Source organism: Antechinus flavipes, chromosome 5, assembly GCF_016432865.1.
Source record: "Antechinus flavipes isolate AdamAnt ecotype Samford, QLD, Australia chromosome 5, AdamAnt_v2, whole genome shotgun sequence".
Lineage (NCBI taxonomy): Eukaryota > Metazoa > Chordata > Mammalia > Dasyuromorphia > Dasyuridae > Antechinus > Antechinus flavipes.
The window spans coordinates 225,841,179-226,129,536 of NC_067402.1; the positions used below are offsets into that span (position 1 = coordinate 225,841,179).

The 288,358-nt window shown below is 37.1% G+C and overlaps 2 protein-coding genes across 3 annotated transcripts; one reads left to right on the top strand and one right to left on the bottom strand.

Annotated features, from left to right (window-relative positions):
• Positions 1-2,612: 2,612 nt before the first annotated feature.
• Positions 2,613-9,470, top strand: TMDD1 (transmembrane and death domain 1). The gene has a single exon (XM_051963587.1). It carries the CDS (start codon positions 3,081-3,083, stop codon positions 4,047-4,049), a length of 969 nt encoding a protein of 322 aa, XP_051819547.1. The 5' UTR covers positions 2,613-3,080; the 3' UTR covers positions 4,050-9,470.
• Positions 9,471-9,852: 382 nt separating this feature from the next.
• SCN8A (sodium voltage-gated channel alpha subunit 8) lies at positions 9,853-221,439 on the bottom strand. Of its 2 annotated transcripts, XM_051963581.1 has the most exons (27): positions 220,967-221,439; positions 157,780-158,113; positions 113,599-113,717; positions 111,464-111,553; positions 110,733-110,861; positions 108,620-108,711; positions 97,388-97,609; positions 95,612-95,675; positions 90,473-90,614; positions 87,322-87,528; positions 86,005-86,292; positions 81,250-81,612; positions 71,200-71,335; positions 61,939-62,177; positions 58,037-58,210; positions 55,008-55,364; positions 50,982-51,449; positions 50,305-50,422; positions 49,401-49,555; positions 33,999-34,172; positions 28,425-28,547; positions 21,077-21,361; positions 18,834-18,887; positions 18,208-18,345; positions 17,009-17,113; positions 14,253-14,523; positions 9,853-12,520 (listed from the first exon to the last, which is right to left on the bottom strand). In XM_051963581.1, the coding sequence occupies exons 2-27, from the start codon at positions 158,053-158,055 to the stop codon at positions 11,373-11,375; spliced, it is 5,937 nt and encodes a 1,978-aa protein (XP_051819541.1). In that variant the 5' UTR covers positions 158,056-158,113; positions 220,967-221,439; the 3' UTR covers positions 9,853-11,372. The 2 variants fall into 2 exon arrangements, with proteins under 2 accessions (XP_051819541.1, XP_051819540.1); XM_051963580.1 differs by lacking the exons at positions 113,599-113,717; positions 157,780-158,113; positions 220,967-221,439 and having other exon boundaries at positions 111,464-111,570.
• Between the last annotated feature and the right edge of the window lie 66,919 nt (positions 221,440-288,358).

Here is a 288,358-nt window from a genome sequence, read left to right on the forward strand (position 1 = left end):
GAAGTGTTATTGAGTCAAGTTCATGAAGATCCTTGAGCACCTGCTATATAATAAAAAATGATAATAGCTAGTATTTATAAAAATATTTTACATATTTGATCCTCATACCAATTCTGAAATAAAATACTATTATCTCAATTTTGCAGATGAGGAAATAAGTGGGCAGAATTTACGTGACTTGCTCATGATCACATAGTAAATGTTTGAGGCAGGATTTGAACACAGGTCTTCCCAATTACAATTCTTGTGCTCTATCCATTAAACTACCTAGTTTATACCTAGTTGATATCAATCAAACTTTTTATTAAGTGCTTATTGTATGCACATTAGCACTTCAGGTCCTTTTCTCCTGTAACTGGGGAAGCAATATTGGAGTTATTCAGGGTTACTTTGCTCTTGGGCGTATCCTTTATCCATATAAAATTTTAGTTTCTCTAGCTGTACATTGAGAGGTCAGGCTCTATACTTTCTCCCTTTCAGTCTATGGTCCCTACTGTAGTATAAGATGTGCTAAGTTACGTAGTCCAGCCTGTGAATTCAGGACTGAGTTCTGAGGAGGAGGCTAATGTGAACCAGAGTAGTTGTAGAGAGCTGCTTCTTGGAGGAGGTGGGACCTAAGCTAAACCTTTTAGGACAAATGGTATTTAAATAATAGTGAGAGAAGCAGGCTCGGTGTGGAGTGGTAGAATGTCAAAATTGGAAAGTACTTTAGAGATCAGGTCACATTACAGATAAGAACTGAGGCTCAGAGATGTTTCAATTTACTCGGGTTTTTTGCAATAACAGATCCTGGATTAATATCAGTATCCCTTCCACTCCATCACAAGGAATCTTGACTATGAGTCTGGGAATACTCTCCAGATCCATCTCTCCTTTGTGGTTGTGTGGATATTGAGTGGTTAAGGGTTTCTCTGTGTGAATGGAGTTCTGTCAATCTGGGCATAAAACTGCACACAGGTGTGGATGTTTCTCTGGTATTTTCTTCTTTTATTTGGATTACTAGACCTGCATGTCTTTTTTTTTTTTTTTTTTGTACATTTGGGTATGAGGAGATATCTCTGTGTGAAAGAGAGGTAGCCCTGTGTCCTTACATCTGTACACACTCACAGCTTCCATCCTCCCCATGGATGATGGTATCGCTCTTGATTCATCCTACACTGGGTAGACAGACCCTTCTCTCCCTCTACTCACAATAGGCAGCTGATCTGAGCCTGCTAAGGGAAGTCCCTCTCTCCACATCTCTTCTCCTTTCTTCCCAGGGGAAGGAGGGAAGATAGGCTCACTTTTGTCCAAAGGCATTCACCAGCTTGGTTCTGAATGGGAGAGCCGGAGAGAAAAGGGAGGGAAGAAAAGGAGGAAGAGCAGAGGTCAAGGGGCTATACAGGCTGGATACAAAATTTGCACCTGAAAGGGATCTTAGGGATAATTTATTCCAAAGCATTTATAGACATGGATGAAATTTTTTTTTTTTCATTTAGGAAAAGGGAGTATGCCTATAAAAAGCTGAGTGTAGACTGCTGATTTATAAAATGCTTTGAGATCCCATGGGACACCATTTGGTTGAATCTATGCTATCCACAAAGCTGGAGTTGTCCAGCTTTGAATTGATATAAGAATGTCCATAATTGGGGATGGTGGGGACAGCAGGGGATCAAAGAAGAACTTTTATTTAAAAAAACAAATAAACCCTGAAACAATTTTGAAGAATCAAGGATTCTGGGAAGATCCTGCCTGATGCCCCAGGATGACAGATGTTGGGCAGAGCCAAATCTATGGAACCCCGGCCTAAGACTGCACCCCTACCCTAGACCCTGACTATGTCATCCATCTCACAGAGACCTCTTTGCTATCTCTCTTCGGTGGGGAAGCTCTAATGAAAACATGGGAGGGGGCTACAAGAAAATAAGGCAACAATCTCAAAAGTCCAAAACCGGGGAAGTAAGGATAACCGAATTTTAGAGGAACGGTTTTTGACAATTGACAAAATGATATGTAATAGCATTTATACAAATGCTAAATGCCATGTAAAGATGGGACAATCAGGGGAGGGAATTGAAACCTTTGTCTCGGAGTCCTTTCCTTGCTACGTCATATAACTATGGAGGCCATAGATAGAGAGTCACCTAAATGGAAGGCACAGCCTTAGGGAGATTGGCACACTTCTAAGTCTTTATCCTCAAGAGGTTTTACCTAAAAGAAAGTCTGGTTATGATGGAATGAAATTGAGGAGACAGGCAGAAATCCCATCTTAGATACTTGTAGGCTGTGATCTTGGGAAACTTAGTTTATCTTTAAAATGGGTGTAATGATTTCCATACTATCTATTGTCAGGAAATTCTATAAAAATATATTGCCTCCTCTTATAATAGGCAGAAATGATCATGGGAATCATTTGTGTATCCAATAATTATTGACCCTGATCCCTGCCTGTAAGTGACTGGATATATAAGGACTGCAGAAGAAAGGCAATAGGAAAAATGACTTGGTCCCATCTCTGCATAGAAACTTAATTCTTTTTGATATGCAGATGCCACGGAATCTGACCCCTCTAGTACTAAAAGGCAGAGGGAAAGATGGCTCCTTTATCTCTCTCCCCCTTCCAACACCCACCTGGGAACTTAAAAAAAAAAATCCAACTAAATTTCACTATTATTGATTGGATGTGTCTCCAGGGCTCTGAGTGCGAGACAGGAAAGGGGGAATAGATTCAGAGTCCGAAAACTTGGCTTGTCTAGACTTAGTTCTGCCCTTAGATTCGTTAAGCTTCCCCTCTCATGACGAGTTTCCTCATGGAAAGAATGAGGAAATGAGATTAAATTATACCCCAGGTCTCTTGTAGGGCGAATCTGTGAATTTCCAAACTTCAGAGGTTCTATATCTTGTTTGGGGAAAACGTTAAGGGATGGGAGAGACAGGCAAAGACGGGTGCAAGAAAATAGGATTGGCCCAAAAATGTTTACTGTATAAAGTGCATTGAATTTCAGGGGAACACTCCCAAGGGTCCAAGAGTGTACCCAAACGTAGCCTTGGGCTGACGCTGAAAAGTTGTGAACAAGGATACTTTCTACTTGTGAGAATGGATGCACGTCTCGAGGGGGAGCCCCAGGACAGAAGCCCCTCTTCCCATTGGCCCTTCGGGTTCGAAGCCTCCTTCCCCCACTGTCCCTCGGGTTCCAGAGCGTTGCCCCGTTGGGGTCATGGCGGTGCGGAGATGGGTTCGAGCCGCGCTCTTGGCGTTAGTGTCGGGGCTGTGCGCTTGGACGCTGCGGCCGGCTGCGGCCGAGGATGCGATGGGCCCTCACATGGCTGTCCGTCTGGTCGAGATGCTGACCCCAGAGGAGTGCCAGCAGTTCCGAGCCCTTCTGGAGGCGCCCGAGCCGGACCCGGAGGCTGAGCTGGCCCGACTGTCGGAGGACCGGAGGCCGTCTGACGAAGAGTCGGGGGAAAGCCGGCGGGGGCGGCGGCGGCGGCGGCGGCAGGAACTGGAGCAGGAGCCGCTCGACTCCTCCAGCGGCTGCCAGAAGGAGCTGGCCGGCTGGCTGGAGGCCAGGGCGCCGGCCCTGGCGTGGGACCGGGTGGCGCGGGCGCTGCGGCGCTGCGGTCGCCCGGACGTGGCTCGGGAGCTGGCCAAGAGCCTGCACCAAGAAGCCACCCTGGAGCTGCGCAAATTCGCTCTCCCCTACCAGAAAGCGGCGGCGGCCCAGCCGTCCTCTGCGCAGCCCCTGCAGCCCCGCGCCGTGCCTTCCGACTGGGAAGCTCAGGATGTCTGGGATGCACTGGAGCTGGTCGTGGAGAGGCTGCCCCAGGCCCCATACCCACACAGTTCCACTGCCTGGTGGGCCCGGCCCCTGGGTCTCGGCTTCCTCAGCGGCTTCATGGGCGCCTTCGGCTTGGGGATACTGACCATCCTCCTCGCACTGTGGATTTCCGGAGGTGATGGAGAGAACCAGGATGGAGACTATGGCTCCGAGAACCCCAGCCTAGTCTCTGTGCCCCTCCTGAGACCCAGCGGGTCCCACTGCCTGTGGGAAATTAAAACCCTTTCTTAAAAGAGTCCTCATCATCTCTTAGGTGGCCCAGAGTTGAAATGACACAGCCCTGGATTGTAAGAGTAAGGGACAAGATATGGTGGGAAAATTTTAGTTTTATGATTCTTAGTTTCCCAATCTGCAAAACAGAGAAAAGTGTTTCCTAACCAGACACCAAATAGTGGTAGGAGGTTTCAAACTTGGACAAATACAAAATAATCTCTCTCTCTCTCTCTCTCACACACACACACACACATACACACAAATAGCACATGGTGTCTCAGAAATAAACCTCTCAAAAACAATACAAAAGATGTTTATTTGTTTATTTTTTAAAAAGGGAGGAGATAGAGCATGGCTTTGAAAAGACTTCTGGCTGAGATAGCTCATCTACTGTTTGATAGAACAGGTTATTTTCAGTGATCAATGCACTGATGAATCATCTAGACCTCAATTCTTTCTCCTTACTCATGGGAGGATATAAGGAAGTAATAGTCATTTATTTAAGCTCTTCCCCCATCCCAGAAAAAGCACTTTCAAACGGGACCCAACAAATGTATAGAAACTTAAGTTGTTGAAAGCCAAGTTCAGGCTCAAGCAGGAAATGGGAGCAGGGAGAGCAGAGGGGATCACAACTAGGGTCCATTTCCCTCTCTCTAACCAGAAGGAATGAGGATGCTGGAGGTTTAGGGGGAAGGAGGGGAAGTATGGGATTTCTAAAACGGAAGTTCCTATAGCTATGTGAACAAGGGTCATCTTGCAACAAGATCGTCTAGGGAATTAGTATTTTGGATAGAGAATGGATTTCATTGGTACTGGGAAGTCAGCTTGTGAGGAAATTCCCGCTACCAAAGATGAACAATGTCTCTGGATAACAATCATGGACAGGATATCCAGGCTCCACCAAATAGTATGTGTCAGAGGCAGGACTTGAACCCAGGGCTCCCATTATCACAATCACCTTGTAAGGAAGAAACTTGACTTATTTTACAGAGGGGAAACATATGTGTTCATGGTCACACAGCTAAGTTGGTGACCCAGAGCCAGAATTAGAAACCATCCAATAATGGATAGGATTTTAAAGATGGGGACCCATGTAGTCCAACCCCACTGTTTTACAGAGAAAGAACTTGAAGCCCAGGAAAGGGAAATGAGTCAGGTGCTTAAGACTTCACAGCAAATTAGTAGCAGTCCCAACATGAATCCAGAAATTCTTATTCCAAATTCTACTATGCTGTTGGTCCTGTGCTAGGTGGTGATGCTGTAATTCCTATTTTGCTGTCACTGTGGTAAATGTCAGTATTTGGAGTGGAGTCCTCTACTTCCTTCCTCCACAGACTGGGCAAATCCTGAGGATATAGGAAGCCTTTTGACTAAAATTTAGCATGATGAGAATTCTATTCCTGACCTTTTCCAAAGAGTCAAACAGGCTGATTATTGAGTGTGTGTGTGTGTGTGTGTGTGGCTGAATGCTTAGGAATGTCTATTCTCAGTCAGTTCATGAGAAGCTGGCTCAGTCTAAAGGATCAAGGCCAATTTAGCCCATACCCATCTCGTCCCACGAGGTCGTTTCTCACCCGGAGATCTCGGCAAACTTCTAGGTGGGCTCAGGAATGAACCAGACTCCTCTCAGTAATCCCTGATTGGAACCTCTCCTTCCCTCCCTCCAAGGATGGGCTAAAAGGACTCTGCTGAGGGAGATTGACAGCAATGAGAGAATGACAGGCCGATCCAAGAGGAGAGTTGAAAACAAGATTGACGTAACCCTTTATTGCAAATTCTAAAGTAAAAAGATGTACAGTACAAAGTAAAATCAAAATTTCAGACTATAATCTTCCAACCCACTATACATTCTCATGTCTCAAGCATGCCTGCCTTTCTCCGAAGAAACGGAACAGGGAACAAGCCAAGAGGGTGGGGGAAGGAGATACAGCAAGGAAAACAATATAGACTGTCTAGTTATCACCAACTCTGGAAGCAAGTGAAAAGAAAGCCATTTTCTCGACCTGCTGTTCTGATGCTGAGAAGCGGGGGTGGTTGGAGCAGTGCAATTTAAAATGGCTCTCATAATAGCAGCATTTATGGTACTGTTTTCATCTTCCTCAGTTCAAGAATAGTAATAATAATACTTTTTTGCTCTTCCCTAGTGCCTTTGCCTCATGGACCTCAAAGCGCTTTACAGACATTTAGTTGAAGCCTCACAACACCCCTGTGAGGTAGGTCAGTATTATTATCCCCATTTTACAGATGGGGAAACTGAGGCACAGAGAGGTTAAGTGGCTTGCCTAAGGCCACAGAACGAGCCAGTGGCAGAAGCTGAGGATGGAATCCAGGAGTCCTGTTCCTTTGCTGAAACCACTGGGTCACACTCCCCTTTACCTACAAATGTTCCATACACTCACACACACACACGCGCGTGCGAACGCACACACACACCACATGCACACCCATCCCGAACTTCTCAACCACCTCTATGTACAGCAGCAGCAGTGGGAGCCCCAGGAGATTGTTCTAACTTTGGGAAGAGCTTGGCTGGCTACCTTTTGAAAAAGCAAGACCAAGACAACCAGGCGCTGAGCGATTTGTTCCATTGTGGTACAAACCTTGCAATCTCTCCCTGATCCTGACCTGATTTCCCCACTGTGCTGGCCAACTGGAGCCAATTCCTCAGGAGTGTGAGTAGGTGCAAGTGAGTGGGGTGAGGTTTCTGAAAATGGACAAAGCTTTTTGCAAAAAACTTTGGGCACTGGGGAAAAAGTAGGCAACATGGTCGAAGATGCTCAGGAGTTAAGTCCTAAGTGATGGCAAACACTCTTCCATTGCAGGGCTTGGGGGCTAGGGAGCGCGGGGTGGCTGGGAGAAGAGAGCAAGAGTTGGCTTTGGGGATGGGTTCGCCATCTACCTCCTTCCAAAACTGCAGCTTCCCAAGTTGAACAAAAAACACTTGTTTTTGCTACTGCGTAATTCTGGACCAGAGATATGGCCTAAAAGAGGGGTGCCTTTCACCTGGCTGCTGTAGAGGATATGAATGGGAGTGATCTGTTTTAAGAACCAGCCCCGCTTTGTCCAGCTGGAGAAGGAATGATGGCCGGGGGTCAGTGTATTGCATAGCAGGGGGGGATGAGGAGGCTATTGGGAGCTGTGCCCACTGGGGAAGGTATGTATGGGGAAGAAGATTTCTTCCTTATGTAATGGGGAAAGCAGTTGGGAACCAAACCAGCAGGACCAACACTAGTGACACTTTAGAGAAATTCAGCTGGGGAGGCTGAGATGATTTCCGGAGTTTCTGGGTCAAGATCCAGTGTGGGCAAGGGAGGCTATGTACAATTGGTGGGAGGAGGCATCTGAGTCCAGGTCAAGTTTTTCCACTCCCATCTTTATATGTTCCTCTCTCAAAAACCAGAGCCTTCCAAGAGACTTTCTGACTTCTCCTCCCTCCCTTCCCAAATCCAATTTGCTAATATCTCATTTCCCAGACCCAAACCAGAACTCAAGAACCGGGACAGTCAAGCAACAGACACACACCAAGACGAACTTCCCTTGTACAGTAAAAAGGGTAATTTTTATTATGTTTCCTTTTGGCTTATGATAGTGATGTATTTGATCACACCTGTCTTAGAGCAGCATTGGTCTCCATGCAGTCACTAATACACTCATCTTTCATTATTGGTCTTTTACAGGCTTACAGTTGTTTCGGCAGAAAAAGAAAAGGACTTTGGGTAAAGTGACCCCAGGGGTTCTAACTTGGGGTCTCTGCTTAATTCTCCTACATGGACTCCCCATGCTAAACAGGGTGCATTCAGAAAGGATTGAGCGCAGCTCATCTGAATTGGATCAGTTTTTCTATCTTTCCCCCAACTTCCATCTTGCCCTCTGCTTGGAATTCTTAAAGAGCAACCACAGTTGGAAGGAAAGAAGGGAAGGGGGGGTGAGGGACAGGTGGTACGAATCCACCGACAACCGCGATGTCTGATGCTGCTGCTCGTGGCTTTGGCTTTGCATTTTTAAATGGACAGCATCGTGTGTCTGTTTGCTTTTTTTGTCCTCTTTTAAAGGTGGATTCCCAAGTATAAATACTGCACCAAGGACCTGGCTACAAAAAATAAATATTTATATTATATTTATATATCTATATATATATATATATATGCGCGCAGTGGTACTGTGGATGCTGCTGCTTTCCTGATTGGCATTTTTAGTTTTTGGCAAAGTATTGCCACTCACCTGCCCAGGGAAAACATACAAAAATGTCAGTAGTAGTTCTTTCAGTTCAGTGCCCATTCTCTATGGGTGTAAACTGCTGGTGATGGTGTCATTTGCTACCAAAAGGAGTGTGGAGTGGAGGTGGGTGATTAGGTAAGGGCAAGAAGGGTCAGAAGAGTTCTTTCTTTCTTTAAAAGAAAAAAAAAAGAAAAAGATGAAAATTCAAATGACAGAGGGAATGACCTATTCCCTGGGAAGCTGGTGAAGGGATGTCAGATACCAAGGCCCACGTGGTACTAAGGAAAAATCGTTGGATTGGGAATGGGAAATTTGGGCAAGGGAAAAAAAAAGTCAAATTTCAGGAAAAGATCTCATTATTATGCTCTAGTAGCTTAATGACATCATTAGTGTGAGCACTCCATGTACCCGCCATGCTGGATATTACAACTCTGTTGCCCATTTCAAGACCTAAGAACAATTATGAAGTTTAGCCAAATCTTGCATAGAAGTGGTTAGAATTTATTGCACATTGGAACAAAAATAAACTTTTTTTTGTCATTTTGGAAAAGACCATTAGCAATAAAAAATTTTTTGTCTGTCTGGTTTGGGGATGTACATTGGCTGACAGCATCTAAGACCTAAGAAGAAAGAAAAGTATAAAAAATAAAAATAAACATGACAATGGCATAAGCCAGAAGCCATTTCCTATTTAATTTAGTTAATCTTTTGTATTTACAAAAGGCATGCCAGTAAAATAAAATGATGATATATTACAGTATTTATAATTCTCTTAAAAAGTTTAACCACACGTCTCAGCTTTTGTGCTGTTTACAATGGAGCCTGTACATATGTATGTGACTATACAACCTAGCAGTAGGAAGGGTAACTGGCAGGTAAAAATGACTTCCTATTCTTGTATCTAGTATCACAGGACAGACAGCTCTGCTGATGACACTGCTGGAACTGGCCTAGGAGAACTGAATGGAGCTCTCTTACTCCCTCAATCACCACTTAAGTCCAGCCTGATAAAGAGCTCTGTTTACTGATTGGCTGTGGTTTGGTCTATGCAAAACAAGCCAGTTAAACTGTGAAATGACAACCTAAGTGTTTCTATTGCAAGGCAGGTTGGTGTATTATGTTTTGGGGGGATTTTTCCCCTTTTTATGGTTCTAGAAGGTTGTATTTGATTTGGTCCACGCTCTCTAACATCTCCATCTCTCTCTCTCTCTCTCTCTCTCTCTCTCTCTCTCTCTCTCTCTCTCTCTCTCTCTCTTTCTCTCTCTCTCTCTTTCACTTGGCGCTTGGCTGCAGCATCTCAATTTGAAAATCAAAAGTCAGCACAATGAAAAACCACTGGACTGAAACATTCCTTCCTTAAACAGGAAATGGAAAGAGATAGTTTTTGAGGGGAAATTCATTCTATGGGCAAAGTCACCCTGCCCTAAAATCACACACCAATGGAAGTGGACAGCAGAAATAGAGAATTAAATGGACAACAAAACTGGAAAATATGCTGGGAGAAATTAGAGCTTCCTGGAATATGATTATGAAATCCCTTCCTCATTAAGAGTATTGTAGAGAAGAAACCAAATGAAAGGTGAAAAGGTGGCTCTGTCTCCACCTTGGGACTTTTCAACTACTGCTGTACCACAAAGGTCAGTGACAACCCCAGGACAGTTCTATTGCTTCTGTGCATCCCATTCCAAGGAGGCCAGGGAGAACCCCTGACTGGTGGGAAATTTGTTATGGAAGCAAAGAAAGGTCATGCAGAGAGCCAGGCTATATAGACCACCCCACTGCAGAAGAGCCAAAAGACCAGGATAGACTATCTGAAACTCCCCCTCCCCCCATCTTTTCCTTCTGGAGAAAGCAAGAATGCAGAAGGACAGGATGCTAAGTGAAGTGAGCATTCCTTAACCCCCAACCAAAGGTTGGTTCAAGTTCCCCAAGTTACCAAGAGATAAAGTGCTATTTTCCAATAGTACTTATCTCAATCCAAAATAATGCCTCTTCTCCAGTGCAAAGGCTGAATAATCATTGTAAATATTGCAAGATACAAATGAACTGGTTTTGTTTGTTTCTGTAAGCCCTAGGATTTGGTTTTACAGTGATGGTTTTTAATACAAGCCATTCGGTATCGGTATCCCCAAGAATAGGGCATAGAGCAGCATTTAGGAGTTCATGTTTTACATGTGCAACAATGGCTGTATGTTAGAAATGATGATTGAACATACAAACAAAAAATGATTTGGTCTGCTTTCGGTTTGGTTGGTTGGCTTTGTTTTGTTTACCTGGGAAGTGCTGATAAGGAATTATAGTGGGCGTGGACATCTTACTGTTTTCTCCCAATACAGTGACCGGTGCAGGGCTGGATCTTGTCCCAAGGATGACCCAGGGCAGGGGACAGGCCATTAGTGTCCTGTGGTGTATGGTTCTCATGCATGACTTCTGATCACAGCATGCCATCATGCAAATCATTTCTACGCATTGAACGAGCACAATGTTTGGAATTGGCCTGAGCAAGTCCTCCTCAGCCTGAAGAAACCTGGTTGTTTTTCCCCACCCATCTCCAAACCACGTGAAGCCCATGTAAAGATGTGGTTAATACCAAAGAAACTGACAATTAAATGACATGGGCTAAATGTGTTTTCTTTCTTTCTTTTTTCTTTTTTTTTTTTTTTTAGCTGCTTAACTAATATAGGAATGCAAATATTGTTTGCATGAACAAACAAACTTTTAAAGTGGTGCTTTCTGCTTCTGAGAATCAACAAAATGAGAAAATAAAACCCATTTGGCTGCAACGGAAATATGCTAGTCCCGGCAGCCTATTCACTGTGTCCTGTTTTTTTTTGTTTCCTCTTGGTTTTGTCCTAAAGTTGCATTGACTGATGTGAAAACATGCAGTAACCACCTGCCCGAGCGTTAGGAAATCTGTGTGTCCATAGAGAAGGGTCCTTTTGCCTCTGGCAGGTCACTGCTAAAGACGCAACCTCGTTATATGGGAAGCGGACTATGTCTGGTATAGATCTCTGGGGAAGGGTCTCCACAGCTGTTCTGCACTGACAATAATCAGGAAGTTTGTAAACAATCTTTCACTTTCAAGTTTTAAATCTGTACAAGATAGAATTTTTTGCTTTTCCTCTAACACTTGGATTCCCTGACCTCTTTTTGTCTTTTAGCTCTTTCCCTTCTTCCTTCCTCTGTGCGTTCTTGTTTCTCCTTTTCGGGCTTAGTTACACTGTCATAGGATGGGAGAGAGGCTGTAGAAGGGGTCCCCTCTTTCTTCTCCCGGTGCGTGACCCCATTCTCCAGCTTATTGGAGGTTAGCTTTCGGCTGATGAAGCCTCGTCTGGCTAAATGTCCCCGATAGGCGCGCTGAAGGACCACTGCGGACACATCTTCCTGCTTGCGTCGCAGTGTGGTGGTGATGGGCTCATAAGACATTTTGGAAGGATTGGATGCTACGAATCTCTCTTCCATCTGCTGCCGAAGGACATCCAGCTCGCCACTGTCCCCAAGGACCCTCTTGGTAAAGGCAAAAAGGATGTCCAGGCAGTGGATGCGATCTCCACTTACCATTGGCAGATCCATGGCAATAAGCTCAATGGTGTTGGGCTTTGGGACACGGAGCGGGTGCTCTAAAGCATCAGCAAAGTCTGCCAGTTTACAATACTCAATGAATTGGGTGGCATCAGGGTCAAATTTCTCCCAAATCTCATAGAAGGTCTCAAAGTCATCCTCGCTCAGAGGATCTGCGCTCTCTTCTGTGGCCACGCTGAAGTTCTCCAAGATAATGGCAATATACATATTCACCACAATTAGGAAGGAGATGATGATGTAGCTGACAAAGAAGAAGATCCCCACGGAAGGGTTCCCACAGTCTCCCTTAAAGCCGCTACCTGGGTGCTCCTTGTCCAGGCTACAGTCAGGCGGGCGGTTCAGTATGGGCAGCAGGAGACCATCCCAGCCGGCTGAGGTGGTGATTTGGAACAGGCAGATCATGCTATTACCAAACGTCTCAAAGTTGAACATGTCATCAATGCCAGCTTCGTGTTTGACATAGGCAAAGTTAGACATCCCGAAGATGGAGAAGATGAACATGACCAAGAACAGCAAAAGGCCAATATTGAAAAGGGCTGGCAAGGACATCATTAAGGCAAAGAGAAGGGTACGGATCCCTTTGGCTCCTTTGATAAGACGCAAGATGCGTCCAATTCGGGCCAATCGGATGACTCGGAATAGAGTTGGGGACACAAAATATTTCTCTATTATATCAGCTAGGAACATTCCTAGGGAAAAAAGGGTAGAAGATAAGTCAGAATATGGACACAATCTAGCCCTGATCTCCCTGCTCAAGGTCTTTAGCCTTAAGAAAACCATGGCTAATTTACAAGCCCAATTCCTCATGTCAGTCATATTCCCCAATTTCTCACAGATTAAAAATTACAAGACAACCATATTAAATGCGCCAAGTGTCTTTCCTACAAGGAGTTTGAAATAAACATCAAGTTAAGCATCTCCTTTATATTTATAACATCTTTGAGAGACAAGAATTTACGGGAATGGAAAGGCATCCTCAGGGTTCCAAGGACTAGGTCCTATATAGACTAGATTCTTATAACTAAAGTCTCAACACAGTACCCCAGTGAAAAGTAAAAAATGTCCCCGTGTTCTCAAAAGACACAGATGGACTGACAAAATGTACAGGCCTTTATGATTCAGCCTGGATAAAACTCTTGTCTGCAGCTCTATACATAACTAAAGTGTGATGGCAGAGAAGAAACATAAGATAATTTAAAAAGTCGAAACATAAACTTGTATGGGAAAAACAGTTTCCAAAGAGCTTTGTCACAGAAGGGGATGTCTTTTTTTTTTTTTTTCCTCCAACCATCAAATAAATAGGAAAAAGCTTCACCTGGGATACGAGACAGTATAAATGAGAACAACTCTACCAAGAAACTGAATACTGAAATGTGTTAATGAAGCCAGGTGTGGAATTCCCTTCCTCAAAAGGGTTAAAAACAAGAGAACCTCTCTTTTAGGAACGTTCTGGGGAAAGGAGCTGGATTGAGTGATCTCTCCTGATTTCTTCTAATCTAAGATTCTGTGTTGTATTCAAGAAGGCTGGATATTATCTAAAGCCAACAAGGAATAATCTCACTGCCCACAGCTTAAATCCAAGATTTCTCCTGAAATTTTGTTGTTGTTGTTGTTTTTGCCATGGGAAACCTATTATTCTGTCATGTCTATGGCATTTATGTGGTATCTAGTCATCAGGAATCAGTTCAAATTGGATTTAGATTTTCAGGGAAGACAGAGGCCAAAATTGGAGAAGCAAACTAGCTTTGAAGTTAATAGAGGAGGCAGAATTACAGCACCCACTGTTATTTCTAAAATAGAATTACTGGTACTTATAGCTACCAGGAGGGGATGAGGTAAGGAATAATGGTCAATCGTCTCCAAAGTTTCCCATTCGTGAGATATGACAGTAAGTAGTCTCACTTCACATGTCAGTTTCTCTTTTCTCAGCAGGACTCTAGGAAAACTCTCAAATATCTTCCAGGATTCAAGGCCATGTCTGAACTGAACCAGAGTAGCTCCCCCTTTTTGTTCTAGTGAAAATTTCCAGTCTGCATCGTCTGGCTCCTTATACTTCAAATATTAGCATAAAACCACTTACTCTAGGAACTTTTTTCTGGATTTTCCTCACCATTCTTTAAACCTAAAAATCTCTGACTAGGTTTTTTCTCTCTTCATATTTCCCTCATTATTTTAAACAAATATTTTGATGATGATGATGTCTATTTTTTCTTTCCTATTAGACTGATGTTCTTTGACAGCAAGGATCAAGTCTTTTTTTCTTACATCTAAAAGTCTAATACATAGTACAGCCATCTCTCTCGCAGATGCTCATGAGTGTCTTGTTGATTAAAAGTAGTAAGAATGTTTGTGGGCTGGGAGGGTAATCCATTCTGCCCCCACAATGCCAGAAGCCCTCCCATCTAGATCCCTCTGGCTCACCAACGATGGAGAGGATGACCACCACAAAGTCAAAGATGTTCCAGCCAATGGTAAAGTAGTAGTGCCGCAAAGCAAACATCTTGAGCACACACTCGCATGTGAAGAAGATGACAAAGACCAGGTTGATCCAATACAGAATGTTCTCCATCTGCTTGCTTTGAGTGTCTGTTTCCACCATCATCGTCACCATGTTGAGGCAAATGAGCATCATGATCACGATGTCAAAAGCTTGCTGAGTTACAAAATCAAAGACGACACCCTGAATATTGTTCTGCGAAGATATATAAAGGAAGAAGACAAAGATTCAGGAGGACTTTCTCCAGCAAAGGAAGCATCCAACTAATAGGAAGTATTGGTCACCCTACTCTACTGACCCAGCAGCTCCCCCTTTTCTTGTGTAGTGGTCTGCTCTGACATCCTGCTGGAAGCAAAGTAATTTTGAAGTTAACAGAGGAGGCAGATGCAGAATTACAGCACCCATTATTGTTCCTAAGAGTTCCTATAGTACCTTATTGGTACTTATAGCTACCAGGAGGGGATGAGGGTAAGGAATAATGATCAGTAGTCCCCCATTCGTGAGGAATGACAGCAAGTAGTCTTTATGACTGTCTTGTATGATAAAGATTTGTCTGCAAAAGCTTCCTTTGTGCTCATGGATCCCATTCATGTTTCTCAAAATCTCAAGCAGAACTTCAGAGTTGGAAGAGATTACTCTTCCCCCTCCCATGGTCAGATTGCCCAAATCACCCCAGAAAAGAATTCCCCACTTAGGCCACATCCAACAAACTGTCATTTGGCCTTTGCTTGAAGACTTTTAGTGAAGGAAACCCATTAACTTCAGGAGCAGCCAGTCTGATCAGCTTGGCCCTCTGGAGTCAAACAGTAGAAATCTAGTCTCTTTTCTCCATGACAGCCTTTCCAATTCTTGAAACTGTTCTCACATGTCCCTTGAAGCACCTTCCCTAGGTTAAACCTTTTCATTCCTTTCAAAGTTTCCTCATATAGCATTTCTTTTCCTTTCTGGTTGTCCTCCTCTGACCACTCTCCAGCTATTCCCTCATCTTTCTTGCCCTTGTCTCACAGCATCTGAGTTGGAAGGATCCTCAGACCTTCAGTCCAGCCTGTACTTAAACAAGAAGTTCAATGAGTGGTCGTCTACCTTTTTATCTAAAGGCTGCTAGAAAAGGATAACTTGCTATCTCCCATCATTTTTTTTTTTTTTTAACACAATTGCAAGCTGTTAGGAAGTTTTCCTTTCATTGAACTGAAATTTGGTTTTCAGGCCCTCTCCTTCTGGGCCTAGTCTTTGTAACCAAGCAGAACAAGATCCATCTCTCTTCCACATGACAGTCCTTCCGACTTAAAAGTGGTTCTCATGGTGTTACTAATTCTTCTTTTCTCTAGGCCCTTCAAAGGATCTTTCTTTAGCACTGTCTAGTCTCTTTCCCTCCCTGACCATTCTCCTTCTTGCAAATGTTCTTTTAAAAATGAGGTTCCAAGAATCCAACACAATCTCCAAAGGTCATCTTCTTAGGAAGAGCATGGTGGGACTCTCCCTTCCCTGAGCCCAGACGCTTAGGACTGTCTGAGAAGGGTCTGAGGTAACATTACTGGTTTGAATTTGCTCTATTGCATTAACTTACAAGAATACAAGCGTCCACCTGAAGAAAATTTATTCAGGGTGGTTTTTTCCTGTTACCTCAAGATACAAATTCCCACAAATTTCAAACAAAAGGAACTGGGGTAGGGGAGGAAAGGGGAAGGGAGAGCAGAAAAATAGCTAAAAATAATATTTTAGATTAAGTCGGGGCAATCTAGTGAAGGCTATGAATCCCTTCTCAGAATCCTATTTTTAAATGCATAAAATGCATAGGATTACAAAGGAAACAAATTATACTGACATTTCATTATTAAAATATGTATTTTTAAAAAACCAAAAGTTTATGGATCCCAAGTTAAGAATTACTATTTTTCAGATGTTGCCTAGGAGAGGAGTTATTGCCATAGTGGCTTTAATAAAAAAGGAAAGAAACTTGGGACTGTTGGGTGAGGATCCTTTTTTTTTCTACATTCTTTATTTTTTAAGTTCTGAGTTCCAAATTGTTGGATGATATCTTTTCCTAACATAAATAGGCCTTCTTCTTTGGCACATGTTTAGCAATCCACCAATGAAGGCACCAGTTGGAGGAAAAGCAACATATGTTGGCTATGGTACAACTTCTTAAATATTATTTGTCTAATGATACTACCCAAAAATCAGCTCACACTAAGAGCTTTGATTTTTAACTCCACAGGGAATGTGACCCAGGAGAGGCCTAGGATAGCTTCCTGTTCTGCTGCCCTCTCTGCTCTTCCCCAAGGGCTAGACATAGGATCTCTGCTAATTTCAAGAATAGGGTCTGTAAAAAATCAAAACTTGTTTCATGAAGAAAAGCAGAGAGGACAATAACTAAAAAAGATGCATTTTTAGATTCATTTTCCCTGCCAGTTTCTGCTCATTTAAACCCTTGGTCTTGCCAGGCTTTTTGCCAATTATTGTTAACATGACAACTTTATGCTCCTTCATCATGTTCCCCCACCCACCAATGAAAGAAGGCCCAGACTGGTTTATACCCCCCTCAATTACAGATCTCTGAATGTCATGGTTCAGAGAGGAAGAGAGATCCTTTACCCTTTTTCTTCCTTCCCAGTGCCCAGGATACTTCTTTTCCCAACCTCCATTTCCATTATGCCCTTAGCTCTCAGAATACACTTACGAGGGGCCTGGGGATAGGTTTTTGGGGTTTCTTTGAGCCCAACTTCTTCATGGCATTGTAGTATTTTTTCTGTTCCTCAGTCATAAAGATGTCCTGACCTCCAAAGTAAAGAAAGGAAAGAAAGGACGAACTATTACAACTTGTGCTCAAATACCAGTCATTTTATTCTTCCACTTGCAGGGAAGTTCTAAGGGACAAGGTGAAGCTGAGGTAATGCTAGGGCATTGATCCTGTTTAGGGAAAGCCTGGGGCTCTAGATCGCTCTGCCCTTCATTTGAGTTCTCCTAGACCTAGAACATACAGAAGACTTCAAGCCATCATGTGACTACTGAGTTCTTCTAGTCTCTCAGTGGTTAGTCCTCGTTTTTCTAGAGACTGTCAAAACTTCTCTAAACTGAGTATTTACTCTTAGGAGGGTAATGACTTTTAAAATTAAGTACAAATGTTTTTACCTGGACATGCCAGCCCCTTCCAAGAGGTACTTAGAATAAAAAATGAAAATTCATAAAAGTAAAAGTCATTCTAAAATAATAAGACTTAAATCATGGTTCATGGTCATGTGATTTAGATAATATTTAATACCTCCCAAATTAATTTTAACAAGTCAGAGAATCCCTAAGAATTTTTGTAGTTGAAGCTGGCTTATAAAAATAAATGGAAGTCTTCAATATAAACCTGAAATTAGTGATCTATAGTTATCAAGAATAAATGAAATACTTTGAACTTAATGACAATTCACAGTGCCAGGCACATAGTAGGTGCTTAATAAATACTTGTTGACTGATTCCTATTTTCCATTCCTCTTCTATTACTTTTTTTTAAAAATTAGAATGACTTTTTCTGGGTCTGACCTCTAAATAATAGAATAATAAGTAATTAAGGTGCTAAAGAGCTGACAAGAGGAGAAAAACTAAACAGAAAATTTGGATAATCCGCATGCTGCATAATTAGCTCCTGAAACATCAGCAATGAGTCTTAATGACTAGGTCAGTGAATAGGGGACTGGAGAAGATAGAAAAAGAGAGAAAACCCCATAAGGGGTTTTCGGTCCCAGGCTGATGTATGATCTCCCTCCCTTCCAACTCCCAGATTCTATAATTCTGTAAGCCAGGAGAGGCCCAGTCTTATGCTGAAGATGCTCACAGCTGCTGAGGGCTCAGGGAATGTTGGGCATCAGGCAGGGAGGGGAGAAGACCTATCTTTTTCTTTTGTTGATTGAAGTTGTCAATGATGACACCAATGAACAGGTTCAGGGTGAAGAAGGAGCCAAAGATGATGAAGATGACAAAGTAGATGTACATGTAGATGTTATCTTCGTATTTGGGTTGTTCTTCAGGCTGCCATGAGACAAGGAAAACAATTCCAAAGTCAAGTTCCCTTCAGAGGGATGTACGTGGTCATCTCTACTGTGGTGGGGGAATGCACAGTGTTCATTCTCTCTAGCTACTGAACAAGGAAGGACACCTTGTGCTTCTCATTAGACTGGTTTAATAATTCTAGGGATAAAATGGACTCATCCTGACCAAACCTCCCATGGAAATCTAGTGAAAAATACATGGCTTCGCTGGGAAGGGAAGTGTCCCACCTGGGCCAAGTAGGAATTAACATCTGAAGCTTTAGGAATGAGTAATCACCTGGTGCTAACTTAGGAGAGTAAGATTTTCAGGGGAGGAACCAGGATGTGTAATAAACATGTAATGTAATAAATACTCCTGATGCTAAATCCTAGACTTTTTCAAAAACCCGTTCTTAAATTCACCTTTTCCCCTCACTATTGTTTTCTGTCTAAACCAAGAAGGGATATATCGTGTCACCTTGCCCTTACCTTTCGGGAATCCACAGCTGCATACATGATGTCCATCCAGCCTTTAAAGGTTGCCTGACAAACAAAGGTCATCATTAGACTATGCAGGTAGCAGTCCGGTCTGCTTGGGATGGGGAGGAAGGACAAGCCGAAGTACCATGGTTTAGGTAATTTCCAAATAGGCGGGAGTCTCAAGGAGTTTTTAGGAGGGAAGTTTTGCTCTGTGGGATTCCAGGTAAACTCTGGCTTGGACACACTTCCCAATGGTTTGTTAATATGGTTCCCAAGGGGGTTTTGTTCAAGTCACTAAACACAACAGAGAACAGCCTGGGAAAGAACTACACTGACACTTGAGTAAAAAATAGATGGTTCAAGTGGACTAAGATCTAGACAAAAGGGATATTTTGTTAGAGAGAGCCAGAGATGGAGAGGGGGTGGGGGTGGGGGTGGGGGTGGGTATAGGAGTAGAGGGAGGATGGGAGGGAGGGAGAGACAGACAGAAACAGAGAGAGACAGAGAGAGAGACAGAGAGAAACAGAGACAGATGGAAATGGAGACAGAGACAGAGATGGAGACAGAGAGAGACAGAGGCAGAGAGAGAGAGAGAGATGGAGCAGAGACAAAGATGGAGAAAGAGAGGAGACAGAGGCAGAGAGAGAGAGAGAGATGGAGCAGAGACAGAGATGGAGAAAGAGAGGAGACAGAGACAGAGGAGAGAGAGAGAGAGAGAGAGAGAGAGAGAGAGAGAGAGAGAGAGAGAGAGAGAGAGAGAGATATGAAGACAGAGACATAGAGAGAAGGGGGACCTAAAAAGTGGACCTGAGGATAATCTAACAGTGAAGCAAATGTGACGAGGTCACTCTGCTGTGCCTATGGATCTTGGATCTATGGCAGGATGGTATTCCTGAGCCTCAAGGGGCACTTCAGCTCTGAATTAAAGACATTTCAAAAACACTTTGCAATAAACAAGAGGCATCTGAAAATTACATGATCACATTTTAAAAGCACCCAACTCCCAGCCACTTTCTTCCTCCACAAACACACTTCATCTAAAGTAGTGACTTCAGAAACCTTACCATAGATTCTTCCCTCCTTGTCTTTAATCAAGATCTAAACTAATTATGAGACATGATTAAGAAGTTAGAGGACAGGAAGAAAACCAGGCATGGGAGAATAAAATTCTGCAGCAAATTATGTGGAATTTTCTGTAGTTACAGAAAAAAAATCTATCTATACATACACACACATCTCTAAGTATATATCACATATACATAGATAGATACACACATACATATGTATATATAATACATATCCATTCCCTATCAAGGCAATCTTCCCTATTAGAGTTTCTGTGACCTTGTTTGCTGAGCATGAAGCTGACTTTGAGTGACAGTTCTAGAAAACTACCATATGCAAGGACACTGTCTTTGTAATTTTCCATTCAAAGTTTCTAACTGCACAAGTTATGCATGACTTTAATACAATTGATTATGTATACCAGGATCTGTCTCCAACTCCACAGTCCCTGCTGAATCTGATTTGCTTCTTGTCAGCCTAGCAAAAATGAGCATCCTTTCCTTCCCCTCCTTAAACCATCATTTTGTTATTCCTCTGTATATTTTTCTTTTTGCTGAGGCAATTGGGGTTGTGACTTGTTCAAGGTCACACAGTTAGGAAGTATTAAGTGTCTGGGATCAAATTTGAACTCAGGTCTTCCTGACTTCAGGGCTGGTGCTATTTCCACTATGTCACCAAGCTGCCCCTTCTCTGTATATTTTTTTAAAGCAGTTGTCAAGTAGAAGAATTCCTTTAAATAAGATCTTCAAAGTTAGATGCTTCTAACTTTAAAAGTTAGAATGCTATCTGACATTTACATTGGTAGCATAGGTTAAGGTTTATACACAATTGCCTCACTGGATTCTCTTAATAAACTCATGAGGTAATACTTCAAATACTGACACTTCTATTTTACTAAGAAAGTGAACAGCCAGATATATTACAGAACTTGGTCATTGTCACACTTGTAAGTATCACAGATCAGATTTGAATTCAAGTCTTCCCTAAGTCTAAGTTCAGAGCTCTTCCCATTGTACCATTCTTGCAAAGACAGAAGTAGGGTGTTTGATCTGAGAGGACTTTAGAAATCACAAAATTAGCTTGGACTTTTGTCTTGAGGCAAGTCATCTGTGATCTTGGTGCATGAATCATGCAAGAGATGGCACCAGGTGGGAATATCCTGGGGGTTGAGAAATATCAGAACTTACCACCTGGAGAAGAGCCAGATATCCTGCCCCTACATTGTCAAAGTTGATTTTCACGTTCTTCCACCGGATCTCAGTGGAATTCCCATCCATGAGTGCTTCACAGTCTGATTTATTGTTGACTTCCTCTATCTCAAAGCGGTATTCTGATGTTTCATTGAAGCAATAGTGGTACTTCCCTGCAAACAGGTTCACCCCCATGATGCTAAAAATCAGCCAGAAGATCAAGCACACCAACAGAACATTCATGATGGAGGGGATGGCTCCGACCAAGGCATTCACAACCACCTGCATTGGAAAGGGGGAGAAAGCTTAGACATGGAGGGAGGCTCCAAGAACACATTTCCTTATTTCCAGGAGGGGAATGATAATAATTTATGCTTGTCAGGAGACTATCATATTCTCTTTTAGACTGATTATACCCTGATAGTTCCACAGGAAGGACTAAACCAATCCAGGCCTGTGAATTCTAGTTCAGGAGCATTTTAATGAAATGTGCTGCATTTCAATGCAAATGGATTTTCTAGCCCAAGTTGTTCTAAGAGACTTCTTTCTCAGGCAGCAACTTTCTAGATCAAGACTGCTCAGCTTTGTTCTCCCCCATCCCATATCCTTGGTAAAATATGGCCAGATCTGAGATATCCCAGAGCAATGTCAAAATTCCCAGCTGCCTTTAACAAACATTCCCCCACTGTAAAACAAGGTATGATCACTCAAGATCAACCAGAGAACTGCCCTTTGACGATAACAGTGAGTCAGTGAACAATACAGAGAGTCTTTTTGTGACGATGCAAGACCAGTTATCTTGTTTCAGGCAATAGCTGAGCATGCATATTTTGCAGGCTCAAGGAAAAAAGCTATATTCCCTCTACCGAACAGAGTCAAATAAAATTGCAATCATGTGCTTTTCACTTAGGCTCTTTCTCCTTCAAGACTTCTGACTTTGTATGCTGCTGAGTTTTTGAGTTTCTCACACAATGAGCCAGCCTTTAGTTCACTGGACAGTCTATACCCTACCCTGTCTAATGTGGCTGTCCCTTTGCTGGAGCCAAGCCTGACTTGGTTCCTCAATCTAATTTCTAAATACCATAAAAAACCCTTCAGGGAGTCTCTGAAATGATGAAATGGACAATTGTTGGTGACCATTGTTGTAAGTCTCCAAATCAGAAACAAGGAAATCATTACTTTTCAGCAACTAGGCCTTTGTGGGTAGTTCACTATGTAAGTGATGAAAATAACCATCACTTAAATAGCACTTTAAATTTGCAAAGTAGCTGGTTATTATTTCTACTTTTTATGCCATTTTTCACTAGAGGAATTAAAAATTACTTTAAAAAGAACACAGGTCAGATAGGAGGAAAAAATACTCTGCTAATTCTCAGGAAGATTTAGATTCTAGTCCCTATCCAGTACTGTTTGTGACTCAAGAAGATCTGAGTTCAAATCTAGCCTCAGATACTTACAAGCTGTGTGATCCCAGGCCACTTTGCTTATGTTTGTTTGCTTCCATTTCCTCATCTGCAGAATGGAGATAACACCTCAGGGTTGTGGTGAGGATCAAATGAGATAATCATAAACCACTCAGAATAGTGCTTGGTATTTAATGTTAGCTATCATCATCATCATTAGGAATAAATTGTTTTTCTTAAGTTTTTCCTTAAGAGGAAATGTAACTTGCAGTATAGATAAACCAAGTGTCATTTCAGTTAACAAATAAGGAATGTTAGCGATTTAGTCCTTGCCTTGAATCTCTACCCAAAGCTTCCTTCATTTTTTTATCCCCCAGACTTTTTCCAGACTGTATTGTCACTCTGTAGAATATGGGACCAAGAGAGACTGACTATTCTCCAATGGAGAAGGAATATCCTTTATCACAATCTATAGGCCCGATCTTCATATTAAATGTGGTTCTGGAATCTCGAATTATGTGATCTCTGAATTGTTTGGGAGGTGAATCTCTTTTAATTTTTTGAACAAGAAAATATTTCTAAGATTCATTGTAGAGAGCTGAAACTCTTGAGTCATTGCACTGAGGTCAGTTCAAGCACTTAGGGCTAATTACTGATTGGACAATACTCTCTGGGCATATGCTTGGAAAAGGGTCCTCCCCACTATCCTGCGCTGGCTCAATGATTGGTGTATACAGAGGATTGTAGGAGGGACTAGGGGGTGGAGTAAGACTAGCCAGAGTCACTTTGGCCTTAGACAAGAGAGAAGGCAGTTGCCGAGATTCTGCTTCCATCCTGTTCAATCCCGCGTCTAAAGACCAAAAATAAAGACTAAGGACTTTTGCTTATCCTGACTCTGGCTGATTCTGGGGTGTCCTGGGTGCTAGCATGGTCTTCACAATTCATTATTTCAGTCATTTGAATTTCATTGGAATAAAGTTGTCAAATTAGTCTAGCCAGAGATACCTAATTAAAAACCAGACAATGTTCAAATCTCATTTTAATGGCTTCAATTTCTCCCTCACTAAATTTTCCTCTTTTCTTTTTAAAAATTTCTTTTGTTGTTGTTGTTGTTTTGTTTTTATGTCTAGGTAATCGGGATTAAGTGACTTGTCTAGAGTCACACAGCTAGTAAAGTATTAAATGTCTGAGGCCAGATTTGAACTCGGATTCCCCCAACTGGGAAAGGGGAGATGGGGGGGGGTGCTTTATTTATTGTGCCATCTAGCTGGCCCTTTTATTTCTCTTTTTTAAAAAACAAAACAAAACAAGAACATCTAAACAAAAACATAAAATGGGTTTGATTTCAGTTTCAAATCTTCCTACTGCCCTTTCTTACTCTTTGGCAGAGGAACGACTAAATAGGAAATGAGCAAAGGAAGAAACAGAAAAAAGGAGTGTAGTGAGGGGGCTGGGATAGTTCTCAAACTGACTAATCATCCCCTGAACCATAATGAGAATAAGGTGCGTAAAGATTCCAGAATTTCATTTCAGGGCCCAATTCAGGACCTTGCAGCTGGTCTATGAAAACACAGCACTCTGAGATAGAGAACTTTAAAAATTTTGTATGAAGATCATTTAAGCAAAAGGCCACAAAAGCCCCAGATGTTGCTTTTAAAAACTTGATTAGAAGACTACTACTTCAAGGAAGATTCAATCCTCTGACTCATCTTTAACCCAGTCTAAATTATTACAAGGATATAGAACAAAGTATCCTGTAGTGCAATGTATATGCCACATATCCAAAGAATGGAATGACTTTTGGCAAATTCATTAATTGATTTTCCAATCATGCTCATACCTTAATGACTAATTAATTTTTCCTGCATAGAACTTAAAGCTGGAAGAGACTTGTGAGACCTTTCTTCTAATACTACCATTTTAGAGATGAGAAAACTGAGACCCAGAGACAAGTGATTTGCCCATGTTTATACTGAGAGTGGTGCCAGGACTCAAACCTAGTTCCCTTTGACTTCAAATTCAGGGCTTTTCCTACTATGCAAGATTGTTTTTTATTATAAAGTGTTTTCTCTTTGATCAGAGGCATGAAAGATGGTGGATCTGAATGAAATTCAAATATGAATGTAAAAACACTCATTTATTAGCTCTTGCATTTATTGGTATACTCTTTTACTGGCAGTTAAAGAAACTATTTTATTTTCAAATTAGCTTTATGAACAGAAGAACAAATACAAATATAATTCATTAATTTAATTGTTGTTCTCTATTCTGGAATTAGCTGCCAAGCTATGATACATAGAGATAGTTTTTATAGTTTGTCTCTACTGCACTAATATGATAGTTTTTAAAGGGCAGAGAACCATGTTGATTTCTTATTTCAATTCCTAGTTCAAGGATTTTGTGTAGTACATATTCATATTTTCTGTGATCAATAAATTAGGCTCTAAAATATATTTGAACTTTTATTCTCTAAAACTTCCCGTGTGGTCATCTAGTTTTTGATTCAGTGAAAATGCTTTGTCTTTACATAAACATTTATTTTCATTTCTTATAAATTTATCTAGATTTAGGGAATATTATCAATGATGATTAACCAAAATCGGGTTTTACTAAACTATAGTCTTCTTACCTAATTGATGATACCACAATGAAATATGTACAGTATAATAAGATTAAATCTCAACATAGGCCATTGTTCTAAAAACCTTCTCTGTGATCTCTCTATGGTACTTAGCACATTGTAAATATTCAATAAATAAATAAAATCTGTCAATTTTTAACATCTGGCAGAGGGAACATGGCTTTCCAGTGCAGATTGTGCATTGACAACTGACAGAAGTGCATGCATATGTCATAGCATTACTATTTTATGTCCTCAATAATTTAGTAGCACATCAAGATCTTTAGAATGCAGGCTACTATGAAGGAGAGAAAAGCAAAGAACTACACTGCAGATTTCCTTTGCCAATAGCACAAGCATTTCAAATTTCTGGACTTTGGCTTGAGGAGAGAGAAAGAGAGAGAGAGAAAGAGAGAAAGAGAGAGAGAGAGAGACTGAGGTCAGTTTCCACCAGATAGGGTTGGGGACATCTATTTCTTCTCAAAAATGAAAAGGAAGCATAGCTATTTTATAAGGATCAGAAGCCCTGATTTTAAGTAGCACAGTGACAGTGGAGCCCAGTGACGGGTGAGCATGTTCAGATGAGAAGGATATTTAAAGATGGGGGGGAGGTGTTTCAAAATCTTGGTTTAACTGGAAAACAAAGGTTAAAAAAAAAAAAAAAACCTCCCCTATCCCAAAGCAATTCTTGAATAAATTTGATTTTGGAAGTTCCAGTGATTACAGAGGAATATTGCTGTCCGACTGAGAGCCTGTAGGCTGCATTCAATCTTTGCCCTTGGAGGCTGCTTTTTAGGGACCTGCCAGGGAACTGCAGGATGGGTCTGAATCCACCCTATCCTCCCTCTTTCCATAAACAACCCCCCCACCTTGTCCCCCCATCGGCATCAACTGCTTTCTGCCTCAACCTGATGGGCAGTGAAAAGGGAGATTGCTGCAAGACATCAATCAGCCCAGTTCACTGAATTAGGATTATATTTACAGAGCAATTTCCTACACTAGACATTTAACATTGAAAAGCCTAGCTTTGGTAGAATACGCAACCTTAGAGCAGATTGTACCCCTGTGCGGACATTCATTTGAAGAGCACTGGCAAGAAACATGATCTAGTTCCCAGGGTCCATTAGGAGCCTTTGATGCTCACAAACTTTGCCTGAAAGCTAGCAGGAAGGAAATGCTTATTTGGGCTGGGGGACTAAAACTGATTGGAGAGGATGGAGGAGGAAGTAGATGGGGGCAGGGCCAATGAAAGAGCCCATTCTGCATTCAGATAACTTCTAAATGAACCAGCTGTTTTGGGCCAGAGAGCTGGCCAAGATTCTTCATGAAGACAATAAAGTTGAAAAGCCTCTAAGGCACTGGGATATGGGAGAACTAAGGTCTATTATATATTTTTCCTTAGCTTTTTGTATGTACCACAAACTTAATTCAGGATAGGTATCAATCTACCAGAGTTTACTGCATTTGTGGGCCAACTGGAAACATGTGCACATGTGCAACATGTGTTGGATTTAAGGAGCTTCTGCTGAAGTCTCAGAGCTGGGAAGAGGCTTAAATAGCTTACCTATCACATGGCTAATGTGGTCTTTGTATTGCACTGACATCTCTTGAATAAGCTTGAGCAGCAGGGAGATCATTAACCCTCTTTTCCACGACTCCAAGCCAAGCTGAAAAGAGGGCTCTGGATGCTTAGCCCTTTGCTCTACTCTCTTACTACCAGACGCTCTCTGTCCTTACAGAGGCTTAGTTCTGAATCCTAACACTGAAGTAGAGACACTATGGGAGGAAAACAGGGAATTTCATGTTAATCAATTCAGACATTCAGAAGCAGATTCTATTGCAAGAGAACTAAGCTCCCAAAACCTTCCGTGGATTCATGGCAGATAACAAGATAACTCACCCTTGGGAGACCCAACTGTGACTGTGCTACAGTAGGGAAATGAAGTTGTGCAAATGGTACTTGGCAGGATAAACACAATAAATAAGCTCTACAAAGACACAGTGAAATCTTAAGCTTCCTGTTCCTCTAGAGGTAGATTCATGGCATACTAAGATAGTGATTCCAGAACAGGAAGCAGATTCAGAAACCCTGTGCTGGCAGATATAGTTTCCCAAGTTTGCTTGCTTCATGTAGACTATTACAACTGTTTAATTTTCATTTTTGGATTCCAGAAGGCAAATCCAACCCAAATGATCTTTTTGAGAAATTCTGAAAATTCTCTACATATCCTCTGGTTTGCTCTCCTGCATGCATTGGACATCTGAATGGAAACATGAGCGTTTTTTACCCTCATGAAGGGTCACAGACTCTCTTGATATTAGCTGGGCAACAGCTATCACCCCAAATCAGTTGTCCCAGTTGTCTGTTTTGGTTTTGGAAAATCAAATGGACTTCTTGGAGGGGACAAGGATTTATTTCAACAACAATAAAAAACCCCCAAACCCCCAACAAACCAACTAGAAAGAGGTGCCCCAATTGAAGGAGCCTTGTTTTTCAGTTGGCAGGGTGACTACACCTTATACTGTTTGGATTTGAAAGTAGAGTCCCCAGAAGCAGATGGTTGAGAGATTTCTGGAAGACCCGCTAATGTCCAAGGCTTTTGCAAGTGTTTTGTTGCTAATTTGATAGTGGTAAGACAAGGGTCTATACAGCACGGGAAGAGTGAGGAGGGGGTGAAGAGGAAAGCTTTGCTATCAGACAAAGGCTGCCAGTCCTCATCTGGACTGGGCTGAGAACAACAAGGTGCAATAAGAGGAATTAAATTGGGGGAGGGGGAGGGAACCATCCATCTCTTCTCCCAGTCAGGCCAAATTCCACCCAGTCCCCAATTCTACTCCTGTTATTGTGGTTCTGGGCCATCAAGAACCCCTTCACAGTCAGTGGCTTGGTTAGTGACTCTGGACCACTGAGCCCCCAAGAGTTTCCCTACACAGCTCTCTCCCTGAATGAAACCTAGACTTTTCCATGAGACTTTGGGTTAGAATTCCCCTTCTTTGCACCTGGTGATTCTCCCTATTGAGTCCACAGCCTGGAAGCCGTCTGGAGTGCTAAAGGAAAGCCAGACCAAATGAGAACAGCCAATGTTAACATGTTTTGTGAATGGCACGTTGTTGTGGGGGGAGAGGAGGGGCAATATTCATGTGATGAGGCGGCTGAATGCAACTTCCCTTTTTAAGGGAGAAATAAAAAAGTGGAGGATCAAGTCAGCAGCTGTATCACAAGTTTGTTTTTAAATGATCTTTCCACCAGTGTGATCAGTTCTAGCATGCTTAAACAGTTTCCATCGGCATGCAGAAGGATCAGCTGCTCTGAGTATCTTACCCTCATCCCTTCAAAACGTGATAAGGCTCTTAAGGGTCTCAAAGCTCTTAGGGTCCTAAGGGACTTTATGGCACCTAGTTCCGAGTAGCCCAGGGCATTAGCTATAAGGCTGACTAAAGAGACCTACACAGAAACAGAAGAGAAAAAAAAAAGGGAAAAAAAAAGAAAGAAAGCAGAGGTTCCAGAAGGTTAGAATAAAGTCCCTAGCACTGATAACACAGACTGGGCCCCCCAGGGTACAGGAAGGTGGGTGGCACCAGCTGCCTACTTCAACTTGACTCAAACGACCTGGAAGGAAAGGTGGTTGAGAGAGGCAGAAGTAAAAAAACACACAGAGGGGAGAGAAAAGTGAGAGAAGGCAGCACAAATGGGTCAGAAAGGAAAAAACAGGGCTGGAGGGGGAGGGCAAGAGGGAGGAAATTCCATTGGAAAGAGAAGAGCCTGAAGAGATGACAAGAACCTTACCCTCGCCCTTTTTAGTCTCTGCAGGTCCCAGAAGTTCCCATTAAATTAAGCCAGACAAATTTAAAGGTACCTATGAGAAAGAATACAGATAAATACACACACACTGCACCAGCTGTCCCCGCCTCAGTTTATTCACCACTGGTTTTCCAATAGGGATAATTTCTCTTAATCCTGGTGATAGGGTGGTCATGGTAACAGTTGACAAAACACCATTTGTTTAAGAGTTTGATGAGTTAATAAATGAACAAATAAAATACACCAGATAAGCAACACATCAGACCTAAAAACTCCCAATTGCAAAGGACCAAAAAGATGAGCAATCACCAAGGAAAGGTTCTGGCCTATTTACAGAAACCTTGTCTGTCCTGGATTCCCCTCCAGTCTTGGTCAACTCTTAAGTATCCAAGACACAGAACTGAATTGGATAACCAATTCCACAATTCACCCCTAGTAGTAGTCAAGAGCTTTACTCTCTCATTCTCAAGGTTAACCCCAGGCCATGAAATTTTCAGGTCTACATTCTGTCAGCATCACTGAAATTTAAAATGGGGAAAGAATTTAGTGGTCATTTAGTCCCAATCTCTTCATCTTTCAGATAAGGAAGTTGATGACTAAAAAATAATTGTTTTAGGTGCCTAAGCCTGTCTGTAATAGAGCCAGGACTAGAAGTCAGTTCTCTGGAACCCCCAAACCAATGCCCTTCACATTAGAAGTTATTTCAGGTGTAACTGAGCACTGAAATGGCCAGAAAGCAGGTGACAGGAAAAACAAGAACTCTGAACGATCAAGAGTTGACTTAGACACGGAGAGGAAAAATGAGATACAGACCTTCTTGGGATCATGGATTAAAATAGTGTCTGAAGGCTTCCAGGTTAAACTCTCCCTCATCTCTCCAGCTGAGCCATACTTACCTTGATGGACACAAATACCTATGCCATGTACAAGGGCCTCTAAGTACATATAAGTATGTGACAGAGCTAGGTAGCTAGCTCGTAAAACTGCACTGGTCTTGAATTTTGTCTTCTGACAAAAAGGGACTGACTTTTGTTCACTGAGCCGGGAAACTGAACCCTACTTTGGTTCTAAAAAAAAAAAAAATCCCAATTTCTACAACCTAGGACCATCTTTAATTTGTTGTTGTTGTTTTTATAAGGTGACATTTTAAAGGCAGAATTGGAAAAATATAGAGTAATTTTATTTGCTGCCTTTTCTATATTCTACATTAGCATTTAAATATGAAATTCCTGTGCCTCTGGACTGAATGAAGATTTTTTTTTTTTAAAGGAAAAAACCAATCAAAGTAGAGGAGTGGCATAGATGGGTCTAGGGGCAGGGGAAAATTAAGATCCCCAAGGATATAAAGATTCAAGGATTTAGATTTTTTTTTTTTAACAGTACAGTGTTTTCAGTGAGGCAGATTTCTTAAGCCCAGAATGTCCAGAGTTCCAGGATGACACCAATAAGTTTTCTGAAAGCTAAAACTCATCTTGCAGGGCCACCCAAGGGAAGCATATAGAGAATCTTAGCAAGGCAGCTAAGACAAGCTTCGAGGAGTTTCATTTAAAGAGGAGTTAGGGCATTAGAGGCATCCCAAATATTACTGATAACACCAATATTGGAAAGATCTGCAAAGGGCATGATAGATATGGTCAGCACAAAACCCATATCTGAAATCTATCTGAAATTACAGATTTCAATCTTGCCCAAGATAAATGTAGGGAAAATAAGGTAAATAGCCCCACCAATCCTTTGTCCTTTTCATCATCATCATCATCATCAGAACGGGGCAATTAAAGTCCAGTCCTAGCCTCATGCTGCATAATGTAGGGTTTCCATATGAAGATGTTTACTTAGCCCCAGTCATTCTCCATATACTGGATTCTGAGAGAGACATTAACACATGTATCTGATGAATTAGTCTTGTCCCTACCAATGTACCTGATCAAGGCCAATCCATAGTTGTCCTGTTTAACCACATCTTTGTAAAAAGCCTATCAACCCCCTCCTTACTGGCTTTCCAAACAAGGCACACAGAACCCAGCTCATCAGGGTGGGTAGTTAATCCTAAGACAAATAGGTTCACCTAAAGTGGGGAAAGGGGCTGCGGAAGTAGAGAGACCAACTCAGAAGCTGCTGCAGATGATCTGTTTTCTGTTGTTGCTGATAGATTTGGTTGCTCAACTGGTCAGTCCTGTGAGATTTATCAAGATAAACAATGGTGGGCAAAGACACACTGTCTGGGTCATCACACAGTATGTTTAGAGACTCACTTAAAATTCTCCAAGCTGCCATTCTGAGGCCTTTGGTGGAAATATGCAAAACACCACTTAGGCTGGCATAAGGAACTAAGGGGAGGCTCAGACCTAAAATGAAAGATCAAAGAGACAACACATGGAGAGTCTGGGAGATGGTGCAAGGCTGAAAAGGAGAGGGGATGCCAAGAGATTGCCACCTAGATGTGAACACTGTTGAATGGAGAATGTTTCTGTGGTTACCAGTTCCAGGAGGTAGTTGGTACAATTTGAAGATCTCTGGCCCTAAGCACGCTGGCTGATCCCAGAGTTGAAAGGAACTCTCTGTGGAAAAAGGGAACAAAACCACACAGCAAAGGGATGAAGTATCTCCAGTGTAGATGAAGATCTAAGCACAAATGATTCCAAACTCATGGCCTTGAGATTAAAATGTAGAGGGAGAAAAATCCTTGGAAGTTACCTAGATTTTCCTAAAAAGGAGAGTGAGTAAAATGAGATGTGTGGCATTCATAGTACAACAGCCTGGGAGGTGTGTCAGGGAGAAAAGGAAATCTGTTAGACAAAATGAACATGGCAAGGGAGAACAGATTTAGACATACACACACAAAAACCCATCCTGGCTAAAAAGCAATGGGCAGAGGGAATGACTTAAGAGACAGTCCACACGTAGTTAGGGGAGCCTCTGAGAGATAGTGTACTGAATCAGGACCTGAAATTTATATCTCCTGTTTTCCACAGAAACATGCCAAGGGAGCTTCAGCTTTCTAAGCAGAAAGGTAGTCAGAAAGCACCTGTTGGGAAGGTGACAGCTCTGGCCCTCCCTGCCAGTTCCAATGAGGTGGCAACTAAGTGATCCTGCATCCCTCCCCTTCTCACACTCTCAACATGTCCAGCTAGCCTAGCCTTATGGCTGTCCCTCATATACACCAAACCATTTTCTATCACAGAGCTGTCCCTGGGATTTGGAAAGCACTTCCCTTGTCCCTATGCTTTGCCCAATTCCTTCAGGACTCAGCCCAAGCTCAGTTTCTCCTTATTCTCCACCCCCAGCTGCCAGTGCTCTCTCTCCTTGGTTTTGTTTTTGTATTTATGCATATATATATATCTGAAAGGATGAAATCTCCTTGCAGGCAGGGCCATTTTTGTCTGCGTATTCTCAGGGCCTATGTACAGTAAATGCTTGCTGAGGGATAGCTAGAGAATGTTGCCTGACAATCAATAAGAGAAGAGAGAAGCTCCCTAGTGCGACAGCTGGGTTCTGGCCTAGGATGATACAATGACTAGACAACATCCCAATGATGCCAGCAAGCACTGTATCTATTTGCTGTATGTTTATAATCTTTGTATCATTCCCAGAGTCTTGCATAAAGTAGGCATTAACCATTATTTGTTAAGGGAATGATGAGGTGGAGGACAGAAAAGTATCTAATAAGTAGCTGTAACACTTAATAGACACCAAGAATGTACTCTAACCTATAATTTCTTAAGGGTCTGGAAGAGGGAGTCATTCTAAGTTTTATTTGGGAATTTTTTTTTGGCTCTAGATGCCTAAGGAGCCAAAACATGAACTCAACCTCTGCGATCTTTCTTGGGATAAACTGGGATAAAGCAGTGAAATGGACCAATACTCCCTAAACCAGCCCCAAATCACTTAGGACAAGAGCAGGTCACCTGAGATCTACTGCAATTGTACTTTAGCTTCAAAGTTCCTCCAAGAGGGCCAAGCTACAATCAGTCTGTTATCTGATATATGAACCAGCTTGAAAAGAACACTGAAATCTCTTTTTCTGTCTTCTTATTCTGATGCTTTTATCCCAGAAGGAAGCTGTCAGGGTGGAGGAAAGAAACCATTTCTAGCTCCCATCTCTGGACTTGTTCCCTAAGACAGTTATTACTATGGGTTTCTGTCTAGATTTAAAAGGGTTCCTTGGCATCTCTCTGTGTGGCCAATTAGACCTGCAAGCTAACTGTAACCAACTTCTACACAGCTTTGCTTCATTGGCACTTTTCTGTACTCGGTAGGAAACAAATTCTCCATGGGTCTTGGTGCTGTGTCCTCTGCCATCTCCATTCACCCTTTCCTTAAAAGGCCACTTCAGCTGAAAGAAGAGGGCTTCAGTTATTACTTAGAAAAAAATACTTTTCCTGTTAATAAAGTCAACAGGGAGCGAAGGAACAATCATGGGATGTGACCTTCAATCGGAAAGAAAACATTTAGAAAAATAACATTCAAGGTAATGCTTATTGTCACCCCAAAAGTATCTCCAAGCATGGTGGGGTGGGAAGTGCAGAATAAAAAATCTTCTAATATTTGATCCTTAATGTCAAAGGAGGTAGTGGTAGGCAGGAGACGGATTCATCTAATATAACTCTTAAAACATTAATAGCCAGACTAAGCCCTGTTTCTATGGCATATTCAGTTCATAAATTTAAGTATTGGGGAACAGAAATTCTTCATCAGCTATTTTTTTATTAAACTCATTTAAGAAAAAGAATAGATCAACTTGTTTTCTTGTGAAAAGTCTTTTTCTTTTTCCTTACATACTGCATTGTTTGGAGCCATGTGAGTCTATGGGCCTGATTCAATGCCAAAATGCCAAACATCCTGGGGCTAAGGGTTAGCTGGCTTGTACCCCAAGCATTCTCAGTTTTATGAAATTACAACTACTCCAACCCACCATTTTGGACACTTTTGCCCCTTGAAAGACCCTCCTCCCCATCCCCTCATCCACCCTTACATTGAACCTCCACTTCCTAGCCTGGCTGTAGCAGGCCCTCCCAAGAGGAATAAGGATGACCCAGTATTCCTGTTTCTATCTCCTTGCTAGAAAGGGTAAGAAGTAAGTGAGACACGTACAGCCACAATGAGAAAGTCCAGCCAGCACCAGGCATTGGTGAAGAACTTGACAAAGCCATACGCTGTCCATTTGAGCAACATCTCCAGGATGAAAATGTAGGTGAAGACCTTGTCTGCATATTCCAGAATGGTGCGAATGGTTTTCCTCTGTTCAATATAGATGTCTTCAAAGGCCTGCAAGAGAGATAATTGTCACTTATGGCTTTGGGGTCACCAAACAAGCAGCCCCCAAATGCAGCATCAGACATCCTGCTCAATTGCACTTGGGCATACAACTTTCCTTTTTTTTTTTCTACCCCCCCCCTTCTGCCTCTGTTATAGGTTTTCTTTATATGAAAAAGTGGTCTCAGCCTCCAGAAACTGCAGATATTATAGATGGCATTCAGTGGCTGAGGAATCTCAGAAGACAGGGAATCCTAGTACTTCCTTCTGACTCCTGTTTCCTGGAAATGAAGGAAGGAGGGCTGGGAACTCCCATCTTAACTCCTAGAACTTCAGTTTATGCCACTGCAGAAAGTTAGACTGAGTTTCCAAGTATTTATAAAAGGGTTGAATCAAGCAAGTTCCTAATGCTTCAGAGAGGCGGTGGGGATAAAAATAAACTTGTTCTCTCAAAGTAGAAAGTCCCTGCTTTGCTCCTGCATCTTATTTAGCAAAATACTCCCCAGTCCCTTTCATGGTGTTTTCTTCATGATAAAATAATCTACTTAAGGACAAGAGATATTTTGCTTTTGTCTTTTTTGTACATTTCTTAGCACAGTACACATATCACACATGCACATACACCATCCATCAGCTGCAGTGTGTGTGAACAGGAAGGGGAGACCTTCCAAAGATGGCACCTTTGCTTAGTGATAATGTTCCTGCAGATGTCTGGGCACATTTGGGTATATCCAGGGTTGTTGTGGCTTAATTAGTGTTTTTTATAGCCTCAGAAATCTTGCTTTGTTGCCCAGACATTTTTCCCCAAATGAAGTCTCTCTCAGGGCCACACATCCTCTCCTTAGGTGTGGAATGGCATGGCCATAGCTGTCTGTCAGTATGGGAAGATGAGTGGTGGCTGCTTGATTGATTTGTCCTGACCATAACTGACCATCTTTTCAATGCTCTCACAATCTAGCAGCCCTGCCAGGGTTCACTTCTCTCCATCTTGACCTTAGCCAATTCAGGCCAACTACATTGGTCGCTACATTCAAATCTTGCTCTCTTTATGGGAGGCCAGTGGCTTAGTGGAGAGAGGGCCTGGAGTCAGGAAAACATGAGTTTAAACTGACCTTAGTAGATGTGTGATTCTGGGCATGTCACAAAAAATAAAAAAAATAAAAATAACCAAAAATCTTTGTTTGGATTTTTCTGATAATAGTTTCCTGATAATAGCAGCTCCTATCTCCAAGGTGGTTGTGAGGTTCTAATGAGGTAATATTTGTAAAACTCTTAGCACACTGCCTGACACACCCTTTCCCCTATCCCCCAGTTCTATCTCTGCTCAAGTTTTCCAAGCCCAACCCTGAAACACTTCCCTCATCTGCCTCCTTGGCTTTTCCTCACATGCTACAGAATGGAGGTGGTAGATATCATGAAACTAGAAAGACTGGGTCCAAGACAAATTTATATTATCTAATCCCAATTGGATCTTCCCTATAGCAAAGCAATCCTTATATTCCCTGCTTAATAGAGTATCTACCCCATTCCCCACCAAGGCCGGCATATGTCTAATTTTTTTCCTCATATACCAAGTCACTTTCTTCCTTGATCTGCCCAGCTGAGGATTTCACCTCTTACTTTACTGAGAAAATAAATGCCACAAATTCCTCTGTATTTCATGTCTTGTTCTTTCCTTCTTCATTCCAGTCTCCTCCACTAGACTGCTTCTTCAGTCATTCCCCTTTCTCTCTATATCCTAGTACCTTTCCTGTTGCTTATAAACATGCTCAAGCATCCCACAAGCCTAATAATACCTCAATAGCCAGGACAATTCTTTCAGCCTATCATCCTATGCTATACTTTCCTAAGCCAAACTCCTAGAAAAAGCCGTCTACACTGCCTCTACTTCTTCTCCCCTCCCTCCCCCACCTCAAACTTTAGTAATCTGTCTTCTGACTTTACCAATCAACTGAAATTGTTCTCTTCATGGTTGCCAAAGTACAAGCCTTTACATTTATTATTATTGAATTTCACTCTATTATGTTTGGTTCAATGTTCTAGTCTGGTGAGATGCTTTTAAATCCTAATACTTAGTGTATTTGTTATTTACCTCACCTCACCTGCAACCCTCTTGGTCATCTTATCAGCTCCTGGTGTGGGGTTTAAAGAACAGTTCTGTGCACATAATTTCTGGACTATATATTTAGCCCAACTTTCTTTCTTTGCCAAGATCTAATCCTGTATCACAAATTTCCTATTTGACATTTCCAACTGAATGTTCTACAAGCATTTCAATGTGTCCAAAACAGAACTCATATTTTCCCTCTGAAATATATCCCTCTCCTGAATTTTCCTATTTCTACTATTTTTATAAAGGCTTCTATAAAGGAATAATCATGCAGATTAACAAGCTCAAATGACACTGTCAGCTTCTCAATATTAGCCACTGCCCCCAAGATTCCTTGTTTTCTAATCTCCTTCTTGTCCTACCTCTACAATAGTCCTTGCATCTGTCCCTTATCTTCACTCATAAAAACACCAAAATGATTAGACCTCCTTTTTATACTATTACAATAGCCTGCCAAGTGGTGGGAGTCCCTGCCTCAAGTCTCTTCCTATGCCAACCTATCTTGTACGTGTGAAGTTACTTTTTGAAACTAAATGCAAGCTTTTACATTTATAATTATTGAATTTCATTCTATTAAGTTTGGTCCAATGGTCCAGCCTACTTAGATGCTTTTTAATCCTGATACTTAATGTATTTGTTATCTACCTCATCTCATCTGCAAATCTGATAAGCATGCAATTTGTGCTGTTATCCAGGTCACTGGTTAAAAAAAAAAAAAAAAAGAGTGAAAAAGTACGGGTGTAATGGGCTGAAACTCGAGTTGATACACTGAGGTCCCAACCATGTGAGGCTAAATAGTAATTGGACCATACTCTATTAATATATATGCTTGGAGAAAGAATAGCCCCTGCCCACTCTTTGTGCAAGTCCTGATGTGTTGTATAGGAAATGACGATTTTGGTGGGTAGAGGCAGGGGGGCAGAGAAGGAAGTGAAAAGAGAGACTGCTGGCTGGCTTCTTGTCACAGCTGCTCACAATGCTAATCCCTCTTCACCTCAAAAAGAATAAAGATTGAAGATTTTCCCTTAACCTAAATTCCTGACTCTGGCTGATTTTAAATACGCGGTCATCACATTTGGCGCCCAAGTGTGGGAACCAAGGACCCTACTTTTACTGAAAAAAGTCTCCAGTGACCAGGAACTTAGGTGAGTATTGTAATAGACAAACAGGGAATTTATTTTCTTAAAGACTAAACTAGTAACCTTTTTTGGCTGAAATGGGACAGATCGTAACTAAAGATTCTCCATCCTCCCCCCAAACCCCCCACCCCCACCCCCACCCAGGAGTGGTGCTATAGAAAGCATGCTTAAGCTGATAGAAGATCAAGGGCTACTTATAACTTGGGAACAGACAGCTAGACTTCTGGGTACATTAAAATGCACCTCTCCTTGGTTCTTGGAGGAAGAGCAAATCTCTCCAGATAATTGGACATTACACATATTACAATGAAAACAGCCCTCACTCAATTTCCATCAAGGCATTCTATTTGTACAATATAATACAGTTGGCCTTAAGAAACCGTATAAGTTCTAGAAGAAAGAAAAAAAAGCTCTAGGAATAGCCAAATGGGGAAGCCTGAGATAAAGGAGGAAGACAATGAACAGATTAATGACCATATCCCCACAGGGCATGGAGACTTAAGTGAGGCTCGAGGGTGTGGTGAATCTGAGGGAGCTTCAGCCCCATCTAAGGAGCAAGTAATTGACTCCCCTCCATCAATTCCACCTTCCAGGATGGAGGGAAGAGGTGTAGTTGGGGGTAAGGGGGGCAGTGAAAGCACTAGCACCTCGCCCCCAGCATCTAGCTGCTCCTATGAGTAGATTGCAAAAAGGACTAACTAGTTAAAGCCAAGGGGGAAGGGAGAGATGTAATGGAACTCCAACTTCACATTTTTCCTGTGATTCAACAGTTTAACTCTTCAGGTCAAGAAAGTAGAAAATATGCTCCTTTTGATATAGAAATCCTCAAGGACCTGAAAAAGGCTTGCACTCTTTATGGGGCTACATCAGCTTATGTTAAGATGCTATTACAAAATTTGGCTTTTGAAATCTTGACCCCTAATGACTGGAAATCTATAGCAAGGATATGCCTAGAACCTGGACAAAACTACTCGTGGCTTTCTGAATATAGTGAGCTCTGTAGGATACAAGCCCAACAAAACAATCAAAGTGGAGTTCATGCTGCAATCACCTGTGACCTACTAACAGGTATAGGTCCTTATGCAGATATTGCAGTACAGATTAATTATTCTATAGCAGCATATGAGCAAATTGCTGCTAATGCTATCAAAGCGTGGGCTTCTCTCTACAATAAAGATGACAAGGGTGGGGCCTTCACAAAAATAACACAAGGGCCAAATGAACCCTTTGCTGACTTTGTGGGACGCTTGCAGACAGCTATCACAAGAACTAATGGGGAAAATGCAATAACAGACATTTTGATAAGGCAACTTGCTAAGGAAAATGCTAATGAGGTTTGCAGAAGAATTATACTAGGACTGCGCAAGGATGCTCCTTTAGAGGAGCTCATAAGACGCTGTGCCATAGTGGACACAGGTGCCTTTTATAGCCAGGCTATGATGCAGACTTCCCAAGATCCCAACATGGGAAGACAGGGTCCCTCCTGGCAAGGGACTTCCAGAGAGATTCGTAGATGCTTTCAGTGTGGTAAAGTAGGGCATCTGAAAGCTCAATGTTGGTATAGAGACAGAATGGGAAAACAGGGTGGGAGAACAAGACCCAATATCTCATGTCCAAAATGCAACAGAGGCTTCCATTGGGCCTCAGAATGTAGACAGATTCAGGGAAACGGGATGAGGGGCCCAGCCCCAGGGCCCAAGGCAAAAAACACTTGGGGCATGATGGCAGTCAATAGTGTACAAAGAGAGTGCCTAGAAGTCCAGTACCCAGACATGACCAATCAGCCAGGAAGCAACCTGATGGGAGAAAGGAATTACAATTGGGGAGAATAGCGCTGTATGCAACTGGGACAACTGAGATACCTCCTGGAGAGGTGAAATCTATTCCTTCTCCAGCCTATGGATCCCTTACCTCCAGGCACAGTAGGCTTGACCATTTCACCTCCTTTTTATACGTACAAAACAGTGTCCATCCACACACTGATGGAAACTGGGGAACATGTAGATAATATCCCAGTCACTAATACAAGTAGACAAGGTGTGACTTATCACCCAGGAGAAGTAGTAGCATCAGGTTTACTCATACAGAATCCTAATAAGCAATCTGATGATAGTCACCCAGATTCTGACTCCAGACCACAAAATCCAAGAATATACTAGACAGCAGCTGTAACAGCTGACCGACCTATGCACATGATCTATATAAATGGCCTACCATTAGAAGGATTGGTAGACACAGGTGCAAATTATACAGTCATTAGAGGTGTCAATTGGCCCAGTCACTGGCCAAAGATTAAAGCAGACACCTACATGTCTGGAGCTGCTGAAGTTAGTGCTGCCCCTATGAGATGGACTTTTGAAGGGAAAACAGGAGTTTTTACTCCTTTTATAGTTGAAAAATGCCCATCAATCTTTGGGGAAGAGACATTTTACAACAATTAGGGTTAAAAATAAGTACTTCAGTTTTTTAAGCAGGGCTGCTGTTGAAGGCCTGCCAACACTTTCACCTGTTCCTATCCAATAGAAAACTGATACACCAGTGTGGATAGAACAGTGGCCCTTAGGTAGCGATAAAATTCAGGCCTTATTAGATCAGCTTGACCAAGGATACTTATAACCTTCCCTAAGTCCTTGGAATTCCCCAGTGTTTGTTGTAAAAAAGAAATCTGAAAAATGGAGGATGTTGATTGATTTAAGAAAGGTGAATGAACAGATGGAAACTATGGGAACTCTTCAGCCTGGACTTCCATCTCCTACTCAATTATCTAGAGAATGGCCTCTTTGGGTCATAGATATTAAGGATTGTTTCTATTCTATCCCTCTGGATAAGGAGGATATGAAAAGATTTGCTTTTTCAGTGCCCAGCGTTAACTTAGCTGAGCCTTATAAAAGATACGAATGGACAGTTTTGCCATAGGGAATGAAAAACAGCCCCAGTATGTGTCAAATGTATGTTGCTGCTGCTCTTGCTCCAGTAAGAAAAGCATTTCCAAAAGTTATGCTATTACATTATATGGATGATATATTGGGGTGTGCACCTGAGGAACAAATGTTAGAAGCATGTCTACAAAAGACCATAGAAACACTAAGGAATTACAAATTGTACATAGCTGCAGAAAAAATTCAAAGACATGCTCCTTTTCAATATTTAGGATATGAACTAAAGTGCTTACAGTACAAAAACTGTCCTTAAGAACAGAGAAGCTAAACACCTTAAATGATTTTCAGAAATTGATAGGAGATATCCAATGGATGCGACCAGTGTTAGGCTTGACTACCTATCAATTGGAACCATTATATGATATTTTAAGGGGAGACAGTGCTTTATAAAGCTTATAAAAGAACTCAAGCTTATAAAAGCTTACAAAAGCCAGCTTATAAAAGAACTCAAGATGCTTTGAGAAAAGTTGAACTGGCTTTATCCAATGTGGTTGAAAGAGTCACTCAAAAACCCTTAGAAATATCAGTTTTTGCCACATAAGAGGCACCCACAGCAGTCCTTCATCAAGGAGACAGTGTGATAAAGTGGGTGAACCTCCTGGCACAACCAGAACAAAGCCTTTCTCCTTACCCAGTACTTGTAGCTAGAATTTTATTAAAGGCCATTAAGCGAGCAGTACCATTATCTGGGACAAGACCTGACAAGATATACACCTTTTATACCAATACATAAAGTAATGTGTGCTGTGAGACCATCCCAGAGTGACAAATTTTATTAGTCATGGCTCCAAATTTTATACATGGGTCTCCATTAAAGACAACCTGGCTATTACATAATTGGTGATGGATTCTTGAAGAAAAAGTTTCTAAAGTTCCTCTTAAAGGACGAACTATCTTTACAGATGCATCCAAACATAATATTTGCACTGTATACTCTCATGACTTAACTATAAAGAGAGTAGTCAGAGCTCCTTTTCAGTCCACTCAGCAGAATGAATTGTATGCAATTATTCTAGCTCTTACTTATTATTCAGGAGACATAAATATAATATCTGATTCGGCCTATTCAGTAGGTGTGGTACAAAGAATTGCCACAGCCCAAATAAAATTTGCAGCCTCTAATATATACAGCTCTTTAAGAAACTTCAAGAGCAAGTGAGAAATCATCCAGGTAAGATTTCCTTTTTGCATGTCCACTCTCATAGTGGACTTCCAGGTCCCATTTTTTTTTTCAGGTCCCATTTTTGATGGTAATTCAAAGGCAGATAGCCTTCTACCTATATTGGTCAATACTCCTTTATTCCAAGAAGCCCAGGCATCTCATTCTAAATATCATCAGGCTGCTTGAGCTTTATGTTTACAATTTGGAATAACAAGAGAGGAAGTTAGGAGTATAGTAAAAGCCTGTACGGCTTGCCTTCCTTTCCACGCTCCTACATTGCCTCCAGGGAAGAACCCTTTGTGCTTTGAGACCCAATGAAATCTGGCAAAATGGATGTGACCCATTATAAATCTTTTGGTTGTCTGTCTTTTATCCACGTTGTGGTAGACACCATTTCAGGATTCACTTTTGCAATACCAGCAGCAAAAGAGACAGCCCGAGTGGTCACTGAATTCCTCACACAAGCATTTGCTATTATGGGTGTGCCACAAGCAATAAAAACAGACAATGTTTCTGTATATACCTCCAAACATTTTGCACACTTTTGTGCACTGTATAAGATTTTACACACCACTGGCATACCTTTTAATCCTCAAGGACAGGCAATAATAGAGAGGAGAAACAGAGACATTAAGACGCTCCTCCAAAAACAAAAGAAAGGGGGAGCCACAGGTAACTCTAGAGAACTTCTAAATCTAACCCTTTATACTATTAACTTCTTGATTTTTGACAAAGATGCACTGGCTCCGGCAGACAGGTTTCATAACCCACCGGAAGGGCAGTGTCCAGTGTGAGCAGCTCCACTATCTTTAGATAATCGCCAGATGATATGGAGAGATCCAGAAAGTGGTGAATGGAAGGGACCAGATAGGCTAACAGCTTGGGGGAAAGGATTTGCTTGTATCTCTACAGGTGGAGAAAGAATCAGATGGGTGCCAATGAGCCGTATTCACCTTGTCCATCGCAGAGAGACAGAGCAGACCCTTGAAATGAAGGAGAAAACCCAAGAAATATTGGGTGGTTCTGTTGCTGATTGTGCTTAACATTGAAAGAGCATGGCAGTTATGGCGTTTGACTCATGGACATTGAAAATTGTTGGACTTCAAAACCTTTAGAAATCATTGGATTCTCTGAGACATGATAAGATTGTTGTAGGACTTGAAAACCCTCAGGAATCATTGGAGTCTCTGAGACTTAAGATTGTTGTAGGACTTGAAAACCCTCAGGAATCATTGGATTCTCTGAGACATAAGATTGTTGTAGGACTTGAAAACCCTCAGGAATCATTGGATTCTCTGAGACATAAGACTTGAAAGCCCTGAGGAGTCATTGGATTTTCTGAGAAATGATAGGACTGTTCCAGGACTTCAAAATCTGCTGGAATCATTGGATTCCCTAACACATAAAAAGACTTTTGCAGGACTTCAAAAATTTGGGGGGATCATTGGATTCCCTGACATGTAAAGCAATGGACAATAGATTGGTTTTGGACTATCTCTTGGCTGCTGAAGAAGACGTATGTGTGACTGCTGTTTACATACCCTCTCTCTAGGACTTCTGGCAATCTTTTACAATACCATGTTGATTTATATTGTTTGTTATACCTCTACTTGCGTGTACAATTCATGTTTGTTACACCACATCGAGCCTGTACTGACTGAGGGGAGGGTCATCATTAATAGCCTCTGGGTTATTGCTATGTGCTTGTGTAATACCTCCCATGCTGATGGGTTTGTGCATAATAAGACCCTTCAGCCCAAAAACCCGCTAGCAACTCCCACTTCCCTTTGGTTCCTAAGAAGTCAGGGATGGCATGACTAAAACAAAAGAAAGTAGGAGATGTAATGGGCTGAAGCTCGAGTTGATGCACTGAGGTCCCAAGTGAGGCTAAATAGTATTTGGACCATACTCTATTAATATATATGCTTGGAGAAAGAATGGCCCCCTGCCCACTCTTTGTGCAAGTCCTGATGTGTTGTATAGGAAATGATGATTTTGGTGGGTGGAGGCAGGGAGGCAGAGAAGGAAATGGAAAGAGAGATTGCTGGCTGGCTTTTTGTCACAGATGCTCACATTGCTATCATGATCTTCCTTCACCTCTGCTGGCTGGGTCCTGTTGCAGCTGCTCACATTACTTATCACCCTTCACCTCAAAAAGAATAAAGATTGAAGATTTTACCTTCACCTGAATTCCTGACTCCGGCTGATGTTAAAATACGTGGTCATCACATACAGGGCCAAGCACAGACCACAAAGGTACTCCACTAGGAACTTCATTCCAATTTATCTTTGATTATTATTAATTGTTACTCTTTGTGTCTAGCCTTTTGACCATTTCAAAGTCATTCAACTGTATTATGCATTTATCCAATGCTTTTCCAACCTTTTTACAAGAATAGCATAAAATATTGCCAATTATTTTGCTAAAATAAAATCTAGGTAAATTATGACTATACCATTCCTCTAACTGACAAGTCTAGTAACCGTGTCAAAAAAAGAAATAAGATTTTTCTGGTATGCTTTTTTCTTGATTCTTTAGAAAAGCCTCTTTATAAAGGCTCTTTCCAGCTTTTATATCTTCCAGCAGGAAGGATAATGTTGAGATCATCTGTGACCTTCTTCTCCAAAGTACAACCTACAGTCTAAGTGAAAAGTAGCAAGTATCCAAAACCAAGTGGCAAATAGCTAATCATTTGAAGGTGAAGGCTATGGCTCCTGCAATGATCTATGTATGGCACCCTCTAATCATTAAAGAAAGCACTACAAATTTCCCCTTGATTTTTATATTTTCAAGAAGTCCTTCTTAAGTCACCCAAGTCACTGTCATGTATCATTTCATCACTTAATTCTTTATTATCCTCCACAACCAAATTTCTGTTCTCCTCTGCCTTATTTAGACTCAGAACAATTCCAATTCTGTACAGAGCTTTCTTATACAGATTCAGGTACACTTGTGGTTCTTTCACTCATAAAATGTCCTTTGTTCACTCAGCCAAAGCAAATCAGAATACTTTCAGGTGAATAATAAAGAGACTTAGTGTTGATCTTGTAATTTTCATTGTTTGAAGGTGGGAGTGAAGGAGAGGAATTCATTTCCTTAATTAACATGTATGCACATTGAATTCATTTATAGATTCCTTTCTAATTCTTTCTTTTTTTCTTTTTTCAGGAAAGAATATTTTGTCTCCCAATTAGCCTATAAGTTTCTCAAATGCAGGGACCATATCACTTCTTTCTTCTGTAGCCCTTATAGGACCTGTAAGTATAAGTCTAGTCAAAGACTGTGTCACCAATAAAGTGTAGAGAAGGGTCCTCTCTAGTACATGGGGTACCAGGTGATTTTGGCCATGGCAATTTGAAAAAAACGAACAATATCACGAAAAATGAAAACAACTCAGCACAGAAGAAATGAATAGTTTTCAATACGGGAGCCATTTCTGAACCAGCAGCCTATGTGATGTTAGAACATCAATTTGTTACAACAAAAATCAAAACCAATTCCAAATCCAAAGCACCAAAATCAAAACCAATTCCCCCCAAAAAGGATAAAGATGAGAAGATAGCGTGCAAATTAGAACAGCTCCAATTTGCCCCATACAGACAAAGTAATGACACTAAGAATTGGGAAGTAAAAAGAGAAAAAGATGCCAAAATTTGATTACCCAGCTTTCCTAGGGACATTTAATTGATAAAAATCAAAAGCATTGTAGAGAACTAGACTAAGAGTTAGGAGTTCCTGAACTCAAAGTCAGCTACTAACAGATTGGCTATGTGATCCAGATGAGGGGAGCCCTGAAACTCTCTTTTTCTCTCTCTGACTTTGGGGGGAAAACTAAGCTCTTCCCTGAGAGACCCGCACCAGGGAATCAATATAAAGAGGTTTCATTCTGTTATTTGGGTAGGGCTAGTTGAGTCCAGGACTACTCCTACTTAGTCTGACCTGGAGATCTAGATTTCTATAGACCTTTATTGAGTTGAAAATTAGCTCAGGATCACTCTCAGTAACTGTCCCAATCTTCCTGAAATCTAGGCTAGGGCAGTAATCTCATTCAATTGAAACTTCTATTGAAAGATTTCAGTCTGATTTCAGCTCAGGCTGCTCCCAGCTTCTAGCCAAGGTTTCAATTATAAAAAGGGGCAGCTGGGTTCAATCCTTTGCAGCCGAGACCCAAAGCAGCAATCATGCCAAGGGATTCTCTGTCTGCTGGAAAGAGTCTTTTCAGCGTTAACCTCACCTATTTCCCTCTTTACCTTCCTGCTAGGATTTCTCTGCTAGGATAGGATTTTTCTGCTAAAAACTTTATATCCCTCTGTTGGGACCTTGCCACGAAGGAATTCAGTCTTTCTAGCAAAGGCTGACTTCCCAATGCCAATAATAAACCTCTTTTGCCAGTTTAACTTTTCGGGTTTGTAAATTCATTTACGAAGGATCTGCGCTGACCAGAAGGGGTTCCCACAACTCCCTGCCCTGGGCTGAACTTCATCAATCCTAATCAAGTTACTTTCTCCTTTAATACCCTGGGCACCAAAAATATGATTGTACATTGGTAGAGGGAGCTCTTTCCTGAGAATCCTCTATACTAATAGAAGCACAGATCTACTTTTAAAAAAATTCCACAAAAACTAACTGTCACAAGGACAAGGCTGATAGAACACAGAAATCATTTCAGTCATTAAACACATGATCTCCATATTAAATGTAGGGACATGGCAACCTAGGGCAACTTTGCTTTACAAGAATTTCAAGTTTAAAACTCCACTAAGGCTTTCGAGTCACTGTATATGACTCAATGAGAGTCATTGTGCACACAATGAGAAGGCATTGTGCACGTTTGTAGAAAGTTAGATGCAATATACAGGTAGGCCAGGTAGTTCAATAAAACTAAAAGTGTTTAAAGACTTTATTAACAATAATGTAATGACCAACCATGATTGCAAAGGACTAACAGTGATGCGTGCTTTTCACCTCCTAAGAGAGAGATGATAGACTCAGGATACAGAATGAGTCATATATCTTTTGGACATAGCTAATGCAGGAATTTGCCTTAATGATGTATATTTGTTATAATGATTTTGGGTTTGTGGGAGGAGGGACAGGGAAGAAGAGGTGGGAAGGGGAGAAAATACGATTTTGCTAATTAAAAAAATGATACAAATTAAAAGACTGAAATGGAAGGACAACAAACAGATTAAAAATGGAATAGCTATTTTGGTACTTCTGCTGACAAAATGACAATGGAACAATTATATTTGGACTTTAAGAGATCTCAATCTCTAATTTATTAAATGAGGGAGTAGAAATGACAATACAGATGACAAGTCCAAGTATAACAGCTAGACCAGAATAAGCATACAGGAAAGAAATCTACCATGTTTCCCCGATAATAAGACACTATCTTATTATTTTTTTGGACAGAAAAACACCAGAGGGCTTATTTTCAGGGGAGGGCTTATTTTAATGAACATTTTTATGTTGTCCTGCCTCAGCTCTCCTCCGTGGCACTGCTCTCAATGGCGCCAGCAAGCAAATCACTGGGGAAGAACAGGATGATGCGCTCACTGCTGTAGCTCTGATTGGATGCGTGACGTGCGTTTCACTGGGGGAGGGGGGGGTAAAAGATGAGGGACGGTGCATACAGAGGGTACCGTAATGTAGCATGTAGCGCAGGGGATCACCTTCACTACAGTAACAATCTCAATAGGGCTTATTTTCGGGGGAGGGCTTATTTTAGAGGAATCTTACACAGTAAGGGGAGGGCTTATTTTCAGGATAGGTCTTATTATCGGGGAAACATGGGTACGTTGGAAACAATACAATTTTGAAGGTGTTGAGGAAAGAATTCTCAAGTTATGTGAAAGAGCAGAAGATTCAGAACAATTGGGAAAAAATCAGAGTTGGTATTACTACTACTGAGAGGATATACAAATATTCAAACATTTCTCATCTCATTTTTATAAATTTGGAGAATGATTAAGGGCATATTTGAAAAAAGAAAAAAACAGGTAGGTTTTTTCAAGTCACACACTTGACTGAAAGGTGAGACAGCAAAAGATCCCTCTTTGTTTGCTGTTTGTTGATTCTTTAAAAAGCATTTAATTCAGAAGTTCAAAACATTCCCCTAAAGGTTCTCCTATAACAAGGCATCTTTCATGCATATGGTTAAGATCATACAAGATTCCTTGCAGGCCACAAAACAAAGGTAACTGGTAATTGATCCTCGAATAAACAGTATCAAGTGGGGCTATAAAAAGAGAAGAGGATGCTTATCCACTGTGTTTGTCAACACTGTGGAGAAGGTTTGGTGCAAATTCCAAATTAAATATGCTCCAATTGGTGGATGATATTGTGCCAACTACTTCAAGCCTAGACAGATTATAAAACTCCTCAAATGAGATCCACAACCATTCAAAATATCTCAACCTAACAATCCACATAGGGGAAAAAAGCAAGTGGGTAAAGAATGCCCATTGTCTAGATTATGATGTATGAGTAATAGAGAAATCACTGAGCTGGTCCGTCAATATCTATCCTTTGGAGAGACTTTAGAGATGGCCATTGAACTAAGCAAGCCCAGAGTTAAACAGGAAGAAGACACAACCGAATTGCTTCTGGGAAATTTCCATGATCCCACAATTCTAAATGAAACAAAAATGAATCACACCAATATGTATACCAATATGCGACTTTCCAAAAACCACAATAACTCAAGAATTAAAATTGCAGGTGCCTCTACAACAGAGACATGTGGTAAGTGTAAGCATGTTGGACCATGTTGCCAATGATGATGTAAAAGAAGGTGCACAGAAGATCCTGCATGAGATGTATGTTTTAGAAAGGGAGAGGCCAGTTGCAGAGCAAGACCCTTGCTATATCTTCTGCTTTAATTATTTCTGGAAATCTGTACTCAAATCATCATAGTACACCATGTTTTAGAAAAGGATCAACTGTAAAGAGTCCAGAGGAAGAAATCAGAATGGTGAAGAGCCAAAAGTTCTTCCCATGTGAAAAGCCTTGGGATGTTTAACATGTGGAAAACAAGGCTCATCAGGCCATGGTGGCTGCTTTCAAATACCCAAAAGGCTACAGAAGGGAAGAGGCAGTGTGGTACAACTGACAGAGCACTGGATGGAGATAGGAAGACCTGGATGTGACCCTGTAGAAATCACTTAATCTCTCAACTTAATTTGTAAAGTGGGGACATCTAGCTTACATGATAGTTGTGAGGACCAAATGACATATTTATAAAGCATTTTGTAAACCTCAACTTGCTAGCTATTATTGTTGTTGTTGCTATTGCAAGAAGAATTAGATTTCTTCTGTTCAATGCCAGAGGGCAGAATTAGAAATAATAAGAAGAAATTGCAAGAAGGCAAATTTAGTCTTAATGGAAGGAGAGGCTTCCTGATAATGAAGACTTGCCAAGTGTTTTGCAGATGGAATTCTTTGGGAAACATGAGTTGTATGGCATGGCTGCTAAGGTCCTTCCTTCTCTGAACATTCTGTGAACCTGAGGGATAAAAGTTATATATCCAAATGTTGATCTGTTTCCATGTGATGTTTAAAAACCTAAAGTTTTTAAAATACCTTTAGCATTCTGGGTGAACCATCTATGCAAGGTTTAGTGAGAACATGGGCAAAAATTGTACAGGATGAAAAATAAGGGGTGTGTCCTGATTTGCACTCCAGGAAGGATACACAAATTGATGAGGACACAAACCTTTAGAAATGCAGTATAGTGTTACTGCTCAGAACATACTCAATTGATACCTATAGAATAAATGGATAACTTAAGAAAAAATCACAGCAGCCTTGCCTGTATTGATATCAATCAAACTGAAAATATACTCAAGTTAGCTTTTTTGCTCATTATTTAGTCCCCTACAACTTACCAGAGCACCACTGCTCAGCAGAATCATGAAGATGATGAAGGTCTCAAACCAGTTGTGTTCCACAATGAGGAAACAGGTTTTCCGTAGGATCCACCAGGACTTACCCAGTCCATCTTCAATGTTGACCTGGCAGCACTTGAACCGCTGGACGCAACCTGAAAAATGCCAAGAGGAACAAATGTGCCTGACCCAGATATACCTTCCTGTTTCCCAACTAGTCCATGTTTCAACATACCAACCAAGAATATAATAGCAGAATCAGAATGCTTGACTCAGAGATGAGTGTGTCGCATTCCACATAGTTGTCAATTAGTAAAGCACAGGTTTGAGCTGATTGTGTCTCTCCTCTGCTCAACAAATTCTAGCAGCTCCCTATTACCTCTAGGATAAAGTACACTTTCTTTGTGTATGTAAAACATGATCCAATTTGGATCCTTTTTCAGGATTCACTTATTCTATGGCACAGCCAGACTGGCCTTCTTGCTGTTACTCACACAACAGTTCATCTCCCATCTCCATGACTTCACTGAGAATCAGAATAAGTCTTTTTATATTGGAAAGAATCATTTGGAGTAATAAAAAATGAACAATTATCAAGCAGGAATGGTCTCCATTGACTGAGACCTTTCCACACATGGCTCTATGCTAGTGAAGAATGAACACAGAAAATGCTAAAAGGAATCACCTAGGAGTCTTGGCTTCCCCTCCAAATTTTCATCCTATTGCGGGTCACATCCTTCCTAATACAGACTATTCTGTTCTCTACAGTATCATAGATGATTTAGGAAGTAGGCACTAAGTCTCTCTCCAACTCTTTCCCAGCTGTAGCCACTGGCAGCAGTTAATTAGGGGATCCTGTTCTCTCCCATCCTCCAAATTAAGCCCTATCCAGACCTTTCCTCACCCTCTGTGAAGCAGGCATCTGGATCCAAGTATTCCTCAGGTTGCTCCACAGGTACTTCCTCCACTTCTGGTTTGATATCAATAGTACTCCCCTCAGATGAACTGGTATCATCCAGTTTCTAGTTTCACAACAAAAAGAAACTCCGATGAAAGCTCCCTCTCCACACTGACAATTGCCCTTGGCATATTATATAGACCATATATCATATATAATTCTAATGTGCATTCCTATTCCCCAAACCCATCACTGGTAACTTAGGATGGTCACACAATTAATGTGATGACCTGAAAATTTACTTTTCTCTGTTGGGATAGTACAATAGTACACAGTATTCAAGTCAATAAAACAAAGGATGATGCTCCTCTGTGCAGAAATTAACTTTCAGATTAGTACCAAGGCTAAAAAATGTAGGCTTTGGAAAGCCTACTAAAATATAATCCTAGATTTGGAAAAGGCTAAGGCTTTTCAGGTCATTAAATTGAGCCTCCCAATATGACTTCAAGTCATCTCTGATCTGGAAGACCCAGATGGATAAATAGGAGTTCTTTCTAGGGAAGACCCTGCAAATGCTCAAATAAATTAGATTTTTAATTTCCCCCAAATCAGCCCAGAGCTAATGCAGCTCTTAAAGGAGGGGGACCCATGGCTAGAATAACAGACGACCCTCTAGTTCTTACATCTTTGCTGCCCTCGGGATCTGACTCGCTGCTGACATCCTCAGTATTGAGATTTTCAAAGTCAGACTCGCCCACAGCAATGGGAACCCGCACAGTCAGGTTGGGGTTGTTGATAAAGGACATGTGGTCCTCATCAATGATATACTTCTCCACGCTGCTACCAATGCCACTCGTGGTACCGTTCCCATTCTTCTGGTAGTCCCCATTTCGGTGAATGTCAGCCCCGGTGTGGTTGGCAATGCAATTGGCCTTTTTGTCATATAGCTCATCCAGGGGCTTCACCTCATCAGCCTCCCGTTTGAAGTGGGTCTGAACAAAGGCATGCACTTTCAATTTAATCCAGGCTACCCCCTTCTTAATTCGGATGACAGAGATCTGTAGGTTGTTCATTTCTCCATCATCATCCGTGGCAGCCAGATTGTCAGCACTGAAGGAGCTTAGAAGCAAGGCTAGAAACAGATTCAGCACCTGCAGTGAGTGGGAGAGAAAAAGAGACTGAGGATACTGACTAGGTCAAGGTCAGACTGACTAAATCTGTCCAGACTTGGAGGATCAGAGAATTCAGTCAAATTCATTATTTCATCAGAACCAACTGTATGGAGCAGATGAACAAGTACTATGGAAAAATCTTTTCTTTCTATAGTGTTTTAAGTAAGCAAAATCACTTCTACAAGGGGTGTGTGTGTGTGTGTGAGAGGGAGAGAGAGGGAGAGAGAGGAGAGAGAGAGAGAGAGAGAGAGAGAGAGAGAGAGAGAGAGAGAGAGAGAGAGAGAGAGAGAGAGAGAGAGAGAGAGAGAGGATCCCCTCACTTTCTCAGCCAAAATCCTTGAAAAAGCTGTCTTCTCTCTGCCTCCCACTTGCTCTTCCCTCACTTTCTGCAGTATGATTTTCTGCATGATCATCTCACTATTTCAGAAATCACCAAGGATCCCTCCATTGCCAAATCTGGTGGCCTCTTTTTATTTCTTGTTGACTTCTCTGCTAATTGCTCCTCTCTTGCTGAATAGTCTCTACTCTCAGTTTTAATGATATTGCTTTCTGGGTTTTCTTTCCACTTGTCTGATTATTCATTCTCAGTCTCCCTTCCTACATCATCATTCACAATACATCTCCTAATTGTGAGGATTTTCCAAGACTGTGTTTTGGATCCTTTTCCCTTTATATAGGCTCTCTTGCTTGGTGACCTCATCAGCTCCCATAGGTTTAATTATTGTTTCCATGTTCTTCAAACCTTCTTATCTCCATATCAAATATAAAATCTGTGCTTGGCATTTAAAACCCTTCACAACCTTATCCAGACTACTTTTCCAGCCTTTTGTCACGACTTCCTTTCATACACATGCATGTAAGCCAAATCAGTCTTCTTGCTATGCATTACAGCCAATATTCCCTCTCTCACTTTTATGGCTTTCCCTGGCCTTCCCTTTCTTCATTCCCCCCCCCCCCCCCAAGATATCAAAATTCCTCTTCCTTCAGGGTGCAGAACCAACCCTACCTTCTCTATTTGACTCTTCCCTTTGGCTGCTTGTGACTTCTTCCCATAAAATTCTATTTTGTATCTACTTATACATGTTATACATGTTGTACTACTTATACATGTTTCCCTTGGCCAGAATGGAGGCTTCTTGAGAGCAGGAACTGTTTGTTTTTCTATCATCAGCGATTGCTTAGCTTATGTGCTTAATAAAATGCTCCTTGATTGATCCTGAAGGCACACCATATCTCCTATAAAGATACCTCTTACTAAGACACCACAGTCTCCTATAAAACTGAAAACTGAGGATCAGTTCAAAAATCCTAAATACTATCCACTAGATATGAAGGAATTTTGATGTAATTCAATGGAGGGAAAACACACACACACACACACACACACACACACACACATGAAATTATAAATCTTTTGAAGTACTGAAAGAATATTCCAACTATCTAGAACCCAGTCACCCAATAATCTTGTCAATTTAAGTGATTTAAATGGAGAATGAGAAAGTAACCAAAACAAGCTTCTAAGTCTGAGTCAATCTAGACATTAAACTTCCTGCATTTTGTTCACAGGAGAGTTGCACTAGCCTTCATTTCCCTTTTTAAAAGTTTGTTGATCTGGTTTTCTAGTCCATAGCAGACAGAAGGGGATTTTACCAGTAATTACAGGACAGCAATAACAAATGAAAACTAATGGCAGGGAAAATGACATAAGACTAGAAAGAAGCTGCTATAAAACCCTCAAAAATGATAGATGTTTGGATCCCCTGAGGCTGAGTACAATAGTTATGGTCTTGAAGCATAAAGAAGGGTTAAGCAAGCAATAGAATATATATTTTAGAAGGTTTTTTATGAAAAATCATTAAATCAAGTTTTGGTTCTCAAAGAGTTAAATCACCAGCTATCTGAGAAATGATGATTCATCAACAATTCCTTTATAGTATAATTTCTGTGCCCAAAAGTACATTAGAGTTATAGTAAAGTAGCTAAGTTTAGTCCTTCAAAAAGGCTTCTTAGAGATGGAGTTTTGAGTTATATTATCAAGATGACCACATTTCTTGATTGTTCCCTTTCTTTACTACTCTAATTCAGGTTCATCCCTTATCTCTCCCTAGCACTACTATAACAGCCTCTTAGTTGACTTCCCAGTTTCAGCCTCTCCCATCAGTGATACTCTCAAAAGCATTGGTAAGATTATATCACCTTCCTGCTCAATAAAGTCCAGTAATTCAATATAACCTCTAGAGTCAAATACAAGCATATGTTTGGCATCTGAAGTTCTTTGCAGATTGGTTCCCCTTAACACACCCAAACCAGCCCTTTTTGCTTTTCCTCACCCAAGACATTCCTAGGTCTAAGTTGGTCCCCATGGCTGGAATGAACTTCCTCCTCAAGCCCACCTCTTGGAATAGCTACTTTACCTGCCAAGCTCAGTTCAAAGGCCCTTCCTGATCTTGATAGCATTGGCCAAAGTGCACATCCCACTTTTTCCAAGCTTGGAGAATGCAGGGTCAGCTCCACACCATGATGGGGCACTGGAGCAAGACTTCAGTTGAGGCAATGAAAACGGCTTACATATAATACATTTTATATAATGCTTCAAGGCTTTCAAAATGCTTTCCATGCAACAACTCCAGTAACTCCATTTTACAGATTAAAAAACTGAGGCTAAGTGAAGAAGTTAAATGAAAAAAAAAAACCCTAACATAGATATAGCACTTTATCATTTATAACATGCTTTACAAATATTATCTCTTTTTCTTTTCATATCAAACCTGGGAGGTAAGTGCTATTATTATTTCCATTTTATTGAATGAGAAAACTGAAGCAGACAGAAGTAAGGTGGTATGTAAAGGCAGGCCTTCTCATTCCAGGCCCCACACTATCTACTGCGCTAACTTGGTCAGTCACCCAGCTAGGATCTGACTACCCATGTCTTATGACATCAAGGCCAATACTCTTTTATTACACACACATGTAATAAGGAACCACTCTAAATTCTTAAGGGAATACAATTCCTACAAAGAAGTCTGAGGAAGATCATTTTAGTAGCTGTGTGTACAGGGAGTGGATCAAGGAGAATGGGCTAAAGGCTAGGAAGTTTCAGAAGAGACTAGCAGGAGGAGTACACACTCCTTGGGGTGAAAACAGAGCAGGTAAATAATGAGATTACAAGAAGACGACTAAGAAGTATTATGAAGTCTTCTAGTCCTATCCTTTCTGATACATAAACCTTTTCTACAACACAACATTGCTGAGTGCTCCATCCAGCTCCTGGCTTGCTTCTCTCGAGGGATGGGGTACTCCCTCGCTAATGAGGCAGCCCATTTTCCATTCAGTGAAATTCCAAGAAATACCATGCCAGGTGAGCTGAAAGGATCTCTTTATTCTATAGTAGGTTTGCTGGGCATGTGGAAAGCAAAGAACAAGCCTGGCTACCATTCTGGCAGACAATAGGAAGGTTCAGCACAGGGGGCTGAGTGATCAAGGTGGGGAGTAAGCTCCAAGTCAGAGAAAACAGATCAATAAAAAGATACTAACCACCAAATTGCCAATGACCATAACCATCATGAAGACAATGAGGCACATGGCTTGGCCTGCCACTTCCATGCAATCCCACATGGTTTCGATCCACTCCCCACACAACACACGGAAAACGATGAGGAAAGAATGGAAAAAGTCATGCATGTGCCAGCGAGGGAGCACACAGTCTTGGTTGATCTTGCAGACACACTCCTTGTAACTCTTCCCAAACAGCTGCATCCCCACCACAGCAAAGATGAAGACAATGATGGCCAGCACCAGCGTCAGGTTGCCTAGAGCACCCACTGAGTTCCCAATGATCTTGATCAACATATTCAAAGTGGGCCAGGATTTGGCCAATTTGAAGACTCGGAGCTAAGAAGGAAAAAAAAAAACCCATAAAAATTATATTCAATTTATTTTTTTACTAACTGCAACTAAGAAAACACAATAAAGTAAAAAAAAAATAAAGATTACTTATTGGTGTCTCTGGGGAGCTCTTAGCCCTTTATATGGAGCAAATTGAGAAGAAAATGTAGGTTATCTCTGCCAATATACAAAGAGAAAAACTGAGGCACAGAGCAGGGAAATGACTGGATTTCTTTTCTCAATGTGTCTATAGGAGATATAGAAGCTAGGAATCCTACTCTGAGGACTGCATTCTATCTCCAGGTCAGCTTGTCTATTTAAATGTAAGTACAAACAAATGATTTTCCCATGACTACTTTTCTTGAGTAAGGTCTTGAGGAAGATCACAGGAAAAGGTCAGTTTTGGGGAAACCAAACTTGGGAAGTACTAGCATGATGAAGAGATTTCTTATCTACTTAAAAATGTTAGGAGGACAAATTAATAATAATAGTCAGTTTTCAGTGTTCATATTCATAATTTACCTATACTAAGTATTTCCTGCTTCCCTGGTATTTTCTTAGTGAAGCAGCTTAACATAATATATGGAGTGCTAGACTTGGAGTCAGAAAGACCTTCCACGAACACTCAGTAGCTGTGTGATGTCGGGTATAGCCTTTAAGTTTTCTGCGTCCCAGACTATGGAGATGCAGTACAGGAACAGATCCACAATGGTAGTTGCAGCTTACTCCCTAGGGGTCCAATACAACAATGAAACCACAGGTCTAAGCAACAAAAATTTAATACTATGTCCTATTAATTGTCTATTACTTAGAATATGTAAAATTGGTAACATTTATGTTTATATTTCTGAAAGAAGCAATTCTGAGAACATGTTTTAAAAATCTGATTTTAAATGAAAGACAAAAGAGCAATCTCTTTTCCTGTATGTCAAAAGATCAAAGGCTGAAATGGAAATAAGATTAAAATCTTTGTAAAGATAATATAAAAGAGTCATTTGTGAGTAAGGTAGTTCTGCATCATCAATAGCTTAAGGAGTAAGGGACCAACAGGTGCAGAATAATAACAATGGATGTTTATTTAGTTCTTGGATGTTTGCTAAGCCCTTCATGTACATTATTTCATTTTAGCTTCACTACACCCTATGAGGCAGGGTGACCATTTTATAGATGAGGTTCAGAATGCTTAAAGACCTGTCCACAACTATTAACTTAGAGGCAAGTCTTCTTGCCTTGAGCACTCTTCATCTTATGTCAAGTTGCTTCAGAAGGCAGAAGATCATCAATATCAAAATGAATGACTGGAACATATTTGGACAAGTTTTAGATTCCTGTTTTATGTCAAAATTAGGAAAGGCTGAGCCACTGAAAATCATAATCATCTGTTTTACATGATATTATTTATAGGTAGCTATTTTGGTGAAAATATAAGTGGCCATGATATAAGATATTAGCTACAGAGAGACATCACAAATTGGATAATTTTGCCTTTTGCTAGATATGCCTTGGATCTAATTTGAGGAGGAGGAATGGCCTTTCTTCTGTTTATGGTCTACATATCTGTCTGAGGCCCACGTCTTTAAGGTGGTTTGATTGCCCATAGTCTTTGCCTCTCTTTTTAAATGAAATCCTGGAAATTATGCAAATATAACTCATGTCTTAATCACCATTAGTTTGTTGAACTTTCCATCTAAAAGTTTCAAATGCTAAGGCATTTCTCCAAAGGATAAAAGCAATTTAGGGGAAAGTGCAATAGCAAAAAACAGTCTTAAGAACATTCAGAGAAGGTAAGAGTTGAATATTTTATCTACCTTAGCTCTTTAAGGGATTCTTTGAGGATATCATTTCTGCCTGGTTAGGTTTTAGACAACTTTTCAGAAAACGCTTACCAGTTACTCTTTCAGAGACACATTTTTGTCATTTACCATTATCTTATGAAAGGAAAAAAAAAAAGAAATATTCTTCTTAGTTAAAGATGTAGGAATAAAGACAGATGTTCAACTCAACATCTCAAATATTATTCAATCTCATTTTATAAGTGAAATAAGCAACTGAAAAAGGGTAGGAAATCTCATCGATCCATGTCATTTAAGAGAGATGATGGGCCAAAGCAAGAGTTTCTAACCCAGAGTCCATGGACCTCTTGAAGATCCATGGATAAATTTCAGGGGGTCAGTAAAGGAAAAATTTACATCTTTATTTTCAGTTTTCAGCATAACTGGTTTCCTTTGTAATCTCAGGTATTTGATTTTATGTATTTAAAAATATTATTTGAAAAGGGGTGAACAGTCTCCACCAGACTGCTAAAAAAGTCTATCATACAAGAATGGTTAAGAACCTCTGAGTTACAAGAAGGAATAGCTAAGATCATCTTTAAAAAATAGGCCTAGAATGGAAGTCATGCTTAGCTGTCAATTTTACAGAAGAACCAATGCTTATACTTTAATTTTACAAAGAATCTAAAAGACTGGATATTAAACAGGAAACCACAAATTTGACAGGTTAATTCAAAAGAAATTGAAAAAAGGATTAAGGATTTGGACTGGATGAACTTGGAGGTCTTTTCCATCTCTTAGATTTTAGTAGAGTTTAATGTTGGAATTCTGTGACTATCAGATTGATTTTTACAAAAAAACAAGATAAGAAACTTTAATAAGAGAAATTGAAGAAATTTAGAATACCAAACGGAAAGATCTCAGCACTGAAAGTCCCTCCACATCTGCTAGACCAAGTTCCATTAAACTGAGGGAGACAATAAATCCGTCAAAAATGTTCCAACCTTCTTGGAAATAATAGTAGGGATCCATGGCTATAAGCTTCAGAAACATTTCTGCTGTGAAAATTCCAGTGAAAACCTAGGGAAGAGAGGAAGAGAAAGAAAGGATAAGAGAGAAAAATAGAGACAATTAAAATACAAAGCTTTACTTATTTAACTTGCCAAAGTAACACCAAAATGGCCCCGTTATTCAGTCTTACCTCTGCCATGGCCTAAGAGTACTCATCCTTATTTTGCTATTTCAGAGACACCCTGAAACCCAATATGGTAAAGAAAAAATTTTGCCTTTTTTTCTCCACCTTCCCTTTACCCTATTTTCCTTCCTTTGCTGGAAAGGTTATCCTTTCAGTCATTATCTCTCAATCTTGAAAGTTAGTCTGAAGACTTTACTTTGGTTCAAATACATCATATATTCCAATAGAGAACAATCTTTCTATCACTTTCTCAAATCCCTTGTTCACACTTGTTTAGAGTCAATTCATAGGGAAATTTGGAATTCAGGTTTTTAAAAGGATGATCCCTCTCCTCCTCCCTTATGCCCACAGGAATAATGTAGAACAAATTGTATAAATTTATGATTGATATTTCTGACTGAGGTATCAGTTTTCAGCATATAATAATTTGTATTGCTGATGGGTGCTTAATAGATACTTTGTGATTGACTGATGGGGAACTTGGATCACTACTATTCAGATAAGAGGAATGATATTTTTTTCTTTAAAAGTGCAACTTTTATAAAAAACATGTTGTTGATGAGAATTGGGACATTCTCCAAATTTCAAAGTGTCTCATCAAAAAGACTAAAAATGTACTTAATGTGGAATAAGTTGCAATTGAACAAGCTGTAACATGTTTAAGGTGACACAGTTTTAATAGAACAAGGAAACTAGAAAAAGGAAAGTCAAGAATACAGAATCATGAATCAAGAGATACAGATCAGACAGCGTTTGGATCATAGGACGATCCTCTTTGTATTCTAATGGTCATCCATGTCCCTTAAGATGAACCAGTTTCCTCTGCTCTACTTTTTTTTTTCAGCTAACTCTTTCTGCTCAGCTAATTTGCCAGGTATCACAAAGTCTATCAGGAAGGGAATACACACAGATTCTAATCACTAAAAAAGTGTATCCCATCAGGAGAGATGAAATAAATGGTTGATGCAAATCATCTGAATTCATCTTTGCTACCAGAGATACTTTACCTTGGAATTTAGAACTAATGTGAGTGAACAGACTATAACATAATCTGTTCTTCATGATCTTTAAGGACTAGTTGTCTCTACTAATGAATTACTCTACACCAGGTCTTCTGAAAGATTGCATAGCTTGAGTTTTTGTTTTTTTTTTTTTTTAAGGAAATAATACTTCCCAGGGACAGATTTTTTCCTATTATGGGACTGGAAGGTGTTACCCAGGAGGCTATTGAACTGTTTTGCATTTTGAAGTGTGAGTGAGACTACTATTTACTATTCTGGTACAGAATGAAGAAAGAAGAACCAGAAGAAGAATGTACCTGTACAGTAACATATAGGAAAATTAGATTCGAATGTAACTGAACTCAGATTAGACAGAGTGACCAAAATACATGAAATACAATTTCTTTCTCTCTGGAGAAAAATGTTAAGTTCTGTGGATGCATATATCATAAATACTGTCAGATATGGTTGTCATTTGTTTTTCTCAATTGCTTATAAGAGTTCTATGGTGGGATTACTGGGATACGAAAATAAAAAGTCTCAATAAAAGTTCTTTAAAAATTCCCTGGAGACCTAGAATACTTTGAACCTGTTTCAAATTGGGAAAAATAAAGGCTTATGTGGGGCTGTAGAGTACAAGAACAAACAAAGGTCATAAAGGCAAAAACTCTTATTTATACATCTCTGGCTAACAGAAATAAATTTATATGAGGTTTTCATAATTCTATGCGACATCTTTTGTTCTTAAAGTACTACAGTTAAGTAAGATTTTAAAAGTATTGACTTAATAAGTAATATATAGAATTAGTTAAAGAACCCTATAGTCTCTAACTTACAGGTTAATCAGTTTTCATTTGGCACTGAGTAATCAGAATTTACATGGGCTGCTAAAGTAAAGAATCCTCATCACAGATAGGATTCCTCTAAATTATCCTTACTATGCTCTCTGACTACAGGCTGGGGAAGCAACTGAGGCAACCCTGTGTGTCAGGCTATGGGCCCAATTAGCTACAATTAACAGTCCTTTCCAAACTCTTCTATACAACTCCTGGTACTAGACCTGATGTTTAGAGCAGTTCTTGGAGAATATTACAATGCTAGTGACATTTTCTTTCTAAAATAGTAAGTATAAAATTTTATATAAAGATATTTATATAATGCAGCATTTTTTCCAATAACAAAGGCCTAATTTCACTTATTGTGCTCCAAAATTCCTCAACTTCCCTTTGTCTCTGAGGGCATTCCATGTTACCAGACATCCCCAAACAAGCATTAAGAAATATTTTCTATGTATACATATATTGTATTTAACATATACTTTAACATGTTTAATATGTATGGGACTATCTGCCATCTAGGGGAAGGGGTGGAAGGAAGGAGGGGAAAAGTTGGAACAGAAGTTTTTGCAAGGGTCAGTGTTAAAAAATTACCCATGCATATGTTTTGTCAATAAAAAGCTACAAAAATAATAAAAAATAAGTTTTTCTCAGTTTTATTCAACAATTCATGGCCTTTTGGGGATTTTCTTGGCAAAAAAAACCCAAACAAACAAACAAAAAAAATTTTCACATATTTCATGTCCCAAAAATCTTCTATAGCCAAATTAGCTTGGGAAACACTGGTTTGGAACAGCAGCACTCTTTCATAAAGCTATTTTCATAAGGCTACATAGATAAAACTAACATTCCAACTGTGTTCCCAACAAACCAGGCTTTAATTATATATACATATTTAGGGGACATTACCCAACTTGATGTAAAACCATATTTGTGCAACAAACTATTATAAGAGGATTCTATGTTATTTTGATATTCCTACAAAGTCAGTCCCTGGAAAGGATGGAAATCAGATGATCTATCTCTTTCAGTCAATTTTCAACAATTAATCTAAGTAGCATCAACTCAATTTGTTCAATAATGGAGATAAGCAGAGGCAAAATAATTCAAACATCACTCATATTAGATTTTATAATACATTTTATAATTTTTTTCCTCTCTGTATATTTATCTTTCTAATTAAAATTCAGGCTCAGGCTAGCATTATAATGAATTTGGGATGGATTGGATTCTGGTGGCTCATGACTGGAAGACAGAAGGAAACCATTCTGGATCAAGAATTCACCCTACATAATTCCTAGGGGGTAGTCAAGAGTTGATTAGGGAAAAAGCAAGCCATTACTCCATTTGGTGCACAGAAGCACCCTCCTCTGTGTGAAACTTATTACTAAAACTTAGAAGAAAAATTACTTTGGTGGCCTGGGAGTGCCTTTAGAAGAGACACAGAGGAATCTGTCTTAAAGATAGGATGAGAACTCAAGAGCTTATAGACCCTGGTTCCTGAAACCAATCTAGTGTTCCATGCCTCCCTTTCTACCACTATGAGCTGGTCTGCAGCCAGTAACTTTAAATGACATTTCTCAAATTTTCCAGAAAGAGAAAGGAACCAAGGAATCACCAAATCGAGGAGTGGCTGCTACTACACCACACTTTCAATTAACTATCATTTTCTTTTCCACCCAACCCAAGTCCCTGATTTATAGTGATCAGCAGACACATCAGGAAAGGGTTTCCCATAGAAAACAAAATGACAAAATCAGGAGTGTTCTGTCTTACCAGATTTCCTACAGCCAAGACGTTTTCAAAGTGTGGTGTCATGGGATGATGCTCCATCGCCATAAACAAGGTGTTCAGGACAATACAGATGGTAATGGCTAAGTCCACAAAAGGGTCCATAACGATCATGTTCACAATCTCCTTTAGCTTGATCCAGTATGGATGGCATTCCCAGATAAGGAAAGTGTTGGCAAATTTGTACCAACATGGAGGGCACTTTCTCTGAGACTCTTCTAACTCTGTAGCAGGGCAAGAGCAAAGGGAGTGTCTCAATCAAATGATAAAGAAAAAGAAAGCACATTTTCTCATAGCCATTTCTGATGAGCTAAACTGTAAAACTGAATTAACAATGCATAAGTTTCCTTGCTTCTCTATGTGGAGGAATTATTATATCTAAAGACTCCAAATGATTTTATTGGAAAAGAACTCTCCCTTCACACAATTTTTGTTCCACTAAATAAAATGAAAAGAATTAGAATGACCAACACAAGGTTATACATAACACATACAAGTGATATGGTTTGTTGTTCAGTTGTTCTCAGTTTTATTCAACAATTCATGGCCCTTTGTGGGATTTTCTTGGCAAAAATACTGGAGTAGTTTGCCATTTCCTTCTCCAATCTATTTTACAAATGAGGAAGCTAAGGTAAATAGTATTCAGGACCTGCTCAGGATCACCCAGCTAGTGAGTGTCTGAGGCCAGATTTGAATTTAGAAAGATGAATTTTTCGGGCTCCAGTCCTGGTACTCTATTACTGCATTACTTACTTGTCAAGTAATATGGTAGTTTTAAGTAAAAGAGAAAGTCAATCAAATGAAAAAGTACTTATTGAGTGCTATGTGAAGACACTGTGTTAGGTATTAATAGAAGATATTGAACAATGAGATACATTTCCAGACCTCTGTGAGTTTGCAGGAATGGATTAAAAAATGTCACTGAATGTTTCCCAATATCTCTCTATTCTCTCCCTCATATAGTCATTTCTTATTGCAAAAATAAAAAAAGAGGAAGAAAAAAGTTCAGCAAAAGAAAACAACACACCAACAAAGTTCAACAGTCTGCGAAATATCCAACAATCACAGTTTTCCACCTTTGCAAAAAATACAAGAAGCTGAATTCTTTTCTCTTCTTTGGGGTTAAGCTTGGTTATTACAATTATATAACACTGTTTGGATTTTTTGGGTTGCAGTTTTTCTCATTAATTATAGTGATTATGAATGTTTTTGTATTGCATAAGATTTATATAAGTCTTCCTGGTATTCTTATATTGATTTTTTTAGAGGAGAGTAATATTCCATTATGATCATGTGCCACAATTTATTTGGTTATTCCTCAATCAGTAGTCATCTATAATCTGTTTCCAGTTCTGTGCTACTACAAAAAGTGCCTTCTAAAATCTCTGAGTGTATATGAGACTTCAATCCTGATTTCCTTGGTATTTATGCCAAGTAGTAGGATCTTGATGACAAAGGATCTTAACATTTGAGTCACTTTTTAGCATAATTTCAAATTGTTTTCCAGGCTGGTTGGACCAGAACAGATCCACCAACAGGGTAGTAGTGTAGTCAGACTTTCTATATTTCTCCAACATTGACTAATCTCATCTTTTATTGCCTTTTATAATTTGCTCAGAATTGTTTTAACTTGTATTTCTCTTACTACAGGATTTTTCATCTTCTCCATGCCTATATAATAACTGTTCTTTGTGTTTGAAATGTTTCTCTTAAAATCCTTGGTTTCCTTCAAAACTCAGCTTAAAAACCATCTTTTACAAGGGGCATTTCCTGTCCATCCTACCCACCCCTAGCAACTGGTGTATTCTCTTAATGCTTTTTCTTTGTATCTTTAGTACTTAGAATAATGCTTGCCCCCTCTTTACACACACACACACACACACACACACACACACACACACACACACACACACATCTGGTAAGCACTTAATAAATATCTGGTGATTGAACTTTCATATAGTTGGTAACATTTTAACTTTTTTGAGAATTGTTTGTTCATATTCTTTGAAAGACTGGCTTTTCAGTTCTCTATTATTAGGTACTAGATCTTCCCCTTCAATTAGATTTCTGCTAAAGCTTTTCAATTTCACATGATCAAAATGCATTATCTTGTGATCTCCTCCAGTTCTTGCATGGTTAAGAAACTGCCCCATTTTGCATCCTCTTTCTTCTGCCCCCATAGATTTGAAAGTTTCCAGAGCAGGTTCTCTTTTAATACTGCCATGGTATGACCTTTGATATTCAGGTTCCAGGTACATTTTGGGCTTATTCTGGTATGTGGTATAAACTGCTGGTCTGAACCCAATTTCTACAAATAGTTTTTCAATTTTTTAAATACTTCTTATTAAGTAGGGAGATTTTTTACTTACAAGTAATTTATGTTTTTCTGTTTAATGAATACTAGGCAGTTGAACTCATTGCTTTCCAATTATACCTTATCTTGCTTATTCCACTGATCTTTTGTTTTTTTTAATCATTACATTTTTACAGTGAAATTTCAAACCTAGAACTGTTTTTCTTCATTCACTCTTTTTTTTTATTTGTTCCTTAAAATCTTTAGTCCTTCCATATGAATTCTGTCATTATTTTAATCTAGCTCTATAAAAGTATCTCCTGTGTAGTTTAATTGGCATAATACTAAATCTATAAATTAATTTAGGTAGCACTGCCATTTTTATTATGCTATTGCAGCTCAAACATAAACACAATATGCAGGGAAGAAACTTCAAGTAGAATGAGCAAAGGCATGGAAGAGGAAAAGCCTAGTGTAGTTTGGGGAAAATGTAATTTTCTAGCTTGGTTAAATATGTATAAAGGAATAGTATAAAATAGATTGGAACTAGATCTCAAGAGAAATTGAATGACAGGACTACAGGATTGGAAATTTATCTTGGAGGAGACAGGAAAATATCTAAGAAGGTAAATAACAAGTCAAAGGGGTATCTTAAAAACACTAACATAGCAGATCTCTTCATGTAGTGTTTCAGGGAGAAAAGAAAGCATGGAAAATGGGAAAGTTGTCAGAAGACTGCAGATTATCATTCAATCAGTTAATAAACATTTATTTACTACCTCTTGTGTACCATGCACTACACTATACTGAGAATACAAACAAAGATATAAGAATCTCTGGTCTTCAGCATTTTACAATCTAATGAGAGAAACAATATGTATTTAACTATGTGTGGAAAGAGAAGAAGGCAGGAATATACTGGAAAAAGGGAAAGGGAAAGAAAAGTTAGGGAAAATGATCTCCCATAATTAGGTGACACACAGACCTCTATACAAACAAGGAAGAAAGGATGGGAAAGGAGGGACTGATATTTAAATCTCATTATCATCTGAAATGGTCAAAAGAAAGAAAAATATATACACAGTTGGGTCCAAAATCTCTTTCATTCAATAAGGAAACAGGAGGAAAAGAGGAGAAACGAGGAGAGGGAATTAGAGGAAAGGTAGATTAATGGAGGGATAAGCTTTAAAGAAAAAAAAATATACAAAAATATTTAATAATTCTGTTGGACATGCCAAAGAATGGGAGCTTAAGGGGGCACTGATAAACTGAGGAATGAATGAACAAATGATAGCATACAATGGGATGAAATATTATTGTGCTTGATCCTTATCAATGAAATGACCAATCAGAATTCTAAAGGATTAATGAAGAAATAGGCTACCTACTCTTTAATAGAGGTGAGGGACTCAAAATACAGAATGAATTTTTTTTCTTGGCTCCACATATTTCTAATGGGTTTTGTTTTTCATGTATTCACAAATGGGGATAGGGTTGGAGTAGAGAGTGGAACTAGGATGGGAGGGTGAGAAGATGGATATTGATTTAAAAAAGCAAATATCTAAAAAAATCATGGATTAACATGAACTTAAAGAGAAGTTTCCAATTATCATAGGGTTATCCTTGGTCCCATCTTAAAAGGCACTTTACCATTTATATAACTGTCAAGCAGGAATGTTTGTCAAATTTGTGGCTAACACAAAACTGGGAGGGTTTAATTCACAGGACTACATATTTACAGTGGGAAGAGTGTTTCGAGAACCTAAAGTTCAGATGATGAAACTGAGGCTTGGAAAGCTTATACAATTTTTGATCAATTAATCAGGAGAGTGACTAAGTATTAAAAAATTTTAAAGTGAGCTGGAAAAAGGAGTCCAAACTAAAAATTTAAGATAAAATTTAATGGAGATAAATCCATTAGGTTAAAAAATTATTATATAAATAAAAAATGTTGGAAAATATATGAATTTAACCACAGTTTTAAGTGATAAAGACTTGGAAATTTTATTCGATCACAAGCTTAGTGAGATACGGTTGCTAAAAAACAAAACAAAGCCAAAAAACCCCACCTCAAAACAAATGTAACCACAGATTGTGTTTGATAGAATATTTCCATAAAGGAAAAAAAAACTCCCTTACTGGATTCTCTACTCTGTGCTATACTAGAATTATGCCTGATTGGGAATCACAGTTTAAGAGGGACTCCAATGTGTATAACATGTCTAAAGATGGGGGATAGGGGAGGAGTAACCAGAAAGCAACATAGTTGTAGTAGTTGGAGCTCTGCAAAGAATGCTGGATTTGGGGTCAAGAAGATCTGACTCAGACATTTACTAACTAGGTAATCCTGGCCAAGTTATTTAGCATCGTCAGTCACAGTTACCTCATATATAATAATAAAAGCACTTACTTCACAGGGCTGTTGTGCCTATCAGTGGAGATAATATACATAAAGAGCTTTGCAAATCTTAAAATCTCTATAAATACTAGTGACTAAATGCTATTTATCATTTGTGATATTGGCCAGATTCCTCTTTGGACTCACAGATGAGTATTCTTGCCTGTTAAATGAGGGGAGTAATTAGTTAATCTCTGTGGTTCCTTCCAGTTCTAAATCCTATGATCCTAAATCTAGCGGCCACATCATGTAAGGAATGGTAGAAAGATCTGGGGATATTTAGCCTGGAGAAGAAAAGGTGTAGGCAGAGGAAGGACATGATGGCTGTCTTAAAATCGCTGGAGAATTGTGACATATAAAGGGAACAGACGCTCCATGTGACTTCTGTGGGAAGAATTAGCACTACGTGTAGGAGTTACTATGATGCAGACTTTACCTCCATATAAGGAAGAACATTTTAGCAGGATTATCCAATGACTTGGACAAGCTGTTCTGAAGAGGAGCAAGCTTCCTATGAACGGAACTGTGCAGGCAGAGAGAGACTGGATAATCTGGGTAAGGGATGTTTCCAAGAGGGTCTTGTACATTGGGGAAAACTGGAGGGAAGAAGCTTTAGGGTGCTTTTCATACTAATCCCTTGTCAACACTGACAAAATTCTATAGAAACAAGGAACTTTGTGAGGATATGTGAAGTAATGGGAAGAATCTTGATGTGAGAGCATTCTCAAAACTAAAAATGCCAAACCATTATCAGGGAGTATTAGTAATTCTTCTACTCTTTCTTCTTAGACTTTAGCTTACAGAGTTAGCCATAGACTACATAACCTAAACACTAGACAATATTCTCTAGAAGATACATTTCTGAAAGCTGGATTGTCTTTGGAACAAGATGTTATTTCTATAGGAAGGAATTTATAGGCTTTCTTCTCCCCCATGTAGATGAGAGAATTTGATTTTTGGAGGGGGGAAAGTTCTCTATTGTTTTACCAAGAACAAATCAAGTCTACCTTTCTTTATTCTGACCATGAGATACCCATGGTAATAGCTTTATTTTAAGTCAAGTGGTTTTGCCTGGGATTTCTGATTGGCTACTAGTTGCTAGGAAAATGGTTGCCTTGGTTCGACAGATTTTAGAGCCACAGTGAGTGCCACGTGGGAGTCTGTGTGGGGAAGGAAGAAATTTTTTTTTTTAAAACAACAATTTTGCTTTGGCTTCCTTTCCTTAGAACTCACCCCTCCCCAAAGTAAATATAGTTTTCTTCCCAAAAAAGAAAGGGAAAAAAGGTTCTCATTTCCATAAATTCTTATAGTACATATTTGGAATCTGGGTCCATTCCCCCCCCCCCCTTTTCAATCTTTAGACATCTGCTATTTGCTGGCATGTAGAGAATGGAGTCTGAAATGGTGACTTCCATTTCAGGGTTACAATAGAGCATGTTGAGTTTGGATCTGGCTCTTTGTCAATTTGAAGTTGGAATAGGCATTCCTATTTCCAAAAGAAATACAAAGGAGATTCCAGAGGGTGTCCTCTGTCTCCCTTATCCATGTTCTTTGGGAATGGAGATTTTGCAGTCCAGGATCATTTTCCCCACTTCTGTCACAACAAGAGCCTTTGGATTCTGTAAGTTGGGAAAGAATCCAGAAGGACTGGGAGGTTTATTAAATGACTCACAACCTTGCAAACAGTCACTCGCCCCCATATGCTTGGGATGGTTAAAAATTTGGCTTGGAGGGAATGGACAAGCAGATGTATAAGTGAGATGATTCTCTTACTTTGCCTTGGATATTTTCAGACATGGATGCAGCTTCTAAATCTACTGGGAAAGAGAGCCTTGGCTCTAGTCATGGTTGCCCAATTCATTCAGGACTGTGGCTTGGGAAGGTCTCTATGGTAATGGTAATATCATCTATGGCAAGATACTGGATACTCTAATAAAAGATCAGCAATAATAAATTCTTCTGCTTTCTATTCCCCATTCATTTTTTCACTAATTTCTTCCTATCTACTATGCTTCTGCCTTTAAGATGCTTACTTTTCAGTAGGGAGTTATAACATGCATATAGACAAATAAATATAGAGCAATATTAAGAGGGAGAAGGCATTAATAATCATGGAAGGATATGTGTGTGTGTGTGTGTGAGAGAGAGAGAGAGAAAGAGAGAGAGAGAAAGAGAGAGAGAGAGAGGCTTCATGGAAATGATAACCAAGCTGAGCCTTGAGGAATAGTAAGGATTTTTAAAGATAAGGAGGGAGTACATCACAGGCATGTGCAAACACAAAAAGGTGGGAGATGGAATGCAAAGTCTGGGGAATAGCTAGTACTACAGTTTGGCTGGAAGGAAGAATGTATAAGGAGGAGAATAATGAGAAAAAAGGAGAAAGTGTGACTGAAGCCAGACTGTGAAGGGCTTTAAATGCCAAATAGATGAGTTTGCATTTTAACTTAGAGGTAAAGAGAGAACTACTGGAAATTTTTGAAAAGAAGACCTATTCCATAACAAAATTACTTAGGCTATCAGGAGGATAGGTTAGTGAAGAAAAAGTCTAAAGGATGGAGACCAATCAGGAGGCTTTTCTTTCAAGGAGGACATGAAGAAAACCTGAAGAGTTAGGGAGGGAGTTCTAAATAGACAAAGGATGATGGCTCATATGAAGGCAACTAGACAACAAGTATTTGCCAGGTGCCAGGGCTAAGCACCAAAAAAAGGAGAAAACCAGCCCTCATTTTCGTCCAAAGGGAGGATATCACACACATAACACAATCAAGGCAAATGCAGGATAAATTGGAGATCATCACCAGGGGGAGGACAGAAGCCTGAAGGAACAATTGGGGAAAACAGGCTTCTTGCAGAAGGTAGGATTTGAGTGGCACCTTGAAGGGAGCACAGTAGGTGGAGCTGGGAAGGGAGAGAATTACAGGTATATGAAGTTAATGAAAACAAGGAGAGTCAGGAGATGGACTACTTTGCTCAAGAGGAAGTCTCTGGTCAGCAAATCACAGAGTCCATGGTCAAGACTGATTGAGGCAGAGAATGAACAGGGAAAGTAATCTGGTAAACAAAGTAAATTCCATCAGATAGCAACTCTGAGTCATGGGCATAAAGAGCAAGTGAGAGTTTGTACATGGAACAAGCCCTAGGCTTGGGATCCTTGGCAGATATGAATCCCTTTTTGGCACAGGTCCTCTACACCTAGTCAGATTATTTTTTGAACCTGAGTGCAGGTATTTACATTGCTCTCTCTTAAATTTTGTCATATGGATTTAGTCTACCATTCTAACTTAATGGAATGTTTTTAAATAGCTAAAGTATGATTTTAACCAAACCACTGATAAAAATGTATTAAAAAATGCAAAGAAAAGAAAAAATGGATAAGGAAGGTGCCTTGGAGTATATGACTGACTACACTTCTACTGAAAGATTGATTATATCATAAGAGTAAATCCCCAGATCCTGTTTTGTTTACTAGGCAGTGTCACATAGGAACCAATCTACTACATGGTATTCTAGCATTATTGACCAATTCACTGCAGGTACAAGTCTAGCAACAAGTTACTGCCTTTAGTTTCATCTTCTGTGTTCCCACAAAAAAATTTATTATCATTTATTTTTATTTATTTATTTATTTATTTATTTTTGTTTGTTTGAGTTTGGGGGTGGGGGAGGGGAAGGCAATTTTATTTGCTATCAAATTGCCCAAATACATTTTTTTTGAGCTAAATGAACGTAAGTGACTTGCCCAGAGTCATACAGCTACTAAGTGTCTGAGATTAGATATGAACCTGGGTCCTCCTAATTCCACAGCTGATGCTCTATCCATTGTGACATCTAGCTGACACTCAAGTATATTCTTAAGGGAAAATCCTAATGGTCATAAATAGTCAGAAGAAAAGGAATGTGGGAAGGGTGTCTGAGGGAAGGAATGCCATTTTTAATACCTTTTACTGTTTCTTTGGTCTGCATCTTTTTGGTCCTCTAAACTCTCAGTCCTCCTTTCTAAGTTATTCATAAGAAAGATGGCACAAAGGACAAAGAGAATTGGGACTGGAGTCAGAAGTGGGTTCAAAGCTTCTGACATTGATGGGCAAGCAGTATGATAGTGGGTAAGTCACAGCCTCTGTGAACCTCTCAGAGGGGAAGAAGGTGATGATACCCACAGGGCTGCTGTAGGAGGAATACACTCTGTAAACCTCAAGGCACACTATAACTATGAGATCATACAGGACAACTGTGAAGTGCTAGGTAAATGGGAATTATTATAAGTCCTTGTTCATTTCTGCCTCCCATACTTTCTGTAGGTCCTCCCTTCTGTTTCAATGACTATGGATATGCTCAAATCAGGGAAGATTCAGTTCCAGTAGGGACTACACAAATACAAATTCAAGAATGGAACTCTGGCTGGTCTCCACAAATACAGAATTCTAACTTTCTAAGACTCATACTATGAAGGGGAATATACATGTGTATGCACATGCATGCGCACACACATGCAAACACATCCCCAGCCCCACTCCACATGTGCGTACTGTCTAGATTTCGATTACAGAGTACATACCTTCTACCAGCGTATTTGTAACAACACTCATGACACTGTTGACTCTGTCCTTCCGTCCATATGAAGCATTCAGCTGGTTCATAGAAACTAAGAGAGATCCAGGGCCTTTCTTCTTAATTTCCACCTCAGTTGTTGCCTGCAAAATTACCAAGTCGGGTGAGTGGGGCCTTTTAACAGGCAGGCCTTACTAGGTGGACACATCAGTGTTAGCAAAGGTTTAAGCCTTTCATCTCACCTCTAATCTGGTTTTAGAACTTTATATGCTACATAAACTAACTCCAGTGATAATAGATTTTCAGTAGTCTTTAGACCAACGAGGTTAAGTTGTTTAAGGGTCTCCTGGGAAATATGTCTCATCCTTAAGTGAAGCTAGGAATCTGGCTACCCAGAGACCACTGTATAGTGAACAAAACTTTTGGGGGGAAAAGAAAATAAGCCAACCTAATTTCTTTGAGAGTCATCAGATTAATGGGCTAATCCCAACACAATGGATATAATGGGCTTTCCCATACCCAATCTCAAGGTATTTGATTAGGAATGAATTAGCCAAAAAAAAAAAAAAAAAAAAAAAAAAAAGGAATGAATTAGCCATCAAATTCTTATAACATAAATTTTTCTTAGCTTTCATCTCAGCCCTTGATCTTACCAAATATCATTGGTTTAACTTCACCATGTATGAAAAAACTAGAACTACTGGCAAATTCTTGGTCAACAACTGCCCGACCACAGTAATGGTTGCTACGACTATTACAATCAAGTCAGTCCATCTAAGATATATACTTTAATCTGGAATATAAGGAAATATGGACAAAATAAACACATTTAAAAAAAATTATTCAGCTTTTAACAAAGGCTATAACACTTATTTTACTTTTCCCTGTGGGGAGAGAAGAAAAGAAAAGGTTCTAGAAGTAGCTGTCAAATTCAAATTATGTTATTGTAACTGCTCATTAATCAAATACCAACAAAATTAAAAATTCTAAGAAATCCATCACCAATCCATTCTCCAGGAGCATGTTTTCCAGGCCCATCCTGTGGCAGCATTAGGATGGTAAAGAATAGTAAAGACACAAATATGTATTTTAGCTTTCCTTCTTTGCACTCTGTAAACTCCTGATCTTTCTGTATCCAAATTGGCTTCAATGCAACCAATATGCCTTCTGGTCTTGTAGCTCATGTCTAGCACAGCGCAAGAATCTTTGACAAGTATCATCCAAAGTACAAAGAAGGGAATTGTTTGCAAAGGGCTGGAGGGGAATATTTCTGAGTAAAGTCCAACAGGGCCTTACTGTGTAGAAAGGACATAAAAGCTAGACAAAAGCAGAATGTCTTTACTTTAGCATATACATTAGACTTACTGCTTTAAAGTCAACAGGAAGATGTTTTCTAGCAGATGCTAAGTTTATCATTTATTACCTGGATGACTTTGGGCATCATTCCTCTGAGATTCAACTTCTATGTGTACAAAATGGTACCAGAGGACAAATCCTCTTTTGCCATTTCCAGCATCTGTAGCAAGGTACATGATTTCCAGTGCTATAGAAATCAGGGTAATCAGATAACTATGCTCCTTTTCTTCTTTCTCTCTCTCTTTCTTTTTCTACACCAGTCATTTTCAAATGGCCACAGAAAGCAACAAACTCTTGTTTTGTAGAAGTAACTTGTAGAAGTAATAATTGTTACTTCTAGATAGCTATTATACTGGCAGTAATTCATATTCACAATGATAATCCTGAAGTACTAGAAGATCTATCCTGATCTGCATGGGTGCTTTAAACTGGTTTGCCCTGCCTTAAAGCTTGGTGGCCCCCCTTTTCTGAAGGGCTCACCAAAATGATGCTGAACATAGTGCTAATATTAGTAGAATCCACTGTTACACAGGATTCCATAGCTTAAGAGATTGCTTTTCCTAGTGACTGGCAGGACACATCATGTTCTGCCTTACCCAGCAATTTACCCTTCTAAGTGATATTAAAGAAATTTTACAGAATGAATTATATGAAGTCACCTGCTACAGCCCCACAATCTGTTCCCTGATCAGGGTAGTTATATTTACTTGCAAAAGAGAAAGCACTCTATTTTTAAAAAGAGAGAAATAGTAAAATCACTAGGAACTCAAATTCTTCAAGCACTTTCCAGAAGGGAAAAAGTAAAAAAGTAATTATTTCAAGTAAACTTATTTTCATTTCTTCCAATACCAAATGCCAAGTTTTCCTGAAATATAAAATTTATCAGACCTCTGATGTTTTTAGATTGTCTTTTTTCTTGAGTGAAAGGGATGGGGACTGGACCTGTGATTTCATCATGAGAGAGAATGCCCCAATGAGGGAAGTTCTTCTACAGATGCAGGTTGGCATTTTCTTGAAGTTTACTGTTTTAGTCTCTAGTTGCCTCGGTCATTGACAAATTAAGTGACTTGCCTAGGGTCACACAATCATTTTGTATCAGAAGGTAAATTTGAACTTGAGCCTTCCTAGGTCAGCATTCTACTAGCTGTGTCATTTGATTTCTCTCTCTAAGATATTCTGCAGATGGCAAGCCATTTGTGTTCTATCATTTTGTGGTTTCCTCCCTTCCTTCCTCCTTCCCTCTTTCCTGAGCTGAATGATTTTATAGCACTTCAGCATCAGAAGTCAATTAATGAACCACATATCCAAAAATAAGAATCGATTGGCTCCCTGACAATTTCATCCTTTCCTCCAATTTCTGATGAAGAGATGACTCTTACCTTGCTAACACCAGCTCCTTTACATGTATCCTCTAGCCCTTCTTCTCTTTCAATACTTCTCCAGGGGATGATTCCTTCATCTAATTTTTAATTTTCTTCATCTAGTAGTTTTCCCTGCTGCCTACAAACATGCTCGAGTCTCGAATCTCTCTCCAACCTCTCTATCCTTTCCCATACTTGATAGGTATCATTTTATATATCTCTATGTATTATCTGTATATCTAATTCCTATATATCTCTTCTCCCTATCTCCTTGAAAAAGCTGTCTTCTCTTTGCCTCTCCTCCCACTCAGCTCATTCTCTTTTAAACCCTTTGAAATCTGGTTTCTGGTTTTTTATCACTCAACTGAAACTATTCTTACCAGTGTTCTCCTGAGTAACAATTTTAAGAATCTCTCCTCAATTCTCACCTTTCACAACCTGTCTGCAGCATTTGAGAGGGCTGTATGCCCTCTTCTCCCAGATATTTTCTCCAGTTTTCATGAAATTACTCTCTCCTAGCTCTCAGTAGCTATTAGACTGCCCTTTCTCAGTTTGTTGGATCACAATCTAGGGCAAGCCTACAAACTTTGGTGTCCTCCAACGTTAGGTCCTGAGCTTCTCTATTTTCTCTATTCACTCTCTCACTTGCTGACCTCATGGCTTCTATGAGCTCTGCCAGATTTATATCTTCAGTCCTAGTTTTGTTTTTTGTTTTTTTGGGTGAGCTCTGGTCATGTGTCTTTAAGCTGCCTATTGATGTTTCAAATTCAAAATTCATCCTTCTTCTAAGTTCTCTCTTTTTCTTTTAAGGTTATCACCATCATTCTCATACTCCAAGCTTACAACCTTGATGTGTCATTCTTGATGTCTCATTCTCACTTATTCTACAAATCCAAGCAATTGCCAACCCATATTATTTCTATCTCTACAACATTTCTGGCATCTTTTCTTTCCAGTTCTATAGACACCACTCTTGTTCAGGGGCCCACATCACTTTTTACCCGGACTGCTACAAGAGTCTCTTAATTGGTATTCCTAATCTTGAGTCTTTCCCTATTCCAAATCATCCTTCACATAGCCGCCAAAATGATTTTCTAAAAGTCACCCTTCTATTTAATTAATTCCAGTGGTTCTCTATTACTTTTAGGATCAAATATATATTTCTTGGTTCCTCTGGAACTCTGAGATCCCATTATGTTGTTCCTTACACAACATTATACCCTGTCATTTCCTCACCTTTACATGTGAGGCACTTTTGTCTCTTAGAATCACTAATTTCCTTCCAAATTCAGCTCAAACAAGACCTCCTAATTCAAGGTCATTTCTGATTTTCTATACCTGGTTAGGTCTTCTCTCTCCTCTCCCTCCCCGACCAGACTTAACTCAAGATTCCTTTGTATTTGTTATTGACAAAACAGTATATATATGTATATGTGTGTGTGTGTGTGTGTGTGTGTGTGTGTGTGTGTGTGTATACCAGTATAAGTATACTTTGTCTACTCTGTGAGAATATAAGCTCCTTGAGGATAGGGACTGTTTCCCTTTTATATTTATATTCTTAGAATCTTGAACAGTGTCTGGCAGACAGTAGGTATTAAACACTTGTTGTGTGTGTGTGTGTGTGTGTGTGTGTGTGTGTGTGTAACACATACACATATACACACATACACATATACACACATATGTATGTATATATTTCCCCCTCCTTCTCAATGATAACTGTAATTTTCAGACTATAGTTCCATAAGGGGCTTATGACTTCTAAGGTGAAGACAGAAAAGATAAGACTCATGAATGGGGCAATCAAGCCTGGAAATTTTGAAATTCAGAAATCAAAGGAATAAAACCCTCATGGTTTTCCATTGTGGGTCACTCAAAATGTGTGATTTAATCAATCACACAGAATAAGACAAACACACACAAAAAGAAGACGCCTTTATGGAGGCCAGGTATAATAAGAATTAACTAGAATAAATCCTCCTATACTCTGAATAACTATTTTCTTGGTTATGTCTAGGAATCAATGGATCTAATTTTTCTGAAAAGGGGAAAAAATGCTGATCGAGCCACCAAATTATGTCTTTCTACTCTTAAGGCAGCTAATGGGGACTGAGTCACTTATCTGATATCAAGTCCATAAAAAGCTTATTAAATCCTCTGCAGAAATTCTGAAGTGGGAAGTGAAACAATACTTTATATATTGGACACCTATGATGCACCTCAGAAGAGTAACCTCTTTCTACAAGGATCAGGACTAGTAAATAACTAATCTATTTGAGTGCCATGACTCCAATTAGAGGGCTACCCATGACTTCAGGGGATTGCATTCAAAAGGATCCTCTTTTAAAGGGATCCACCCAAAAGACAAATTATATCTTTAAATCCATCAAATAAACACCTGACTCTTGGTTATTCAAGGAATCCAATTCACAAGTCATACAGGTACCTTCTCTTTAACAGAATATATTTTAGTTAGTCATCACCCAGTTAACTAGCAACTCACTGCAGAAAAGGCAAGGGAGCTGAAAGAATGTTATTTGAAGAAATGCATTTTTATCCTAAATACTTCTCATTAGATTTGGTGAGAAAGAAAGCCATACTATCAGAAAGAAGTTTTTAAAAAATTTCAATGGATTTTAATCATCTAAATTCCTTTAACTTCCATTACCTCTGATAATAGGGAACATCTATGCAAATGGATTTTTCAAGTGGGGCTTAAAAAAAAAAGATTGTTTTAAGCATTTAACAAGCAAAATGTTTCTAAGGAAATATAAAGGAGGTTATTCTATCTGGATAATTAATGTTTCTACAAAAAGGCCTTCAGCAGGTCACCAAAATTAAACAGACCTGGGTTTTAAAAGTCTAAAAAGCTCCAGAACATAGATTTTTGTCTAAGTGACTTCCTGAAAAAGGGAATCTTTACTTCCCCAGACCCAAAAGTAAAATAGATGACATCAACTTTTTAATATTTCAATTCAGAATAAATTAGTCTAAATTAGTCTAAGTGTCAAGACTGAAAGTTTGCATACAGCTAACAGTCGATGATCTGTGTATGATTTAATTATGTAATAGATTACCCACAGCAACATTTTAATTCTAGAAGCTTCCCCCTACATCTAGTCCATTCTTGAAGTAGCTTCCTCATCAATTGGTGTGAACTGAGGAGACACTGTAGCAATGGGACACATCAATCCTGCACTTGCCCCTTGCAAAAACAAAACAAAACAAAACAAAACACCATAAAGCATATCTATCTTCCTCTTATCCAGTCTCACAAGAATACTACTCAGACACAACTACTCTGAGTAACAAACATATCAATTCTTCCCCTTTCAGTCTCTGTTGATGAATAGCTAGTTGCTTAAATGTAAGCCAATCTCCCATTCTCTCATCCAATCTCAATACTACTGCTTTCCTATCCCACTTTGACTCTTCTGGCCTCCTCCATTGTGTTCCTTGGAATTCCTTCTCCAAAGCTAGATTTCTTTCTTGTCTCTTTCTACCTACTTACAGAGAACTGGCTACTCCCCAGATTATACTACACTTTCTCTCATTACTCCTTTTCCCCGTTCCTCAATAACAATCTAGTCCTGGAAGAATGGGAATATGTCTTGTACCCCATTGTTTCTAGTATTCAGCAATATCTCCTCTTTTGAGGTTCTCTCTATTCAAATTTATTTACCCCATCAAGAGTCTACTTGTGGACCAGAAGGTTTTGTAAGGGTCAATGTTGAAAAACTACCCATGCATATGTTTTGTAAATAAAAAAAAAAATTATTTAAAAAAATGGGAAAAAAAAGAGTCTACTTGAAGTTATATATTAACCTCTAAGATATCTTCACCCATTTCTCAGGAAATTCAGCTCAGTTTTCGTTTCCATCCCAACTGCTAAGTACCCTAAATTTCCAGTTCCTCAATATTATCAGTTCCCATGAGCTACACTTCCACTCCATCTTAGCTATGCACAGGATGGTCCCCTCTTTGATTTTGCTATCTAAATGAATTAAAAGCATGGCACTGCATTGAATGAAACATCAGTGATATGATACCTGATTTTTATTAAATATAATTCTTACTTTATGCCAGGAACAAAAATATAGTTGCCATAAAAATAGAGATGATACAATATTATAAAAGATTAATATTTAAGAATCAATTTGAGGATCACTAGTGGTCTCTGAACTAGTCTTTTATACCTCTAGTATAAAATTTTGAATATATTCTAAATAATCAAGAAAAGGGAAGGCAAGCTTTAGTTGCAGGATTATCAGTTCTGAAGCTACCTATTGAATTTTAGCCAAAGAGGATATCAAATAGAATCTGGTACCACTCCTATCTTCACATACAAATATCTCACTCTTCCAAGTTATGATTATTTTGTTTTCCTGATCCAAAGAAACAGATCTGTTATTTGATCATTCTCACTGCAAAGCAAACTTTTAACATCTAATCTGAAAATAGTTTTCTTCTGGATTGGAAGCACTTGGGGATGCCAGCCCTGTCCTGATCACCTGCTTGATTCTGAATTTAACTGCTGTTTGAGCGGACACTCCACACTGCTGACATCATCATCATCAGATTCAGCAGTCTGTGCCAAATGCCATCCTTCTTTCTCTCTTAGCAGAGTAAGGCTCTTCCATAAGAATCTGCTAAACTGACTCCCCAATTTCACGCCCACATCACACATTGCACATGCTGCTTTAAAACCTGCTCCTATGCCTTCAAGCAGGGATTCAAGTATCTTCTTACAACAGAGATCATTTTCCTTTCTAGACTTTTCTCTTTAAAAGAAAATTACTAAATCTAATCTGGCCTATTGGCCACCAAAATTCAATTTGATTCCCCTCCTGCCACCTCCTTTCAACATAGGAAATTCCTATTTTTGAAAGCTATATTATTCTTTGTTATCAGCTTCTTCACTTGTTACCCTATTTATCTGGGAATTCAAAGTTTAGCTACAGATATAGAATTTATAAAAACCAACCAAAAATGGAACTGAAAAGACAATTAAAAAGGTTTTTCTTTTAAACTGACTGCTTAATTTATCTGGGATCCTAGGCATATCAAGTAACAATTTATTTCTCAAGATCAACCATACAAAACAACTATCTTCTACATCAATAATTCTATTTTGTTAAAAAGGTGGGGTGGGGGAGGCTGGGAAGCCAGAGCCTCCACTTATTCCAAATAATGGAGCTGACTTAAATAAAAAGTTTATCCTATATATGAAACCATCCATATAAGTTGAGTTGCCCTATACACATGCATCATGCTAATTAGAGGAGCTGTGTCTCCATGCCATGTTAGAGGGAACTGAGGTATTAGAATAAAGTACACTGACATGCTATTTGAAGGAATTTAATACCAACCGAGGGAGGAGTGAGGAAAGTCAGGAAGCAAGAAGTGGAAGGAACCAGGGCTAATTAGGTGCCAAGAATTTAAAATTGAAAAAATAAATTAAACAGCTTGGAATTGAAAAACCAGTCAGAAAAAAAATGGCTTCCACTTTCCAACAAATATGCTTAATCTCATTCATGGATGATTTTATGTATGTACATGTAACTCTTTTTGCAGCCTAACATCTATTATACTTCATTTTCTGTTTTCCTTCCCTCCTTTCTCCAGATATATGTTCCTGTCCCAATTCCTCACTTTTTCCCAACTCCCCACTTTTTTCTCTTTTGGGATCTTTTCTCTTTCAAACTTTTTTGAAAACCCTGTTTAATGCTGATCATTCTATTTTTGTCCTCTTTTCTCTCCAGGCTTCCCACATGACACTCAATCATCCTTAGATATCTTAGCTCATTCTTGTGGAGAAGACTTAAAAATTAGTAAAAATTAATGAAGCAGTTAAAAAAAAGTTTTGTTTTGTTTTTTGTTTTGTTTTTTTAAGGTAAGAGAAGTTTTAAATTCCAAGCTGTTTTCCTAGGAGGTCCAAAACAATTAGTTCAGGAAGAAGAGGCAATGATAGTTTTCATTTGGTTCAGATTCTGTCATTATTGTGACAAACCCAATCTCATTCCATCAGAGCATCATCCGCTGGGCCAGAGGCATTCAGTCAAAGCAAGTGAAGGAACTAAAAGTGACAGGCACACAAATAAAGGGAAAAATGTGAGAAGCTGGAGAGAGACAGAGACTCAGACAGAGATACACAGAGTTATAGAGAGGAGAGACAGAGGATAAGGAGATGGAGGAGAGAAAGAAGAGAGGAGAGAGAAGAATGGGATGAGAAAAAGGGGGGAGAAGGAAAAGAAATAGGAGAGAAAGAGAGCATCAAAGAGAGACAGAGTTATGGAGGGAAGAGATAGAGGATAAAGAGACAGAAGGAGAAAAAAAAAAGGTAAGAGGGGGAAAACAGATGTGGGAGAGAAAGGAGAAGGAGAGGAGGGAAAGAAATAGAAGGAAAGAAAGAGAGAGTCAGAGAGAAAAAGAGAGACACACAGAGTTATAGAGAGGACAGACAGGACAAAGAGACAGGAGAGAAAAAAAGATGAGAGAAGAGAGAAGGATGGGGAAGAGAAAAGAGAGGAGGAGGGGGGAAAGAAATAGAAGAGAGAAAGAGACAGTCAGAGAGAGACAGAAAAAGAGAGAGACACACAGTTATAAAGAGGAGAGACAGAGGCAAAGAGACAGAAGGAGAGAAAGAAAAGATACGAAAGGGAAAAAAGGATGAGGGAGAGAAAGGAGAAGGGGAGAAGGGAAAGAAATAGGAGAGAAAGTGAGAGAAAAAGAGAGAGAGAGACACGGAGTTATAGAGAGGACAATCAGAGAGAACAGAAAGTAGAAAAACAAAGATAGAAGTGAAGTTTGGGGTAGGATGATGGGGGAGACGATGAGAGAGACAGAGACAAAGAGAAAGATAGAGAAAGAGAGAGACAGAGACAGAGAGAGAGAGAGAGTGTCAGAGAAAGAGAGAGGGAGGAAGGGAAAAAGGGAGGGAGAGAGGGAAGGAGAGAGGGAAGGAAAGGGGGAGAGAGACAGAGAGAGAGAGTGAGAGAGTGACAGGGGGGGGAGGAGAAAGGGGGAGGGAAGGAGGGAGAGAGAATGTTGAATAGGAAGGCAGATGAGATGAAAAATGGAGGGAAATAATGGGCCAGTAAAAGAAGAGGAGGATGGAAAGGGTGAATTCGAGAGATGAAAACAGAGAAAAGAGAAGAAAAGGAAAACAGAGAAATACATAGAGACGGAAGGGCTCAGATAAACAAAGAGACAGACACAAAGGGCAGGCAGGGAGGAAGGCCTGGAAAACGAGGGAGAAAGGGAGCGATGGCCATGCCTAGCCTGGGTCTATCCATTTACTTCCTTACACTGTTATCGGTAGCTGCCTTATCTATTTTCACCTCAGGCAGAAGTCGCCCTGGGGCCATGGGTCCAGGCCCCCCGATGAGGGACACCACTCCGTTGCAGTCCACCGTGCTGTTACGTTTGATGCTGCGGCGCAGACTGGGAAAGATGCGGGAGGAGCGGCTGCCCTGGCTGTAGCCACTGTAGCCGCTGTAGCTGCTGCGCCGCTCGTGGGCCCGGATGGGGATGAAGAGTGAGTCTCGGCGACCTTCGCTTTCCTCCACTGTGCTGTGCTCATCATCAGCAAACTCGTTCTCCGAACCAGGGTCTCGGAACCTGCCGGGGGTCTTAAAGCTGAAGATGCTGCTCTTGCTGTTGTGGCGAGAAAGGAATGGGGAACCCGGAATGCTGAGCAGCGACTGTGGGAGCCAAAGAGGGAAAGAGTGAGGGGTGTGTGTGTCGGGATCTCCAGCATCAGAACACAAAGCAGAGGCCATTGGGCAGGCAGCCCCCTACCCTCTCCAGCCTTCTACCCCCTGTCAGTAAATACCCCCTCCAGTGTCCTATCCCTGCCAGCATTCACAGGGACCTTACTACAAGGTTCCACTTCTGTGTCTTGGACCCTTCCAATAATGTCCCAATTTGTATTCTTCTCCACTGTATTTTTACCCAACACTTTTGACTTCTAATCTAATCCATTTTGTCTGGAATGTTTCCTACACTCACAACTCTTTGCCTCTGATGTTCAGTTCTTTCTAGACTCTGGGTCTTTCTAAGCTGCTTAAAATGAACTGAAAGGAATCAATGACTTTGATCAGGAGAAGTAATAACAAAGAAACCACAAAATTATAAACAGCTCTTTTGTAAAAGTGATTGTTTATCATAAGACTGACCATACATTGTCAACTTTTAATCATACATGCCGATAACATTTAATGTGGATTATTGAAAAACGAGTTTATCATAAAATTCATAAGATGGTTTGGGACCCTTGTCCCATTTTTCATAGCAAGTTCCTTTTCTCTGGAGATTATGGCTCTGGTAGGATAGTTATGCATGATTTTTCATTATACCAATGTTCCTTTACACTGAGGTATATAATTAAATATTAACTACCTCTTTTCTATGTCATATATTTTGTAGGATGGACAATGCTAAGGCAAATTATTGTACCATAACTAATGAAACAGATTATTCTTGGTCCTACAGGAACTGGCAAGAAAGCTACTGACCTATTTCACAAAGTATGCTACAGGTTCTAATCAGGATGTTAAGACAGAAAATGAGAAATCCAAGTTGAAGAAAATTGATTTCCTATTCTACCCTGGAAAACTGACACAGTAAAAAATGATGCTTTTCCCTAGGTCCATCCCCAGTTGGGTAGAGCACAATACTCATGATAAAAACAGAAGCTTATATTTATGCAATGCTTTCTAATTTTCCCCTAAAGAAGCCATGATGTTATAAGTGACAATAAGTCATGAGTTAGATAGGACTATGCATCAACTCAAAAATGGATTTAAGCAATCAAGTCCAGTTGTTGAGTCTAGTAAACTTTACTTTTTTATTTTTGATTAGATAAATGTCTCACCTTAGAAGAACTCAGAAATAGGTAGGTGTCGTCTTCTAATATTTGAAGGGTTTAATATAAGTTAAAGATCTACCATGTCAAAGAGGAATCAGACATGTTTTGTATGGCCATGTAGGCAGAACCAGCAGGAGCAAGTAGCAATTACAAAGGTGCAAATGTAGGCTTGATACCAAGAAAAGTTTGATAATAATGAGGGCTAGTCACAAAGTGCAGGGCAGCCCACAGAGATGGTGGACCCTCTCTCCTTACAGGTCTTCAGGCACGGGATGGATGACGATCTGTTGGCTAGGTTTACAGCATCTGAAACATACTGCTTGAGATTTCAAGAAGCCTAACTACTTGACCACTTGCCCTTTCTCTCCAATGTTTTGGGACTCCATTGTGTCTCTCCAAATCTCCAGTCCAAACCATAAAAAACATAAGTCCCAGGATAGAGAAAAATAACCTTACTGCACTCCTAAAGTAAGTTACCACAGGTAATTATGTGCTCTATGAATCTATAATTTCTAAGGGGAGAAAATCAAGAAGTGAATGTTTTCATGCAGTCAAAAGACCAGTTTTATTTGTGAGCGAGGGGACAATCAAGGCACCTTCTGCTAAAACACATACATTAATCATAAGTGCTTTGGCAGCAAAAAGCTAGCAACACCTCTATAATTTCACAGTACCAAGGCTCTCATTAAATGATCCAAAGATGGCTCTCTTAATTATAATAATGTTTTGATTTACACACGCACACACACACACGCACACACACACTCACTGTACCTCGAATGAATGCACAAAAAAATAGAAAAAGAAGGTAAAGCAAATTAGATATGATTTCTGAGCATAAAAGGGACCAGAATGGGGTGAGGTCAGAATCCTAACATTCGAGAAGAAATATAATGCACCCTGACAATGAGTCATTCTAGGAAGAAAGAGCGAGTCTGGACAGAATGCTACATAAGGGGAACCTCTGCTGCATCAGAATGTCTAAAACACTTCAGCATTTCTTTGTAGCAGAAAAAAACTGTCATGGCCTAGAGAAAACCATTTGACTCAAAAGAGATATTTGTGCCCACAGAAACACTAGCAATTATCCTGAGGTGATACTAAGAAGAACAATCATCTGGTATAATGGAAAGAGTAGAAGATAGCAAGTGAGATGGAAGTTTCTCCTAATCTACTTTTCAGTTTTCTGATTGACTTAAATGGGGTCAAGCCTGGGTCAAAAAAGCTACTAAGAGAACCATATATTCCTAGGAAATGATGAGAAAAGAGAAAATTCTATCAGGTTAGGATACTCTCAGTTGTAGAAACCCCCCTGAAGAAGCAAGGTGGTAATTTGTCTAGAATTTGCCATCTTAAGACTGCAGAGTAAAAGATTTGCTTATAGTCCTTTGGACAGTGTTGGCAGAAGCTAAAGACCATCCAAGGCCAATTGATCCTTTATCCATTAAAGTAGTGATATTAAACTCAAATAGAAACAGGGACCATTAAATATACATAAAGATCTTGGAAGCTCTATATTGTCTTAGAAAATCACATACTAAGATTGTTTATCTTCTGTATTTACATTTATTTTGTTAAATATTTCCCAACAGCATTTTAGTCTGGTTTGAGCAATGAGTGTTTAATATCTCTGCATTAACTGGAGCTATCACAAGGTAGGGTGTGATTCCTCAGGGGCTAGTTTGTCACCTGGCACCCTTCGCTGGATGTCTTCAAATAAAGACTGGGTGACACTAATAGTGGGGATTTTTGTTCTGATATGTATGGATTAGACTAGAGGGCTTCTAAAGTACTTTCCAATTCAGATTCTACAGTGGTTTGGGGAAGGTAAATCACCACAGGCTAATGGGTTGAAGGAATTGGGCAAGGAAAAGAGGTGGATGGGCTTCTTCAAGTATTTGAAGGATTTAATGTAAATTAAAAATCTACCATGTCAAAGAGAGATCAGGCATGTTTTATATGGCTATGCTGGCAAAACCGGGAAGAGCAGGTAGTAATTACAGAGGTGCAAATGTAGGTTTGATACCAAGAAAAGCCTGATAACAACTAGGGCTAGCCCCAAGTGGAATGAGCAACCCATAGAGTCTCTTTCTCCTTGCAGGTCTTCAGACACGGGGTGAGTGACCACTTATTGGCTAGCTTAACAGTAGGGATTCTGTTTTTGTGTATGTGTTGGCTGCTCAGGTCCCTTCTTTTTCTTACTATATGAGATTGCAGTAATAGCACATATCTGCAACTATCAACAAATGTCACGTTCAAATGAACTTGATTCATGACTTAAAAGACTTGTTATTCCTTCTCTCTAATCATGATGATACAGGGTTCAAAACAAAAGTAAGTCGGCCTATGGAAGACAGGAAGAGAAATTCTCTTCTAAGAAATTTGGGGCAAAGCTAATCCTTTTAGAACCAGCAGCCTGAGAGCATGATCTGATTGTTATTGAAGTAAATCTACCAATGCTGAATGAAATCACAGAATTATTTCCTAAGCCTTCTTCTCTTCTTCCTCTTTCCTAGAATGTAGTTTCCAAATTAGTCCTAGCTACAGAAGGAAAGAGGAAACAAAGATCTAAAACTTAGTCTCTATGGGTCTTTATTAACACTGAGATTGTTTCTGAGAGCCAGTATGTAATGTTTGCCCCTTCCACGGGGCTAGTTCCTTAGCCAGTACACATTAACAAAAGTGACTGACAAATCTAAAATGTAAATGGGCCAAGTCTAGTTTCCTGGTTAGCCATTGCCCTGAATGCTTTCTTCATGTGAATGTTGCTTGCCCAGTGTGGAGACTTAGTTCAGTCTGCTAAGAGTTACTTTTATTGTACCTGATATATCTGCATAGGTTCTATGGATAATGTCCTCACAATAACAAGACCCAGCCATCTTTGCCACTCTCCATCTCAACACAAAGGATTCTGGCCTCCAAAAGCAAAGGTCTAGGTCATCTAGCTTGTACTAACCTGCTGTGGCAATCCTTAACATAGAGCTCTTTATATAAATTCTCTTTTCACCTGGTTCCATTTCAATTAATCTCTAATTTCAGAGTACTCAGCTTCTTGGTACAAACTATAGAAAGGGACAGTTGAGAACAGAGTGCAGTACAGAAGGCAGCCCTAGGGATTCAGGGAGAAGGCTGGAGGACATGTAGGCAAAAGGGAAAGAAGGGGGACTGATGGAGAGCTTATAAATCATTAAAAGTCATTCTTGGCTTATGCAGAAAAGTACTCTACCTGGTTCATGATAGAAAATTTTCTGCCTATTCTGTTGTCTGGTAGGCGAAAGGCCTTCCTCCTCATTCCATCTTCTGACTCTGATTTAAACACCTTCTCACTGTCCCCTTTCTCTTCTCCTTCAGAGAGCTCCTTCTGTTTCCTCTTCTTCCTCCTGTTACGTCTCTCTTTGGCACTCTTTGAACTAAGTTTGGAAATTTCAGAGGAGCTCCGAGACCCCCTCCCTCCACCTTCTTCTTCTATAGCATCTTCTGACACAGTTCCAGCAGAAGTGGCCATTGCAGCAGCCTGTGGGAGTAATCACAGGAACCAAATCAAATCAGGAACAAGTAAGCAGTAGCAATTAAAGAGTGTACCTACAATTTTTTTTTAATTTTGGGTTTTTCCTCCCACTTGATAGTATTTTTTCCAATTACACTGTAAAATAGTTTTCAACATTTATTTTTTATAAGATTTTGATTTCTATTTTTTTTTCTTTCTCCCTCTCTTTTTGCTCTTTTGTTCCCCCTCCCTAAGATAGCAAGCAATCTGACATAGATTACACATATACAATCATGTTAAAACATATTAAAACATGTTGTAAAAGAAGAACGAGAAAAGGGAGAAATCATGAGAAAGAAGAAACAAGAAAAAGTGAAAACAGCATGCTTCAATTTTCATTCAGACTCCATAGTTTTTTCTTTGGGTGTGGATAGTATCATGTGCCTTTTGGAATTGTCTTAGATCATTGATTGTATTGCTGAGAAGAACCTCAACGTCTATCGTAGTTGATCATCATATAATCTTGCTGTGACTGTGTACAATGTTCTCTTGGTTCTGTTCATTTCACTCAGCATAAGTTCGTGTAAGTTTCTCCAGATTTTTCTGAAATTCAGCTATTCCTCATTTCTTACAGAACAATAGTATTCTATTACATTCTTATATCACAATTTAGAATCTACAATTTTATAGAAATTGCTCTACTAAAGATTTTAAGCAAGTGAGGAAGGAGAGGAAAACAAGTATCTTTGACAGGGAGACCAAAGTTAAAAAAATCTTCAGTTTGCTTTGTACCTTGGGCAAATATTTCTAAAAGCATTTGAACAGTATCTTAAAAGATAAGGATTCTGGGTTGTATTTCCATATAAGCATCCTTAATAAATAGCTCACCTACCTTCTCAAAACAACAGGGGATCATCTGAGAAGAAGCAATCTGGTTATTAATAAAAACAAAGTAGCTCAGTTATTTCCATCACTCCAGTGACCCAAATGCACTATACTGGGGAGACAGAGATACAGCTTCAAGGATGTACTGCTGACATGAGGCCCAGTACTAACCTGAGCTTCTTCCTGTTGCTTTTTTAATTGTTCCAGCATTGCCTTGAACTCTGCCTCCTTTTGCTCTGCCTCCTCCAAAGTTGCCTGGTTCTGCTCTTCATAGGCCATGGCCACCACAGCCAAGATAAGATTGACCAAATAAAAGGAACCCACAAAGATAACCAGGACAAAGAAGATCATGTACGTTTTTCCTGCTGCTCGTAAAGTCTGCAAAGATAAATATCATTTTCTAAGTCATGTGCATCAATTGAAAGCACTAGAAAAACATTCCCAGGTCCGCTTGCTTGTTGATCTCTTTCTGTGGCTAGATAAAAGTTTTGGGTAGTGGTTAATTGAAAAGCTCTAATATTATGTGTTTCAAACAAATGAAAGAAAAAAGTGGCAGAAAAAAACACAAGATGGAGGAAGGAGAAAGGAATAAAGTAATTCCCTATCAAAGCATCTTTTCTTGCTATTAGGAAATATGAATGAAAACACCTCAAATAATCACTAACTTAAAGAGAGGAGACAGGAAATAGGGCATAGTCATAGAAAGCTGGCCTCAGATTAAAGAAAAACCAAATTCAAGTCCCATCTTTGATACATCCATACTCACTATATTGACTCATACACGTGTTGTCATCCTTTATTAGACTATAAGCTCCTTAAGGGCAAAGGCTATTTTATAACTAGTAGGGGCTGCTAAGTGCTTTCCCTTGTGCTGGGAGAGGAAACTCTTTCCTGAGGACTCCTTAAAGTGATAAAATCATAGGTTAATTAAAAAAAAAAAAAGCCAGAGAGACTTTATTTAGAGTTGTTTTCTTAAGCTTGAATCAGTAACAAATAATAACACAATGTGTGTTTCCTCCTGATAAAAGGATTGAAGAAAATTCAAACCTAAAAATTACCAAATTAATTTGATGAAACAGAATAATGTACTCATTCCAACTGAAGAGGGAAGATGATCTACATCGAACAGATGTATAAGTGCTATGTCCTCTAGTAGAATGTAAACCCCTTGAAAGAAGGGACTGATTTATAGTAGTCATTTTGCTTAATGTAGCATTCTGAACACAGGGGTGATTAATAAATGGTGTAAAGTATTGTAATTATTGGCGACAAGATGAATGTTTTTGATTATAGGAGAAAAGGAAACAACTATTTATTAAGTGCTTATTATGTGCCATATACTGTGTTAAGTGCTCTTATAAATATTATCTCATTTGATCTGAGGATCAATCCTGGGAGGTAGGTACTATTATTATCCAAATTTTGCGATTGAGGAAACTGAGGCAAATTGCAATTAATTATCTGAGGTTGGATTTGAATTTAATGCTTCCTAACTCCTGGCCTAGTGCCCTATATCCACTGTATAATCCAGCTGCCTCTATAAGGATTTTTTTTAAGAAGAAATAATTCTAAACAAATTGGAGAGAAAATATAAGCAGCAAATAGATTTCATAAAAGTAGATGCCCAAAATCTATAAAAAGCTGATATACATTCATAATTTGGCCATCTACTAGCTATCTTTGCTCTAAGGTCCTGCTCTTATAATCAGTAACTTCCTTATATAATTTAATAAAACACAGAAAAGAGAGTTGGAAAAAAGGGGCAGCACACTCATTACTCATTAGGGCACAAAACTACTTACTGGTGAGACATTGACTCCAGCAGGGAAGCAAGTGAGAATATTTTCCTGATCTGTCAAATAATATCTCATTTTGCCCTGGATCATCATTGCACACTCTCCTAGCTCTGACTCTGTGATCCCAAGATGCTCTAATCCATTCTGACCAAGTTTTTCCTCCCCCTGCTCCCATGCAGCAAGCAGCCAGGGAGGGACCCAAAGAACACAACTCCTTTTCTCAACAGGGAATGATTAGGCCTGCCTTAGCACTGTGTCCAATCTTATCTACACCACTACTTAATTCTCACTTTAGCACCACTGAGTGCTAAATACTGAGTGCCTTCCCCCAGCCATGCAGGGCCTTCTGCTAAATTCCAGGGAACTACTTTACTTGTTACCACTCAGAAAATCCAAGTCAGGCTTCTGAGTACCAGTCAGAAATGCAAATCTGAGCTGGAATCTTCAATTGCAGAAATGCTCCTTTTCCCTCCCATAGTGGCCAGGCAACTCAAAGCTACGAGCCATGCAGCATCAGAGCATTCTGGCCTTGGATCATGTGACTCCAGCCATCTTAATTTATAGAGAGATCATCTGAAAGAGAAATTCTGAGGCCCAGTAGAAAACAAATTTATCTTTCTTCCATCAACAACTGAATATTCCCAAAGTGCTGAATAAAATCAAAATGAAGGCCCTTTAGAGCATGAAATATGTATTATACTTATTATTTATATAGTGTTTATATTTCATTTTTAAAAATCTCTCTCAGTGCCTAACATGGTGCCTTTTGAGGACACAAGAGATGCTCAATATATTTTTTGATTAATTAAAAGTCCCAATTACAAAAGCCTGAGGATGGGCCTAGCATGATTCTTGGGCCATGCAGTAAACAGCTGAAATGGTGTTTCCATACACAGTGAAGCACCTTCTTCCCCGGCCACCATTTTAGGGACAGGACGGGCTGGCCATTCTCTGCCCAACTGGGCTTCTAATTCTCCCAACTCTCCTATCATGACTCAGCTGCCTTCTTATTCATGACTACCCTCATTCTGAAATATCTCTTTATCATATTGGCCCCCTTCTCCTACCAGTGAGTTCCCTTTCAAGGCCTCCATTTTGGGGAAGAGCTCCACCTGGCCATGCTTACTTCCCCTCCCCAGAAGTGCTTCTGACTCCCGACTTTCCTACCGTGGCACTGGGTGGGCAGCTTCACACCTCCCCTCCTTCTCCTTTTCAGATCCCTTTATGTTTTGTCATCCTTTATTAGACTATAAGCTCCTTAAGGGCAATGGCTATTTTATAACTTGTTATTATTGGTATATAATAAGTGCTTAATAAATGCTTGCTGCTTGTTTGCAAGAAACAGGTGACAACTTGAGGGCTCAGATTTAAATTAACAAACTATCACCAGGTTATTTTGGCTAGAAAATATAATCCTACAAGCCTGCCTGAAATTTCTCATCACATTCTCACAGAGAATGTCTCTATGTCTCTACCCAATGTGCTGTCACATAGAACCTCTCATCAAAGGAAACAACATTACTCACCAACTGATACAAGTTTTCCCAATAATCCTGGGTCATTAGGCGAAACAATGCCAAAAAGGCCCAGCTGAAGGTATCAAAGCTTGTATAGCCATAATTTGGATTCCTTCCTGCTTTCATACATAGGTATCCTTCAGGACATTGCCTGAAAAGAGAAAAGGAAAGGATGGAACTTTTAAACTTGTTCAATTTAATTCAATTTTTAAAAATTATCACATGCTATTTACAATACATTCAACTAAAGACCACTCAAAAACCAGCAACAAATCATCATCAAATTATGGAGTATTGAGCAAAAATCCTGGCACCAGTTTAAGAAAGGCATTGGTACACTGGAGAATGCCCAGAAGAAAGCAATAAGAATGATGAAGGGACTTAACCCCATGATGTTTGAGGGAAAATTGAAGGAACTAGAGATACTTAGTTTGGAGTAGAAAAGGTTTGGGAGAGGTGGTGGGAAATGAATGGTAGCTTGCTTCAAGTATCTGAATAGCTATCATGAAGGATTTCTGTTGACCCCAAAAGACAGAAATAGGAACAACGGTTGGATATTTCATGTGTAGTTTCCTTCTTTCTGGAGATCTTCAAGCAAAGGCTGGATGACTACTTGTGGGGTATTTTAAAAATATAGGGGATACTCTTTTGAGCTATACATACAGCATAAACCTCAGAAGAGCAATAAACATAGGAGCGGTTCAGTTCTGCTACATATCAGATCAGTTTGACTAAATTCAATCCTTGTTTTAATATGCCAAGCCAGAGTGAAAACCAAGAAAAAACAAAGAAAAATTCTTAATAACCTTTTATCCCGTTAACGTTTATAGCAGTAGTGAGATGGTTGGGATGCTAATAGTCTCAGATAAGTCACTTAGATGATTGCTCCTGGAATTGCTGACAGATCCCCTAATGCCTGCTGCAATGCAGATACTAAGAGGGAGTCTCTTTGGTCACAGGTCATCTTAAAATGTCTTTTTCCAGAAGAATATATCTTAGGTAAATTCTGAATAACATCTACAAACATTGTTGCTCCTTCAGTTTTAAGCCATCAGCAAAATTAGATATTTATACCATTGCTAGGCAGTCAGCTACACTGAGGAAGACAGAGAATCGAGTGACTACAAAAGAAAGGCAGGAATCTAATGTTCAGGACCTATCCATTATCCTATTACTTGGGGTTTTGAAGCTTTTTCCTCAGGAACTTCCCTAACACCTGCTGCCCTGTAAGTGTGACTTTCTTCTCCCCTCTCCTTAAAAAATCCTTCTACTTTTTAAACCATAGCAGCTGCTGTTATAGATATAGGAGCTCATAAGTTAAATGCTAAAGTCAAGACACATTTTGATAGATCATTGAGCAAGGGGGCAGCACATACAGACAAGATCTGTATGACATCCTTCTCCAGGGGTCCTCAAACTTTTTAAATAGAGGGCCAGTTCACTGTCCCTCAGACTGTTGGAAGGCCAGACTATAGTAAAAACAAAAATTTTGTTTTGTGAGCCTTTAAATAAAGAAACTTCATAGCCCTGGGGGAGGAGGATAATCGCCCTCAGCTGTCACATTTGGCCCGCGAGCCATAGTTTGAGGACCCCTGTATTTGCAAAACATATACACACACACACACACACACACACACACACACACACACACACGATATAAGTATTGTATTTGGGCCATTTCTGCTACAACTGGAGCAAGAAACCTTTGAGCTGACTATTCATATCTTCTACCTTATTGCTACTGAATGACTTAATCAGTTTAACCCCTCTTTTCCTTAACCTTTGAACCCTAGATGCTGACCTCCCAAAATCTGCAAAGCTGATTCTACTTTTGAAAGAGAAGAGAGGGAACATCATTTTTTTTTTTTTTTTAAAGTAGAGCAGGTTCTTTCTTTAAGGGAAAAAGACCTGTTTCATATGATATCCATTGATTTTTCCTCTTGGGAGATTTAGGGAAATGTGTGATCTTCTAGAAGGGTTCTTTGTTAGATTATGGTAGACAGGGATTCTATTTTACAAACTGTACCAAACAAATGATTTTGTCTATCTTTGTAATTCTGAATTGACTCAGATGGCTTCAGAGGAAAAAGTGAGGGCTGGTGATTTTACCCAGCCCTCCCTCATTTAAATTCAATTTATTTGCAGGTAATTTGCAAGTCAGGATTTTTGATTGAAAGGAAAGCAAGGTTGAAGAGAAAGGTATGCCTTTCATCTTTTTTTCTTACATAGGTTTGACCATGTCATTTTCCTGTTCAAAAAAAATCAAAGTATTGCTTACTATTTCTAGAAAAAGATACATACTCATTTCTTTGACATTTAAAATCTTTCTCCAACTGATATCATATTACTCCTTAATACAAACTCTACATTTCACCCAAACTTTCCCATATATAACATTCTATTCTCCTAATCCTCTGCCCTATTCATGTTTGAAATAAGATAAACTCTTTCCTCACTTCTTGGAGAACATCCCTTGCGCACACACTCTCTCTCTCCATCTCTCCTCACCTCCCACTTACATCAATGCCTAGGGATTTACTTATCTCTATACAGATGACTCTAAGATCTATATATCCAGGATTGGTCTATTTCCTGAGCTTCAATCCCACAAAATCAATGTTCTATTCCACCTTTTTAACTGGACATTCTGTAAACTCATCATCTCTAAAACAGATCATGTTAACTTTCCCCTTCTTCCCAACTTCTTCATTTCTGCTGAAGAGACTATCATCCTTATGGTCACCCATACACAACCTCACAATCGTTTTCAACTTCTCCTTTCCCTTACCCCACACATCCAATCACCTGCCAAACCTTATCTATTTCCCCTTCACATCATCTCATCCATCTCCTTCTCTCTATTCACACAACCACTACTCTAATTCAAACCATCATCCCTTCCTACCCTACAAAATATTGCAATAGCCTCCTGATTTATCTTGCCCCTGCTCTCTCCCCTTTCTGTCATTCTTCAGAGCTATTAAAGCAATATTCCTTATATTTTAGGAACATAAAGTCTAAAATATGAGTCTGACTACATCATACTCTTTTTCAATAAATTCTAAAGGCTTCCTATTACTTCAGGGTCAAATACTAATTCCCCTGCTTACCATTTAGAGCACTTCACAATATGGCTCTGACTTGTCCTTCCAGACAGATTATATATGACTTCTCTGCTCATGGTCTGATGATGGTTTGAATTAGAGTAGTGGTTGTGTGAATAGAGAGAAGGAGATGGATGAACTGATTTGGTTCCTATTGGGTTACACACAGAATGATCTTCCATGTCCAGCCCCCATGTCGCTACACTGGCCATAGTTGGCTGGAATGCACTCCATCTTTACTTCTGCCTCTGAGGATTTCTGGTTTCTTTTCAAGCTCCATGTCTGATATGTGAGCTTAACTGATCTCCAAGTGCCCAGCCCTTTGGAATTATCTTCTTTATTTTGTATATATCTTGAATGTACTCACACATGTCTCTCCAAATCTAATGTAAGATTCTTGAGGGCAGTTTTGTTACTGTATCCTAGCACAGGTTGTATATGGGTGACCACATGCCAGGCATATAGGAAGCAAATAATAAATGCTTGTTGACTCCTTGAAACTCAGCCAGAGCTGTCCTCCATTGGCCTAGATTACTTGTACAGAGTATGTATCCTTTGTTCTCTTCCTCCTTGAATTCCCAGGGCGTAGTTCAAGGACCTTGTCCACAGAAGTCATTTAATAAACGCTTAATGAATTGTATCAAAATTTCAATCTAATTTATAAGGCTCCGAAGCTTGGTCCAATCACCCCAATGTTTACAATCAGACAACAAGCATTTATTAAATTATTAAGTGCCAGTTCTTATGCTAAACTCTGGGGAGCATTCAGAGGAGCTCACCATTCCTACAGGACCCTGGTTAAATGTGACCTTAGACCTGGACCTCTTCTATCAGCAGGAAGAATGCCTTAGATGAGCCTACAGTTCCTCATCTAATGCCTTCAAGGATATTAATAAGCAGGTTACTGAATAAAGTTACTACTCTTGTAAAATCTCCTATTTCTTACTACTGAAATATTTTTCACCATCCTTCTTTACCTCTACCTTTATAATGAACTCACAGAGCATCAAATTATATGTTAATTTATTTCCGTATCCTTTGCAACTAATATTAATACATAAATATATAAGTTGCAATTATTTCTATGGCAATCTATTGACAAATACCATAAAAACTGAATAGTGTTGCATGAAATAATAAGGTTTCTTTCTGGATGCTTAATAAAACCAATCCTATTTTCTGTCTTATTTGCCCCTCAAGGAAAACCAAGCCATTTTATATTTTTCTCCATTTCTTGGGTAGTAATGGTAGTGTCCTTCAGTTACTTCAGTCATGTCCTACTCTTTGTGACCCCATTTGGGGTTTTCCTGGCAAAGGTACTAGATAGGTTTGCCATTCCTTTCACTAGCTCATTTTACAGATGAAGAAACTGTGGCAAAGGGGGTTTAATAATTCACTCAAGGTTATAATACTAAGTGACTGAGGTCAGATTTGAACTCAGGGCTTCCTGACTCAAGTTCTGGCACCCTATCTATTGAACCATCTAGCTGCCATGACCAATAAATGCATCACAAAATGGTTGGCCTATACATACAGAACTGGCCTCCAAAAGTAGAAACAGCTTATTGCTGGGACCATTCCCAAAGCTTTGCTAGCATGGTGAAATCCAATAGTGCTTACAACGCCCCACTGGCACAGCAGAGCCTTCAAGAATCCAGGGTTGTACAAGGATCTGCCTCATACCAGGGCTTCCGTTTATCACAGGAGAACAAACACTAAACAGGTACATTTCTTTAGTTCTTTACAATTTACAAAGTACTTTCATGAGTTATCTAATTCCCCACATCATGTCTGCAATTTAGTAAGAGCAAGTATCTTACAAAAGAGGAAATAAAATCATTAGGGTAAGTAAATGGTAGAATATAAAACCCCCAAAATCTGTTCAGGTCTTTCCATCAAGAATCCAATGTTTTTTTCTTTTTCTTTTTGCTTTCTTTCTTTTGGCCACACAAAGGAAAGAGTATATGAAAATACTGTCCATCTTCAACCAAATATGAAATAAATTATTTTAAGGGAGGAGAAAACATCCCAATGGGTTACTTACCCAGCATCAGAACTATTCCCACAAAGTAAAGGATCTAACATGCCTGGTATGGTGTAAAAATTTGCTAAAAAAAAATGTGAAAAGAAAGAGAATGAATTAGGCATATTTAGATTTTTAAAAACATCTTATCTTCAACAACAAAAAAATTGCTCCTTTCTGTCCCTTTATCACTATTATCTATTTCCTCTTCATTGTCCTAGTACCAGGTATCATCTAAGACTACTAATCACAGAAGTATCTTATTTTGAAAGAAGAGTCATTCTTTCTCTAATATTCTCTTCAAGTATCCTTCTCATTACTTTCTTATGGATATGTCAATCTAACTAAACTTTCAAAGGAAAGGTTAAGATAAGAACAAAGAAAGAAGGAAACAAGCATTTATTAAGCACCTATTATTTGCCAATCATTGTGCTTAAGCAAATCATAATTATTATCTGATTTGACTTTCAGAATAGCCCAGGAAGGAAGATTTTATTATATCTCCATTTTACAGATGAGGACACTGAGATAAACAAAGGTTAAGTGACTTGCTCATTATCTTACACTATCACTAACTTTTTCCTTTATAAATCTGCTTTCCCAGTTCTCTTGAAAAGTAGTACATCAAATAACAAGTACATCAAATAAAAGTAGTAGCACCTCAAATAACAGTCAACAGCACTAGTCTATTATTAACATGATCAAATAGTACTTTTAGTTTAATAAATTAATTTTTTAAAACTCAATATCGTTCTACAACACGGGTTCTTTCTAATGAAGTGACCATCCTTTAATGGAGGGGTCATGAAGCTACCCTCTCTGGGAAAACATTCTCAAAGAATGATTGGTTCTTTAGACACATTTCTTCCTCAGTTGTATCATAGTATATGGTACCTTCCTTGTTCTCTGGCCCTTAAAAAACCCTCACTAATAAAACATGCAATACCTATAATATGATCCTGTGATCCTAAAAATAGTAGATACACATTTAAATAGTGCTTTAAAGTTCATAAAAACACTTTATAAAAACCTTGCCGGCACTTCAGTGAGGTGAATAGAATATAGACGATCTACAATAGATAATATGGTAGTGGAGAGAATGTGACACTAATCAAATTTAGAACTTAAAGAAAAAAAATCTTAAAGCAACTCTTATTTTTCAAGAGAAAATGTAAAGCCTTGTTCTTTGAATATTTTAAAGGGGCGGGGGGGAAACAAGAATAACTATCTTGGTAAAGTCTGGCTGCCATTTGCCTCTTAAACAGTTAATTTGGATAATCTCTCCAGGTCATCTCTGTTAGCTGTGAATAGATTACTGAACAGACATTCTGATAACTTAGCAAGGCTATCCTCTGGTGTTCCCTTCTTATGAATAAAGATTTTAAAACCCCAAAACAGATAAAACATTTTATTGGTGCATTTAATCTTTGTATAAAAATCCAACCTCAGATTGAATCCTTTCTCCCCCCCAAAAAAAAAACCCAATTAAGTAAAAATATCTAATAGCAGATACATTTAAATACACACACACACACACACACACACACACGCACGCACACACACACACAATTCTATTTTTGTCTCCTGCTTCTTTGCTGTTTCATATCTACTCTTTATTGTTTTAAAATTAATTACTTAGTATTTGACTTCCTTCTATTTTTTTATTCTTTCAATAACATGCATTGTTGTAGTTTGGGGCTCACTTCTTGGAACATTCATATTTCAATCCCAGTAGATTTTCTGACCATGTAAGCCAGGAAAAGACTGTGCCCTTTCTACAAAGAAGGGCATACTTACTTTTGTTGTTGATATACTCTTCCCAGTCAAAACCTTTGGTGCCATTTTCAAGGAAACTCTCATTAAAATTAATGGGCCACACAACACACTTGTTCCGCAGGTTGCCCATGAACAACTGTAATCCAATCAAGGCAAAGACACTCAGGCAGAATACGGTTAAGATCATTACGTCAGACAGCTTCTTGACTGACTGAATGAGGGCTCCTACGATGGTCTTCAGACCTGAGGAAAAAGAACCATCAGAATTAGACTAAGTCTTTGGCCCTCCCAACCTCCCAGCCTCCCTTTTAGTTTTTTCTAATACTGGCCCATGCCTACCCTTTTAACCAAGAGGAATTCATTCTGTATAGCAGCAATAGAGAAATAAGAGTCTTTATGTTTCAAAATATCATCATTATCAATATCCACCAGCAGGAAAAGTTATTTAATTCAAGCTCAATAATATGTAAAGAAAAAAAATAATTGTTACCTCTGTTAACCTGAGGCCCTTTTCAAATTAGAAATACTCTTTTCTCTTTAGCCCAATAGAATAGGAGCTACCAGGAAAATAAGGAGCTAATAATAAAAGAACTTTTCAAGAGTTTCCAAATTGGGACAGCCTTTTCCAAGAGTTCCCAAACTACCAACGTAGCTGCAGGATTGGTTCAATAATAACAATGATAATAATTAGCATTCATGTAGTGCTTAGAAATCTTCAAAGTACTGTAAAGCTATTACCTCCTTTTGTCCTCACAACACTGAGATATGAATACTATTATAATCTTTATATTACAAACTGAGGTCACATTTGAACGCAGGTCTTCTTGACAGCAAATCCCAAAGCACCCTTTCTACCACTCCACCTAGCTGACTCCAGTAATGAGCCAATCCGTTACATCTATTGTTAAAGGCAATTCCTCTTTCAGCTATTTCCTGTCTTTTCTGAATGTATGCCCCAACTTCCACAGCAGACCTTTTCTGTCACTTAAAGGTAAAAAGTAATTGGATAGAGCACTAGCTCTGAAGTTAGGAAGACCTGAGTTCACATCTGGCCTCAGACACTTAATACTTCCTAGCTGTGTGACCTTGGGCAAGTCACTTAATCCCAATTGCCTCAGCAAAAATAAATACATTTGAACTTTTTTTAAAAATAAAAAATAATCCTAATAACCCTTTTAAGTGCAGATTTAGGAACAACTCATGGTTTGAATTTGAAGCCACAGTTGAATTGTTCAAATAGGGTTGAAGAAGAGCAGGAAATAGCTTTAGCTCTAAACTATCATTATCTCTGCAGCTACATCTTAATCCTTGGGGGCATGTTTAAAGGTAACACAGACTAAATTCTAGCATTAAAATACAAGATGGACTGAAGGAAGAGAGAAAGGTAAGAAATCCATCTAGACTGCCCCTATTTCATGTCTATAGGTAAGATAATTAGACTGAGAAGTAAGAGACATACATCACTTCCTAATCTCTGCTTGGCCAGTGAGATGCTAATTAAGTCACTTAATTTCGAGAGACAGTAAGAGCTTCCCTGTTTATAATAAGATGATGGAAATAAAGATGATGCATATGAAGTAATATAAGCTGTTTAATTAAAAGTTTTAAGTTCAAGATACTGCTACTATTGTGGATAACATGGAATAATACATCACTTTCTCCCCATTCGGTGGCTCAGCAATACCAAGGCTGCCAGATCTTACTTGAACATGGCATTTCCATCCCCTGCCTCTGTGACTTTGTACTGGCTGTCCCTCATGCCTGGAATGTTCTCTTCACTCTCCTGTCTTCTTTTAGGGCTCAACTATCTGTTGGAGGCCATCCATTTCTCCCCTTGAGTTTTCCTCTCTAAGATTACCTTGCATTTCAACTTATTTTATGTGATTTTTCTCCTGTGCTCCCATCTTCTTACCTTAGTACCTTAATCCCTTTTAAGAAAGGGACAATAATTGTGCCTTTTGCCTTTCTTTGTACCTCAGCAGAGTAATTGGTATCCTGTAAGAATTTAAGAAATGCTTTATGGTTGGTAGATTAACTATTTCTATGTGTTTCTTTACACTTGGCTAGCTGAAATTTAAGAGAGGCTAATAGGTCTATTCATTGAAAATTTTAGTACAATGGTAATTATGAACAACATTCTCTCCTCTATGTTGTTGTTCAGTCATTTCCAACTCTTCATGGCCTCATTTTGGTTTGGTTTGGTTTTTTTTTGGCAAAGATACTGTAGTGGTTTGCCATCTCCTTCTCCATCTCTCCTCTACATTCAATGCTTATATCATGGCAAATCCAAAGATAAGGAGGGAGAAGAAATGAAATGCCTTCCCCATCCCCCCAAAAAACTCTACAAACCTCGTTGGGGCCAAATATGAGAGGTGTCATGTCCATGGACACCCTTATTCCTATTAGTAAAGAATCCTTGCTCTTAAGTCAGAGGGTTTTGTGTTCAAATCTCACCCCTGACATTGACTACTTGTGAGATGTAAGGCATTTCATTTTAATTTTCCTGGGCCTTTAGTTTCCTCATCTTTAAAATGAAGGAGTTGGAGTAAATGGCTTCTGAAGTCCTTTCCATCTAGACAGCTAGGTCCTCCCAGATTAGGTAGACCCTTTCCTCTCTCTTATGGGTTTAATTATGAATCTAACTCTTCTTATCCAGCCCTAACCTATATCTCCTAGGTCCCAGGGTAGTATTATCAACTATTTCTAGGATATCTAAAATTGGATATTTGGACTCAGCACGAGAGCCTGTATGGTTCAGACCCAAACTGTATTTCTTCTATTTCTATTAATCCTTCTTCATCCTAAACTTACAATTCCACCTGCATTCAGATCACACAATCAGTCTTGCCAAATCTTGTCAATTCAGTGTTCACACCATCCTTTGCATCCATCCTCTCCTTCTCTCCAACTCAGGCAGGCTCTCATCCCTTCACTTTGTAAGATTGAAACAGTTTTCTGGTGGATTTTCCTGACTACAGTCTCTTCCGACTCTATCCCATCTACACCTCCTTTTTCAAGATCAGCTTCCCATTGCCCCAACACGTTCCAGTGGCTCCCTAGAGTACCTCCAGAATAAAGGATTAAGGCCTCCATTCGGCTTATAAAGAAAGCTCTTCATCACTTTGAGTCCTTCCTATCTTGTCAGTCTTCCCTTCACATACAATGTGATTCCATGAAACTGACCTCCTTCGTGCTCCTGTCTCCATGTCTTTGCATCAGGTAGGAATGTTCTCCCTGTTCATCTGCCTCTTCACTTTCCTGGCTTCCTTCATAACTTAGCTCAAGTTCTACCTTTTACAAGAGGCCTTTCCTAGTCTCCCTCTTCATCCTACCCCCAGCACAAGTATCTTCCCTCTGACATAACATAATTTGTATTTACATTATATAAACTTATATGTACATAGCTGTCTGCAAAATGTCTTATTAGAATGTGAGCATTCTTATGTGAATGTGTTAAGTGTCCGAAGTCACATGTGAACTCAGATCCACTTGATTCTGGGTCAATGTTCTATCCACTGCATTATTTAGCTTCTCCTACTTATTAGAATTAATAAACAGAATAGGACCAAAAAAATATGTTGTTCCCAAATTACTTGGGAAAGAAATGTCATTACACTTTGATTAGCTCTACTACTATTTTTCTAAAACCATGTTAGAAAAAAGGGAACTAGAAAGGGATTTTAGAAAAATTAAAAACTTTCTTAGAATCATGCCCAACTATGAATGAAACCTCTAAGACAATGGTTTCTATTGATTTAATTTCTTCTCTTTCATTGACTAGATATCTGCCATGAGGAGCAGAAAACTGAAAATGTGATGAAAACTCATCGCATGTCTTCTTCTGAAACTGAAATAATCTCTGAGATAAGAACAATTTTAGCTTTTAACTCATTTAAAATGAAAATAACAGAAATGTAGGAAGTAAACTGTATTTCATGCTCTTATAGTCATCTGTATATATATCACAGATTCAATTCTTAATTATCCAAGAATGGTCACCTAAACATGTTGTTTTTTTATTGATCCAAAATCTATACTCCGGTACAACTAATTTTTTTTTCCTTCTGTTCTGACCACTTTTCCTTAAGTCTCTTTTGCTGATTTATCTTTCTGCCATACTTTTAGAATGACTGTTTCCACTCTCCCTTCATCTTCCTGCTCCCATACTTTAAGAATGACTATTCCCATTTTCTCTTCATCCTCCCTAAGACTCAGTTTTCTTCTCTTTCTAATTCTTTCCTTTGATCTTTTTTACTCCAGTAATTTCAAAAACCATTCCTATGCAGATGACTCCAAAGTCTATATATCCAGATTAAAGTTATATTCACAGCTCCAGGTTCCCACTAATCTGCTGGACATATCTAGTTGAATGTCCTGGTAATGCTTCAAATCCAACAGGATCCATACTGAAGTCCTTTTCTCCAAATCTGCCCTATGTCCCAGATTCCTTATTTCCCCCATTATCTCAATGAATAGACTGGAAATCTCAGACTCACCCCTGACTTTTTATCATACCAAGATCAGTTAAGGAATTAGGAAAGCTTAGGCTGGAGGAAAGAAGACTTGGGGAAAACATGTTTCCTGCCATAGTATTTGGGGGACTCTCATTTGAAAGAGGAAGTGGATTTATTCTGCTTTAATTTAGAAGGAAGAGGCAGAAATTGCTAGGGGGCAGATTTCAGCTCAGTAGAGGGGAAAACTTCTTAATAAAAGGAATTTTTCAGGGATGAAAGAGAATGCCTCAGGTGGGAGTTGTTCCATCACAGATGGTCTTCAAGTGGAAGTTGGGTGAATATTTCCAAGTGTGTTGCAGAAGAGATTCTTGTTCAGGAATGAGTTGGAACTTGTGCTTAATCTCAAGAAATGCCTCTCTGGAATTAGATTCACAGAATTACAGAGCTGGAAGAGACCTCAGAATGGACCTTCAGTTGATTTACCCAGTCTCTGAGGAGATGATTCTCAATCCTAATATCTTTTCCCTCAGCACTGGTCTTGCATCACCAACCACCTATTAAAAATTTCCAAACTCAACATGTCCAAAACTGAACCAAGAATCTTTCCTCCAGAGAGGCGCCACTCTTCTTAATTTCCCCATTTCTTTTAAGAACAGCAACATACTTTTAGTTATTGGGGCTAGAAACTTCAGTCATTCTTGACTCTATCCTCACATCTAATCAGCTGCCAAATTCTGTTGTTCCTCTCTATATACACATTGAACATTTTCCTTTTCTCTCACTTCCATCATTACTTTCATATTTCAGAAACTCATCCCTTCATTAAGAACTATTACAATGGCTTTCTAATCAGTTTCCTTATCTCTAACTCCCTATCATCCATAGAGCTACCAAATGACCACTCCTAGAGCACAACTCTCCAAGACTCAGCCTTCTTCTCTTTATTTCCTTTGATTTTATTTATTCTAGTGATTTCAATGACCATTTTAATGCAGACGGCTCCAAAATTTATATATCCAGATTAGAGTTCTCTGCACAGCTCCAAGCTCTCATTAGCATCTGTCTGCTGGACATATCCAGCTGGATGTCACTAGTGCTCTCTGCTGGACATGTCCATTTAAATGTCCTGGTAGGGTTTCAAATCCAAATTCATCACTCTTCAGCCCAGGAGACTGCAGCAGCACCCTCCTGCCACCATCTTCTCTGGCATTTAAAGCTACTCACATTTTGGCTCCAGTCTAGTTACTGTCCTCCAGTTACTGAATGCTGCTGTCTTTTACAGGCTTGACATTTCAGTCAATTTAGTGTACTTGTTCCCCACAAATCCCATGTCTCCTCTCTCCTTGTATAGGTTGTCTCCCATCCAATGCATTCTTTCTTTTTGCTTCCTTCACGATACAGCTCAAGAGCCATTTTCTACAGGACCCTTTCCAATCTCTCTGGAGGTTTGGAGGCTAGGGAAATGCCTTCCCCAGTCCCAATTACTTTGTACAAATTTTGTATTCACACATGTGGGGTTCCTTCCAGTAGAATGTAAACTCTTTGAAAGCAAGAATTGTTTCATTTCTACCTGTAAATCCAGTTCTCAGAATGAACCTGTAACATCAGTCCTTACTGAATGAATAAACAAGTGAATATTCAATCAATTGCTATGATGTCCTATGATACATCCACAAGAGTTTCTATATCTTTCTGTTTTTGCCTATCATTGCGACCCAGGGCTTTATTATCTCCTGCACCAACAAGTTAATAGCATCTGAACTGAGTTCACCTCCTCAAGTATGTCTCCAATTCTTCTTTTTCACAGAGATGTCAAAATAATGTTCCTAATATACAGATCTCACCCTGTCTTTCCCTTGCTCAAAAAAGCTCCAGTAGTGCTTATCACTTCCAGCATAAAATACAAACACCTCAGCCTAACATCAAAGGACCAATCTACCTTTCTAACCTTATTTCACAAAGCACACCATCACATAGTCTAAATTTCAGCCAAATTGGATACAAGCTCTTCCTTTCTCTTGCTTGGCCCTATCCTGCCTCTGTGTATTTTCATAAGTTTCCTTCATGTTGAGAGCTCTGGCAGCTAAAGTTCCTCTTCTTCTGCCTTCCCGAGTTTAGGTTCCAAGACGTTCATGAAATGCCTTCTGATCTCTCATCTCAAAGTCATCTCATCAGCCTCAACTGTTCCTGCTACATTCTGTTGGATTGGTACTTTACTTTTACTTTGTTCCATCTCATATCACAGTGACCTAGGCACTTCTCTTACCTCCCTATTAGACAGATAGTAAGCTTCATGAGGGCAGTAACTATGTTGCTTTTAAAGCTTTATATAACCAGCACTTAGCAGTTTCTTGAACACAGACAATAGTAAATGTTTCTTAAATTTAAGCAAAGTTTCAGAATATCATTGTTCTGGATGCAAAAAAAAAAAACCACTTTTTTTTTCTTCTACTGATGTATGGGACAAAATGCTATACAAAACCAAGATGCTTTCTGAGAAGCAAGTACTCAAAATGCACCAGAATGCTACTTTGAACAACTCCCACGCAGCAGAGTGTGCAAGAAAAGCCTGTCTGCAGCACAAATTGGGCAGCAAGCACTTAAAAATGCAAACACCAAACAGGCAGAGAGATAGAACAGTGACAGCTGATGGCAGATTTGGTGTCAACCAAGAAAGGAGAATCGACAAATCTAGCTTGGGATCACCTGCCACAGAGAAAGGCAATGAAAAAGGAAGAAAGCTCAGAACCTTGCTAACACCTCAAAACATCCTTCTCCTGCCACCCCCTTGAGGATGGCCAATTATTTCAGGCAAATAAGCAATGTCCATATCCATGAAGGAAATTGAAAGACATCTCCCATATAATCCAATTTGCACCTGTACTGAACAAATTCATCATATACCAGAAATGTCAATGCAAGTTTAAGCCAATGAACAAGTTAGTGATACTTCTTTCAAGAATGTTTCAATATTAAACTGAAGGAGCAAGTTTTGCTAGATTTTTGACCACTGAAATTTCAAGGAAAGTCTTCTCTTAACCTTTGCTCTCAAAATTTTTTTAGTCCCAAACAAAGATAAACAATAAATAATATTTTTCTCCACCATTCCCAGATTTCAAATTGGCAAATACAAAAGGTCAGAATGTGTAATTGTTGATAATAAAAATGGAATAAGACATTAAAGTTATTACTTCAAATAATGGCATAGCCAGCCCTCTTAACAACTGACTTTTATAGTTGTAATTAAAAACCAAAAAGTTAGAACTAAGATTATTTCAAGGTGAATTGAATGTTCTATGTCCCACAAAGGAGGATGCTACAATAAGAGGTTGAGTTTTAGGGGTTCTTGTCAGGTCCTCATAAGTTTCCCAACAATTGTTGTAGTTCTTGCCTTCTATATACTTTGTGACAGCTCTGAGGAAGGACCATGATCAGGAGTGTGTTAGGTAAATTAAGTCTCTCAACAATTATTGTAGTTCTTGCCTTCTATATACTTTGTGACAGCTCTGAGGAAGGACCACGATTACGAGGGTGTTAGGTAAAAGCTGAGATACTGCAATCCCTCTGAAGTAATGCATGAAGAATCTATCCCTAAAGCAATAATTCTCCTATAGTGCCCGTTATGAAGCTGGAATTAAAAGGATTTTAATTTCCTAGCAAGTCTATTGACTCATAACTCTGCTCTATTCAGACAAGGGAGATGAGCAATAGTACAGCAGGGAGAAGAAGGTTCCCATCAGGTGGGATGAAATTGGATGGAAAAATTAAAAATCTGAGCAAAAAAGGACAGGATTTTCATATGGGTTGAATCTGATCCATTCAAACAGCAAGCACCTTGGCTTTCTCTAATTAGTTTGAAGTTTTTTGCTCAATGAAACATACAAATCCCTGAGAATTCAACTACAAGACAAGGATAATTGTTCTAGTCCTTTCTACATTGTACAAAAGTACTAGGGATAAAGCCTATCAAAGACTTTCATAAATGAAGGTGACAAAGATACAAACCTCAAAATTATGTAGTCAAAAGTTAATTAGGTAGCATCAGTAAAATATTTTAATGCCCTTAAAAAATAGGGTTTTTTGTTTGCAGAACAAGATATAAATAAAGCAGCTGTGTTACTCCTTTGTTAAAGTGAGTATATATTTTTAAAAATCTAAATGTAACAGTTCATAGTTTCTTATACAACCCTCATGGTCTATGTAAAAATGTCTGTTTACTGGTTAAGTTTGCAATAAAAAAAAATTAACTACATAGCTAAACAGGAGGTAAAGACTTAAGAGTTAAAATAAGTGTATCAAAAGTGTTCCTGCAATCTTCCCATCCAGATTAGTTATGCAAATGCAGTTTTTGGTTCTATTTTAGAAAAGGTTTCAGATCATGAAAACAAAAAAAAATAACTAATAAGATTCTCCCAGAGTAATATATCAGGTAAAGTAAGCCAGAAACACAGAAGCACATTTAAGAGGAGCAGAAGGAGTTGGAATAGGCCTAAGGAAAACTAGTAAGCATTTTGAGAAACTAATTAAGAAAGGGGAGAAGGAGGAGGCAGAATGGAGAAGAGGGAGGGAAGAAACTTTTTTTAAGTGCCAAATATATGTCAGGGACTGTGTTAAGCACTTTACAAATATTATCTCTTTTGATCTTTATAACAACTCTATGGAGTAGATCCTGTTATTAATCTCATGTTAACGAAATTGAAGCAGAGATTAAATGACTTGTCCAGGATCATACAGCTAATAAGTGCCTTGGCTGGTTTTAAATTCAGGTCTTCCTGATTCTAGGCCCAATGCTCTATGTGCCATTAAGATGGAAAAAATTCATAAGTTAAAATCCAAGCACCTGGCTGTAGAGCGATGGATCAAAGGATTCAGTTGAAATGAATTTAAAGTGATGATTAAATCCCAATCTTTCAAGCTTCTTGCCAAAACAGATAAACTTCTAATGACTTAGTAGATTCCTCATTGGGTTAATTAAGTAGTATCAGTAAAATATTTTAATGCACTAAAAAAATAGGGTTTTTTGGTTTGCAGAAGGGGACACAAATAAAGCAGTTGTGTTGCTACTTTGTTAAAGTGAATATATTTTTAAAAAACTAAATGTAATATTGGATTACTTGCCATCTAGGGCAGGGAGTGGGGGAAAGGAAGGAGAATAAATGTGAAACACAAGGTTTTACAAGAATGAATATTGAAAATTATCTATGCCTATGTTTTGAAAATAAAAAGCTTTAAAAACTAAACTAAACTAAACTATATGCAATAGTCCACAGTTTCTTATACAAGTCTCTTCACTCTACCAGTCATCTTCACTTATGAGTCCTTTCCATTCTAGTAATTTTAAATAGAAACAGTGAAGTCTCCAAAGATATGTGACTTTAACCCCTCCCATTCATCTCACAGAATCCCAGCTCTGTAGCCCTTTTCTAGTGCAATTTGATCTTCTATGAAAATGGTGGGAAGAGAATTGACAAGCATGTTTCCCAAATCACCAACTAGGGTAAAAGTTAACCTAAGCAGAGCTTCTGATTATTCCATGCTTACCAACCTGCTTCTGCAACAGCTATAGATATATAATATACTTAATATAGAAGAATTGCTGAATGCAATAAAACTGACCTGACTTGACATATAGTTTAGACATTCCCCTCCCCAAAATCATAAAATCTTCTTCAGCAAACCAGAAGAATAGAAAAGAAAATAAATCCTCCCACTATCTATATGGCTTATTAGTGTACAATACTGTTTCAAATCAGGTAAAATCACTCTTAGGGTTTTCAATCAGCTCTGTTCCATCTCCTACCCCTCTATCCTCCCAGCAGATTCCATCTTTTCCTTACCAGCCTTTGCTTATCCTCTCTTTGTAGTATCCTTCAGATTTACTCTATCCTTCCACCTGCACTGAAATGCATCTCTCAAAACTTACCTTGGATTCTTATAACTCCTGTTACCCTTTTTTAATGGGAATTTTCTCTTTCCACCTGCACTGAAATGCATCTCTCAAAACTTACCTTGGATTCTTAGAACTTCTGTTACCCTTTTTTTATGGAGATGATTTTTGTTTGTAAGTGAACCTTAAATAAGTTGGGTTCTGACTATGTGCTCTTATGTCAGTGAAATGAGCAACAATAGAGAATGAGGCACATAGAGAATGGGCTTTATTAAAATTAAGGTAGTATGGGTAAACATTTTCATCAACTCCAAGGTTTTCAAATTTGTCAACAGGATTGATTGGACTAGATAATCTGTGTTAGTCTCTTTTATTCAACAATTCTTTAAGTATAATAATACATATATGTGATCATATGAATAATAGTCAATGAGTAAAGGAAATAGTCAAAGCAATAGTCAATGAGCAAAGCCATAGGAAGCTTATCAAGCTTACAAGCAATGGAATTATGATTAACACTAAACCACTTTGATTCCACAGGCATAAGAGGCAAATATCTTATTCCTAGAGAAGAGTTAGTTTTAAGAAAATCTTGCAAATATTTTAAAATCCAAGTGCATGCTTTAAAAAAAAAAGTCATGGATAGCAATAAAATGTATCTACCAGAGCACCCTAGCAACATCCCCATCCCTCTTCTCAATCAGCCTGAAAGGTGCAATGAGTGCATGGCTGGCAAGTAAAGCGAGAGAGAACCATGTCTGAGACCTTCTCCTGGCTGTCATGCATATTGCCAAGCACACAATCAAATATGCGTGTTCCATTTCAGAATGCGGTAGATAGGAAAATGTAGGGGAAAAAAGAAATAGGACCTCCCCCTCCAAAAAAAGAGCTGTTGGATTTAAATGTTCTCACCTGGAATTACAGAGATAGTTTTCAAAGCTCGGAGAACCCTGAATGTTCTCAGCGCTGAAACATTGCCCAGGTCCACAAATTCTGTCACATATCTGCAGTAAGGGAGGTTACACACAAAAACAAATGACAAATACACACACCAAAATAAAAACCAGAACAACAAGCACAACAAACAAAAAGTACAGTACGTCACAGCAGGGCCCTAGCCCAACACCTAACACCAACCCCAGGCCACCTTACCTGGGATTACTGAAATAGTTTTCAAAGCCCTCAGTACCCTGAAAGTGCGCAGAGCTGAAACATTGCCTAGGTTTACAAACTCTGTTATATACCTGCAGAATCAAACCAGAGGTGACTTGTAATGGTACCACCGGGCAAGTATTGGAAACAGGGGGAAGGAGGGACTGATTCTAGGATTTTATCTTTTGCATTCTTGGAAAGGAAAGAAGTTAATAATGTAAACACAAGTTAAACCACATTAGGGAAGAAACATCCAGGAAAGGTAAGCCCAGAAATAGAAAGAACTTTGTAGGAAAAGAGACAGTTGGGTTAGTGAGGCTTTCTCCTGGCATCCTTTGATTTTCTAGATCAGAATTATTTTTGTTTTCGGTTCTTTTTTTCCTAAAATGAACTAAAAAGAGAAAGAAGGAAGAAGGGGCTGGATCTCTTGCAAACAACTATATAGCAAAGGGGGGCAAAATTCAAATTGTATGGTCTTCTACTGAAATAGGCCTAAAATACATGAGTACCACTCTGGGCAACAGTAAATCAGTCTATGGGCAAACCCTTTGCCCAGGAACTGGGGAAATGCCCAAGATGAAGGTCTGACCTATGACATATGAAAGCAATTCATGGGATAACCCCAATCACGGTCTAAGGGCTTATGCTCTTTTTATTATCCAGCTATGCTTCACTTAAAAATTTTTACTTTAGATATAGAATTTGTAGAGTACTTTAAGGTTAGCAAACTGTTTCAATTATTATCTCATTTGATCCTCACAACAACTTTGGGAAGCAGAAGTGATTTATTATCCCCATTTTACAGATGGGGAAAACTGAGACAGACAGAAGTTAAATGACTTGTCCAGAGTCACACGGCTAGTATCTGAGGCCACATTTGAACTCGGGTCTTTCTGACCCCAGACTCAATGCTCTAAATACTGTATCTCCAGCTTCCTCAATTTGCTCATCTGTTTGGAAATGACAACATGGCTCGTGTTGCTGAAAATGAGGTAAGGACACCAGGTAAAAATATAAGCCAGTGTACATTTCCTACAGTAGAAATACATTAGTAATCTCAATACAGTGGAAATTCAATCATTGGGGTCTCTTTGTTGATGGGTCTCACTCATCACTCACATTTTCTCTTATCACAACAGGGTAGGCTTTATTAAAATTCCTAAGTTTTTAATAACTACCCTACCCTTGTATATAACCCTTTTCCCCCTCCTCCCTCCCAACACATTCCCTAGGAAAATTAAAACTGGAAAGAAAAAAATAAAATCCATTAAATATTTTCCATTGTCAGTTCAGTTTTTCAAGGAAATACTTTTTCAATGATAAAGTTAACACAATCATTATATACAAAAATAAGGAACAGCATTGGTCTTGAGCAAGAAATCATCGAAGATCCTAAAACATGGCTCAAATAATTAGTCACCTTCATTCTATTGGCGACAACAGCAACAATTTCCTTCCTCCTTCAGAAAGTGACTGGTGTGAGATTTGAGGGTTAGGATAAAAATCCCCACTATCTCCTCTCACACTTCCTGGAAACATGTATAACAGAACATACTCGGGAAACTCATCCTCTCCTTCCTTTTCCCAGCCCCGTGACCCTTCACCTTCACTTCCAACTGCATCTACACAAACTCTGGGTCCTCACCGAGACCCCCTAGTGGTGGGTCAGGAAGGAAAAGAAATTGAGTAGGGAGGGGAAATAGAATCCTCTTCCTTTGATCTGTCTGGGATTCAGGGAATATCCAGACTACGAGCCATGTCCATTCAGGCAGAGTTAGTGCATATGCATCCAACCACAACCACACACACATACAACCATGCACAAGAGTTACAATCATACCTAGAAGAACAATATAGTAAACAAGAAACTTACGCCATCATAATGACGCTGAAATCTAACCAGTTCCATGGGTCTCGTAAAAATGTAAAGCCGTCTATGCAGAAACCTCTGGCGATAATTTTCACAAGTGATTCAAATGTATAAATCCCCGTGAACGTGTACCTGTCACAGAAACACGTGGATTGAGGATGAAATTTATTTTAATAGACATAAAAAGGTATAATTGGCTAATTTAATTACTATCTGTATAACTTAATCCCTCCCATTCCCAAAGGATGCAGGGGAGAATTCTGTTAGTACAAAGAAATGTCCAAACCAAAAGCTGAAGGTACATAAGTTAGTACCTCCATGCTGACCTCCAGAAATGCTCTAAGTACCTTCACTCAGAATGTAGTAGAGGTACCAAGGCAACTGTGAACCTTTTAGAGGGAGGGATGATGGGCATCTAATTATAGAAAAAAGAAAATGGGAAAAGATCTAGGGAAATGGGTGGTAAGAGCAGAGGGCAAGTAGGGAGCCAAAAGTAGGCTGGCAGGTCACAGGTAAGGATAGGAGTATGGGGTGGGAGTTCAGTTTGCTAGATTTTATTTCCTTTTAGTTTTTTTCCTAAGAAGCTTATAACATTACTAATTATTACTAATTACTAATCATCATCTTTCCTTCTGAAATAGTTAAGAAGTAATAGTTACTTTCTTGTCCTTGAAAGAAAAATTGAGATAGATGACCAAAAAAAAAAAAAAAAAAAAAAGGAATTCGTTACTTACTCCACATTCTTCGACCAGTCTGGAGGGTTACTAAAAGTCATGAATACACAGTTGGTCAAAATAGTGCACATAATGATCATGCTAAATACTGTAGAAAGCAGTCAAGGGAGAATACATAAAAGTGGACAAGTTTACACTCCCATAGTATGCAATAACGTCAAATCATTCAAGAGGTTTCAACCCTCAGAAGCCTGATCAAAGTAGAATAACTACAGGTCACAGACCACTACCACATCACAAATTCATTCAACGTCTAATCAGGATTTGAAATGGGGGTAAGATGCCATTCCTTTCTTTAAAGAGGGCCTTAAACTATCTTGCTCCCTATTGGTGAACTTATCCCTTTCTCGGCACCCCCATCAGGTGGGAATCTAGGAAAAGGAAGAAAAAAAAATCCAATAAATGCCTTACATTACAATGATTCAAACTGCCTTCCAAAACTGATGATAAATCATTACTAAAATACTAGCCCGCCAATCTGCCTATTTTACAAAAAGTATTCAGGTAAAAAGTCTAAAGAAATCTGTATTCTTCACCATCCATTCACGAGTTGTTCATTCTGAACAAGTTATCTGAGAAGCTGAGCATGGGTAACCTGCCAATTTTTTCTGAAGATATATTTCACATGTAGAACTTTTAGCATGAGTAAATAGCACAGCACTAAGGGCTTGAAGGGTTGAATGGTGCCTGAGGTGGAAGCAGTGCCAAAGATCCCTCTAGATCCCTAGTATGGGGATACTTGCTAGAAGCTTATAAGCTAAGAATTCCAAAAATATCTGCAGCAGTAGGAAACCTTTAAGCCTCAGGAAAGTCAATGCTTTTAGAAGCACCCAGGGCCACACAAGGGTTTTTTATGACTTCAGTGGACACATTAATCCAGTTAGAGGCCTTTTCCTGTTCTTTTCTGACCCCTGGCTAATGGGAAAAAGTACAGTGTCACTGAAACCTCCGATTCAAACTCAGATTTAAAGTAGCAAGTGTTGCTGAGCGTATTCAAGCTGTCATTTTAGGAAGCACAGAAGCTGATATTTCTTATTTTATATAAGCTGATCTTTTTTTCTTTTTAATGGCTTTCTCCATCTTTTTTTTTTTTTCTGCTAACTAGTGTTTTGGTTTTTTTCCTCAGAGAGACTAAATCTACTTTCTACCTAATTCATCTAGAAGGCGTAACAAAAAATGTGGTTAGGGTCATCTTTCCAGCTCTAGCTCCCTGATCTGTGAAAATGCTATTTGGGACCAGAAAAAACTCTATATTCTTCCTTCTGCTGCAGTTAGTCAGGGAAAACATAATGAATTCCTTTTCCTAGCATAAACTTTCTTAAAGCTTCTCTTCTTTTTTTGTGTGTGTTGTGTAATTCAATCATGGGTGACTCAGTGACCCCATTTGGGGTTTTCTTGGCAAAGATACTGGAGTGTTTTGCCATTTCCTTCTCCTGCTCATTTTACAGATGAGGAAACTGAGGCAAATAAGTTAAGAGACTTGCTCAAGAGTCACACAGCTAGTTATATGTAAAGCCCAATTTGAGCTCATGAAGATGAGTCTTCCTGACTTCAGTATTATCTCCATTGCTCCATCTAGCTGCTCCCTTCCCTCTAATCAATTCCCTCCAAAGATTACTTTTTTAAAAAAAAAATTTCTGTAGCTTATCTCCAAAACAACTAAAAGAAAGCCACTGAGCAACTTCTGATTTTAATGCACTAAATAGCCAGTAACTTTTTCATCTTATCTTATTGGAGACAAGAATAACGTCTCCCGGAGCACCTGATAGGAAACCCTGGGCAAATTTGTCAGTCTCAGTTAAGCTGCTGTCAGAGAGATAACTATAAAAGTATAAAGTATCTAAATAAAACTACTAATCCTTTTACTTAGATTTTCATATTTGTGTCTGATCTTTTTATGTTAATAATTAAAGATAAATAAGAAATATCCTATCCCTTTTTAAGTTCACTGAGACTGACAACATTAAATATTTACTTTTGTTCAAAGCTTAGTAAGTATATGCCTCAATGGATGCATATTCCCCAGAAATCTACATCTTCTAAATTTGGCCTTTTAAGAAATGAGAAAAACCAAGGGAAGCCTTAAAGAAGAGTGCAATCAGTGTCCAGTTTTAATACTTGCAAAAAAAGGATATGAATGTATCAAAATTTTAATAGCTATTCTTCTCAACAGGTTAAAAGGACTTAAAATGTACAAGGCAGGTGTGGCACTAAATCGGAAGAGTGTTTTCCCTCTGTTTAGTACTACAAAGGTCTGTGAAGAAAGAAAAGAGAGAAAAATTATTAAAGCAGTGTTAGCACAAAGCATAAACATTAAAGTCACAATACTTTTTTTCTTTTGGTATAACCACAAAGCCTTAGAGAGGAAAGGAAGGAAGAAAAGGGAAGGAAGGAAAGAGAGAAAGAAAGAGTGAAAGAAAGAAAGAAAGAAGAAAGAAAGAAAGAAAGAAAGAAAGAAAGAAAAAAAGAAAGAAAAAAAGAAAGAAAGAAAGAAAGAAAGAAGGAGGGAAGGAAGGAGGAAAGAAAAGGGAAAGAAGGAAGAAAAGAAAGGAAGGAAGGAAGGAGGGAGAAAAAGAAGGAAGGAGGGAAGAAAAAGGAAGGAAGGAAGGAAAGGGAAGAAAGGAAGGAGGGAGGGAGGAAGGAAGGAAGGAAGAAGAAAGGAAAGAAGAAAGGAGAAAAGCAGGAAGGGAGGAAAGGAAGAGAGGAAAAGAGGAAAGGAAGGAAGGGAAGAAAGGAGGGAGGAAGGAAGGAAGAAAGCAAGGAAGGAAAAAGGGAGAAAAGAAAAGAAAGAAAAGAGGGAAAGAGGAATTGAGGAATAAAGGAAGGAAGAGAGGAAGGAAGGGAGGGAGGGAGGAAGAAAGGGAGGAAGGAAGGAAGGAAGGAAGGAAAGCACGCAATTTGTTACTATGTGTATTCCTTTCATACTTCCATTGACAGATGTATGTCATTCTCACCCAGAAAGAAAATCACCACCATTACTAGGCAGTCAGCTTTCTGACAATATTCTTTTTTCCAGTATCAATGGCTTGAATCTTGACTTTTTTTTTTGCAATATTTTTCAAATACCAAGAGATATCACACTGTATATTTCCCATCCCAGTGTATGCTTCAGTACATACATTAAAAGAATAAGACTTACAGCCTGCAGGAAAAACCAGACATAACCTAATTTAACCGCTTCATTTTACAGATGAGGAAAATGAGACAGATTATTTGTCCAAGATCCTACAGATTAATCTGATTTGAATCCTGAGCTTGCTCGCTCTGTCTCTGTCTTTGTCTACTTCTATGTGTGTTTCTCTGTCTATATACACACATACATATATGTAGCTTAAAACCTTGATAGGAAGCAGAGTAGAATAGTACAGTCACATGCTAATGTCAGAACTACAACTGTGTTAGAATCCACATGTGTCCAAAATGGATATCAGGCTTCTCAAAGCCACAATCAGTACAGGACTTTCCCCGAGATCCCCTCTTTAAAGCAATTTTCTCCCCCTTAATTTTTCTATAGCAACTCTCTCTTGAGGAGCTCCCAGATATTTTTATTTAGTCCTCCTTCATCCTCATGATATTATCGTGCAGCATGGATGAAGCAGGAATTATCAGACTCAGATTTATAGGGAAGAAAGGAACTTTAGAAATCATCTTAGTCCCACCTTATCATTTTATTGATGAGTCCATTTTAAGAATTCAGAAAGATTTTAAGTAACTAACTCTATCTATTCCCCACCTGGTTGTACTCCTTTGACCAATTCATCAGGCCCCTCCTCTAGCCTCCCTTTTCAGCTTCACTGCCTTGCCCAAGATCACACTTCTGCTATCTGAGTCACTCAGACTTTCATAATATAAACTTATTTTTTAGCTCCCATTTCCTACCAGGTTTTAAATTTACATCTCAAAACCTTTTTTATTCATTTAACTGAGATAATACATAAGAGGGAAAAAAGGTAAGAAAACAAGAAAACCAAACCCCAGGCCTGGGAGCTTCTTTGCAATAACCACAGGGCCAGGGTAAAAAGTAATTCTCAAATACCATTGTATAAGACTTATTTGTAAAAATGGAAGAAAGGCAGATCTGAATAGGATATCATTCTAGCCCATTTCTACCCTTCTATTTTACAAAAGGAACTACCACATAAGTCCTTTAAATTCTTGGTTATCTCAAGTTAAATGAAGGCACTTAAATTATATAAATTTAATTTATACAGAACTTATCAAGAATACACAAATATGTAAAGCTAGGCACACACAGATTAATACAAATATTATATTAGTGGAAACTTCTTGAAGTTTGTCAAACTACTATATCTTCCTTTAATGAAATGGCAAATATTTATCAATCTGTCATTGACTAGCTTTGAGATCTTTAACAAGGACCTCAAATCTATCAGGACCTCAAAACCATCACCTGTAAAATGATGGTGTCCATCTAAGGAGGTCATTTTTAAAACAAGGCTCTTTATGGGCCAAAATATTCAGAGTAACATTTTTTGTAGTAGCAAAATAAATATACATTAATTGGGGAATGGGTAGACAAATTATGGTATAGGAATGGAATGGTATTATGTATTGAAATGACAAACACAATGGATACAAAGAAGCATGGAAAGCTGTATCCATGTTAAGTGAGTTGAGCAGAGCTTGGAAAACAACATACAAAATGATAACAACAATATAAATGGAAAGGACTACCACAAAACATTCCAAAATTAATGAAGCAAAATTATAGCAAACAAGCTTGGCCCCAAAGAAATGATAAGACACCAACACAGGTATGGAACAATGCATATGATGCCAGATTTTTAAAGTATGGCATGCTCTTGCTGATGTTTTTAAAATGGTCTTCCTATTTTTCTTCATAAAAATTTTTTGTTATAAGAGAAAGAGAACAGAGAGGAAAACAATGTGGGGAATCTAAGCAATATAAAAATCTGTTTTTAAAAAAGAAATGAGAAAATTTGAGTAGAAGACTAGGGAGTTTTCTAGCACTAATATTCTTTTTTAAAAAATCCTACACAGCCCTAAAATTCATAGGCCCACAGACTTTGAAAACTGGACAGCAACTTGAACCACCATATAGTCCAACACATACAAAAAAAAAAAACAACAACCCCACAACACATCAACATATTCAGTATATGATTGGCCAGCTTTAAAACCTCGAAGGAAGGAGAACCTACAATATGTCAAAACAACACATTCCATTTTGGAATTTTGAATTTGTTAGGAAACTTTTCCTGATATCATGCTTAAATATGCTTCCTTGCAAATTTCCATCCATTTCTTCTTGCAGATTTCAGTGGGATTTCCTTCTGGAAGTGATATCTCTCTTCCCAGTCCAAGAGACCACATGAGATTTTTTCTTTCATCACACAACATAGCTAACACTTATTGAGACTATTGCTCCACATAGTGTCCAGATGTTCTTCAGAACAACTTCAGATTAATCACATCTTTTCCATATTATTCTTATGAAGATGATTATTTTGAAACTAAGTAAAAGAATTCCCTATCAGATTTCATTTTATTAGTCCAATGCTCTAGCATGTCAATATCTTTTCAAATCCCGATTATCATCCAATGCATGAGTTACCTCACCTAGTTCTATGTCATCTGCAAATCTAATGAGAGTACCATCTATCTATACATTTTTTAAAGTATTGATAGATATGTTAAACAAAATATCTCCAAGCAACAGGTCTCTGGGGTATTTCCAATGGAGATCTCTTGCCACTCTGATACAAATAAAAATTTTATAACTTTATATATGTATATATAAACTTTCTAACTTTAACAACTACACGTAAACTACATCTCTCCCTTTTCTCCACAGGAAAAGGATGAGATACTTTATCTAGCTTAAATCTAGGTAAAGGATATTGATTGTATTTCCCCCATCTACTAGTTTAATAATCCTATCAAAAAAGAAAATGAGGTTAGTCTGGTATGTCTTGTTCTTAATGAAGCCTGATTGGCACTTTGTAATCAGTCTTTTCCTTTCTAGATGTTCACCACTATCTCTTTAATGATCCATTCTTGATTTCTCCCAGGAATTAAAGGCAAGCTCATGGGTCTATAGTTTGCAAACTCTGTTCTCTTTCCTTCCTTGAAAATTGTTTGTTCTTCCCCATATGGAGCTATTTCTCCACGTATCGTTCGTATATCAAGATCGTATATCAAGAAAGTGGTCCAGAAATAACATATGCCATTTCCTTCAGGAACTGAAGATGAAATTCACCTGGACCAAGTGACATGAATTTATTAAGAGTCACTAGATGCTCAGTTTCTACATCCTTAGCTTGAGCATCAATTCTTTGTTAATCACATTTTGTTCTGTCATTTCTAGTATAAAGGTTTATTCTCCTTTGCAGAGAAAATAGAAATTAAAGAACTGAAGTAGTCTTGCTTTCTTTGATGTCAGTTTTCATCTTCCCATCTACCCCAAGCAAAGGAGAGATCCCTGACCTTTCCTTTACTTCCAATGTATCTTAAAATATAATGTTTGTATTTTTGGATGTCTGTTCTTCCTTCTTTGTGTCTTTTCTCTATAAAATCTTACTGTGAGTATACACACAGCTAGGTTTTTTTCCTAACATTTTATTGAGCTCCCTAAAGAAACAAACAAAATACTTTTGTCTTTAGTTTCATTCAGCAGTTTTAGCTGACTCTAAATTTTAGCATGTGGGACAGTACTTTAACAAAATTCAGCCCTATTCTCATATTCTTTTTTTTTGTTGTTGTTACCCAGTCTTGCTTTCAGCTTTTGTACATTTATTTTAAACATCTAAATTGATTAATGCATTCCTTGTGCATCCAAATTAGAAATCCTATTTTTAATTAGAAATTGTTAGAATTATGTCTTCAGGATTTCATCTCAAAGGTTTCCTACTCCTCCTGGGCTGATTTCTTAAGAAGAATTTTACTACATTATAGCCTATTTATCTTTCTTCTGCGCCCTTTGAAACATGTTTTTCTAAAACACAATATTCATGCCACACTATGCTCAGATTTTTTTTCTTCTTTCAAATTTCCTCCATCTGGCAGCCAACTTTCTGGTGATGAATCCCATTTAATTTTGGGAGTCCAGTCTTGAGTTAGTACTATGATGTTTGCCCCAACTCATGGCCTGCCATTTCATGGGCATAGCTTTTAAGAGCCCAGAATTATCTCCACACCACAATGAAGTATCAAAGTGGGATTTTAATGGTTTAAGAAGATAATACAAGAAGTAGTATCTGCATTTGACAAATGAAGAAATCAAGACTCATTAAGGTTAAATAATTTTTTCAAGGTTACTCATCTAGTAAGAACTTGAATCCATGACTTCTAACTATAAATTGAACTTGATCAAAGTCATGGATTTAAACCATTAAAATGTAGAACAAATTTGATCCTTAGGATATACACAGACATAAAAAATCAAGTAGAGTTGGGGTAGAACAGGGGTGGTCCTGGAATAACCCAAGAAGGCCAGAAGGAAGATCCCAGGACTGCACTTTAACGAGTGTGAAGTGCAAACACCTTCAGACTAGCTCTGCAGAAACACCCAGTAGGGATGCCTGGGGTGAGCTGAGAGTATCTAGAGCCTCAGCAAGACCCACAGGAACTTTTACCTCCAGACTGCATGCTGAGTTGGGGCTCTGAGTCTGGGAAGACTGAGGGAATCCTGGCTGATTAGGAACACTAAGACTAGCTGTGCTGCAGAGCGGTCTCTGGGCTGGAAGAAGCCAGCACACTTGGTGAATGCAGAAGCAGTGGGGCAGGGGCTCAGCTGACTATGGGCACTTGCAGGATGGGGAAGCTTTTGGTTTGGGGTTCCAGGTCAGAGGGGAGAGATAAAGTGAAACTAAAGGCACCATCTCCTCACTCCACTATTAGAAGTGTTTACACTAATTCTTCTTGTCTAAAAAAAAATTTTTTTTAATGAAATCACAAGTTCAGACCTCCACACAAAACACCTTTAAACTTCTGGGATGGTTCTAGGAGGAAAAAAAAATCATTCTTAAAGGGCTCCCATACCAGTTCTACCTCTGATCCCTGTGAGAATATTTCTAAAGCAAAAATCAATTAGTTCCCATGAAGCACAATAATATTTTACCTAATCTGATTTAAATTACATCTTTCTGGTATAAATGAATTAAAAGGGAAATAGAAATCAGATTGTGGTTTGGTACCCAAGGGAAAAAATATCAGTTTATAACAACAACCACTCAATGTGTTTGAGCACAGGGCTCAATATAGAGTTATGGAGTACCACTTGAGTTATGGCATAAAGTATTAATAAATCTGCCGTACCAGTATAAAATGCTTCTGAAAATGCTTATGCTTTTCATTTCTAATTAGTGTTATCAGATTTGCAGCACATGGTGCAGAGGTATCCCTACCTATTAACATAAGGGAAGAAGTTATCTCTGCTATGTCTACAATTAGGGAAAAATCTAGTTTATGTTTGTTGGAGATTGGTGGGGTGGGTGGAGAGAGCATGAATAAGAAATTGGTAAGAGGTTCCCCTTTAGAATATTTGTGTCATATCACTGCTTATGTCCATCATGATATCTCTAAAAGGGAAGTAGAGTAAAGTGTAAGGTGGGTAGTATTAATGCTTGCTGTCTCATTAGCAAGAAGCACCTTCAATCTATTACTGTGATCAACAAAGCTATTGCCTTTCTCTAGGTAAAATAAAGAAATTATTTTCCAGATCTGAAGTCTATGTGTAGAACTGTTTATCACATGCTGACTCACTCTGGAAAAATGGCTTGCCAAGGAAGAAGGCCAATCCTGGATCTGAAGACTGATTCTTGAGGGGGCATTTAGAGAAAGGAACCTTTTGGCCCAATGCTGGAGAATAGCAGGGATGACAAGGGATGCTCCTTGCTTAACTACCAGAATCAGTTGGCCATTCATTTGTTGGTAAATGGCCAGCTATACAATAGATACAGGATATAATTAAATAATTGCATTTTTAAAAATTCCACTGAATAATAAAGCAGAGTATAACATAAAAACTAAACTGATTCTACTATGGTTAACCAAAACATTCTTCTGCCTGGAAGCCTGCCACTGGCCCCAGGCCATCCCTGGGTAGAGATATCTTGCCAAAAATAACTCTGCCACATGAAAAAAAGAATCCTGTAGGCCTTCCTGACACCTAGAATTGCTTGGTGGATCCCTCAAAAGCACAAATCAGGTTGAAAAGCCTCAGAAGATCTTATGGCAAGCAGATACCGAAATTAGTTCTAATTCTATAGTACCTTATGCCTTGATACAAGTTGCCCTGAGAGAAATATTCAATCGGAGCATGTGACAATGGCGCTAGCACCCAGGATACCTTAGAAGTGAAAGGGATGGAAGTAGGCTCTCCACAACTGCCTTCTTCCTTGTCCCCAGCCAAAGTAACTCTGGGTCGTCTTACTCCACCCCCTAGTCCTCCTATAATCCTCTGTATACACCAATCATTGAGCCAGCACAGGATAGTGGGAAGGACCATTTTCCAAGCATATGCCCATAGAGTATTGTCCATTCAGTAAATAGCCCTAAGTGTTTGAACCGACCTCAGTGCAATGACTCAAGAGTTTCAGCTCTCTACAGGAGCAGAATACAGAAGGGGACTGGAAGAATTTTTCCTGAGTTCACTTCTGTTTGAATAATTTAACAGTTCATAACTTTCAGATGCTAAAATCAAATCTAGTGTGAATTCAGAACAAAAGACACCAATACTTGAAGTCAGAGAAAAAATTCAAATGTAAGGATTTACATATTTCAGATGGAAAAGGGATACTTATCTAAAAGATTTATGAGGCATTGTCAGCTCTGAAAAGTCCCCACATATTTTTTATTATTAGTTTTTAATTTTTTCTCCCTTCCTTCCCTCCACACTCTCCCTTAACCTCCATGGTTTAGTGCCATTTTGCCAATCTCTTTTTCTGCTTTCCCCCACCAACTGCAGAAATATATCTCAAAAAAAAAGTCATTTTTGTAAAAAATGTTCCATTAATTATATCTATGAATTCTCACAAGTACAACTGGAACACAGAGTTGGTCTGGCAACAATAGTGCTATTATCAATATGGCTCTATGTCTGTTGGAAGTATGTTAAGTAGAATTCTAAAAGATTGAGTCTTTTTTATATCAATTTAAATACTTCTATCAATAATATGAATGGACTAAAGAGTACATCTACTAATAGTACTAAATTAGTTAGAAGGGCAACAAGAGGAAAAGATTAAAATTCACACTGATCATGACAAGTATGAATATATATCCATTATGATACTTCCCAAAAGATATAGCATTGTGAGAAAATATATAGTTGCTCTTTGCTATCTCAGTAATAATAATTAATGTTTGTTGGAGATTAGTGGGGTGGGTAGAGTATGAATAGGAAATTGGTAAGAGGTTCCTTTACCTTACCTTTTAAAAGTTTCATGGGGCAATTGGCAAGTCAGGCATTTCAGCAGTGAAGTGGGGTAAAAAGGAGATAAATGAATTGCATAAATTTAAAATCAAGTGGCATTATTAATGGCCTAGAAATTCATAAAAATATTGCTGTTTTTAAAATCAACAAAATTTGGTGAGAGGTAGCATGGCCTTTTAGATAGAGATTCAGTCTGAGCTTTAGGCTCAAATCCCATTTCTAACTCACAATGGCTGTTTGACACTGGGCAAAGCCTTTACACATGTCCCAATGTCTCAGGCAATGATCTTAGGACTAAATTGTAGAACAGATGCCCTTATGAATTAGTGTAGCAAGTTTCCTCATTAAGCTTTCCCTAAATAATTTCAAAGAGACCTGGAGAGACTTACATGAACTAATACTAAGTGAAATGAGCAGAACCAGGAGATAATTGTACACGGCAAAACTAAAACTATACAGTGATCAATTCTGATGGACGTGGCTTCAAAAATGAGATGATTCATACTAATTTCAATGATCTTGTGATGAAGAGAGCCATCTATACCCAGAGAGAGAGCTGTGGGAACTGAGTGTGGTTCACAACATAGCATTTTCATTCTTTTTGTTGTTTTGTTTGCTTGCATTTTATTTTCTTTCTCATTTTTTCCCACTTTGATTTGATTTTTCTTGTGCAGCAAGATAAATGTATAAATATGTATGCATATATTGGATTTAACATAAATTTCTATCATGTTTTCATATTGGACTACTTGCTATCTAGGGGAGGGAATGGGGGAGAGGGGAAGGTTTTGCAAAGGTTAATGTCGAAGAATTATCTATGCCTATATTTTGAAAAATAAAAAACTTTAATTAAAAACAAAGGGAAGGGAAAAAAAAGTTTTGAAATCACAAGTCTAGATTTTTTTTTTAATGGATAGGTACTCTATTTCTGTTCCAGGAAATTTAGTAATTACTCTACAAAAGCAAAACAAGTTTTCTTGCTTTTGCTGACGCTCTCTTTAGGCAAGTGGTCAGAAAGAAGTAGGCACTGTTTTTTGTTGTTGTTGTTGGGGTTTTTTTGTCACTTTTCTAATCAATCAGAAACTACAAGGAAAGAACAAGAGGATGAGTAATAAGATCTGGAGAGCAAGAGGACTTAGGGGAGACACTGTTAAAACAACTCTACTTCATATCATGATCTCTGTACTCTTCTCACCCAAACTTGATAAATAATTACAGCTACTCCTTTTCTGTGTGGGACAAGCCTTGTTTGTAGTATTCTGTTCTACATTTAAAAGCTAGTCTGTGGAGAAAATGGGAAATCTCCACATATTTGGGCTACCTTATGTTCAAAGCTCCCCAGGGCAGGATGATTTCCTGGGGTGGATTACTCACCCTTCGCAGAACCATTTAAAATGGGGACATTTTTCACACCATCACATCCCTCTAGCCCATCTTATTATTCCTTCCATTTACAGAAAAAAGTCTCCCTAGTTTTATCTCATTTGCCCTTATATTTGCATTCATATATCCTGTCAGATGAGACATTTTCCTTTCTTTATGCTTCTCCAATGACTTTTTGCTTTCGTTCACATACAGATTACTCTTGGAAGTGCCTTATTGAATTGGTTTGGCTTTCCTAACTTTCTTCACCTGCCATTCTGCAAGCAGCCCAGCTCTTTTCTTCAGAGAGGTACAGTTACATGGGGCAGGTATCATGACAATTTCTTCTCTTCCCTAGATTTGCCATGTTTCCCACACTTTACTCCTCTAGCTGCAAACTTACCTATCTTTTATGAAAATCACTAGACATATTTGTGTTTTGGTTCCTGGACTTCCTATAGCTGTACTCTGAAATGATTTTAAGGTATGATTAAACCCAAAGTGACTGGACACCAAGAAAGGTCTGATGTTCTTTGCCCATCTTACAATAGAAAAATATCAAACATGAGTTAAAGTTGACTTCCTACACAAAATCTTTGCTGACTATTCCAATGACGACATACTTTCACCCATATCACTTGGTACTTATGCATGCCAATTCTCCTGGACTCAAGGTTCTTCACCATCCATCTTCACCATGTCTCCTCAAGACATTCTCAAGCATATCAATGTTCTTTTTAAAGGGCAGAGTATAATGAATCTATCACCTCTCCATTTGTGGAAACTATAGCCCTTCATATAGCTCAAGATCTTTCTTAGCTGCCAAATCACACTCATAACAATTCATTGCTGCAGTCTATCAAAACTTTCAAGATCTTCAGAATAATTGTGATATAATCATATTTTCTTATATTATATTCATGAAGTTTTTTATTTTGCACCCAAGTAAAAGACTTCACATTTATCTCAGTAGGATTTCATCTCACTGGTTTAATGCTTGGTCAAAATTTATTCAGATCTCTTTGGATCCTGATTGTCATCCACTGCTTTTACTATCCTCCACAGTTGTGTGTCAACTACAAATCTAATGAATATATCATCTATGTCTCTATTAAAGTACTGCCAAAAATATTAAATAGCACAGGGTTAAACACAGATCTCTAGGGCAATCCACTGGAGACTTCCTGCCATAAGACACTTTTACAACTCTTTGAGGTCTGTCATCCAACCAGTTCTGAAATCCATAATCTATAATCTAGAGCAGGGGTGTTAAAACTCAAACAGAAGCTGACTCAAATTGATAGACTGATTTGGGAAATCACACATTAACATTATCCATTGACCCACACTTAACACTGTATACCAAGATAAGATCAAAGTGGGTCCATGATTTAGGCATAAAGAACAAGATTATAAATAAATTAGAGGAACATAGGATAGTTTACCTCTCAGACTTGTGGAGAAGGAAGAAATTTGTGACCAAAGATGAACTAGAGGTCATTATTGATCACAAAATAGAAAATTTTGATTATATCAAATTAAAAAGCCTTTGTACAAACAAAACTAATGCAAACAAGATTAGAAGGGAAGCAACAAACTGGGAAAACATTTTCACATTTAAAGGTTCTAATAAAGGCCTCATTTCCAAAATATATAGAGAACTGACTCTAATTTATAAGAAATCAAGCCATTCTCCAATTGATAAATGGTCAAAGGATATGAACAGACAATTTTCAGATGATGAAATTGAAACTATTTTCACTCATAGGAAATAGTGTTCCAAATCACTATTGATCAGAGAAATGCAAATTAAGACAACTCTGAGATACCACTACACAGCTGTCAGATTGGCTAAGATGACAGGAAAAAATAATAATGAATGTTGGAGGGGATGCGGGAAAACTGGGACATTAATGCATTGTTGGTGGAATTGTGAATGAATCCAACCATTCTGGAGAGCAATCTGGAATTATGCTACTCAGTTTCAATTGATCAAGGATGGACAGAAGCAGCTATACCCAAAGAAAGAACACTGGGAAATGAATGTAAACTGTTTGCATTTTTGTTTTTCTTCCCGGGTTCTTTTTACCTTCTGAATCCAATTCTTCCTGTGCAACAAGAGAACTGTTCGGTTCTGCACACATATATTGTATCTAGGATATACTGACATATTTAACATGTATAGCACTGCTTGCCATCTAGGGGAGGGGTTGGAAGGAGGGAAGGGAAAAGTCGGAACAGAAGTGAGTGCAAGGGATACTATTGTAAAAAATTACCCAGGCATGGGTTCTGTCAATAAAAAGTTATAATTATTTTTAAAAAATTATCTATTGTACTGTATTTTCATTTATCCTGTTTAAAATGTCCCAATTATATTTCGACCTTGTTCAAGTCACACCCATGAATTTTGTGGGTCACTGCCTACCAACATTGAGTTTGCCTATAGTCTAGACCACATTTCTCCATCTTCTCCTCAAGAAGAGGGTAAGATACTTTATCAGATTTAAATCTAGGTAAATTATATCAACAACATTCTCCTCATTTGCCAGTTTAGTAATCCTTTCCCCCCCCCCCCAAAAAAAAAAGGAAATGAGATTCGTCTGGAATGCTTTGTATTTAATATTTTATTTTGACCCAATTATGTGCAAAAACAATTTTCAGCATTCATTTTTGAAACCCTGAGTTCCAAATTTTTTCTTTTCTTCCTTCCCCATACCCATCATTGAGAAGGCAAGCAATTCGATATACATGTAGAATCATGCAAAACATATTTCCACATTAGTCATGTTGTGAAAGAAAACAGACCAAAAAACTCAAAAAACTCAAACCCACCTCAAGAAAAATAAAGTAAATATTTATGGTTCAGTCTGTAGTCAGACACTATCAGTTCTTTCTTTGGAAATGGATAGTATTTTTCATCATAAGAGTCTTTGATTGCCAAGAACAACAAAGTTATTCATAGCTAATCATTGCTGTTACTTTGTACACAGCATATTTCATTTTGTATCAATTCATGTATTTCCAGGTTTTTCTGATAGCCTTCAGCTCATTATTTCTTAGAGCACAATAGTACTCCATCACCATCACATAACACAAATTGTTCACTTATTCCCCAGTTCTCCAATTGGATGGACTTCTCCTCAATTCCACTTCTTTGCCACCCAAAAAATACTGCTATAAATATTTTTGTAAATATAGATCTTTTTCCTTTTTGTTTCTCATTTGCAGACCTAGAAGTGACATTGCCAGATCAAAAAATATGCATAGTTTTATAGTCCTTTGGGGACTGCTCCAAATTATAGAGTAGCTGAATCAATTCACAACTTTAACAGTACATTAATGAATCATTTTCCCCATATCTCCAACTTTGGTAATTTTCTTTTTATATCATATTAACCAATATAATAGGTATAAGGTAATAATTCAGAATTGTTTTAATTTGCATTTCTCCAATCAATAGTGAGTTAGAATTTTTTTCATATGGATATAGCTAGCTTTGACTAATTTATATGAAAATTATTCATATCTTTTGATCATTTATTAATTGGGAAATTGCTCTTATTTTTATAAATGACTCAGCTCTTTATATATTTTATCAAAGAAACTAGTTTCAAATTTTTTTTCATAGTATAATGTATTTCCCTCCATTCTAGTTTCCTCTCCTATTTAATCTATTCTTTCTCCTTTCACTGTCTCTCCTCAAAAACTGTTTTGCTTCTGATTACACCTCCCCCAATCTGCCCTCCCTTCTATCACTCTTCTTCTATCCCCTTCCTGTTCCACTTTCCTGTAGAATAAGATAAATTCTATATCCAACTGAGTGTGTAGATTCACTCCTCCTTTACCTAACTTTCCCCTCCACTGTTTTTGACTCTTTTATGTAAGAAATTTGCCCCATTCTACTTCTCTTTTCCTTTCTCTTAGTGCATTTCTCTTTCTCATCTCTTAATTTTATTTTTTTAGATATCATCTCTGCATATTCAACTGTGCCTTCTGTATATACATCTTCCTTTTACCTACCCTAGTAATGAGAAAGTTTTATGACTTAGCATCTTCCCATATAGGAATGTAAATAGTTTAACCTTAGTAAGTTCTTTATGTTTTCTCTTTCTTGTTTGCCTTTTTGTTCTTCTTGAATCTTGTTTTTGAAAGTCAAATTTTCGATTCAGCTCTAGTCTTTTTATAAAGAATGTTTTAATGTCTTCTATTTCATTGAAAACAGAATTTTTTTCTCTTAAAAGATTATACTCAGTTTTGCCAGATAAGATGATTCTTGGTTGTAATCTAAGTTCCTTTGACCTCTGGAATATCATATTCCAAGACCTCCAGTCTTTTCATACAGATGCTGTTAAATCTTGTGTTATTCTCCATAATACACCTGAACTGTTTCTTTCTAGCTACTTACAATATTCTCTCCTTGACATGAGAGCTCTGGAATTTGGCTATAATATTCATGAGAGTTTTCATTTGGGGAACTATTTCAGGCGATGATCCATGGATTCTTTCAATTTCTATTTTATCCTCTGGTTTGAGAATATCAGGGCAGTTTTCCTTCATAATTTCTTGAAAGATTATTTTGATCGTGGCTTTCAGGTATAATGTCCAGGCTAGCTTTCTAAATGTAATGTCAGGCCTAGTTTTCTGGAGGATCTCTGGAAGGACCTTGGTCTTTAGATGAAGAAGTGATGAAAGCAGGACAGCCACCACGAGGCTAGTCAAAGACGGAGTCCGGAGTCTGGAATCTGGAGTCTCGAGTCTTCTCTGAGTCTGTAGCTGAGAGAGTCTTCTGTGTCTGAGACTCCCTTAAATACCTCTGTACGATTACATCACTATAGCACACTGAACATGTGCCAACTGTTTAGGAGAGCCGTAATGTCACCATATCACATTAAATATATGTTTAGAGAACCATTATCTCACACTGACTAGGTGCTTAACTATAAGCACCTTGTTGCCCTTGTTTCAAGTATATCTTTTCAGGGTTACGGCCTTCTACATTCAGAAAGTCAAATAATTTTAAAATTATGTCTCCTGGATCTATTTTCCAGGTTGGTTGTTTTTCCAATAAGATATTTCACATTATCTTCTATTTTTTTCATTCTTTTGGTTTTGTTTTTATTGTTTCATGATTTTTCATAAAGTCATTAGCTTCCATTTGCTCATCTAATTTTTAAGGATTTCTTTTCTTCAGTGAGCTTTTGTATCTCCTTTGCTATTTGGCTAATTCTACCTTTTGAGGACGTCAGTGAATTTTTGTGCAATGACTTTTTGTACCTCTTTTACCATTTGGCCCATTTTGTTTTGTAAGGCATTATTTTCTTTAGTATTACTTGTGTCTCTCTTTTACCAAGCTTCAGACTTTTTTTTAAATGATTTTTTTGGGATCACTTTCATTTCTCTTCCCTATTTTTTCTTCTATCTTTCTTAATGGATTTAAAAAATCCTTTTTGAGCTCTTCCATAGCCTGAGACTAATTCATATTTTTATTGGAAGCTTTGGATTTTGGAGCTTTTTATCTTTATCTCTTTATTATCTTCTGAATGTGTGATTTGATCTTTCTTGTCACCTCAGTAACTTTTTATGGCCAGATTTTTTTTTTCTGTTGTTTGCTCATTTTTCCAGTTTATTTTTTTGACTTTTAACTTTTTGTTACAGTAGGATTCTGATACCAGGGTGGAGAGTGTACCATCCCAAGGTTCAGGGGTTTTGTGAAGCTGTTTTCACAGTTACTTCTAGGAACCTGTAAGTTTTCAGTTCTTCCAAGGTAATATGATATAAAGAGAGGTGGATTTACTACTTTTCTGGTCTATGAGTAAACGCAAGCACTTTTTTCTGTCCTGAAATTGTGGTGAAAGTCCCCACTCCACTGCAAATACAAAGAGATCCCTGTAATCTTCTTCTTATTAAAGTTCTTACTATCAGAGGACTGAGCACTTCAGAAGCAGCCATAACTGCTGCTGATTCAGTGGCTCCCAAAGATGGCACCTGGTTTGCTGGGGCCCAATCTGCACTGAATTGCAGTTCCATTCACATGCATTGTGACAGACTTTTCTGTTAACCTTCTAAGTTGGTCTTTGTCTAGAAAAATATTTTTACCCATTGTTTTATGGGTTCTATTATTCCAAAAATTGTTTTATTAAATTATTTTAAAATGTTTGGAGAGGTTTTAGTCAGAGAGCACAGGGGAGTCATTTTCTTTTCTCCACCATCTAGCTCTGATTCCTTGGCGTGCTTTGTTCTTAATAAAGCATTACTGGCTCTTTAATCATTCCTTTCCTTTCTAGATGTTTACCACTTATCTCTTTAGTGATCCATTGTTGATTTCTCCCAGTAACTGAAGACAAGCTTACTGGTTTATTGTTAGCAGACTCTGTTCTCTTCCCTTCCCTGAAAATTGCCCTTGTCCAAGATGGTGCTTATTTCTCCCATTTCTCAAGATCTTTTACTTTTCATTTACAGTGATCTAGAAATCACACCGGTCATTTCTTTCAAGAACTAAAGATGAAGTTCATCTATGTCACATGACAGTCATCAGGGGCTCTTAGGTACTCTCTCCCTACCCCTTACTTGTCTTGAGCATCAACTTTTGGTTAATCGAATTTTGTTCTATCATTTCCAGTGTATAGGCCCACTCTCCTTTGCAAAGAAAATGTAAATGAAAGAACTGAAGTAACCTTGCTTTTTCTCTGTTGTCAGTTTTCATCTTTTTCTCCATCTAAAGCAAAAGGAAGTTTCTGATTCTTCCTTTCATCCCAATATAGCCTTAAAAACAAAAACCTACTACTCTTTGTTAACTGCAGGTTCCTGTGAATTTTTGGTTACCTCAGCTACTATTCTTTTTCCTTCTTTGTGCTTCCTCTAAACTGCATCTAACTTTGGGTATTGGGTATATACATACACACACACACACACACACACACACACATATACATACATATACACACACACACACTTTGTCCTCTTCTTTGCTTTTTAGTTTACAGCCACTTGGATTAGATACCTGCCAATACACTATTACCAGCTTTTGATAAGTCTACTCCATATCTAGCAAAGAACTGATTAGTATTATAAGCCATGAAGAAATTTAGGAGTTGCCCATCAACTGGGGAATGATTGAACAATAAACCATATGATTGTGATTGTACTATAAGAAATGATGAAAAACCTGCAAAGACTTATATGAATTGATGCAAAGTGAAGCATACAGAACCAGGAAAACAGTGTGTATAATAGCAATAGTTGACGATGATCAGCTACTTCAGATCAATATAATGACTCATGAGGAAAAATGCTGTCAACCTCCATGAAATCTGAGGACAGATTGAAGCATAATTTTTCCACTTTTTAAATTTTTCTTGGTTTTCTTTTTGTTGTTTGTCCTTTGTTCTTGAAGAGGACCATGACATCAGGGAGGTGATGCTGTAACATGCAAATGAATTGGATTTATGTGAGGGAGGTTACCTGTCTCACTTTCTCCTCCAGAGCCATCTAGGTCCAGTGGCAAGATATAGATCATGATGACTGGAGATGGCACTGGAGACAATTTTGAGCCAGAAGTTCAAATTCCATTCTTAGATACCACCTTAGATACCATTCCTCAGAATACCACCAGCTGTTCACTTTCTAATTTAACTTTTTTCTTTTACATTCCTTGCTTTCAATAGAAACAGTGGGGAAAATACAACCTATGTCCTGTGGTATTCTAGTTTCTCAACCAAGACAACAATCAGTATGAATATTTTTTAGGTTCCTTTTGTTTGTGCCCATATTAATCACTAACAGTGGGTAGTTATTTTCTTTTGAGAAGTCTTGGAACATTCTCTACTATGTCTCAGATCCATGTCCCAGAAATGCAACCAACTTCTTTATTGTTGTTATCAGGACAACAAATAGCTACTTTGTTACTCTATCGTTGATTCTTCACTGTCTCTCACCAGATCCTATTGATTCTACTTTTGGAACAACTCTCAATAGATTCTTTTTCTCCATTGAGACTGCCACCACCCTGATACCTTCTTGTGCCTGGTCTATTGAAAGAAGTTTCAAGTTGTTTCCCTGCTTCAAGAAAATATTTATATATTTTAAATTTATTGTCTTCCCCCTTGCCCCATTATATTATGGGCAAGGATTGTTTTTTGCCTTTCTTTGTATTTCTAATACTTAGTATATTGCCTAGCACATAGGAGACACTATTAAATGCTTGTTTTGGTTCGACTCCACCACCCTGACAAGAGTTAAGTCTCTCTTTCTTTTCCACAGAACTTTTTTTCTTCTCCTGATATCTGTCCTCTCCTTTAGGAACCTCTTACCCCTAAAAAACCTGAATGTGGAAAAGCATTTTTTGAATTACTTCACCTACTCCTCCAGGAGGGCAATTAGTCTATTCTTGGAATAGACATAAGAATCATTTGGTTATGACCAAAATACAAACAACAAACACTTGATGCCCAGTGTTGAACAATGTCTTCTATTTTCCATAATTAAGATTGTCAACCTTATTTCTTAAAACTACTTCAGTTGTTTATACTTCAATCCTAAGCACCAAGTTAAAACTTTATAGGTAATTATTACTTCTTAATAATTTGATAACCCTAGCCAACCCCTTTGTGTCAACAATTCCCAGAACAGTCATAGCCATTTTCACTAATCTCAGATCTGTTTTATTAAATATGCCCAATTCATAAATCCACTCTTAATTTACTCTAATTGTTCTGCTAACCTTTTCTTACTTACCTGGTCTTTTCTTTTACCTCTTAGTTTTCCTTAATCCTGCTTCTCTTATAATCCAGTAGTAGAATCTGGACCACCATCTGGACCTGGAAGTTGTTCTTCAAATTTTCATCAATTTTTCCTCCTTCAAATCAACTTCTACTTCTTCATCATTCTAAATGTCACTAACAAGACTTTTATATTACTATTATTCAGCTCAAATTCATAGCCCTTCTCCAACTCCTCATAGGATAAAGAGTAGAAAAGCTAATAAGATAATTACTAAGTTATCATCCAAACTAAATCTTAAAACTCCTTAAGGGCAGCAAACACTCTATTCTTTGGATTCACAACTCTATAAAAACATTTAAATATTCATTAACTTTACTACAACACTTGATCCACTTGGTTTAGATTCAGTATTGACTTATAATTACCAACTGCCTCTTTCAAAGTTGATTTATAAAGAAAACAAATTCCTATTGGCAAGGCCAAACATCTACATTTTGGCCTTCTAATCTCCTTCCCCAAATTCTCCTTACCAGAGTTCTGATGTGGCAGAAAAATAAATACTTCTCAGCTTCCAACTTCCTGAAGTAGTTTTTTTTTTTCTAGAGATTCTCTAATTTATATTTTTAACTTTCAAAAAATAAAAAAAAAATTTGTTGTTGAGTTCCAAATTCCCTTCTTCCTGTACTTCCTTCACTCATTGAGAAGGCAAACAATGTGATGATAATTAAACATGAAATCATGCAAAACCTATTTCCTCTTCAATTGCTACCTAGCCTTAATCCCTGAATGGGTGCAACCTCAGTTATACTGAAACTTGTTGAAGACTTTAGCTTAAAAAGGCCTGTCTCAAAATTGTCTCCAGTGCCATCTCCAGTCATCATGATCTATATCTTGCCACTGGACCTAGATGGCTCTGGAGGAGAAAGTGAGACAGGTGACCTCCCTCACATAAATCCAATTCATTTGCATGTCACAGCATCACCTCCCTGATGTCATGGTCCTCTTCAAGAACAAAGGACAAACAACAAAAAGAAAACCAAGAAAAATTTAAAAAGTGGAAAAATTATGCTTCAATCTGTCCTCAGATTTCATGGAGGTTGATAGCATTTTTCCTCATGAATCATTATATTGATCTGGAGTAGCTGATCATCGTCAACTATTGCTATTATACACACTGTTTTCCTGGTTCTGTATGCTTCACTTTGCATCAATTCATATAAGTCTTTGCAGGTTTTTCATCATTTCTTATAGTACAATCACAATCATATGGTTTATTGTTCAATCGTTCCCCAGTTGATGGGCAACCCCTAAATTTCCAATTCTTTGTCACCACAAAAATAACTGCTATAAATATTTTTTCTTTGGATCTCTTTGAGATAGATCTAATTTGTAGTATTTCTGGGTCAAAGGGTATATACAGTTTCACAGCTTTTTGGGCATCATTCCAAACTGTTCTTCAGGTTAGACCAGTTCACAACTCCACCAATAGTACACTAGTTTTCCAATTTTTCCATACCTCTCCAACATTTGTCATTTTCCTTTTCTGTCATGTTAACCAATTTGAAAATTGTGAGGTGAGAAACAGTGAAAAATTCAGTATAACCCCTAAGTCTGAGAGACTGGGATGAAAACACTGCTCTCTACAAATCAATAAGGAAGGTAGGAAGCAGGGAAGGTTTTTTGGTGGGGGAAATAATGAGTTTCATTTTGGATATGCTGAATTTAAGATGACTACTGGATATGCATTTTGAGGTATCTGAAAAGCAGCTGGAGATATGAGATTAGACACAAGCAGAAAGGTTGAGACAGGATTGGGAGATTTGAGATCACCAAGTAAAACAGTATAGAAGGGAAAGAAGTAGAAGTTTCAAAGGATACTGAAAAGATCCCTATGAAATAATGCAGAATGAAAAGAACTAGAACAATTTATACAATGACAACAATGAAAGACTTAGAACTCTGAGTGATATAATAATAAACCATGAGTACAGATGACTAAAGATGAAACATGTTACTTACCTCTTGCCAGTGAGGTGATGGATTTAAGATGCAGAACAAAACATACATTTTTAGACAAGGTCACTATTGGAATTTATTTTGTTATTAGAATAGTACTTTTAATGGATCCATGGGAGAATAATAAGAGGATCTACTCTTCCAAATGAAATTCAGAATCAGTGATACAAGTTGCTCCAGTAATTTTTCAGCCTAGATATCTAGTAGCCCCTGCTTTTATCTCAGCAAATTTATTTATTGGAATTTTAATATTTCCCTCTTATTAATTTTTTTATTGATGGAGTGATTTTGATTTTAATTCAAACCCCCCCCCCCCATTTTTAACTTAATGGAAAAAAGAAGCATTAGTGCAATGTTAAATAACCTTGTCTAATTTCTGGTCTTCTTCAATCCAACTTCATCCCTTTGTTCCCAGATCTTTCCCAAATATCTCAATTCCTCTAGTAATAACTACAGTCAGTGTCATTTATAGAATTGCCAAAGAAACCTGTCCTCCTAAAGCCAAATAGCCCTTAATTTCTAAGGAAAGATCTCTGGGTATGGCTGGTTGATTGCTCCACACAAAGATACAACTCCTGAAACATTATGGTCAGGGGAGGGAAGTATATGTGAGACCTAGGAAAGTACTGCTCTTATAGAATTGTCTTCTCAAGAAAACCCAAGTATAAACCTCAAAGTTGTTCAGCTGATGATTTGTTATATCTAGAACTAGCCAGTCTCCTTATTATGTAAGCACCCAGTAGAGAATCTGATACAAAATATGCGCACATAACAATGATTTATATAATCTTTTGATGTTCTTTCAGTTCTTCAAATAAGCTAAATTGAGGATCAAAAAAGGAAGCCGTTAAAAAGTCCCAGTCTAATCTTTCCTCCATCTATTTTTATTTAGAAAATGGAAGGTCATGAATCTTTAAGAAGGAGACACACTAGAAAGGGATCATTGCTTAAATCATTAGGATCTCTTTTATATGAGTTTCCTCTAGTTTCCTATCAAATCAGGTTTTTCAAAGGGATTCCCTTACTGTCTGGAATGTCCCATTTGTCTTTTCTTATGAAAGCAAAATAATAATTAACTTGTTCATGTTCTCCAGATAAGGAAGCTTTCATTTCATGGAGCTAGCTCCCTGTCCCCTGGATAGAGTCATTGACATGATAATGATGAAAGAACTATTGAATATCAGAGCCCCAGGGCATGTGCAACTAGTCTTCAAACTTCAAAGAGCTTACTGAGTGTCAGGAACCAACTGAAGAAGATTCTCTTAACCAATATAATTTTGTCCAACAATATACATCTCATGTGTAAGTTACTGGCCAGAGTACAAGGGAGAGCAGAGAACAAATAGGGATGAAACAAGACATTCTCTATCCTCATGGATTAGTTTGTCTTTTGCTCTTTGAACATACCTCTGAGAATGAAAGGAAATTATCTTGGGTAAGGTAGTTTCAAAGAGAATGACTAACTTATAGAGCTTATCTAACCTTTCTTTTCCACTCAACTTAGCTATTCAGAGGCACCATTAGTGGCAAAGTAGATAGAATGCTGGGCTGGAATCAGAAAACCTGAGTTCAAATCTGGTCACAGGTATTTCCTAACTGTGGGACTCTGGAGAAGTCACTTAAACACTCTCAGTTTCCTCAGCTGAAAAGTGGAGATCATAATAGCATCTACTATCCATGGCTGTTGTGATGATCAAATGAGAAAATACTTTTAAAGTATGTAGCACAGTGCCTGGCACATTGTAAGTGCTTAATCCATTCTAATTTTTTTCCTTCTTTCCTTCTCTCCAAAGAACTCATCCAGTCAGAAATCTTACCCTGTGTGTGGATCCCAAAACCCAAAGCCACTTTTGCTACTTGCCACCAATTCTGTCCCCATATATAAAATATTTTTAGTTATGGAATATGGATTATATATATATTCAACAGGTTGACCCTCATTTATTTTAGTCTCACCAGTCATATACTCTAACAATCTATATAAGCAATACAATTTTTGAGTCTTCCTCTTGCTCCAATAGAATGGGATAGGAAGTCCTTAAAGGACCAAGGAGGAAATGAACCCTATATATACTTCTCCTCAATCCAGCTATGCTAGCTCAGTAATCCCAGTAATATTAGCAATAAGCATCATGTACAGCATCATGGACTTCCAAGTACCAAAAGACAAATGGACATTATCTTTAGAGTGTATGATAGGCGTATATTAGGAGCCAGAAGAGCTCTACCATTTGCTAAATGTGTGAGCTTGAACAAATATTTGAATCTCTATGGATCTTAGTTTTCTAAAGTATAAAAAGATTCTAAAGTCTTCCAATTGTAAAATGTTATTATCTGTGCTGTCAGTCAAACAGTAGATTACACAGTTTTGTTTAACTATTTTTTAAGGAAAGGGGATATTTATTGGTGATATTCAAATAAAAGTTATCAATTATGCTCTTTGACTCTGAAGAGGGTCTGAATCATATATTACAGTGATTAGATATCTTATCATGAAATATGATAGAATAGGGAAGCAAAAGTAGAGATATTGATTTTTTAACCTTCCTGTTTAATTTGAATATTTTTCTGCAAGAGACTGAACTATTAGAGAATTAATTCCTTCATGTACCAAGTTGTAAGCACTTTTTTTCAATTAGTTATCTGAAAAAAATGACAATAATAATATCAAGGGATGAGTTAGTCACTGGTTTCAGTCAACACCAGGGATCAACCTCTGAGATGGCAAAGAACTGATTTCTTCCAATTTTGATTAAGCTCCCTAAAACTAATAATGCATTCCTTGTTGTATGTTTAACTGCATCTCCCCTTTTATTTTACATATCAACCCTTCAAATGTCTAGAATCAATAGTTATTTATTAACCGGTCTAATTCTAGGAGACTTAAAATACCAGAGTTTGCTTGAGTTCTGCTAAGGATTCATCTATAAAAAATCTGCTTTAGGAAAATTCTCATGGGCTCCTTTTACTAGAATAGCCACTCGAACGAAAGAGAAAATTACTTGGTCAAACTCATTATCACAACCTTATAATGTTAAATGAAGTCTTTGAGATAATCCATGAGGAATTGTACATATGTCTATAATTAAGAACCCAGCATTACTACGTTAGTATCCTTTTGCTTACCTCCAATATAAACCTGGACGATTCAACAAACATTTATTAAATACCTAATGCGGGCAGTGTTAAGTGCTTGGGGAGATTCAAGGATAATGTCTATATTTCTAGGGGCTTCCAATGTTATAGACACCACATCAAGATTTTATTAAAAAAAAAAAACTCCTCACTATTTCCCTTTAAATTTGTTTTGTTCTTCAACAGCAAATACATAAATTGGAATGATGGAATTTTTAGGGGTAAAGTGGAGTAATTTTAAATTTAATTTTAATTTTAAATTTAAATTTTTTTAAAATTTTAAAATTAATTAACTTTTTAAGGCCTGAGCATCTGATAGACTCCTTTTACTCTATCTCTTGGAGAAAGTTCCCTTTAGCTATATAAACAGGCTAAAAACCAGCTATTTGGCAACTATTCTCTATCTTGTTTTGATAAAGACCACCAGGAAATTTTAAAAAATGAATGAATGAATATAATACCTACCAAAATTATTATTTATCAACACAGATGGAAATCAGATAAAGTTACCCATAATAACTAGTGATGAGACTGAGTTTTAGCTGAGTGCAAGTAATATGGACTGTTTAGGGCATGATTTTTGTTAAGGGGAATTATAGTCACCATTTTCCGTGGATGAGTAGAAAAGCTACTTCATCCACCTAAGTAGTTTGATATGTACTTTGTCTTGAGTTTGTATACTGCTAGAAATTCCCTCCCTGGAACTTTGTTATTCTATCTACTCTCAAATTTGTAGTTCACTGGATAGCTTCTCTTTTCTCTCTTCGGAGTTGGCTATTGTTAACCATTTCAGAAGTTTATAAATTTCAGATGAGAACACTGGAGACAAAGAGAGGTTAAGCAACTTGTGTGTCACAGTAAGTAGAAGAAGCATAATTTTAACCCAAGTCCTCTGATTCCAAATATAGCATTCTTTCTACTATACCAGTTATACTGCTGTTCCATAGATAGTGCTCCCATTTTACAGAGGAGGAAACCAAGATTCAGCGATGTTAAGTGACTTTCCCTATGTTTTATAGCTAAACATGTGAACTTTGAATCAAAAGTCTTTTGAGTCCACTGCATCATGATGCCTAGGTTAGGAGCACAGAAAAGAGAAACTTTTTATCCTGTGTTCAAATAGGACATAGAGAAGAAAACTTTAGTCTTTGATGTGGTAACATGGAGCTAAGATTTGCTCAGAAAGCAAATCCAGATGGATGGGTCTATCATATCCCTTCTCCTTTCTAAAAACACCTATTCTGGTCTCAGGGGCTCACCTCAGGTAGATAGTGTAGACATAGTTTTATAATAAGCTAAGATAAATTGGCATAAAGGGAGAAAGAGAAATATTGGAGGAGTCTAATTAAAGAATTAGATTCTTTAATGAATTGTTGGTGGAGTTATGAATCAACCATTCTGGAGAACATTTTAGAACTAGGCCTAAAAAAACCTAGGCATTCCTTTTGACCCAGAAATACTGCTACTAGGTTTATACCTCAAAAGAGATCAAAGAAAGACCAAAGAACACATATGTACTAAAATATTTACAGTAGCTTTTTTGTAGTAGCAAAGAACTTGAAACTAAGGGATGCCCAATAATCGGCTAATGGCTGAACACAGTATGGCATGTGAATATGAAGGAAGCCCTTTGTGCAACAAGAAATGATGGAGACAGTTTCAGAAAATTGTGTTTTTCTGAAAGAAGAATGAAAAACTTCTATGAAATAATGCAAAGTAAAGTAAGCAAAACCAGGAGAGCAATTTACACAACAGCAATATTGTAAAGATAATCAACTTGGAAAATTTTAGTAACTCTCATCAATACAATGACTAGCCACAACTCCAGATTCCTTAAAATGAAATACACTATCTACTTCCAGACAGAGAAGTGATGAAATTAGAGTGAAAATCAAAGCATAATTTATTTCCTTCCTTCCTTCTTTTCTTTCTTTTACAGGAATGCAAGAATTTGTTTTACATGATTATACATTCTTATAATGAGTTTTATTCTTGCTTTCTCAATGGATAGGGGAACTGGAGAGGGAAGGGAGAGAATTTGGAATTTAAAATAAAATAAAATTGAATTATAGCAAGCAAAAACTTTTCTATCCCACCCCTTCTTCTAGCTTCAATGGAATGTGCTTTCCTACAACATAGTTTCCTCCATCTTTCTAGCTCTCTTTAACCTTTTCCTATTCCTATCCTATTAATACCTGGAATCTCCTACTATCTACCTTTTTTTTTTTTCCTTCTATCTCTCAAATCCTGAAGTGCTTATGGAGAAATATATACACACACATATACACTCACAGGCATCTATGTTAGACCATACTACACTTGTTTGTCCCTATAAAAGTTTTAAAAACATACCTTCCCTGCAAGTCCCCTTTCCTTCAGTTCTCAGAGGAAGAGAGTAACTTCTAAAGCTAACCTTTAAGCTTGTAATTTCCTCCTTTTGACGCCAAATAGCAATAGCTTTAGGAGTCCAAGCCTAGGACCTTGGGCAAACTATTTAAACTCTCTCAGCCTAAGTTTTCACTTTTGTAAAAAGGCAGTAGTAACATTTGCAGTATCTACATTACACTAATCTTGAGATAATCTGTGTAAAGCACTTTGTCAGCTATTCTTCCCTATTATCTTTCTGGGACCTTACTATCTATATTGATTATAACTTTCTTGTCCTTTGTTCCAGGACATCAGGGAGGTGATGCTATGACATGCGAGTGAATTGGATTGAAGAGAGGGAGGGCCATGCCACACTTTCTCCTCCACAGTCAACAAGGTCCAGTGGCAAGATATAGAACAACTCCATCTCCTACCAAAATTCTGGGGCAAGATTTTTCTCTACTCTGAACCTCAGTTTCCTTACCTATAAAATAAAGGTAACTTTGTAAACCTTAAAAGTACTCTATAAACTCAGCTATTCTAATCTTCAAAAAGATTGCTTTTCATATCATTATCTCCTCCACCCTAAATGATCATCCTCTTTCCTACTCTTCATTGTTAAGATTTCTAGATTGAGTAGTCTATATTGGCTGGAAGTCCTCTTCACTTCTAGACTGAGTAGTCTATATTGGCTGAAAGTTTTCTTCACTTTTAGCCTGAGTAATCTACATTGGCTGAAAGTTTTCTTCACTTTTAGCCTGAGTAATCTACACCGGCTGAAAGTTGTCTTCACTTTTAGACTAAGTAGTCTACACTGGCTGAACGTTGTCTTCACTTTTAGACTGAGTAGTCTATACCGGCTGAAAATTCTCATCACCCATTTGCTTACTCCTCAAGCCTCCTCCAATCTGGCTTCTGTCCCTATCACTCTACTGATGTGATACTCTCCAAAGCTATAAGTGACCACTTAAAGGATGTAGGCTCTTCTCAATCCTTGTCTTCCTTGGCCTTGCTGCAACTTTTGACATGGCTGAACCTCCCTCATCCTTCCCGCCTCTACTTTCTTGACACTGCCCTTATCCAGTTCTGTGTCTCTTCTGGTTTTCTTCCTACCTCTATGCTCCTTCTTGGTCACCGGTTTATTCTCCTCCTTCCTACTTACATTTGTAAGCATACCCATGGCCTTCTCTGTAGTGCTCTTCTTTCTTTTTAGCCACTAAGCAGATAACTCTCCAAATTTATTTCTTTACTGCTAACTCCACATTGAGTGCTACTCCCATCATTCCAAAAGCCTGCTAGATATCCACACCTACCACACTAGACAATCTATTGACAACTCAAACTCAACATGTACAAAACAGAATCCATTTTGTTCCCCAAACCTCCTTTTTTCCAAATGCCTTTATGAAAGGGTGCCATAATCCTTCTGGTCACCTATCTTGAAACCATAAGATATCTCTGACTTTTTCTTCTTTCTCAATCTTTATATTCCAGTGTTTAAATAGCAGAACCTTTAATCAGCACACAAATTAATACTAAAGCCACAGGAAGCAATCTCAGGCACTTTATAAAAACATTCAGTTTTTAAATAAAATTTTGAATTCCAAAAATATATATATCTATATATATCTATATATATTTATATTCCAACAGCTGCCCAATCCTATCACTTCGATTTCCCAATATTTTTCAAATCTATCCATTCCTACTTCCAGTTTCCTGGAAGTTTGGGTCCTCTTTGTCTCTTCCTAAACTAACAGATTCCAAATTGGTCTCCATGATACCACTCCTTCTCTTTTCCAAAATAGCTGCCAAATCATTTTCTTAATACACAGATATCATAAAATCATTCTCCTGCTCAAAATCCTTCACTGGTTTCCCCAAAGTTTCTTGAACAAAATATTAGCTTCTTAGCCTAATATTTGATGCCTTTTATAATCTAGCTTCAATCTATCTTTCCAAGCTTATTTCATATACTCCCTTTTCTTTCCATTACAATCCAATTAAACTAAACTACTTATCATTACTTCATCTTGTCCACTTTTCCCCATCTATGGACAATTATACCCATTTATTCTTCATGCCTGAAAGTACCCTCTCCAGATTTCTACCTGTAAGATTCATTCTCTTCCTCCAAGGAATAGCTTAGTCACCACCTCTTCCATATATAGTGACTCCCTTCCCTTCCATTTATCACCTTGAATCTCAAAAGAAATTATCCCCTTTTTTCACATCACTGCACTCTTTATTTACTTCAATATGTCACTTTCTTCTAGGTTTATAAATGTCTTTTTTTTTTTTTTTTTTGGCAAAGTAGTCAGGATTAAGTGATTTTCCTAGGGTCACACAGCTAGTAAGTGCTAAGTATCTGAGACCTCATTTGAACTCAGGCCTCTTAACTTCCAGGCTGGTACTCTATTCACTGTGCCATCTAGCTGTCCCTATAATAATGTCTTTAATTGCTGTCTTTAATAAAAGAATTAATGTCAATTTTCATCTCTGCATCCCCAGTGTCTAGCACAGAGTATGTTCTTAAGTTTTTGGTGATTCAAATAATACTGAAAACAGTTCAGATCGCTTACCACCAAAATTATTCCAAAATTATCCTGAGTGACAAGCCCCAAACAGTTTTTCCTAATTAACACTACAGTTGTAATTTCCTCAGGATAAGCATATCATATATTCTACTCCAGGTGTTAAAAGGGAAATTCTTTATTACCTCCAAATTACAGACCAATTAGTCTGCCAAGTATTTCTTCCAACTCCTGTACTAGCTTTAGCTTCAAAAATTTACAGGAATAAATCTCCTAAAATACTGTCTTACATGAAGAATGAAGAAGATTCAGATTCTTCCATTCCTGATAACATTTATACCTTGATCTCTGCTCATCAAAGAAAGCTATGAAGTATAATTTGAAATTATTTGCCATGTTTCCTGTTCTAACATCTATGTTTGATTCATTAGGCAAGAAACATATGTATGTTTGTACCACCTTGATACAGCTCCTGGAATATAGGCTTTTTGGACCCCAGTTTTGGGGATAAGAATGCATTATTTGACAAAAATTGCTAGGAAAATTGGAAATTAGTATGGCAGAAACTAGGCATTGACCCACATTTAACACCGTACACCAAGATAAGGTCAAAATGGGTTCATGACGAAGGCATAAAGAATGAGATTATAAATAAATTGGAAGAGCATAGGATAGTTTACCTCTCAGACCTGTGGAATAGGAAGGAATTTATGACCAAAGAAGAACTAGAGATCACATTGACCACAAAATAGAAAATTTTGATTATATCAAATTGAAAAGTTTTTGTACAAACAAAACTAATGCAGACACGATTAGAAGGGAAATAATAAACTGGGAAATCATTTTTACAGTCAAAGTTCTGATAAAGGCCTCATTTCCAAAACATATAGAGAATTGACTCTAATTTATACGAAATCAAGCCATTCTCCAATTGATAAATGGTCAAAGGATATGAACAGACAATTCTCAGATGAAGAAATTAAAACTATTTAAAACCATATGAAAATATGCTCCAAATTATTATTAATCATAGAAATGCAAATTAAGACAACTATGAGATACCACTACACACCTGTCAGATTGGCTAGAATGATAGGGAAAGATAATGCAGAATGTTGGAGGGAATGTGGGAAAACAGGGACACTGATACATTGTTGGTGGAACTGTAAACACATACAGCCATTCTGGAGAGAAATTTGGAACTATGCTCAAAAAGTTATCAAAATGTGCATACCCTTTGATCCAGCAGTGTTTCTACTGGGCTTATATCCCAAAGAGATACTAAAGAAGGGAAAGGGACCTTTATGTGCCAAAATGTTTGTGGCAGCCCTTTTTGTAGTAGTTAGAAACTGGAAAATGAACGGATGCCCATCAATTGGAAAATGGTTGAGTAAATTGTGGTATATGAACGTTATGGAATATTATTGTTCTGTAAGAAATAACCCGCAGCATGAATACAGAGAGGACTGGCGAGACTTACATGAACTGATGCTAAGTGAAATGAGCAGAACCAGGAGATCATTATATACCTCAACAACGATACTGTTTGAGGATGTATTCTGATGAAAGTGGATCTCTTCGATAAAGAGAGCTAACTCAGTTTCAATTGATCAAGGATGGACAGAAGCAACTACACCCAAAGAAAGAACACTGGGAAATGAATATAAACTGCTTGCATTTTTGTTTTTCTTCCCGGGTTATTTATACCTTCTGAATCCACTTCTCCCTGTGCAACAAGAGAACTGTTTGGTTCTGCACACATATATTGTAACTAGGATATATTGTAACCTACTTAACATGTAAAGGACTGCTTGCCATCTGGGGGAAGGGGTGGAGGGAGGAGGGGAAAAATCGGAACAGAAGTGAGTGCAAGGGATAATGTTGTAAAAAATTACCCTGGCATGGGTTCTGTTAATAAAAAAGTATTAAAAAATATATACATAGGCTTTTTGGGGGTCTATGGCTAAAAAAATAATTAATTAAAATAGTCTCATGACAGAGGCAATTAGAATCTCATGGTTTTAGTAATCTTTAAATAATCTTTAAATAATAATTGATCAATCAAGGGAGGAAGGAGGAAGGCAATAAACCAGATACTGTGCTAAACACTTTGCAAATATTTCATTTGAAACTAACAGCAATCCTGCAAGCAAGTGTTCTAATAAGAGTATAATAAATCTCATTTGTTTGAGGTAAAATCTGAACTTACATCTTCTTGACTCCAAGCTAAATGGTCTAGCCACTGCACCACTTAGCTGTCTTTACAGCAATCAAATTTAACTCAATAAGGATTTATTAAGCACTTTATATGTGCTAAGCACTGTGCCAAAAGTCATAGATACAATGAAAGCAAAAATAGTCCCTACTCTCAAGGAGCCCTCATAAAAGTCTAATGGGGGAAGCAATATGTTATGTTATAAACAAATAAGGTAAATAGAGTATAGATACAGCTGGAAAGACCAGGAAAGGCTTCTCAGAAAGGTAATGCTTGAGCTGAAAATAGAAGAAAATGCTGGATTCTAACAGATTAGGGAGAAGAGTGAAAGCATCCTAGGTGTGGGGGATGGCGAATGTATGGGCTGGGATAAGAGATGGAGTGTTATGTACAAGAACAGTAAATAGGCCCATATGGCTGGATTACAGAGTGCAAGGAGGTAAGTAAACAATTTTGTAGTGCTTTTAGGTGAATTAGGTACCCCTAAAGCAAATGACAACTTCCACCCCACCAAAAAAAATTTTTCTTTATGGTGATGGCATGATCTTATTGACTTTTGTTAGGTAAAGGCTTAAGAAAAAATTGGATCTTAGTTACTTGTTGCCAAAAAAAGCTATTTCAATGATACTAAAATTTCAGTTTTTATATTTGGTAAGCATTCACCCACATTTAAATGATCAAATAACCTCATCCAAAAGACCAATTTATTCAGCTACTTAAGAGGTAGGTGTTACAGTTAACCCAGCCTACAAAATCATTAGGAAACAATTCATAATAGCGATCATACCAAAGTTATTTTTTGGAAATTAGTTGTAATATGTCTCTAAATCTTTCAAGGGTCCTTAATTTTCCTGACATGAATCTGCCTAGGGCAGGATTGTAAATTCTCTATAATTTAATATATAACATTTATGAGTTGTTAAATAGTCAAAAAATCCATCCCCTTGCAGCCAACGTAATAATGAGCCCTTTTGTATTTAGCTAGGATGGTCCACAAAAACAGGACTTGTAAATCCTTCTCGGCACACATTCAAAGCCTTTCCAGCTTGGTAGTACATGCTGGTTCTTGTAGTCTTTTGGCATAACTTCTGAGAATCACAGTTTATCTCTATATCATAATCAGGCATTTGGGGAAGGCAACTGATGATACTTGTCCTAAATTTTTTTCAAGCTCAAAATTCTTCAATCACTATGACTCTGATTTCCCTTTCCCCTTTTATGTCTTATAGCATCTTAAAATGTCTGATTCTCATTTTAACCAACAACAAAATCTGTCTCTAGGTAAATCATGACTTTTCTGTGATCCAAAGCCAAAGGTGTGCTTAATAAATCTGGAGAATTCATAGAACCAGTTCAATAAACACTTTTTAACGACTGGGTCCATAATTTTCTAAATTGGATCCCTAAATGCTTTTGCTAATTTCTTATTTTTAATATACATGCAGGCTTTATGGAATGAGCAATAGAAAAACTTTCTATTTGAAGGATATCTTTAGTCTTTAGTAAAACCATAGTTGAAGATTTCATCTAATGATCTATTTGGACTAATACAATATCTTCCTGGGGCAGCTAAATGGTGCAGTGGATAGAGCACAGACCCAGCAGTCAGGAGGACCTGAGACAAATCTGACCTAATACACTTTTTTTTTTTTAAAGGATAAAAGAAATTTATTTTTCTCTCATTGTCTTACCCAGTTCCTGCTTTTATCAGGTGTACATGACCATTAAATCTATCTTAAGCTTTGGGCTTATCTTTATTCTATTCATTTCTTCTTCTTTTTTTTTTATTATAGCTTTTTATTTACAAACTATATGCATGGGTAATTTTACAGCATTGACAATTGCCAAACCTTTTGTTCCAATTTTTCCCCTCCTTCCCCTCACCCCTCCAGATGGCAGGTTGACTAATACATGTTAAATATGCTAAAGTATAAATTAAATACAATATTAGTATACATGTGCAAACAGTTATTTTGCTGTTCAAAAAGAATCGGAATTTGAAATAGTGTACCATTAGCCTGTGAAGGAAATCAAAAATGCAGGCAGACCAAGGTAGAGGGATTGGGAATTCCATATAGTGGTTCATAGTCATTTCCCAGTGGCCTCATACCCTTAACACTTTCCAGCTGTGGGACCCTAGGCAAATCACTTAACCCCACCTGCCCTGCAAAAAAAAAATGAATAAACAAACAAGTAAGAGAAAATAAAAACAATATATTTCTTCTATGTTTAGCTACAAAAAGGTTATCCTAAGCTTCCTTTGGGAGAAAATTAAAACTATATCTATATCTATCTATCTATCTATCTATCTAGTTTCTCTTTTTGCCTTGGTTCACAGGCTCCAATTTAGTGCTCCAATGTAGTAATCAGCTCATCTCAGGTGACTAGAAATAAATCCACTCGCCTTCCTTAGACAGTCTCTCTTCAACAGTTTTCTATAATATCCAGCTCCATCCTATCTCATATTAAGTTCATTTTATCAGTTATTAAATCATGTCAAATTCTCTTGAAAGTAGGCAAGGTAATAATATACAATAACAGTAGCTTCTATCTTTGGAAAAATTTGCATTTTTAAGTAGTTAAATGCTAATTCTTACTTGAAACTCTTCCCTAGGTATTTATTCAAGTAGCAAGAAAGTCACTGGGTCAAAAGAAAACAGTTTGCAGCTACATGACCTACTGATAGCCTCCATTCCATTTAGCAATTAACCTGCATATCTCCATGTCAGAAGAGGAATGAAGGACCACATGACAGCAATATGAAATTTTAGGCTGGCAAACTCAAACAGTATACAGCCTGCCTTTAGACGGAAAGGAACTAGAAAGAGAGAAGGTAAGTGGCAGTCAAATCAGGGGGAAAAAAATAATATATTCAGTATCAGGGGGAACGCTGAGAAAATGTGCTGATTGCATTCCCTAAAAATCTAAGTTATCTGATTCAGTGGGGCCTTCATTCAATAACTCTTTCTTTTCCTCTCTTATATAGTCCTGTAACATTTCCCACAGTGATAATTCCAGATCTTGGCCACAAGAACTAACACTACCTGTAACTTCCTCACTCATCAGGAGGTTTCACTTTCTGCTCTACACTAAGTCGGTGGCCAATGGATATGTGTTCTTATGTGTTCTCCATACTTCAAAATATTTATTTCTCTTTAAACATCATCTCTCCTTTGTCTTTCTGTCTTACAGGAAGAAAAGGGTCTCTTCTCCTTTCTAGGTAAACCATGTAATTTTACTCTTAATCCTATCTCCCCTGCCTCTTTAAGGACCCTGCTCCATCAATAATTCCTTCCCTTTTGATCTCCATCCACTCTCTTTAATTACCCTATTAGCTTCTTTTCACTGTAGAAACTTGCTTAGGTCTTCCCATCCTAAAATAAAATTTCCTGTCACACTCTATTTCTTTCACTGTCAAACATTTGAAAGAACATTTATTCTATACCCATTCTTAGTATTCACTTCTTACACTCTGACATAATATCTTCCCAACTAGGCTAACCTCCTACACTGGTCCATTGAATTGGGGAGGGAGAAGTGGAGAGAATGGGCAACACTTTATATTTCTTTGTCTCTTTGCATTTCCCATGATGCCTCTCTCATAAATGTTCGTTAAATAAATTACATTTCACATCATTTAAACCAAAAAGGTTTCCCATTCCCAACAACTATCTCTTTCCTTTTACTGTGGAATCAGATACAAAGAAGATATAGCTAAGAAAAATGAACCAATATTTCAGAGAAAAGCAGAAAAACTTCTAAGAATCAAAGGAATGTAAATTTAGAACTGGAAGACATTTTAGAGGCCATCTAATACAGTCTCCTCATTTTTACAGACAAGAAATGCAAGGCTGGGAATCAACAATCAATATCCAAAACACACCTGAGGTGTATGGAGATCTAAGGCAAAAAGAAAAAAAATAAAAACAGGAAAAGCAACATCCCAGCAATAAGTTAGTAACATCTAACAATAATTATCTAGAACTAATAGCACAGTATTCTCATCTCTATTAGTAAGCCAAAAACAGCAGAGAGGTCACATACATTGCCTTTTCTACCAATCCTATATAAAGCCACAATCATCAAAAACATTTGGTACTGGATAAGAAATAGAGTACTTGATCAGTGGAATAGGTTAAGTTCACAAGACAAAATGGTCAATGACTATAATAATCTAATGCTTAATAAACCCAAAGAACCTAGCTTTTGGGATAAGAACTCACTATTTGACAAAAACTGCTGAGAAAATTGGAAACTAGTATGGCTGAAACTAGGCACTGACCCACACCTAACAAAGAATACCAAGATAAGGTCGAAATGGGTTCATGATCTAGACATAAAGAATGATATTATAAACAAATTAGAAGAACATAGGATAGTTTACCTCTCAGATCTGTGGAGGAGGAAGGAAATGTGACCAAAGAAGAATTAGAGAGCATTACTGATCACAATATAGATAATTTTGATTATATTAAGTTAAAAAGCTTTTGTACAAACTAATGCAGACAAGATTAGAAGAGAAGCAATAAACTGGGAAAACATTTTTACATTCAAAGGTTCTGACAAAGGCCTCATTTCTAAAATATATAGAGAATTAACTCAAATTTATAATAATTTAAGCCATTTTCCAACTGATAAATAGTCAAAGAATATGAACAGACAATTTTCAGATGAAGAAATTGAAACTATTTCTAGTCATATGAAAAGGTGCTCCAAATCACTGTTGATCAGAGAAATGCAAATTAAGACAACTCTGAGATACCACTACACACCTCTCAGATTAGCTAAGATAATGATGGATATTGGAGGAGATGTGGGAAAACTGGGGACACTGATACATTGTTGGTGGATTGTGAATGCATCCAACCATTCTGGAGAGCAATTTGGAACTATGCCCAAAAAGTTATCAAACTGTACATACCCTTTGACCCAGCCGTGTTTCTATTGGGCTTATAACCCTTAAAGATCTTAAAGGAGGGAAAGGGACCTGTATGTACAAAAATGTTTGTAGCAGCCCTTTTTGTAGTGGCGAGAAACTGGAAACTAAGTAGATGCCCATCAATTGAAGAATGGCTGAATGGTATATGAATGTTATGGAATATTATCGTTTTGTAAGAAATGACCAATTGGATGATTTCAGAAAGGCCTGGAGAGACTTACATGAACTGATGCTAAGTGAAATGAGCAGAACCAGGAGATCATTATACATGGCAACAATAAGACTATATTATGATCAGTTCTGATGGATGTGGCTCTCTTCAACAATGAGATGATTCAAATCAACTCCAGTTGTTCAGTGATGGAGAGAGCCATCTACACCCAAAAAAGAGGACCATGGAAGCTAACGTGGACCACAACAACAAAGCATTCTTACTTTTTCTGTTGTTGTTTGCTTGCATTTTGCTTTCTTTCCCAGGGTTTTTTTTTTTCTTCTTGATCCGATTTTTCTTGTGCAGCAAGATAACTGTATAAATATGTGTATGTATGTGTGTGTGTGTGTGTATGTATTAAATCCTACATATACACGCATATGTATATGTGTGTGTGTATATATAGCATTTAACACATATTTTAACATGTTTAACATATTGGATCACCTGCCATTTAGAGGAGGGGGTGGGGGAATGAGGGGATAATTTGCAACAGAAGGCTTTGCAAGGGTCAGTGTTGAAAAATTATCCATGCATGTTTCATAAATAAAAAGCTTTAATTTAAAAAAAAAATCATTGCTTAAAAACATAGGTTTTGGGTTTTTTTTAAAACCAGAAATCCTTTTCTAGGCTTTTTGGACAAAATCAAGGATTCTTTATAACAGTTCAAATCACATTTAATTAATGCAGATTCTCCATTTGTAATTTGTATTTCCTACAATTGGAAATTGCATAATAAAAGGTTTTGTAAAAGTATTCTGTTCATAAAAAGTTACTGGAATATTTTTGTAAGAAATTAGAACTCATCCCCCCCTTTTTTTAAACTTTATTTATTTATTTATTTTGTTAGAGCTTTTTATTGACAAACATATGCATGGATAATTTTTTAATACTGACCCTTGCAAAAACTTCTGTTCCTACTTTTCCTCTCCTTCCTTCCACCCCCTCCCCTACATGGCAGGTGATCCCATACATGTTAAATATGTTAAAGTATTTGTTAAATATAATATATGTATACATATTTATACAGCTGTCTTGCCACACAAGAAAAATCAGATTTAGAAAGAAGGTAAAAAATAACCTGGGAAGAAAAACAGAAATGCAAGCAAACAATAACAGAAAGATAGAAATGCTATGTTATGGCCCACACTCATTTTCCAGTGTTTAGCTCGGTATAGCTGGTTCTGTTCATTACCGATCAATTGGAACTGATTTGGATCCTCTCACTGTTGAAGAGAGCTACTTCCATCAGAATACATCCTCATACAGTATCGTTGTTGAGGTATATAATGATCTCCTGGTTCTGCTCATTTCACTTAGCATCAGTTCATGTAAGTGTCTCTAAGCCTCTCTATAGCTGGTCATTTCTTACAGAACAATAATATTCTATAACATTCATATACCACAATTTACTCAGCCATTCTTCAATTGATGGGCATCCATTCAATTTCCAGTTTCTAGCCACTACAAAAAGGGCTGCCACAAACAAAACTTGAAATACATTTCAAGCTGTTCATAATTTTAGTAAGCCAAAACACAAAGCAAGAGAAAGGTTCAAGAGAATAACTTTAGCACTTCATTTCTTTCTCACCAAATCAACATGGCTTGCAACCTCACTTATATTGCTGAGTCTTGGATTGCTGGAATAGGGCTACATTAATCAAAGTAAGTTACATTAACTGCTAAACCAAGAAAAATATGTTATTCTCTTCAACTACTCAGTCAAAGAGCTCTAAGTAGGGCACTTTTTTCATTTCTTTATTGGAAAGAGAAATGTAATCATCCTTTATAGAAGAATAACCCATGGTAAGTGATTTACATCAATCTGAAGCAAGCACTAGGTAGTGAATTCTTCCCCTGCCATCAATAAACATGAAAGTTTCATTTACTAATGCAACAGATTGGTCAATTTAATGCAGAGAAAACACCTCAAACCAATGCATTGTCATTCTATAATAAGCGTCAGGGTTCTTGTAAAGATTTTTTTTTTATTGGAGAAACAACTCTCCTACTCATAATTAAAATCTCAGATGGCAGAAAACAGACAGATTTTGAGATAAATTGAATTTTGTCTCAAATAACTGTTAAATGTTGCAGAGGATGATGAAAAGTCCCAAGTTTGCAACTAGAGGGAGAAAAATCTTATGATAAATCTATGTTGATTACACCTAGAAAGATGGTAGGTTTTATCATACTTTGTGTAAATTTCAGCCTGATTAGCATAATAGAAAGATTTGGAGTCAGAATACTTGGATTTGAAAAGCAGGAAAGGAGGAGATGTAAACTGGGGATGAGAGGGAAAGGTGAGAGGAAGTCTTGTGTATTCACATATACACATAAATCTACCTAATAAAAACTTTTCTCTTGTGTGATCTTGAGAAAGTTAAATTCTCTAGATTCCAGTTTTCTTAACTGCAAAATAGATAACCTCTGCTGTCCCACTTCCAAAAAATCATAATTCTCTAGTTCAAAGCTATTACAGAGCTCTGACAGGGAGCCCATATTTCTGCAGATAACTTGAATATTATTCCTAGCAATAAAATTTTCAGGCTATCTGTTCAATCTTAATCATTCTGTTCAATACTTAAGATTCCTCCACTTTTTGTTTTCAGAGGAAAAAAATGCAAAGACTTAACAAATTGCAGGGGTTATTCAGAAACAGAAATCAAAAAGTGGTTCAATTTTCTTGATTGCAAATTCTCCTGACAAGCTATAAAAGAAAAAAGATAAGAGCTGATGGGAGAAAATTGGAGAGAAGGAGAAAAGAAAAGGGGACTAAGGAATGGATAGATAAAATGGAGTAGGTATGTATGACAATTTTGTACTACATATATTAAATACACACATAAGTAAATACATATTATATATAAATATATCTCTAAATATACAAAAGTATCCTTCACTTTATGTAACAGAAAATTCCCTCCCCCCCAAAAAAAGCTGCAAATTGGGCATTCTTAACCTTTTGTGTATAATGAAGCCCTTTGGCAGTTTAAGGAAGGATCCCTTCTCAGGATAATGTTTTTAAATGCATGTAAGATTAATATCAATGCTAGTCAAAAATAAAGATGGCCTTCCCCCCAATGCAAGATTCAGAGCCTCCTAAGAGTTATCCACAGAGTCACTGGTGACCATGGATCTTAGATTAAGAAGCCCTATTGCTATAATAGACTTAGCTCTACTCAACAATACAATGATCCATTTTCCATATACGTGGGATGGAAAATGGAGACTGAATATGGATTGAAGCATACTATTTTCACTTTTTTTTTTTGAGTTTGCTTTTTCTTTCTTGTGGTTTTTCCTTTTTGTTTTGATTTTCTTTCCCAACATGACTAATATGGAAATATGTTTAAAATGATTGTATATGTATAACTTAATTTGGGGGAAGTAAGAGAGGAAAGGAGAAAAAATTGGGGCCTCAAAATTTCACAAAAATGAATGCTATTTTTACATATGATTGGAAAAATAAAATACTATTGAGAAAAAAAAGAAAGATATCAGTAAATAAAATTTTACTGTTGCAAATTAAAATATCACATACTTCAAATACTTCGAAGATCTACATACCTATTTCTCTCATCTATGATGGCATTCTTTCAACACCTTAGTAGTCTTAATGAGTAGATATATCTGGAAAATATATCACTTGACAGTCAATCTGGTGATGAGCTTCTCCTAACTTAACTAACTGGCCTTTCAAGAACTGATTTTCAGTCCACTTGATGAAGCCCCCAGCTTCAGAGGGTTTGCCAGGACTTACCTGCTACTGACTTAGACATAAAGAGATACCACAAAAAAAAAGACACCATGTGACATAAAGAAATACTTCTCCATATAAAGAGACAATAAAATATAAAGTTGTAAACAAAAATATTTTAAATGTATTAGAGAAGTTCCCTACCTAAAGGAACTTGGGAATGAATCTATTGAAAATGTAAATTATAAAACTGTTCTCAATTTAATCTAATTTGGATTATTTGAATATTACACTAATATCTGGTAATACCTTTGTCATAAAAAAGATACCTATACCAACTACTAAATTTAGGAAACAAGACAGGAGCAGGCAAAAAATAGCTGGGTTAAACTGAAATGAGGCACTTAGGGATGGTCTTTATTAAAGCATTGGACTTAGAAGTCAAGAAGTACTGCATTCAAATTGAGCTTCAGATATTTATTACCTATGTGAAACTAGGCAAGTCACAAATCTCTTTATGCCTTATTTTTCTCATCTATAGTTGTGAGGAAGAGAAAATGAAATAATATTTGTAATGTGTCAGAGCACTATGTAAATGCTAGTTACTAGTGTTGTTGTTGTTACTATTATTATTAGCTTTTAATTTCATAAAACTTTATTATTATATATAAATTATATAATAATTTAGTTTATTATTTTCTTTGAGTCTCTTATTATTGAAGTGATTAAGATTCACAAATTGCAGGGGTTATTCAGAAACAGAAATCAAAAAGTGGTTCAATTTTCTTGAAGGAATTTCAATTACCCAAGCAAACAGCTTACTGAATAAAATTTAAATTATTGATTGGAAAGCATTTTTTGATTTTAAAAATCAAGGAAAAATCAATCAAGATTACTATGTGAAACTACACCCAAAGAAAGAACACTGGGAAATGAATATAAACTGCTTGCATTTTTGTTTTTCTTCCGGGGTTATTTATACCTTCTGAATCCAATTCTCCCTGTGCAACAAGAGAACTGTTCGGTTCTGCACACATATATTGTATCTAGGATATACTGTAACCTATTTAACATGTATAGGACTGCTTGCCATCTGGGGAAAGGGATGGAGGGAGGGAGGGGAAAAATCGTGAACAGAAGTGAGTGCAAGGGATAATGTGTAAAAAATTACCCTGGCATGGATTCTGTCAATAAAAAGTTATTAAATTTAAAAAAAAAAAAGATTACTATGTGAAAGGCAAGCTTAGAGGAAATGTCTATACACTGATAAAATTTGAACTACATTATGAAAACAAAGGGGGAAACGCAAGAAAATCAAATTTAAAGATGGTAATTTTAGTTTACTAATATGGCTAACAAGGATTCTAACAAAGCCTAAGTACTCTTAAGACATGGCCTAGATTGAGAGAATCACAGAGCCAAAGTAGCAGGTGAGACTGCACATATAGGAGGAAAGGAGAAAAGAGTTCTTTCTTTCACTGAGAGAAGGCTCATCAAGGGGAGTTTGGGTCTGGAAATCTTACATAAATACTTTCTAACCTTATGATTCTATGACTGGGAGGCTAAATTATTTCCCTATTTTTTTATGCAGATGCCAGTCGGATTGAAAGGAAAGAAAGACATGATACATGGGATCAATAAAGTTTGAAATTAAAGTTTCAGAATGCATAAAGATTTCTTTAAAACAAAAACAGTGAAAGCCCCTGACTTGAAAGTATAATGGAATGGTTACTTGTGAAGACAATTTTGAATGTGATGACAAGGCAGAAAGTAGAAGCTAAATATACAAAACTGCCTCCATGGCACAACTCTGCCAGCATTGAATTTCCCCCAGCCAACAAATGAAACTGGCCAGGGATTCCAAGGTCCACATTCTCTGGCTCCATTTAACAGTCACCACTGCTCAGATATACCACTAACATGTTGCAAACTGAAAGCAGCAGCAGGTTAAAAAACAAACAGTGAAATGGTACACAAAGGAAAGCTGGATTATAGCTATTAATATTTTAATATTTCTCATGTATGAGAAGGGATTTTATGTATTTTATATATGTATGATGTATGAGTAGAAGGAAACAGAATAAGCACTCATATAGCACCTATTGTGTACCAGACACTGTGCTAAAGCGGTTTTTGTTTTGTTTTGTTTTGTTTTTTACAAATATCTCATTTGATCCTCACAATAACCTTGGAAGGTAGATGCTATTACAATCCCCAGCATTCAAAAATTCAATAGGCCGTTATTTGACCTATATTAGATTTTTTGCTGTCTTGGGGAAGGGGGAAGTAAGGGAGGGAGGGAGAAAAATTTGGAACACAAAGTTTTACAAAAATGAATGTTAAAAACTATTTTCACGTGTGTTTAGAAAAATAAAATACTATTGAAAAATAAAAAATTATTCAACTGATACACATGTCAAAACCAGATTGAGTGCACAAGCAGATATGAGAAACCAGTTGAATACTATTGAGATAAAAATTAAAGAGATTTGCAAAAAATCTAAAAAAAAAAAAAAAAGTGATGTCATTCTACTGCTAAAACTGAGTCCTTGTCTTAAAAACTCAAACAACTGTACATTTACCTGGATCAGGACTTTATAACCCCTGAAAACTGAAAAAGAGAGCCAGAAATGGTGAGAAAGACAGAGAGACAAGAAGAGAGGAAGAGGGGAGAGAAACAGACACAGAGAGACAGACACAGAAACAGAGAAGAGAGAATGGAGAGGGGATGGGAGAAAAGAAAAGGAAAAGGTAGAGGAAGAGGAAAGGAGGAGAAAGAAAAGGAAAAGGAGAGAGAGAGAGAGAGGAGAAAAAAGGAGACAGAGTGAATGAGACAGACAAATATTCTAAATAAATATCAGGCAGAAAGATGACTCCAATGGACTTAAGATAGAAGACGCCATCTGCAACTAGAGGAGATTATGGAGAATGAATGTGAGCATATTATTTTCACCTTTTTCTTTTTGTTTGCTTTTTCTTTTTCATGGTTTTTCCCCTTTTGTTCTGATTTTTCTTTCACAACATGCCAAATATGGAAATATGTTTAAAACAATTGTATATATATAATCTATGGCTTGGGGAAAGGAAAGGGAAGGTGAAGGAGGGGAAAAAAATTGGAACTCAAAATCTTATAAAAATGAATGTTTAAAACTATCTTTACATGTAATTGGAAAAATAAAATACTATTGAGAAAAAATATTTTTAAAAAATTGTCAGAACAATCTGACAAAAATTATCAAAATGAAAATCTTCACATCTTAATGCCACAGAACTTTTTTGCCCTATGATAACCTACTTTATTCAACAACACAGAAGGAAAGCTCAAAGGCATTCACAACCAAATTCAAAGTTTTTAAAAAATGAGAATCAAAGAATCTAAGGAATTGGAAGGGACTCAATGGCTACTTGAGAATTAGAAATTTAATCCCTATTTGAAGTCCTTCAAGAAGGAGGAGCCCACCACCTTCTGAGGCAATGCATCTATTTCTGAACAGCTCTAATCATTAGGAAGTCTGTCCTAACCTCAAGCCTAAATCAAGGTTTTTCCCAGTTCTAAACTTTATATCCAAAGAGAACATGTCAAAACCCTCTTTCACAAGCCAGCTGTAAGCCTTCTTTTCTTCAGACTAAATATGCCTACCTCTTTCAATTAAATCTTATGATATGGACTCAAGGCTTTTGATCATCTAGGTTAGTCTCCTCTGGATATTTTCCAAATGATCAATATGCTGTGGTAACCAGAATTAAACATATTACTCCTGTAATGTAGGATAGATATATTATATCTATATATATAGATGTGATAAAGGCAGAGGACAGTCAAAATAGCACCTCCAATTCCTGAGAGCTATGTTTCTCAATGCAGCCCAACATTTTACACTATGGTTCCTTTATATAGGGAGTTTTAATATTACATTTAAAACAATTTCATTTAGTACTTACTCTCCAGAGTCTACTAAAACCTCCAGATCTTTTTTAGAACTAATCCTCCCCCTTTATATTTATGACCCCTCTTACATTTAAGAAAACAATTTCTTGAACCCAGGAGTAAGATTTTATATTTATCCCTATTGAATTTCACTTAAACTGATCCAATTCAGTGCTCTAAACTGTCCCTCCCAACTTTGTAAAATCAGAAAACTTGATAAATGTGCCTTCTATTTCTTTATCCAAGTCATTAATTAAAAAAATATTAAACAGCCCAGAGGTGTTATTATATATCAAGCACACTCAGATCCCTGGTGTCTCTCTACTGGAGACCTCCTGCCCTGCTGACTAATAACTACTACAGCTGAGTCCATTCTGAATCCATCTAATTAGGTTTATCATCTAGTCCATAGAACTAGTGTGGACTTTCTTCACAAGGACAACATGACATACTTTACCAAAAACTTTGCTAAAACGTCGATAAACATTCATTCTTTTATCTACTCATTTAGTAATTGTATTGAAAGAGAAAATCAGGTTAGTTTGGCAAGATCTATTTTTCATGAAGCCAGGATGACTCTGAGAAAATCACCATTTCCCTTCCAGGCATCTATCACCTACATTAGAACCAGGAGAAAAAAAAATGCTTTCCCATCTTTTCCAACCTGAGGCAGAGAGGTTCAGATGCTTTCCCATTCCCATTCCCCTCCACCTATTAGTCCTATCTCCAACCCAGAAATGGGTGTCCAAGGCTTCTCTTCCTCCAACTCACTTTCTGTGTCAAATAGTACGGGTCAAAGTCCTCCAGCGGCACAGCAACAAGGCCTTGGGGGATGTCCCCATAGATGAAAGGCAGACTCTTTCCTGCTTCCAAGTCACTGTTTGGCTTGGGCTTGCTGTCCTCATCATCATCCCGGTGGCTGCCATCCTGCTTTGGTGGCTTCTTGATTTTGTCCTCCGCAATTCGCTTCTCGATGTTAGCCAGGGACTCAGGGGTGAAAGGCTTGAAACTATCAGGGCCTGGTGGTGCAAGCAGCCGAGCTGCCATCTTCTCATCCTGCAGCAGCTTTGTTCGTTAGTTATATTGCATTCAGGACAGGTCAACTCTGGAAAGAACAGGAACACAGACAGCATGAATCAATCACTGAACTGAAAGAAGGCCGTCTTATTCTCAACTTACATCCACACCCTTTGCAACCTGGAAGTGGTATCTTAAGTCCCAGCAACATCAGTTACTTTTTTCTTCCATTAACATTGGCAGTTATTGGAAATAGTATTTGATTCAAAACTTTTAATTATTAAAAGCCCCGTCATCTGAAAAATCTGCATAATTTTTTTAACCTTCCCTTCATAGGAGAAGAGATGTTTGAATTTTTTATTTTTCTCTTATAAATTGTAAATAGAAACTTATTGTGGAATTTGGGTTGATATTATAAAATACATGTTTTAGGCATCTCTGAGCTTTCTTATACAAACTTATGATAGAGCAAAACCACAATGGGGAAAGTCATGATGTGGAAGGGATAACAATACCACCTTTGGGCTTTATTTCTGAAACTTTACACTTATTATTTGTGAAACGTTAGGTCAGTCTCCCAACCCTAATATGGTCCTGAGGTATCCACATGATGAAAATGTGTTATTATTTTCTGTTTTCTTAACAAATGACGAACCAAAAAGAGTAAGAGGAAACTTGCTTATTTGGAAGGTAACTACTGTTGAATTTATCTAAAATGGGTATATATTAGAAATTCCTGCACATAGGGCTCTTATCAAGCATCCCTAAGCAAGAAAACCCATCTCATACACATAAAAAAAGATGGAAGGAATGAATGATAACCTCAACATACATGATGGCTCTGAACCTTTTCTTCTAAACTATGGAATTTGAGCCATCCTTCAAAACTTTGAGACAATTGTAATATCAAGGTTCAGAACTGTGATACTTATGTAACTATCCTTTAAAGATGATTAAGAAAAAAATCAAGATAATACCAACAGTGAATATTCAATTCACGAAAGGTCAAAAAATCATTGAAAACTATATATGAAAGTATAGTCCAAATCATTAATAATAAAGAAAACAGCAAATTAAAACAACTCAGCTTTCATCTCACAATAAGCAAATTTACCAGAGCTGACAAAAAGCAGAAGCTATCAATGCAGAAGGGGAGGCTGATGCCTACTGTGGGTATAGTTATGAACAAGTTCAACCATTCTGAAATATACTTTGGAATCATTCAAGAAATATCACCACAAACTGTCCACTCTGTTTGACCCAACAATCCCACTGTTTGTCATATAATCAACAAAGTCAAAGATGAAAATAAAGGTAGTAGAGACAAAAAGCATGACACTCTTTGTAGCAGCAAAGAACTAGGAAATTGATTGAGGAAAGTAATGGAACATTATTATGTAGTAAAACTGAAGCTTATGAGGGGATTTAGGAAATTATGGGAATTCTCTAATAAACAGAGTGAAAAAAATCAGAAGCAAGAGAACAATATATACAATAATTCCAAATAATCAAAAAGCAATGAAGGAACTGGAGAACAGACAATGAAATTTATCTCCTCCCTCATGAAAGACAAGTAAAGGATGACAAGGACAAAATATTGTATAGGTACATTATGTAAATATTGTACATACATTATCTTATCACTGTATGAGATTTGCTTAACTACTTTTGTTGCAAGAGATGACTCAATCTGAAAGGGCAGAATGAAATTCTTGTGATTTAGAGGGGAAAGTCATCAATAAAACTTTCTGTTTTAGAGATAGCTGGTGCCACAGTAGGCCACTTTAGGCCTGGAGTGAAGAAGGTCTGAGTTCAAATCAGTTTCAGAATTACTAGCTATATGATTCTGGGTAAGTCAATTATCTGTTTCCTTCAGTTTGCTCATTTGTAAAATGAGGACAATAATAGCTCCAACCTCTCAAAGTTGTTGTGAGGCTCAAATGAGGTACTGGTTTAAAAACAACAAAAAAAGGAAAAACACTTAGCACAGTGCTTGGCCCATATATGTGCTATATAAATGCTTATTCCTTTCTTTTCACTCCCTTCCTATATTCCCTTTTAAATCACAGTACAATCAGAGAACTAGCTAGAGATGAGTAGTACTTGATGAAAACTACTCACTAAAAAGAATAAGAAAATTCTAGTTGAAGGATTTAAATTCCCTTCAAAATCAGTTTTTTACTTGTCTATGCTTTTCATTGAGAAAGTGTATCACAGTGTGAACTATATCTACCAACCATTTAACATAGGTTAAAGTCTAGCAGAACAACATTAGGTCCATCTGGATTTTGTTTACAAAGCTAGCACTGGAAAGCTAATAGCAATAACCTATATCAGATTTGCTTACTGTCTTGGGGAGGAAGGAGGTAAAGGATGGGAGGGAGAAAAAATTTGGAACTCTAAATATCACAAAAATGAATAATGAAAACTATCTTTACATATAAATGGAAAAATAAAATACTATTGGGGGAGGGGGGACAAAGAAAACTAATAGTGAGCTCCTTTCTTCAGTGGACCAAAGGATGCATGAATTTAATCAAAATCAAATGGAAAGGAACAAAATGAACTTTATGAAGTGTAAATAAGAGGAGGGGGAAGAAGTGAAAGAAAAAAGCCAATACTTCAACAGAAATTGCCAATAAAGTATGTGCGTAAAAGGAGAAAAAAAAGCCGAAAAGAAAAAAAAAATCACAGGAGTCAAGGCACTAGGGCCACTTGAATTACTAGTATTTCTTTTCTGAGAAGTAGCATGTCTTTAGTGGATAGAGAACTGGCCTTTAGAAGTCAGGAAACTATGGCTTCAAGATATACCTCTGAAACACACTGGCTATGTGATCCTGGCTGAGTCATATAACATCTAAGAGAGCTAAAGATTTATAAATTGTCAAAAACATGCTAACTTGCACTGGTAGAGTAAAGTTCCTCAAGCCAATGAAGTCACAGATCCAATCACTAATTACTGTAATCAACTAACTTTCTGCTGGGAATTACATAGAAAGGACAAAAGTTTCCAGCTCATAAAGTATGTTTATTCTAAACAGTAAGGGCACATGTGATTCAGAAAGTGGAGAATGATTAGTTTTTCAGAACTTCTGTAAGCAACTCCCCCTTCCTTTCCTGGAATTCCATTTCCCCAAAAGTCATTCTATATCATTATGCAGAAAGCATAAAGAAGACTTTATAGTCAGTCACTCCTTAAATTCATCCAAAACTGACACACAGTTGATTCATTCAATCTTGAATTATTATTCTTTCCAAGATCTAGTTTCAAAAATGGAACTGAAACCCTTAGGACATGGGACATAAAAAATGTTTAAGAAATAAAAGTATAAGAAAGTTATTTCATATTTTAGTTTTTTGTCTTGGGAAAAATGTCAACTTACCCATATGTGGCATTATTATATAAGGGTATGAGTCCATTACGCCAATCAATCAAGTTATCCCACCACATTTAACTGCTAAACCCTGCTAAACAAACAGCTAAGCCCTGATAACTTTATCAAGTTAGAACACATCTCAATTGAATCAATTGGTCAATTAGTCCAATCCCTTCATTTTACAGATGAGGAACTGAGGCACAGAGGAAGTAAAATGATGTCTTTAAGATCACACTGATAGAAATTGGCAGTAATCTTTTGGAGCAATTTCAATGGAAGCTCCAAAAAGAACTTAAAGAAACCATGGGATAAAGAGACAAGAAATGGATAAGCCAAAATCCTCATCTAAAAAGCAAAGTAAGAATGAATATATGATAGAATATTAATTTCTTAACATCCTTAAAAAGCCCAGTCTCCATTCAAATATATGATTGTGTCTATCCAATAATCCTAAATTCTTAGAAAAATGGGTAAATGTCTGAGATGAAAATGGTGTAAAAGAAAAAAACAAACTTGGAATGACAGGACCTGAAATCCAATCCTAGATCCACCACGTTTTGTCCCTGACATTTTGGGCAAACCATTTGATTTCCATGTATCTCATGCTTTTAATCTGCAAAACAAAACAAAAAGAAAAAAAACTAGAAGACCCTTGGATTCCTTCTGTCTTGAGATCTCTGATCCTGGGGGAAAGTAATACTCAATCTCTTCAAAATTAAATTCAGTGAGCATGTATAAGCACAAGCAAGAATAGTAAATTATAAAGTTTGAAGATTTCTTCTTTCCCCTTTCCCTATTCCCCATAACTTTTGCCTGATGAAATTCTATTCCCCCTTTACACCTCCTCTATGAAGCCACCCTTGACCCCCAACTCCTCAACACATATATTTAGACAGTAATGATCATTCCCCTCTCAGATACAACTAGAATAGGTCTTGAAGATCTGTGATGACCACGTTAGCACCTTGGATACTTTAGAATCAGCCAGAGTCAGGATAAGCAAAAGTCCTTAATCTTTATTATCTGTTGAAGGGGGAGGCTCAAGAGTGGACACAGCAATCTCCTCTTTCTTCTCCCTCACTGTCCTACTCCACTCTCTAAATCCTCCACCCAATCTCTCTATACACCAACAGATCAAGCCTGCACAGAGTAGTGGGCGGGGCCATTCTTTCTCCAAGCATATGTTAATAGAGTATTGTCCAATTGGTAATTAGCCTTAAGTGCTCGGACTTCAGTACATCAACTCAGTTTCAGCCCATTACAAAGATCTAGACTAAGCCCTTCATTTTAAAGATGGGAAAACTGAGGTGCAGAAAGATTATGTGACTTCCCCAAGACTACACACCCACCTTAGAATACTTGGTACCTCTCCTTCTTAAGAACACATTCTAGTAATTTGCTTATGTGTCATATCCCCATCCTAGGCTATTACATCCTTAAAAGGAGTTACATATCACTTAATCTCTGTCTCTTCTCTAGTTGTTAGCACAATGCCCTTCATAGAGCAGGTTCTGAATAAATATGTGATGAATGAATAAAAGAATAATTAGAAAGAAAGAAAAAAAAACTGTGGCTCTACATTTGTTGTTTTTTTGTGGTGAGCTGCCATTTGTTTGGAGGAATTTTGGTATCTTTTTTTTTTTAATCTGATATTATGAAATATGTCTGTGGCACAGAATTTCTAGTGCACTGAGTTTCTGGAAGTCTCCTTTCAATAGATTTGAGAGACACAAATGATTAAAGACTTGGGGAAGAAATACTAAAAAAGTAGTAGGAACTCAAATAGATCTGGTCAAATTTCAATCATTTTCTAAGAAGATTATCCAAAGGGTAATCCTTTCATACTCAACCAATTCCAGAGTTTCCTCCAAAGAAGTCAATACTATTAGCTTTATTTATCAATCAACAAGAATTTATTAAATGCCTACTATGAGCCAGCTGGGGATACAAAGATAAAACTGACACAGTTCTTGCCTCCAAGGAGTTTATAATTCTGTCAGAGATACAATATGTACATAGATTGGATGTGCAATTTCATTCAAATTGGAAACTCCTGGGTTGGAGGACTATAATCTTAGAGAATTGCCTAGAGCACTGAGAATTGTGATTTGTCCAAGGTCATAGAGTCGGTTCATAACAGATGTGGGAAATCTTCAGGCAAAGCTCGGGTATCTCCTGGTCAGGTATACTGCAGAGGGATTTCTTTGTTTCAGGGGAAGGAAACAAACAGTTATTAAGTATCTACTCTGTGCCAGGCATTGTGCTAAAAGCTTTTATGTACATTAGATCTGGCCTCTGAGGTCCCTTTTAACCTTGATATATTCTGATTTCCTGAGTGAAAACAGAGTAAATGCATGGAGTGTCATGTAGGAGAACAATGAAACTTCAATGACTCAGGGAGAAGCTGACAGCCATACTAGTCTGCCATTCATACCCCAAGTCCAGACACCACCCATGATGTCAACAAAGGATGGACAATGATGACAGCAGAATGGGAGCTGGATCATTTTGGCTGTGGGGCCTGTTCGCTCAACACTATGTTACAGAGCTTTTTTATACATGCTAACAACTGCCACTACCACAATTATGATGATAGCTAGTATTTATACAGCAATTTAAGGTTTACCAAATTCTTCACAAGTATTATCTCATTTTGTTTTCACAAGTACTCTGGGAGTTAGCTGTTATTATTGTTCCTCATTTTACAGATGAGAAAATTCAGTCAGAAAGAGGTTAAATGACTTGCCCTTGTACATAAATAAATGTCTTCAAAAAACATACAATCTAAATACCAGGTAAATGTTGAGGGGAGGGTTGGAATCCCTAGCAGCTGAGGGATTTGTATAGTTCTTTATGTGTATAAAGAATTTTGCCCAGTCATTCTTTAGGACCCCACTTGGGGTTTTCTTGGCAAAGACAATGGAATGGTTTGTCACTTCCTCCTCTGGCACATTTTACAGAGGGAAAACTGAGGCAGAGTGAAGTGACTTGCCCAAAATCACCCAGGTAGTAAGTATTTAGAACCAGATTAAACTCAGGTCTTCCTCAGGTCCGACAATCCACCTACTGTGCCATGTAGCTTCTCCATAAAGAACTTTACGTACATTAGTTATCACAATTAAGCAACCCTGTGAGATAGGCAGGTCAAAAATTGTCATTCTCATTTGCCATTTCTAGGAAATTGAGGCACAGAGAATTTCAACAGCTTATTCAATGCTACCAAGCCCTTAAATGGATAAATGTGAACTTGACACCATGCCTTGTGACTCTGAATCTAAGTACACCATCTGTCTATCCATGTCAGAGCCCCAGGCTGAGTATAGAGGAGGATGGAGCCTCAGAGACAACGTGCTTGTGTACTGTGCAGCATTATGCCTGAATGATGAGTCACCTATCAGATTCAGACAGGCTAGTTGTGATCACATTGAGTTTCACACAACCTTCTAAACCATCTTTTCATCTCTACTTTCCCCACTCCAATCTGTCCTTTATACCATTAGTTGATAAATCTTGCTTCAATGCAGATCTGGTTGTGCTCAAAACTCTCAAATACAAAACACTTCCTAACTTAACTAAACTAAGATATATAAATCTCTAATATATATCAATATTCAATCTCTTGCCATCTTTCTCTCATACTTTCACATATTCTACTCTTCCACCAAACAGAATTCTCTCTTCTTCATGCAAATTCTATGGTGTATGTGTGTGAAATCCTATACTCCACATTTTAGGTACAAGCCTTCAAAAACATTATGTTAATTCATATTATTTGAAATCTAAGCATGTTTATGCTTAGAGAATATTACTCTAAGTAGTGTTCTACTACTTAGAGAGAATACTTTCATACTTTCAACACAAGACATTTTGAAATACCAATTTTTGGTGACTTTTGTCGCTATCTTTTTGTTTTGTTGTTTTTGCTGATTAGCAAAAACAAGGCATTGTGCCTTCACAAAGTGGGTATTTAAGAAATGTCAAGCAAGATTCCTTAACCACATCTTTCAAGTCAGTTCAACTAAAATTTATTTGGCATTTATTATACTTGCTACCATCAAAGAGCTACCATATACTAAGGGGGGGAGGGGGAAAATGAACATGTCAAAGATAGTTAGATATAAAAAGTAAAGATAAGGTTCAGTTTAGGGGAGAAGCCCTAAACAACAACAAGGGAATGTTTCTTATAAGATACAGTGCTTGAGTTGAACCATGAATTGAGTTAGAAAATCTAACTTGGGGGCAGCCAGGTAGCACAGTGGATAGAGAGCACCAGTCCTGAAGTCAAGAGAATGTGAGTTCAAATCTGGCCTCAGACACTTAAGACCTCCTGACTCTGGGCAAGTCAATTATAACCTCAATTGCCTCAGCAGAAAAAAGAAAAAGAGAAAAGAAAATCTAACTTGCAGAGGTGAGGAGGAAAGCACATTTCAAGCCTGGAGCACAGCCCAAAGATTGTAGAAGGAATGTTGTGAATGAGGAGCTGCAATTAAGTCAGCTTGGCTAAAAGAAAAAGGACATAAAGTAAAGTGATATATAATAAACCTAAAGTTACACTAGAGCTAGACTAGGATATGAACCATTAAATGTCAACTAGAGGAGGTGGCATTTAATTCTAGGGCAATTGGGAGGCCTTGCCAATATAAGACAAATGACAATACTACCAAATTAATTTATAGATTCAGTGCCTTACTATTCAAACAACAAACAGCAAGATTCATCTAAAGGAACAAAAGATCACAAATTTCAAAGGAAAAAATAAGTGGGAATAAAGAAGATTTAGAAGTACCAGATTTCAAATTATACTACAAGGCAATAATCCACACTATTTGAAATTGGTTAGAAATAAAAAAGTTCCTCAAACAGTTTAGATAAACAAAACTCAGAAGCTATCAAATGTGGGAGCTTGACAGTTGATAAACATAAGAATTCTACCTATTAGGATAAGAACTTATTATTCAGTAAAAACTATTCAAAAAATTAGAAAGCAGTCAAGCAGAAATCAGTTTTAGTTTGACATTTCAAACTACATATTAACATAAACTCTGAATGGAGGGCTAAATATCCCAGGTATAAAAGGCCATATCATAAACAAATTATAAGACTAGAATTGGAGTTAAATTCCATAACTATAGCAAGAAGACCAAACATGGCAACAGAGAAGACCATAGGAGATTTTTTAAAAAAATTTTATATTACATTAAATGGAAAGGCTTTTGCATTAAAAAAAAAAAAAAACTCCCAAAATCAAACCAGTGTTGTTTGAAGTAGAACAGAAACAGTGAATGGGGAAAGGGGGGGAGGGCAAGGATGGGGGGTGGGGGAGAAGAGGAGGGAGAGAACCTTGGTAGTAAGTTTCTCTAATATCAAAGACATACAGAGATTTGATAAAAACATTTAAGAATGCAACTCATTTTCCACTAACTAAATGATCAAAGTATATGAACTGGAAGTTCTTAGAAGAAGAATGGCAATCAATCAGCAATAGTGTGAAAAAAAAGTGCTCTAAATCAACTTAAAGAAATGCAAGTCTGAGAATTTACCACAGACCATCAGATTGGCAAAGATAAAAAAAAAAAAAAAAAAAGATAAAATCATTGTTGGAAAAGAGATGAGAGAACAGGCAACACTTAAGCACTGTTGATGGAGCTATGAAGTTGGGTATTCACCAATTGGTATCTAAATGCAATGGAACATTATTGTGCCATTCTAAACAATAAAAAAAGAGAATTCAGAAAAACTTGGGAGAAATCATATGAACTGATGTTGGGTGAACTGAACAGAAACATGAAAACAATTTATTCCATGGCTACAATAATATAAAGGAAAACAACTGTGAAACACTCAATGATCAATCCATACCTCCAGAAGACTAGTGATCCTAGCTCTTGGAAGAGAGGTGATAGACCACATAGAATGAGAGATAGATATAGATTAATAGATAGATATAGATATGACTCTCTACATATATACATATGTACACATACACATCTTAAAGACAACTAATATATATATATTATTTAAAAATATAACTTTATTTGTTAAAAGGGAGGGCTTTGAGGGATAGTGACAATACTTTTAAAAATACTAATGAATCAATATAAAAAAATTGTAGGCAGAAAGACCGTCAAAATGAAATAAAGACATTGTTGGAACTATCATATTAAATTTTAAATATATATTAAAAAATTCAAGCTGTACATAGCAGAGGTTTCTGGCTTACTACGCAGTTCTCTTTATGTTCATCTTTGAACTGGGAAATTTGGGTTTATTAGTGTTTATCAAGTTCCTAATATTTCAAATTTGAAATTTCAAGATTTCAAAAGTAATGAAAATAAAATGAAAATAACCATAGCTCTCAAAACTCAGACTTATCTGATAGAACAAAAAGGAAGTAAGAATGTGTCTATGTCAATTTTTAAATAGATGAGTAACAGTCAGATCAAGGTCTCAGGTATATCAATTTAGCAGCTGTGTGAAGGCTTTTATAATAATTCAGACAAGAATCAATGAGATACTCATATAGAGTGGTAACCATGGAAAGGAAGAAAAAATAATGGATGTAAGAGATATGGGGATAGAATCAATAGTCAATAGATCACATAGAGGATGAATGAGAGCAAAGAGCTGAGCTAGACTCTGAGACTGATTCTGGGTGAGTCAAAGATGGTGATCCTTTTTACAAGAAACAGCTAAGTTAGGGAAAGGAGTAGATGTGAGAAGAAAGAGGATTAGGAATCATACAGACATGTTCTGTGATGTATAAGGGATATTCTGCTAGAAAAGATGATTCTTAGAAGGCTAATTAGGGCTATTAATTGTGAGTGTCGGTATGTGTATATGTATGTATCTGGGAATCATCTGCATAAAAAGATAACTAAAGCTATAAGAACTGATAAGATCAACAAGAAAGATAATACAGAGAAAAGAAAACCTGGTATAAAATGTTACAAGTAAAATGTTAAAAGTGGGGTATGTGCATGAAGCTGGCTTTGCTGAACTTTTTTTCTTTGTCTTTTCTAATCTCTGTTGCAAGAGAAAGTGATGGCAGCAATAAAGCAAAAAAGTAAAAAGAAATAAGTTAACCCACTCTAGTTCAGCTCTACAAGAGCTAATTCCCTGGATGATGGCGGTTGGGTCAGTGCTTAGGAAGAGGCACTGTTATTCCTTTGGTGTCAGGGTCCTGGAACATCTTCATCCAAAGCTGTGGGGAAGCAGCAGTGGCTGGCTTCGGCTCACACATGTTACATCCTCTCTTCCTCAGCAAGCCTAGTTGTGTCAGTTAGGCTGGCTTAGTTTTCTCTAACAATGGAAAAGAGAAAGGATATTCTCTGCTTCTCCATAAGAAGATTCCCCTGGATGATGGCTTCACCGGGCTGGGGCCCGTGGGCAAGCTAGTGGCTAACAAAGGCAGCAGGTCCATTCTATAGAGGGCTTGCTCCCCTCAGTGATGAATACGAAAGGCCAGGGATCTGGGGGATATTGCTATTCCTTCAGCTGAGCCAAAGGAGACTGAATGGAACAGCAAGTAGATAGATCGTTGATTCTGGCAAAGACCTTGGAGCCTACATAATTCAACCCTTGAAGCCCTTATCCCCCGCAGGCAGGATCCTGAGATTTACTGAATACTTTACAGATAAGGAAACTGATGACAAAAAAGATGATATAATGTACCTAAAATCCCAAGTAGCAAGTGGCAGGACTGGGATTCCAGATGAGATTCTTTTTTTTTATTATTGAAGTTTTTTTATTTTCAACATGGACCTTTGCAAAATCTTGTGTTTTAATTTCTCTTCTTCTCCCCACCCCCTCCCCTAGATGGTGAGTAATCCAATATACGTTAAACATGGTGAAAATATATGTAAATTCAATATAGGCATACATATTTATACAATTATTTTGCTGCACAAGAAAAATCAAATCAAAAAAGAAAAAAATGAGAAAAAATAAAATTCAAGCAAACAACAGCAACAAAAAAAGTAAAAATGCTACGTTGTGATCCACACTCAGTTTCCACAGTCCTCTCTCTAAGTTTGGTTGGTTCTCATCATCACAAGATCATTGGAACTGACAGCCAAGATTCTTCAGACAAGTCCAACAATTTTTTTTCACTCTACCCCAGGAGAACTAGTTAAGAGTAGAGTCACCAAAACCCAGGAAGGAAAATATATATTCAGAAGATGGCATGGTCAACAATGTCAAATACTGTACCACAGTCTAGAAGGAAGAGGACTAAAGAATGGCCATAGTATTTAGCAAGAATTACAAGACTTTTTCCCCAATCCTCCCTGTTTGCATATACTTCTCTCATATGATCACCAACTTTTGCAAAATTTTTCTTATAGTAATTTGCTTTTCTGATATACTCTCCTACTGTGAGCTCCTTGAGAATTAGAATTAGCTCTTGTTCTAATTTTGTATATCTCCTCATTGTCTAGCACAATGTCCTGCACATATTAGGTATTTCATAAATACAAACTAAATTGAAAATATAATCAGTGCACAATACAAACCTTAACTTAGCCAGATTTCTTGGAAGTATGGGTCATTGGTCATAAGGTAAGTGAGAAAATGCATATGTCATCTTAACTTTATTAATAGAAAAACAACGCAAGTACAATAGATTATGAATAGATAGTTTAACCTTCATAAAAGTCATAACTTTGGAGGCAAAAGGAAGTTTGATCAAACCTCCAATTTGATAGATGAGAAACCTAAAGCCCAGATAAGTTAAATAACTTTCCAAAGGTGAGAGAACTGTAATTAGTAAGAGAGCTGAAACTGGAACCCAAATCTGCTAATGCCTATTAGTGAGTTCACTGAAAACCCAAATATACTGCATTCCATGTCAGTGTACAGAATGCTTCCTAGCTCTGATCTCTTTCCTGCCTTTAATTCATCCTATACATCCTACCAGTTTAGTCTACCTAAGATAATATTTTTTAAATATCCATTTCTAGATATTTAAATATCCAAATACATCGCTTCTGTCTTTCAGATAGAGCCCAATTTTGACCTTATCTAATTACTCAGACATATCTCAGGACTCTCCCAAATGAATTCTCTGGTCCAGTGTGTCAGTCTCCTGAATGTAATACAATCATTTTAGACATCAAGCCTTTGCTCAAAGTGTCCTGCTGGTCTGTAATTCACTTACTAGCTTTCTATCTCGCCATCTTCCAAGTGTTTGGCTTATGTCCCATGGCCTCCACAGATTCCATGACAACTCCAGCCCACACAAATCTCTCCTTTTTATGCATTCCTATGAAGTTGATTGCCTGTGACTGTTATTTGTTTCCTAGCCCTTATATTCCCACCTAGATTGCAAACTCTTAGAGGACATGAATCTTGTCTTAAGCATACTTTGCATCACCTCAGAACTTCCTTTCTTCCCTATTCTTTAACATTATTAGCTCCCAATCTCAGATTAATACTAACATGCATTTCCTCCATTGTTGTTTCAAAGTCACAGAATATTGCTTGAAGAGGGTCTCCAGGGTGTAATCATATAGGCATTCTGCTACTTATGGTAGCTAGGTAATACAGGAGAGGAGCACTGAGCTAAAATTTGATCTTAGATACGAGATAAGTGACCACAGGCAAGTCATTTTCTCCTGTTTGCCTCAGTTTCCTCATCTGTAAAATGAGGATATAATAACTTCTACCTCCCAGGGTTGTTGTAAAGATCAAATGATATAACTGTAAAGTGCTTTTTTGTAGGTGTTACATACCAGCTATTAGTATACTATGATGACTGCTGTTGAATAATGAAAATTTTACTTTTTTCTGTTTATGCGACCAGCATAAAGCCAATATCCTTCCACCTTCTTTGAAATATGCTTCCCCTAAAACTCAATGACTCCTTCAGAAGATTGTAGGACACAAAAGAATGACTGAGTAAGCCATCAGCAGATTGGCTACAACCGTATCTTTGTGGATCATAAGTGGTTTGCCTAGCTACCTCTTTCCCTACCAAACTAATGCCCTTGACTCTACTACTAGTCTGCCCTGATTCACAGGAAGAACCTGGGAGAGGTTCAAACGGGCCTCTTTGGGACAGGACAAAGTTGTTGCTGTCCTGGACCCAAGCCAGCACTCAGCAGGCCTCTCATCTCAAAAACTCAGACAAGGACGGGAGATTCAATACCAAACCTCTTGCCCTCAGAACCTTATTTACACAAAGAGTCATTGATATCTGGCTCAATTTCCTTTTTTTTTACTTAGAGCTTGAAACAAAACTAAGGCTTGCTCTCTGTTATCACAGGACTCAAGAGTGGGGAAAAATATTGACAAAGTAGCAAAGGGGACTGCTAGTCTAGATCTGTACCATCAAGGAAAAGCTGGTTGTCTAGTTGTATAAAACAAAAACCTTGGAGAGAAGTGACCATTCCATCTTATAAAAAGTAGATTTCAAAGAGTTAAAATTCAGGACTTCTCTAGACAAAAATTCTCTGAAGCAAGTTAATTCAAATGGGATGGAAATCTCCTAAAAATGAAATCTCATCAATACAAAACTGTTCCAATCAAAAAGAAAAGGGTCATCTAAAGAGACTCATTAATCAATGAAGATTTTGAAGGTGTCTGATAGGGAAGACAGCAGCAAGGACAGGTGGTAAAGAAATGATCCAAAAGGATGACAGAAGGCTGTGAAATTTATCAGGGGAGTCAAAATAAATTGAAGCTATTAATGCGTTCCAAGGGGAAAAACAGCCTTACAAATCTTTATAACTGGCCCTTTTATTTTTTATTCAAAACTTGGGTAAAAACATACGCATCAGATTTGCAGATTATACAAACTTGAGGAAATACCTATTAACATATGTTGGATGGCAGAATCAGAATCCAAAACATCTTGACAGGTCTAACAAGATAACCTTTAAGATGTAATATAAATTCCAAGCTTGGTGATGGGCAGTACTTCTGTAATCTAAAGATCTCTAGTGAGTCACAGAAAGTTTGAAAATCTGAATTGATAGATGACATGTTCATCCTCACAGATTTTTGAAGGACAAAAGACCTAAGTGTAAAATTCTAAAGCAGAGTTCCAAAAATCAATTATACAGATAGAATGAACAAGGCATGACTAAATATGTTTTTAAAAAAAATATTTAACAGTTCCAATGAACTTCATAAGTCAATATGAATACAATATGAGTTAACAATGTGTCATGGCAGTCCAAAAAACCTATGCAATGTTAGGCATTAGGAACCATAGTATGCAGAACAAGAAAGCACTTTATTCTTCTGTAATAATCTGTCCTTGTCAGATGATATCTGGATTGTTGTCATCAATTCTGAGTACCCATATCAGGAAGGTTACTGACAGGCTGGACTATATCCAAGATGGGAAGAGAACCAGAGATTATGGTGTACAAGGATCAGTTGATGAAGCAAGGGATGTTTAGCCTAATGATGACTTTGGAAGAAATTACAGCTGTTTCCAAGTATTTGTAGGATTTGAGAAAGAGATCAAATTCCTTAGCCTACCATTCAATGCCTTACACATTCTTGCTCCATTCTATCTATCTAGACTTATCTACCCATTTATGTCGCAACTAACATGGACTGATTATTAATCCCCTTATTTACACACATTTTTTTTTTTGCCTCCAAATTCTTGCTTCTGCTATTCTTTATTCTTAGAATGTGATCCTCTTAATTCCCTGCCACACGATGGCATCAATTGTTGTTCAGTTGTATCTAATGCTTTGTGACCCCACGGACGATATCGCACCAATATTGTTTATGGGATCTTCCTGGCAAAGATACTGGAGTGATTTACCATTTCCTTCTCCAGTAGAGTAAGACAAATAGAGATTTAAGTGACTTGCAGTGATTGTGAGTCATTAGATTGTGAATTTCTTGAGGGCAGTGATTATTTTCAGTTTTAGCCCAGTTTCTGGATAAAACAACTAAGTGTCTAAGGTAGGATTTGAACCCAGATCTTCCTGCCTTCAGTCCAACTGTTTAATCCACTGAACCACACAGCTGCCTCAAGTTGACACCTACCTATCCTTAAAAGCCAACTCATTTAGGAAACCTCACCCCTGAATCACCCCTCAGCAATGAATAACTTTGCTGTTCTTGGAATCACAGAGAACTTAACTTGCACTTCTCTTATGCACTTGTGTGTTACTTTATAATGTAGTTATTTCTGAAATGTCATTACTCTGAGTAGACCTAGTGACATAAACATAGGAGCCATGTCTTATTGAAATTTCCTATCTTCCCCTGATGTAGAGTTTAGCTCCTGTGTCCTACTCTTCTTGACCCCATTTGGGATTTTCTTGGCAAAGATCCTGGAGTGGTTTGCCATTTCCTTCTCCAGCTCACTTTACACTTACAGTGACTTGTCTAGGGTCACATAGCTACTAAGTATCTTTGACTAGATTTGAAATCAGAGAATGAGTCTTCTAAGCTATCCCTGTACAGTGGATAAGTACACTTAAAAAATAAGTGCTGAATTTTATTTAAACCAATTAGTGATCATCAGTGAAATACACCCAAATTTAGATAAGGAGCTGTCCTTTTATTCAAAGTGTGAAACTTCCAGTGTGGAAATTCCCTCCACCAACCAGATTTAAACCAACCTATAACTTAATAGATAAGGCCAAAGAAATCACCTGAGACACACAAAAATTAGCTTACCTAGTGTTATTCAAGTGTTTTTCTAGTACTCTATGCCACTGTTATACCTAATAAAATTTCAAAGTTCATGTATGTTCTCACTATTATATAGCTTTATATAACCATATCTAAACACATATAAAGTTTGAAATAGACTTTTAGCTAAATTTATTTTATCTGATGTTTATTAACAAGGTATTCCAAAGTTAGATCCTGAGAAACTTCTTGAAATCTAAATGAGAAACCAGAACCAGGAATCAGTTTTTTACCAGTTCCTCCAATAAAAAAGGCAGCTAATGATAAAGTAGATATAGCATTGGGACTGGCACAGGGCCAATATTATGTGTTGCTCTTTTCCCTTTCCCCAGAAGTCCAAGAGGCCAAAAATCAGTAAGCCACAGTGGGAGGCAGGAAACATATGTGGACCAAGAAGGATAATCCTGAAATCAAACTAGAGAATTAACTGGTTCAAAAGAAGAATGCTCAGGGTAATGAAGCTTTCTGGTGTCCTAAGTACCAGAAGGTAAGGAGTCAGAAGAAGCTCCTCCTGCAGGTTTCTAACTAGCAGACCAGCAAAGGCAGCCACAGAGGAAGCTATGCTGTGTTCCAACAAATCAATATTGTATTTTTGTTGGCTATCCGTTTCCTGTTCTAGCTGCACAATCTTCCATTTGTTAATGGTTAGATGTTTGGACTATCATATTTTGTTCCCATCTCAAAGCCAAAGGACCAGATGGACTGAGCTAAGACATTCAGCAACCTTGATATGACCGAATCAGAATGGCCTCGAGGAAGTTTGGAAAGAATGAGGCAGAAGCAAGGGAGAGCCAAGAGCCTCAGTCTTGTGGTGATGCTCAGGGCAGTATTGGCCACAAATCCTGAAGCACCCTCATTGTCCTAGGAGGATTAGTGGGCACTGAGCAGATAAAAACAGATACGAAAGTGCTCTACTTCCATATGAACCATGCCCTCAACATTAAAAAATGCTGTCAAATGGTTTTTTGTTGAATTTGCACAATTTTTTTAAGAAGTAAAAGTGATTTCAGGTTCACCAACTGAAGTAGGCCTGAATCTTTCCTGTGAACCACAGCTCTTTTTCCCCATAGAGGAGGTCCCCACAACCAGTGACAGCAACAATATGAGTGATATATAAGGGAAGGAAGGATGTGGGGGCACCAGCCCAGCAGCAATCCTATCCTAGAGTGCAATGGCAGCCCCTGAGAGTGTTCAGGCCCAGCACTAGGAGCAGTTCCATCCCTGGAGTGACAGGGGCAGCATCTATGACGTATAAAGGAGCAGGGTTCAGTCACCAGTGGCAATCCCACCTCCTGACAGGCCCCAGCTTCTGGCAAAGGGAGGTGGTATTTCACCTCTGAATAATGGGCTCCAGCAGCAGCAGGAACTTGCATAACTAAGAGCAAGGTAGGCAGGTACACAGATTACCTTAATTAGAATACCTAGTAATCAATGGACAACTTCCCAGTGAGGGTTTGGAGGACCTGCTCAACATGTCTGACTTTGGTGATACAAAAGAGGCCCCCCCACAAAGGAAAGGGGGCAATCCCCCAGTCAAGGGCTCTAAAGAAGCCATGAATTGCAAGATTCTGAATTACCCTAAGCAGAGGTGCTACAGAGTGATGATAGGATCAGGTCATGGTTTTAGAACTAGAAGAGACCTTAAAAGCCATAAGGTCCTGCCCTCTCTTTCTATTTAGAGACAGAATGAAATGCCTTGCTCAAAGTCACACAGCCAGTAAGTGGATCAGTCAGGATTCAAACTCAGGTCTTACTCTGAGTCCCGCATTCTAGCTACTGTGCCACTAAGTCATTGATTTGTGGCTCTACTGCTTAGACAGGCTGGAAGCAAGAGGGCAATGGACTCTCACTGACTACTATAGATGACCCTGCCCATCATCACTGCTTTATAGAGGTTCATTGTAAACAGAAAAGATTTGGTAACAATCAATCAATCAATAATTAAGTGCCTATGTGCCAAACATTGTGTTAAGCAAAACTCATTGCATAGACCATATCATAAAGATCCTGGGCTCAGTCTTTCCAAAAGGGGGGATTAAAGCAACCATTTGGGGCTCCATTCTCTTTTGTACGCCATCATTCCTTTATGAGACCATAAGGTTGCCTGTTTTATTGTTGTTGTGCATGAGTGTATATCCTGTGGCTTTTTGTTTTTGTTTTTCTCCTCCAGTATTGCTTTTCAAACTTCTTCCATCTCTGAGACTGGGCATATCCAATGATAGACTTAAAGCTTTCAAAGTAAGGGAAGATCCTCTTAACAGCCCTATAGAATCTGGCCACAAAAGGACAAAGTGTAAGCAGGAGCAATACCTGCCATATAGGGTAGGCTAATTTCTTCATAAAAACCATTCTTAAGTGGTTCAGGGACCAAGATATGAACCATTCATATAGGAGGGTGATGAGGAAGATCAGCTGCAAGTTTGTCCAAGTACAAAAAGCCAATAAACAAGAAAAGAATCAGCAACTTCTGTCTCAAGCTTCTTTCTGATCAACACACCAGCAAGGCCCACACAGAGACTACTCAGTCAATAAGAATTTATTAAGTACCTACTATGTGCCAGGCAGTATGCTAAGCTCAGAAGCTATGGCCAAATAATCTGATAATCTTTGTTGAGTTTTTTCCTTTTTAGATGTTCTGTAAGTGCTTCAATTCATTACATTTTCAAAGCTGAACAACAATAACATAAAGAGCCCCAAATCACTTCTGCTGCCCTTGAAAAGATTTTTGTCAGCTATTTCTTTAGTGTTAGAAAGTGAGTAGGAACACTAGGCAAGTACCCTGGTCACATTGGCCATAGCCAGTGCTACTGTAACCTAGTCTAATACAATTTTCAAACATAAGTGATGTGACATTTCAAGATTCTACCTCCCTGAAACAATGAAGGAACAGTGCAGGACCGCCAGACCAAGATAAGGGCAGACCATATCTGAATGGATAGCTTTGGAAAACTTCATCTGAGGATGAGATCCTCATTTCCTACAGGCCAACTATATCCTATATTTGGGCCATATGAGGAATCCTGCTTTTTAATCCTACCATAATCTTCTGGGGGATATAGCAGTCTCATCCCTACTCTTAACCTCTCTGGGTACGGAGAGGGTGATGAGGAAGATCAACTGCAAGTAATAGAGCTAAAGTGTTTCATAGGGTTGCTACAAACCAGTTTCTTCTGTTTTCTTTGTACAATAAGATATATATGGCCCAGCATTGTTTGTCTACATAGAATTCTACATAGAATCCATTTTTTGGGGGGAGGGGGAGGGGCTGATTAGTTGTGTCTAACTTTTTGTGACCATATTTGGGGTTTATCTGGAAAAGAGGGGTTTGTCATTTCATTCTCCAATTCATTTTATAGATGAGGAAACAGGCAAATAGACTTAAGTGGTTCACCCAGGGTCACCCAGCTTAAATGTCTAAGTCATATTTGAACTCAGGTCCTCCTGACTCCAGGGCCAGCACTATATCCATTGTACCAAGTAGCTGCCCTATAGGATACAGTCAATTGTATTGAAGGAAATTTCCCAGGCATGGGGAAAGAACAGAATTACATAGTGCTCATAACTCAAAGAAAATTTCATCTTCCCACAAGACAGAAGGGCTACCATTCTGGCCTTGGTGTAGTTCTATTGTGATCTTGTGTGAGGTACACTGGGTCAGTGTTTAGGGTAGAGTGTCACCTGGTGGGCAGATTGCATATTACATTCCCTCTTTGGTTGATGAATTGGCAGCTTGCATTTCTGTGAAGTCACCAGAAAAACCCAAGGTGGGTATATATAGATTGCCAAGACTATTGCAGTACCTCAAGGGGCATCTGGCATCCTCACCAAGTACATTTTAACACCACGCACAGACAAGGTCTGAACAAAAATCTTTTTACCTCTCTAAAAATGATCACCATTTCACCCCATGGGCACAGAATCTCTTCAGAATTACATATATGACATAGTCCATCTTGATGGTGAGTCCACAGGCCAAGGCCTGTGTTCTCTCTATAAATATAGAATGTAATTCTCTACCACCTACAGAAAAGGGGGACTTGTAGAACCTGTGATGTAATATGTAGATTATGTTATCCGGCAAAAGCTGAAGAAATCCAAGGCTAAGAAAAACTACAAAGCAAGGATTTGTATACTGCCCTAAAGAGTATATTTGGGAACATTCCTTCACTTCTTGCAGTCAGATGCATTATTTCCCACACTGATTCTTTGAGATCTAAGTTCAAAAGCCTATTTGAGAAATTAAAAAGGCTCTGACTATAAGATGAACAAAGAAAACAGACAGCAGCAACACTTGATTCATTATCTCTTTCTACTCCTGAAGTTGTACCCTGCTTAACAGAGAGACTACGATAGACTGAAGAGGTTCCTTCCAGCTCTAAACCAATGATCTTATGAAACAGTTCTCCTTTTCAAGGAGCTCACAGTTTGTCAAGTGAAGAAATTCATGTGGTTTAAAAGCAAGTATTACCCTCCTTCCAACTTTAAACTGTCAGGGTTTGTGAAAGGCTAAAATGAGATTTGGGATTTTAAGTTTTTATGACTGGGTCATTCCCTTGCTGAAAAAATAAAGAAGCAAAAAAAGAAAGAAAGAAAGGAAGGAAGAAAGGAATGAAGAAAGGAAGGAAAGAAGGAAGAAAGGAAAGAAGTAAGTAGGGAAAGGAAGGAAGGATGGAAGGGAAAAGGAAGGAAGGAAGGATAGAAGAGAGGAAGGATGGAAGGGAGAAGGGAAGGAAAGAAGGAAGGATGGAGGGAAAGAAGGAAGGAAGGATGAAAGGGAGGAGAGAAGGAGGGAAGGAAGGGAGAAGGGAAAGAAAGATGGAAGGAAAGAAGGATGGAAGAGAGGAGGGAAGGAAGGAGGGAGGAAGGGAGAAAGGCAGGAAGGAGGAAGGGAGGGAGGAAGGGAGGAAGGAAGGAGGGAGGAAGTGAGGAAAGAGGGAGGAAGGGAGGAAGACAGGAAAGAAAGAAGGATGAAGAGAGGAGAGAAGGAGGGAAGGAAAGAGGGAGGAAGGGAGGAAGGGAGGAAAGGAGGAAGGGAGGGAAGAAAGAAGGGAAGGAAAGAGGAAGGGAATGAAGGATGAAAAGAAAGAGGGAAGGAAAGAAGAAGAAGGGAAAGAAGGAAGAAAGGGAAGGAGGGAGAGAAGGAGAGAGGGAGGAAGGAAGGAGGGTTATTTTTTGAAGGTGCAGAGCTGGTCCCAGAATAGAACCCTGGCACACTGTCTTTCAGCTCACTTGTCGACCATGCTACCCTCAGAAGAACCATTTAAAAATAGTTATTCTTTCCCACCTTTTCAAAAAAAAAAAAAAAAAAACTTGCACAAAAAGCACATGATCAATGAATGAAACTGAGGAGATGACTCAGCACTACATAATCTCTTTCCACTGAATCAAATCCAGAACCCAGAGCAGTTAGAACCCTGTACTAAATGAGACACTGAGGTGCTAACCCTAATGTGTGATCAAAATCTATCTGGAATTTCAGTGGTTGCTCTTAATGTTTCCTGTGCATAAAGCCACTTCAGGTATTAGAGTTGACAAATTAGGATGAACTAAGGACTATAATGAAGATGAGCTTGGATGTTATCCTGAAGAAGTATAATATGACTAGGCCACTAAATTAAATGAAAAATTCAGGGCCACTTTTTCTTTTGAAGTGAAGAAAGCCCCTCAAAAGTTTTAAATCCTATCAATCCTGTAAAGTTATCCACCTGAAAGTATTACTTTAGAGTATTTTGGGAAGCTGCCCTAGCCTGACCCTGCCAACATTGATCAGTTTTGACCACCTGCTCTCAGAAGGGAAGATATCAGTCTCTCTACAATGACCCCTGTGACAGATGGCAAAGCTCAGATAGGAAGGGCCAGCCAAAGAGATACCTCTTCCCAGAGAGAATGAGCCCAAATTTGTAAAAACAAAAATAAAAAACAGGAATTTAAAAAGTAATGATGCATTAAAAATGGTCAAGAAAAATACTGTCCATAAGAAACCAACAGCCCTCTGAATAAGAGAGAGTCTCAAAATCCCTGATAAGAAGCTTAGAGTTACCCTTCAATCAATCAATGATAATCTGTTAAGTGCCTCTTCTCTGGTAGGCCCTGGGGATATAGAGATATTTATATTCTGTCGGTGGGGACATGTGTATATACACACATATAATATATAATAATGACATATAACACAATTATCTGTATTTATGTAAATATCATATAATCACATATTTAAACACACACATACACACACACACACACACACACACACACACACACACACATACACACACCTCTGCCATAAACACAAGATCAATCAGTCAGACACTGGCCTAAGCACTGTAGTTACACAAAAAAATGGTGAAAACAGCCCCTACTTTCAAGTCTAATGGGAGAGGCAATATGCAAGGAGATACACACAAACAAAATAGATAGAGGACAAAATTGCAGAGAAAATCCAATGGAGACCATTAAGGGGAACCAGGAAACTTTTCTTTCAGGTGGTGGGATTTTAGCTAACAATTAAAGGAAGCAGAAGTGAAAAAAAGAGCAATTCAGGATTGGGAATAGCCAATGAAAAAACTTGTGTCTTGTACAAGGAATAGCAAGTAACTGGGTAGTGAAGAGGAGTAAAGTATAAGAAAATAGGGTAAAAAAGAGCCAGGTTACAAAGGGTTTTAAAAGCCAGAGGATTTTCTATTTGATCCTGGAATAAACAGGAAGGTAGCCACTAGAGTTTATTGAATGTTGGGGAAATAGTGTCAGGCCTGAACTTTTAGAAAATCATTTTGGTAGCTGGTAGAAAATGGTCAGGATTTGAGGTGGATAGACCAACCAGCAGGTTAGCTGCAATGTAGACTGCAGGCAGGAAGGATATAATGAGGGCCTATGGCAGTGTCAGTGGAGATAAAGGGGATATATACCAGAGATGTGTCAGAGGAACTGATGAGCTTTCATAGAAAACTGGATAAGCAGTAAGAGTGCAAGTGATGACACAATATTTCAAGAGTGCACAGCAGAAGTTCCATCAATTGTAAATAGTAAATAGTAAAAGAAATTTAGAAGCTGAAAGGGTTTAAGAGGAAGAATGGGACACGACAAGGTTGAATTGTCTACAGGACGCAGTCTGAAATATCTAAGAAACAGTAGATGATGTCAGGTGGGAAAAAAAAAGATCAGCAAAACTAACCAGCACATCAAAAGAATCTGACATTATATGCAGTGTTCCACATCTCTCTGCAAAGAAGAACAGAAACCTTCTAAAAACTCTTCTCTGAGCTAAGCTGAGTCAGTAAAATTTCACAGCATTCAGTTTCAATTGTTTTCTTACGGTGGTTCTTTTTATTTACATTGCTATAATCACTGAGTATATTGTTTTCTTGGCTCTGCTTACTTCACTTTGTATCATTTCACATTTTCCTATTCATCATTTGTACTGTACAAGTGATATTTCATTAATGTACCACAAGTTGTTTAGCCATTCCCTAAAAGCTGGACATCTATTTTATTTCCAATTCTATGATATTACAAAAGTGGTTCTACAGGGACAGCTAGATGGCTCAGTGGATAGAGCACCAGTCCTGAAGTCAGGAGGGCCTGAATTCAAATTTAGCCTCTAACACTTAACACTTCTTAGCTGTGTGACCCTGGGCAAGTCCCTTCACTCCAACTGCCCCAGCAATAAATCAATCAATAAATAAATACTTTAGCCCATGTGGGGGCCTTTCTTGTTATTAGTGACATCTCTGTAACATATACCTAGATGTAAGATATTTGTCAATAATTTTCTTAGCAAAATTGCTAATTGTTTTCCAGATCAATGCTTGTCTTTCTACCACTACCCCCCTCGCTGATTGTTTCGATGTGATGTCATCTTTGTCAACTTGCTGGGTATGAAATATAATTTCAGTTGTGTTTATTTGTATTTCTTTTATTAGTAATAATTTATATCACATTTTTATATGATTACTAATAATTTACAATTATTCTTTTAAAAACTTTTCATAAAATCTGATCATTTATTTAATAGAAATTGGAGTATGTCATTTTTTTTCCCTGGGACAACTGGGGTTAAGTGACTTGCCCAGGGTCACACAGCTAGGAAGGGTTAAGTGTCTGAGGCCAGATTTGAACTCAGGTCCTCCTGACTTCAGGGCTGGTGTTCTATCCACTGCACTAACAAGCTGCCCTGAGTGTGCCACTTTTTAAAAGAGGCTGACTCCTGCTATAAAAATTACTAAGAATTCTGATCTACATGGAATAGAGCTACAGATAAACTCATCAGCTTTGTGGTAGGACCTTCATGTGCAAAAAGCTTTGAGAGTATAAGTTTAACCTTTAAACATATATCTACACTTCTGGACTTCCAATATATCATATTTGGCAGCTACAGAGACCCTATTTATGTAGTCAACACAAATTATAAGTTATTTTCATATTTCAAAGTATCACAATTTTATCAATATAGGTCCTCTTGACTGAAAGTCAGAAACCTGATAATCTTCAAGAGCTGTGGAACCAGAAACATTCCATCAGTTGATGGCCACTCTTTAAGTGACACATCACCCTGACTTAGATTAGCAATGCTGATTCATGGACAACAAATATCAAACAAACCACTGGAGTCCTCCTCAAGGCCTGTTCCATGAGCAGGAGCTGACAGATGTTGCATTTTACTAGCATGGTATTCAAAGACCCTCAATTATCTTCATGTCATGGTAAATATGAGTGGAATTATTAGATTGTTAAAATATTTTTTTTCATTTTTTAAATTCTTATTTTCAACAAAATTCTTATTTTCATGTAGACAGAATATAAAAGAGAGTTGTATATTAAAACCACCATTCTCTCCACTTCATACTGCTTATTTTTTAGAAAAATTTATACTAAACCCCACATTTACTCATAAAGCTATCTTGTTTGTTATTCCTTTTGAACTTTCTTCTATCACTTCAATGGTCCTCTTTTTGCAAACAAATTCAAATAATCAAGCAAAAATAATTTCACACAGTGGCCATGTCAAGAAAAATAAAATTTCCCCTGCCCCTTATGTTCACCACCTCTTTGTTCAAGGTAAGTAACATATTTCATCATGTCTTCTAGAGATGGGAATTAGTGATTTACTTTATCAGAGTTATTAAGACTTTCAAATCGTTTTCTTTGTAATGCTGCTGCTATAAAAATTTTTGTTCTGTATCTATTTGGACCATGCAGGATTCTCTGATATTGTCTCTTTCATCATTTCTAATGTAATGCAATATCTGTCAATTATACTCATATAGCACAATTTGTTTGGACATTCTCCAAATGACTGATATTCTCGCTTAGATTCCAGTTCTTTTTCCCCTTTCTTCTTTTTCCTTTTAATCCTGTTCTTTTCACTGTTTCCTTTCCTCTCTCCATTTGTTTCCCAGCTGAGTTTGATGTATTTCTATACCAAATTGTGGATACATGGGTGAGTGTTGAATCCTCCTTTGTTTGTGTAAACATCAGATCTATAAAAATATATTCCAGCTCCCCTTTCAAAGTTATCTTCCCACATTAGAATGCAAGTTTTTTAAGAGAAAGCTTGTTTGAATTTACTTATTTGAATGTGTGTCTCCCATGCTTAGCACAGTGCCTGCCCAATAGTAAGTGCTTAATAAATGTTCTCTGCCTCTGTCTCTCTCTATGTATCTCTGTCTCTCTCTTTTTTTCTCTGTGTGTGTGTTTCTCTTTCTCTCTCTCAAAATTTGTTAAGTGCTACGTTGCTTTGCAGATTCTAACACTAAAACAATGCAGAGAAAGAGGAGACCAAGCAATCTTTTCAGTTCTGTTCAGAGAAGTAAATATACACAAACATTTTGGAGTATCTACTCCATATAAAGCACTCTAAGACACTGGTGTTTAACTCAAATACTCAGGTAAAAACAGATCCCATGCAATATCCCATCAACAATGACACTCCACCTCACCATTATTGTCTGTCTCTCTGTCTGAAGGGTGGAGCCATGAACTCCAAAGCTCCATTTAAGGAGGGAGATCAGCTCACAATATTTTATTTCTCACCTGACTACATTACTCTGGGACATCCCTGACTTCTCTACCACAACCCCAGTGTCAGACAACTTTCCCTAATCATTGAGTGTGGAGATTTTTTTTCATCATATGTACAATGCCTAGCACATAATAGGCACTTAAATGTTCATTAAGCATTTTTATTTATTAAATAACATTCAATAATAAATTTATTATTAAATAAACTTAAATGTTTATTGATTGGCTGACTGATGGATCCCAGTATATAGCATATTGAGTTAAAAAGCCATAAATTATAATTTTCCCTATTGTATTCTGTTTTATTTATTTCATTAAACATTTTCCTATTACATTTTTATCTGGTTTGGGCTGTACTCAGGAGTTTTGTGGGCAGTGGTTTTGCCACTTCTGTTCTAAGACACCTAATGCTCTTGGAAAGAATAATCATATTCAACATCATTTGATAGCAACAATTCTTTAAAGTAAATAGAGCAAGTATTATTATCCCTATTTTACACATGAAGGGAAAAAATCAGGCCCGAAAAGAGAAATAAAAGTCTCAAATGTTACCTTAGTGACAAAACCAGCATGGCTCTTACCTCCCTCTCTGCCTATGGCTTCTTGTCCTGATCAGTTCTGGGTTAGTGATAAGAAGAGTAAAACTATTAGCTAGACATTATTCCAGAGTCTTCTCAAATATCTAAAATATCTAGAACAACATTATGTTCCTTTTTTCTCCTAAAAATTGTTAAATATTAATCACTTGCCTTTGCCTGTGTTTGTCCCAAAATTAGTATGAAAACACTCCACTATCTAGACTTAGTTTTTCTAAATCCACAATTATGCCCAAAAAACAAGTAGGGAGAGGTTAAGAAAGAGGAAGTAGATAATCTTTGCAAAATTTCTTTTTCAGTGTTGTCGACATCAAATTTGGCAAAGGAGATTTTGTTCAGTCAAATAGAACTTTATATGTGAAAGTGCTTTTCCTGGATGCTCTATATTATTATTAGAAGCAATAATAATAAGTCAAACTTACATAGGACTTAATAGATTTACAAAACACTTGCCTTCTAATAGTCCTATGAGGTAAGAAATATGGATTGTTATTATTATCATTTAACTTGAAGAAACTTATTCTGAGAGAAATGAAACATTTCTCTATAGTCACAAGAGTATGTAAATGCTGAATCCAGGAACCGCAGGTTTCCTGATTCCAAGCCCAGAGTTCCCTCCAGGTACTCAAACTAAACTGCCTAGAATTCAAGGTTTATCATCTCATTGATGGGGTTATTCTCTCTAAGGAAACCGAATCCCATCCTATACATGCTTCCTTATCCTGTGGGACTTAAGTCAGTGTCTTCCCAAAAATCCTCCACAGAGGTTCCTTTCGACATGCGTAAGGGATTTCCTCCACTTCTCTTGACATGGCATCATGGACACCAATGGACAATGAAGAGCATTCTCTTCCCAGTATCACCATTACTGATCCTCCTATTCTGGACATCTCTCTGATACAACCTTTACACTTCTTGCCTTACAGAATTCTGAGTGATGTTTTGCTGTCTTGATACCTGCAATGAACTTTTCCATTGTCCTTTGAGCAATCTTCAACTTCAGTTCTCCAAAAAATGGTAGTATTCCATAAATTGCAGTTATAAATATTACTAAAAGTATATTAATATTTTTAAATGGGTCTTTGTTTCAGTAAGACCCTGGGGATTGAAAATCATTTCTCAAAGGCAATTAAGCACCTTCTTTTTTTCCTGTAAACCCAGCACAGTGCCTATGTTTAATTCCAACCCAATATATATGTACTGATGTGTCAGCTCTCTTAACTTTCCATCCAACTGAGAATCACAATTTAGACAACAGGCACTAGTTATACCCTTGGTTTTCGCACTACAGATAATTATATCAAATTCTCTGGAGTGATTATGGATGTCATTTAGGAGACTGTATGTAACATTCTAGGGCTGGAAAAGATGAGCACAATGTTGTTCAAAGATATGAACTGGAAGAACCAAACTTAAGGAATCTCTATTCTATTCAGATTCTGTACTGAATATCCTGTACAATGGTAGCAAATAACTTTGACAGGTCTTACTTGATAGTAATAATTAGGATCATTGAACAAAGTTAATTCCATCATTACATCTTTCCAGGAATCTTAACACATGCAAAGGAGTCAACATGACAGAGGAAAACCCTTTGTGAAAGTATTTTGCTATTACATTTTTTAAAGTCAAGAAACATTTACCATGATGTGATTTTGTATTCTCTATAACTTTCAGTAACTTGTATAACCATAAAGATGCTAGAAGGTATTGAATACAATTTTCAGAAGCTTACCTGTTCCTTTCTCGTGTTTTTATCAAATGTGGCCTCAATGTACATGTAGGTTAATGCTCATAAAAATTTTGTAGAGATGTTAAAGTGGACATGTGGGTTGGTGGTTATTAATATTTTTTCATCCACGCTTTTTTTCCAGGGGAAAAAAATAAGACTAGATAATGTTTCCCTTCTTGATGAAATCTTGAAAACTGATCCTCTAAAAATCAATCTCTCAACATGTGTTGCCTCCAGCACAGATGTAGATAGATAGATAGATAGATAGATAGATAGATAGATAGATACTCACACACACAAATACATTATATATATATATATATATATACACACACACACACACACATTTATATATGTTTAGACTTGACAATCTCTTCTCTCTGTTTTCTGTAGTGCCATTTCTATATCATCATGTAGCTGACCCACTATGGCACTGAGTTCAAATGTATTGATGGAGAAAGGACTTTGTTATATAAATAACCTTTATACTTTTTTCTCATTTTCTATCTGTTTATCATGCCCCTTATAATTTCAACCTTAAAATGCTTTCAGATAACATTGTTTTATTTAGATGCCTTACTAAATTTCTGCAAACTTAATTTTCCTTCCAATGTTTCTTACTATTTTATAAGGAGATATGGCTTGTGACCTACCATTTTCTGCTATGAGAACTTGCTGACAAGTTTCTACTCTAAAGTGGGTGTTGATTTTGGCTGACTCCTTTCTGTCTCTTGTCTGTCTGTCTGTCTCTCTCAGACAAAGAATTAAATGTTACATCTTTGGATAGGCACATGAGGGAATTTGGTTTTTTTGATTGTGAATATTTATCTCAAAAATATTTTGTTTTTGTTTTTCTTTATGAAGGGAGAGAAAGGTTTACCAACCAAAATTAATTAACTAATTAATAGAAATTTTAGAATTCATTTCTTATTTTTCAGAATTAACAACTTTTAAAATTAAATTAGGATGGAACTATCTCTATTGTACATCATTATTTTCACATTTTCATTTTTTTCTTACTTTGATATTGACTTTTTTCTTTCCCTTAACAAGCCAGCAATTCTAAGGCACATAGACAGCTGATTGAAAAATGACTCACATGATAACTAGTTGTTTCCCATCTGTTCAAATAAAACATAACAATTTACATTCTTAATTAAGTTATTTGGTGCTTATCATGTCCAGTACCTTTCAACTCTCTTTCTGAAGAATTCATGATAAACAGGCACTGTGTAGTCTAGACTAGAAGTCATCACACTATGGTCTACTTGTTTTTGTCCCATCCCACAAGCTTAAAATGTTATTGTTGTTGTTGTTTACAATTTAAAATATAATACAAGTTTATTTTAAAATGTAAAAACCATTCTTAACTCTTCTGCCAGCCTGTCAAATCTTGGTCTAGAAGCCTCTCGTTTCCTTTTCCTGAGCCATGTTTTCCAATATATTTTTTGCTCTTTACCCTTATCCTTATATTTGTATCAAAATCACCAATTAAGGAGGGGGGAGGGGAAGAGAAAGAGCAGTCCATAGTAGACAAACTTCTAGGAAAGCAGGAAATATTGAGAGAAATTAAATTCAGAAAATCTTATGCCATAAATTACAAAAAAATCAAAATGAATACATGAATTGAGTATTAAAGGTCACCTTTTTAAAAAGGTATTTTTCAAAACTACAGCTTAGAAGTGAGTTCTTAATCAAAGAGCGCAGTAATCACAAAGATAAAATAAATAATTTTGATGACATGGAATCTAAAAAGATTTTGTCCAAACAAAATCCATGCAGCTAATCTAAAAAGAACTCTTCAGGATAAATAAAATATATTTAAGGTAAATAAGGAACTAATAAATATATTAGATTAAACTTAGTGGATAGTCAAAGAATATGAACGAACAGTGCTCAAAAGAAAGAATGCAACTTTTGCAACTGTATCAAAGACTGCTTCAAATCATTAATAATAAAAGGAAATTAAAATCAAAGCACCTTGCACCAAAGTAGCAGAGATTACAAAAGAAGGAAATAATTTTGGAAGGTATAATGTCTAGACTAGCTCACTGGAGGACCTGAGTCCTTGGTCTTAATGGAGGAATAAAGGAGGCAGGAAAGCCACCATGAGGTTGGTCAAAGATGGAATATCTCAATTCCAGTCCTCTCAACTCTTAAATACCCTAATATAATTACATCAATATAGCATACTGAATATGTGTGAACTAGAGAACCATTGCATCACCATGCTAAATACTAAGTATATGTATACTAAAGAACCATCATCTCATCAATTCCACTGAGTCAACACCTTGTTGTAAGTATCCTTGTTTCAAGTATACTTCCAGACTTCCAGCCCTCTACAGACACGGTTATAGAAAAACAATCACACAAATAGCCTTTTGGTGGAGCTATGAATTGGTCCAAGTCATTCTGAAAGCCATTTGAAATCGTACCAAAAAAAAGTAACTATAATATCTTTACCTTTTGATCACACTACAAAGCAAGGATATCAAGAACAATAACAACAAAAAGACTCACAAATATAAAATATTCATTGCAACACTTTCTGCAAAACAAAACAAACAAAAACTCTGTAAATGCAAAGTAGATAACCATCAACTGGGAAATGACAAAAACAGAGAAACATGACTGTATTGGAATATTACTGAACCACAAGAAACAACAAATATGAAAAACTTGGAGAATCTTGGGAAGACATGTGAACTCATATAGAGTAAAATAAACAGGATCAGGGAAACAAAATAAATATATGACTAAAAGAATGTAAATGAAAAAGATAGAAAAATGAAACAAATGTTATGCAATTATAATTACCAAGCTTAGCTTTGGAGAAGAGTTGAGAACCATACTTCCTTCCCTTCTCCACAAAGTTGAGTGATTGTAAGAGGGGAATACTGCAGTTATTATCAAGAGTAGGTTAACATGTTGATCAGTTTTGCAAGAGTGCTATTTTTCTCTTTCTGTTCTTGAGGAAAATAAAAAAGATGACTCGTTGAGATAGCAACAAGATGACTTGCTGGGTAGAATATTGGGGAAGGACATATTGGGCATTGAAAGTGATGTAAAAACAAAAGCTATCAATAACATTTTTAAAATGCTGATCATGAGTGCTGCAGTGCAAGGTGAGCAAATGCCCCAAGAAATGCTAATGATTGCAGATGGTCTAAAAAATAGCATCTGCTACTTCCAGATTTGCAATTCTATCATTGCCACTATAGAAGCAGAAAAAGAAAAGGGGCCATACAGAATTAAGAGCTAATTTGTTTATTTTTCTTTGATTCAGGGATTAACAAGCCAAAGAATTAATCACCAGATTACAAATCTACTGGTAAGAAGATTCTTTGTTCTTAGCTAGAATGGTGTTCAGAAAGGAAATATCTCAAATTGGATATCCCATGGGCAATTCAAAGTTAATATATCTAAACCAGTACTCCTCTCCCAAACCCTCCTCTTTCAAACTTTCCTGTTATAATCAAGAGTTCCATCACTCTCTCTTTTTCTTTTCTCCCTCCCTCCTTCTTTCCTTCTTTCTTTCCTTCCCTCCCTCCTTTAAAATGGCTAAAAATGGCTTTCTAGTTTCCCTTTTTGTATAAGAAAAGACTCATCTCTAACATGTTTTAGAGATGCTCTCTCCTTTTACTGAATGGGGAGAGGTGACGCTCAAAAGCTATTATTTAGTACTTTTACTTCCATGCATACACATCTACACTTTGGAATGTTTGAGCTGGTAATACAAGGATGAATGAGTGAGTGTGATGTTCGGTCTAGAGGTCCTCCGGAAGTGCCTTAGTCTCAGCAGGACAGACACCACAAGAATGGACAAGAATAGAGTCCAAAGTCTTTATGTCTCTTACACAGTCTGTGTCTGTCATAGTCTGACCCAGTCTCCACTAGTCTCTCCCTGACTCTGACTTTATCCCCAGTTTAAACACCCTATTATAATTACATCATTACAGTATGAATACAATACAGTATGAATATGTGTGAACTAGAGAACATTACATCACCATACTAAGTACTAAGTAAATGTGCACTAGAGAACCATTATCTCATCAATTCCATTGAGTTAACACCTTGTTTCAAATATACTTCTCCAGAGTTCCCACTCTCTACAAGTGGGAGCAGAGTATTCCCTAATTTAAGCCCCTAATTTAAAGTTGGCTAATATGAAAAATATGGAAGGTCTTACACTGATACTATAACTATGGGACTATGGTCCCATCCATCTGGGATGAACAAAGAGTGAGACTTAGGTGAGAATTATTAGGCAATAATGATTAGAATAATCAAAATGAATATGGTTAACAAAAACGGTTACACTGAGTTTTAGAGGTAAAAGTAAAAAGGAAGGGACAAGGATAGACTGCATATCAATTATAAGGCTCTTGTTAGGAAAATAAAAATGAGAGGTCTCATAAAGTTACTTGAAGTGTTTTCTCCTTCTGGAATTACTCATAAGACAGGGTATGTTTTATGCTATATGTAACCTAGATTTTGGACAAAGAGGGCAAGAAGGAAATAAATTACTAGTACAATTAGTTTGAAAGCTAGGACCAAATTTTCTTTTTCTTTGTATTCTCAGAGCTTAGCATAGTGTCCAGCAAATAATAGAATCTTAATAAATGTTTGATAACTCATTATACAAAGATCTTAAGAAAGGGAATAAAAATTCTTACTTATGAATATAGCTCAATGTAAGTATGTATATGCTTACACTTTTTATATGCCATATAAAGAATATTAATTTATTTACATTCTTGAGAACAAGGAAAGAATGCATTTAATCTTAGAAGCAAAATTTTATATATATACAGTGTGAGTATGTGTGTTTGATAGGCAAAGAAAAATGATAATTACTGGAAAATCTACTGGAAAGACAGGCACACCTAATATACTGTAGAAGGGGAGAAGAAGTCCAACCATTTTGAAAAGCAATTTAGATGACCAGCAGGATGAATACAGAGAGGCTTGGAGAGACCTACATGGACTGATGCTAAGTGAGATGAGCAGAACCAGGAGATCATTATACACTTCGACAACGATATTGTATGAGGATGTATTCTGATGGAAGTGGATTTCTCTGACAAAGAGACTTAACTGAGTTTCATTGGAGAAATGATGGACAGAAACAGCTACACCCAAAGAAGGAATACTGGGAAATGAATGTGAACTATTTGCATTTTTGATTTTCTTCCCGAGTTATTTTTACCTTCTGAATCCAATTCTCCCTGTGCAACGGGAGAACTGTTCGGTTCTGCAAATATGTATTGTATCTAGGATATACTGCAACATATTTAATATATATAGGACTGCTTGTCATCTTGGGGGGGGGGGAGGAGGGAGGGAGGGGAAAAAACGAAACATAAGTGATTGCAAGGGATAATGTCGTGTAAAAATTATCCTGGCATGGATTCTGTCAATACAAAGTTATTATTAAATAAAATAAAATTAAAAAAAAAAAAAAGACTGTCAGTTTTAAATAAATGACATAGGATTGATGATTATTAAAAAAAAAAAAAAAGAAAAGCAATTTAGAACTATTCCTGAAAATGTATTATCACAACTAAGCATAAGAGATTAAGTGAGAAAAATGACTTATTCATATAAAAATATTTTTACAGAACCACTTTTTTGTTGTAATAAAAAATTTAACAAGTGGGTACCCACCAATAGTGTAAATGCTTAGCAAATTAAGATATGCTAACATAATGAAATATTACCATACTATCAGAAATAATAAAAGTGATGAATTCAGAGAAATCTGGAAATAATTCCAAATAAAGGAAGCATAAACAGGAAAAATATTTATATAGAATTCATCAATACAATAACCAATCATTATTCTAAAAGACTGATGAGGAAGCATATCTACTATTTCATGAAATGGTGCAAAATGAAACATAGAATTTCTGATATAATCATTACAAGAGAAATTTGTTTTGCTTGAATATGCTGTTGTCATAAGAGATGCTTTTATTTGGAGAAAAGGAGGAGGTGTAATCGAGGGAAGGGTAATAATAAAAATGCCAAAAAGAAAAGAAAGAAAAGGACACCAATGAAGTATTTAAAAAAAAATACAAAAGGAAGTTTAAACAGAAATACAGACAAGCAAGGCAATATTGATATCAAATTTAATATGTTAAAATGAAAGCTACGAATAATAGATTAACTATTTCATATATAATTTTAATTTTGCCTTTTTATATATGTAAACTTTGTTTTGAGAACACAAATGGACAATTAAAAAGGGAAAAAGTCAGCATAAAAACTAAGACTCAAGCGTGTGATTTGGGCAAAGAAAAACAGGCTAAAGAGAAACTAGGAACAAGCCACCTATAGTAATCTATAGATTACTAGTGTTGACCAGATTCTTTCTTTCTCCAATTCTTTCATCTATACAAGATTGTAAAAGAGAGAAAGAACAGAAAAAATAAAGAGAGAAAAAAATTTTAGAGGATAAAAGAGAAATAAACAATTGATAATCAGAACCATGAATATGAATGGGATGTAAACTGAGATCTTTTGGGGAAAAAATGATGTAACTTTTGGTGGGGCCAGATATAAACTGTGTCCCCTTTGGGGAGACTCTCAAACCCTGGGAAAAGTATACCTTTCCCAGACAAGCCCTTCCCAAGTTAAGTGGTTTCATTCAATGGGAGATCTTGGTCAAATCACCCTCCACTGACATAAACTGAGATCTTTTGGGGGTATCCTGGATCCCCTTCAGGGAGTTCTCAGACCCTGGGAAAAGCCTTCAAACTCCCAGTTAAGTGATTTTATTCAATTGGAGATCTCTGTCTGATAGTCTCTATTGATCAGCCCAGACAGCTCCCAGCCCTAGGCCAACATTTACCCATATAACCAGGGATATGTTAACCCACCTTTGCTAAACTCCTAATAAGGAGTTTTGCCTGCTAAGAAAGCTTCCTTCTTAGTGAACAATAAAATTCCCTTTTCTTGCCACAGAGATTTCGGGTTTGTGAATTCTTTCACATTGAACCTGTGCTAGACCAGAGGGGATTCCCCACCCCAATTCTCCCAATTCTTCACTATCACTAACCTCATTATTTTGGTTCATCAAATGGAATATACTCAACCAAAAATGAAGAGAATATAACAAATTAGTGAGAAAGAAAAATCCAACAATATATTGTTAACAAAAAACAAACTTGAAAGAAAAAGCTTCACATTTTATTAAAATAAAGGGAATGAGCAAAATGTATTATGTTTTAAACAACCTCAAAAAAACAACATGAAGAAAGTAGGATTCAGAGAATAAACAGGAAAATTATATTATGCTTAAAACCATAAAAGAGAATGAATAAATATAAATACTTAATGTATACATATTAAATAGTAAGGAAATGGATTGTGGAGAAAATTTTTTGGCAAGGGTATAATGAAGGATTCCAATGTGCTTCTTTCAGATATATATAATAAAAAGATAAGTGAGAAAAAAGGTAAGGCTCTGAACAGAACTTTATAAAAGTTATCTATATAATTTCTTTTGTTGTTTACTAAATGAAAATTGACAGGATTAAACATATTTCTTACATGGCAGCTATTAAAAAACTGACCACGTACAAAGAAAAGAAAAACTTTACAAATGCCCCAAACCAAAAATATTAAACAAATACATTTCTGACCACAGAACAATAAAAACCAAAATTAAAAAAGACTAAATAATTTAATACTAAAGAATTTTTATGTCAAAGAACATTATGCTAAGACAACTTACCAAAATTTTGGTATATAGCCAAAAAAGCCTAAAGAGAAATTCATGTTTCTCTAAACACTTTCTTCAACAAACTAAAATGCAAATCAATGAACTAGACGCGCAACTACAAAAAAAGATAGAAAAGCAAGAAGCCAACACCAATTGAAGCAAAAAAAAAAAACAAAAACAAAACCCAAAAAAACCCCACCAAACTATAAAATTGAGGGAAAATCAGAGATAACCAAATTTGAAAGCAAATTACCATTAAACTGATAAATAAAACCAACTAGTTTTTTAAATTAATAAACTAGATAGACTATTAGATATGGTAAAAGATAAATTAAAAAACTGACATTCAAAATGAAATGGAGTTCACAACAAAAAAGAAATAAAAGATGTTATCAAAAATAATTTAGCCTAATTATGTAACAAAACTGAAACTCTAAATAAAATGAATATTTATAAAAATATAAAAACAAAAGAAGTAACTCTTCAATCTCAGAAAGAAAAATTAGACAATCCATAAAAGAGGAAGAAAAAAAGCAGGACTAGATGAATTTGCAAAAGTAAGTTATATTAAAACAGTAATGGAACAACTAGATCCAATATCATGTAAAAGTCATTCGCAAAAGAAAATTTTTAATAATTCACAAAAATAGAGAAAGAAAAGGTTCTACCAAACTTTTCCTATGAGACAAATATAGCATTAATATCTAATATGGGAAAAAATAAAGCAAAGAAATAGAATCATAGACCAATATTTCTAATGAACACAAAAATATATTTAACTACATTAGATTTATTTCAGAAAGGCAGTTTATTTAATGTTAGGAAAACTAAATATAACAGATCATATGAATAGCAAAAATAATTTAAAGAATAATGTTATTTGACAAATATGGAAATCTGTTTTAAAGGATTGCACATATTTGACCTATATCAGACTGCTTGCTGACTTGGGGAGAAGGGAGGCAAAGGAGAAAGGGAGAAAAATTTGGAATTCAAAATCTTACAAAAATTAGTGTTGAAGACTATCTTTACATGAATTCGGATAAATAAAATACTACTAAGGAAAAAAAGTAATGTTGATATATTAATAGACGCAGAAAATATTTTTGAAATACCCCTTTATTTTAACAATATTAAAGAGTATTAGAAGAACTAGACCTCTTTTAATATGTAAATATTATCTACCTAAAACTAAGAATAAGTAATATCTGATATAGAAAACACTAATGTCTTTTCCATTCACATCAAAGATAAAATCATTGTTATTTGACATAGTTTAAGAAATGCTTACTATAACTATAGGAAAAGAAAAATAAATTGAATAATGCAGGCAAAGAATAAACATTACTTTTACACATGAGTTTACTTAGACAACTATAAAGATAAACTAAAAATTAATAGCCTTAGTAAAGTAGCAACATATGAAATAGATGCAAAAATCATTAGTCATTCTGTACAGTGGTACGTGAATTATTACATGGGACAAGTAATAATTTTGATATGGTTTCATCTTGTGACAGCAACAGTTGTGTATGACTCTAGGCTGTCTCATAATATCTGATTTGAGCAGATGAACCTGGATTGCACTTGTTTCTCCATCATTTGATTATTTGTCAAGTGACTCCTGGATTTTTTGACATACACACTCATTACTCTCTTTTGTACTGTTTTTAATTTACTGGATTTTAAGAATAAATATTATTTCAAGGAAAAAAAAAGTTGTAATTCTTCAAGAGCATATTCAATGCAAAAGGCATTCCAGCACCCAGAGATAGAAAGATTAAGAAATAGTACGAGCATTGGGGTAGAAGGAGATCCCAGGAGACACACCTGAACTAGCACTGGGTGCAGCAACAGATACCATCTGGCAATTGTCACCCATTACACAGTTTCTGGTCACAGATTCAGGATGGGAAGGAGTAGTTGAGAATTGAGTATGAAGCCTACCTGAATAATAACTATGGAACAACTTTCAGAAACTTAGCCAAGGACATGTAGCTCTGAATCCAGGAGCTGAGAAGTGACTTGGTTCTAACCTTTAAGCCAAAACATGTGCCTGTAGTAGAATAACCAGGACAGGAGACTCAGTCCAAAGTGGGGTAACTGCTTCAGTTGCTCTGAGTCAATACAATACTCCCAATCTTCCCAGCAGGTTAAGAGTAAGTGAGTCTTTCAGTAGTAAACTGAAACTCAACTGTACACACGGCAACAGAATTTGCAGAGCTTAAACCAAGAGGACAATGAACAACTCTCCCCCTGGATCAAAATATAGTGGAGGCTTACTTATGTCCACAGAAGCTGTGAAAGCAGCAGAAAGACTTTAGCAGATAGAAACTCAAGCTAGATAGTCATCAAAACCATTTGGTACTTGCTAAGAAATAGTGGATCAGCGGAATAGGTTGAGCTCACAGGACACAATAATCAATGAATAAATAATCTAGTGTTTCATAAATCCAAAGACTCCAGCTTTTGGGATAAGAATTCACTATTTGACAAAAATTGCTGGGGAAACTGAAAAATAGTATGGCAGAAATTAGGCATTGACCAACACCTAATACCTTACACCAAGATAAGGTTGAATTGGGTTCGTGATTTAGACATAAAGAGTGATACTATAAGCAAAGTAGGAGAATAAGAGATAGTCTGCTTCTCAGATCTATGAAGAAGGAAAGAATTTATGGCCAAAGAAGAACTAGAGAAAGAACAAGCAAAAATGGATAATTTTATTATATTAAATTAAAAAGGTTTTATATAAACAAAACCAATGTAGCCAAGATTAGAAGGGAAGCAGAAACATCCAAGGGTTCTTGTAGAGGGCAAGAACTCTAAAAAGGTATACTTAAGACTCAGTTTGATTGATTTAATCCTACAACAAGATACTAACTTAGTAGAATTGATGTGATAATTTGTTCCCTAGTGATATAATGATTGGCTTATACTCAGTATGATGAATTGATTTAATTGTAATAGTATTTAAGAGGTCAAAGTCAGACTGAAATAGGAGCAGAGACTGAGATGTACAGACTACTGACTGACTGACTGACTGAGACTGCTGGCGCAGACTAGAAGCCTGAAGGAGACAATAAAGACTGTGGACTTTATTCCTGACTACTCTTGTAGTGATTATTCTGCTGAGAACAAGGCTGGTCCCAAGGCTCTCCAGAAAGCTAGCCTGGACATTACAGGTTCTAATAAAAGCCTCATTTTTTAAAATATAGAGGGAATTGATTCAAATTTGTAAGAATACAAGCCACTTCTCAATTGTTTAATAGTTAAAGGATATGAATAGATAATTTTCAGATAAAGAAATTAAAACCATTTCTAGTCATAGGAAAAAATGCTCTAAATCACTTGATTAGAGAAATGCAAATTAAGACAACTCTGAGGTACCAGTACACACCTCTCAGATTGGCTAAGATGACAGGAAAAGATAATGACAAATGTTGGAGAAGATGTGGAGAAGATTGTTAGTGGAATTGTGAACTAATCCAACCATTCTGGAGAGCAATTTGGAATCATGTCCAAAGGGCTATCAAACTGAACATATCCTTTGATAAAACTGTTTCTACTGGGTTTATATCCCAAAGGGATCATAAAGGAGGGAAAGGGAACCACATGTACAAAAATGTTTATGACAGCCCTTTTTGTAATGGCAAGAAACTGGAAACTAAGTGGCTGCCTATCAATTGAAAAATGGTTGAATAAGTTATGGTATATGAATGTTATGGAATATTATTGTTCTATAAGAAATGATCAGCAGGATGATTTCAGAAAGGCCTGGAGAGATTTACATGAACTGATGCTAAGAAAAATGAGTAGAACCAAGAGAACATTGTACACAGCAACAAGATTATGTGATGATCAACCATGTTAGACATTTTCAACAATGAGGTGATTCAGGCCAATTCAAATAGACTTGTGAGGGAGAGAGTCATGTGTATCCAGAGAGAGACTATGGGGACTGAAAGTGGATCACAACATAGTGTTTTGACCTTTTTTGTTGTTGCTTGCTTTTTTCTCTTTTGATCTGATTTTTCTTGTGCAGAATGATAAATGCAGAAAAAATATATTTAAATACATATAGGGGAAGGAGTAGGAGGAAAGAAGGGAGAAAAATTTGAAACACAAGGTTTTGCAAGGGTAAATGTTGAAAACTATCTTTGCATGCAATGTGAAAATAAAGGGCTATTATTAAAAAAAAGAAAAAGAAAAAACAAGCCTTCATGAAATTACACTATCTTCCACTAAGTTTCCCCAATTCCCAGATCATCTTTTTATCCATGCTGCCAATCAGTACAGGTACTTAACAATATTTGAATTAGATAGGAATTATATCTAAACTCAAAAATTAAAATTCTTTCTCCTGCTGCAGTTCTGACTATTAAAGTTCCTCAGATATTATATTGTCACAGAGAATAGAGTACTGGGTCTGGAGTCAGGAAGGCCTGAGTTTAAATCCAGCCTCAGATGCTTGTTTTACAATGGTTTCAGTCCTGTCTGATTCTTCATGTCCCCATCAGGGGTTTTCTTGCAAAGATACTGGAATGGTTTATCATTTTCTTTTCCGGTTCATCTTACAGATGAGTAAATTGAGGCAGGGTCATACAGTTAGTAAGGGTCTGAGGCCAGATTTGGATCAGGAAGATGAATCTTTCTCCCTCCAGACTCAACACTCTTAACCACCATACTACCCAGCTGTCCCTTACTAAAACACTGACTAGCTATGTGCCTCTGAGCAAGTCTGTCTAATATCCTCAACTGGAAAATAGGGATAATAATAGCACCCACCTCTCAGAATTGTTGTGGAGAGCAAATGAAATATTAGTACAGCACTTGGTATAGTGCCTGGAATACAGTACATGCTTAATAAATGCTCATTACACTTATAAATGATGTATTTTGTGTTCCTCTTACATAGTAATACCACCACTATCTACCAGGCATCTTTGTTCCTCCCACTGATTAAACTTTTTTTTTTTTTTTTTTCCCTGAAAAGTGACAAAAATTGTGCTTTAATTGGCCCAGGGGCCAAGGTTCAAGCAACTTCCTGGTAGCCTCTGGTCATAATGAGAAGGCATCCTTATCATTTAAGGACATTAAAAAGTTCTTCAGATTTGGGGGATACTACAGAATCTGCAATTCCATATGAAGATGGAGAAAGTCTACTTTTGGAGTAGTCTTATTGAATAACCTTTTTTTTTTTTGCCATGGTGAAATAAACTGTTGAATTACCAATTTGAGTGTGTTATATTTTTTTCCAATACTGAACCTAAAGTAATTTTCACCCTATCACTCCACAACTTCAGGCTATTTTTTCAATTTGTATATATCCTTGGGTTTTCCTAAAGATGTGTGTTAATTTGGGTACTGAGATATCTTTGTGTGGCTACTCCTAAAACTAAAGGTCATGAGCTCACATTAGGATGCTTCCTGATAGCAATCAGCTATTAGACACAATTAAATCTTAGCAAAGGTATTTACTAAAATGACAGTTTATAACAGTAGTTTAAAACCTCCGTCATAACTCTGAGTCATACCACTTACAAAATATACATAGCATTCATGGGAAAAAATGTGTACAGAAGACAGTAGTAGTGAAGCAAGCCTCTTCATTCCACTGGGACTGCCAATTCTAGAAGTCTTAACTTCACATAATCCTCTCTTGTAGCACAAGTCTCAAATGCCAAAGCTAGCTCTCTCAATTCCATCGTTGTCTCTCTTCTCCACTGCCAGTGGTTATGTTCCTTGAAGTTACTTCTATGTTCAAAAGACTGCCTCCCTGGATCCACATTTATCTGGAGTATGTCTTGGTTTCCACAATTTGTCACCAACTCTCAAACTGAATCTCCAACTGCTTAAAGTCTCCCTCCGAGTAGAAGAATAGTTCTACTGCTAGATTCCATGCTCAATGGAAATAGAGAGAAAGAGAAATTTCTTCCTTCCAGTGCAGAGGTCCCCTCAAGAATTAGTTTCTGGTCTGCACTCATTAGAACTTCTAATGAATTACAGAATTCTGTAGAGCTTAGCTATTTAAAGCAAAAGTGATACACAGTTTTTTGTTTGTCCAATGAAGCTATTTCCTTCTGAGATGTTCATACTTTTTAAAAGGATAATAGGATGTTAAAACCTAAATCAAACTATATCAACTGAGCAGAAAGGTAGAAAAGGAAATCCTTACTACTACTAGATTTATCTAGTAGAATCTTATTGCCCCCTACTAGACAGTTAGGTGAAACAGTAGATAGAATACAGTTCCTAGATCAAGAAGACTCATTTTCATGAGTTCAAATCTAGTCTCAGACACTTACTAGGTGAGTGACTCTGGGCAAGTCACTTAATCTCGTCTGCTTTAGTTTCCTCATCTGTAAAATGAGTTTGGGAAGGAAATGACAAACCACTCCAGTATCTTTGCCAAGAAAATGTGATTACAAAGGGTTGGACATGACTGAACTACAATAACATCTTCTTATATTCCAACTTCCAACTATAAGTTCCATGGCTCTTGAGAAGTAGATCTGAATATCTGATAAAAAATCAAAGAAATATTAAGTGTCAGTAAAATATAACCTCCCCTTTCATATATTTCCCCAACTCAAAACTTGCAGTTCAATGCTTAGATTTTCCATAGAGTGACTGTTACTTTAAGTTTTAAGAGTAATGATGACTATTATTAACAACTGAATTCCTATTGAATTCTTAATAATTCTTCTTAATAATTATCCAACAGATTTAATAAGTTTTTAAGCAAAGGCACTGACCAAGATGGCACAATCAGAACAGTTGGTAAAATATCACCCTCGCGTATACTGTCCCATAAATAAACATAGTGTCTATGGAAAGAGTGGTACCAAAACAAGAGTCTAGGAGAAATGAGACATACATATCAATTACACATGTGACAACGGATAACTCACAACTCCTAGTACTACAAATCCTTTTTATTGGTGAGCATTCATGCAGCTTCCCTTCAAGAAGAGGTTCTTAACCTTTTTGTATCATGAACTTTCTTTAAAAATGTGTGAAGCCCATGGACTCCTTATAAAATAATTTTTATTATTTTTTAATAATTAAAGAGAATGCTTAATCTTAGTTGGAGGTCAGTGAAAATAAAAATGTAATTTTTACAAGTTCAAAGACCAAGGACTAGAACCCCAGATTAAGAACCTCTCTCTTAAGAGCACCATCTGTGTTGGATGGGCCACTCAACTGGGTTCAGTCAGTTCTTCTCCTGAGTTTATAGTTGGTATTCTTCTCCATCACAAATGATCACTCTCCCAGAAGTTATCTCCTCTCCCCAAATAGCATGGGAGGAGAGAAAAGAAGGAAGAGAAGAAGAACGTCTCCTTCTCCATCTACCAGAGGATCATCTTCCTGATCCAACTTCTAAATTACAGATTTTTCTGCTACCCCATGATTTTCTCTTTATATCAAGACCAAGAAATATGAATGACAATTAACCAATTACAACAGATTTGATCTGTGTTGGCAGCTGCCTCTGTCTAGTGGCTGAGACATGCTGTTATAGAGTAATAGAAGAATTCCATAACACTTTTCATTTTATTTATTTATCTATTTATTTTTGTTAAGGCAGCTGGGATTAAGTGACTTGTTCAGGGTCACACAACTAGGAAGTGTTAAGTATCTGAGACCAGATTTGAACTTAAGTCCTGACTTCAGGGCTGGTGCTCTATCTACTGTGCCACCTAGCTGCCCCCTCCTCCCACTGTAACACTTTTTAATAGTTATTACAGGCCCTCCAAAACTAGATCAATTGAAATAGGAAGGTGTATTCCCTCCCCTACAAAAAATAAAAAGGAACAATGTAATAAGGCCTGTGAAGAATTGAATAATCTTTCTTTATTTGATTCCCACCAAAAGTAAAGTATTAAGTGAGAATTTCTAAGAGAAAAGCAACCATGGAGTAAATAATTTTAACCTCACCAAACTGAGTATTCTAAGAAAAAGGAAGTGAAAAAAAGTGAAATTAAGTATTATTTAATTCACTTAAATAGGCAGTAGAATTAGATTTTTTAATGGAATATAAATACAAGGAAAAAAAAGTCCTTATGTATGAGAATACCTCTTGACTTCATTCATTCCTCTTTTCTATGACTAGCACCATCATTGCAATTCTAGTTCTGTAGATTACTACAAGACGCTCCTCACAAATCTCCTGACTCTATTTTCTTTCTACTCATGGTAACTTTGCATATTGCTACCATATTTTTAAATGCCCAAGTCAACATTTTCATCATGTACTTTTCTTCTCAGAAATCTCCAATGGGAATTTAAGCCAAGATGGCGGCCAGAATAGAAGCAGATTTGCGTTATTCATACATAGCTATTCTGGCAGAAGATTGAAATTCACATCAAATCAAATAATGATTAAAAAATCTAATCAAGTGAAGAGCAATTTGGAACTATGCTAAAAAAGTTATCAAACTGTGCATACCCTTTGATCCAGCAGTGCTTCTACTGGGCTTATTATACTCCAAAGAGATACTAAAGAAGGGAAAGGGACCTGTATGTGCCAAAATGTTTGTGGCAGCCCTGTTTGTAATGGCTAGAAACTGAAAAATGAATGGATGCCCATCAATTGGAGAATGGCTGGGTAAATTGTGGTATATGAATGTTATGGAATATTATTGTTTTGTAAGAAATGACCAGCAGGATGAATACAGAGAGGATTGGCGAGACTTACATGAACTGATGCTAAGTGAAATGAGCAGAACCAGGAGATCATTAGATATCTCAACAACGATACTGTATGAAGATGTATTCTGATGGAAGTGGATTTTTTCAACAAAGAGAAGATTTAACTCAGTTTCAATTGAGCAAGGATGGACAGAAGCAGCTACACCCAAAGAAACATTGGGAAATGAGTGTAAACTGTTTGCATTTTTGTTTTTCTTCCCAGATTATTTTTTACCTTCTGAATCCAATTCTTCCTGTGCAACAAGAGAACTTCGGGTCTGCACACATATATTGTATCTAGGATATACAGTGACATATTTAACATGTATAGGACTGCTTGCCATCTCGGGGAAGGGGTGAAGGGAAGGAAGGGAAAAGTCGGAACAGAAGTGAATGCAAGGGATAATGTTGTAAAAAAAAAAAAAAATTACCCAGGCATGGGTTCTGTCAATAAAAAGTTAAAATAAAAAATAAAAAAAAAGAAATCTAATTAAGAAATCAAGATCTAATAATCAAGAAATAAGCAAGCTGATTTCAGAAAATCCTAGAAAGGCTTACATGAATTTATGCTAGTGAGTGAGCAGAAAGAAAATATTGTACCAGTAACAGTAAGATTATGTGATGATCAACTGTGATGGACTTGACTTTTCTCAGCACTGTGGTGATTCAAGACAATTCTAATAAACTTGTAATGGAAAGTGCTATCCGCATCCAGAGAGAGAACTATGGAGATTAAATGTGGATCAAAACATAGTATTTTCACTTTTCATTGTTGTTTGTTTGTTTGAGCTTTTTTTTCTCCTGTCTTTTCCCCTTTTGATGTGATTTTTTTGTGTACATGATGAATATGAAGATCTTTAGAAGAATTATACATGTTTAACCTATATCAGTTTGCTTGCTATCTTGGAGAAGAGAGAGGGGAAGAGAGGGAGAAAAATTTGGAATGCAAAGTTTTGCAAAGATGAATGTTGAAAACTATCTTTGCATGTATTTGAGAAAATAAAATACTATTTTAAAAAATAAATCTAATCCAAAGCTATAGTAAATATTTTCTACCACCAGATTTGCATAAAGTCAGCCAGAAGCCCAAAGGGAATAGAAAAGGGGATTATCTTGTAAGCTCCCACCTTTATAGCTCCTCCCAAAAAGGGGATCAAGAGAACATTAATAATTGCCAATTCATATTCCTACTTTCTGAGAATGCTCCACATGTACCATTGTGGTTATATTCAATTAAAATATGAGGAAACAAACTATAACATATGAAGATAACTCTAAATGTTAATTAAATATTATTGACCTATAATTAGCAATAAATATAAAAAATTAAAATATGCATGAACTGAATCTGAGCGGAAAAATAACCAAAAGAACAACCTATATAATGACTACAATAAAATACGTGGAAACAAGGCTAAAATGCAGCAGAATTCAGATTAAATGCAAAGCTAAATCTTTGTTTCCAGGAAGAGTAGACTACAGCTAAAGAATGTTGCATATAAATTCCCAGATATGATTATAATGGCTTGGTTGCTTGACTATTTTTTTTTCCTTTTTTTATAGAAAAAGCTCTGTTTGAATAAGGGGGTTTCTTAGGAAGTGACCACAGTGAGAAAATCAACATGCATGAATAATTTTTACTTTACTTTAAAGGTAGCTCACTACAACAATGTAAGTGGGGAAGAAGAAAGAGGAAAATATATATGTACTGAATTCTGGATAATTATAATGATTATCTTTATAATCATTATAATCATAATAACTAGTTTTTGACTCCAAAGAAGAGAAAATGCACTTGATTCCCTTCTTTGAAAATGCAGGGGATAATGGCTATGCAGATACTATTAGCCAGATTAATGCCTTGATTAGTTTTGCTAAAATGTCTGGTTTCTTTTACTTTTTTTTATCTTTAAACTTATGGAATAAATTTTCTTTTTCTCTTTTGCAAAAGTTAACTTACTAGACAGAAAAGGAAGGAAGGATATATACAGAAATAGAGGCAACATAAAAAAAAGAAAGATATCATAAAAATGAAAATTTTAGTTAAAGAACTTAGAACCATAATTAAAAACAATAAAAGTAATGTAAACTTTTACAAATTAATGTCTATAGAAGATCACATCCTTATAATCACAACATATGGAAAATATAAGATCCTACTCTATTAATTGTGTGTTGATTAGCAAAAAAAATTTGATTTGGTAGAGCAAAACTCACTTTTAAAGGTTCTCCTCCAACAAGCAGTGTTTCCTGCATACGTTAAGATAAATCAATACAAGATTCCTGGATAAGCTGAATAAGAAACAACTTTGCCCAATGACCTTCTCAGATTATTCATGTCAAGTGAAGCATAAAATGGGGATCATCAGAAGTATTCACCACTGTCATAGAATATCTTATATAGAAATCTAAAAATATATAGAGAATGGAGTCGAATTTATAAGAATACACGTCATTCTTTCAATTGAAAAATAGTCAAAGCATACGAACAGGCAATTTTCAGTTGAAGAAATTAAAGCCATCTATAATCATATGAAAAAATGCTCTAAATCACTACTGATTAGAGAAATACAAATTAAAACAACTCTGAGGTACCACCTCACACTTCTCAGATTGGCTAAAATGACAGGAAAAGATCATGATAAATGTTGGAAGAGATGTGGGAAAACTGGGACATTAATGCATTGTTGGTGGAGTTGTGAAGTGATCCAGCCATTCTGCAAAACAATCTGGAACTATGCCCAAAGGGCTATCAAACTATGCACACCCTTTGATCCAACAGTATCAATACTGGGTCTATTACCCAAAGAGATCACAAAAGAGAGAAAAGAACCCACATATGCAAAAATGTTTATAGTAGCTTTTTTTATGGTAGCAAGGAATTGGAAATTGAGTGAATGCCCATCCATTAGGGAATAGCTGAATAAGCAATGGTATGTGAATGTAACAATATTATTGTTCTATAAAAAAATAAGCAGGCTGATTTCAGAAAAGCCTGGAAAGACTTACATGAATTGATGTTGAGTAAGGTGTGAACATTGTATACAGTAACAGCAAAACTGTGTGATGATCAGTTATGATAGACTTAGCTCCTCTCAGCAATGCAGTGATCCAAAACAATTCCAATAGAAAAGTGATGGAAAATGCCATCTGCATTCAGAGAAAGAACTATGGAGACTGAATGTAGATTGAAGCATATCATTTTCACCTTTTTTTGTTTGGTTTTTCATTCTTGTGGATTTTCCCTTTTATTCTGATTTTTCTTTCACAACATGAATAATATGGAAATATGTTTAAAATTGTACAAATTTAAGCTATATCAGATTTCTTCCTGTCTTGAGGAGGAGGGAGTTAAGGGAAAAAGAAAAAAAAAATGGAACTCAAAATCTTACAAAGAAAATGAGTATTGAAAATTATTTTACATGTAATTGAAAAAAATGAAATACTATTAAGTAAAAAAAAAAAAGAGTTCTATTTCCTTTTAGTATTTGGATAGAGACAAAATATAAAATTTCTTTGGTATAGAAACTCCTTTGAGAAAACCTCATCTACCAAAGCATGGCTACACCTCCTCTCCAACTTAAATAATTGCCAAGAGCCTTTAGATACTAAGTGACTTATCAGTTAGAAACAGAACTTGCCCCAAGGTCCTCCTAAGTTAGGGACCAGCTCATTATGGACTAGCCCATGATGCCTTTCTGCCTTTTAGCATTATATTTATATTTTGATTCTGCTTTTTTCACTTTGCATCCATTCATACAAGTTTCTTGTTTCTCTAAATTCCTTCTCTTCATCATTTCTTTAAAAGCAATAATATTCATTACATTCATGTGATTTGTCCAACCATTCCCCAATTAATGGGTTACCATTTGGTTTCCAGTTTTTTGTTACCCCAGAGTGCTGTTATTAATATTGTTATATATAGGAACTTTTTTTTTTTGTCACTGATAAAGGGCATGAGTAGTTTGACTACTTTTTTCACATAATTCCAAATTGTTTTTTAGAACTGTTGGACTAGTTTACAATTCTACTAACACTGTGATAACTATCTTCCCACAGCTCCTCCATTATTGACTATTTCCTTTTTATCTTTGTCAAATTTGATGGATGTGATCCTGGCACAATGGAAAGAGTGTTAATCTTTCCTTCTATTACCCAGTAAGGGGTCAACCTGTATTGACAGGGGTGAACTCTGAAACTGTGTCCCCTTTAATCTCTAAAAGAAGGATGATTGGGGTCTCAGGCTCTCCCCTGGGAAAAGCATACTTTTCCCAGACAACACCCAGTTAAGTGGTCTCATTCAGTTGGAGATCGGGCCAGAGATATGGTTGCACCCTCTATTGAGTTGAAAATTAGTCTTGGACCACTCCCAGTAGCTCAAAACTCCCAAGATAAGTAATCTCTTTTCAAATAGGAATCTAAGCCCCAGCATTGACAACAATGAGTGAAATCTCATTCAATTTTGAACAGAAGCCCAAGCCTCAGACAGCTAATAAAAAACAACTTTGAACCCCAAATCTTTGCAGAAGTCCTAAACAGGATTATGCTTTGCCAAGGAAGTTCTCTCTTCTTGGCAAAGCTGGCTGCCAGGACTTTTGCCCACTGTGAAAATATTCTCTTCTCATTATTAACCTTTGCTATCTCTCTAACAGGACCTTTTGACTAAGAAGTCTGTCTTCCTAGCAGGCTGGCTTCTCAAGTGCCAATAAATCCCTTTTATGCCACACAGATTTCAGGTTTGGGAAATCTTTCTCATTGGACCTGCCCTGCCCAGAGGGGATTCCCTACCCGAATTCTCACACTTCATCACAACTACCACACCTCATCAGTACCAGAGTGAGAGCAGTATCAGAGGAGAGGAGGAAGCACATATGTATATATGAGAGATGCTACAAAGGTAAAATCAACAGAACTTTACAACAAAGTTGCAGGATATTGGATATTGGGGGGAAAGAGAAGAAGATTAATAAACTGAGAATGATACCTAGATGTGAATCTAGAAACCACAAGAATGAAGATCCACATAATAGTAATAGGGAAATTAGGAAGTTGGGCATGCTAATTTTAAGATGGAATAGCTAGTTCAGGTAGTTGGAGATGTAAGATTGAAAAGTAGGGAGAGATGTTAGGACTGGATAAACAGATCTTAGTGACCTCTGCTTAAAAATGGCAATTGAAGCAAAGGTAGCTGATAATATCTATGATTAAGATTTATAAGTACGAAGAGACATTAGGGCTAGATAAATAGATCTTAGTGATCTTTGTTTAGAAATGACAAATAAAACTGGGGAAGCTGATTGTAATGGGCTGAGACTTGAGTTGATGCACTGAGGTCCCAAGCACATGAGGCTAAATAGTAATTGGACCATACTCTATTAATATGTAAGCTTGGAGAAAGAATGGCCCCCACCCACTCTTTGTGCAAGTCCTGATGTGTTGTATAGGAAATGACGATTTTGGTGGGTGGAGGCAGGGGAGTGGAAAAGGAAGGGGAGGAGAGACTTTTGGGATTGCCATTGGGACGACCTTTCTGTTTGTTTCTCTTCTTCTTTTTGCTTTTGCTGAGGCAGTTGGGGTTAAGTGACTTGCCCATGGTCACACCACCAGGAATTGTTAAGTGTCTGAGGCTGGATTTGAACTCAGGTCCTCTTGACTTCAAGGCTGGTGCTCTATCCACTGAGCCATGTCCTGTGGGGGTTGCTAGCAGGTTTCTGGGCTCAAGGGTCTTATTATGCACAAACCCATCAGCATGGGAACACATAGCACATAGCACATAGCAGCTGATAAGATCACCAAGTGAAATACTATAGAGGGAGAAGAGAAGAACCAGAACAGAGCCTTGGAGAACCTCCAAGTTTCCAAGTCAAAGAAATAATATTGCAAGTAGAAAGAATTTACCAAAGAATTACAATCCAGATCACACAAAACTTGGTAACAATTACATTACAGAAGAGAAAATCCAGAAATGCATATTCCAAAACAAATCAAGAATAATCCTGTTTAACTGACCATAATCATGCCAAGGGTTATGGATTATAATGTATTTACAAAGGCAAATACATTAGAGCAATTGGAATGGGGCTATAAGAAAGAAGTGTTTACATTCTAATGGGGTAGAATAAACAAATGTCTCTTTGTAATGAAAATGTATGCTGAGAACACAAAAAGAGTTTTTTTAAAAAGTAGTTTTATTTTGTTTTAAAGGGAGAAAAAGATGTACAATTGAGGGAAAATGAGGGAGGAGGAGAAAACTACTATTTCACATATTTGCAAGAAGATCGTAAAACCATGAGAATTGGATCATAAAACCATATGCAGAAATGAGCATCTCATTATCTCATTCTTTTTATGAATGAGTTGAAGGAGGGTTGAAAACACACACACACACACACACACACACACACACACAGAATAAAAATGCAGAAAACTGAAATGGATAAAGGAGGGACCAAGACAAGAGGTATAGAAGACTAGAATCAGGGAAGGAAAAGAAGCAAAACATACTTCAGGCTGATAACTAAGGATGGGATTAAAAAGAAGCAAAAAAGTGTAAGAAACAGAGATGGAGGTCAAGACTTAGTAAAGAGAATGAAAGAATAAGAATGCTGCTTCAATTATAGGGTACTAGCATTAATCAGCTTCCATCTCTTTCTTTGTAAAGAGGGATGAGAGGAAAAATTTATGAGATTATGATAGAAGAAAATATAGAATTAATACTCCTAATAGTGAATATGAAGATGATGAACTCATCTATCAAATGGATGAGGAAAACAGAATGATCTTTAGAAGGAGAATCCAACAATATATTGCTAACAAAAAACACGAGCCAAGAGTTAGCTTTGTGTGCCTTTAAACCCAGCTTCTGGGGAGGATGAGTTTGAAGGCGCTCTTAAACTCAGAAGTTCCGAGCTACACTGAGCTATGCTGAGTAGTGAGACTAAGTACAGTAGTTGTGAGCCCCCAGGAGAGGTGGGGAGGACCAGGTTATCTAAGGAGAGGCCACAAAGATTCCATACTAATCAAAGTAGAATTGAGTCCATGAGTATCCTTGCTTGTACCTCCTACCTGGATGAAAAAGGGAGACTCAATCTTTAAATCATAAATAACAATAACAATAATAAAAATTTACAAAAAAAGAAATATGCCTGAAATAAAGATTTACAGAGTTAAAAATGAAAAACTAGAGTTTATTATGCTTTGACAAATTTTAAAATAACCCACAGGTAATAATAATTAAATTTATAAAAGGCAACAGTAAAAATGACCAGTTTAAAAAACATAAGCAGCAAAACTACCATATGGTTAAAGGCATTAAGAATAATGAAATAATCAGTATTTAATATACATACATCTCAACATGTATGTAGTTAGGTAAGTATCTAAGCAATGGCATCTAAGTATTTGAAAGGAAAATTATTTGAATTGCAAGAAACAAAAAACAACAAAACAATAACAGAACCTAAAGGACTCCTTTTCAAAACTAGATAAGTCTAGTTCAATGAAATTCAAAATTAAGGATTCAAAATTAAATTAAGTCAATAATTTAATCTAAAGTACTGGTGGGTCAAAGAACAAATATAGCGACAAATCAGACACATATAGGAAAAATAAAGAAATGAAAGAAATGAATACAACATACCCATACTTTTCAGATGCAACAGTCAAATAAGCCTTTAGAGGAAAAAGAATATCTCTCAACATTTTCATCAGCAAAAAAAGATAGTACAGATCAATGATAAGCATGCAACTAAAAAAGGGGAGGAGGAGGGAAACAAATTTTAAAAGCAGACAAAAACAAAAAATAAATTATTTTGAAAATCAAATTTTAAAAAATCTAAATTAAGAAATTTATTGAATTGATAAATAAAACTAGTAAATAGTTTTTTTTTCCCCCCAGAAAAACTAGTAAATAGGTAATTTGATATTTTTTAACCAAGGAAAATCAAATTTACACTACCAAAAATTAAAAAGGGAAATTTGCAAGTAATTAAAAGGATAAAGGAAATTACTAGAAATTATTTTGCCCAATTATGTGCAAAAACCCCACTATTAACAGTAAGTGAAATAGGTAGATATTTATTTTAAAAATTTCTTCGGTTAAGACATAAAAGAGAATTTAAATAATCTAATGAGGGAGAAGGGGAAGGATGGGTGTTAGGTAAGAAATTGAACAAGCTACAAAGGAACTTCCAAAGGAAAGAAAGAAAAAAATCCCAAATCAGATGGATTTAATATTTGTAATAGAGATCTTTCCAAAGAAGATCAGGGTAAAGCCATAATATCTGTTCTCTGTTACCATTATTATTTGATATGATTTTAGAAATGCAGTCTTTTTTTAAATTAAAGGACTAAAACAGACATAGAATAAACAAAATTATTTCTTTTTTGAGAACAGTATGATGGTTTACTTTAAAAAAAAGTAGGGATCCCCCAAAATTAATTGAAACAAAATTAATAATTCAGTTAAGTGGCATAAAATAACATAATTCCCTCCCAGGCATTGTTTGTATATATAATCAATAAAACCCAGCAGAAAGGACAAAGAAATTTTATTCAAAATAACTAAAGAATATATAAAACATTTGGGATTGTACTTACTATCACACATAGGAATTATATTAAGACAACCACATAACATTTTTTACTGAAATAAAGTCAAGTCAGACCTAAAAAATGAAGAGATACAAACTGTTCATGGTTGGGCCTTACCAATATAATAAAAATTATAATACCATCTAATTAATTTATAGATTCAGTGCTATGCCAATTAAAGTACTGATAAATTTTTCTATAAAACAAGAAAAATAATTTTTAAAAAATTCATCTGGAAAAACAAAAACATCTCAAGGGAAATAATGGGAAAAAAAATGTGAAAGGGGACCTAGCAGAATACCAGATCTCAAACTTTATTACAAAATATAATCATTAAAGCATTTTGATACTGCTTTAAAATTAAAAATAAATATTGAGATACCAGAGAATCAGAAGCAATCAAATACAGTAACATAATGCTTGGTAACTGAAAGATTTCAACAGTTGAGTATTCATTATTTAACCCAAAAATACTAGGAAAACTGAAAAGAAGTTTGGCAGAAATCAAATGTAAGCACCAAATGGATTCAAAATCTAAATATAAAAGGTCATATGATAAACAAATAAGAGGAACTGTATAAGAAATACCTTTTATAAACCTGAATAGGGAAAGAGCTCTTTGTCTAATAAGGGATACCCAGTAATAATAACTATATTTTAAGAAAAGCAATTTTGTAAGAATTAAGAAACTATAATCAATGCAATAAGGAGTCACAACTAGAGAGACTTAATGAATAATAATGCAAGATATTTCCCTCTAAAAGAATGGTGATAAACTTTCCAGGTAAAGAATGAAACATTTTCAGATAAAGAAAATGAGATTTTTTCTTTTGCTTGAACATGATTATATATTACAAGGGTTTTGTTTTTCCTTTTTTCAGTGGAGGGAGAAAATATAGGAAAGGTAGAGTAATAATATTACTTCACACACACCCCACCCAAAAAAAATGAAGAAAGAAAAGGTTTTTCAAAAAGAAAAAGACAAGCAGGGCAGTTGGGCATATGGAATTTTAAATACTTTTCATAGATTATTTTTTTAAATACATACTATCCCTGATATTGGAGGTTTCATGTATTTATCTTCTTCTGTTACCTTTTCTGTATGAAAATGTTTTGGCTAAAAATGTTTGTAGCAGCCCTGTTTGTAGTGGCTAAAAACTGGAAAATGAATGGATGCCCATCAATTGGAGAATGGCTGGGTAAATTGTGGTATATGAATGTTATGGAATATTATTGTTCTGTAAGAAATGACCAGCAGGATGAATACAGAGAGGACTGGCGAGACTTACATGAACTGATGCTAAGTGAAATGAGCAGAACCAGGAGATCATTATACACTTCGACAACGATATTGTATGAGGACATATTTTGATGGAAGTGGATTTCTTTGACAAAGAGACCTGAGTTTCAATTGATAAATGACGGACAAAAGCAGCTACACCCAAAGAAAGAACACTGGGAAACGAATGTAAACTATCTGCATTTTTGTTTTTCTTCCCGGATTATTTATACCTTCTGAATCCAATTCTCCCTACGCAACAAGAGAACTGTTCAGTTCTGCAAACATATATTGTATCTAGGATATACTGCAACATATCCAACATATAAAGGACTGCTTGCCATCTAGGGGAGGGGGTGGAGGGAGGGAGGGGGAAAAAAATCGGAACAGAAACGAGTGTCAATATAATGTAATTATTAAATAAAAAATTTAAAAAAAAAAAAGAAAAGAAAATGTTTTGGCTACTGGTAAAGGGTGTTTAAGTGCAACATAAAAATTAAAAACTAGGCAAATGAAGCCAGAATTTTTCCTCATTAGAAAGTAAGCTCCCAGGGAGCAGAATGACTTTTCTATTTGTATCCCCAGCATTTAGCACAGTACTCTGCACTTAATAATGCTTAATAAAAAATTTATTCATTCAATTCAATTAGATGGGAGCTAGTCAACTGGAAAAAAATATATAAATAGCAAATTTCTCTGAGGAAAGCCTAATATCTAATATAAGAAATTGATAAGAATATATAAACACAAGTTATTCCCTACTAGATAAAATGTCAATATATATGAATAGTCAAGATTGGTGATTGCTTTTTTTTTCCAAGTTTTGTTGATGTGTTATTTTTTATATTAACCTATAAATATTTACATATTAGTTACATTTCATGAAAAATTAAAACAGTTAAATAAAACAATATAGTAAGATCATCTGAAAGTTCATGTAATAGTTCACATTTCTATTTTTAAAATTCCCCCAATTATTTTCTCTCCTCATAGCCAGTTCCAGGAACACATTTAAAAAAACAAATTCTAGTAACAAATATGCATGATCAGGCAAAAAAAAAAAATCCCATTATATATAATGTATGTGTGTGTGTGTGTGTGTGTGTATGTATATATGTCATCAATATGCTAAGTCTGTCATGTCTCTATAATGGATAACATCTTTTTTTTTTTATCATTTGTTCTCTGGAATCAGGAACGATCACTGTTATCAGCTTTCAAAGTTATTTTTACAGTACTGATATTATATAAGTTGTTCAGAACTCTCTCATTTCCTTATTCATCAGGTTATAAAAGCCCTCAAAATTGTTCATTTGTATAATATTGATACTACAGTATAAATTATTCTTCTATTTCTATTCACTTCACCAGGTACAGCTTGAGTCTGTCCATGTTTTTTTGAAATTATTTCCTGAATATAAACTGCTTGCATTTTTGTTTTTCTTCCCGGGTTATTTATACCTTCTGAATCCAATTCTCCCCGTGCAACAAGAAAACTGTTCGGTTCTGCACACATATATTGTATTTAGGATATACTGTAACCTATTTAACATGTAAAGGACTGTTTGCCATCTGAGGGAGGGGGTGACGGGAGGGAGGGGAAAAATCGGACCAGAAGTGAGTGCAAGGGATAATGCTGTAAAAAATTACCCTGGCATGGGTTCTGTCAATAAAAAGTTATTAAAAAAAATTATTTGCTCTGTTCTTCTGCCATTCCATTCATAAACCACAACTTATTTAGCTATTCCTCAATTATTGTACATCTTCTTAGTTTTTTTGCTATAACACACTATAATAATGCAAGAAAGTATAAGAAATTGGTTTGAATCTCAGTTCTATACCAAGCTATACTATCTCTTCAGGTCTCCATTATCTCCCTTGTAGAAGGCCCAGATGAGAAAACATTACAGGATCACAGCTAAAGAGAAGGGACTTCAGAAACCATCTTGTTCAGGCCCCACATTTTATAGAGGAAAGGACCAGGGGAATCGCAGGAAGGTTAAGTAAGGGACTTGCCCACAATCACACAGGAAATGTCAGCGTTAGGATTTGAACCCAGGCTCTGTCACTTCTGGGAGATTTTTCCACTGTATCACACTGCTTTCAATGTCCTTTAAGATATTCTTCAAGGTACTTTCTGACTCTAAATCTTAGGATCTATGACATCAGAAGTCCCTTGAGTTTCATAATACCGTTAGGAAAAAAGTTCTTGTCCACAAAAATTACGTTATATTGTTTTCATGTCCATTCAACACACACTTGTTTATTTAGTACCTATTAAGTGTGCTAGATTTTAAAGGAGATATGAAGATAAAAGAGGCAGGACCTGCTCTCAAAAAACTAAACTAGTAAAGGAGATTAAAATATAGCAAAACGAAGAAAAATACCACTTTATATTTCTTTGTAGAGGCAGCATGACAGTGGATAGAAAACTGGTCTTGGAGCCAGAAAAGATAGGATTCAAGGATCAAATCCAACTGAGCCTTTCAGTGCTTTAGGCAACTCTGATACATCCAATTGCAGAGAAGGTGCCAGAGGAATTGTACCAGTGAAGTCACAGAGAAAAGCCTCATCCCTATCCACTTTCATCTGTATATGACTTTTTCCATTGTATAAAGCATCAGATACATTTTCTAGTTTAATTATCACAAGTAGGCAAAGCAGATAATAATAATAATAGTGATAATACATAGTGTTTTAAAGTCTAAAAAGCACTTTACATATATTATCTAATATGATCCCCAAAAGAAGCCTCTGAAGTAGTTACTATTATTATTATACCCATATTACAGATGAGGAAACTGAGGCTTAAAGAGATGAAATGACTTTCCTAGCTTGAGTCAGCTGTGAGTGTCTGGGGCAGTACTTTAAATCTGGTCTTTCTAACCCCAGAGCCAGAACTACTAAGGTGACTCACAGATATCATTATTAACCATTTTACAAAGGAAGAAAAATAGGATCAGAGAAGCTAAAGTCTCATAACTGACAAATAATAGATCAAGAATTAAACTCAGATCATTCTAATTTCCATTTACTCCACATTGACCTCTTAAAATTAAGCCCTGCCCCTGACAGAATTTCACCACAATTCAGATTCTGAACACTGGCTTTTATCTCAAGTAATTATTAAGGTGAGCCTCAGTCTTGGTCCTATTTCACAACTCCAAATCCTGAGCTGAAGCTAAAAACAGCCCAGCTGTCTGATGGTTGATGAGTGCCAAGGAGTTCCTTTTCAGATAAACAGTTGTCCTCTGATGGTGGTCGAGGATGAGAATATTGAGGGGTTCCGTTGGTAATTTGGATTGGCCCTAAAGTTTGGCATAGGTCAGCAAAATAATAATTTAATAAGACCTTTCCTTTTGAACAAGAAATATTCATGTAGGTTATCCAAATTATCCATACAACATAATATAATTGAATATTAAGTCTAATGTGTTACTTTTTAGTCTACAAAATTTCACAAAGCACATATGTGTCTGTATGTATATATAAATATATATTATACATATTTATTAATACATGTATAAATGGATGCTTACAAACCAAGCTAGAACAAATTTCCAATTAAACCCCTTTCTTACTTATGACATACAATTCCTTAATACTCTCTTCTACTTTTACTGATCCTCTTTATTGTATTCCCAGATTGTCTATATCTCTAACCTCACATAGTCAATATATCTAGAAAGTATAATCTGGAAAATAAGGAAAGGCTAAGAAGAGAAAAAGAAATAGAAATTTCAAATAATGGAGCTGCATTGAAGAAAATGGAGGGGGAGTGGAACTTACAGGAATCAATGTTAAGACCCTAAGTGACACGATCTGGTATTATTAAATTGAGATTTTTTCTTTTAAATATATATATTAAATCACCTTACTAACTAGTGGCAAGTATTTTGTACTTTTTCATTCTTAAATTTCCTGGATCTGTGCTTAACTTGTATTCTTTATCCCAAATGAATGTAGCTACATGGATTTATTTGGAGAATATCTCTCCTACTGTTCCTCTGAAGGAAGCATTTGCTTCTTCCACAGATATTATTCTGTTAATCTTGAGATAATAAGTTAACACTGTAAGTATTTTTTAAAAGCTTGAATTATCACCTGTTAAAGATAATATAGAGGGTATTCCCACTTTGAGTGAGAATGGACTAGAAAATCTAGGAAATTGGACATAGAATCAGCTTGGTATCTTCCAAATTCTTGAATTAAAAATTTTCTATAGCACTTGCAGGGCAGTACACATGATAGGTGCTTAATTAATGTTTGTTGATTAACTGATTATTCCATTTGCTAAATTATTAAATTTAAAACAAGATACTTTCCTCGTCTTAGTGTTCAATTCTATAAAAATTTTATCTGTATATATACACCTATATATTTTTATATGTATGTGTATCCTTCAAAATGGTCACCATGTGACTCTTCATCCTCATCATCTACACTATGATGTTTTGATCTAGATAAATTCTTTACCTTTTGAACCTGTTCTATAGAGTGTAGCTTATTTTCCTACCCAGGTATAATTCAATTCAACAAATATTTATGAATTACTTGCTGCTATAGAAAATATTCACTAATCCATGCACTTCCTTCCAAAACTTGTTACATAATATTAACACATTAAAGAGGACACTGAATATTTTTCTTGTTTCAAATGGGCATGGTTCTATTCTTGTGCTCTTCTCAAGCAGGCATATGCTTTTTGCAAAACTCCTATAAAACAAAGATTTTTAGCCTTTTCTCAAAATCTAGTATAACAATAATAAGGAATGAATTGATAATTTCTAGATATTTTCATCAACATAGCCCCAACACATAAATATTTAAATATCAGCTCATAGGATAATGTCAAGGATAATATAAGAGATATTTCTGCAGTGAGTGAGACTGGACTAAATGATTTGGAACACTAACCAGTGAATAAGGAATGGAAAGAAAATTAGAGGTCTTTCAGTTTTCACTTTTATAAATATGAAAATTGAGGACCAAAAAGTTTTCTTCTCAAAGTTTTACTGTAAGATTCTACAATTCCAAAATAATCTTCTTGACAGTTTTAATAGTGGTACTATCACTGTGATTTCTGCTCTATGTAGTACCTTCCTCAATTCACTGTTCTTTTTAATCACTAGACTGAGTCTCTTCTGCTTTACACGACCCTGTATTTCTTATGGATACCAAATTCCCATAATTTTAACATCTTGTAACAATTTGAAATGGGAAAAAAATGTTGAAATTATTTAGTCAGCATAATATCACAATATAGCTACAACATGAGTGTTATAGTTTGTAAATATTGCTTCCAAGAGGGCCAACCAAAATGAAAAACAACACAGTATTAAAGAGTCTATGACCCTTAAACATCAAAAAACAACAAAGCATATTTAAACATCCACAAATTTAAATTTAAATTTAAATTATTTTTTATAATTAAATTAAATTAATTTAAAAAAAAAAAAAAAAAAGGAAAAAAGAAAACCTTAAACCATTCTCTAATGTGTACAATTCATTTGTGCAATTCATTTCAGCTCTGAGGGAACTGTCCGTTTCAGCACCACAGCATTAAACCTTATCAAATGCTGAGAGAACAGAGGTCCCAGACTGGGTCTCTAAGAAAAAAGTCTAATTAACCTCATGAAATATCCAAAAGTAAGGAAACTCGGATATTTAAATTAAGATAAACAATGTGTTTCACTTTATTCTTCATTAACAAGCAGCTTAGAATGATTTTAAAAAAAAAGCCTCTGGTTCTGGAGTTAAGAGAGTTCCAATCTTGCCTATATGACCTTGGGCATATAGGATCTCTGAACCTCAATTACTTCAACTGTAAAATTAGAAGATTAGACCACACAGCTTCTGAGGTTCCTTCCAGCTGTAGAGCAATGATCATATGATTCTTTCTTAAAGAGGTTTTGTGGCAAAATGGATATGGCATCAGACTTGGGAGTCTGAAAGACCACAGTTCAAATCTAACTTCAGACATTTACTAGCTGTGTGACCCGCTTAACTGTTCTATACCTCAGTTTCCTCATTTGTAAAATGAGGGAATTGTACTTTATGGCTTCTCAAGGTCCCTTCCCATTCTAAATCTACAATCCTACAATCATGAAATAAAATCTCCCCAAAATTCTGCTTATGGTGAGCAAAAAACCTTGAGGATCACATGCCAGAAGTAAAAAAACCAAAAAACTAAATACTTGTCTGTCAGGCACTGTGTCTATGCACAAGAAATCCATAAGTTTGCTTCCCAATCCCCTCCACCATCCTTCTTAAGAAAGAGTTTTGAAAGCACATACCTTGAATCAGAGATATAGAGGACAGGCTCCTGGCCCTCTCCAAGGAGAGCCTTGATTTCTAGGACAGAAAATGCTTGCTGGACACCAAACCATCCCCCTAGCAATCAAATTCTCTTTCAGCGAGAAGTGCAGGCCTTATGGGTCATGAGTTCCCATGAAAAAAATGCTGCAGTATTTCCAGAACCAGGTTACAGACAATGTGCTACTGTACAAAGCTCTCAGCCTTCTAAGCTCCACTCCCCTGAGTCTCTGCCTTTAGGAATCCCACCAGGAAGTAACCCTTGAATTACTTGCATTACACATCAAAATTTTTTAATAGGGTGGGGACAGGAGTGGGGAAAATAAATTCTTCCTCTCTCCCAAAACATGAGGGTAAAGTACTTAAATACTTAAATAAATGTTGAAAAACCCACCACATCTGCAAACCTATCTTGGAAAGCTCAAACACCTCTGAAGCTCCCTCTCTAGGGGACCTCTACATTGAAATTTCAGAAAACATTTACAAAAAGGACTCTTAAGGAACCCCAAGTTCCTTAATCTTACTTCCCATTTCCACCTCTAATTCTCCTCTGATGCCCAGTATGGGATCAGCAGCGGTTTCCCACTTAAGGCAGAATCTGCAGCTTACTACCACCTCCCCACATTTGAATTTATCAGGTACAATTGCTAACTTCCCCTCTTCCCCACAAAACTGATGACACATTCTACAGGGACTGGCCCCAAGCTGTATAGCTTCTAGATGTTCAAGCTGTGTAAAATATATTCCCCACTCTTCTTCCCAATGTAAGGGAAGGGAGGAGAGACCACTAAAGGTAGATGGCACTGGGTGGGGTAGTTGGAAAGGGACATGATGAAAGAATCCTATTGATCAAGTTGGAAATCAAAAAATCAATTCCTTTTCATCTGGAAAGTCGAGGCCATTTGAAGGGGTCTGGAAACCTTCCCTTAACCCCCCAGAAAGTTCAGTGCCAGGTCTCCACTGGTGGCTGCGCTGGTGTTCAAGGGATGAGGCTGAGCTACAAGGGGAAATGCGGAGGCCTTGCAGTCCCAGGAGTGGGGGGAGGAGAGGTGTGGGGAGGAAAGAGATGGAAGGAGAAGAGAAGCCCCCCCCCACATGGCTGACAAACAGCCCCTTAGTGCCAAATGCAAACATGAACCCCAGTTTGCTGGTGCTGCAGCAGCTGGGAAGGGGCTGGAAGAGCTGGGGAAGAGAGACAGGCGCTGCATCGGCTGGTGTGGGGGTGGGGGTGGGGGAAGGGGATATTCTGAAAGTGATGTACTCCTTAATGCAGGAGCCTGAGCCCTTCTCGGAGTGGGAAAGGTGGATTCCAAAGGCAAGTCCTAGACGCCCCGAGCCTTCCTAGACTCTCGGCACCAAGGTGGGGGGTAGAGCGAAGGGATGACATCGAGGGTACAGGAAAGGCAGAATCGGGGGCGCAGAGACCCAAGAGTCCCATTTCTGCAGCGAGAATATTCCGGGAACGGGAAACGGGAGGGATGCAGTCAAGGATGGGAAGGAGGGCAGGGACGAGAGGCGACGGTAAACAACTCCGGAAAGCTCAGTCCCCTGACCACTGCAGCCCGGGAAGAGGCCCCGGACTGAGCCCATAAGGTCTGCTCCGGGCTGGAAGCGCTACCCCCAGAAAGGGACACGAGCCCCCCCAAGGCTCCAAGGGATGGAGAGCGGGCGAGGAGTGGGGGGAAGGGGACAGGATTGTCCGGGATCCCTGAAAGGGCTCCGAGACCCCAGGAGGCCACGACGGGGCGGGCGGCCCGGAGTCCGGTCACCCGGGCACCCCTCGGGAGGCGGGCGGGAGGCGGCGGCGGCCCCGGCCCCGGCCCCGGCAGCCTCTCCGCGCACTCTGCGGCAAAGCCCCTGACGGGGTGGCCGAAGACGGGGTGGCCGGGGCCAGGGGTTCCCAAGGAGGAGCCAAGGGCCCTCAGCGGTAGGCGAGGGGGCACTTACGGCAAAGGCTGCGAGGGAGGCGGCGGCGGCCCTAGCGCGGGGCCCGGGAGGCGCGGCCGGACTGCAGAGAAGCCGAGGTTGCGGCGGGCGGGACTGCGGTGGGCGCCATCTTGGAGCGCTCCGCGCGCCCGCCCCCCCGCGCCGCTCCCCGCGCCGCCGCCCGAGTCCTTGCATAATTGATGACTCGGGCCAGCCGCGCGCGCGGAGTCGCGCCCGCTTCCCCGCCCCCACCTGGCCCGCCTCGGGAGCGAGCGCGACCGTGACACGGGCAGAGATTGGGAGAAAGAGACAGGGACAGGAACAGAGATAAACAAGGAGAGAGACAGAGAGAGCCAGACAAGAGCAGAGAGATAGACGGGGCAGAGAGCCAGCCAGGAATGGAAAGAGAGAGACTGATGGAGAGAGACACACTGAGAGAGACAGAGAGAGAGAGACCGAGACAGACAGAGACAGAGACAAAGAGAGAGACAAAGAGAGAGACAGAGACAGAGAATCAGACAGAGACAGAGAGAGAGACAGACAGAGAGAGAGAGACGAGACAGAGACAAAGAGAGAGAGACAAAGAGAGAGACAGAGACAGAGAGAGACAGAGAGAGAGAGAGACAGAAAATCAGACAGAGATAGAGAGACAGAGAGCGAGAGATAAGGAGGAAGGAAGGGAGAAGGAGGAAGGGAGGGAGAGAGAAAGAGAGAGACAGAGAGGGGGGAGAGAGAGAAGGAGGGAGAAAGGGAGGGAGAAAGGGAGGGAGGGAGGCAAACACACAGAGAGATAGAGAGAGGAAGAGAGAAACAGAGAGAGAGAGAGAGAGGAAGAAGAAGAAAGAAGAGGAGGAGGAAGAAAGAAGAAGGAGGAGGAGGAGGAGGAAGAAGAAAAAGAGAAGGAAGAGGAGAAAAAGGAAGAGGAGGAAGAAGAGGAGGAGGAGGAAGAGAAAGAGGAGAAAGAAGAGGAGGAGGAGGAAGAGAAAAAGGAGGAAGAAGAGAAAGAAGAGGAAAAGGAGGAGGAGAAGAAGAAGGAGAAGAAGAACAACAACAAGAAGAAGAACAAGAACAAGAACAAGAAGATGAAGAACAAGAAGAAGAACAAGAACAAGAAGACACACAGGGAGAGACGGTGGGAAATAGAGTGGACACAGAGAGACAGACAGAAAGAGTCAGGGAGCGGGATACAGAGAGTGACAGAGATAGAGACTCACACAAAGGAAAAGTCAGAGAGAAAGAAGACAGGGAAAGGGAGCTGGAGAGAAAGACAGAAACGTGGGCACTGCTCCGGCCAACCCTATCGGCTAAGCTCCCTCTCGGTTATCTGGGCAGGGATCTAGACTAATTCCACAAGCTTTCCTTCCCACCCCATGCAAGGACAGTCTCAGTTATTCCGGCAGGAACTCTACATAATAATTCTCCCTGAGCACACATACTCGCTCTTGGTTTTCCAAGATGGGCAATCCACAGAATCCAAAAACTTTTTCTTGCCCACTCCTACACACACACACATACACGTGTTCAGTTATCCAGACAAGGAACCCCATATGAACCAAAACACCCCTTCCTTCCCCAACCCCTCTGCAAACATCACTATTTGCACCTAATTTCAAAACAAAACAAAACAAAAATTATTTTTCCCCATTTCCAGCGCCCCACCCGACACACTCAAGTGAAATTAACAAGTTTTAGAGTGTTTTTTTGTTTTGTTTTCGGGGCAAGCCCTGGATAGTTTAAAGTTGAATAATGAAATAGTACTCTCTTGATTTAGATCAGGAAGGAGTGAAGAAGCGTTATTTCTTTGTCATTCATTCATTCAACAAGCTTATATTAGATGCCAGCTAAGAAAATCATCCATGTCAAATCAATACTTCCATTACCTGGTGGAAGGGCTAATACAAGATAAGCCCTTCTTGCTTCCCTCCCCATTCATAAGTCTCTTCCCACTACGAAGGAAATGTAGTCTAATTAGAATTCAAATTTCTTGAGTGCAGGAACTGTCTTACCTCTGTATTTGTAAGCCCAAAGGATTGTTAGCCCAGTGCTGAACAAGTTATAAGTCAAAACAAATGTTTTCCTTAATTAATTTCATTTTTTCCAACAGTCTGGCACCTTGCTAGAAGCCAAATGTGTGGAAACATAAAACAACTCTTCATGTCATCAAGAAATGTACATTCTATGGGTCCATTTATTCTATATCTTTTTTAATAGTTACATTATTCCTCCTTTGTCCCAAAAGTGGATCCTTCTGCCAGAAGTCAAAGGACTGACCAAAATATTCCATAATGCCATTGTAATGCCATATTTGCCAAGTTCCCTTATGATCACCAACTTTTGGAAAACCAAGGAATAAAATTCCAGATTAGAGAGAAAATAAAATTTCAACAAGTGGACAGAGGGCTCTGGCATAAAGATCAAAAAAACAGATTTCTTGCCTTCTAAAGGCAGTATGTTTCAATGATCTCAGGGAAGTACACTATCAACCAATAGGGGTATGAGGCCATAAATTGCATCCCAACCTCTTCCAAATAGCTAGTCTAGAAGGTAGTCCCAGCTAATCACTCCTATGCCAACATCCCACCCTAACCTCTCACATCACTGTGCAAGATTCAGCCTCCTAATACTGGGAAATGAATGTGGACTACTTGCATTTTTGTTTTTCTTCCCAGGTTATTTTTACCATCTGAGTCCAATTTTTCTTGTGCAACAAGAGAACTGTATGGATCTGCACACATATATTGTATATAAGATATACTTTAACATGTATAAAACTGCCTGCCATCTAGGAGAGGGAGTGTAGGAAGGGAAGGGAAAAGTTGGAACAGAAGTGAGTGCAAGGGACAATGTTGCAAAAATTACCCATGCATATGTTCTGTCAATAAAAAGCTATAATAATGATAATAAAAAAGATTCAACTTCCTACTCCTATCTAGGTGTTGGCCCTTCTTGTACTTACAGCCTAGTACCTATAACTGCAAAAGTGCCAGTGGGAAAATCCTCTCCTGCCCCCTTGCTCCACTGCTCCTCATGCTCCCCACATACTCAACTTTTGCCCCTTCCCTTTTGTTTTGTGCCAAGTTTTGACAACTGTAGCAAGATACAGCAACTAGGAAAAGTGCTATTTTTCTGGGGTAGTAACTAGAAAAAAGCCTTTCACCATCTTTTTAGAAGCTACTGAGTGAGTCTCATAAAATGAGTTGCCACAGCTGGATTGCAATCTGTAGCACAGATTTCATTATAAACCTACTTAACTTTGAGATTCCCAGAATTCTATCCCTTTAATCACTCAGGTTCACAACCTAGATCCAGGTTAGCCTGGATTCCTCACTCTCCCTCACATTATATATGCAAAGAGTTGCTCATCATTACACCTTTCCGCATCACTGCTTCTACCTCCACAACATGAGTTTCATTCCTCCATTTATATGGCCACCACTCTAATTCAAGCCCTCATCTGTACTGCTGCAATCACCTCCCAATTGGTATTCCCGCCTCCACTCCACCCCATTGTTCATTCAGCTACCAAATGATATTTCTTAAGCATAGGTTTGAGCATATTTCCTCCCCTTAGTCCCTCTCAAATTCCAGAGGCTCCCTATTGAATCTAGGATCAAATATCAAGTTCTCTGATATTTAAATACCTTTTAAAACCTGGTCCCAATCAACTTTTCTACACTTATTATACTTTACAGCACTTTACAGACCAGCCAAAGTGATTTTCTTGACTTCATACTCATATAAAAACACAGTGAAAATATATAAGCATGAATAGAAAATTAACTCATGATACCATATTTTAAGCAAAAACCATGGAGGGAAAGAAAAAAAATGTATTTATATGAAAACTTTCTGCTCAGGTGAAATAGAAGCCTTGCTGGGTGCTTTTGTATTGTATATGGTGAAAAGAAACTTAATTCCTTCTGAATAGCTCTTATATTCACTATTGGGACCTATAGGTTAGTATATCAATAAAAAAATCTAAAAATTAATTCACCTACTTTGCTAGCTAACTAATATAATTAACTAAATGATTTATCACTAGCAAACAATTATTACTTGCAAGTTCATCTTATCTTCCAGAGCAAACAGATTTTTTTTTTAGAAAATAATGAAGTCTAGTGGCTCATATTGCTTTCATTAAAAAGATTGTTACTACTAATAATTAATAATGAAAATAAAAATAATTTTGAGCTACAAATAAATAAAAATTTTGTTCATGATGTAGACAATTATAATTAGACCAAAAAGGAACATGTTATCACTCATATTATTATTAGAGAACTTTCATAGTTGAAAGGTACCTCAATGGTCATTTTATCCAAACCTTACGTGAACAAAGTCCCCTCAATTTAACCAATAAGTGATTATCCAATCCCTACTTTAGAAGGGGACCCACTAACCTCTTGAGACAACTTATTCTACTTTCCAAAATTCTAATTGTATAAAGTTTTTCTTTAAGAAGTCTACCTTCCTGAAATTTTCATTCTTTGGTCCTAGCTCTGCTATATGAGACCAAACATATCAAATTTAATCCCTTGTCTATAGGAAAACTCCTCAAATATTCAAAAACATCTATCATATACCCATCTGTTTTCTCTTCTTCGGGATACACATCCCAGTTCCTTCAGCTAATCTTTATTATGGCATAATGTGGTATGGTATGGTTAACCTCTTTTGGATATTCTCCATACTCTCAATATCCTTGCTAAAATGTGTCAATTATTTTTTAATTGACAATTCTCTTATTTAAAACAAAACAAAATATAAGGACATTTACCCTTCTCCAATTCTGTGGAACCTCTCTTTTACTTTATGATCTTTCAAAAATTATAGACAATGATTCAAGAATCACATCTGCCACAAAACTGATCTCAACCATACCACATCATTATGTATTGGATATACAATATTCTTTAGTGGAAAAAAGACTAACTTTAGAAGATAAGCATGTGGCTGTGGGGCAAGTAATTTAACTAACCTCTCTGTAAAATGAAGTATAGTATCTCTTATAGGCTTACTCTCCCACTTCCTACTTGCAATGTTACCCCAAAAGAAGGCTAACCTAATACATAGAAGTGTTTGGATTTCTGGTATTGTGGTTTATGCGCCCCCAATAAATATGTTCTCCAATATCAATCAGCTGACATTAATTAACTTTTACAAAAAGATATGATCTGAGAAGATAGAGCAAGAAAAGAAGTTAGAAAATTATCTCCACAATCTGGAAAGGGAAGCTCTCTATGCCTATATGGTCCCTGAGGAGTGCAAGTTCAAACACACAAGACCAAGAATTACTTCTAAACTCCTGAATTTATGAAGTTCTTAGGTTTAACTCTCTGTGGACTCTAAGAATCGTTGTCTTTCTAGAATCCACAACCAGCATTTGTCTGTCAGATCCCTAAAACAGTCTCTGTGTTTATCTGACTTTTCATCTTGTCTACAGGCGCGTTCTCTGTTGTCAGCCACTGTTATTGCCTCCTGTGAATTCTGTTATTGCCTTCACTTTCCGGCTCTTTTGACTTTTCAAAATTCAGACAATTGTAATCTGGTCAGTTCTCTCTCTGGATATCCAGTCACTTAAGATCAGGAAGGAAAAAACATCCAAGTATCAGAGGTGTCACGTATTCATGGCATACCCTACTTAGAAGCTCATAATAATTTTGGTTTCCCTCACCAGTGTGAAAGAAAATGGCAAAAGGGCAAAAGGAGGTATATCAATCCTTTGTAATGTGATGCTCTGGTTCATCCTAAGCCTTCAGCAACTCTAGCACTTCAGCCAACCAGATTTCTCATCACCACATAACACTAGCCCCTTAGTCACTTATGGCCAAGAGTAAGACTGTTAAGCCTCCAACTATTAGATTGGAGCCAGATAGGGAATATTGAATATGTTCTATATGCCCACCAGGAGTGTCAAAACTGATCATGCTCTAAAGACAAAGCAATCATTGGTCAATTTCTTCATTACAGAAAAGAGTCTCCTCATCTCTAAAATAAACAGACTAGACTCAATCATTTTAAAGTTTCCTTCCACTTGTAGAATTCTTTGAATTGATATTAAAGCATGAAGTTAAATACTGAATAGATTGTTACAGAAGAGAATTAAACTTCAGGTAAGATGACTTCTAAAATAATTTCCAACACTGAGATGCTATGATTCCATAACATTCCTTTCCTACATATTCCTTCATTATTAGAAACTTATAAATGTCCTTTGTGATGTTACTGGCATCTACTTAATCAATGTCACAGCCAAGATATATACGTTTATGTTTCAAATAGATACTCTTTTATCATTTTGTTAGAGGCAGAGAGGGTGTTTCTGGTACAAGTTTAGTAAATAGAAAAAAACCTCTGCTCTCCTTAGAGTTACTAAATAGTCTTGAAAACTGTATTAGTTCAGGGCCAAGATGTGATTTGAACAAATAATCGCCTTTTACAAATACAGCAACCCCTACTCTGTTTTCTTTGGGACAGGCTCAGTTGCAGAAGCTGCCAGCACATAGAAACCTGAGGGGATCTACTTCCATACATGCATGATGAAAGGTCCCCTTCTGTAATATTCTTCTCTAAAATTTAATTTTCTCTGGGAGCAGATTTCTTGGAAGGCTTCTGGAGGCAGCCTTAGTTTCAGTTCGGAGTAATAATCACCTCAAATGCAGCCAGGAGTTAAAGTCCAGATCCTTTATTTTCTCTTTCCAAGTATTGCCTCCTTTCTTGGGCCGGGTTAGCTTTCTTAGTGGCCTATCTCTCTCCTTGGTTCCAAGAGCTCTTGCTGCTAGTGCTTTGTCTCTGCCAGCTTCAGCCTCTCGTCCTCCCAATGTTTCCAGCCAGCACAAAAGTGGAAGTTGGAATGAATCTGACTGCCTCCGAGAGTGGGCTTGTGGACTTGTGGGAGCTCCTCTCTTAAAGTGTGGATCTTGTGGAACTCTAATAAGGACTAAGTACATTAGTGAACTATTAAGCACCCTGCTAAGAACAACCATTGTCTCTATCAATTCCACTGGCTTAGTACCTTATGAGAATTCTAACACCCTTCCCTCACACTTCATGGTAAATAAACATTTCTGGGGACTAGTTCCTGTCTACAATGATAATTCAGGGATTTGAGCTATATAGTACAAAAAAAATCTTTTAATTAACAGCTGAAGAACCAGAAGAACAATCTACACTATGATAACATTGTAAAAATGAAGAATTTTTAAGGAGTTAAAAGCTCTAATCAGTGCAATGATTAACTTATCCACTTCTTGACAAAGAGATGATGGATTAACTATACAGAATAAAACTCATATGTATGCATATGGCCAATTTCTTTTTCTTGAATTCCCATAGTTGGGGGTAGGGATAAGGTAGGAAAGGGGAGGAGGAACAAATGTTTGATGCCTGAAAAATATTTAAATACAAAATTTTAAATTGGATAATCTGCCAGAAATTCAACGGAATAGCACTGCTTCTCTTGACAAGCTTGAAGTATAAGGACAACTATCTGAGCTCTCTAGCCTTTGCTAGGAGTTTATGGCCTCCTAGTCAAGTCTAGACAAGCTAGAGTATACCACTAGGTAGTTCAGTGGATGGAATACTAGACCTGGAGTCAGAAAGACTTATGTTCAAATATTCAGATATTTTGCCTCAGGTTGCTTCAGTTTCTCAATAATAAAAGTGATAATGATTATCACCTATCAGATCAAATGAGACAATATTTGTAAAGCATTTAGTACAATGTCTGACACATTTTATTCTTCAATAATTCTCTAATTTGTGACAGTTTAGATCCTCTATGACCTAATTTTGGCAAAGATACTGCAGTGATGTGCCATTTCTTTCTCCAGTTTATTTTACAGATGAGGAAACTGAAGCAAACAGGATTAAGTGACTTGTCCAGAGTCACAAAGATAGTAAGTATCTGAGACAGAATTTAAACTCATGAAGACACTGTCCCGATCGATTTCAAGCTCAATATTCTATCTGCTGTGTCATCTAGCTGCTTATATACCATATTGTAGATACTTAATAAATACTTGTTCTCTTTCCTTATACCTGAGATCACCTCCCATTTGAGCCTTCTTTCATTTGGTAGAAGAGCTTATGAGATTCAGAAAGATAACTGTCATTTTCTGCTTCCTGGGCACCTTGAGCAGGTCAATAGCAGCAGAAGTAAGAGTTGGGAAGAAGGTGGTGAGCAATAGAAAGTGAGAACCCACTTGACAGTGATCTGATTATACTCAAAGGAGATGAAATGTAAAATGGCTAATTAGTAGACCTCAAATAATTCTCTGCAAATGTCCTGAAGAGGTTTGAATATTAGCTGTTCAACTAATTGTATTATTAGTAGCAAATTATTGGGCCCCATTCTAATCATTTTATGATTCTTTATTGCTTAGCGTTCCCTTTTCTATGTGGGAATAAACTGTCTCTTCCATACCTGATTTGTGTGTGTGTACTCTGGTACCTCATTTTACTTCCTCTCCCCACTCCTACTCACCTTGCTGGAAAGAAAACATTTTTTAGACTAGAAGCAAAAATAGAATTGTTTCTTGAGAATCCAAGGTGGGGGTGGAAGTAAAGAACTGGGAAACTATTGCCTTTCTGCTTTGGTTGATTTGCCCCTCTTTAAAATTGCTCTATTCAGATAATTTGTTCAGTGTTCATATCACTTCCAAATATCATTGTTTTCTCAGAATTTACTTCTCTTCGGAGAAACAGATTTCAATCACTTTTGTAAAAATTGTGATATCTACATTTTCAGTTGGAAAATTTGATCACTTTGATTTTTCCTATTCTCCTTCCCCAGTTAATAAACTCTACAGGCAGTCAAATCAGCAATTCTTACTGAAGTAAGGGCAAATTGGGAGGTCAGATCACCAGTTTCGGTAGCCCCAGCTGAGGAATATTTGGCTATCTATTGAGCTACACAAATATTATCACTTTATTGACTTGAATTTCATGTTGTACTCACAACCACCCAGTGAGACATTAACAGTAGGCATTTCCCCCTACCCCCAATTTATAGATGAAAAAACCATGACTCAGAGCTGTCAAGTGACTTATTCACAGTGCACAGTAAGTATCAGTGGCAAGATTTGCACTCAAATCTTTCTAGCTTTAGATTCAACTCTATACATTGTTTTAAAAACGGTTTGTTTCTGTATCCTACCCCTCTCTGACCATATACAATTCTAGAGTTGAATTTATATATTCTTCATTACTCAAGTACTATTCTGTGTACATTCTCATTATAAAATATTTGAAGAGTTGTCATATAAAAAAGAGAATAGACTAAGTCTGTATTGCTCCAGGAGGCAGAAATACAGTTGGGATTCTTTTCAGTTTTTTTTTTTTAATCTTCTGAACTTAAATACCAAATAAAATGAAGATTTCCATATAAATAATGGAATAGACAAAGAAGACTATACACAAAACTAGAAATCTATTTTGTACAGCTTATTTTTTAAATGAATAGAAAGTTCAACATATAACTTTAAAAACGGTACTGCTTCCTTGGCATTCTTTTTGGTCTTTTATTCTCTTCTGTATATTTTGTAGAAAACACTGCAAGACCCCTATTTTAATTCCTTTTGGGGGCTTCTCTATTCTTAAGTTCTCCTTCTCTCTTATCTCTCCTCCTATTGAAAAAAATAACAAAAAAGAGAAACAAAATTACAAGTGGAATTTAAAAGGAAGGATATTTCCTCTTAAATTAGAAAATTTAACAAAGTTTTTACAATGAATAAGCTTCCACTTCAGGTGGAAAGCTCCCCATCACTGCATATATTAAAGAGAAAGTGAATAACAATCTCTCAGAAGCTTGACTTGATCTTTATAACCCTTTACAATGTAGGATTTTATGGAGTTTTTATTCTATCTCATTCTTCATCACCATCTTTAGATGTGTTTCCATGTCCTCTCATCCCTCTCAAACTTCTTGAAAATAGAACACCATACCCTTTGATCCAGCAGTGTTTCTACTGGGCTTATATCCCAAAGAGATACTAAAGAAGGGAAAGGGACCTGTATGTGCCAAAATGTTTGTGGCAGCATGTTTGTAGTGGCTACAAACTGGAAATTGAATGGATGCCCATCATTTGGAGAATGGTTGGGTAAAATGTGGTATATGAATGTTATGGAATATTATTGTTCTGTAAGAAATGACCAACAGGATGAATACAGAGAGGACTGGAGAGACTTACATGAACTGATGCTGAGTGAGATGAGCAAGACCAGGAGATCATTGTACACTTCAACAACAATACTATATGAGGATAAATTCTGATAGAAGTGGCTGTCTTCAGCAATGAGAAGATCCAATTCAATTCCAATTGATCAATGATGAGCAGAACCAGCTACACCTAGAGAAAGAACACTGGGAAATGAATGTGGATAGCTTGCATTTTTGTTTTTCTTCCCAGGTTATTTTTATCTTTCTGAATCTGATTTTTCTTGTGCAACAAGAGAACTGTACAAATATGTACATATATTGTATTTAAGATATACTTTAACATGTTTAACATGTATGAGACTGCCTGCCATCTAGGGGAGAGGGTGGAGGGAAAGAAGGGAAAAGTTGGAACAGAAGTGATTGCAGGGGACAATGTTGAAAAATTACCCATGCGTAGGTTCTATCAATAAAAAAGCTGTGATAAAAAAAGAATAAAAAAACAGCACCTATCTGCTTTGGTTGATTTGCCCCACTTTCTTTTTAAATCATTCTATTCAAAGATAATTTGTTCAATCTTCACATCACTTCCAAATATCATTGTTTTCTCAGAATTTATTTCCCTTCAAGAAAAGGAGGTTTCAGTTACTTAATTGTGATATTAACATTTTCCAATTGGAAATTTTATCTTTTTGATTCCTCCTGCTCTCCTTCCTTGATTAAAAACCTCTATAGACAGTCAAGTCTATTTATTAAGCACCATTAAGTGCTGGAAGTGTGCATTGTGGAAAAAATACTTCTCAGTTTTTACCAAGTAGGCATCCATGTGCCTCTTACATTATTCTCTGGATTTTTCCCAATGTTATCCTATTGTCTGTAAAAGCTTTGCAAATAATTTTATTTTTTATATATTTTTTATTATAGCTTTTTATTTACAAGACATATACATAGGTGATTTTTCAGCATTGACCCTTGCAAAATCTTCTGTTCCAACTTTTCCCTTCCTTTCCCCCACCCCCTCTCCTAGATGGCAGGTATACCAATACATGTTAAATATGTTAAAGTATATGTTAAATACAATATATGTATACATATTTATACAGTTGTCTTGCTGCACAAGAAAAATCAGATTTAGAAATAAGGTAAAAATAACCTGAGAAGGAAAATAAAAATTTTGCAAATAATTTTCAAAAATCACTAGTCAGTCTGCAATATTTGCTGATTATCTATTATAGATTACCTATTTAGAGAGCACAAACTATGATGGCAATTTTCCCTCAAGTAGCTTACAGTCTGTTTGGGATAAATAAAGCATATATATTGCTAAGAAACTTGCCAAGTGATACAAATTGATTCAAGTTTATGTAATCTGAACCCAAAGCCCACTGGTGTGAAGTTCTCTTCTATTGGTGGAGATTATTTCCCCTCACCTGTATGGCAGGCCAAGAAAAGATGGCAAGATGGGGAGAAATGACAGTTTTGGTTTTTCAATTTTGAAAAAGAAGATGGACAGTGACAGTTCCTCTTTGGGTCAAAAACTCTAAGAAAGAAATCAACATATAGGATTTCAATCATGTCTCTTATTGTGTACTTGCTACCTGAAATACTTGATGGAATTTCCCTTTGAGGGAGACCTGGGAATCTCTCTCTTGATTGAGTTGAATTACCTCAGAGAACTCCTTCAGTCTATATAGTCTAGTGTATATTCTTATTTACATATATGTGTTATATATTCCAATATTTTCTCTGATTTCTAGTTTACTATCTACTTAGATATATAAGTATATTTGTTAGAGCATATTTTCTGTGATCATTGTGGAATTGGAAAGAGAATCCCGCCCCAATCTCTTGCTTCCCAATCTGACAAGAATTAAAATTTTACTCACAGAAGGAATAGGGAGGAGATGCTAGAAATATATCCCTGTTTCCCACATATAACAGCCCATGTACCAGAGGCTGCTGCTCACTATCTGCTCCCTTAAATGTTATTAGTCTAAGGGAAATAATATTTTAGATTCAAGCTAAAGTCTTTATTACCATTTCTTTTTTGTTGTTGTTTTCACTCTTAAAATAATAGTTTTTATTTTTATTTTCTTTTAAATTTTTTTTATTAAAGCTTTTTATTTTCAAAATATATTCATGGATAATTTTTCAACACTGACCCTTGCAAAACCTTGTGTTCCAAATTTTTCCCTCTTTCTCCCCACCCCTCCCCATAGATGACAAGTAATCTAATATATGTTAAACATGTTAAAATATATGTTAAATCCAATATGTGTATACATATTTATACAATTATCTTGCTGCACAAGAAAAATCAGATCAAAAAGGGAAAAAATGAGAAAGAAAACAAAATGCAAGCAAACAACAACAAAAATAGTGAAAATACTATGTTGTGATCCAAACTCAGTCCCCACACTTCTCTCTCTGGGTGTAAATGGCTCTCTTCATCACAAGATCATTGGAACTGACCTGAATCATAGCATTGTTGAAGAGAGTCACATCTATCAGAACTGATCATCGTTTATTACTATTTGTTAACAAGGAAAAAGAACTTTACCTCCAAAGTTTGACATCACCACCACCACCATCAAATGCCAATTCTACAATAAACACATAAATTGGGAGCAAGATAATTCAGTTCAATCAAGAGAAAGATTCCTTAAGCTTACTCAAAGGGAAATTGCTTGAAGTCTGTAGTGAAGCAAGCTGAGAAAAAGGAGATGATCAAAGTTCTACATATTGATTTCGTCCCACTCTCTTTTTCTTTCTTCAATGACTTGAAGAGGGATTGTCATTGCTTATTTTCTTTCTCAAAGTTGGAAATCAGAAAATGAACCAAAGATACTGAAGACCCCAAGGAGACTGAAAAAATTGGATCTCTCTTTTCTCCCCCTCTTGCCAACTCTTCTCTGCCTCTCACACAGGCTTAAAAAATTGATCACCATCAATGAGCAGAGAGAGCCATACTAATTGGCTGTAAGGCATCTTGCTGGTAAAAACTTACTCAGAATTTGTTGAATTGCTTTGTAAACTTAGAGAATTATATAAATGTAAATTATTCATAAAATGTGAACAGAAATACAATAAAGATGAAAGAATTCCAATAGAACTAATTAGGGATATATTATTGTCTTCCTACAATTGAGTTTTGAGCTTTATTTTGGACAGGTAGAAAACAAATGGCAATTGAAATTGTCATTATGTAGTGTCAGGAAGTATCAGTATGGCACTAGAAAAATATAGGGAGGAGAGAAAAATAAAGTCAATGGATTTACTTTATTGTACAGCTAATCCCTATGGAAGAGTAATATAAATATGAGATTGGTAAGATGGAAACCCTTGATTTAAAAAAAGCTAAAAAAAATTTTATCTATAAAGGATCATAAGAAAGCTTTATGGATAGACGAGGACATTGTAAAATAAGAATAATTTACATTTATATAATTCTCTAAGGTTTACAAAGCAATTCAACAAATACTGAGTAAGTTCTTACCAGCAAGATACACAGGACTAGGCAGTGGAGATTTTTTTAAAAGAGAAAGTGACAAAACCAAAACAAGACCCTATACTCCAGAAACTTGGATTTATACTGGGGGAAATTCAATATGTATATAGATGAAGCTTTACAGGAGAGATGATACCTGAATTGAACCTTGGCACAAGTTAAGGATTGTGAATGGTGGAAGTGTGGAAAAATACATCTTAGGCATGATGGACAAACTACAATAACACAGTAAAAAGATGTTATGGACCAGAACTCTGAACTTGAAACAAGGATTCTTACAAGGTACTAACTAAATGGAGTTGATGAGACAAGGGTTATCTAGTTTAGCATGGTGCTTAATAGTACTTTAAATTCAGTGTGATTGATTTAATCTTACAACAAATAATGGTTTCCTAGTGATATAATGATTGGTTTATGCTCAGTGTAGAGCATATAAGTAGGACCCTCAGCCAGGTTCATTCAGAGGTAGAGAAGATAAGCAGACTGGAGGCTGAAGCACAAGTCCTTAGACTCAGATTCATTCATCCCATCTCACAGCACTTTGGTGGCAGGCTCTCCTCCTTTATTTCTCCACTGAAACCAAGACTCCAGAAGGCCTTTAAGAAAGCTAACCCGGCCCCAGGAAAGGAGACAAGACTTTGAAAGAGATAATAAAGGATTTGCACTTGTGGTGATTACTGAGCTGAAACGAAGGCTGCTCCCAGAGACGCAAACCGCCCCATGTTGGGCACCAAAATGTAAAGTTCTCTGTTCGGTTTTCTGGGGGTTTCTGGGAGCAGCCTTCGTTTCAGCTCAGTAATCACCACAAGAACAGCCAGGTGTTAAAGTCCAGATTCTTTATTATCTTGGGCGGGGAAGCCTTCTGGAGAGTTTTTCAGATGGGCCTTGGTCTCAGTGGAGAAATGCAGGAGGAGAGCCTGCCACCAGGAGCCTGACTGAAGGTGGAAATGAATCTCAGTCCCCTTGGCTCCCAGAGCTTCTTAGTGCTCTTAACTTCTCTAGCTCTCAGTCCTTGCTTATATGTTCCACACTGAGTATAAACCAATCATTATATCTCTAGGAAACCATTATTTGTTGTAAGATTAAATCAATTATACTGAACTTAAGAGTACTAGTAATCACCCTGCTAAACTAGATAACCATTGTCTTTATCAATTCCATTTATTTAGTACCTTGTAAGAATCCTTGTTTCAAGTTTAGAGTTCTGGCCCATAACAAAAAGAGATGGAAAGCTGAGTCCAGGGCAAAAGCAGAAGGCCATTGTGTTCAGAATATATAGTTTATGATAGGGAATAGAATGAAATAAAGTTGAAAAGGCATGGATTTTTAAGTCTATAAAGTAATCATAATAATTTTGCTGTTATGGCATTAAATTAAAAAATTAATTTAAGAGATTGTCTATTTTATTAAATTGGCACAGCCAAACTATGAGTAATTAATTGCTCTCCAATTATTTAGGTCTGGCTTCATTTCTGTAGAGTGTTTTGTATTTTTATTCATGTAATTTCTCTGTATCTGGATAGGTATACTGGATTTTATACTTGCTGTATTAGATGAATTATATTCAATAAAATTTCTCTATCTTTTCCTGATGGGTTTTGTTTGCAATTTAGAGAAAAACAAAATCTTAGAAAAAGAAAATGATTTGTTGTGTTTTGATTCTGTTACTTTAATGAAATCATTGTTTCATCTATTCTAAATTGAATTCCTAGTATTGTCTAAGTAGATTATCATTTTATTTTATTATTATTATTATTTTTGCCTATACTTATTCTCTTAATTTCTTTTTTGGTTTATTGTTATATTAATTATTGCATTTCTACATTAAATATGTAACTGATTGATAGAAATAAAGAAAACTATCTAGTTATTATAAAGGATATCTTTATTGTGTTCCTGATCTTACTGGCAAGGCCTATAATTGTATGTCCATTACATCTAAGATTAGTTCTTGATCTTATATGTATACATTTATTTTATTATTTGTATGTGTAACATTTATTCAAGAAAAGCTGACATTCTTATTATATTTAACATCTGTAATAGAAATGGGAATTATATTTTGTCGAAAATTTTTCCTGTATTAATTGGAAGAATTATGTATTGTTATTGTTTTTGTTATTAATGGGATTTATTGTTTAGGTTTTTCATCAACCCCAAGTTCCTAGTAAAAAATATAATCTGGTCATAGTATATAATTTGTTAAATATGTTATTGTAACCTATTTCATTCAACATTTCATTTTGATATTCATTAAAGCTATTGGTCTATAGTTTTCTTTCTCAGCTTTTTTTATTTCCTGGTTTAGGGATCAAGACCATATTTGTTTCATAGAAAGAAGATCCATTTTTTTTCCATTTTTGTAAAAGGCTTATGTAATATTGAAATTGTTCTTTGAATAGTTGCTGTTATTCACTTATTAAAAACATCTGATCCTATTTGGCTATTCCTTTCTGGATTGTTTAACTTCTTTTTTCTAAGAGCAAGTTATTCTTTTCTTTGAACTTTTACTCCAAGAATTTTATACATTTTAAAAGGTTCATCCATTTTACTATTATCAATTTTATTGTCATATAATTAGACAAAATCAGTAATAATAATAATTTTTGTTTCCTCTTAATTTTAAGTCAATTCTCCTTTTTCATTATTATACTGTTAATTTGGTTTGCCTCTCATGTTAAAAAATCATATTAGCTAAGAATGTATCTTCTTTATAAGTTTAAAAAAGCCATAATGCTCCTAGTTTTATATGTCAATATAATGGAGTTTTTGTCCTCACAATTTTGTTAATCTCTTCTTTGATTTTCCTTAATTTTAATTTTTAAACTCAACTAGGGGGTTTTAATTTGTCTGGTTTCATTTTATTTGCATATCTAATTGCAATATCTAAATCCATTCTTTCATTCTTTTGTTGATAAAACACAAATTAATAGAATTTTGATCAATGTCTCCTTTGCTAAATATAAAGTTTTGAATGTAACCTCGTTTGTCATTTTCTTTGATAAAATAATTTAACATTTCTATGATTTGTTATTTAAACTACCCAGTTCTTTATTCTATATTTAAATTTAAATTTTTTTAAAAACTGTTTTTATTCATAATAAACACATAATTGTGTTGTTGTTATTGAAGAATGCTTTTTATATTTAGGTTTTTTGGTAACTGCTTATAAGTTTTTATGCCCTAATATGTGGTCAATTTTTGTAAAGATGACATGTAGAGTTTAAAATATGTATACTCATTTTTATTTCCATTCATTAATCGCTAGAGAGCTATCATATCTCTCTTTTCTAAAATTCTGTTCAAGTCCTTAACTTCTTTATTGTTTATTTTTTGGCTAAGTTTGTCTTGGTTTGAGAGGACCATATTGTGGGTCTCAACTTTCATTTATAGTTTTGCTGTCTTTTTTTACAATTCAATTGCAATTTTTTTCTTTTTTAGAATTTAGATACTATGCTATTTGGAGCTACTGGATTGTAATTGAATCATTCTATTGCATATCACTAATTATATTCTTTTTCTTTCATCACTCATTCTTGTACTTCCTTTCTTTCCTTTTAAACATCTCCCACACCCACACCTACCCCCTTTCTGGTTCACCATGCACAGTTGAAATTTATTTTACTTGTTTCAATGTTTTATTCCATCTTCAACTATACTATCCCTCTTAAACCTTTTCATAGTCCTCCTTCATATCCTCTGAATCTCTATTGAATTTAATGTATTACAGATAAAATCGTGTGTGTGTGTGTGTGTGTGTGTGTGTATGTATGTGTGTGCGCGCCCGTGTGTGTGTGTCTGTGTCTGTGTCTATGTCTGTGTCTGTGTTAACTCTCCTTTATCTGTTTCTTCAGTTATGGTTATATATTTTTCTTCCCACATAACCCAATTTTGAGACTGGAAGTTTTTTTTCTCCTCATTAATTCTGAGTATATTACTTTTCTTCTCCCTTTTCTTTCCTCCTTTTTTTTAAAATACCCTCAAAACAGAAAAAAAAAAAAAAAAACAAACCTCATCTCCTCATTTCTCTATTTATCTTATTATTTTTTATAACCTTTGAAGACATTGGCAATCTGAAGGGAAAATTGTCTTTTCTTCTCTGATTATAATATAAACATTTTAACATTGTTTACTCCCTTCCAATTGCTCTAATGAAAATTTTCTAGGCTTTTCTCAACTCCTGTGTTACTCAGTTCTGGTCTTTTTATCGAGAATGTTTGAAAATCCTCTTTCATTAAAAACCCATTTTCTTTCCCTTCAAGTTCATACTCAATTATGCTAAGTAAGTTATTCTTGATTGTAAATTTTTGTCTTTTGTATTTTGAAATGTTATGGTCCAAGGCTTCTTTAACATTAGTGCTGCCAAGTTTTCTGTGATCTAGGTGCTATTTCCTTGTTACCTGAATTTTGCTTCTTTATGCTTTCATTATTTTTTTTTAAAACAAATATAGTGGATTTTTAAAAATACAAATACCTTATATTTTCTTCTGTAACTTCAATCTTTTGGATTCCTTTTACTACTTGCTATTTTCTCATGGAATCATTGAGTTTTGTTATAATTTTTTAGGAATTTACTATAAGAGTAAAGTTTTCTACCTCCTGTTCTAAGCAATTTGTTCTCTTTTCAATTTTACTTACAAAGCCCTTATTTAATTTTTTATCTTTGGTCTCGTATCTTCTATGTCTCTGTGCCTTAGTTATTTATTTTCCCCAGACACTGTATTTAAATGTGAACTTACTCTCTTCTTTTTACTTTGCCTCTTGTGCATTTTTTTGATCCATAATTGTTGGTGTCTTCTCCTGTTTGCTCATATTTCTAGGCTCAGTTCTTGATTTCGAATCTTTTGCCAAGAACTAGGTTCCATTCCTTCTTGCATTCTTGAATGAGTAGTTAGCAGTTTCTATGGCAAGGATTTTCTGTTCTTCCTCTACTCCACTCCACTGAATTCTGCTTACCTAGTGTCTTTACTTCCTTCCTCCCAGTGTTTCCCTATTTGGGGGCACTTCTGTGAGCTTCTAACATGTTTACTTGAGCTGATACTTGCTTCCCAGGTAAGCTAGTCCACTCCCATCATTCGTTGTTTCTAATTGTCTTTTGTGCACTTCAAGGCAGGGACATCATGGCATAATGGATAAAGAATTGGTTTTAGAATTAGCAAGATATAAGTTTATGTTCTGACTCTGACATATTGCTTCTGTGACCTTTGGCAAATCACTTAACTCCAGACAATTCTCTAAGACTATAAGTTTTGGAGAAAGTGGTGGCTTGCCTTGGGAGAAGGGGTTTCTTCACCCAAGGGTTCCCCATACCAATAAAATCACAAATCTAATCATTATCCCTATCTTTAAACTAAAAATTTTTAAAAAGCTTGTTGATGTTTTACTTTGGATTTCTTACTCATTATTTGATCTAGTGCCCTTCTTAGATCATTTCTGGATTGTAAGTGAGAGTGTTGGTCTCCACAATGATCTGTCACCAGAAGCCATTTTAACCAGAAGCCCCCAACTACAACTACAATAATTCAACTAAAAAAATAATAATAATAATTGTTTCCATTTGTGCAAGAGTCTATAGAACATTAAACACAAAAGAATAACAGTAGCATAGCCACTTATTCCAGAATCATTTCTATCTAAATAATCCTATCTAAAAACATGAGGATATAACTGAGTTTCAATTGATAAATGACGGACAGAAGCAGCTACACCCAAAGAAAGAACACTGAGAAACGAATGTGAACTATCTGCATTTTTGTTTTTCTTCCCAGGTTATTTTTACCTTCTGAATCCAATTCTTCCTGTGCAACAAGAGGACTGTTCGGTTCTGCAAACATATATTGTATCTAGAATATACTGCAACATATCTAACATCTATAGGATTGCTTGCCATCTAGGGGAGGGGGTGGAGAGAGGGAGGGGAAAAATTGGAACAGAAGCGAGTGCAAGGGATAATGTTATAAAAAAATTAGCCTGGCATGGATTCTGTCAATATTAAGTTATTATTAAATAAAATAAAAGAAAAAAAAAGAAAAAAATAATAAAAACATGAGGATAAGATAATAATAACATTAGCTGTAGTGGTTGTAACAACAACAAAAATAATATCTTACATTTACATAACACAATTTAGTAAGATATATAACATTTATATAACAAAGTACTTTTACATGCACAATCTTATCTGATTTTCCCAAAAACCATGTAATGGTATGCAAACCACCTCTCTACCAGTTTGCAGGGAATCTCCAAGGAGATCTAGCAACATAAGGTTTTCTGAAGTAAAAGCTGATAGCAGGTGAAGAATAAGGTGGGAGGAGAGGGAGGTATATGAAAGTAAAAAGCCAAAGCTTTGAGCTAATTCTACTATGCCAATGTATCTTACACCTATGCCCTTCTCTCCACTCACTTGGTCAACATCTTGTTTCAGGTCCTCAGCATCTTTCATGTGGACTAGAGAAGAAGCCTTTTAAATGAATTTTCCGCCTCTGGTTTTTCCTCTGTTCAATCCATCCTTGGACTAATGCCCAATCAATGTTCCCAAAGCACACAACTCTGTTACTCTCCTATTTAAGAAAATTCACTGACTCCTGATTGTTTTTAAGATAAATATAAATTTTTCTGTCTGGAATTTAAAGTCTTTCATAATCACATTCCAACCTGTCTTTTCTGTCACTTTCACACATGCTATGTTCCAGCCAAATTGACTTATTTACCATTTCTACTCGGGAACATTTCATCTCTTATCTACATGTCTTTGCATACATCTGGAATGCTCCCTTCACCTTTGCCTCTTACAATCACTCCTTTCAAGAGTCAATTCAAGTGATAGTCCCTATTTAAAAGGCTTTTCCTTACTGCACCTCCCCCATTGGTTGTCCCTTCTCCCTCCATATTACTTTGTATGTATGCTGCATTACCTATCCATGAGAATGTTTCTTCTCCCTAGTAAAATGTAAGTTTCCAGAAAGAAAAGACAATTTTTATTTTTGTCCTTGTATCTCTGTGCCTCACACAGTGCTTGGTATCTAGTAATTTATTAAATATTGTTGAGTTAAACTGAATTAAATTTATGATTATTATAAGGAATCCAATAAAAACATGCTGGAGCCAATGATCTTGGAAAGCTCATAGTCTGGCCTATACTAGCTCTAGGAATTTCTGATGTGATGTCCCATAAAAGGAAAACATAGGGAGGAGGCACTAGCCAACCCTAGAAGGAATAATAGAAACAAATATAAAACATATAGCAACTCACAGACCACTCATGGAGTTTATAACTTCTGAAACAATTCTAGCCAGCTCTTGAGGGTTCCCTCCCGCAAGAATCTCCTGCTCTGGACCCATCATGAGTGGAGGTTGGGTCTAACTCCAAAGAGAGGAGTAAGATTTTTATTATAGCTCTGATTTGTTATGTCCTTTACCCTAAGTAGAACTACTAGGAAAATCTCTTAAAACAGAGTTTAGATATGGCTCCTGTTTAAGGTTTCTCCAAAAAAAAAAAAGGTATTAATAGGATCATTTCTAGAAAAGGTAATTTGTATACAAAATAGTTATCAGACAACTATTTATTTCTCCTGCCACAAAAGAAAGATTTAAAACACAAAAGTCTTTTTCATTAATACATATTTAAAGTATAAAATAATAATTCATCATCATCAATATAGTCTCTTCAAAAGATAAAGACAATTTGTAGGACTTTTGGACAAACATTCCATTTTCATTGTAAATCTTCAAAGTCCTTAAAGCTTACAAGATCCTCATCTTTCAATAATGAGGTAATACAAGGCAATTCCAATGGACTTGTGATGAAAAGAGCCATCAGCATACAGAGAGAGAACTATGGAGACTGAATATGGATCAAAGCATATTATTTTCACCTTTTTGTTATTGCTATTGTTTGCTTGCTTTTTTTTTTCTTGTGTTTTTCCCCTTTTGATCTGATTTTTTTTATGCAGCATGACTATTAAGGAAATGTTTAGAAATGCATATGTTTAACCTATGTTGGATTGCTTGCTTTCTAAGATAGTGGGGAGGTAAGGAAAGGAGGGAGAAAAATTCAGAATACAGGGTTTTGCTGAGATGAATGTTGAAAATTATCTGTGCATGTATTTAGAAAAATAAAATACTATTTTAAAAAACAATAAAAAGGATTTTTCCTCTTCTATAAAATTAATGGTTTGAATTTAGTGACCTCTTTTTATCATTTTTCTTAGTTTAGGGAATAAAACAAGTATTTCCATTGTTTAATATAATTTTTTTAAAGGTGATTGTTCGTGAAACTGAAAATCTGTTATGTATAACCTGCTATTCCTTTTAAATACATAATAAAATATTTTATGAATATATATTATATATTATAAATAAATATATAATAAAGTTATCAAGTAAATTTTTTAAACACCAGACATGACTTTTTAGTTCCTTCAGGTCCAAGAATCCTATTGGTTGTCAGTCAACTCCTTAGAAGCTGTGTAATTGCAATAATTCTTTCTTGCTATACAGCAAAAACCAATTCATCTCGGAACATGAATTACCTCCTCCAATATCCACCTCTCAGAATCAGTAGTTGCTGGCCATATACCACCTCCAGGGAGAAAAACAAAAGGCTGCAGAAGGCAGCCAAGGAATCAGAATCATTTAGGAAAGCATATGCTGATCACTATTGCAAATGCCCAAGCTGAAACCACCATTGTCCTTGGGGTGTGCATTTGGGAGAAATAAATCCTGCCTTTCACCTTCTACCTCACTGGAAGTCCAAGTGGAAATGGATGGTTCCCAAAATAAGCGGAGCTAAAAGGGAAAGAGATGAAGCCTTTTTTTTTTTTTTTTCTTTAATAAACTATTGAGGGGAAGAGAGTTCTCCATTAGAGCCCATTCCATCAGGAGCCAGACCTCTACAAATACAGCCATAATGAAGAGCTGCTTCATCATCTCAGCAAAACACAGCACCTGTCCCTCAGCAAGAGAACAATGTGCAAGTCCAGCTCCAGAGATCTACCCCCCCAAACCCCCCCACCCCCAGGTTACAATAAGCACAGTGTGGAATACAATGGTTTATTGAAGTTACTGAATCTCCTTGCTATCTATGTATTTCTCTGTATTTCTCTTTCTTTTCCTTCCTCCCGGTTAAATGTCAGAGGTAGAATTTGAATACCAGTCGGTCAATAAATATTTATTAAGTACCTGTTATATACCAAGCACTGTGCTAAGCAGCAGAGATACAGTGCTTGCCCTCAAGTAGCTCATAGTCTAATTGGGGAGATAACAAGCAAACAAAAATGTACAAATTATAGACAGGATAAAGAGAAAATAACTAAAAGAAAAAAGGCACCTGAATTAAGAGCAGTTTGGAAAGACTTCCTTTAGAAGATTGGATTTTATTTGGGAGATGAAGGAAGCCAGGAGATAGCTTAGGATAAAATATAATTCCTTAAACAGGCATTAAAGGTCCACTATGGCCTGGGTCCTATCTTAGCTCTTTATCTCTTCTTCTTTCTTTCTTCTTCTTGTTCTTTTTCCTGTTCTTCTTGTTCTTGTTCTTCTTTTCCTTCTTGTTTTTTATTAAAGCTTTCTAGCTACAAAACATATTAATGGGTAATTTTTCAACATTGATACTTACAAAACTTTCTATTCCAAATTTTTCCCTCCTTTTCCCCACCCCCTTCCCTAGATGGCAGGTAATACAATACATGTTAAATATATTAAGATATATGTTAAATCCAATATATGTATACATACACAGTTATCTTGATGCACAAGAAAAATTGGATCTAGAAAGAAAAAAAAAACTTGAGAAGGAAAACAAACTGCAAGCAAACATTAACATAAAGCATGAAAATGCTATTTTGTGGCCTACACTCAGTTCCCAAAGGCCTCTCTCTGGGTGTAGATGGCTTTCTTCATCACTGAACAACTGGAATTGGCTTGAATCATCTCATTGTTGAAGAGAGCCACACCCTTTAACTTAATATAATCAAAATTATCTATTTTGGGATCAATAATGATCTCTAGTTCTTCTTTGGTCACAAATTCCTTCTTCCTCCACAGATTTGAGAGGTAAACTATCCTATGTTATCTAATTTGTTTATAATCTCATTCTTTGTGTCTAGATCATGAACCCATTTTGACCTTATCTTGGTATAAGTTGTTGGGTATGGGTCAATGCCTAGTTTCTGTCATACTAGTTTCCAGTTTTCCCAGCAGTTTTTGTCAAATAGTGAGTTCTTATCCCAAAAACTGGGGTCTTTGGGTTTGTCAAACACTAGATTACTATAGTCTTTGACTATTTTGTCTTGTGAACCCAACCTATGCCACTGATCCACTAGTCTGTTTCTTAGCCAGTACCAAATGGTTTTGGTGACCACTGGTTTATAATATAGTTTTAGATCTGATACAGCTAGACCACCTTCATTTGATTTTTTTTTCATTAGTTCCCTTGAAATTCTTGGCCTTTTGTTCTTCCAGATTAATTTTGTTGTTATTTTTTCTAGGTCAGTAAAATAGTTTCTTGGGAGCCTGACTGTTATAGCACTAAATAAATAAATTAGTTTAGGTGGTATTGTCATCTTTATTATATTTGCTAGACCTATCCAAGAGCACTTGATATTTTTTCCAATTGTTTAGATCTAACTTTATCTGTGTGGAAAGTATTTTGTAGTTTTGCTCATATAGTTCCTGACTTTCCCTTGGTAGATAAATTCCCAAATATTTTATACTATCGACAATTTTTTTTCTCTTTGTATCTCTTGCTGTTGGATTTTGTTAGTGATATATAAAAATGCTGATGATTTATGTAGATTTATTTTGTATCCTGCAACTTTGCTAAATTTGTGGATTATTTCTAATAGTTTTTTAGTTGATTCTCTAGGAGTATACCATCATATCATCTTCAAAGAGTGATAATTTGGTTTCCTCACTACCTACTTTAATTCCTTCAATCTCTTTCTTCTCTTATTGCCACAGCTAGCATTTCTTTTTTTTAAAATTACATTTAATTTAATTTAATAACTTTTTATTGACAGAACCCATGCCAGGGTAATTTTTAGCAACATTATTCCTTGCACTCACTTCTGTTCCGATTTTTCCCCTCTCTCCCTCCACCCCCTCCCCAAGATGGCAAGCAGTCCTATAGATGTTAAATATGTCACAGTATATCTTAGATACAGAAAGTAGAAATAACCCGGGAAGAAAAACAAAAATGCAAAAAGTTTACATTCATTTCCTAGTGTTCTTTCTTTGGGTATAGCTGCTTCTGTCCATCCTTGATCAACTGAAACTGAGTTAGATCTCTTTGTCAAAGAAATCCACTTCCATCAGAATACATCCTCATGCAGTATCGTTGTTGAAGTATATAATGATCTCCTGGTTTTGCTCATTTCACTTAACATCAGTTCATGTAAATCTTTCCAAGCCTCTCTATATTCATCCTGCTGGTTATTTCTTACATAACAATAATATTCCATAACGTTCATATACCACAATTTACTCAACCATTCTCCAATTGATGGGCATCCATTCATTTTCCAGTTTCTAGCCACTACAAACAGGGCTGCTACAAACATTTTGACACATACAGGTCCCTTTCCCTTCTTTAGTATCTCTTTGGGGTATAAGCCCAGTAGAAACACTGCTGGATCAAAGGGTATGCACAGTTTGATAACTTTTGGGGCATAATTCCAGATTTCTCTCCAGAATGGTTGGATTCGTTCACAACTCCACCAACAATGCATCATTGTCCCAGTTTTCCTGCATCCCCTCCGACATTCATCATTATTTTTTTCTGTCATCTTAGCCAATCTGACAGCTATGTAGTGGTATCTCAGAGTTGTCTTAATTTGCATCTCTCTGATCAATAGTGATTTGGAACACTCTTTCATATGAGTGGAAATAGTTTCAATTTCATCATCTGAAAATTGTCTGTTCATATTCTTTGACCATTTATTAATTGGAGAATGGCTTGATTTCTTATAAATTAGAGTCAATTATTTATATATTTTGGAAATGAGTCCTTTATCAGAACCTTTAACTGTGAAGATGTTTTCCCAGTTTGTTGTTTCCCTTCTAATCTTGTTTGCATTAGTTCTGTTTGTACAAAGGCTTTTTAATTTGATGTTATCGAAATTTTCTATTATGTGATCAATAATGGTCTCTAGTTCATCTTTGGTCACAAATTTCTTCCTCCTCCACAAGTCTGAGAGATAAACTATCCTATGTTCCTCTAATTTATTTATTATCTCGTTCTTTATGCCTAAATCATGGACCCATTTTGATCTTATCTTGGTATATGGTGTTAAGTGTGGGTCCATGCCTAATTTCTGCCATACTAATTTCCAGTTATCCCAGCAGTTTTTTTCAAATAACGAATTCTTCTCCCAAAAGTTAGGATCTTTGGGTTTGTCAAACACTAGATTGCTATAGTTGACTATTTTGTCTTGTGAACCTAACCTATTCCACTGATCAACTAATCTATTTCTTAGCCAATACCAAATGGTTTTGGTGACTGCTACTTTATAATATAGTTTTAGATCAGGTACAGCTAGGCCACCTTCATTTGATTTTTTTTTCATTAATTCCCTTAAGATTCTCAATCTTTTGTTCTTCCGTGTGAATTTTGTTGTTATTTTTTTCTAGATCATTAAAATATTTTCTTGGAAGTCTGATTGGTATAGCACTAAATAGATTAGTTTAGGGATTATTGTCACCTTTATCATATTTGCTGGGCCTATCCAAAAGCACTTAATATTTTTCCAATTATTTAAGTCTGACTTTATTTGTGTGGAAAGTTTTTCGTAATTTTGCTCATATAATTCCTGACTTTCCCTTAGTAGATAGATTCCCAAATATTTTATGCTATCAACAGTTATTTTGAATGGAATTTCTCTTTGTATCTCTTGCTGTTGGATTTTGTTGGTGATGTATAAAAAACTGAGAATTTATGGGGATTTATTTTGTATCCTGCAACTTTGCTAAAATTATGAATTATTTCTAATAACTTTTTAGTAGAATCTCTGGGGTTCTCTAAGTATACCATCATATATTTAAAACCATCAGTAAGCATCATATGCAATGGGAAAAAACTGGAACCTTTCCCAGTAAGATCTGGAGTGAAGCAAGGTTACCCACTATCACTATTATTATTCAATATTATATTAGAAACACTAGCCGTGGCAATAAGAGTCGAGAAAGAGATTAAAGGAATTAGAGTAGGCAATGAGGAAACAACAGCTAACATTTCTAATACAATATTGAATAGTAATGGTGATAGTGGGCAACCTTGTTTCACCCCTGATCTTAATTGGGAATGGTTCCAGTTTATCACCATTACATATGATGCTTGCTGATGGTTTTAAATAGATGCTACTGACTATTATAAGGAAAAATCCATTTATTCCTATACTCTGTAGTGTTTTTAATAGGCATGGATGTTGGATTTTATCAAATGCTTTTTCTGCATCTATTGAGATAATCATGTTTTTTTGTTAATTTGGTTATTGTTGGATTATGTTAATAGTTTTCTTAATATTGAACCAGCCCTGCATTCCTGGCATAAATCCTACTTGGTCATAGTGTATTATCCTGGGGATGATTTTCTGCAATCATTTTGCTACTATTGTATTTAAGATTTTTGTATCAATCTTCATTAGGGAGATTGGTCTATAATTTTCTTTCTCTGTTTTCATCCTACCTGGTTTAGTTATCATTACCATGTCATAAAAGGAATTTGATAGGAGTCCTTCATTTCTTATTTTTTCAAATAGTTTATATAGTATTGAAGTTAATTGTTCTTTAAATGTTTGGTAGAATTCACATGTAAATCCACCTGATCCTAGGGATTTTTCCTCTTCTTCTTTTCCTTCTATCAGGGCCCAGAGTTAAACCTAGTATGTGTCTGAGGTCAAATTTGAACTCAGTCCTCTTGACTTCAGGGCTGATGTTCTAACTGCTCCTACACAACCTTTTGATAAAGCCACAAATCCAATTCAACCAGAATTTCCATAATACCTTCTTATGAAATTCTTAAGCTCCAAGTACTGTGCTAGGTATTGGAGCTATAAAGACCAAAAGAAAGCAGTATCTTTTTTCAAGGAGATTATTCTCAACTTCTGAGGGAATAGCCCTCCTTTCTCTGATTCCATTTGTCTCTCTCCTCTGGCCTTGTATTCTCTCATTAAGCCCAATCATGCTTCCTGCCAACTCTCCCTTGTCCTCACCAGGCCTCATCAGCCTTCCTAAATAATCTATGCTGGTAGAGTGGTAACTAGCATTTTTGGTACCCAGAACAAGCAGTATTAATTGTCCAAAGCATCCAAATGTGCCTTTTCACAATATGAAACTAATACAAGATGTAATGAATACAAATTCAGTTGACTATGAGGGAGAAATACTTGCTCCAGAAGACTTAGAGGAAGGAATCTCAGAGCTCTCAGGAATCCTGGGGAGCTATCTCATTCAGCCCATAAAATTTAGGGTCCCGTGACCTTCCTACTCCACCAGAAAAGCTTCAGTAAGGCTCACTCCCATGCATCATGTGGGAGGGAAAGTAGTACTGGGATTATTATTCACACTTGAGGGGGATGGTGGCGAGGAAGTATTATTGCTTGCAGAGGGAGGATGAGAGAAAGTCATGTCCATAGAAAAGAGAGGGAGGGGAGGTATTATTGGGTGATGTATTTGAGAAGTGAAGGAGGGAACATAAAAGCTTTAGTCTTCTAGGCTTAGAGGCAGGAGAAATCTTTCCTTTCTTACTCCTGGGACAGTTATTGACCTCCTATTCTCTTTATCTCCTACCCTGCTGAAGGGACACATCAATCAATTGCTCTGAATTTCTTGCCCTAAGATAAATATCCTTCTTCCCATGACATTCCCTCCTTTAAAACAATTCAAAACCCAATACAAATATTTATAGGTACCCACTTTTTTGCAAGGCCCTATGCTAGGTGCCAGGATTACAGATACAAAAACTAAACAATTCCTGTACCCAATGAGTTTATATTCTTCTGTGGCAGGAGGAAGCTACAATTTGTACAGAAAAAGTATAATAAAAGGAAAATTGAAAAAGGAGCACTGATAATTGGGGTGATCTGAGAAGGCTTCAAAAAGATTATATTTAAAGAAAGACAAAAAGATTCTAAAGCTGCAGATATAAGGGAAAAGTGCAGTGAAGACATGAGGGACAGTTTTTGAAGACATAAGAGATGTAAGTATTGGGCTTAAAGAATAACTGGAATTTTAGTTTGGCTGGAATACAGAATGGATAAACATATAAGATGGGAGCTCAGCCATAGTGGGCCTTCAATACCTATTTAAGGAATTAAAGTTTATCCTAAAGGAGTCAGTTAAAGTTTTTGAGTGGGAAAATGACATGGTCAGACTTAACCTTAGAAGATTATTTTGGCAGATAGACAGAAGGAGGATTGGAGAAGAGACGGGTTAGAAACAGGGAGGATAATAAGAGGCTTTCACAGAAGTCAGTGCTAGATGATACAGCTTTGAATTAGAGTAGGGAGACTATATAAGACTATGTAAGAGAAAAGTGGAGAAAAATCAACAGCACTTTATTAATGATTTGGAACAGTCAAAAGTACTGTTGCATCTACTATTCCTGGAATGCCATTGTTGCTATTGACTTATTGATGATGCTGGCCAGTAAGCAACATCAAGGAAGAGATTAGGTTGATTCAATGAATATTTTACACTGTATAGTAGGGTACCTACCCCATATTTGCACAATATATCATGAGCTCCCACTGACTGCTTCATCTACAATATTCAGCCAGTTGGCCAAATTAAGCTCAAAGCAAGGCATTTAACGAAATAAAATAGTAAGACCAGTAGCAATGAATTCTCTCTCTTATAAACATGGGACCTTCCACAAATATACATGGCATCAATGGGAACAAATGCTTGCAGATTTAGAATGCAGTAGTAGAGGGGTTTAGCCAACCAATACTGTTGTTCAATCATTGTTCAGTTACATCCCACTCTTTAAGACCCCATTTAGGGTTTTCTTGACAAAGATACAATGTAGGTAGAGGAGGACCTACACTGGGAACATATAAGACCAAGGCAACGCACAATTTTAGCACTTCAGGACTTCATTATCCTTTTTCTTCTCTCAGTATTCTAGTTTCTGGCATCTCCTGGTCAAGTTGTTCAGCTGCGTTTCCTGGGCTTGCTCTTCTCTGGACACAGCATTTCATTCTGGGAAAGTTGCTTTGTTTGCCAAAATGAGTAGAAAAAGAAAAATCCTTTCCCCTCTTTGCTTCACTCTGTTGGATGTACAAGTCCTCAAAAGTTAGGTTTTTGCTCCCAACTGCCTCTCTTCTCTGTTACTAACTAGTAATTGTCTGAAACCAGATATGAACTTGGATCTTCCTAACTTAAGGGCTAGTGCTATATCCATCTAGCTGTACTACATGTCTGCCATGAAAGTCAGCAAATTGTTTGGGAATATTCCTTATCTTGAAATTTTTGTGTTGGAAGTAACAAAGATGAGGCACCAATCAGACACACCAACACAAGACCCCTAAATATGAAAATCTAAACTTATGAAAATGGAGATTTCCTGGACGATGGAGAAATCCATAGCCATGAGGGGTCAGTAGTCCTAAGACTGTTTTCTCTTTGGGGTGACATTTCTCAGAATTCTCTTGTCATTAGTTTGTTTTTCTGCACCCAGATTGTTGCACCAGCTCAATCCTTCTGAAGAAATGGTCAATAGTACAAGTGGGGAAAACACTTTCCTTCTCTTTTCCTCCCTCCCACCCTCACCCTCCACTTGCAAAGTTTTACTTCTGAAGGCCCTGGTTTTGCTTCCATTTCTGGTTTCAGGCTTAGAATTTCTTGGCTAAAATCCTCCACTCCTGTACTGTGAAACTGCTAAAATTCCTTTAGCTACTTAAAGCCCCCCAAAACATGCTTAGTTTGTTTAGCTAACCAATACTGTTGTTGTTCAGTCATTCTTCAGTTGCATTCAACTCTTCATGACCCCATTTAGGGTTTTCTTGGCAAAGATACTAGAGTGATTTGTTATTTCCTTTTCCAACTCATTTTACAAATGAGAAAACTGAGGCAAATAGAGTTATATGACCTGAGCAGAGTTACATAGCTTGTAACTTTCTGAGGCTATATTTAAGCTTAGAAAGATAAGTCTTCCTGATTCCAAGTCCAGTGTTTTATTCACTGTGCCAGATAGCTGCCTTAACCAATCATACTATTCTCTTAATTCAATCAAAAATTCAAATCTCATAAAAGGATAACAGCATCAACTCATTTTGTGAGAGATATATGGAATGTAGAAGACCCTTACCCAAAATGACTACTCAGAGATCACTCAGTACAAAGGAGAAAGGTTGTTTATTAAAACCTCCAGAGGATGAGCTGTCCCATCATGAGATAAGAAAGAGAAAGCTTGTGGTAGGAGGGCTAAAGAAGTAGTAAAGATACATAGCTTTTATACAAGAGATTACATCACAAGTAAGAGAGTATTGAGAAGGGGAGGGGGGGCATCTAATTGGTTGTTGCTATCTGGAGAGATTGGAATGGAAGGTTTCTGTTTCCTCCAAATCATCTGATTTCTAGGAAACAGAAAATCAGGCCTTCAGGCTTCAGATATAGTTGGCCAAAGCTCAAGTACATATGGGCTTGCACATATTATACAGGTCATAGGGGAAACACAGAAATAATGAAAATAAAATACAGAAAAAGAATTCACACATTTCTGTAAGTTCTTCACCTTATCTCTCTATTCCACACATAAGAAAGGAAGAAAAGAAGAAAAGAAGGAAGAAAGGAAGGAAGGAAAGAAAGAAGAAAGGAAGGAAGGGAGGGAGGGAGGGAGGAAAAAAAGGGGAAAGGGAAGGACAAAAGGAGGGAGGGAGGAACAGAGAGAGGGACAAAGGAAGAGAGGAAAGGAGAAAAGGAAGGAAGAATGAAGGGAGGTAGGGAGGGAAAGAGGGAGAGAGAAAGAAAATAATCATTTATTAAGGGCCTACTATGTGCTAGTACTATACTGATCAATTTCATGAACATCAATTTCATGACAACACGCTTGCCCTGGTTCTGGACAGCAGACAATGCTCTCAAATTTTCCCAGGCACCATTAGAGTGAAACGAAGCCATATATTTGCTCCCCTGCTTTTTAGCATGATGTTTTCAGCCATGTTATAAAAACACCTTCAATGAGAACCAACAATGGAATCAGTCAGCTACTGCACTGAATCAAAATAGCTACTGCTACAAATTCTTCAACTTTAAAAGGCTACAAGCCAAAACTAAAATGGAAGAATTATTGGTGCATGATTTCTTTTTGTTTGCAGATGATTGTGTACTTAATGCAGCCTCTGAAGCTGAGATGCAACAAAGTTAATACTTTGCTCAACTCTGCCACTTGTGCTAATTTTGTCCTAACCCCAAGAAAACAGTTTCTCCATCAGCCAGCATCATATAATCCTTATGTAGAACCATTGATTACAGAAAATTTAGTAAATGTTGGATAGAATTACATTGATCTCAGGCAGTTTTCTCCCCATAATTTTGGAACACCACCAATAATAATATAAGTTATTAGGCTTAAACTCCAAGAGAATCACTTAATATACTCAGAAGTTTTGAATGCTATGGATAACTTCTCTTACCTTGGCAGTATATTTTCCAGGGATGTCTATATTGATAATGAGATTGACACACATTGCCAGATCTAGCTCAGTGTTTGGAAGACTCTGAAGGAAAGTGAGTAGGGAGAGATATTAAATTGATTCTCAAATTGAAGTTTTACAGAGCCATTGTGTTGATCTCGTTGCTGGGTGCCTGTGAAACCTGGACAGTATATCAACATCAGGTTGGGAAACTTAATAGCTTCCATCTGAATTGTCTTAATTGGCAGTATAAGATACCAGACACTGAGTGTAGTGTTCTTGGTGGTTTTCTGGAAGTCTGGGAGCAGCCTTCGTTTCAGCTCAGTAATCATAGTGAGGTGTTAAGGTTCAAAAGTCTTTATTGTCTCCTTCACCTGGTGCTCAACTAACTTTCTCATGGCCTTCAGAGGGGACTTGGTTTCAGTGGAGAAAATGCAGGAGGACAGGCCACGAGGCTGATGAAGATGGAAATGAATCTTCTCCCCTTGGCTCCAAGAGCTTGAGCTCCTGCCTCCAGTCCTCTTGTCTTCTCTGGCTCTTTCTCCAAGTCTCTCGGTCCCCCAGGAGAGCCACCAGGAGCCTGACCGAAGATGGAATGAATCTCTTTTCTTGGCTCCGAGAGCTTGAGCTCCTGCTTCCAGTCCTCCGTCTTCTCTGGCTCTCAATGAATCTGACTCTGTGTCCCAGCTCATTATATCACTAGGAAACCATTCTTTGTTGTAAGATTAAATCAATCATACTGAAGTAGAGAACTATCAGTCACATGCTAAACTAGATAACATTGTCTCATCGATTCCACTGACTTAACACCTTGTAAGAATCCTTGTTTCAGAGTTCTGGCCCAAAACAACTGAGGTCCTTTCTCGAGCTAAAATAGCAAGCATTCCAAACTCTACTGCAGAGAGCACAACTCTGTTGTTCTGGCCACATTGTTTGAGTGCCATATGTACACTTGCCAAAAAGATTATTTTATGGAGAACTCACACAGGACAAGCGCTCACAAAGTGGTCAGAAAAAAGTGACACAAAAAAACTGTCAAGGTCTTTCTTAAGAAGTAAGTTTAGGATTGTGTATGATTACAGAACTGACCATCATGGCATGCCCTCATCAGAGAAGGGCTGTGCTCTATCAGAAAAGCAGAATTGAATTAGCTGAGAAGAAATGTGAGATGAGCAGTTAGAGAAACCACCCAAAATGTGTCGTAAGGACTCTGTGTTCAACCTGTAGCAGAACATTCCAAGCTCATATTAGTCTGATTGGTTAAAATCAGACACATTATAACTTGACTAAACATTTTGGTCCTCTTCGAAAATGAAAGACAGCATTTCATCTGAGCCTCACAAAAACCAGGGAGGTGGGTACTGTTATTATCCTCATTTTACAGTTGAGGAAACTGGGCAATCAGAGGTTTGGTGGCTTGCCCAGGTCCACACAACTAATAAGACTGGATTTAAATCCAGGCCCAGAGCTCTAATCTATTTACTAGTTAGCTATCTCATGCTTAGAAATGCTGATAACTCTTTTTATGTACATTTTGGGAAACCAAGATATGAAATGACTTCTGAGAATATTTGGTGATTCTCTTGGAGTTTAAGTCCAATAGCTTACATTGTTATTGTGTTGTTCCAAAATCATGGGGAGGAAACTACCTGAGATCAATTTAATTCTATGCAACATTTACTGAATGCCTATTGGAGTCTTGTGTTAGTTGTATTAGGGGAGATACAACATTTAAATGAGACATACTCATACTCTTTGGAGCTCCTTAAGTCTAATGGGGAAGTATGACTCCTATGCAAATAAGCATAATACAAAATAGCACTTGAGAAGTACAAGTCAAGTTCTCTATAAAGTCAGGATGATAGAATGAGAGAGGGAAAGGAGATCATCTGATTTTTTACTATACAAATGGAGAAACTAAGGTCCAGGAAATGGCTTGTCCAAAGGAGAAAAATTACCATTGACTGGAGGAGGTTAAAGGGAAAGACACATTTCACTTAGGCTAAAGGATGGATAGCAGTTCAGCAAACAGAGAGATAGGAAGGTCATTCCAGGCAGAGATAATTGAACAGAATGAAAAAAGGAAAAGAAGATGGAAGGAGCAAAGTATTTTAATTTTTTTGTAAGTCCTGAACTATTTTGGCAATGTTTAGTAAAGCCTATGGACCCTGGATCAGATCACATTTTTAAATGCCTCAAATGAAATATATAAGATTTACAAATAGTATCTATTTTCTTCCAATTACATGTTAAAACAATCTTTGTTTTGTAAAATTTAGAGTTCCAAATTCTCTTTCTCTTTCTCCTTCCCTGAAACAGCAAACAATCTGATATAGGTTATACATGTAACATCAATAAGCCATACATCAATAAAATATGTAAGATTTTAAAATAATATTCTATTTTCTCCCAATTATATGTTAAAAATAATTTTTAACCTTTGTTTTTTAATTTGAATTTGAATTCCAAATTCTATCTTTCATGTGTATGTGCAATCAATAAAATACAAAATATTTTAAAATAATATTCTATTTCCCCTAATTACATGTTAAAACAATTTTAACCTTTTTTTTTTAATTTTGAATTCTAAATTCTCTTTTCCCCTCCCCCTCCCTGAGGCAGCAAACGATCTGATATAAGTTATACATGTGCAACCAATCAATAAAATAAAATACATAAGATTTTTAAATGATATTCTATTTTCCATCAATTACATGTTAAAACAATTATATATATATATATATATATATATATATATATATATATATTGCTGAGGCAATTGGGATTAAGTGACTTGCCCAGAGTCACACAGCTAAGAAGTGTTAAGTGTCTGAGACCAGATTTGAACTCACTAAAAGTTCACTCCTGACTTTAGGGCTGGTGCTCTACCCATTGCACCACCTAGCTGCCCCTTTAATATTCATTTTAAAAAATTTTTGAGTTCTAAATTCTCCCTCTCCCTCTTTTCCCTCCTCCCTGAGATAGCAAGCAATCTAAGTTATACATGAGCAATTAAAAAAATAAAATGCACATGATTTTCAAAGAAACTAATCACAAAGTAATACAGCCATTTATCTATCTATATATGTATATACATGCACACATGTATGTATATGTAAACACACACACACATAAGTTCATGGATCTCAGGTTAAGAACTCCTGATATACCAGTTTGGCAGATGTAGATATAACAAAAATAAGTCTGGTAGCAATGTGAAGGATGAATTAGAAGAAGGAGAGACTGGAGGATGGGAAACAAAAAGAGAGTTCCAATATATAATATTCATAACAGCACTCTTTTTGATACGAAAAAAAAAACCCAACTCAGGAAAAGAAAGTGGGTGGCCATCTGTTGGGGAATAGTTGAACAAACTGCGGTATATGGATGTGATGAAATATTATTTCTCCACAAGAAATGGTAATTGTGAAAAATTCACAGAAATAGAGGAAGACATATAAACTGATTCAGAACAAAGAAAGCAGAACCAGGAGAATAATGTATACATAATGATTAATGTAAATGCAAACAATACAAAAGTCTAATGAATTCAGATTGAAATAAAAAACCAAAACTGATTTGAGATAACTGATAATAAACATTTTTCACATTTTTCCCCGTGGGAGAAGAAGGGGCATAGTGTTGGATGTCAGATGTGACAGATATCTGTGGTTGATAAATGAGACTTGATGAGAACAACCTTTAACCACTAGGTGGTGCTACTACGGTAGGATTCATAGGTAACTTTACCCCAATGAGTCTAAATGCTGGGGAATTACCAAGCTCCTTGTGGTACTCACAAAACAGATAATTTTCTATACCCCAGCCCTGCCTCTCAGGTGGTAGCCATAATGGCTAATAAATTTAGTGGGTTTGAATAGATCGATTTACTCGATCAGAATCAGCTCTGAGGCTCCATCCAATGGGCAAGACTCCAAGTTCAAACTAGATCACCATTTTTTCAAAAGATTTTGGAAAGGATTCCTATCTTTGGTGAGAGATTGAACTGGATGATGGCTAAAATCTCTGTCTAGCTCCTTTGCCAAGCAGTGAAGTACCTGGTTCACAATTTTCCTCTACCCCAGTACTTCCCCATTCTGCAGGGGTCCTCAAACTTTTTAAATAGGGGGCCAGTTCACTGTCCCTCAGACTGTTGGAGGGCCGGACTATAGTAAAAACAAAAACTTTGTTTTGTGGGTCTTTAAATAAAGAAACTTCATAGCCCTGGGTGAGGGGAATAATCGTCCTCAGCTGCCGCATCTGGCCTGTGGGCCGTAGTTTGAGGACACCCTGTTAGTATATCTAGAGAAATAAAAAACATATATATATATCTCTACAGGACTTCAACAAATGTATTGATTTCAAGAGGCAACATAGTATAGTTTAGGAGTACTTAGCATGGAATCTGTGAACTTTTTTTTAATATATTGATAACTATTTAGAAATATTTGGTTTCCTTTGTTATCTCATTTATTTTAAGTTATGCATTTAAAAACATTATGAGAAAAAATCCATAGGCTTCATCAGAGCAACAAAAAAGTCCATGACACTAAAAAGGTTAAAAATCCGAACTTGGAATCTAAAGGACCATGGTTCAAATCTGTTGTGGGTACTTATTAGCTATGTGATCCCTTAAGGCTAATCCCTTAAATTCAATTTTCATCATCTATAAAATGAGCAAAGAGAGAGAGGGTGATGGATTTGGTGTCAGTGAACTTGGATTCAAATTTTGACTCTCCTATTTACTTACTTGTATGACCTTTGAAGTCACTTTAACCTCTATGAGCCTCAGTTTCCTCAGCTGTGAAATGAAAAGGTGAAACTAGATTATCTTTAATGTCCCTTCCAGCTCTCGATCTATGATCCTATGAAATGTAAATGAAACCAACACTAAAATACTACTGTACTCAGATTAACTGCAATGTTCAGTCTTGGTCCTCCTGATATCATTAATGTTCTTTAAAAATGAAGGAAGAATAATAACGATAACAATGGTTACCTATTCATCAGCCAGGAATTTGAGGATCTTAAGAATCTAGGATCATTTTATTTTCCAATCTAATCTCACATAACTCCCAAATACTCTCCACTCCAAATCATCTCAATTCAACAAATATTAGAGAATTCTTTCTCTTTCAGATCAAATGGAAATATGAATGATCCAGACTTGCCCTGCTCTGACTAGGAGAAGACACTATGCCACAAATCATCCCATGACAGGTATTGATCCCAATTTCTTCATTTTAGAGTAAACCAATAAAGTATTACAGAAATGAAGAGACCCATTGTTCTTAGTGGAGCTGAGCACACGCACACACACACACACACACACACACATACACACACACACACACACACACACACACACACACACACACCCCCCACACATATACCACACTTGATAAATGTTGACCGACTATGGCAAATCCCAATTGAAAGCTGTTTCTCTTTTGACTATTTTTTAAAATCACAGGGGAACGCTAAGTGACCCTAATCACAGGTTTAATTCATGAAGAAAAGAAATGTCATAAAAAGCCCTATTCAAAAATTTACCTATTGGAAAATGATGACTTAGTGAAGTTAGAAAAATAGAGAAAAACTTAAACTTGTGAAGGAAGATGTCATGCAGAAAACAGGACAAACTAATATAATACAATTTCACAAAGATGCATATGTGTAGAGGGCTGAAACTCTGAAAAGATGTGCTTGAATCAGACAGCAGAGCACTTAAGACTAATTACCTATTTGATGTGAGATAATGGCTCTACATACATATTTAGATGAGATGGTGATGTGATGGCTCTCCTCACCATTGGTGCTTGCTGAATGTGTGGTGGTGAGGTAATCATAGGCAAGGACTGGAGGGCTGGGGGAGAGAAGTCAGAGTCACTTGGCTGCAGGACGAGGAGGAGAGAGGCTGAAGACTCCAGACTCCAGAATCCAGGATACATCTTTGGCAAGCCTTGTGGCAGCTTGTCTGCCTCCTTCACTTCTCTCCCTAAAGACCAAGAACTTTGATCCTGACTCTGAATGATCCTGAGGCCCTCCAGGGAGCTAGTCTGGACATTATACATATGAATGTATATATGTATGTGTGTGTGTATGATTATATATATCTAAGTATATGTGTATTATATGTTTGTGTGTGTATGGTATGTATATATGCGTATATACACACACACACATTTATACATATATGTGCTTAGTTATAGCTTTCCAAGGGGGAAGAATAAAGTAAAAAGTACACAACAGAGAACAAAAGAAAATCTACAAGGAAATAAAGACATACAGTTCTCAACATATTTATTATATAGACTTTCTTGAAATGGAAATTATTGCTTTTTATTTTGAATCCTATGTTTTGTTATGCACATGGCAATGTTTTGGGTTTTTTCCCAATTTTGTATTTAAAAATAAAATAAACAAATAAATAAATGGGGGAGGGGAGATATCTTCTGCCCCCATATCCTACCTCTAAGTCACTCTAAATTCAGGGGCTGAGCAGCCTGTACTGATTTAAGGTTTCTTAATGCTCTAGACTAAACCATATCCATGTGTGTCAGACATCAAACATACAAACATATGTATGCACATGCATGTATATATGTATATTTGTATGCCTGTGTGGTATGTGTGTGTGTGTGTGTGTGTATACTGTATTTAAGAGTGTGTGTGTATATGTGCGTGGAAAATCAAAACCTACTCCATTCATTTTGGAAACTTAACAGGCTGGGATAACTGCAGTTTGTGGGTTCCTATTTCAAGCTGTAGGTGATATTAAAGCTACATTAAATCTATCAGCTTACAGATATAGCAGTGTGCCAAGTCAATTGAAGGAGGAAGGTTGGCTCAGGTGCCAAGTTTACTTAAGTGGGTTCCCATATTTTCCATTTATGATCCTTTCTTTCCACCAGCTAGGACATTTTGTGTGATGAATTTTTGTTCGAATTTAGGTGCCCTGGCACAGAATGATTATGTGGGTTGCAATCTGCCCCTGAGGGACATTATTCCCTACATCCCATTCCTCATTCATTCTTTCAACAGACATGTAGCAAGCAATAACAATGTGCAATATTTTGTATTATATATTATTGGAGATACAAAGATAAATAAATAATACAAAATTACTGACTTTAAGGAATTTACAATCTAGTGAGACCATAAATTTTAACATGGAAAGGACTTTAGAGACCTCCTCATTTTATAGGTGAGACAACTGAAGCCCAGGAGATTATATATTGTCCCAGGTCACACAAATCATAAGTAACAAATCTAGGACCTTTAATTCCAAATCCAATATCCTTTCTTGTAGGGGGCTAAAACTCCAAAAAGCCATACTTGAATCAGACAACTGAGTACTTAAGGCTAATTACCTATTTGATGTGAGACAATGACTCTCTTAGCATATATTTGGATTATTGGCTCTTCTCACCCATTAGTGCTTACTGAATGTTTGGTGTTAAGATAATCAGAGGCAAGGATTGGAGGGCTAGGGAAAGAGGGCAGACTCACTTGGCGGCAGGACATGGAGGAGAGAGGCTGGTGACTCTGGATTCCAGAATCCAGGATTTTGCTTGTCTGCCTCCTTCACTTCTCCCCGTAAAGACCAAGGACTTTAATTTATCCTGACTCTGGCTGACCCGGAGGCCTTCCAGGAAGCTAGCCTGTACTCTACACTTTCTAGTGTACTATCTGAGAGTGCAGAAACAGACACAAGTAGATTATGATAATCACATAAGAGAAGGATAATGTGTTATGAAATCAGATAAGAAGGAAATATTTTAGGCTCGTGAGATGGTTAGCTTATGGAAAAGGGAATATTTGAATTGGACCCTGAAGTCTTGGTAATAATTTAATCAATCTATGATCAAAATCTCTCTCATCAGGATGGATTACAGGTAAGCCATATCTTTATGAGGATCTATCCACAAACTCTTTTTCTAAAGCTTTTTAGATTTTTTTAAAGAGCATAGATCCCATAAAGGACCTTAGAGATTAACAAGTCCAATCAGTTCATTTTGCAGATGAGGAAACAGATGAGCCCAGAGAGTTTAAATGACTTGCTCGTCCCACTGTTAAAAGTCAGAAAGTTACTGATAATGGCAAGATTTGAATCCAGGGACTTCTTAAAAGAGTAGACAGCTTTCATCTTTAATGTCTTAATTGATGGTGAGATACGACTGCAGTAAGAGATGGGAAAGGAGAGTATAAGACAAATCCAGGAGCTATATGAACATTATTACAAAACACTTCACACAAATAAAGTCAGATCTAATTAATTGTTAATTAACTAATTAACAATATATTAAAAATATTAACTGTTCATGGACAGGGTAAGTCAACATAATAAAAAATGATCATTCTACCCAAACTAACTTAATTATTCAGTTCCACACCAAACTACCAAAAATTATTTTATAACCCTAGAAAAATAACAAAATTCATTTGGAAGGAAAAAATGTCAAGAATATTGAGGGGAAATGACAGGGGATTGGGGATGGAAGAGAGGATGTGAAAGAAGGTGGCTTAACCATATCAGATCTCAAAATATATTATAAAGAAGTAACACACTTTCTTTTAGTTATAGCTTTTTATTAACAAAACATATGCATAGGTAATTTTTCAACACTGACCCTTGAAAAAACTTCTAATCCAATTTTTCCCCTCCTTCCCTCCACCCCCTCCCCTAGATGGCAGGTAGTCCCATACATGTTAAATATGCTAAATATGTTAAAGTATATGCTAAGTACAATATATGTATACATATTTATAGTTATTTTGCTGCACAAGAAAAAATGGATTTAAAAAGAAAGTAAAAATAACCTGAGAAGAAAAACAAAAATGCAAGCAAACAATAACAGAGAGTATAAATGCTATGTTGTGGTCCACATTCATTTCCAGTGTTCTTTCACTAGGTGTAGCTGATTCTGTTCATTACTGATCAATTGGAACTGATTTGGATCCTCTCATTGTTGAAGAGAGCCACTTCTATCAGAATTGATCTTCATATAATATTGTCGTTGAAGTATACAATGATCTCCTGGTTCTGCTCATTTCACTCAGCATCAGTTCATGTAAGTCTCTCCAGGCCTTTCTGAAATCTTCCCACTGGTTGTTTCTTACAGAACAATAATATTCCATAATATTCATATACCACAATTTATTCAGCCATTCTCCAATTGATGGGCATCCACTCAGTTTCCAGTTTCTAGCCACTACAAAAAGGGCTGCCACTGGCATTTTGGCACATACAGGTCCCTTTCCCTTCTTTAGTATCTCTTTGGGATATAAGCCCAGTAGTAAAATGTTGGATCAAAGTGTATGCACAGTTTGATAACTTTTTGAGCATAGTTCCAAATTGCTCTCCAGAATGATTGGATCTATTCACAACTCTACCAACAATGCATCAGTGTCCCAATTTTCCCACATCCCCTCCAATATTCATCATTATCTTTTCCTGTCATCTTAGCCAATCTGAGAGGCATATAGTGGTATCTCAAAATTGTCTTAATTTGCATTTCTCTGATAAATAATGATTTAGAACAACTTTTTATATGAGTAGAAATAGTTTCAATTTCTTCATCTGAAAATTGTCTATTCATATCCTTTGACCATTTATCAACTGAAGAATGGCTTGATTTCTCATAAATTAGAGTCTATATATTTTGGAAATGAGGCCTTTATCAGAACCTTTAACTGTAAAAATGTTTTCCCAGTTTATTGCTTCTCTTCCAATCTTGTCTGCATTAGTTTTGTTTGTGCAAAAGATTTTCAACTTGATATAATCAAAATTATCTATCTTATGATCAATAACGATTTTTAGTTCTTCTTTGGTCACAAATTCCTTCTTCCTCCACAGATCTGAGAGGTAAACTATCCTATGTTCTTCTAATTTGCTTATAATATCATTCTTTATGTCTAGATCATGAACCCATTTTGACCTTATCTTGGTATACATTATTAGGTATGGGTCAATACCTAGTTTCTGCCATACTAGTTTCCAATTTTCCCAGCAGTTTTTGTCAAATAGTGAGTTCTTATTCCAAAAACTGGGGTTTTGGGATTTGTCAAACACTAGATTACTATTTTGTCTTGTGAACCTAACCTATTCCATTGATCAACTACTCTGTTTCTTAGCCAGTACCAAATGGTTTTGATGACTACTGCTTTGTATTATAGTTTTAGATCAGCTATAGCTAGGTCACCTTCATTTAATTTTTTTTTCATTAGTTCCCTTGAAATTCTTGGCCTTTTGTTCTTCCAGATGAATTTTGTTGTTATTTTTTCTAGGTCAGTAAAATAGTTTCTTGGGAGTCTGACTGGTATAGCACTAAATAAATAGATTCGTTTAGGTAGTATTGTCATCTTTATTATATTTGCTAGACCTATCTAAGAGCACTTGATATTTTCCCAATTGTTTAGATCTGACTTCATTTGTGTGGAAAGTGTTTTGTAGTTTTGCTCATATAGTTCCTGACTTTCCCTTGGTAGATAGATTCCCAAATATTTTATACTATTGGCAGTGTTTTTTTTTAATGGAATTTCTCTTTGTATCTCTTGCTGTTGGATTTTGTTAGTGATGTAAAAAATGCTGATGTTTATGTGGATTTATTTTATATCCTGCAACTTTGCTAAAGTTGTGGATTATTTCTAATAGTTTTTTAGTTGATTCTCTAGGATTCTCTAAGTATACCATCATACCATCTTCAAAGAGTGATAATTTGGTTTCCTCATTACCTACTCTAATTCTTTTTATCTCTTTTTCTTCTCTTATTGCCACAGCTAGCATTTCTAATACAATATTGAATATTGGTGATAGTGGGCAACCTTGTTTCACCCCGATCTTAATTGGAAATGGTTCCAGTTTATCACCATTACATATGATGCTTACTGATGTTTTAAATAGATGTTACTAACATTTTAAGGGAAAGTCCATTTATTCCTATATTCTCTAGTGTTTTTAATAGGCATGGATGTTGGATTTTATCAAATGCTTTTTCTTCATCTATGGTTTTTGTTGATTTGGTTATTAATATAGTCGATTATGTTAATAGTTTTTCTAATATTGAATCAGCCCTGCATTCCTGGTTTAAATCCTACTTGGTCACGGTATATTATCCTGGGGATGATTTTCTGTAATCTTTTTGCTACTATTGTATTTAAGATTTTTGCATCAATTTTCATTAGGGAGATTGGTCTATAATTTTCTTTCTCTGTTTTTGTTCTACCTGGTTTAGGTATCAGTACCATGTCTGTGTCATAAAAGGAATTTGGTAGGACTCCTTCAATCCCTATTTTTTCAAATAGTTTATGTAGCATTAGAGCTAATTGTTCTTTAAATGTTTGGTAGAATTCACATGTAAATCCATCTTGTCCTGGGGTTTTTTTCTTAGGGAGTTGATTAATAGCTTGTTCTATTTCTTTTTCTGAAATGGGACTATTTAACCAATTTATTCTTCCTCTGTTAATCTGGACAACCTATATTTTTGAAGGTATTCATCCGTTTTATTTAAGTTATCAAATTTATTGGCATAAAGTTGGGCAAAGTAACTCTTAATTATTGCTCTAATTTCCTCTTCATTAGTGGAAAGTTCTCCCTTTTCATTTTTAAGACTAACAATTAGATTTTCCTCTTTCCTTTTTCTAATCAAATTTACCAAGGGTTTATCTATTTGTTGTTTTTTTCATAGAACCAACTCTTAGTTTTATTTATTAATTCAATAGTTTTTTTTACTTTAAATTTTATTAATCTCTCCTTTTATTTTTAGAATTTCATGTTTAGTGTTTGATTGGGGGGGGTTAATTTGCTCTTTTTCTAGCTTTTTTAGTTGCAAGCCTAATTCATTGATTTTCTCTTTCTCTATTTTATGCAAGTAAGCCTCCAGAGATATAAAATTTCCCTTTATTACAGCTTTGGCTGCATCCCACACATTTTGGTATGTCGTCTAATTATTGTCATTCTCTTAGGTGAAATTATTCATTGTGTCTATGATTTGCTGTTTCACCCATTCCTTCTTTAGGATGAGATTATTTAGTTTCCAATTACTTTTTGATCTATTTTCCCCTGGCTTTTTATTGAATGCAATTTTTTTTTGCATTGTGATTTGAAAAGGAGGCATTTACTCTTTCTGCCTTTCTGCATTTGAATTTGAGGTTTCTGTGTCCTAATAAAAGATCGGTTTTTATATAGGTTCCATGAATTGCTGAGAAGAAAGTGTACTCCTTTCTGTCTCCATTTAGTTTTCTCCAAAGATCTATAATACCTAACTTTTCTAGAAGAAGAAACACATTTATATTATATTATAAAGTAGTAAAACAATTTAATACTGGCTAAGAAATAGACAGGTGGATCAGTGGCATAGATTGGGTGCACAATATACTGTTGTAAATCTAAGAATCCAAGCTTTGGGGACAAAAAGTCATTATTTAACAAAAACTGTTGAGAAAAGTAGAAAACAATATGATAGAAACTAGGTGTAGATAATATCAAAATGGATACATGATCTACACATGAAGAGTGATACCATAAGTAAAGCATGGATTAATAATTTACCTGTCAGATCTATGAAGAAAGGAAGAATTTAGGACCAAATAAGACATAGGGAGCATTATGAAATGTAAAATGGATTATTTTGATTATATAAGATTTTTTAAAAATTGTACAAAGCCAATACAACCAAAATTAGAAAAAAGCAAAAAACTCAGGAAAAGTTTTTATGGCATATAATTTTTATAACATAAATTTTATAGCATCTCTAAAAAAGGCTACAATTCTGAAATATATAAAAGACTAAGTCAAATTTATAAAAATATAAATCACTCCCCAAATGATAAATGGTCAAAGGATATGATCAGGCAGTTTGCAGACAAAGAAATCAAAGCTATCTATAGTCATGCAAAAAAAAAAATCAGTACAAATTAGAAAAATGCATATTAAAACAACTCTGAAGCACCACCTCACAGCTACCAAATTGGTTAATATGACAAAAAAATGAAAATTACAAATGTTGGAGGTTTAAATTTTATAATTTAAAATTATAAATATTATAATATAATTTATATTATAAATATAGGGAAATAGGGATACTAATGCATTGTTGGTCAAGTTGTGAACTGATCCAGCCATTCTGGAGCACAATCCAGACCTATGCCCAGAGGGTTTTAAAACTTTGCATACCCTTTGATTGATCAATACCACTTTTAGGTCTGTATCCCAAAGAAATTTTTAAAAGGGATAGAGAAAGGACCTATTTGTACAAATATATTTGTAGTGGCTCTTTTTTGTGGAATCTAAGAATTGGAAATTGAGGGGATATCCATCAATTGGGGAATGATTGAACAAGTTGTGGTACATCATTGTAATAGAATACTATTGTATTTTAAGAAATTACAAGCAGGATGATTTCAGAAAATCCTAGAAAGACATACATGAATTGATACAAAGTGAAGTGAGAAGAATGAGAATATTGTACACAATAATAGTAAAATTATACAATGAATAACTATGAATGACTTAACTATTCTCAGCAATCCAATGACACAAGACAACCCCAGAGGATATGAGAAAAAATTCCATCTATTGCCAGAGAGAAAGAACTAATGCTGTCTGAATACAGATTGAAGCATATTAGTTTTTCACTTTCTTTTTCTTTCTTTCTTCCTTTCTCACTTTTTCTTTTTCTATCTTTTCTTCCTTCCTTCCTTTCCTCCTTTCCTTCCTTTCTTTCTTCTTTTTTCCTTCCTTTTCAGGAAAGAAGGGAAGGAAGGGGGAAAAAGATAGAATTTGAAACTCAAAACTTTTTTTAAAAATGTTAAAATTGTTTTTACATGTATGGGAAGGAAATATTGTTTATTTTTTCCATTCATTTATTTTCTTTACTAATGATGACAACTTATGTTTAAAATGGTATTTAAGATTTATAAAACTCTTTATATAGTTTATATCAGGAAGTATTTTTTGAATAATTTTAATGAAAAGAAAGGATGGTCTAGTCAGGTAAAGTATAGAAAAATTCTCCACATAGAGCATGAACTCAGCTAGATAAGCATGCAAATGTGTGTGTGGATGTGTGTGTTCATGTGTATATATGTATTGTTATTGTTGGTGTGGGATGGTCAGAGAATTCTTGTGTTTTTTTTTTCTTTTGATCTTAGAAAAACAAGTACCTTGAATGGGACATGACTTATGAGTTAAGATCTGGAGATGCTATCAATCAGAACTGAAATGTGGCAGTTCTGGTCATTTCATTCTATATCAGTTTACACAAGTGTTCCCAAGTTTCTCTGGCACTATCCCTTTCATCATTTCTTACAGTATGATAATATTCCATTACAGTCATATATCATAATTTGTTTAGCTATTTCCCAATTGATAAGCACCCCCTTAGGTTTAAGGTTTTTGCCATAATAAAAAGATATGCTACAAATATATATATATATATATTTATGGGTCATTTTTCTCTTTCTTTGCCCTTTTTGGGGTATTAGAGATAGTGGTGATATCATTGGATAGAATTTTGGGTCAGTAGTCAAGAGGATCACTTGGACAAGTCACTTAACTTCAGTTACCTCAACTGGAAAATGGGAATAAAAATAACAGCTGCCTCATAGGTTGTTGTGATGATCAAATAATTTAATATTTGCCAAGTTCTTAGAACTTTAGCACTATGCGCCTGGAACATAATAGGCTCCATATAAAGGTTAACTATAATGATTTTTAAAAAATTTTTATTTAATAATTACTTTATATTGACACTCGTTTCTGTTCCGATTTTTTTTCCCTCCCTCCCTCCACTCCCTCCCCTAGATGGCAAGCAGTCCTTTATATGTTGGATATGTTGCAGTATATCCTAGATACAATATATGTTTGCAGAACTGAACAGTTCTCTTGTTGTATAGGGAGAATTGGATTCAGAAGGTATAAATAACCCGGGAAGAAAAACAAAAATGCAGATAGTTCACATTCGTTTCCCAGTGTTCTTTCTTTGGGTGTAGCTGCTTTTGTCCGTCATTTATCAATTGAAACTCAGGTCTCTTTGTCAAAGAAATCCACTTCCATCAAAATATGTCCTCATATAATATCGTTGTCGAAGTGTATAATGATCTCCTGGTTCTGCTCATTTCACTTAGCATCAGTTCATGTAGGTCTCTCCAGTCCTCTCTGTATTCATCCTGCTGGTCATTTCTTACAGAACAATAATATTCCATAACATTCATATACCACAATTTACCCAGCCATTCTCCAATTGATGGGCATCCATTCATTTTCCAGTTTCTAGCCACTACAAACAGGGCTGCTACAAACATTTTGGCACATACAGGTCCTTTTCCCTTCTTTAGTATTTCTTTGGGATATAAGGCCAATAGAAACACTGCTGGATCAAAGGGTATGCACAATTTGATAATTTTTTGGGCATAATTCCAGATTGCTCTCCAGAATGGTTGGATTCGTTCACAACTCCACCAACAATGCATTAGTGTCCCAGTTTTCCCGCATCCCCTCCAACATTCATCATTATTTTTTCCTGTCATCTTAGTCAATCTGACAGGTGTGTAGTGGTATCTCAGAGTTGTCTTAATTTGCATTTCTCTGATCAATAATGATTTGGAACACTCTTTCATATGAGTGGTAATAGTTTCAATTTCATCCTCTGAAAATTGTCTGTTCATATCCTTTGACCATTTATCAATTGGAGAATGGCTTGATTTCTTATAAATTTGAGTCAGTTCTCTATATATTTTGGAAATGAGGCCTTTATCAGAACCTTTAACTGTGAAAATGTTTTCCCAGTTTGTTGCTTCCCTTCTAATCTTGTTTGCATTAGTTCTGTTTGTACAAAGGCTTTTTAATTTGATGTAATCAAAATTTTCTATTTTGTGATCAGTAATGGTCTCTAGTTCATCTTTGGTCACAAATTTCTTTCTCCTCCACAAGTCTGAGAGATAAACTATTCTATGTTCCTCTAATTTATTTATAATCTCGTTCTTTATGCCTAGGTCATAGACCCATTTTGATCTTATCTTGGTATATGGTGTTAAGTGTGGGTAACTATAATGATAATGATGATGTTTAGTGACTTTGTTCACACAAATCCAAATTGCCTTCCAGAATAACTAGACTAATTCACAGATTTACTAATAAATGTATTAGTATTCTTGTTTTCCCATAGCTCCTCTAATAAAAACTTATCTCCCCCTACCAAGCATTTTCCTTTTTTTGTCATCTTTGCCCATCTGATAGGGGTGAGATGAAACTTCAGAGTTATTTTAATGTCTCTAATTCTTAATATTTGGAATATTTAAAAATATTATTGTGGATAGTTTTAATTTATCCCTTTTTAAATTGCTTATTTATAATCTTTCACCATTTATCTACTGGGGAATGACTCTTTGTCTCATAAATTTACATCTGCCCCTAGCTGTGATTAAAGAAAACAGTTACAAATATTTCTTCCCAATTAACTCATTCCCTTCTAATTTTACCTGGATTGATTTTGTTCATTTAATAAAACTTTACTTTTATATCATTAGAATTGCTCTTTTGACTTCTACAATATTCTCTTAAGCAAAAAGTTTTTTAATTTTATTTTTAATTTAAAGAATAAAACAAACATTTCCATTAAATAGTACAATAAAAAAAAAGATTCAATGTGAAATTACAAATCTACTACATATAACTTGTTATTCCTTTTATATGTACAACAAAATTATCATGTAAATTTCTAGAGTTTTTTTTCCCTTTCTGCCCTGCCCTTGACTTAGAGATGACTACCATTAGACACAAATAGATCCACACACACACACACACACACACACACACACACACGTAAAATTACTCTAGACATAATTCTACTTATCAGTTTTTCCTCTGAATGCAAATATCAACTTTCTTCATATGTTCTTTATAGTTAATTTGGGTATTTAATAATAGTCAAAATAACTCATTTACTCAAAGCCATTTTTAAAACAATATTGTTGTAGTGTTTCTACTGGGCTTAATCCCAAAGGAGGGAAAGGGACCCACATGTGCAAAAATGTTTATGGCAGCCCTTTTTGTAGTAGCAAGAAACTGGAAACTAAGTAGATGCCCATCAATTGGAGAATGGCTGAATAAATTGTGGTATATGAATGCTATGGAATATTATTGTTCTGTAAGAAATGACCAGTAGGAGGATTTCAGAGAGACTTGGAGAGAAGTGAAATGAGCAGAACCAGGAGATCATTATACATGGCACAACAAGACTATATGATGATCAGTTCTGAAGGACTTGGCTCTCTTCAACAATGCATTATTCAAACTAGTTCCAATTGTTCGATGATAAAGAAAGCCATCTACACTCAGAGAGAGGCCTGTGGGAACTGAATGTGGATCACAATGTAGCATTTTCATGCTTTCCATTGATATTTGCTTGCATTTTATTTTCCTTCTCAGGTTTTTTTTTTTCTTTCTAGATCCCGATTTTTCTTGTGCAACAAGATAACCGTATAAATATATATACATATATTGGATTTAACATATATTTTGACATATTTAACATGTATTGGACTATATAATAACATAATTAATGTTTATTGAATATAAATTAAAGTCTATTGACTTTTGCTCAAAGTTCATGTACAGAGAGAGAAAGAGAATTAGGAACTCAAAACAAAAAAAGAACAACAAATGTTAAAAATTGTTTTTACATTTAACTGGAAAAAATAAAATAATGGACTTCAAAAAAAAAAAAAAGTTCATGTACAATATCAGTAACCCATTTGAAATCATAGTTTTATCTTTGATCATTCCTCCTTCCACCTATTAGATTTCTAATTAACTGTGAGCTCTTGATTCCACCCCACACTACATCTTACATTCCTCCTTCCTATTTCTTTATACTGCCATCATTTTGGAATACAATTTTAATACTACTTTCCTGGATTATTACAACAGCCTTCCCACCTGATTTCAAATACCCAGCTCCCAGATTAACCTTCTTAATACATAGTTTTAATCATGTCACTTATCTGCTCAAAATCTTTGTTTATTCAGTATGCAAATGTCTTAGCCTAATTTTCAAAACTCTTTAGAGTTGGACTTTTCCAGGTTAATCTCATACCCTCAAATCTAGCCTCAGACACTTAGCCCTGTTTGCCTCAGTTTTCTCATCTGTAAAATGAACTGGAGAAGGAAATGGCAAACCACTCCAATATCTGTGCCAAGAAAATACCAAATAGGGTCACGAAGAGTTAGACATGACTGAAACACTAAACAACTATCCTTCACATACTTTCTATGATGGACAAACTGGTTACTTACTGTATTTCATATATGCCCCATATGCCTATGTTTCTACCCATGCTTTTCCCTAAGTATGAAATTCTCTCTCCTATCTGTCCCTCATGAAATCCTATTCTTTGTAGGCCAACTCAAAGACCATCTTCTCTAAGAAGCCTTTTCTGAGAATGGGTAGTAATAACAATCCTTCCCTCTATCTCTCTGAAATATATATATATACATATATAACATATATACATATAAAAACAAATATTTATATATTTATACATATATATAATAAGGGAAGTATGAAGCATGCTTAGTTAGGTTAACAGAGAAGCGAGGTTTGTTGGTAACTCAGAAGCAGATCAATGAGTTCTCAGATGCTCTGGAGTTCAGGCCTTGGTGGAAAGTTTGGAGCCAGAGATGTGGAAGTTAGTGGGAGAACAACTAACTGAATACAATGGAGTAAAATTGGTTTTAAGGAATTCCACAAGTTTTAAAAAGAGGAAAGATTTTAATTTGGGTGGTCAAACCAGAAAGTATGAGGAGAAAAACAAGCAGAGGGTTGGTGTCCATAGCCTAGGAGGTGGAACAGAGCTAAGGAAGTTTTTTTTTTTTTTGTTTTTTGTTTTTTAAATATTTTACTGATTTATATAGCTTCTTACTGCTCTAGGAGATCTGCAGGGCATAGTCAGTTGGGTGAGAAGAGAGTTAAGTACCTTAAGTACCTTGCTGATGAGCTTGCTTTTCCCTTTCAAAGCTCATTTTCAATTCTGCCTACACCTGAGCATGCACCCTTAGGGTATTCCCCATCTCCTGACCTTCCTCCTTCCAACTCTTTCATAGGCTGGAGGAAGAGGAAGAGTGGGAGGATCAATGACACCATCATTACCGACCATGAAGTAGTTTTACCCACTCCCTATGTGCTTATTACAAGAGGCGGGGCTCGGTTCCAGGGTCCCAGGCAAAAAATTATTTGGGGCATGATGGCAACTGCTATTGCATCCAGAGAGTCTTTAAGCAAGCCGGTGGGGGAAAGGGATTACAATTAGGGAAAATACAGTTGTATGCAGCTGGGACTACTGAGATATGCCCTGGAGAGCTGAAATCTGTTCCTGTCCGGCCTATATATCACTTGACTCCAGGCATAGGAGGCTGGACCATTTCAACTTCTGAGAGTACTACAAAGCAGTGTCCATCCATACACTGATGTGGGAAACTGAGGAATGTGTAGTTAATCTCCCAGTCACTAACACAGGTAGACAATGTGTGATCTGTCACCCAAGAGAAGTAGTAGCATCAGACCTCCTGATACACACTTCTGAAATACAATTTGGTGATATTTACCCAGATTTTGAGTCCCAGCAACAGAATCCAGAAATATTCTAGACTGTAGCTGTTCCAGTTGATCATCCTGTGCTCACTATCTATGTCAATGATATACCACTCTCCAATTGATAAATGGTCAAAGGATATGAACAGACAATTCTCAGATGAAGAAATTGAAACAATTTCTAGCCATATGAAAAGATGCTCCAAGTCATTATTAATCAGAGAAATACAAATTAAGAAAACTCCGAGATACCACTACACACCTGTTAGATTGGCTAGAATGACAGGGAAAGATAATGCTGAATGTTGGAGGGCATGTGGGAAAACTGGGACACTAATACATTTTTGGTGGAATTGTGACTACATCCAGCCATTCTGGAGAGCAAGTTGGAACTATGCTCAGAAAGTTATCAAACTGTGCATACCCTTTGATCCAGCAATATTTCTACAGGGCATATACCCCAAAGAAATCTTAAAGAAGGAAAAGGGACCTGTGTGTGCAAGAATGTTTGTGGCAGCCCTCTTTGTAGTGGCCAGAAACTGGAAACTGAGTGGATGCCCATCAATTAGAGAATGGCTGAATAAATTGTGGTATATGAATGTTATGGAATATTATTGTTCAGTAAGAAATGACCAGCAGGCAGATTTCAGAAAGGCCTGGCGAGACTTACATGAACTGATGCTGAGTGAAATGAGCAGAACCAGGAAATCATTATAAACTTCAACAACAATACTATATGATAATCAATTCTGATGGACGTGGCCATCTCCAGCAATGAGATGAACCAAATCAGTTCCACTAGAGCAGTAATGAATTGAACCAGCTACACCCAGCGAAAGAATTCTGGGAGATGACTATGAACTGTTACATAGAATTCTCAATTCCTCTATTTTTGTCCGCCTGCATTTTTTATTTCCTTCACAGGCTAATTGTACATTATTTCAGAGTCCAATTCTTTTTGTACAGCAAAATAACTGTTTGGACATGTATACTTATATTGTATTTAATTTATACTTTAACATATTTAAAATGTATTAGTCAACCTGCCATCAGGGGGAGGGGATAGAGGGAAGGAGGGGAAAAACTGGAACAAAAGGTTTGGCAATTGTCAATGCTGTAAAATTACCCATGCATATAACTTGTAAATAAAAAGCTATAATAAAAAATGATATACCATTGAAAGGGTTGGTAGATACGGGTGCAGATAGTGCAGTCATTATAGGGGCCAACTGGCCCAGTCACTGGCCAAAGATTAAGGCAGACACCTATATGTCTGACATAGGAATATCAATAGCAGCTGAAAATAGTGCTACCCCTTTGAGGAGTAGATAATAAGAGTTTTTATTCCTTTTGTAGTTAAAAAAAAAAATCCCCATCTATCTATGGAAAAGAGACATCTTACAACAGTTAGGATTACAACTGAGTACTTTGGCTTTTTAAGGCAGGGCTGCTGTTGAAAGCCTATCAGCACTCTCACCTGTTCCCTTTCAATGGAAAACTGATACACCAGTGTGGATAGAACACTGGCTCTTAGGTAGCAATAAAATTCAGGCCTTATTAGATATAGTACAGGAGGAACTTGACCAAAGACATTTACAACCTTCTCTAAGTCCTTGGAATTCCCCTGTATTTGTTGTAAAAATGAAATCTGGAAAATGGAGGATGTTGACTGATTTAAGAAAAGTAAATGAACAGATGGAATCTTCAGCCTGGACTTTCATCTCCTACTCAGTTGCCTAGAGAATGGCTTCTTTGTGTTATAGACATTAAGGATTGTTTCTATTCTATCCATCTAGATAAGGAGGATATGAAAAGATTCGCTTTTTCAGTTCCCAGCATTAATTTAGCTGAGCCCTATAAAAGATTTGAATGGACAGTTTTGCCACAGAGAATGAAAAATAGCCAAATATATATTGCTACTGCTCTTACTCAAATAAGAAAAGCATTTCCAAAAGTTACATTATTACGTTACATGGATGATATCTTGGGGTATGCACCTGAGGAACAAATGTTAGAAGCATGTCTACAAGTTACCATAGAAACACTAAGGAACTACAAATTGCATATAGCTCCAGAAAAAAATTCAAAGACATGCTCCTTTTCAATATTTAAGATATGAAGTATATCCTAAAGTGCTTACAGTACAAAAGCTTTCCTTAAGAACAGAGAAATTGAACACCTCAAGTGGCTTTCAGAAATTGATAGAAGATATCCAATGCATGCATCCAGTGTTAAGCTTAACTACCTATCAATTACAATGATTGTATGACATTTTAAGGGGAGATAGTGCTTTAACCTCACCATGTCAGCTTACAAAAGAAGCTCAAGAGGCTTTGAGAGAGGTTGAACTGGCTTTATCCAATGTGATTGAAAGAGTCACTCAAAAACTCTTGAAAATATCAGTTTTTGCCACACAAGAGGCACCCACAGCAGTCCTTCATCAAGGAGACAGTGGGATAGAGTGGGTGAACCTCCCAGCATAACCAGAACAAAGCCTTACGCCTTACCCAATGCTTGTGACTAGAATTTTATTAAAGGCCATTAAGCGAACAGTACAATTTTCTGGGATAAGACCTGACAAGATTATGCACTTTTTATACCAATGCACAAATTAATGTCTGCTGCGAGACCATCCGAGAGTGGCAAATTTTATTGGCCACAGTTCCAGATTTTACATACAGGTCTCCCTTAAACATAACCCTTAAACATAAACCAATTACATAATTGGCCATGGATTTTTGAAGAAAAGGTTTCTAAGGTTCTTCTTAAAGAACCGACTATCTTTACAGAAGCATCCAAACATAACATTTGTGCTGTATATTCTTCTGACCTAGCTATAAAAAAGTAGTCAGAACTCCATTTCAGTCCACTCAGCAGAATGAATTATATGCAATCATTCTAGCTCTTATTATACAGGAGATATAAATATAATATGTAGCTTCTAATATATATCAGCTCTTTAAGGAACTTCAAGAGCAAATGAGAAAGCATCCAGGTAAGATTTATATCTTGTATGTCCACTCACATAGTAGACTTCCAGCTTCTATTTTTATGGAAATTCAAAGGCAGATAGCCTTCTGACCATGTTGGCCAATACTCCTTTATTTCAGGAAGCCCAAGAATCTCATTCAAAATATCAGGCTGCTCGATTGGCTAAGATGACAGGAAAAAATAATGATGAATGTTGGAGGGGATGTGGGAAAACTGGGACACGGATGCATTGTTGGTGGAGTTGTGAACGAATCCAACCATTCTGGAGAGCAATCTGGAATTATGCCCAAAAAGTTATCAAATTGTGCATACCCTTTGATCCAGCAGTGTTTCTATTGGACATATATCCCAAAGAAATACTAAAGAAGGGAAAGGGACCTGTATGTGCCAAAATGTTTGTGGCAGCCCTGTTTGTAGTGGCTAGAAACTGGAAATTGAATGGATGCCCATCAATTGGAGAATGGCTGGGTAAATTGTGGTATATGAATGTTATGGAATATTATTGTTCTGTAAGAAATGACCAGCAGGATGAATACAGAGAGGCTTGGAGAGACTTACATGAACTGATGCTAAGTGAAATGAGCAGAACCAGGAGATCACTTTACACTTCGACAACGATATTGTATGAGGATGTATTCTGATGGAAGTGGATTTCTTTGACAAAGACTCAGTTTCAATTGATAAATGATGGACAGAAGCTGCTACACCCAAAGAAAGAACACTGGGAAATGAATGTGAACTATTTGCATTTTTGTTTTTCTTTCCGAGTTGTTTTTACCTTCTGAATCCAATTCTCCCTGTGCAACAAGAGAACTGCTCGGTTCTGCAAACATATATTGTATCTAGGATATACTGCAACATATCTAACATATATAGGACTGCTTGCCATCTAGGGGAGGGGGTGGAGGGAGGGAGGGGAAAAATCGGAACAGAAGTGAGTGCAAGGGATAATGTTGTTTAAAAAATTACCCTGGCATGGATTCTGTCAATATAAAGTTATTATAAAATAAAATAAAATATTTAAATAAAAAAATAAATATCAGGCTGCTCAAGCTTTATGTTTGCAATTTGGGATAACAAAAGAGGAAGCTAGGAGCATAGTAAAAGCCTGTATAGCTTGCCTTCCTTTTCATGCTTTTATGCTTCCTCTAGGGAAGAACCCTCATGGTTTGAGACCCAGTGAAATTTGGCAGACGGATGTAACCTATTATAAATTTTTTGCTCTTTTATCCATGTTATGGTAGACACCTTTTCAGGATTCACTTTTGCAATACCAGCAGCAAAAGAGACAGCCTGAGTAGTCACTGAATTCCTTATACAAGCTTTTGCAGTTATGGGTGTGCCACAAGAAATAAAAACAGATAATGGACTCGCATATACTTCTAAACATTTTGCACACTTTTGTGCACAGTATCAGATTTTATACACCAATGGCAGAGACATCAAGGTGCTCTTCCAAAATCAAAAGAAAGGGGAAGCCATTCTTAAACTTAGCCCTCTATACCATTAATTTTTTGATTTTTGACAAAGATGCACTGGCTCCGGCAGACAGGTTTTATAACCCGCCAGAAAGGCAGTGTGAGCAGCTCCACTATCTTTAGATAATCGCCAAGTGTGTGGAGAGATCCAGAAAGTGGTGAATGGAAGGAACTGCTTGGGGGAGAGGGTTTGCTTGTATCTCTACAGATGGAGAAGGAATCAGATGGGTGCAAATGAGTCGTATTCGCCTTATCCATCGGAGAGAGATGGAAAAAGAGAAGACTCTCGAAACAAAGAAGACCCAAGAAACATCTCTGCCTATGTCTACCACTGAAAGAGCCTGGAAGTCAACCCTTTGTGTATGGCAATTAACTCATGAACATCAAAAATAATTGTCAGTGAGACTGATGCAGGACTTCAAAGTCTGCAGGAATCATTGGATTCCCTGAGACATGAAGTGATGGACAATAGATTGGTTTTGGACTGTTTCTTGGCTGCTGAAGGATGTGTATGTATGGTTGTGAATTGAGTTATTTTCTACATCTTGCTTCTGAGAGTCATGGAAATCTTTTATAGAATTTTGTTTATTCGTATTGTTATGTTACCATTTGCTTGTATCATTTGCCTGTGTGATTCTCCCATAGTGATGGATTTAACCACTGATATATACCTGCTTCAATTAAAACAAAAGAAAGGGTGAGATGTAGAGGGTCACAGATAGTGGAGAAACTCTGGGTGAAATATAAGACCCATCGGCCCAGAGGAAACCTGCTAACAATGTCTGGTTCCACTCCCCATCTCCCTTAAAGGCTCTTTAAGTTTTCCTGAGAAGTCAAGGGGCAGTGACAAACTGTGTTGTGATTGAAGCAGAGTGATACCAGGTGGCAAACTATGTACAATAGTGAATTGTTTGTGTGGTTCCATGGGCAGTATATACTTAGTGTATGCACAGTGTTGCTTTGGTTACATAAGAGTATGAGGGTATATAAGGGTGAAAGAATTTGGAATAAGTGGACTCTATATTTTAACCATCTTCATCACCTCACTAAGACAGTATGTTTTTTTCACCCCAGCATGAGGGCTCTAGAAAGCACACAACACCCTAGCATGGGGTTTCAAAAAGCACAGAAAATTTTTGTTTGTTTGTTTGTTTGTTTTTAATAACTTTTTATTGATAGAATGCATGCCAGGGTAATTTTTACAGCATTATCCCTTGCATTCACTTCTGTTCCGATTTTTCCCCTCCCTCCCTCCACCCCTTCCCCAGATGGCAAGCAGTCCTTTACATGTTGAATGGGTTGCAGTATATCCTAGATACAATATATGTGTGCAGAACTGAACAGTTTTCTTGTTGCACAGGGAGAATTGAATTCAGAAGGTATAAATAACCCGGGAAGAAAAACAAAAATGCAAGCAGTTTATATTCATTTCCCAGTGTTCTTTCTCTGAGTGTAGCTGCTTCTGTCCATCTTTGATCAATTAAAGCTCTCTTTATCGAAGAGATCCACTTCCATCAGAATATATCCTCAAATAGTATCATTGTTGAGGTATAGAATGATCTCCTGGTTCTGCTCATTTCACTTAGCATCAGTTCATGTAAGTCTCGCCAGTCCTCTCTGTATTCATCCTGCTGGTCATTCCTTACAGAACAATAATATTCCATAACATACAGAAAATTTTTGTGACCCCAACCTGGGGCCTCTAGAAAGCAGGACACAACAGTTGCTAATTATCATTTGATATCTCTCCTCCCTTTCTTTGTCTATATTTGCTGCCTTCGCTTCCTCTCCTCTCACCTACTTCTAAATCCTTTGCAATCTGCCTTTTAACTTCATTCCTCAAGTGAAACTGTTCTCTCTAAAGTTAGCAGTGATCTTTTAGAAAAAAAAATAACATTTTTTTTTATTTAACAAAAATCTATTTTCTCTCCCTCAAGCCTAACCCCTTTGGAAAAAAAAGAAAAGCAAAACATTTGTAATAAATATGCATAGTCAAGCAAAACAAACCCCCTAATTATCCATATTTGGTTATAAATATAAATATATATATATGTATATATATATGTTTGCTGCTACATTGATCAGAATTTTTAAGTCTTAAAAATATATCTTTACAGGCAGAAATGCAGACTGTAGCTAACCATTAAAGGTAAACACATGGGTAAGGGGTCATGAGTTATAGTTTTAAGAACAACCACTCACAGGGCACCCTAGGACCTAAAGCATCAATCAATATGTAGGGACCCCAGCTGTGAATATGGATGCCATTTTGGGGACATAATTCAGAAGGAGTATCATCAATATATCATAATCGCTAAATCTAGTAATCTTTTCTCAATCTTCATTCTTATCTCTCTTGTGTCTTCCAACATTGTTAAGCACCCTTTCCTCTTGGATACTTATTCCTCTCTTTTTTTTGTTTGTGAGTTTTGTTTTATATTCCACTATGTTAAGCACCCTTTCCTCTTGGATACTTTTTCTTCTCTTTTTTTTGTTTGTGAGTTTTGTTTTATATTCCACTATGTTAAGCACCCTTTCCTCTTGGATACTTTTTCCTCTCTTTTTTTTGTTTGTGAGTTTTGTTTTATATTCCACTATGTTAATTCTCTTCCTCCCTGGACAACAGTTCCTTTTCAGTATCTTTTGCTGGGGCCGGATCCATGCCCGGCCTCTCACTATGTGCGTCTTCCAAAGCTTTGTCCTGGAGCCTCTTTTTTTTTTTTTTTTTTTGATATCATGAGTTCATCAGCTCCTATCAGTTGGCATTCTGTGAAGAGCAGGAGGAGGAAATCCTCTCCGCATTCTCACACACACATTCAGATGTTCACAGCTAGGAAAAACTCCTGATCATCTATTCTAGCTAGTTTGGGCTCTGTCCTCCTCATTCACTAAGTTTCTAGGAGATTGGATCAGATTAGAAAAATGGAACTTTTTTCTTATCCTTGATTATTTGTGCTCATCTTTCCCTCCTCCCATTTCCTCCTTCCTCCTCAGCAGTAGATATGACAGACAACTCTGGGTCACAAATCAGGTAGGAGTGAACCACTATCTGTGAGTGATGCAGGCACCTGTTTCTCTTTTTTTCTGCTTCACACACCTTTTGACCAGTTTACTATTTATCAAATATTCCACCAGAGGGCAGGCCCAGTCTGTCTAGAATGAAAATCATGGTCTTCAATAGTCTCACCTCATTCCCATCACCATCCTAAAGTATCTAGTATATAGATGTTTTTCTGGATTTCCAAAAACTTTTTAAAGTCTTTGTCTCTGTCTTCTCTCTCTCTCTCTCTCTCTCTCTCTCTCTCTCTCTCTCTCTCTCTCTCTTTTTCTCTCTCTGTCCATCTTCTCTGTCTCTCTCTCTTTCTCTCTGTATCTCTCTGCCTCTCTGTCTCTGTCTCTGTCTCTTCTCTCTGTCTCTCTGTCTTTGTCTCTCTCTCTGTCTCTGTCTCTGTTTCTCTCTCCTTCCTCCCCCACTTCCTCCTTCTCTGTACCTTAATATGTACCTCTTACTTGTCTCACTTTTTCCTCTTCCCTATCAATATTTCCATCTCTTCATTCCCACCTCCATTCCACATCTCCACCCATTATTTCTGTGGCATTCTTTCTGAAGGAAATAAACTCTGAAATGACTTATTTTAGATTCACTCGCAGTTTAAGTGAGAATGAGAGGCATTCCAGGAATTCACATTGCTTTTTGGTGGCTAGACATACTTCAGATCCTGGTCTTAGTATGGGCAATTAGCTAGCTAGTCCTGGTGATGGGGTACATCTTCTAGGCAAGGGTACATTTTAGGGAAAATATAGCAGTGATGAAGTCTCCTGACTTTAGAGTGCTTCTATTCTAACAATCTCTTCATCAATGATTTTAAAAGTCTTCTGGCCTAGGAATATAATAATTTTTCTTCCCTTAGATTTTAGGGAAGATATATCAGTGATCCTGAGGTCCTATGACCTTAGAATGCTATTGTTCTAAAAATCTCTGGCCTTAATATAGTTCTACAAACATTACTGTCAAATAGATAATCTGCTGGTCAGTAATAACCAAGTTCCTGAAACAATAGTGAATAGATCACCCCTCAAACCTAACTGTAAGTCATAAAATTAGCAAGTAACACGAAGCTCTCTTTGTCCTATAAATTTATCTTTTTTCTCTTGGTTCTTTGCTAAATCCTTTTAGAACTTAGCCCACTTCAATTAGCATTTCAATTACAATAAACTTTGCCCCTTGAATTGGAGATGGGTTCAAGCTCACCAATTCTTTTGAGACATCTTGCAACATTGGTCTGGAATCCTAACCTTTTAGGATCTCTTTCTGAACCTCAACAGTTGGTGGCTCATACAGGGAGAGTCTGGCTTTCCCTGTCAAGATAAGTGCCCCCTTTTTTCCTCCCTCAATCCTATAGCTGAGACATCCCAAGCAACTGGGAAAAGGCTTGTCTGGGTTGTTTTGCGTTCCATGCTCAGAAGATTTTCCTAGACCTCAACCCAGACTGGGAAATTCTTGCAATTTTCAGCAAAGTTCCTAAGAAAACTGTCACCTTTTCACCTTCTCTGGGAAGCCAGAGGACTCTAGGCACTATAGGATGGGTTTTGGCAAAGAAATTTTATGGTTTTAGTCAAAGATGGATAGTCCTGTTCTATGTCATTTTTGTCTGTGTCTATGTCTGTGTCTCTGTGCAGAATGTCTGTGTCATGTTTGTTCTGTGAGCTAGATTCTGTTACCTAGAAAGATTTAAAGTGCAGTCAGCAAGAAAAAAGTTCTTTGCTGTAATTAGAATGCTGGGAAAGATTTCTTAACATTTTTGACTTCCATCTTAAAAGGGGAAAAGCCTGACTTTTTTTCCTTTAGACTCCAGCTCTAGCTAAACTGGAGACTACACAAATAAAGTTAGCTAATTAAAATTATAGAACTGCTAAAATGATATCTTAGCAGATTCTCAAGATTTTGAGAGCAATGATTAAGGAGTGTGGCAATTAGTCGTTTTAAGATTGCAAGAAAAATTTCTGAAACACGGGGGATTATTCCAGGAATTTACCCCACTCTGAAAGAAGGGAATGAAAAAGAAAAAGAAAAATTAGGTAAATAGCAACTTTTTGTTAATCCTTCCTTGACTGCTATCTTATCTGGAGTTCTCTTGTACTCCATTGGGAAAGCACTCTAGAAGGTATTAAGGTCCTTAGCATAGTCCTCTCCCTGGATATATCTCTGATTATATCTCAGTTGCAGGGATTGCTAACAAGACTGATATAGCACAAGTCTCTCTGTTAACCTTTCTCATCTCAGATCAGATTAAGAAAAGAGAATGCTGATCAAATTCTGCCCCACCTGTAGATATGGGGGAAGTAGCAACTGTCACAACCTTGCCCCCAAATCTTCCCAACCCAACTTGGAGGAGAAGGGAGGGAGTAAAGGGGTCAGCATTCCCTGAGCCTTGATACTTGAAACTACCATCACCCCAGCCTTCAACAGATTCTGTCCAGCAATTGCCTGAGAAAAATCTGGATGCCCCTGGCAACACCAGAATGGCAGTGTGAGGTGAGAAAGCCAGTCAGCCTCTGCATTTGGTAAGCCCACCACTCTGTTTCAGTTGCAGAAATGTAATTTCTGTAATTTCTGTATTCTATGTATTACATGTATACACATATATATGTATTATATTATGTATTCTATGTAATTTATGGCAAATTATTTTATCGCTGCATAGTTTTCTGATTTGTAAAGAGAAATAATAATGATTGCTGTTGTGAAGATCACATGATTGTAAAAGTGCTTAGCATAAAACAAATGCTATATGAATGTTAACTGCTTTATTGGATATAATTCCTTCATATTTGATAACTTTATATGGGTTTTTAGATGTGACTAACATATGATGTCAATGTTGAGATAAATGATTTCTCTGTGTATGTATGTGTATGTATGTAAAGTAATTTTGAAAGCAAATTCAATTAAATTAAGGCCTCTCCAGGAGAATAGTGCATAGAAGAAAAAGAGTCTCTCTTTTTTTTTTTCCCTCTTCGCTCCTTTTCTAAGAGCAACAGGAATAAATATATGGACGAAGGAGTAAGAGGGAAAGAAAAAAATATACTCAGTTCAGTGAAATTTGTTATTTGAGATATGATAATAAAAGCAGCTTTTTTTTTTTTTTTTTTTTTTTTTTTTTTTTTTTTTTTTGCTGAGTCAATTGGGGTTGTGACTGCCCCAAGGTCACACAGCTAGGATGCATTAAGTGTCTGCAGTGGGATTTGAACTCAGGTCCTCCTGACTTCAGGGCTGGTACCAGGTAGCTGCCCCAATAAAAGCAGTTTTAAAGGAGCTCTAATCAAAACTCACTAAAGAGATATGTAAATTATATTCTATTTGCACTGACTGTGTTAACAGAAAATTTAAGAGTTTGGGAATTCTACAAAAGTAGAAGGGCAGTTCTCTGTTACTTTAAAAACTCTGGCAACAGTCTACTTTTGGGTTATCAAGAATCAGACTTCTGAGGGGCCTGTCAGTAAATTGATACCTTAATCTTTTCCTGGATCACAAAAGAGAAATGGTTTGTGTGAATTGGAAAATAACCAAATAGCAGTTCAGTTTGTCTAGAACATCTAATTAGAATATAGGAAATCTTGTGAACTAAAGTTAAGTCAATTTTAAAATCTGTTCTATCTCAATTTTAAGAATTGTCTTATTTTCTCCCTAAAAGGGAAACATTTAAGAGAATAGAAATCCTTCTTGAGAACTTCCAAAGCTGCAACAGCTTGAGGACAGAATAAACTGAACAACTAAAAGAAGGTAGAAGGTTTATTTAGCCATGTTAATCCCATTTTTACAATATTTTGTATACATAATTTAGGGAATTAGGTATTTTTGCAAATTAAGAGGAAACAGCTTAGACTATTTGGCTGTTAGGAAAATTCTAAAATTGTTAACTAAGTTATTTGGAATTACTGTCATCATGTTAAAAACCTAAAATTGGTAATCACTGTTTGTGGAACAAGAGGGAGGAGGTGAAAGCCTTATCGATTCTCCTTCAGGTATGAGTGTCTGCAACATCTTTTTTCCCCATTCACAGAGTGGAGAGAGGTATCAAACAGCACAGCCTACTAAGAGGGGTGGGCAAGAGAAAGCTCAGCCCCTTCTGTGGGATCTCTGTCAACTCTCCTTAATTTATAAGTTTGCCAGTTTTCTTGAGATCATCAGGGTAAGCAAGGTCATTGGCCCTGAGAAATGAGCTGTTTAGGTTGTATAGTTAGTTCCTGAACAAGGAATGTATTTACTAAGAATCTATAAGCTTGTTTAATGATTGATCTTTTGCACCAGAATGAATTTAAACATATAAAACATGTTGAATAAAATCTCCTATGTGTGTGAGTCCTGGTAAACTTTTAAAAATGTTTTTTAGCCCTAAGCTGCAATTAGTAGAATTTGCTCATTAGACACAAAATCTCTTGGGATTGTAACTGATACTTTTGAGTTTTGAATTTGATTGTCTGATCATTGAGTCAGTAACCCACCATTTGAGAGAAATGCTATAATTTACTCAGATGGATACCTTCCTGAGCTGTCATAGATTGACAACTTATCTGGGCAAGAGCTGGGAGGACATCCTTAGCCTCTGCTCAAAATCTGATCCTTCTGACTCAGTTTCCCAGTTCTGTTCCTTTGTTTCCCACCTGATTATTTCTGAGTCTGGCTATGAGATAAAATTGTTATTGCATGATTGGTTGTCAAATGCTAAGGATGCTTTATCCTGTCATATTGGTCTCAGGCTGAAGTCTGAAGGACCTGTTTTGATGCTATTATAATCATGTCCCTGCTTTTCCTCTTATAGCAAATTTCTACAATCAAAGCAAATGGTCCGTAGAAACCATGAGCACAATACAAATATGTAGATAGTATTTTGAGCTGCAGCCCAATCTGAGAGGCTTCTCTGGCTGCAGCCATAAAAACCCTTAACTTTCTGGCATCCTGGGGTGATAAAAATTTCTTTGTCTAAGGCCCAAGTTATCTATCAATCTGCAGAGAGGAAAGAGACAATTTTATCACTCCTTGAACCTGCCTCAAAGAAACAGCTGCGTACTTTCCTGGGCACGGCTGGATTTTATAGACTTCTCAAAGAATCTTGTTGTTTTGGGGGTAATCCTCTTGTCTTAGAACAAGAGCTGACTTAACCCCTCTAATTGAGGAACTCTCTAAACTCACCCTAGGCCAATTATTGAAGGTTCTAACTCCCCACCAAGTTCAAAACTAGAACTTTAGAATTGAGGAAAGGAATGAGAGTGCTATGCTAACCCTAAATATGCTTTTCATGTTTTGCTTGCTAATGGGGTTATATGGAAAGAAAGGGGACTTTTGAAAGCAACATAAATTAATTAATGAATGGATGGATGGATGAATAGATAGATAAAAGGATAAATGAATTCCCTCATTAAGTATGTAGAGGAAATTCTATAATTATTGCAAGTTGTCCATGGACCGAGAAAGATTTCTGTTATGTTTTGTAAAGGACACCAGAAGGGGGATTCACTTCAGCCCAAGGGAAACAGGCTTGCAGATTCAGTTTCCCCTGCTGCTGCCTGTCTGCCCCTGACCATGGCACATTTAATTCCCCAGCTCTCCAACTCCTACACTCTTTCATAGCTCACAGGAACAAGCCGTTGCTACAGAAAAGGGGTACACCCTTTCTCCTTCTGAGTGGTTTCAAACACCTTCAGGTCAACTTCTAATGCCAGAGGCCAGCCAGTGGAAATTTCTCTATGACCTAAACCAAACTACTCAGGAAAAAAATGCTCTCCAGTCCTTTGTGAGACCTATTTTCACTGATCATTAGCTAGGAGAAACAATTAAACATGTGTCAGGCCTGTCCAGTTTGTGAATCCTGAAAAGGCTGTTAACTCCCCACCCTGAAGCCCACCCAGAGGAGGGGTAGGCACCAGGGGTAAGACTGGAAGATAGATTTTACACATATTCCCCCTTTCAGAAGCTTCCAACTGCTTTTGGTTTCTGTTGTCACCTTAGCTAATTGGATAAAAAGCCTTCCCTTCTAAGATTGAAAAGGCTCAGAGGTTTACTAAAGGAGATCAAAGCCATTTAAGACTAATTATTATCTCTACTCTGCATGTCATCCTCTCTACCCAATGCTTAATGCTTTTTAAACATTATGGTACTTGCACCCTAGGCCACCTGAGCACTCCTTTCACTGTGTATAATGTCACTGTTCCACGACTCCTTTGAGGAAACAAAAGCAGGGATTTGGGGAAATGTTTTTAGTAACTATCCCAGAGAAAACTGTCTGGATGAGAGACATTCATGATAGCCTCATCTCCCCTTCCCCCAGTCTTCCTCTGGGTGAGGTTGCTGGTTACTGTCTCTAGTAACCTCCATACTAACTCCACTTTTGTTTATTCTTTTTTTTTTTTTTTTTTTTTTTTTTTGCTCACATTTGGCTCCTGCATTTTTAATCTACTTGTGAGGTTTGTTTCCTCCAAACTCCAAGCTATGAACTTTCATCTATTTGTTCAATCTTAATACCATCAATTAACTGATTCTGACAGCACCCCCTGAAGGCTGCTGCTGCCATCTTCAAGTCAAGGACCTCCCCTATTTAGTCTGGACCCCACTGAGCAGGAACACCTCTTTACCTTTTATCAGCATGAAGCAGCTCCAGAATAGACAGATCTTTGTCCCTTTGTCCCAAATGAATTTGGAGTTCAAACTGCTTGAGAGGAGAAATGATGAGATACAAATTCTAGGGGAAACATAGCAGTGATGAGGTCCCCTGACCTTAGAGTGCTTCCGTTCTAACAATCTCTCTGTCAATGATTCTAAAAGTCTTCTGGCCTAAGAATACAAAAGAATTTCTTCCCTTAGGTTTTAGGGAAGATATATCAGTGTTCTTGAGGTCCTTTGACTTTAGAATGCTATTGTTCTAACAATTTGGTTGTTAATAATTCTAATGTCTTCTGGCCTTAGAATAGTCCTACAAACATTACTAACTGACAGACAGATAATCTGCTGATCAATGATAACCAAGTTCCTGAGACAATAGTAAACCTCTCAAACCTATCTGTAAGCTGTAAAATTAGCAAATAAGTAACGTGAAGCTCTGGTCTCCTTAATTTTGCCTATAAGTTCATCTTCTTTCTCTTGGTTCTTTGCTAAATCCTACTTCAATTGGCGTTACAATTACAATAAATTTTGTCCCTTGACAAAGGGCCTGCAAATTTTTTGAGACACCTCGTGATACCACTCTGTGATCCCAACTTTTGGGGGTCTGCTTCTGCGTCTCACCACTGAAGGATAACTATCCCCTTTCCTGATGAGGCAAACAGAGCAGATATCATCATTCCCACTTTACAAATAACAAAAGAAAGACTGGGAGATTAAACACTGTGATTACTCACCTAGCAGACAGTAGAGCCAGCCTTTAAACTCTTTTCCCTGATCCACGTGGCCTTCCCAGGCTGCCTGATTCTCACCTCTCGAAAAGCAGGAATAAGTATTTACTTCAAGTCGTTCCATCAAATGTGCCTGGGCAGGAGGGGAGGGATACAGCACCAATTTGGTAACCAACCGAACAGAATTGGAGCCAAAACCAATCAATTTTCATCATGAGATGAACAGAAGAGCTCAAGTACTCATGAAAATAAAACATTTTTATCAGGGAACATTCACAGACCCATAGAGCTGGAAGGGACCTGAAGAGATCCAACTCTTCCACTTTACAGATAAGAAAACTAAGGACCTTATTTATTTAACTATACTTTAATAAAGTGTCACTACAGTTAGCTGAGCTGAGATCTGAAGCCAGGATTTTTTACTCCATACCAAGCATCCTGTTGTATCCCTCTCCCATTCTTTCTCTGACATTGAATTAAATAAATTCCTATACAAGACTTCTAAGTAATCAATCAATACTTATTAAATGCCTATTATTTGCCAAGTACTGTGGCAAGCACTGGGCACAAAAAGGGAAGTAAAAGATAGCCTTGCCCTCAGAGAGTTTACAATCTAACTTCTACAGCTAAAATCTCAATTCTCTAATGCCCCCTGACCAAATCT

Bases quoted from the DNA above. Each gene is read 5' to 3' on its own strand.
- TMDD1 (XM_051963587.1), top strand. From the start codon at position 3,081: ATGCACGTCTCGAGGGGGAGCCCCAGGACAGAAGCCCCTCTTCCCATT.
- SCN8A (XM_051963581.1), bottom strand. From the start codon at position 158,055: ATGGCAGCTCGGCTGCTTGCACCACCAGGCCCTGATAGTTTCAAGCCT. The intron at 34,173-49,400 runs GTAAGTTGTAGG...TCTCTCTTGCAG, and splicing joins TGCTGAGCAGTGGTGCTCTG to GCCTTTGAAGACATCTATAT. The intron at 18,346-18,833 runs GTAAGGGCAAGG...GTCTCATGGCAG, and splicing joins CAGCTGTGGATTCCCGAAAG to CCTGAAGAACAACCCAAATA.